Below are 288,358 nucleotides of genomic sequence, written 5' to 3'. Positions count from 1 at the left end.
GGGGGCAGTCAACCTGAGACAAGAATGTTCCATATAGCAGACATGTGATAAAGTACACCTAATTGATTTATTAAAATTAATATATACACATTATGGCTGAAAGCACCCCTGTATACACACTATTGTAATAATCTTTGTAGAAAATAAGCCTTGTGAGGTATTATCTGAAAACTAGTAAGTTTTTGGTCAATAATATCATGGTGAAATGTACATAGCAACATTATATGTAAAGTTATGAACTCTCCCTGTATGTAGTTGTTAGCATGTGTTCAAACCCACAAAGCCCTGTCTCAGCCAAAGTTTAGCAGGCCTATCCTAAATAAAGGAATGTGTATTTACCTCAATTTACATATAAATAGTAAACAGCGTCCTTGAAACAGCATGAGAGGGAAATGGCAGGAAACAAGGCAAATCTGCATTTCAGTATACCCAGGGGAGAAGAAAGAGCATGGAGCCACCAACACCACTACATTCTATGACAGCTTCTTTACTTTTTGAATAAACTTTACTTTGAGGAGTAATCCTCAGAAGAATCCACTTCAAAGGGTGACTGGACTATAAAAGCAAAGGGCAAAAACACTCCAAGGTATCTCACTACCTCTCCCTTTCACCTAAGAAGACAAAGGAACTAGCCTTTTGACTGTGAGGGGAGATCCTGACCTGAGAATTTGGTCAGCAATGTTGTTGAAAACCTGTGGTAAGGATTTTACCTTAACAAGTCTAGCTCGTTAAATTTTTGGTATTAGGAAGTGTTTTATCTTTACTTCTCTTGTAACTATTTCTGACTTTAATGCCTTCTGCTTGTACTCACTTAAAATCTCTTTGTAGTTAAACAAACTTATGTTTTAACCAAAACTAATCCAGTACTGTCTTTAAACTGCACTGTTTGGTAACTCCAGTTAAAGTAGCAAACTATTGAATATTGACCCCTTACAGAAGCAACGGACCTCAAATATTTGAACTGTCAAGGAGAGGGCTGGAAAGTGCAGAGCACACATTTTGGGGAAAATTTGGGACTGGGAGTGTGTTGGGGTCGCCCTGCAAGTAGTAACCAAGGCTGATGGAAACCAGAGTGTGACTGGTGTGTTGCTGACAGGCCACTGGGCCAGGGCTGTAGCTATACACGGACACTCAGGGTGTGCCCTGCATGCTGGTAGGCTGTTTGTGAGTGACCCAGGTTGGGAGCTACAACAGAAAAGCATTGCAAGGCACCCAGGGTTGTGGGACAGGTAGTGACCCAAACCCTCTCTGGTCTGAACTGCACACTGGAATGTGAGACACATAGTTTTAAATACCATCATACAGTAATAAAAGAGTTTGTGAGACCAGATCAAAGAAATAACTAAATATTTTATGTTAAAAAATCTTTAGTGATTTTGGCAGAACAAACAGTAAACTTGTCAGAATGAAAACCAACACTGAAGTGAATCATATCATATCATGTGATTATTTTTAATTCTTAGCATTGTGAATAATTTATATAGAATATGAGGGTTGGAAGGGACCTCAGGAGGTCATCTAGCCCAACCCCCTGCTCAAAGCAGGACCAATCCCCAGTTTTTGCCCCAGATCCCAAATGGCCCCCTCAAGGATTGAACTCACAACCCTGGGTTTAGCAGGCCAATACTCAAACCACTGAGCTATCCCTCCCCCCAATATCTATGATCAGTGAAAATTACAGTAGAAGTTTTGTCTTTGAAGGGATTTCATATAAGATAGTTCAGTGCCCTTTGTAAATATTTGGGAAGTAAGTTCTATGCACAAGTGATTACATGAAAAAACATAGACCAAAATATCAGTTGAGAAAGGCAATCTGCCCTGGAGGATCAAAGGAAACTTAAAAAAGAGTAAACTTGTGGTACAAGAGGAAAAAATTAAAACTGTAGAAATAAAAATTATAAATTACATAATTACAATAACAACAAAGTGCTATTACTTCAAAACACTGAGATGTGATTGCTTAAACTACTAGCCTCAATTAGTATTTTAAATTATTGCTTGCTATTAAAAACATAAATAGCACAATGACATGAATATGCACAATATTAACCAAGATAAATGACAGAGTGCTAAAACAATGCAAGATAAAAATAACATTTAATAAAATAAAAATAAATAACTGAAAGGAAGGAAGCTACAGTTACAGCAGATCAAGTAAACGGAAGTCCAGTTCAGGCAGTCGGATGAGAAGACAATTTTGTGCAATGCTATAAAGCTGCATCCAGACACGCTACAGCTGGGAAAACTGGAAAGGGATTCTTTGAAAGGTTAAACACATGGATGCAAGTCAAATAGTAAAAAACAGGTCTGAACATTTTGAACTGCAGGTGGGTGGGGGCTTTGTAAGTCACACACACATTACACAGAATCCAGTCTCCTAGAGCCCAGAGCCTCAGAAGTTAGTGAGGATCTGGAGCCCAGGAACTGGGCAGCACTGGGCCTTTAACACGGCAGCCGTGGGGAGAGGGGGCTGGCATGGACCAGCCAGCCAGGAACACCTGCAGCCAGGCTGCCACCCACCCCCTGCTTTGCCAGCCACTGCCCATGGCTCGCCCCCGCTCCTGTTCTCTCTCCCCACCCCCAGCTTCCCCGTCTGGCAGCGCCTCTCCTCCTGTCAGCTCCCACCGCTGCCACCCGGGGAGCGGAGTGACCCGGCTCCGACTCTGCCCTTCCCGCGCTTCCCTGTCACCCGGGGAGCAGAGTCTGGGGGCAAGTGAGAGCGGAGGGAGCGAGGGGCTGGGCACTGACTTCAGCAGACGTTACTGAGGATGCGCAGAGCGCCCGCGCAGGCTCAGTAAGAGCCAGGTGCTGCGCGTGGGGAGGCAGGATGGGGCCGGTGCGCGTGCTGGAGCTGTACAGCGGCATCGGTGGGATGCACCAGGCGCTGAGAGGTACCGGTCCCGCTCGCCGCCCGTGGTCCCCCCGCCGCTGGGATTCCCGCCCCCGCTCGGCCCGGCCCGGCCCGGCCCGTGCCGCCCCAGGCGCAGCGCTGGCGGGCCTGGGCTGGCGGTGCCCGCCCTGGGCTCGCGCAGGCACCTGTGCAGGTTGGGCTGTGCGCGGTGCGCAGGCAGAGGAGCGCAAGGGACCGGCTCTGGTCGCGGCGGGGGGGGGCCGATAGCAGCAGCCAGGAGCGCCTGAGCTGCTCGGCTGCAGAGCTGTGCTTGGCGAAAACCGCTCTGCAAACTCGGGGGGAGCAGGGTGGCAAAATTGCTCTGCAGACTGTCCTGCCCAAGCCTAGATCTGCTCGGTTGCCTGCTGCCTCAGTGGTTGTTAGGTTCTTTGCTGTTAATATATGGATAGATATTACTTGTCTGGTCAAACAACCCACCGGAGCAAACATTCGTACTCCAGGGCTGCAGACAAGTAGAATTCTGTAAGGGTGCCTTAAAACCGATCCCAAATTTAAAGAGTGTATTTAACATGCGTGAGTGAGACCTGTTGGGTTTTTACCTGTGTGCATATTTGCTTTCACTTCCTGGAAAACAACAACAACACTGGATTTTGGTTTAGGATGGCCTGTGTCTTGTGATGTATAGTTATAAAAGAAGTATTTTTAGTAGGACTGTGAAGCGATTAAAAAAATTAACTGTGATTAATCGTGTGATTAAACAATAATATAATACCTTTTATTTAAATATTTTTGGATGTTTTCTACATTTTCAAATATATTTATTTCAATTACAACACAGAATACAAAGTGTACAGTGCTCGCAACAATGTAAAATTTTAGAGCCTACAAGTCCACTCAGTCCTACTTCTTGTTCAGCCAATCGCTCAGACAAACAAGTTTGTTTACATTTACAGGAGATAATGCTGCACTCTTCTTGTTTACAATGTCACCAGAAAGTGAGAACAGGCATTTGTATGGCACTTTTGTAGTCGGCATTGCAAGGTATTTACGTCCAGAGGCGCTAAAGATTAATATGTCCCTTCATGCTTCAACCACCATTCCAGAGAACATGCGTCCATGCTGATGATGGGTTCTGCTTGATAACAATCCAAAGCAGTGCGGTCCAACGTGTGTTCATTTTCATTATGAGTCAGATGCCACCAGTAGAAGGTGATTTTCTATTTTGATGGTTCGATGTGTAAACTACAGAGTCTGGAGAATTTCTCTTTTAAGACTTCATAGAATATCAGGGTTGGAAGGGACCTCAGGAGGTCATTTAGTCCAACCCCCTGCACAAAGCTTCTGAAAGCATGCTCCGCAACTCATCCCTCTAAGATTTTAGAAGGCACTTCAGATTCTTAAATCTTGGGTCAAGTGCTGTAGCTATCTTTAGAAATCTCATTTTGGTACCTTCTTTGCATTTTGTCAAATCTGCAGTGAAAGTGTTCTTAAAATGAGCAACATGTCCTGGGTCATCATCCAAGACTGCTGTAACATGAAATGTATGGCGGAATGCGGGTAAAACAGCAGGGGACATACAGTTTTCCCCCATGGAGTTCAGTCACAATTCAGTTAACACATTATTTTTTAAACAAGCGTCATCAGCATGGAAGCATGTCCTCTGGAATGGTGCCCAAAGCATGAAGGGGCATACGAATGTTTAGCATATTTGGCACGTAAATACCTTGCAATGCCCGCTACAAAAGTTCCATGCAAATGCCTGTTCTCACGTTCTGGTGACTTTGTAAATAAGAAGAGTGCGGCATTATCTCCTGTAAATGTAAACAAACTTGTTTGTTTGAGCGATTGGCTGAACAAGCATTAGGACTCAGTGGACTTGTAGGCTCTAAAATTTTAGGTTGTTTTGTTTTTGGGTGCAGTTATGTAACAAAAAAAATATACATTTGTAAGTTGCACTTTCACAATAAAGAGAGGTTTCAGAGTAACAGCCGTGTTAGTCTGTATTCGCAAAAAGAAAAGGAGGACTTGCGGCACCTTAGAGACTAACCAATTTATTTGAGCATGAGCTTTCGTGAGCTACAGCTCACTTCATCGGATGCATCATAATCAAGGTGGGCCATTTCCAGCACAAATCCAGGTTCTCTCACTCCCTCACCCCCCTCCAAAAACCACACACACAAACTCACTCTCCTGCTGGTAATAGCTTATCCAAAGTGACCACTCTCCGTACAATGTGCATGATAATCAAGGTGGGCCATTTCCAGCACAAATCCAAACCTGGATTTGTGCAGGAAATGGCCCACCTTGATTATCATACACATTGTGAAGAGAGTGGTCACTTTGGATGGGCCATTTCCAGCAAGAGAGTGAGTTTGTGTGTGGGGGGGCGGAGGGTGAGAAAACCTGGATTTGTGCTGGAAATGGCCCAACTTGATGATCACTTTAGATAAGCTATTACCAGCAGGACAGTGGGGTGGGAGAAGGTATTGTTTCATGGTCTGTGTGTGTATATAATGTCTTCTGCAGTTTCCACGGTATGCATCCGATGAAGTGAGCTGTAGCTCACGAAAGCTCATGCTCAAATAAATTGGTTAGTCTCTAAGGTGCCACAAGTACTCCTTTTCTTTTTACAGTAAAGAGATTGCATTATGGTACTTGTAAGAGGTGAATTGAAAAATACTATTTATTTTGTTTATCATTTTTACAGTGCAAATATTTTCAAAAATAATATGCACTTTGATTTCAACACAATACAAAATATATGAAAGTATAGAAAAACATCCAAAATATTTAATAAATTTCAATTAGTATTCTATTGTTTAACAGTGCAGTTAAATCTGTGATTAATCACAATTTTTTTATCATTAATTTTTTTTTGAGTTAATTGTGTGAGTTAACTGCGAAAAATTGACAGCCCTAATTTTTAGCCTTTATTAGGGCTGAAGTATTTGTAAAGATTTTAGTGAATATTACAACGATTCCTGCCAAATCATAAATTAAATTGGATTATGTTGAAACCTGAATTTATGAAAAAGAATTTCAGGGAGAACACTAGTTGGCCTGAAGGAAAGTATTGTAATTAAATACATATCCTAGACACACCCCCTTTTCTCCCAAGCAGCATTTTAACTACTAAAGGTCTAATAAGGGGGACCAACTTAAATACTCTGGCCAGGTATTACCAAGGTTTCTTCAAGTGGTTTATAAAAACATTTAAAACCTGTATTAGGCACACCAACGCAGGTGCTCTGCAGACTATTAAGGTGATATCCTTAGGGCTGGTCTACCCTACTGCTTAAGTCGATGTAACTTACGTTGCTCAGGGTGTGAAAAAAGACACCCCTGTGAGCAATGCAATTTAATCCGCTTAAGTGCTGTTAACACTGCACTATGTCAGTGAGAGAGGCTCTCCCGCCGACATAGCTTCTGCCTCTCACGGAGGTGGAGTAATTATGCTCATGGGAGAGCACTCTCCCATTGGCATAGCGCATTTTCACCAGACGCATTAAGTGGCGCAGCTGCGCTGATGTAGCGTGGTAGTGTAGACTGCCCTTAGACTTGCTGTCACTTCACTCTCCTATGCCAGACTAAGAGATCTTCCTTTTGACTGAACCCGCCTTACCTTCATTTTCTTTGGTTGTTGTGAATAACTGTGCTTATCTTGGGCATAAAGGGATTCATTTTTTTTCTATGCCAGTAACATCTGTTTTCTTCATTTCTTTAAGTTATTTGGAAAGTCAGGCAGCTTCATCTCTTCTTTTGCCAGGTGGCTGCCTGTTAAAGTTCCCGGAACACTAGGAGGTGGAAAATGAAGGAACATAGTTTTAAAGAAGAGCTTTTTAGACATTGTTTGTGGTTTATAAATACAGTTAATATGAAAGCTTTCAGTAAGGATTTTAGAATGCACCTGGAGGAGCTTGCTAGCAGAATAAAATGTAAGAGAAAAACAAGGTATTTAAAATGTCTTGCCCAACACACGCAAAAAGTAGGTTATTGTGTTTTATTTTAATATTTTTGTGTGTAATTGTGTTACAGTAACTAAAAGGCAAGACAATAAAATATGTGAACATGCAAAAAAGTAGGACTAGTTAAAGATACAACTAAGCCTTAATAACTGTCTTTGGGACCAAACACCTCTCTCATTCCCTAAAGATGTCTTTGGAAGAGAATATGGGCCACAGGTATTTTTGTTGAGAGTTCTAGAGATTCTGGAATCTTAACTGAAAGCAAAAGAGATGGATACTTTGTTTCTTGTATTCCTGTCTAACATAGTCTTAATTCTAAAAGAAAATCTGAACCTTTTATCTTGCTTTCCATGAGATTTCATGAAAAACAGACTGAATTCACAGCATTATTCACTTGTCACATGTTAGTATCTATATGTATGGGAAAAATCATCCCCGGATGTTATCTGGTTCTGTTGTTAACATAATAATAGACACGCTGTGAACACCCAGTAACATCCTCCAATGATTAACAAATACTGATACCAATGTGTTAAAAGTTGGTGGGAATCTCAGGAGGTCCTACAGATGCCAATGTTCCAATTAAAATGTAATACCACAGCATAAAAGCAACAAATTAGCTATGAGAGATGAGCCTTTCTGAGATGTAGCCTCGGAGAAATATGAGAATATTGCAAATAGGTGTGCAAAAAGTACGATGATTGTATAACACCACACTGCATACTGCTTGTGCTTGAGAATGTTGGGAGTGTGACCAAATCATCACCCTTGATTCTAGGATAAGTTTATTTTGTGAGGGGAGGGAGGGAACTAAATCACTGCTGTTGGTCCCAGAAAGGTTCCATTTATTTCCAGAACTTTCAGCTGCAGCTTAGAATCACAGATGAAGTTTCTGAACAATTGCAGCAGTGTCAGTGTCGATAGTAATTTACATTTCCGTTCTTTTGGGGTTACTTTCAAATGAAGAAATTACAATAAATACAAATAGTATGGCTGAGATTCTTTTTAGAGGTACCAGCCAGAGCAGATGAAGTGACTCATGTCTTTAGGGGAAGGCTTGAATTCTTATTTGTTTGAATGACCCTGGATAGTGTTGAAGGTTAAGTACCAATTGAAATTTGCATATCAAATGGATACAATACCATTTGCATCACAGCTGACATTACTTTTTTCAGATCCGGCTATTTTTCTTTATTGGAAGTGTGTGATGAGAAGTACAAACTGCCCCTTGGTTCCTTATTTCCATGTCCCTTTAAAATTCTGCAAATTTTGCACTTGCAGACGAGTCTTGTTTTGAGTCCTGTTAAGACTAATAACTGCGAAGCATGAATAAAAGGGGTTCTATTCTATTACTTTATCCACATTTTTGATGTGTCTTTTAGCCATTTGGATTTAGTTTACTCATGATGTTTATCCTTATAAAGGCACAAAGTAAAGGCAAAGTGGGACTCAAATGTTTGTTTTCATGTGAAGATCAGATGAAGAAAGTAAACATTCCTTGCAATTACTTTTTCATGTATAATAGCAAGAATTCATTCAAACTTGTACATATGCAGTTATAAACAGAGTGGTACCATGGCATACATTTCTCTAATAGAATTCTTCTGCTGTCATGTGACAGGAGACAATAGAATTCTCAGCACCATCTGGTATTGAGGCATTATGGGAGTTTCCTCCAAATGTTTGGGAAGAAAAGAGATCCTGCATTCACCAGTGGTGTGTGGTATAGTCAGCAGGATTCATGAGAAATCAAGAGTAAGTTGCTCATTGGCTTCTTTTAATAATGGTTCCAGTAAATGTGTTTGTCCAAGAAAAATGAGAGGAAAAGAAGCTGTTTGTTATTTTAAAAAAGAAAAGATTGTATATAAAACCTTAGTGACAGTCTGCAGCAAGAGAAACTAGTTCTGCAAAAGGATTTCTACAGTGCTGCCAAGATGAGTATCAGTGTTGGTTCCCTACCACATTAGCATCTAACTTAGAGGTAGATTAACTTGTGTTTTTCTGTAAAATCATTAGTGTTTGTAATTGGTGAATATATATTTTCCATAATCAAGCTTAAGGATACCTTCCCTCCTGCTTCCTGGCATCTTTTTAGTTTCTAATCTGGCAAACAACTTACATGTGTATTTAAGATGAGTGAGTAATCATATTGAAATTAAAGTATATGTGTAAGAGTTTGCAAGATAATGGCAACCAACATACCAAATAAAGCCCTAAAAAAATCAACATTTGGCAACAGTACTTCAATATAGCAGTTTCTGAAATATCCACAGTTTTTATCCAATAGTAGGAGATACATGTGGCGTGGTGGTGACTTATTTATACAGACTAGGCTTGTTCCCCAATATTTTCACTTCAGTAGCACACAGAGAACATTAGTATATTGTTGTCAATGGAGACATGAGTGTTGGTTCAATCCTTTATTACTAAAGTTAGCTATCAGTCCTGAAACTCCTGGTGAAAAATCTGCAGCTCTTTGCTTATACTTTACATAGAGGTACTTCAGGATACACAGTGAAGTTTGTAGTATGTTGTTTTAGAGCTTTACAATTTTGTAAGGAGATTTCTAATGTTTAGTAACATAAGTATAATTCTGACAAGTGCTTTAACTAAGGTCACAAAGGGAGTCAGTGACAGATCTAGGATGAGAATGCAGTAGTCTGTGCTCTCAGACATGTCCGGTTAGTCTGTTGGAGCCAATGCAGTATCCCCCTCATTGAGGCCCTGTTCTGTGTGTGTGAATAGTTCTATTAAAGTTAACGGGATCGCACACATTGTTGAGGCTTTCAGGATTGGGCCCTTACCTCGGGGTGTCTGAAAGCAGAATGTAATCCTGTTTATTCCCATTACAAGGTAATGTGATTGATTGCTGCTCCAGGCCAGACTCTCCACTGTTAAGAAATAGGACACTTTGACAGTTAGATGTCCGACACCAAAAACTGCCATATATATTTGTTTAACCACAGAACATCTGCAATGGTAATTATTATGTTTTGCTTTTAGAAAAGTCATCTTTCCATCTAGTCCTCTTCCACAGCAATCCTCCTCCAAACAAACAAGCAAAAATCAAAACCAAACCAAAAAACCCAACAAAATAAAACAAACTTTTCATGGCTTATTAATTTAGGCAGCTTTCCCATGCACAATTAACTCCAAGTCTGTCCCATGCAAACGTCTAGTTATCTGGATCACCCATGTTTAAAATTTGTTTGTGCATGAAATATGAGAGAAGAACTTTAAAAGGTACCACTTCTAGGTTACAAGTTCAATTGTATATTTTTTTCCCCAGTGATTAATGTAAGTTTCAATATAAGTAATTATTTTTTATCACTAAGAGCAGTTACATTTAAATAAAAGAAAAATTGGCAGGCAGAAATATAGTCCAGTAAAACCCCAGATGAAACCATATTGTCAATCTGGGCAGTCTCTTTCTCATTAATTTCTAAAAGATAGCTTCTTTGGCAGAAGAATACTGTTGGTTAAAAATTATAAAAATCAACATTTGGTTGTTCTACTCTGCAGGCATAGATACTGAGTGTGTGGTGATGGAAAGGAAGAAATTGATTATCTTGCAGGAATCAAGCATCATGTTGACTGATGGTCCAGGCTAATATCTATACCTAAAAGTCGATAATAGACCAAAAATGAAATCTTTGTTTATTCTAAAAGGAAACTGAACTGGCATAAAATGTGTCCGTTCTCTCTTTTTACATCTGTTTTCATAATCTTCTACAGTAGATAGTTATTTTGGTTCTGAATTCCCTTTGTTTTCAGATCTGCCAGACCCTGCCCTTGGCAGTATGCTATATATTCCATGTGCTGTGCTGACATTGATGATTCTGGTGCAGGAGTGCAGCAATAAATATAAACAGATCTATGCTAATTTTAAGGTCTGTTAGAAACACATGACAGGGGAATCGGTTTGTCAAGTGTAAAAGGACATATTTGGTAGCAAACGAAATTTTATTTTCAAGCTTTTACAAAGATCTATAAACTGTGGATTGCCTCTTCCAAATCTAAAACGAACAGTAGGTAACCACTTTACTTCCTTCTGTTTGAATTTCTGCATCTTTAGGTCACTACCTCCCCCTCTCGCCATAGCAGTAAGTGGACACGAGTGCTCTAAAATTTGGATTTTAAGGCCAGATTTAGGATCAACTCTGACCTCCTGCATAAGTGGGAGCTGGTATCAAGCAGACTGCCCCAGGGATCAGTCCTGGGGCTGGTTTTGTTCAACATCTTCATTAATGATCTGGATGATGGGATGGATTGCTCCATCAGCAAGTTCACAGATGATACTAAGTCAGGGGGAGAGGTAGATATGCTGGAGGGTAGGGATAGGATCAAGAGTGACCTAGACAAATTGGAGGATTGGGCCAAAAGAAATCTGATGAGGTTCAGCAAGGACAAGTGCAGAGTCCTGCAATTAGGACGGAAGAATTCCATGTACTGCTACAGGCTGGGGGTCAACTGGCTAAGCGGCAGTTTTGCAGAAAAGGACCTGGGGGTTACAGTGGACAAGAAGCTGGATATGAGTCAACAGTGTGCCCTTGTTGCCAAGAAAGCTAACGGCATATTGGGCTGCATTAGTAGGAGCATTGCCAGCAGATCGAGGGAAGTGATTATTCCCCTCTATTCGGCACAGGTGAGGCCACATCTAGAGTACTGCATCCAGTTTTGGGCTCCCCACTACAGAAAGAATGTGGACAAATTGGAGAGAGTCCAGCAGCGGGCAACGAAAATGATTAGGGGGCTGGGGTACATGACTTATGAGGAGAGACTGAGGAAACTGGGCTTATTTAGTTTGCAGAAAAGAAGAGTGAGGGGGGATTTGATAGCAGTCTTCAGCTATCTGAAGGTGGGTTCCAAAGAAGATGGAGCTAGGCTGTTCTCAATGGTGGCAGATGACAGAACAAGGAGCAATGGCCTCAAGTTGCAGTGGGGGAGATTTTAGGTTGGATATTAAGAAAAACTATTTCACTAGAAGGGTGATGAAGCCCTGGAATGGGTTACCTAGGGAGGTGGTGGAATCTCCATCCTTAGAGGTTTTTAAGGCCCGGCTTGACAAAGCCCTGGCTGGGATGATTTAGTTGGGGTTGGGCCTGCTTTGAGCAGAGGGTTGGACTAGATGGCCTCCTGAGGTCTCTTCAAACCCTAGTCTTCTATGATGTTATGGTAGCACAGACTATATGACCTCACACAGTAATTTCTGCATAAGCCCATAACTGCAGTTTGAATTTATAGCTTTCCAAAAGATATGCTATCTAGTCTGAATTTGAAGACTTCAAGTGATGGAGAATCCACCATGTCCCTAAGAATGTTGTTCAGTGGTTAATTGCCCTCACTGTTAAAAATGTATGCCTTATTTCTAGTCTTCCTAACATTAAGTTGTTTTCTACACAGCTACAGTTTAATTACTTTGCCAGCCCTTGAAAACTGGCACCTATTCTTTTAAGAGACATCTCGAGGGCAATGCATGTTTCTTTATTTGTGCTGGGTTTTTTTCTTGGGAGTTCAGTTAACTGGCTGTAACCTAGTCAGAAATGCCTAAACGTTACATGTTTCTAGACAAGTAAATAGATTTTTTGCCCATTGCTGGATAATTAAGTAAAATGTATAATTAAAAATAAAGCGTAAGTTTGTTCTTTTGGTTTCAGAAAAAAGCCCTGAATGATGGAAAAAGACAATTATACAGAAATGTGGTGGCCATTGAGTTATTCACATCAAAATTTAGCATCCAGATTAAATATTTAAATTATTTTAATAAAATCTCACAAAGGATGATTTTAATGTTTTTTTTTTTTTTGGTGACATCTTGGGTATGCAGATTTTCCTTTGCTAGATACAGTGGTCCAGATTAATTTGTCCATTCCAGCTGCTTTGTTCAGTTCCGGTGGTGTAAAGCAACCAGAAAGCCACCTTCTGACGAAATCACTTGTGTAAGAGGAACTCCCAAGGAATGCAGAATTGGCATAGCGGCTTTGTGCAACGCTCTGCCCCGGTACCCCATTGTGGGATATCCTTGGTAGAGAGGGATAGTGGCTGGGGTTACCCTGTGTCCTTGCAATTCTGAGCTGCCAGAACAGTTCCTTGGAGCCATGAACAACTGGAAGTAAGTCAAAGCAGCCCAGAGACTCCTCTGATTTACACCAGAGATTGAATGGGGCCCCAGGAAATGTGACTGTAAAGGTGACCCTATCCTTCCTATTGTTCATGTGATGACCTCAATTTGGTTGCACCAGGAAGTTTCTTGCCCAGTATATATTGATTAATTACTGTTCTTGTAATGCAGAGTCTGCAATTCATATAAAGCAGCAGTGCTCTTAGTTTGCCAAGAGGTTTTGTGAACCGAAACGCTCGTATATTCTTTTACTTACTGTAACATAGAAGAAAAGCTATTAGTACTTTATGTTGTTTGTAAGGTGCTTAGAACTGTGCTGAAGTATCTCTGTAGAAGAACCTAAGACTGATAGATAAGACACACTTGCTGTTTCTCCAAACCCAGAGAAAAACCTGACCGTGGTAACAGTGTTTTTTGTAAAGACAAAATTCTATGCTTGACTATATAGATATAGTGGGAAGTAGGCTAATGTAACTAATTATGCTAACAAATTTGATTCTGCTGGGCAATGGCATCACGCTGCCTATGCTGTGCTCTCAGGAAAACTATTGTAGTCATACCAGGTGCATTGTTTTCCCCGCTTCTCTTGAAAAAGCTCATCTAAAAAAAGAAAATAGCCGTGCTTTCCATTACATTACTCACTTCTGAATGTTGGGATCTGAATGCTGAAGAAAAGTCTTATTAGTAAATTTTTTTGAGTTTAATGCTATTTCAGCTCAATAGGAGGAAAGTGAAATCCATCCTTTGCACGAAAATGAGATCCTATAAGATCCCAGCATTGTGGAGTTAGAGAAATAGGTATTGGATGAGGAGAATTAGAACAAAGTTTCTATACCTTTCCCTCCAGAATTAGCCTTTATGGTTTGGGTTAAAAGTGACCACCATGGGCCAGCCTTTAGGGCCTACAAAGCCCTTGATTGAAGTCCCTCACTTTTTTGTTTTTTTTTTAAATTTTTTACTAAGGGGATGGAAATAGTGGTGGTGAAAAGGGTGAACAACTGACCTAAGAGTGGCTGTCAGAGCCTCCAGCTTCTGCCACTTTTATTGTTTGTTTGATGGGATAATGATTGGAGATGGTTAATTTCCATTCCTGACAGGGCACCCACAGGGCAGGCACCTGTTAGTTAGGGGCAGTATGTCTTCAAAAGGAATCTCCATTGTTGTACTGGAAATCTGTATCCGTTACCTAGGCTTTACTTTTGTGCTGTAGGAAGTCCATCATATTGGATTTTAAATACGCTTCGAAATTTAGATAGTTGATTTGCTAAACTGGCTTTTTTTTTTCCCGCACTGGATGTCAGCGTTACCATACCGGATCCATAGTCCCAGGTGCAGTCATCACAGTTGCTCTGCTATGAACATACCTGTGTGTAACACATCTGTCACAGTGTGTGTTCACGGTGTCGAGAAGGAAAATAAGAGACGCAATAAAACGAGCCTTTAATAGATGTTCGCATAGTTCACCTTTTCATCTTTTTCCCATGAGGCTCAGATTGTCATTGGTTAAATTAAGTGAGCAAACCAGAAAATGTTAGTTGCCTGAATGAAAATTCCTATATATTGTTTCACACGGTGACCTTTCAAATATTTCTGAACAGCAGAGAAATGTGAGTAAGATGGAAGAGGCTTGAAAGCTCTACCAATCAGATATAGTAGATGAGGCTTTAATTTTCAGTGATCTAGTTGTCACTATTGGAATCCTGTACTTGGCTTTCCTGCTCCGAAATTGCTGGGCATGGAAAGTGTTTAACTCTGTTTTGTAAAGTATCCTGAACATTTACAGTACTCAACGGATAATTAGCAATCATTCATATGATGTACTCAGGTTGAGAGCATGTCGTTTTGAAAAGTGATGTTATTAAAATAAAGAAGTCTATCTTGTCTCTTTTTGGACTAAAACAAATTAAAATTGTTAATGCTGAAGTTGGAATAACATGGCAAGCGGCTTGTGGAGTTGCTGTTGGAATTGATGTAGTTTACAGTAGAAAGTGCATGCATGATTGCCTCCTGGGCTTCTATTGATGAACATAAAGATTTATTTATGTAAAATGGCTCAGTGTAGAGCAGGGGTGGCCAAACTTCTTGGCCTGAGGGGAACATCTGGGTAGGGAAATTGTATGCAGGGCCATGAATGTAGGGCTGGGGCAGGGGGTTGGGGTGCAGGAGGTTGGGGTGCAGGAGGGAGTGTGGGGTGTGGGAGGGGGTGCGGTGTGCAGGAAGGGGCTCAGGGCAAGGGGTTGGAGTGCAGGAAGGGTGAGAGGAGCCGGAGGGGGCTCAGGGTGGGGGATTGGGGTGCAGGATGGGTGTGGCAGGGGGCTCGGGGCAGGAGTGCAAGGGGCTGGGGTGCATGGGGGGTGTAGGGTGTGGCAGGGGGCTCAGGGCAGGGAGTTGGGGTGCAGGAGGGCTGTGGCGGGGGGTAGGGGTGTGGGGTATGGGGTGCGGCAAGAGGCTCAGGGCAGGGGGTTGGAGGTGCAGGAGGGGGTGCGGAGTGCGGGAAGGCTCAGGGCAGGGGGTTGGGATGCAGGAGGGGTGTGGCGGGGGCTCAGGGAAGAGGGTTGGGGTGCAGGCTCTGACCCAGCACTGCTTACCTCGAGTAGCTCCGGGGTGGCTGTGGTGCACAGTGGGGCTAAGGCAGACTCCCTGCCTGCCCTGGGCCCTGGGCCGCTACCAGAAGTGGCCAGCATGTCCAGCAGTGGCTCCTGGGGGGTGGGGTGGGGCAGGCAGCTCTGCTGCGCACTGCCCTCACCTGCGAGTACCACCCCTAAAGCTCCTATTGGCTGCGGTTCCCCATTCCTGGCCAGTGGGAGCTGCGGGTGGCGGTACCTGCAGGCAAGGGCAGCGCACGGAGCCCTCTGTCCCTCTCCCCCCGCCGGGGCCGCAGGGACGTGGTGCCGGCCGCTTCCAGGAGCGGTGCGGGGCCAGGGGAGGAGAGAAGCCTGCCTTAGCCCCGCTATGCCATAGGGCTGGCAATGCTGTGGGCCGGATTGAAAGCCCTGACAGGCCAGATGCGGCCCACAGGCTGTAGTTTGCCCTCCCCTGCTCTAGAGGATGTGATTACTATCAGGAAGCAATGTGCTGTGATCAGTGATAGACTGAACAGCATCTTTTGTGATCTGAGTTTTTGTAGAATTGGCTTATTCTGTTGCTCTATAAACTCATTGTGTACTTTGTGTCTGTTTTCTGCATTTTTCCTTTTGGATAATTATTATTAGATTTATACTGCAGTCTCCTGCTTTTTCATTAATATATTTAAAGAAGTCAGTCATTTCTCTTTTCATCTAAGAAGCTATGGTGTTACATTAAGAGCTGTCTAATGTCTTTGTCCTTCAAGCTACTCTATACCAGGGGATCCTTGCACTCATACAAAACATTTTCAGAGTCAGGGCCCAAGGTGCAATACAAGCAATAAAGTGATTCAGTGACCTTAAAAATCCCCCTTCTGGATGTTGCAGTGTAGCAACATAGATGACCCAAGTTCAAGGACAACTTTACTAACCCAGTTTCCCAAACTGACAAACAATATGCTTCAAGAGTGGCAAGTCTGGTTTCCAGGGTGTAAGATCTCTGATTAGTAGCTAGAGTATTTCTGTCAATTGTTGCATGGTGCGGCATGTTGATCTGCAAAGCCCTATGTCCCCTGTGTTCTTACTTAGAAAAAATGTAGCTAGAATAATGACCAAGAAGAGGGTGGATGGAGTTTGTGTGCGTGTGTGTGTTACAGTGAATACAAATAATTTTTTAGAGTGCAGTGGGTGGAGAAAGGCAGCTTTGGCTATAAAATGAAGTGATTGTGGTACATTTTGTGTAAAGTTTGAGTCGACACAGCAGTTCTGAGCACATTATTTCTCTTTACCTGTAAAACTATTTGTGCATTAGCTCTGGTATCATGAGAAAATGTAGTGTATTTTAAAGCACAGGTATGGTTTTGCAAATTCCTTTCTTAATTCCAGAAAGCTGTATATCTGCAGAAGTCGTTGCTGCTGTTGATGTGAACACTGTTGCTAACGAAGTGTACAAACACAACTTTCCCAGCACGCCATTGTGGGCAAAGACAATTGAGGTGAGTAATGGACACGTGTCTCTTTCTGCTCTAGCCATCTCAGTTGAGTATTAGTGGGGAATGTGAAATCAGAACACTTGAAACTGGGAGGCAGTAATGTAAAAGGATTGCTTTGTTGGATTATGTGTAGTAATGACTTTGGTAGATTCCTAGAGGTGTAACTACTGCTTTAGGGAGATACACACATGCATAGAGTACAGACTGATGCTTTCTAGGGCATAGTCTACACTACACTACACTAAGGTTGACACAACCTTGTCGCTAAAATTCAGCACGTGTGAACGCTCTCTATCGGTATTTTTTTGGCACTTCTGCCAACAAAATACTTCCAGCCCTGCAAGCGGCAAAGCCGCATTCACACTGCCACTTGCGTTGGCGAAACTTGCTTGTTTTTTTGCGGGGAGGCTTTTTTAAGTACCCGTGCAAGAAAAAAGTTTTGTTGACAACGTCTCAATGTAGACAAGCCCTTGATTAGCTGAGAAGGATTTTGTTTTTCCTGAAAACCTGCTGTATAAGGATGCTTGATTACTGTGCCAGTAAAGGCTACATAGCCAAGCATCAACCCCCAAAATAAAAAGAAGTGTAAAAGAATTTTGTCAAATTAGTAAGAGACATTCATTTATTCAACATTTAAAACCTGATTGGAAAAAGCAATTTAAAATACACTGTAGGGAACAATCCTGCATTGTTAGAGGGCTAGATCGATCAGGTGACCTAGTAAGTCTCTTCCCTCTCTAATTTCTTGAAAAAGAGTTTTGTAAATTAACTTCAGTGCTTATAAAAAGGCTTGATGCTTTTGTTGATTTATGCCACAAATTTTAATTACACATTTTTGTTCTAGTATGTTTAATATGACAGGGGAATTATAAATTAGCCACATGGATTTGTATAATATATGTCCATTTCAGAGTGGTTAGAAATTACTGAACACCTTTTAATCTCCCATCACAGTTTTCAGCCTGATAGTAGAAGTTTCTGAGCTTGTTTTAACACACCAGTTTAAGTAAAACCAGATTGGATGGCTAAAGGTTGCCTGCTTATTCAACACTTGGTACTTGCTGACTAGTGTCAGATCTGAGTTTCTTAAATGGGGGAAAAGAAAGAAGAGGAATTACATTTTATGTCCTTGATGGATTTTAAGAGTATATTCAAGTCAATAAAATCTTCCTTAAGCTTTGTGGGAAAACAGTAAAATCTCTCTTGCGTTGCTGTTTTTATATGGAATTTTAGTAACTTTTCTTTTATAAAGCTAACCCCTGAAATAAATAAAAAGCAGCAATTATTTTTCATGACCATAATCAGACCTACTTTCTTGTTTCTGTTTCTCTAGGTGGGATGTTACAGGTTGGCTGATTATTAAGTTACTTAAAAAAACAAAAAAAACCCACACATACTATGAGCTAAACCTTCTGGTGCAGTTTAATGAACTTGTAGCTCTGGTAGTAATTCTGCAACACAGATCTAATTCTTTCTCCTTTAAACAAAAGTCTTTTTGTATTGTATGACCAGTAAGCCATAAAACTAGCTTTGTGGGATTTTACACAGAAAGGACCAGAATAAACTTTTCACAGTGTACCTTAAAGAAAAAACATCTTCACCACTAGTAAGATCTAAGTTAAAACCCTTCCTGTTAGGGTTACCCAACAGTTAAGCTATAACACATGACTTGTTAAGCAACAGCACATGACATGGTATGAAATATTCTGTTTATAATGGTATTTCTGGATGAAATGTGAGTCTTTACGGTCTAACACTTCTGGAACCTTAGACATGCCAGTTAAACATACAACTTTCAGTCTACTAGTTTTAAAAAAATCTTTGTCCTAACTAAAAATAAACCTAAAAACCCCACGCATTTAATTGGACAGTATCATTCTGTGTAAGAATTTGTCCACATTATTTAGCAGAGTATGGTGCAGCAAGTCCTGGCCCCCAAAGCTAAAAGTAACAGCAGAAGGCAGGCAGGCCATGGAAAAACAGCACGTGGGAATGGTGCACTCTTTGCCTGCTGTGAAGCAATAGCCCTGTCGTCCTTGTTAGTATGGAGAGGAGATTTGGTAGGATGCCACGTTGAGTATACGATCCTGGTTATTTGCTCCTCAACCATGTGGATCTGCTGGCCAAAAGCAAATGCATAGGGAGACAGAGTTGGGAGTTTCCCAGGGAAAACTAGTTTAGCGTGGGGCCTTGGTAAATACTAGTTTAAACTGGGAACAATAAAATTACTTTGAGAATAGACTAATGAATATTACTGAAAAATATTTAGGAATTTGAAAATAGTTTTTCAGTAATATGGTCTGTTTAATTTTGAATAAATCAAATAAAATAACACAAAATATAGCCTCAGTATAGTGCTGTATGCTATTGCCTTGGCTATTTAAAACAAAATCTACTGAATCTGGGAATTCCCCTTCTTTGTTTAGTAATGCAAATCAGATGTTTGTTTAGCAAAGAAGAGAAATCCCCAGATTCAGAAGTTTCAGTATTTGAGATAAGCTGCTGAACTAACTGTCCAGGCCAGTACTTTGCCTCTTGCTCTGGCTGGCTGGAGAGCAACTGCTGTAACTGAACTCTGAGTACAGTGACTTAAGTAAAAATATTTCAACATGCGCAAAGGTGGAAGACCACTTGACCCGATTCATGGTTATGTTGAGAAAGTTCATTACGATGGCAAAGAGTCTTTTGATGCAGAAATTGTGAAGCAAAATGGAGTGGGAAGGCAGACCCTATGAGGAAACATTTTGCAAAATGCAGTGGAAAGGACAAAGAGACACTGGAATAACTGACTTTGGCTAAACGTGTATGAAGATTTGAATTGGAGATACTGGTAAAACTGCATTGTCATTGCCAAGTACATCTCAACAAAGCCCGATCCACGTTGGCATTCCAAAGGGACACATCAACAATTGCTGTTGCATGCAAAGTGTGGTTGGAGCTAATGATAAATGAAGATCTTGTATCACACAAAGCAGAAGCACAAAAAGATTCTGTGAGACAATTACTCCAGTACACATTTTGCCAACTGCCTTCATCCAGAATATGCAGGAAAGAAATTGTCAGCTGAACAAGAAGAAATTGCAGGGCTCTGGATGCTCAGCAAAAATCTCAACTTTCTGCCATATTTTCTTGCATTTAAAGTAGCAGAAGCCCTGTATCCAAAAATCAGCATTTTTCATCTGCTTTCTAGGAAAAAGTTTCCCCTGAAACATGGTAGAAAAATCTGAAGAATGCTGGTATTCCATCTGACTGAATGGAACTGGTGGTGTGTCATAAATATAAAGGGAAGGGTAAACCCCTTTGAAATCCCTCCTGGCCAGGGGAAAGCTCCTCTCACCTGTAAAGGGTTAAGAAGCTAAAGGTAACCTCACTGGCACCTGACCAAAATGACCAATGAGGAGACAAGATACTTTCAAAAGCTGGGAGGAGGGAGAGAAACAAAGGGTCTGTGTGTCTGTCTATATGCTGGTTTCTGCTGGGGATAGACCAGGAATGGAGTCTTAGAACTTTTAATAAGTAATCTAGCTAGGTATGTGTTAGATTATGATTTCTTTAAATGGCTGAGAAAAGAATTGTGCTGAATAGAATAACTATTTCTGTCTGTGTATCTTTTTTGTAACTTAAGGTTTTGCCTAGAGGGGTTCTCTATGTTTTTGAATCTAATTACCCTGTAAGATATCTACCATCCTGATTTTACAGGGGGGATTTCTTTATTTCTATTTACTTCTATTTTTATTAAAAGTCTTCTTGTAAGAAACTGAATGCTTTTTCATTGTTCTCAGATCCAAGGGTTTGGGTCTGTGGTCACCTATGCAAATTGGTGAGGCTTTTTATCCAACATTTCCCAGGAAGGGGGGGTGTGCAAGTGTTGGGAGGATTGTTCATTGTTCTTAAGATCCAAGGGTCTGGGTCTGTAGTCACCTAGGCAAATTGGTGAGGCTTTTTACCAAACCTTGTCCAGGAAGTGGGGTGCAAGGTTTTGGGAAGTATTTTGGGGGGAAGGACGCGTCCAAACAGCTCTTCCCCAGTAACCAGTATTAGTTTGGTGGTGGTAGCGGCCAATCCAAGGACGACGGGTGGAATATTTTGTACCTTGGGGAAGTTTTGACCTAAACTGGTAAAGATAAGCTTAGGAGGTTTTTCATGCAGGTCCCCACATCTGTACCCTAGAGTTCTCAACTTTCTGCCATATTTTCTTGCATTTAAAGTAGCAGAAGCCCTGTATCCAAAAATCAGCATTTTTCATCTGCTTTCTAGGAAAAGGTTTCCCCTGAAACATGGTAGAAAAATCTGAAGAATGCTGGTATTCCATCTGACTGAATGGAACTGGTGGTGCAATTGCAGTGTCCAGCAAGCACAGAATGAATCTTTTCAAACTTTGGATATGCACGTGCAGAACTGAGGAATAGGTTCAGTCTCTCCACTACCTCAGGGTTGCTCTTCTGCTATAAAATGTTGCATGGCCAAATGGACCTGGACCAGTTATCTGCCGCTCTGTGTGCTTCTGATTGTGTTGCTTAATGTTTCAAGTTTACAACTCTGCATTATTATTGTTTCAATGTAATCAAATAATTTCCATTTTTGTTTATATAATGTTGAAAACTGAAATAAGTCAACATGTATAAACTTCTTCAAGAAAATACTTAACCAAAATGTATACAATGGAGTCACATCATACGCGCATTTAACTTACGCAAATTCAACTATATGCATTTGGCAACAAAAAAGAAAAATAACAACTCTCAGTGGTGGAGTACTGTACAGGAGTTGATGGGAAAGCACTCGGGGGTTGATTTATCGCGTCTAGACTAGATGCGATAAATCAACCCCCGCTGGATCGATCGCTGCCCACCCATCCGGTGAGCATCTCGCCGTGCTGAGTGTGATTCTAGTGTTTAAAGATACGTATTTTTCATACAACATGCCCCCTAAATGCAAGCCAACTACTTCATCTGGTGCTCAACCGAAGAAACAGCAATCTGTTCCAACACTGGAGGAAAAACTGGCTGTGTTGGACTTATTGAGAGACGGTATGTCGGTCTCCAATGTGGTGCGTAAATATGGCCGCAACGAATCTAGCATCTGTGCCATCAAGATTCGAGAGAGAGAAATTCGTCCAGCCATGGCATCAAGTGCTCCAATAACGGCTAAGGTGATGAGCCAGGTGCATGATAAGACTTTAGTGAAGACTGAAAAGGCATTTAATTATGGCAGGAAGACATGAACCATAAACGTGTGCCCATCAATGGCAACACGTTGCGAGAAAAGGCTCTTAGCCTCTACGCGCTATTCAAACCTCCCACTGAAGAGGGACAGCCTTCTGATGAGAAGGAATTCAAAGCCAGCCAAGGTTGGCTTAACAGTTTTAGGAACCGCTTCAACCTCAAAAACATGCAGACTACTGGTGAAGCTGCATCAGACAATGAAGAGGCAGCAAAAGCCTACCCCGAACAATTTTAAGAAAATCATAGAAGAAAAGGGCTATCTTCCTGAACAAGTTCTTAATGCTGACGAGACTGGGCTCTTCTGGAAAAAAAAATGCCCAACCGCACTTACACTTCGAAAGCAGAAAGACAGGCCCTGGTTTCAAAGCAGCTAAAGACTGTATGTCTGTGTTGTTTTGTGGCAATGCGGATGGGCATTTAATAAAGCTGGGCTTACTCTGCAGGGCTGCAAATCCCCGTGCCCTAAAAGGCAAGAACAAAAATCTCCTGCCCGTGTTCTGGCGATCAAATAAAAAGGCTTGGGTGATGGCAGCATTATTTCTGGATTGGTTCCACAAGTGTTTCATTCCGAGGTCAAGCGGTACCTCTAAGAGAAAGGACTTGACTTTAAAGTGTTGCTGATCGTAGACAATGCTCCTGGCCATCCTGAGGCACTCTGGTTTGCGCATAACGATGTTGAAGTCGTCTTTCTCCCTTTTTTTATTCTTTCATTCTTCCATTTCTCTGTCTTTTTTACTATAAGCGATATTCGCCTTATGCGCTGACTTTAGAACCTAACCACCGCGTAAGATGCGACTCCACTGTACAGACATTCTGATGTTTAGTATTATAATTACCTATATTAGGATTACACCCACAGCAGTTTTACTTTTTATTTGTACAATCCTATATTAATCTCTGAATCTACTGCCTCATGTAACCACAGTTTGAATATGTAAATAAAACTAAGTGTAATGTGGTATGTATTAATGAAACCATTTTTAAAATAGAAAATGTCTAGCTAGTTTTTCCCAGGGGGTAAAAACCAGGATTTTATGTGGTAAAAAACAGCTCTGGTAAGTACCATGCTATCCCTGTCGGGAGAGTGCCAGGGCAACACCTGCTTTTGTAGCCCATGCATTGCAATAATGGCTGCAGAACAGCCTGGCTGCACTTCTTGTTTGGTGTTTGTACACCACCTAGCACTGGGGGCCCTGGTCCATGATTAGGGCTCCTAAGTGCTATGAGAAAAGGAGTACTTGTGGCACCTTAGAGACTAACCAATTTATTTGAGCATAAGCTTTCATGAGCTTCACTTCATCGGATGCATTCAGTGGACTGCATCCAATGAAGTGAGCTGTAGCTCACAAAAGCTTATGCTCAAATAAATTGGTTAGTCTCTAAGGTGCCACAAGTACTCCTTTTCTTTTTGCGAATACAGACTAATCTGGCCGCTACTCTGAAACCTGTCATTATGTAAGTATCTCTCCTAATGCTTTGTGGCCTAGGTGGAAAAAACAGGTTCCCCAAGTTTTCGTGAAGATTCTCTGCAAAGCCTCTGGGCATTTGATTCCGCATAAGGAATTTGCTATCTTTCCAGAAAGACATAATATTTGAGAGGTTGTTATGGACAAGTGACTATTATTTGAGAGATTGTTATGGACAGGTTTCAGAGTAACAGCCGTGTTAGTCTGTCTTTGCAAAAAGAAAAGGAGTACTTATGGCACCTTAGAGACTAACCAATTTATTTGAGCATGAGCTTTCGTGAGCTACAGCTCACTTCATCAGATGCATACCGTGGAAACTGCAGAAGACATTATATACACACAGAGACCATGAAACAATACCCCCTCCCACCCCGCTGTCCTGCTGGTAATAGCTTATCTAAAGTGATCATCAAGTTGGGCCATTTCCAGCACAAATCCAGGTTTTCTCACCCTCCACCCCCCCACACACAAACTCACTCTCCTGCTGGTAATAGCCCATCCAAAGTGACCACTCTCTTCACAAGGTGTATGATAATCTAGGTGGGCCATTTCCTGCACAAATCCAGGTTCTCTCACCCCCCCACCCCCCTCCAAAAACAGGTGACTACAGAGAGGAAAATGCTTTTTCAAAATCTAATTCTGTTCTCCTGTTGAGTTTTGGTGCTTTTTAAAATATTTTTTCTGACCAACAAATGGTTAAATACTTGAATAAAGGTGCTTTGTTTGTTTGGGGGAGAAAAATATAGCTAACATTTTTGATGTGACCACTGAAAGAAACGTGAGCTATCTCCTGCCGCTCTAAAAGCGTGATTGGCAAACCCAGGATCAAGAAAGTGCTCTGCCCTCACCAGTGCTGCTAGCGCACTGTTGAAGTAAATACAAATCTGCGCTTTACGGTGTTTGCCAAGTATTGGAGAAGGACGCAGTTATTAGGCCAAAGAACCAGGTTAGAAAGGTTTTACTAGGGGATTGCTAACAGTGGAAGTAACCAGAAAGTTTGGTATCTAGAAAGCAGTAATTGACAGTAAAAGAAAAAACTCTCAATCCCAAAAGCATGTTTATGTTTCTTCCTTATTCAGGGCATAACACTGGCGGAGTTAAACAGATTATCTTTTGATATGATTTTGATGAGTCCTCCATGTCAGCCATTTACAAGGTGTGTATAACAAATATTCCAGTTCTGGAGAAAAATGCAGTAACTGTGAATGTTTATTAAGTTAAAAAAAATTCTCAAGATCCATACACTTTGTGGTTCATATCTGTCTATATTTTCCCATGTATCTTTTGCTATGCCTATTTCTGTGTGGGTACTGGACAGATCTTTACTGGATAAGAAGTAGGTCTGCTAGGATGTACGTTTATTTGATTAATTCCAAGTAACAGTCAGGTTTCAATAGATGAACATAATTACTTTAACTCTGTAACAAATGACATGGTCAGGTTCTAATAATTTTACGCTTGTTGAGTAGTCCCTTACTACTACAGTAAAAATGGTGATGGGCTAGTCATACTTTCATACTTCAGTCAAAATTACTGAAGCTTGATGTACCACTTATTTTGCATCCTGTACGTGACCTGTGAAAGTTTGTGATTTTTTTTTTTTTGGCCTTTTAAGGTACCTCCCCTTGCTTGTTAATGGTTAGCATCTGATCTCTCTCAATCCAGAGTAACTCGAGACAGAATACTGGAATTACTCCAGGGTGACGCCAAGAGTACAATCTTCCCTTGTATATGCACTGACTTTGGACACATACTGTACTTTAAACTGTACTGGCTTATTCTGCAATAAATACTATGATTTGACGGAGAATAAGGGGATCAGAATCAGGGTCTAGATAGAGTTTATATAAAGTCACAAGGATTTTGAAACCTATTTGAAACCTGTGTGGATACTGGAGATAATGTGTGAAAGGACATACAAATCTTTAGAGCATCTGGCACGTAAAAATATCTTACAATGCGGGCTACAACAGTGCCATGCAAACGTCGGTTCTCACTTTCAGGTGACATTGTAAACAAGAAGTGGGCAGCATTATCTCCTGCAAATGTAAACAAACTTGTTTGTTTGAGCGATTGGCTGAACAAGAAGTAGGACCGAATGGACCTGTAGGCTCTAAAGTTTTACTTTGTTTTGTTTTTGAATGCAGGTTTTTTTTTAACGTAATTCTACATTTGTAAGATCAGCTTTCATGATAGAGATTGCACTACACTATTTGTATGAGGTGAATTGAAAAATACAATTTCTTTTGTTTTTTACAGAACAAATATTTGTAATAAAAATAACTATAAAGTGAGCACTTTGTATTCTGTGGTGTAATTGAAATCAATATATTTGAAAATGTAGAAAAACATCCCAAAATATTTAAATAACTGGTATTTTATTATTGTTTAACAGTGCAATTAATCGCAGTTAATTTTTTTAATCACGCGATTAATCACAGTTAATTTTTTTAATCGCTTGACAGCCTTAATAATTACTTTAACTCGAACAGATCACATGGCCAGGTTCTAATAATCTTACTCTTGTTGAGTAGTCCCTCACTCCATGAACCGTCCCATTGATGTTGCTGGAACTACTCGTGAAGTAAGATGCCACTCAACATGATTAAGGGTATCAGAATCTGGCCCTCTGATCATCCCAATGACTTTAATTTCCAAAAAGATGATCTTTAAGAATGTGTTTTTGATTCAAAACAATGTGTGGAGTGGGTGGTGTTGTTTGTTTCCTCCCAAATCTACTGTTTTGATTATGACAGGTTTCAGAGTAACAGCCGTGTTAGTCTGTATTCGCAAAAAGAAAAGGAGGACTTGTGGCACCTTAGGGACTAACCCAGCAGGAGAGTGAATTTGTGGGGGGGGGAGAGGGTGGAGGGTGAGAAAACCTGGATTTGTGCTGGAAATGGCCCAACTTGATGATCACTTTAGATAAGCTATTACCAGCAGGACAGTGGGGTGGGAGGAGGTATTGTTTCATATTCTCTGTGTGTATATAATGTCTTCTGCAGTTTCCACGGCATGCATCTGATGAAGTGAGCTGTAGCTCACGAAAGCTCATGCTCAAATAAATTGGTTAGTCTCTAAGGTGCCACAAGTCCTCCTTTTCTGTTTTGATTATGTACTGATAAGACAATGCTATGTAAGATTAATTGGGAAATGAAAAATACCAAAATGCTTGCACCAAAATGTTGTTATTGTTGTTTTCCTTTTTAAATAAGCCAATAAAAATACAAGCTCTGGGCCTGGAATCACTTAGCCAAGTAAAAAGAACAGGAGGACTTGTGGCACCTTAGAAGACTAACAAATTTATTAGAGCATAAGCTTTCGTGGGCTACAGCCCACTTCATCGGATGCATAGAATGGAACATATAATAAGAGATAGATTATATATATTTTTCACACACATACAGATAAGTTAGAAGTTACCATACAAACTGTGAGAGGCTAATTAGTTAAGATGAGCTATTAGCAGGAGAAAAAAACTTTTGTAGTGATAATCAAGAAGGCCCATTTAGACAGTTGACAAGAAGGTGTGAGGATACTTAACTTAAGGAAATAGATTCAATATGTGTAATGACCCAGCCACTCCCAGTCTCTATTCAAACCCAAGTTAATTGTGTCTAGTTTGCATATTAATTCAAGCTCAGCAGTTTCTCCTTGGAGTCTGTTTTTGAAGCTTTTCTGTCGCAAAATTGCCAAGTAATCCCATTTAAGTCTATGGATTTACTCATATAAATACAATTATGTACGTGGGACTGGATCCTGGAAGCTGCTGAGTACTCTGAGCCCAATCCAGCAGAGCACTTCAGCCTGTGATTAACATTAAGCATGTGAGTAGTCCCGTGAGTTCAGCAGAGCTTCTCATGTGCTTAAAGTTAAGCATGTTTAAGTGCTTTGATGGATTGGGCCAGAGAGTTTAGCACTTTACAGGGTCCAGACTAAGGTTAGATATTTACAGGATTGGGTCCTATGTGATTCTTAATCCCTGACCTCTTTGTGACTGAGTCTGGGAGTAAATGTTCATTCCTTAGAGCGCTGAAAAAGGTCCTGATCCGTCAAGTATATCCATGTGTGCAGACACTGGTGCCTGTGCAGAATCCCTTGTGTAAGCAGGACCTAAGTGAAGAGTTGTAAATGTTTTGTTTTAAAAGCAAATACCTAAGATGACAAGCTGATAATTGTGTTCTATACATGTTTTTTTTTCTTTGTCCTCCCTTAGAATTGGCCTGCAAGGTGATGTATCTGATCCAAGGACAAACAGTTTTCTTTACATCCTTGATATTCTCCCAAGGTATAAACTGATCTTCTAGCTCAGCCATTTAAACTTTTGAAGTTACTAGGCATGTATAATATTGTACCAAGGGAAGCCATCCATATTGATTTTAAAGGATGATAGTATAATTGCACTGTGCTCATCCACTTGTTTTCATAGAATCTTTTGTTGCTTGTAAATTATAGTTTCTTGCTAACACTAATAACAATTTACAGCTTATTGTTTTGATTTCCATGTTTGGTTTTCATGACTTTCACAAGTCCATTAAAAAACTCTGGACGCACCATAAACAGTAGAGGCAGAATATTCTTTTGAATTCAATGGCAAAATTGACTTTACTTAGGAGCAGGGTTGGGTCCTGTAGTCCTTGTTGGTGGGTGTTGTATAAATATCAAGACCAGTACATCTGAAATCTCCAGGTGAAAAAGATTTCTGGTTCCACCTTTTGAACTGATTATGATTTAAACCAGAGCTGGACAAACTACGGCCCGCGGGCCACATCCGGCCCGCAGGACCCTCCTGCCCGGCCCCTGAGGTCCTGGTGCCTCCCCCATTGTTCCCCCTCCCGCACAGCTGGATCGGGCACCAGTTGGCATCAATGTGAGCATTTGGGTTTTGCCCCTGTGAGGGATCAGCTAACCATCAGTCATTCCTCGGAGATCCTACTTATATTGGAGGCTGCCAGCTTCCTGCTTTTCAATCCTTTCCCGCAGAGGGGATCTGGCCACCTTCTGCTTTTCTTCACATTTTTGCTACACGAAGTGGGAATTGGGCCATCAGCAACCTTTCCTCTAAAATATCTTGTTGTCTTTGGAAGATCTTTTCTTCTTCTTTCTTCCTGAGATATTGATGGCAAGGGGAAGGAGGTGGTCCCAAGGATCCTGACTCCAGCCAAACGATCTCTGCAGGTTTTCTGCACATGTAACTGGGTGCATGACAGCAGTAGTGTCAGTTGTTTTATTTTTGTTTTCTCACATGGTGACATTGTGTCACTTTGCCTAGGGCTGAGATTCATGTGTCCTGTCATGCATATGGAATGCTGCATTGGCTTCTGATGGAATCTAGCACAAAGTGCTATGGTCAGTTTAAACTTTTATGGTCTCCATAATTTTATTTTCCGAGCACCTCACAATCTTTAGTGTATTTCTCCTCATAACACCCTTGTGAGGCAGTGCAGTGCTATTGTCCCCGTTTTACAGATGCGGAACTCAGTCACGGCGGCTATGTGACTTGCCCAAGGTCATACAGGAAGTCAGTGACAGCAGGAAATAGAACCTAGGTTGTCCAAGGCCTAGGCTAGAACCTTAGTCATTGGATCATCCTTCTTCTCTATAAGAAGGATGGTAGAAGATGTATTTTCATCGTTCTGGGTAACAAGCAACAAGCGTAGGCTCCCCGCCCTCACCTCTTCCCTTTCAGTGAAGGCATAAATCTAGCATGAAACTCACACCCACTGGATATCTGAGCACTTTGGTTCACTAGCTATTTGAATTATAGTGGGAGGATCAGCACCAAGATACTAAATGTTCATGGAGCCCACGAACGGAACGTTAATGTAATTCTCAAATAAATTGATGGTCTTCTGAGTCTCATCTTCACAAGTCTCGTGTGCTATGTATGCTAAAAATAGATTTATTACTGTTGTATTACAGTAGAAATTAAAGGCCCCACATGAGAGTGGGGTAAGTACTGTAGAGACATAGTAAGAGAGTTCCTGCCCCAAAGAGCTTATGATCAAAATAGCTAAGACAGACAAATGACAAGTAAAAGGAAGTTCGATTATTTTCCCCATTTTATGAATAAGGAACTGAAGAACTGGAAGATTAAGTGACTTGCCCAAAGTCACGAAGGAAATGAGTGGCTGAGCCAGGATGATTTAGTTGGGGATTGGTCCTGCTTTGAGCAGGGGGTTGGACTAGATGACCTCCTGAGGTCTCTTCCAACCCTGATATTCTATGATTCTATGATCCTGACCCACATCTTGCCCAGTCCTGTGCCTTAATTGCAATTAATTGCATCCTTCCTCTGTGTTGAATTTGTTGTAAAAATAGGTCTGTCAGTTAATTGTTTATTAGATTGCTACTAAGCTCATCCATAGATCACAACACATTTCAGAAAGGAATGTCAGTACCATTGTCTCTATTTTACAGCTGAGGAAACTGAAAGGGGGCAGCTCTTCTTTGGAGACAATTTTTTGCTTTCAAAGTGGAAATGGCGCATTCTGATTGCTGCGTGGTTAGACTGAGAAGATAGAAACTTTCTTTTTCTCAGCTAAAAGACATAAGACTGTGGTACATGTGACCCTTATCATGACAGGGCAAAGGAGTTGGGCTTGGCTGGGAGAATTTATCTCTGTGTCCCAAAAGATGCTGCTAATCTCTCTTGGGCAGAGTGTCAAAGGGAAGCTGGAATGGCTGCGGAGAGATCACAAAAAGGCTGGGGTAGCCATGGCTGCAGAGTCCTCCAGCTCCAGGGGAGCGTGTTTTGCTGAGATAGTGTGCATGTGGTTTTTGGAAATGACCTCTTTGCCAGAGACCAGACATGAAAAATTCTAGCCCAAATGGGAAAACGTTCAGTAAAGTTTGGAGTGTGTAAACTGTAGGAGTTCCTGTTTTGTATCCATAATTGTAATATCCTGCACAAATTTCATGCACAGTATTATAAAGTAATTGCAACTTCCTTTCCTGTTTTTTACCTTTTTTCCAATCTTTTATAGAGGAATACTGGTGAAGTGGGGCTGGCGGGGACACTGGGGGTGGTTAACGTATGAAGGCATGGAAAGGGAGAACTTGGAGATATTCTGGATCTGAGGAGGCCCAGGAGTCTTCAGCCGGTGGAGGTGGAGTCTGGACACAGAGGGCATGTCTCCACTGTAATAAAAGACCCATAGCAAGTTAGCCCGAGTTAGCTGGCTCAGGCTGAGGGGCTATAAAATTGCAGTGTAGATGTTCTGGCTCCTTTTACATTCATGAAGGATGGAGACGCTGGGAGATAGTTTCTCACCTGAAGCAACTTTAGACAAGGGTTTTAGCCTGTTTAAAGTTTAGACTCTAAGAAAGGGGTTATACTTTTTGTTTTATATGTAACCATTTCTGTTTCCATTATCCTGACTCTGTATCTCTTAAATCTTTATCTTTGATGAAAAACTTGAGAGTATTTTTACTATAACTGTATCTCAGTGCTGTGGTGTTACAAAAGACCTGATCCTGAGTTATACCAGTCAAGCTGGTGCATTCTGTTCCCTTGGGGTTCACAAACCTGATCATTTCTATGAGTGGCCAGTGATGGGCTGAATACTACAGGGGGATGCTTTCAGAAGGGCTTGTGGGCTGGGGTGTACCTTTTGTTAACCTGCAAGGCAAAGTAAGGCCTGGGAGGAGGTTGCTTAGGTAGCCATCAGACTGGTGGTTTCAGGGAGCTGACATCCAGTTAAGCATCAGCAAGTTGCTCTCTTGCTGAGGCAGGAGGGTAACAAGGTGACTTGAGTCCTGGGCACCTGAAGAAGGTGTCACACCTCCTTTATCATTATTGTATTTGCTATCGGAGTTTAGGAGTATATCATGATGCAGTTGTTTTGTGTGTTGGGGCTCCGTTTTTAACCTTCCCAGTCATGTTTGAAATATTTGAAACTGGCGGAAGCTCTGTGGAGCTCATATGTGTGACTCATGAATCAGCCAAAGAAGAATGCTCCAGAACAAAATGAGGAGCTCCCTCCTCCAGAGACTAAGCCTACTGCCTATGCAATGAGCTTGGTTCCAGACTCTGAGCTCCTGCCTAGCACTGATGCCACAGGTCTTCAGACTAGCCCCATATTTAAAGTAAATTTCCACAAAAGCTAATTAGACACAACAGAAAATGTCTGAACGCGAAACGCTCTGAAAACAGTGTCTGCTAAAACGAAACACTAATCCTGCTTTCACTAAAATTAACGCGAGTTCTGACACTCACTTGGGTGGGAGCAGGATCAGGCCCATTTTGTTACAAGTTTTCCACACACTGGATGAGAGGTTTTTTTTTTTTCTTCTCATCATGTACCATCCAGACCGCTAACTTATAGCCTTATGAATGAGAATGATGCTTTGATAAATGAATAAAGGTCAGTGTTTTCAATGGTAGGCACCTAAATCCTTACCTAGCACCTAAGCAAATGTGGCCTGATTTTCAGAAGCGCCGAGGCTCTGCAATTCTTATTAACTTCATTGTGAATTACATGTGCTCAGCATCTCTGAAAATTAGACCATTTTTAGCCTAAATTTGGCAACTTTCACCTAAATCTTTCTTATTACTAAACAAATCTGTGCTGTTGATGTAATATGGTTTACATCTTACTAAACTACATTGACTTTTCTTTTAGGCTCCAGAGGCTGCCAAAATATATACTTTTAGAAAATGTGAAAGGATTTGAAACGTCTTCTGCCAGGTCTGGTATGATCATTTTTAATTAGGAACAGTATTAGGTAAAGGGGAGGGGCAGGTAATTTTATTTTTTTGGAAGTTAGATTAAAAGAGGAGTGGAGTGAAATAGTGCATTTATCAGTTTCAGGTTAAAAATACTATTTTAATTTTACAATTAAATTTTTAGGGCATGGGGGACTTTATTGAAAAGTTATTGATTTCTCCAAACTGATAACATAATTTAAAATATGTTGCTAGCTGGTAGAAGCTGATGTGCATCTTCATTGCCTGTTTTGTCATCTTCCTTCATTCAGGAGAGATCTATATTTTCAAAGAACAATATTATCGAACAACACAGGGCGTGGGTGTAGCTCTCACAGCTTTTACTGTGGTTCCTTTCTAGTGGTCATAGTAGAGGGGCAAGGGTTAGCTGAAAACCTTGTATTCGTACCCTGCTTGACTGACTGCTGGCACTGAGAATTTGGTGTGACCTCATCAGCAAACTGCACAGGCAAATAGTAGGCTTCTAACCTGGAAAAGTTTTGGAAATCGTAATTCGACTTACATTTTGAAATTTAGGCTACAGCTACACTACAGCTTAAGTCAACATAAGTTATGTCACTCGGGGTGTGAATTAGGCACCCCCTGAGCAACATAATTTATGCCAATTTAAGTGCCGGTGTGGACAGCACTATGTCAGCAGGAGAGGTTCTCCTGCCGACATAGCTACCACCACTCGTGGGGGCTGCAGTAATTAAGCCAATGGGAGAGCTCTCTTCTGTCAGCATAGAGTGACTACACAGAGAGCTCTCCCATGGGCTTAATTACTACACAGAGAGCTGACAGCAGTGCAGCTGCACCGCTGTAAGCTTTCTAGTATAGCCATAGCCTTAGTAATTGGGAGGTAGAGACTGGGGCTTAACCCAAAAATGGAAAACTAAATTCTATCCACTGCTGTGCCAGGTGGGGAGAGGCTGTAGGGATCCTCTTTTGCCTAATCTCTCCTCCCCCCATGCAAACAATAGGTCAGGATCTTTCCATAGATAAAAGCAGTAGGAGAGAGAGGAAGCTGCCTTATATGCCAGCCTGCACATCACCACATGCCTTCATGAACACTGTTTGCCAATTAGGGGGCATTTCCAGCTCCCTGTTGGCTTCTAGGTGCCCTTCTGCTTGCAAGAGCTGTAAACTGGCCCGTGCATGTCCCTGGCCTACCTTGTGGGATCCTGTCCTATAAATGCAATGATCTGTATGTCAGAAAACACACCAGAGAACATTCCTCTTTTTCCATGTGGTCCCTGCCAGGCCAGGATTTAGCTCATAGTCCTTACTTTCAATGTGGATCCAGCCTGCTGTTAGGCTGCAGAGTATAGTATACCTTATATCAGACACTATCCTTAGTAAGCATCCTTCCATTTTAATAGTCTCCTCCAAATATATGGAGTAGACTTTTATTAGAAATCCCCTGTGCTAAGCAACCAATTGTTGAGAATCCCTTACTTCAAACAGTCTTTCCTTTATAGTACTTAAATAAACAAGCTCAGACGTAAACATAGGGAGATACTGAGGTGTCAACTCAAGAATCGTTAAATAGGAGTTTTAATATCCTACTTCTGATCCAGTGCTTGTAAATAATTTTGCAAACCACATCTAATGAGACTGTCTCCTACTGTTTGGACAACACGTTGTAAGTACTTTTGAGAGACCAGATACTTTCTTCGGAGGATGTTTGCTACAAAGTAGTTGTGGTGTTTCCATGAAAGTCTTTTATAATTGCTCCTTGCTTGGCTAGTGCAATGCTATACTTTGCGTTCTTTCCTGGAACGTAAATGTATTACCATATTGGATGTCTACAAAGCTGTGTTTGAGTATTCTAGTGTGTCTGCTGACTGTCCTAGTGACTACAGTATTGCATTTAATGGATCTTTATTTAAGAAAAGAAAAGATGTGAACAGAGAGTATATTGCATTCTGTGTCTAATTGCATATGAGCAGTAATTGGCTTTATTTATTTTTTTCATTATCAGAGACAAACTTGTAGAAACACTAAAGAAGTGTGGATTTAAATACCAAGAATTTCTCTTGTCTCCAACATACGTGAGTAGTAAGATTATTATAACTCATCCAACTGTACCAAAGAATAAATGGGATATTTGGAAAGAATTTCACATGCTGGAAGAAAGGGTGATGTCCAATTTTGTGGACATTTCTTTGGACTGGTGGTGCCATCTGACTTAGCTTTGGGTTAGGTTAGGATATTTACGTATTTGTTCTGCTTATCACTGCGTGAACATCCAATGGGTACTGTTTAAATCAGTAATTAAATTAGTTTTGCTTGTCCAAGACAGGATCAGGCCATTACTGTGTTACATGTAAATCTCTGTATCTTTGCGATCCAGGGTCATCCTTCATTGTGACATGTCTTATCTAATTTTCTTGTTCATGTGATTGAACATCTCCTCTTGCTTCTTCATTGTGACAGGTAATGGGCACTATGTTTGCCCTAAAAATTGTAGTTAAAGACATTTCAGTTTTTCTCTGACTTCCCACCTTACATACAAAGTTTAACTTTTCTATTGATTTGCAGACAACAGTCAGAAACCTGAGAAAAATCAAGTATTTCTCTTGCTTGAGAAAGATTAGGTAGGAAAGGTGTGATCAGAGGCACAATAAATCTGTGGGAAGTGAGGGCACGCACCATACTGCAAATGGATGGAAAGATCTGAGTTGTACAGTGTATGAAAATTGCCTGTACTGCAGATCCTTAACTACAAACTAATGATGTAGAGATTTCTTCATGGGCACATTTTAAGACACAATTTTAGGCCAGTTGAAAATCGCATTAGTCTAGGGTAATGTTGGTTAATGTTAACAGCTTTGAAATGGTAAACATTTTAAGTGCTAAATATTATATTAATACAAAAAGTGGTAACTTGCTCCTTTTGTGACCATGCAGATTGCTTTGATTCTCTGTACCATGTGGACTGATTGTTTTTGTGGGGTTTTGCTTACAGCTTGGCATTCCCAATTCCAGGCTGCGATATTTTCTGATTGCAAAGCTTCAGTCAGAGTTACTTTCCTTTCAAGCTCCTGGTCAGGTGAGATTCATTGCTATTCCTTGACTACTCTTTGTTTCAAGGAGACTGAGGGCTAGATCTTCATCTGTGCGAAGCTTATGCTCAGGTGCAGAGTGTGTGCACAAGTAAAATGGCTGTAAGCCACCTTTCCTTTTTTCCTGATTCTGGCCTCGCTGGGGACTGAAATGGCTCCCACTGGCTTAGATAGCTTAAAGTAGTTCCTAGGAACAATTTTGCTGACTCAGAAGAGACCAAGGTGCTGGGCACTCTGGAACCTTTTCTTGGAAGGGTGCAGGATGCAGCAATGTCCTCTAGGACCCTTAGAGATAGAAAATGGGGGACCACCCTGTGCCCCTTGAAGATCACCATAGAGGAGGGAGTGGCCCACAAAGCCTCAAGTTCCCAGAAAAGAATGAAGAAGATGCCCAGACGACGTAGAAAGGTAATGGTGAATTCCAAGCCTATTGAGACGGACATAGGCATGTGTGGGAGGGGGGGTGAAACTCACCAGAGGTTCACAAACATTTCAGCAAATCTGGTCTGAGTCTCAGGTTACTAGCCAAGCCTCTAACCAAGCAACTTTCACCTGGTCCTAGCTTTCTTTATTATAGTTTCGCACAATCCTTTCTTCCTCTGTTTTATGGAAGTGAAACGTCAAGATCCATATTCCTTAAACTGGCTGCGTACATCTACAAAGCATGTACAAGTTAGCGCTTCATAATGCCAGAATCCTTTCAAAATCTTGATAGACAGAGAATCAGTCTTATTTTATACTGGACAGCTCTGTATGACTTCCCAGACATTGCTACATGGACTTCTCTGAGCAGTTACCTATTACAGTACTAAGTACAGTATTTTAATCATTTGACTATTTTGTTCCATGCTAGATATTGGAAAATTTCCCAGATCAGGAGCCAAAAGCTTCAGTGAAGCACAGAGTTGCTGCAGGCTTGGAAAAAGAGAGCTCCTTCACGTCACCCGAAGAGGAGCACATTGAGCCAAACTCTGGTTCTGATGCTGGCAGCGGACAGCGTTCGCAGAAGGAAGCGTTCGTTTTTAAACTTGAAACAGCGAAAGAAATGGAAAGAAAGCGGAACCAGGACAGTGATCTCTCTATTCAAATGCTAAAAGACTTCCTTGAAGAGGATGGAGAAGAAATGAGTCAGTACTTCTTGCCACCAAAGGCCTTACTGCGCTATGCTTTCCTGTTAGACATTGTGACACCCAGCTGCAGGAGATCCACTTGCTTCACAAAAGGGTAAGTGTCCAGGAGAGTCCTCTGGGGGACCTTATCCAGACATGTTAAATGCAAACATTTCTTTGCAGTCATCTGAAAAACCAAAAGCAGTGTTCCATCAAAAAGCAAGACATTACTGTAACACATTTCTCGTTATTGCATGCTTCCTGATTCAACAGAATATGAGCATGAGAATCGCTCTGGCAGAACATCGTGTGCCCTACACACAAAAGCACTCACAAAGACCATGCCATTTGTTTGGTGACCTTCCGAGAAGCTTAATTACCCCTGGCGGAAACATTGTTCCAGTAGATTGGTGGAAAGCTAATGCACTAATTAATTTCTTTATATTACTTACACATAATGCTTTGTAACTTCAGTAACAGCTCCTTTCCTCATTAAAACTGTCGCTAATGTATATTTAATTGATGTTGTAAACGGTGGGGCGAAAACCTCAGCTGTAGCTCCACTGAAGGCAATGGAGTTATGTCCATTCACATCACGTAAGGATCTGGCCATACAGTCCTTATTTACAACGATTAGTTTCATTTTTAATGAAGAAATGCACAAATGACAGCTCATTCAGTTTAATATCTGTTGCTCACTGGTCTAGTAGCTTCCTAATTTGTACTCTGCATTTCTAAGGCACAATCAGTGCTGAGTGTTCTCAATTCCCATTGACATTAGAGCTAGTTGGGAATTATTTGATGAAAAGTTTTTTGTTTTGTTTTTTGGTCAGAAAACACTTGATTCATTGAAACCAAAACTTTTCACAGGAAACGGGTCAGTTTTTAAGTAATTTAGTGACTCAGATATTTTTAAGTTTTGAAATTGTCAACAATATTTTGACTTCTAAAGTAAACATGTCTGGTTCTCTAGTTCAATACAATGTTTCCATAAGCTAAGTTATAGAGCAAAAACATTTTACAAATAAAAAATGGTCAATCAATTTCAAAATATTTCATTTTATCCAAACAAAATGTTTCAGTTCACCCAAACCACTTTTTCCCCCCAGACTTTCATTTTGTGAACATTTTTTAAGATTGACTCTTTTTTGTTCAGGGCAGGAAACTTTTTTGAAACCTTGACAATTTTTACAGGATGGGAAGATCATTTTTCTTCCAGCCCTGACTGACATCAGCACCAATACAAGTTGAGGGGAATACTGGAGACACTCAGCATCTCACCAGACTGGGCCCATAACTAGCACACTTAGTTAAAAACCCTGGGCCAAACTGATTCCTGGTGTAACTCCAGACATTTCACTGCAGTAGCAAGGATGAATTTGGCTCATTATGTTTTGGTTTTAAAATATACTTTTATGTTACAGAACGGCCCAAAATAGGAAAAATGTCTGGCTCGCTGAAGTGCTTTAATGTAGTTGTGGGACAGCTGGTTTTGGGAATAACCACAGCACTCGATCACCCCTCGCTGTTGAACTGGATTGAGGATGGGGGAAGAACATGTTTATCTTGTTGACTGAGTGTACAAGTACAAAGCATTTCACAGCACTGTAGGCTGTGGTGCAGGCAATGAGAGGGAGGTATGGGACATTTTGAATGACAGAGCAAGTTAAACCCTCTTTCAGAGACTGCTCTGATGGATCCCTTTATAAATCCATGTAGCCTTGACAAGGATATGCTATTGCCAAAGGAATCAATCACCTGAAAACTCATGTAAAGCAAGTTACTGAGAGCTCTATATAATGTAGAGAAAACTGATTTTTTTTATTAGAGTCACAAGGGAATACACTATACCCAGACAGAGACTAGGTTGCCTGAGTCAGACTAAGACATTTTAAGTAGTTTACGTACATAAAGAGAAGAACAATAAAATAATAAAACTTCAGTAAAGTAAAAAGGTAGAACATGGTTTTCTAATCCAGCGTCTGTTTTCCATATAAGTACTGAAAAGTAACCAACTGCCCAAGTACTAATGTTCTTTTTTTCTTATGCCAAAATTTCCCAAATTTCCTTAAGTACTCAGTCTAGGTTAGGGTTGTTGAGTTATCTCTAGTCAGCAACAATAAAAAGAAATATGAACAGCTAATAAGAAAAGATGTAATTCTTCCCAAATTTATAAAAACTATTATTCAGTTGTAAAGAGCCGGCGACCTTTCAGAGTATTCGCTTAGAATTATATTACATTTTCTCTCTACAGAAACCAAAATATTGTAATTTTTGGGCAGTTCCACCATACATAGTATATATCATGCTACCATGTTTTCCACAGTTCCTTCAGCGTAAATCATTTAGAATCATTTAGCATCTTTTTTATAATAATATGGATGTATGAAAAAGATCACCTGCCAGAATAAGGCAGATTTGAAGTACCAGTTTAGGAACTACTTGCAATTATTTTAGTTGTTTTGCCGCCAAAGTTTTTTATTATTATTATTTATAAATGCAGGTACTTTGTGTATATATAATACATTAGAATTCCTCTCATATGGGTTACCTTGTGAAAACAAATATTTGTTAAAAATGTATGTTTAAAAAATTAATCAATTGAAGACCATGTATTTAGAAGATGGTTTTAATTGCTTACATCATAATCCATAACTGTGTTTGGGGCCCTGATCCAGCACAGCATTTACATACGAGCTTAATTTTAATCACATGAGTAGTCCTGTTGACTTCAGTTGGGCCACTGAAGTTCTTTCCTGAATCAGTGCAGGAGTGCTCAGCTTCATGCAGGATTGAGCTCTAACCAGACTATTGCACCTGTGGGGGGCAGGGAAGGACTTTTCTCACCGCTTTTTCCCTTTGTGAGGTATGTAAAGCCCAAAACAAAAGGCAGCCACCATAGTTTATCAGTGCATCTGGAAGGGGTGAGTTAAGCTCCCAAGAAGCTGTGCAGAGGACTCCATAAAAGCGGTCTAGACAATGGTGAGGAGCAGTGTGGCGAGTAGCATAAGGTGAGGGCATGGCTAGTGGTTGTGTGGAATAAGTGCATACAGAGGCGTGATGCAGATGGCTGGCTGTTCCTTAGATGTTCACTGTGCAAAGCCCATTTATTTTGCTTTCTAAATCCCTGTCTATTCAGGACTTCCTTGCACAATAGTTATCATGCAAGCAGTGTATGTCTCTGACAGTCTGGCAACCCTATAATTATATTTAAATGATAGTCTGTGAGAGACTGTTGAGTAAACATGTATTTACAGTATAAACCACAAACCCTCCAAAAGAGCCAAAATATAGCTTATAATGTCAACTTTTACTATTATATGCTGGATATTTTTTGACTGCTGTAAACAAGAAAGCAAGTAAAAATATGTTCAGCTAATGCCAAAATCTGACTGAATTTCTCTGCTCTTCATGAGAGAAAATTAAAATTTTAGGCTCTCGCTAATGGTCCTCTCCTCCTTTTGAGTACAAAGAACCAAATTTTCAAAAGTGGCCATTTTCATTTTGCATGCAAATCTAAATAGATGCTAAATTGGAGAAGTTCCCGAGTTGTGTACCCAAAAGCCCATTTGCACTTACAAATGCATAATTTGTGTATGAAACTTAGGTGGCCATTTCTGAAGATATTATGCCTGAAATCCTTGACTGATTGCTCTATAGATTGTTACCAGGGATAAATCTCCTGAGCACTGATGGGAGAATAATCCCCAAAGATTATTTTCAGAGGCTGGTTTTGTAGTCCCAGGGTTAGTTGTGTTAATAAGAAGGCCTTTGTGTAACCTTTCCAGAAGACTATTTGTTAGTGCCAGCAAATTAACCTCCATGCTTTTCTTCACTCATCAATATTGTAAAGCCTAATAGAACTTTTCATGTGTGATTTTTTTTGTTGTTTTTAAGGTATGGTCACTATGTAGAAGGAACGGGCTCAGTGCTGCAGACAGCAGAGGATGTGCAGGTACAGGATGTATTGTAAATCATATCAGAATGATTTATTATTTTTTTGTCTTACTACTTTGGCTTAACTATTCTGGATTTATTATAACCAAAAATGTCTTCAGGACTAAATCTTACAGCACAGACCAACTATCTCTCCGGATCTTCCAGTATTTCCAATTAATTTACTCTGAGTACCCAGATGGAGTATATTAAAGTCATGGTTCTGTGGGAAGATTGTGGGTATGCGACTATTTTTTATCATGCCTATTGCTATGTGTAATATTCACAATGAAACCTGAAAACCTTGATATGGGCTGGGTCTGTGGATAATTTACAGTACAACAGATTTTTGCCTGTAGGGCCATTTGTGGGCCAGTTTTTGCACACACATGTCCCTATTTTACAGCAAAAATGTCAAACAATTAAAACTCAATTTTTTTAAATTTCAAAAGTATTCTATTTTGCATTGAAACACACAACATTTTGAAATTGTCCACTTTTAATGTGAAATTCATTAAAAAGTGATATTTTAGCACAGGAAAAGTAAAACAATGAAATGGCAAGCTTTTTTTGATGAAACATCACAGAAATTTGTTTACTGTTTTACAGACCCCATCATACATATATGGAAAGACTTCACTTTTTAATCCTTGGCCAGAATTTAAATAGCATTTTTGGGTGTACAAGGAATGCAGTGTTGGAACATAGAGGAATATCAAAGCTGTCAGGTTTAACAAAGTATACATAGCATAATTTTAGTACAGGATGTTAGTTCCTGCTTATTGAGTCATCTTTCTTCTCCAGTGTTCGACAGCAGTTTATTATCCTATGGTTGCATATTTGAATATTTGTATAGCCTCAGACTTCAGAAAAAATGATTACTCGTTCTTGACAGCGTGATGGTTTTTCTTGTAAATTGTAATTGTTGAGACATTGTTGAGTGCAAAAGTATAGCACAAGCTATACTTTTAAACAGAATGCACAGCCGTACTGTTGTCTTCAGCAATGCAATCACCTTAAATATTTCATAAAGATACGTTATGCTGTAATTTTATGTAGTCGTTGTCCATCATCCATATCTGTTGTTTTGTACTTTCCCCACAGCTAGAATCAGTGTTTAAATCCATTGAGATGCTATCAGAAGAAGAGAAGCTTATGAAATTGTCAACACTAAAACTAAGATATTTTACTCCTAGAGAAATAGAAAATCTCTATGGATTCCCTCCAGAATTTGGTATGTGCCTCTGAATTTCCCCTGTTGCTCTCTAGTTTTCAGAACTACATCCAGAATTGCCAAGCTGGCATTTTGAAGAAGAATGCTTCACTTTTTGTGTGTGTTAGTTACTACAATATGACTTTATTTTAATGATGGATTATTATTATTTGGACCATTTCTCTAAACTTCTATCAGTTTTTCCCAGTTTATAAGATCAAACCTATGTGTTGTATAGCCAAATAGGCTTGTGAATGTAAAATGGGAAAAACAATGCGTTTTGGAATGAAAAATTGCTGTATCATGAAAAGGCAGTGATGAGAGGCACTCGTTTGACTTAGTTTTTGTTTCTTCTAATTTAGGGGTTTGGTTTTGTTGTTTCCAACAAGTGAGATGCAGAAAGCTGTCCATTATCGTAATTCGTGTTCTCCTTTGACTTTAAAAATAGGTTTACTGGTGCTTTTAGCATTCAGCTGTTGGCAAAAGTAATTACAATGTGGAACCATAAAAGACTAACTGTTTTATTGCGGTCAATATTATAGGTCCCATAAGGTTAACACAGCAACGTTATCAAAACTGCCCCCTTCTTTCTGGCACCTGTGACTTGCTTTCAGGAGGATGACCTCATGCTTTTCTCTTTCCTGTTCTTTCCTGTTGTTGATACAGAATGAGAGCGAGAGAGAGAGGTAGGAGAATGACCCAAAACAAGCCAATGCTTGGGGCATAATTCTCATCTACGATGTTACAGCTTTGCCAGTGCATCGTAAAGGGGCCATGGTGTAATGAAAATCAGGCCCTTAATGTTTTGTGGGAAAACAAACTGAAAGCAAGTAGAGTCTGCATTCTCTGCCAGCGGGTGTCACCAGCAGAGCAGCATCCTTAAAAAGCAAATGTGACCTAAATTATGTGAGACAAGGTCCAAAATCGTGCAGTGAGCCCCCCCAAAACTGTATTAGGCACTAACTCTCTCTTTGGTGATGTTGGCGAGACTTAGGCCAAGGAAGTACAAAGTCTGAGATAATTCATCCAGGCAGGTGAGGGAGCAGGGTCTGAGAAACCGTGTCCAGTGTGGTCTGTCCAGCCCAAGAGCCATTACTGTTCTAGCTGGCTTATAGGGGGGGTGTGTGTGTGGGTGTGTATATATATATGTGTGTGTCTATATATACTTTTTAAACCTGTGTAAATCCTGAGCCTAACACAGTGGATTGCTTGGGGAATGTGGATGGGGATCCCAGGGGAGGAATTCAGGCACAAATGAGCCTTTGGAGGAGAGTGGCTGCCCAAGTCTAGGTGCTAGGGAGCTGGGCAGAATGGCTGGAGCTGGCAGGAGATGCTTTTTACTACAGTAGTTTGCATTCAGGGACTTAATAGCTGGCAGAGAAAGCTGGAACAACGCCTCCCAGCCATCTCCTCCTGGGCATCCCTCCCTTGGTTCAGCCTCTCCCCAGCGAGGAAACTTGCTGAATCAGCACATTCTGGCTGCTATGACCGCATCCCCCTTCCAGCCAGAATTGCCATCTTTGGGGGCTCTACTGCTAGACTGCTAGCCCTCCTGCCCCCACATCTGTGCTATGCCAGTGAAGCTGAATTAGCATAGATTGCAGGGAAAGCTGTGCTTCATGGCCGTTAGTAAAATCTTAACAATGTGTGTGTTGCTCTCCGTCGACTTGATCCAAAATCCAGTGAGCTCAGTGGGAGTTATTCCAGAGGGGTGTGGCTCAGATACAGTGTGGGGGACACGCGTATTGCAGCTCTCAGTAACTGCATCAGGAAATGTTTGTGCAAGTTCCAATAGATTGGAAGATCAGGAACAGACCAGACTAACTTTGTATTGTACATTGTTTTTGTTTTAGGCTTTCCTGACAAGATAACAATGAAGCAACGCTACCGTCTCCTGGGAAACAGTCTCAATGTGCATGTAGTGGCTAAACTGATCTCACTTTTGACTGGATGATTCTGAACCCAAACTTGATGAGTGTTCTCTGATATAGGTCCTGCTAACTCAGAATATACTTTCCTTCTTTGAGAAACTTAGTAAAGGTTGTAGCAGTTTCACAAAAATCATCACTAACATTTAAATGTCCATGTAAAGTATCTATCTGGAATAGATTTATTCTGCTGAACAACTGGTATATCTTGAATACCTTTTGTTTATGGAGGATCTGAACTGTTGGAGCAAACAGTTACACTGTTAAAATGGAAGTTGCCAATACTTGTACTATTTAATTTTTATTTCTAGCTTGTAAAATACGAACTGCAGCATTTGCCAATGAAAACAGGTAAAACTATCACTTCAACTTAAAACAAGTTTGTCTAGAAGCTGTCGTTTAGAATAAAAAATATGTGACAGGCAGTTATTTTAATAAAGTTCAGGTAATGTGTTCTACGTGTTGAATCTCTTTAGCTGTAAATATTATTTTGTTCTATTCTTAAAAGAAAAAGCTATTGTGAATATCTTCTGACAATTTATTGTAATTTTGTTAGGTTTTTACAACAAATGTAACTTTTGTAAAACTGATAAGTTCAGTATTTATATATAATAGTTTTAAAAAAAACAAGATGCCAAATCTAACATAAGTATCCATCTAATCTTTCTAGGTACTTATGACCCCAGCTCACAATCATGGCTGAGCCTGGTGTGACTTGTTTAATGGTAACCTAAGAAAAATTACAACCCTGACACTGACCTCACTGATCATGTGCTACCTTTTCTCCCTGCTGTCTCTACCACACCTTGGCCTGAGCCCCCTGCAACATATCCTCAGTCCAGAAACAGCTCGGAAAACTCCGTGGTGGCGTGGCCCATGCAGTTGGGCCCCATAAGCGGTTGGGCAAGGTAGTTTAGCTGCATACAGTCCTCCGTCTTGACCCCCTCCCCTGCGGATGCATCCACCCCCGTGCCAACTGCATGGAAAAAGGGTAAAGAAGGGAAAGCGAGTGGGGGGCAGGGGACATGCCGTTGCAGGTGGGGAGTTTCTGTCGTTAGGTTGATTTCACTGTTTGCACTTGTTCATGCACTTTTTGTTTTGGAAAGGTTCTGTCGTGACTGGTGCTTTGGTGTGGTAATGGCAGCAGGCCTGCCTGGCAATGAGTGAATGTTGTATTGTTTTAATACAAGCTATAAATAAAGCTTTTTATGTCATCAGGAAAGTTTATTGCTATCACTGCATCTCATCTTACAATCAGTATTTAAAATAATAAAGGTAAACACATGATCAAGACCAATTAGGTATTAGTAAGCAAACTCTATTCCTCTGTACACTTAGGTACAGCAATCCACACTTCTTCACTTCCATACTGTTAATCTTCCCCCTCTCCCCTATTTCGTAAGTTACCATGCAGTGTACTTGGTGAATATGACAATCAAGCCCCCTTTGTGATCGGGCATTCATATTGCACTTGCCCTGAAAGGGTTAATGCAGTCTGAGAAGGAGTCTAATTAACCCAACAGATCACAGCTGAGGGGAATCAGGTGGTTAAGTAACCCACTGACTGAGGGAGGGAGCCCAGCTGAGGAGCAACAAGCAAAAACAGGAAATTAGCAGCAGAGGGGGCCGCTGGGAAACAGTACATTCAACAACTATTTTCCTCCTGCTGAGTGTGTAATTAAACCTTTTACCAGGGCCTCTGACATCAGGGAATGGTTTCATAAGCCAAGACAAAAGGGAGTGTGCAGGGTCCCCTGAATAATTGTGTTGACAGTAATTCCATTTGTGACATTGTTATTTGGTGGGAATAGTCTCCCAGCCTGTCCATTAATGTAGACTCCCAATCAGTGAAAATCCCTACCATCATGAACTCTCCCCGTGCAGCCCACGTCAACATTCATAAACTCACCTCTGGTCTATGAGGGCCTGCATAATAATGGAATAGTACCCTTTGCAGTTTAGGTACTTATGTGCTCTTTGAGGAGGACAAACTATAGGGACATCAGTCCCATCAGTGGCCGCGGCGCAGTTAGGAAACCCCATTCTCCAGTAGTTAACGCTTTTATGTCTGCCCCCTTGGGGTAAACATCTGCCTCAGAAATCTCTGCAACCACTTTATCCACAGTTGACTTTCCTACAGCAAACTGGTGGCACTGGACCTGTAGCAGTCTAGGGTAGCCAACTTCCAGACAGCTATAGCAACCCCCTTCTGGACCAGCAAAGGTGGCCTCATGCGTGTGTCTTTATGCTGGAGGGTCAGGGCAAGCTGCTCATAAAGCTCCAGAGATGTAGCTTTCTTCATGCTTAAGTTCTGGACCCACTGCTGGTCATCCCTGGTCTGCATGGCCATATGATCCCACCAGTCTGTGCTTGTGACCCTGCACCAGAAGCACCAGTCTACGTAGGGAGCATCCGCAGCTATACTGGAGTAATGATTTCATCAGCCAGCGTGAGTCAGCATGCCTGGGTGGTGGTGGTGGTGGTAATCCTCTTGTTCCGTCATAAGCTCTGTCAGGTGTGTGTGGTGGGCCAGAAAAGGCTGCTGAAATGTCCACCAACACCCCATGGAAGCTCTGCCCGTTTCCGGACAAAGGAGTGAAAGCGCAAGCAAGAGAAATCCTTGAAAAAGCCTGCCTTCACCATGTTGCTCGGCAGGCTGTTCAAACTTCCTGTCATGTGCAGTGTGACGTTATTGACAGGAACTGTGACCGTATAGATCATTGTGGCAACAAGGGTCCTACGGTTGCACCAGGTCTTGTACAGAGGAGGCCAAGTGGGGTGTCTATGGAAAGGTTGTAGTTTGCTGGTTATGATTATGCTGTCTGTATGTGTGTATCATTTTTGTATTTGAAGTTATGAATATTGGCTATGTACTTGTTTGATTCTAAATAGCCTCAGTAAAGCATTTGGTCAGCTTCTTGAGAAAGGACTATACTTGGTAAGTGCCCAATCAAGAAACACTTAATTGACAATGGACTTTGGGATACGCCAATCCACATCTGAGCTTTCCTGGGAACATTCAAACTAACATGTAAACAATGGCATCGGCCTGCAAAAAGCTGAATCATCCATCGACACGGGACTTGCTCAGGTGGCTACAGACTCCATCTTGTTGTTGTGATTTTGCACCGGAGAACAAAGGGGTTTCCGCCCACAAGAGAGAGAATATAAGAGGCCCTGGAAACCCCTCCATTTGGTCTTCAGGTGGCTCAAAAGATAGCCTCTCCACCCCAAAGAGATGCCTGAAAGAAACTGGAACAAAGGACAGTAACTATGGGGGTGTGAGTGATCGCTGGACCCAGACTAGGAACGTGTCTAGACAGTCAAAGAAGCTTATTGGAACATTTTTGAGGGTGAGATTTACCTGCATTTAGTCTCCTACTGTATTAGGCTTAGACTTGCGTATTTTTGTTTTATTTTGCTTGGCAATTTACTTTGTTCTGTCTGTTATTACTTGAAAGCACTTAAATCCTACTTTTTATACTTAATAAAATCACTTTTGCTTATTAATTGACCCAGAGTAGGCAAGTAATTCCTGGGGGAGCAAACAGCTGTGTGTATCTCTCTATCAGTGTTATAGAGGGTGGACAATTTATGAGTTTACCCTGTATAAGCCTTATACCGAGGAAAATGGATGTATTTGGAGTTTGGATCCCTTTGGGAACTGGGTATCTGGGTGCTGGAGACAGGAGCACTTCTCAAGCTGTTTTCAGTTAAGTCTGCAGCTTTTGGGGGACGTAATTCAGACCTGGGTCTGTGTTTGCAGCAGGCTAGTGTGTCTGGCACAATCAGGCAAGGAACTGAAGTCCGAAGCTGCCAGGGAAAACAGGCTCAGAGGTCGTCTCAGCACATCAGGTGGCAGTCCCAAGGGGGTTTCTGTGACCCAACCCATCACAGGGAGTAAAGTTTTTTCACGGTGCACCACAATCAAAGGGCTATAGCGGCCACATTTCAGGTGGGGGCTAGGGTGTCCGAGATATGTTTGGTTTGGCTCGGGTCTGCGTGCTGCTGTGATGTGGATGACAGAGCCACAGGTTTGAGTCTGGGTTAGAAAATTCTTAATGTAGGGTTAACCATCAGTGCCCCAGGTTCTCCAACATGGGTCAGCTGCCTCGAGTCTCACTAACCCTGGGCTTACGTTGCAGTGTAGACATACTGTCTGAGGGCAGGGGCAGGACATTCTTGTGAAAAGCCCTGGCTGCTGAACTCTCCTCTTAGGTGAGGATGAAACCTAGATCCATTTCTTTACTTGGTCTGTTGCACTAATTGAGTAGCATAGGAGTTGCCAAACTTACTGGACCTCCGAGCCACATACAACAATCTTCAGAAGTTCAAGAGCTGGGGAACACCTGCCAGGAGCCGGAGGTTGGAGGGCTTCAGCCCTGCTTCTGCTGAAGCCCCAAGATCCCCATCCCCACTGGGCAGAAGCCCCAAGACATTCCTCCATGCAGGGCAGAAGCCCCAAGACCCCACTTCCCACTGGGCAGAAGTCTCTATCACACCACCAAGGCAGAGATCCTGAGCTGCCTCCCAGTCTGGTAGGTGGAGAATGGGAGGGACATGGGGGGCTCCGCATGCCACACTTTAATGGTAACAGAGCCACAGTTTGGACACCCCTTGAGTAGCAGAAGGACCGTACGATGTTCTCCTGGATAATCTACTATAGGGCAAGGAGTTTAAGTCCTATTTTGAGCAGAATTTATTTTGACCCATAGTTTTATCATCAGCCCTACAAATTGTGTTGATAGGGTGCGTTAGAAATGTATTTGTCAACAGGATCAGTAACTGCCCTGTAATCGTACAGTGAAGACAAAGTTAATCAGCAATAGGTTTTTACTGCTAGTGGACTCAAAGTAAAGGGAATCTTTGTTCCTCTTTCGAGCGATCTATATGAGTACAAGCAAATATAGATGTATTTTTAATTTATTTTTTTAAATGGCGTAATTTAATAATACAAAGTGGAATGTGTTATGGTAAGCTGCCAAAGTGGTCATTCATGCTGCAAAGTTTGGGCACTGCGAGACTGATATTTAGGAATAAATGGTGCTATCTTATCTATGAAAGTTATAGGTGTGGATCAAATAGAGAATGTATAACTCAAAAGCAGCATGGCATTAAAGTCAAATTTGAGTAAGCAGTTCAGAAAGAGAATTTCTGTTATTTAAGATTTTTTAAAAATTGTTTTAATGTCTAAGATAAACTGTGCATACACAGCAGCTATTCATATGTTTGTACACATAATGAAACTCTATTTTAAGTTGTCTTAATGCACTCAAAATTGTTACATGCCCACACAATCTGTGCCTAGTAAAAGTCATCTTTAAAATGCAGTTTTACTCAGAAAAGTGATTATGTAAAAATGGTGGCTCTTTACCCAACAGATCTGTTCTTTTAGCAGATATTACTTTGACTACACAGATTTCAGTGTCAAAAACACATTTTTACTGTTTTACTCCTCTTAGACCTGTAGAATCAATGCAACTAGATTGAGTGGACTGGATTTCCTGTTCCATTTAGTGCATTATTACTGAGCTCCATTGAGCTGCACCTGTATAATCCCATTGATGGTAGTGCTATTTCCTTTTTTTTTCTTTTTCAGCATTCCCAGTAATACATGGTGTATAGGCCAGATTAGGCCCACAGCTTGCCCACTAATGTGCAGCCCTGTTATCTCCGCATGATGTCCTCTGATACCTGTAAAATTCCATTGCCTCCCAAGGGATGGTATAAGGGTAAGTGATTAGAACTTGGAAGACTGCTTTTATGGGTAATGCACAAGAAGAACAGACTCCAGTTCTCACTGTCTCAGCATTTTTGCTCTGCAGCGATAAAATGAGTAAAACACAGTCAATGGCGCTGAAACAGTCTTTATAGTGGGGGTGCTGAGAGCCACTGAACCAAACTGTAAATCCTGTCTATAATGGAAACCACTTCAAGCCAGGGGGTGCTTAGTTCCAGCACCTATGAACACAGTTCACATAACTTAAGTCAGAAGGTATGACTGAATATACACAGGGAGCAGATACACTGAGGAAGGTTGTGTAATCTTTACTGAGTCACTTTTCAGTGTAGAACTACACTTGAAAAACTTGCCAATTGCCTTAGATAATATCTTAGTTATCTAAACAAATTTATGTAATTTGTAGTAGTCAAGGATTTCTCTCTGCTTATTATAAAGAAAGGTAATACTGCAGATAAACTATTTATCTAGCACATATTTAAAAGTGACTAATGAATGTAACCATTGTGTTCTCTGAAGAGAATTTTGAATCCCGATGCGGATTTTTCCAAAACTTGGAGATATTTGGATCTGCTGTTGGTTCAGGATCATATCAAGTCCTGTAGTTTCAGTGACAGCAACAAATGACTGAAACAAATAAACACATGATAAATTGTTACAATATCTCAATTGTGAGCTATTCATCCCCTATTCATCCTCTGATTTCTCTGTAGCTCACAATATTGTTAGATGTGCAAACAGCTGTTAAATATTTGGGTAAATTGGCCACCTTTATATTATATTCACTTCCATTTCCATTTCAAATTTGTTTAAAGTCAAAACCCATTACAAGTCTAATATATCTTGCTTCACAGATACTTGAAACCACTTAAGTGCTTTGTGGGTTTTGTGCACAGTCTTGAAAGAATATGCTTAAATCAATAAAGATTTCATTTTCTGTGTTTTGTGAAGGTGCATCCTGCACTATTGGGCAGTCTCAGACAAACTGTCGATCAAGTAAAACCGCACAGGCAAGGAATCTAGGGGAAATAATAGTGGAGTACAAAGGGGTAGGAATGAAGCTTAAAATGAATTGCAGTTCCTGCACCAAATGCTGCCATCATTTCCACCCTTGCAAACACGGATTTAGCAGGGTTAAAATTTTCACTTAAACTTTGTTTCCCCAGTTAATATCTAGTTTGAATAGGTAACTGATATACCCAGAGTACATGAAGTAACTAAATAGCGAATTGTGAAACTTAAGCAGTCTAAAATACTTGCATTCTTTTGATAAATATATGTACCCCTGTTTATTTGATTGTCATGGGGGAGGGTCTGTCATGGTGTAATGGACTTATTTGCATGTCTCAGGAAAAGGAATACAGAGACTTCAGATAGCCAGCCATCTATCAACACTTACGAGACAATGACTGGACTGTTCTCTTTGATAGTCTACCTCCACCCCCTGGTGTTCCCACCAGATGAATTTGGCAAAGGGGGGAAGGAAGGGGCAGTATATGGACACCAAGAACCTGCCCTGTTTAAAAAAAGACTGTCCCTGAAGCTTAAGGGAGGCAGAGACACAGAGGTTGGAGAGGTGCTGATTGTCTCTCCACCCCACCCCAGAATGAGAATTGGAGTGTCTGCTAAGTCTTGGGTAAGATGGCTATGCATGTAGGTCTTCTGTTGTTTTAACCCTTTTCGCTGTTATGTTCCTGTTTAAATACTTTGTAGGAAGAAGCTGTTCTGATTCTTTGTATTACCTAGCAGTCATAGCACCAAAGGGAATCTGTGCAGGTGGCTGAAGGCAGCAAAGCCTGCTGAGTGACGGCAGTTGAGGTGCTGTAGTAGCCTGGAGACTGTAAGACAGGTGTCTTCCACCCTGAGAGAAGTGAAAGCACAAGGCCTCACTTGGAAGGATGCCCACAGAGACTGAGTGAGGGGTCAAAGGGACAGCTAACCTTGAACCATAACAATTATCTTGATGAAATATGTAAATAACAGAAATAATATGAATGAGCATACTATTCACTGCATCTTGTGCAGACACTCCTCTTTCTCCAGGAATACATCAATAGCTCCTTGTAATACACACAAAATGTGTAGAAGGAAGAATATAGTTCCTTACAGAATAATAATAATGCAGAAGAGTGAGATGTTTGTGTGTAGTTACAGGTTAGTTGCTCATAAAGGGCCTGATCCAACCCCATTTAAGACAAGGGAAATCTTTCCATGGACTTTCATGGTGCTATCACACCCATAGTGCAACAGGGCAACTATAGCAGTACTGAACCAATGCATCAATTTCACAAGGCTTGTAGTAAACACATCCCTAATGTTTTCTCACACTTAGGACCTTGTCCATTTTTAAACAGAAAAATGCACCTTAAATCACATTCTTGAGTCAGAGCCTGTTCACCAAAAGAAAGTGAAAATATTTTCTGTGTTTTATGTTTTGGCCTATGCATGGGATTGATGCAATTGCAAGATATTCTTAACCTAAGATACAGTATGGAGTTTGGAAATAAAACACATACATATGATTAGTGCATAAGAATCTCAAAAATCTGAGTGTGCTCATTATGTTTGAGTATTTCAAGTATTTGTACTGTATTTAAAAATATATTAAGTCCTATTTAATTTATAATAAACTTCAGTAAAGAAATATGAATATACCTATAGTAAAACATGTGGGGCATTTATGCTATGTACTCATATTGCTTACACACTTCAGCACACACTACTGTTTATTAGTTGTGATAGCACCTAGGAGTCTGAGACATGTTAGTCATTTTACAAACACATAATAAAAAGATGGCCCCTGTCCCAAAGATCTTACAGTCTACTGATCAGACTGAATCCTTTCAATAAACAAACTGGGAAATTAAGAAAGAGGTGGGAGGATGCGTCCATTTGGAACTCTAGGGGTGTTATCACAGAAGATTGAATATGAAAAATAGAAGTTTGTAAGACCAACTGAGGCCTATGAGAAAATAATTCCAATATGTTAGAAATAGGGATTAAGTACAGCAGGGCAGGTGGGGGAAGGCCTGTGTGACTGAAAAGAAGACAAATCATAAACCTGATTTGAAGAAAGGAATTAAAGAGGAAGTGGAAATAGGAATCAACAAAATGGGGGATACCAGTAAATCCAGAAAGAAATACCAGGAAGAGGAAAAAACAAAATGTAACTCTTTAAATTAAAGACAGAAAAGTTAATGAGTTTCATAAATGTATCCAAGGAAAGAGAAAAGCTAGAGATGATACAGTACTACAGCTAAATTAGGAGTGAGATTACATAGTCATGGACTCCAAGACTGCTAAATTACTACTCACCCTCCCTCAACTGGTGATAAAATGGAAAATGAGAAACAGGAAACTGAATAGAATGGATTACTTGGGTGAACATGAACAAGTGAGCTCTAAAATTAAATTAAAAAAGAGCCTGAAAAACCCAAGGTCAGGATCTCACTCTAAATAGTTAAGTCAGCAGGAATACATGGTGTACATCCAGGGAATTCCATCCTACAGGAATGAGTGGAGGTAATGTAAGTGTTTCAGTAAATGAAAATCCCTGAAGCCCATCTAAGATGTTTAATTGCATAAAAACAAATGCATTATTAATCTGTCAAAAGTAACAGCCTGGAATTCCTGACCAGTTACTTTAATTTCTCTGCTGTTATTAGAACCAGTGACAACAGAATCCATTTTTAAGCCGGAGCCCAACATCCTGAAAAACAAGAGAGGTTCATAAAGGGTAGTTAGAGGAGTGGAGCCAGCTAGCCACCCTGCAGGCCACAACACCCTCCAAAGAGACATCTAAAGGTAAGGAAGGAGATGGTCATGGATCTCTTCTGGGTGACAGAGGGGCAGGGGAACCAGTAGAAGGCAAAACTCACCTGTTCCACAAATAAAAAATTCTATATTTTGCATAGGGTGCATTACAGGTTTGTTGGTAGTTCTTGGGTTTCAGACTAACTTCTGAGTCATGTGTTCTCAATCTTGGGGTCATGACCACCCTCCCTTTCTTTATGGCTATATCAGGAGAGGGGTCTGTAAACTTTTTTCTTTTGTAACATGAGGCCACAGTATGAAAAAATTGAGAGCAAAAGGTCTAGGTATCTCAGGGGGTGTATAAACCATTGACAGGAGTAATTTGTATAATTCTACCATATTAATAGTAATACCTCTCCATATGACCTTGGTGTGGCCATTTTTGAATATTGGAATATAGTTTCAGCACCATGTTATAAAAAGGAGATTGCTTGAGAGAATCTAGGGCAGAGAAGATAAAAGGGTTAGAAGGCATGACCCTTGTTGAGAGGTTAAAGGAAATGAATCCGTACTACCTGGAGAAAAGTCAACAGAGCAGAGCTGTAACTGTTTGCAAATATTTGGGAAGCAACATCAAGGAGACTAAAGGATTTTTCCCCAGATGTTAAACTGCAAAATAACAAATAATGGCTTGAAAAAAGGAAAAATATAGGTGAAACACTAGCGGTGTGTATATATATATATATATATATATACACACCGCTAGTGTTTATATGGATTATATATCTTATATATATAGTGGATTATATATCTTTTCATTAAAAATTAACTGAACACAGTGTTGGGGAAAGGCCCCAGACTAACAGGTTTGTGAAGAGAAATCCTCCATTTACTCACTGAATAAGTACAGCAGTGCTACTCACTCCATTCTGACCTGGATGGGTTGTCTTTCAAGATGATCTGGTAATTCAATCTTAATGTAGATTGAATCCTTGGCACCTTTCTGAGTCCAAACAAGTGCCGGCTATGATGGCAGGTTTGTGCTCGGGGCACGTATCCATAAGTAGATGGAGCCCACCATTTCTTTTCATGTAAACCATGGTAGAATCATAAAATGGTGGTAACTTTCAGAATTTCAGCAGAATCCTAGAGACAAAATGCTCCATGTCCTATTGCCAAGTCCTGGAACAATCTTCTCAACTATGATGTCAATGAGGTAATGGAATGATCCGCCTAGGGAGGAAGTACAGATGCCAACTTGTCTCTATTTATAATGAACAGTCCCTATTCTTTAGCCAGAGATATACTGCTTTTCCACTTCAAAAAGTATCTCCCTGTCCAATGTAATTCAATAAAATTAAGAGGTGTGGGGCCTATTTTTCCTTTCCCAAATGTTCCTGTTTGTCATTTTCCAAATTTGGCAGGCAAGAGGCACATTCACTAGAGGTACTTGAGATGTCTAGATAAAATCTTGAAGGTCTAATGAAGAGGAAAATCCTGCTCTATGCAGAGGTTTGGACTAGATGACCAGGAGGCCCTTTCCATTATGTTGTCACTATGTAGTCAAATTCACTCTTCCTTCTGTCCGGCCGCCTTCTAAGTCCTGGGACATGTGCATTAGAGGGTGAAAAAGAAAAGGGGGCTCACTTCTCCCTCTTTAGACAAGCGACACCTTCTCTGCCACCCTTTGCATTTCACTATGTTAGTGGGAGAGGGTTGGTTTATAAATACTAAGGTCAGAAGGGAGCATTATGATCATCTAGTCTGACCTTCTGCACAACTCAGGCCACAGAATTTCACCCACCCACTCCTGCGAAAAACCTATCACCTATGTCTGAGCTATTGAAGTCCTCAAATCGTGGTTTAAAGACTTCAAGAAGCAGAGAATCCTCCAGCAAGTGACCATACCCCATGCTACAGAGGAAGGCGAAAAACCTCTTCCAATCTGCCCTGGAGGAAAATTCCTTCCCGACCCCAAATATCATGATCAGCTAAACCCTGAGCATATGGGCAAAATTCACCAGCCAGATACTACAGAAAATTCTTTCCTGGGTAACTCAGATCCCACCCCATCTAACATCCCATCACAGGCAATTAGGCCTATTTCCCATGAATATTTAATTACCAAAACCATGTTATCCCATCATACCATCTCCTCCATAAACTTACCGAGTTTATATGGTTCAATGACATGTATTCTTAAACCAGCAGAAATAGATAATGTGCATCCAGTATTCTAAAGGACTGAACAGAGGACATCTAGGATTTTGTGGAGCTATGTGGAAGGTCTGGATTATAAGTAGGGTGTCCGCATATGACAGACCTGGTGAAGGAAAGCCCTTGCAGCACACATGCATTGAACCAGCCTGCTATGAATTTCACTGGCTCAGATAACCAGTACCTCCCAGTCTACAGGGGCTAAAACACCAGGGACAAAAACACCTTTGTTAGCAGAAGTGAGACAGACACCAGGACAGGTACTGAAAATGGGGACCTCCCCTAGTTTCAGAGACACATAATAACTCTTCCTGCCCTGTTGTTTCCAAAGGGGCTGCTCAGGGATAACTGAATGAAGAATTTGGCCTGCAGAATCTTTATTACTGGTGAATACGCAGAGGCAGCCGAAACACATTTTGACTCTTCTATTCCAAGATGTGGTTTCAGATCCAAAAGGGAGGGGAAAAAATAAAAAATATTAATGGGGGCAGATCTTCAGCTGATGTTAGCTGTCATAACTCCCTTGAGGTGAATGACAAGTGACACCAGCTGGGGTGCCACCCCCGCCATTTATACCTGTACCCTAGGCCCATTTGTTCTGCAAGAGACAATGACCATGGTGCCGCCTCCATGCCATTTTTTACAGAGTCACTTCTGTGAGTAGAGCCTCCCTTTGAATCCTTTCATTGATTTTGATGCAGTGTCATCCGTGCTTAAAACTATTGAAGCAACCCAAATGTTTTTAGATTTGTTGTCGTTTGCACCCTATGGATTTTATACTATGGGTTCTTAAAAACTATTTTTAATGTTTGTAGGCACAGAAGCAAAATTAATAGTTACATATTCAACCACGAGGAAAGGTGAGGGGGAAAACCAGAGAAAATATTGTTGAAAAGTGTTAGGCACTGTATAAATTCATTCTGAGGGTCTGTTTATTTAATGTGTCCTCAGAAACGTTAGTTGGATGGGCAAAGTGAAGTGCTACACTTAATGCAGTAGCATTTACCTATCTGTCTCTAATGCAATAACATTAGAACACCACCTACGATCAGTTCCAAAATTTCAAGGAATGTTCCAGTCATCGATGAGCAGAACCCTTTTGCTTTTGGTGAAAACTGATAGGGAGAAGATGGAGAGCAGAGGGAGCCTCTTGTATCTGATTCTGCAAGCAAGAGAAAAGAAATAAGAATTGTGTGGGGAGGGGACTCGCACAGAGACCCTGGCATGCGGGGTGAGGGGGGCAGAATGGGAGTGCCTACAGAATCCCTGGCAGCTGGGAGAATGGGCAACTATGGTATGGGGGCCAAGGGGTATAGGAGGAATAGAGGACAATGAGAGGCACACAGGGCCCCTTGATGGAGGAAAATGGGGGGAAATAATATGGGGAAAGGGGCAAGGGAACCCAAAGCCCTTGGCATGTCAGAGAGAGATGAGGAGGAGCACACAGAGCTTCTGGCATGGGGGTGAGAATATGGGATCCTTATCTGGGGGAAGAGGGAGGAATGGGGGACTCACAGAGCCCCTGGCATGAAGGGGAGAGTTTCTGGGAAGCTCTGAAGCAGAGGGGCATAGGAAGGTGGCTAGGGAGCTGGTGGGGGTGGGGAGGAGAGAGATTGGAAGAAAGCAAGAAGCCTCTGCTGTGTGCAAAAAAACAAGTGCAACCATCTAGTTAGTATCTGTTGATTCAGTCACAAGTCAACTTAAAACAACCATATTTGGGTAAAATACATATTTTGTTGTTGGTGTTCAGTTTGATTCTGTGTATTGCTATCAGAGCACTCCTGTCATTTCTCCAATTAATTATTTTAGGAAGGGTTGGAAACTTCTCCTTTTATGAAAATAGTCATTTGGTGACCAATGTGACTGTGACATTCCATACCGGCAATCACCTGGGATTTTTATTGATGCCAAGATCCTGAAACTTGCAGTGAAACATGCAGTAGTGCTGTGATGTTTCTTTTGCCTAGTCAGCTACATATTTCAAGAGACTTCAGTTGTGTTTCATTGTTGCAAAGGTCAAAGAGATAATGATTAAATCAAGGGAGATTGTTTTTATCACTTGAGTTTTTCTATTTTTTTTTTTTAAAAAAAGAATAGGAAAATGTCAAAGTTTTTTTAAAAAAAGGGAAAAAGTCCATTTCATTTTTAGGTCATTTATATATTTTCAGTACTTAGGTGTATTAATTCAGTTATGGCTCACCCACTCTGGGGCAAATAAGCAGAGTGGGCACTACTGCGAGCATACTGAGGATCTTGCAAGAGCAAAGTGCACCTGTTAAGCTCTCAAAACTAACATTCGACACTGGCGGTTTCAGTCTAACTTGCCACACGTCCCAGGAAGGCTGGCAGCAAGCAATGCTTTGGTCAGCTTCTGTCCCTTGGCTTCTGGCTGCCTTATTAATACTTTCTGGATTAAGCTGTGAATCCAAATATTATGAAAAAAAGAGGCAGAAAAGAAGCATTTCTGATGAACAGTAAGTACCATTGTTGGTGTCACTTACAAATAGATCTGTTCACATGGTGTGGTTTTAAATACCAGGAATGGGAATGGCTCAAATAAATTTCTTTACAAAGTCTTTGGCAGATATGTAGCTAAATGCCATCTTCTCTTCTTTGATACAACAGGCCTCGCATGACCTCAGAAAGGGGGAATTTAGTATTTCATACAGGCGCTGCCAAAAATATTGAGTTTAGAACCGGATCACAGGGAAAAATAAAAATTAATGAAGATGACCTCGCAGAGCTTTTTAGTCAGGTGGTATACTTACTTATTCTTATTAAATGTTCACCTTTTTGCTTGCACAATTACAGTTTAATTTAAATGTACATGCTCGCAAAATTTACCACAGGAACTGTTTCAGGTATGGCAATGGTTTTATTACTGTTAGCATTGCTGACATCATTATGAGATGATCATGAATTATTACAGACCCATAAAGAAATTATGTAGCTATATAAAAAATTAAGAGGCAGTTGCGTACACTATGTAACTCTGTTATCTCACTGAACTTTATCATAAAATACTGAGAAGATCCAACTTTCTTCAGCAACTGAAAAGACAAAATGATTGTTTCACATAGGTTTCTAATACACTAGAACTAACCTTTTTTTAAAATTTAGATCAGGAAAAATAAAGATGAGATTCTAGAAGTGAAAAGAAGCACTGGTGTCCTTCAGAATTTTTCAAACCAGATCACTCTGATTAATTCCAAGGTAAGTCTCACCTCATGTCACATTTTCAGTTCCTGATTTTCAGTTCCTCATATCATCACATCTTCATGATTTCTCTGACTGTTACCAGTGATGGGCCCAAATCCTCCACGGAGAATTGCATGGGCTTAGGAAAAAAATTAGAATAATTTGTATGGGCCTGATCCAGCGCCCACGAACCAAGAACCAAGATAAAATCCTGAAACTATGGCTCTTCTTTTTGGCTCATCGGCATCTGTGCGTACCTAATCCTGAAGGTCCTACTCAGGCAGAGACCCCAGTGCACTCAAAGACTGTAGGAATGGGCCATATATATCTAATACAACAAGTGTTGCACAGAGTCAGCGTTCCATATGTTGAATCATGTGTCTAGTGAAACTAGAGATGGAAAAGGCCTCGTAGGTCATTTTTCCCATCTCCTGCGAATGCAGATGTTTTCCCTACAGTGCATTCTGGAATCCTTTATTCAGTTCAGTTGTAAATCACTCCAGTTATGGAGTTTCCACAATTTACCTTGGGGAAAATATTCCGGAGTCCATTTGAAATTATCCTGATATGTATGCTTCATTTGACTGGGTTCAGTTTCAGTCTGTTGCTTCTAATCATATCCCCTTGGCTGATCGCCAACAATTCCTTTTCCTCCTTTGTGTTCATACCCTTCAAATAGCTGTAGACAGTTGTATCCTCTTTGAGGCCCCTAATCCTGCAAAGATTTCTAAACAGCAAAATCCTATTGAACTACTCAAATGCTTAAAGTTAAACACACGCATAAGTCTCCAGGACTGGGGCCTTAGTTGTTTAATCAAATTTATACATATTTAGGTTGTGATTTTCAAAAGAACATAAGTGGTTTAGATAATGAAATTCTACTGAATGAATATTGGGCACCTTATGCCTCTCTGAAAATTCCCTTTTTGTTTTTCCATATGTGAAAATCCCTCCATGTTTCCTTGGTCTACCAGTGTGTACCTGACTGAAAGGTGCAACCAGTCAGTCCCAGGACACACACATATCAGCACCCCTTTAATCCCAAACACATTTGTCTTTGTATATCTGTTGCAGATTGTGAGTCTTGAGGGCAGATTTCAAAACGTAGAACAGGTGAGTAATTATGGAACAAACCTAGCAGGTTTTATTAAAAGCAGAAAATGAAGGATGACTGCAAGAATAAAAATAACTAGATGGATTCTGTCCTCCCATGCATCACGCAGGGCTGCTTTTCTCATTAAGAGCACACAGACATGAAGTCACGATTTATAGATGAGCTGAAATACCTTCTTTTCAAAATAAACTCTGTCAGATTCCCCATTCTTTAATTAAAATATCTTTGTAGAGTTAGAAAAATGGCAACTAGATTCTAGGGGGGAAAAATCTCCTCCTTTTATGATCTGCCAAGACTAAGCCATGATTTGGGAACTCAATCTGAGTGTTTGCTTCTATTAAAGAAATCAATTTTAGTTATTAATTGCAGTATGAGTAATGCAGTTGCCATATAAACCATGCATGTGGCATCAAGAATGAAAGTGAGGCCTTTAGCTCTAGAAATATGGGTCCTCTGCTAGTAGAACTAATGAAGACTCTCTATTAACTGTCACTTGTTGTCGAGCTTTTACCCTCTCAGTGGGCGGCAGCCAGCCTCTACAGGGAAACACAATCACAGACAGACAATTACATTATTAGTTGTTACATTTTCGTAGTGCCAATTGTGTGCTAAGCCTTTCGCAGACAAATCTGACAAAAAAGCAGACTCTTTTAAAGACCATGCTAGCAAGTAAACTGATTTCTCGTTCATTGTTTCAGACTGTCCTGAGGAAAGCGTGTAGTAGCAACCCCTGTCAGAATTCTGGAACCTGCCTAAGCCTGCTGGATGCCTTCTTTTGTCTCTGTCCCAGTAACTGGCAGGTGAGTCTTTCAGGCTATTTGAAGACATCCAATACAGATGATTGTCATTATTGTCATCAGTAGGGTCCAATTCTGCCTCCTTCACTCTCACTGAGTAGCACCCATAAAAATAATGTGACAATTCATAGAGTTAAGGTAATTCTCTATATGAAGAAGGATGGGAGGCTCTAGATCTTAATGACAGGTTTCAGAGTAACAGCCGTGTTAGTCTGTATTCGCAAAAAGAAAAGGAGTACTTGTGGCACCTTAAAGACTAACCAATTTATTTGAGCATAAGCTTTCGTGAGCTACAGCTCACTTCATCGGATGCATACTGTGGAAAGTGTAGAAGATCTTTTTATATACACACAAAGCATGAAAAAATACCTCCTCCCTCGGATGCATACTGTGGAAAGTGTAGAAGATCTTTTTATATACACACAAAGCATGAAAAAATACCTCCCGAGTGGGGTGGGAGGAGGTATTTTTTCATGCTTTGTGTGTATATAAAAAGATCTTCTACACTTTCCACAGTATGCATCCGATGAAGTGAGCTGTAGCTCACAAAAGCTTATGCTCAAATAAATTGGTTAGTCTCTAAGGTGCCACAAGTACTCCTTTTCTTTTTTCTAGATCTTAAGTAACTCTGTTGTAACTCCACAGACACTCTGTGGTCCTTCTATGAACCTAGCTATTGTATATTCCTGTGTCAATGTTAGTCTGTAGTAAAGCACATCTTTTGAAGATTAAGGGTGATATATCAGTTGCCCAAAGCAATGCAGCTCCTTTAATATCCGACTCATCAGTTGTTATGTTTATATAAGGCTCTCACACATTTGTCTCTCACACAACAGTGCCCATAAAAGAACCATGGGACAAATTATTTGCTAGTATAAATTGGTGTAAATGGAGCTGTGGAAATTTGCACTTGAGAGAAGGTGGGTCCACCCTAGACCTGAAAAACCATCGCGTTGATATTTTTATCAAAATGGATGCTTTTTTCGCAAGACGTTTCAGAAAACAGTATTTTCAATGAAAAAATATGTTGTTGAAAAATTTCCAACCGGCTCCATTAGTAACCTAAAAGACGATGGTGAACTCCAGTTTATGTTATCCATATGCTTTCTATACATTTCTAAAAGGTTTTATACCCTGGTGTGGCTGATAAGTAGGGTAATGGAAACAAGACAGAACAATAGCAGTTTGTTATAGTGTTTTATAAGGGAAGCTGTGGTAATAGCAGCCTATGCTTTGTATATCCTCTGAAACACTTCTGTTAAATTTTGGCTCCATGAACCACTTTGATTCTCTGTAATTTGGAAAATACCATGGATTTCTATGTCATCTCAGGGCCCGTTCTGTTCAGTTGATGTTAATGAATGCCAGATTTATGCCGGAACAGCACTCGGCTGCCAGAATGGAGCAACATGTGTTAACACACCAGGAAGTTACAGGTAACTTTTCATGCTCTTACACAGAAGTTCACTATTAGGATCCTCTAACATTTTTATGTCACTTATTGCCACTACAGTGCCACTCCTGGAAATAACAATCTTATAGTTAGGTACTGCAGCAGTTTTCACTCAGAGCATAAAACACTTCATAAATTATTTATCCAATCCTGATGCATGCAAAACTCACTGGAGCCACTGGGACCTTTGCCTGTTTTGAGGCAAGAGGATAAGGCCCATATAAAGATTGTGTAAGACTGTCTTTCGTTCTGGTCCCGGCTACCTTGTCCAGATGAGGAGGCATAACTTGGTGCTGCATGCTACAATAATGGGTGGAGGCTGGACTCCACTCACCAGACTTCCCTGTCGCAGGCCTGGTTTACACTACATAGTTGGGTCAAGGTAAGGCAGCTTACGTCAACTTAATTATGTCAGTGTACACATATGCACTGCAGCCTTACTCCTGCCGATGTACTAGGGCACTTACACCAACAAAGTAATTCCACCTCCACAAGAGGTATAGGGCTTATGTCGGTGTAGTTAGGGTGACACAGTTTCTGTATAGACACTGTGTTTTACTTACATCGGCTGTTGGCTGTCTTGCCAATGTCACGGTTCCATGCTTGAGCTGGCTCTCAGCTCCCCCCCCGCCCTGCCCCACTGCCCCTCTTCAATCGTGGAAGCGCTCCCAGTGAGTACACGTGCCACCAACAGGAGGGTAGTGTGGACATCAGCCACCACAGTAATTACTGAGGTGGCTGTAAGTTGACCTAACATAGATCAACTTAAGTCTGTAGTATAGACATGCTCCTTGTGTGCCAGCTGAACCAGCATGGGTACAACCAGATACAAAACAAGCACAGTCCAGACAACCCACACCAAATTCAATTATTTGGAAGTTTCTGAATTATTAAATAACATTTCCCCATTCCCTAGGTTTATCTTCCCCATTAGGGCCGTATCACAGATTGAAGCAAGTTTTTCAATTAAACTAAGTGGGGGAAAATTCAGTGACCCCTTCCCTGCCGTTACGCGCATGGAAATATCTTTGCACTAAAATGAAAATTAAACACTTATCCCAAAGCTAATAAAGTTGTAGAACTTCTCAAATATTTTAGATATCCATTTAAAGTAAGCAATTGATATTCTGCTTGTTTGGTGGCAATTGTTATATAGCTTAATGAAAAATACTATATAATATGAGGGGACTTTTTTTGCCTTACACTGTTGTTAGAATTACACAGTTGCAGAATCTTAACGGGAATGCCCGGGATGCATTTGATTTAGCTCTGTAGTGCTCATTGATGAGCTATTAACAGCCCTGGATAAATGTCACATGTTCAACAGGCAAGTTTGCTTGAAAAGATCATTGCAGGTTAATGAACACTGTCTTTAGTGAACTGACACTGATTAACTTAGGGTTGACAGGATGGAATAATTTAATGCTTGAGTATGTTTCATCAGTTAAGGATCTTCAGATATATAAACAACATGTTCCATCTTCCATACATCCACCCCCAACTAAATATGGGCAAATCAAATGACAGATAAAAAGATTCACAAGACTCTAAATCAGCTAATGAGGTGCATTTCAGAACTTCAAGTCCTGCCCCAAAGGACTGATCAAAATCAAGGCATTCAAAGATGCAGAGGACATTCCAAAGAGGAAGAGGTCACCACTCCATTCCAGCTATTCTAGTAAGAGATTAACGTTATTACCCATTTGAAGCTGCTCTGAGCAGGACTTCCTAAAGCTGGTGGCCATGCTCTGGCAGCTTCTGCTGAGTAATAAAACATTGTTGTGTTTTATTGCCTTTAAATACTGATCTTTCCCTTTCTTTAAGGTAATTCTCACAGAATTCCTACTTGTTTTGAATATGAAACAATACTCTGATAGGCATCAGGACTCCTTCACCATTTCACCAAAATCACCACTATGCAGCTTCGAGCATTAAGGCCCTGATTCTGGAAAGCATTCCTATTATCTCTAAGCTCATGCTTTCCTGAATCAGTGCTTTAAAAAGGTTTCAGAGTAGCAGCCGTGTTAGTCTGTATGCGCAAAAAGAAAAGGAGTACTTGTGGCACCTTAGAGACTAACCAATTTATTTGAGCATAAGCTTTCGTGAGCTACAGCTCACTTCATCGGATGCATCCGATGTAGCTCAAATAAATTGGTTAGTCTCTAAGGTGCCACAAGTACTCCTTTTCTTTTTGATTTAAAAAGGACACATAAGTCAAGAGTTTGAACAGGAAAAGTACTGTGGAAACATCCAGTGTAGTCAGCTCTTTGAGGGAGGGGCTGTGTGCCTCATTCACTGTTGCCCCACACCTTGTGTAGTCAGTGACATCTGCAAAATACCATCATTCTGATTTACAGACATGTCACTGGTGTGTGTGTGTGTATGTGGTCTTACTGTTAGTAGGGGAAAGGATTGGGAATCTTGCTGGGGAAGGGAGCATGGATGGATGGATGGATAGAAAGCCTCAAGGCATGGAGTGGAAGAACTTTGTTTGACAAGAATATTGAGACACAGGTCTTCTCATCAGGTGGTAAACAGGCACATTTCATTATGTCCAGTACTGACTTAACACATGTAAGGGGTCAGGGAAGCAATGAAGTACTGTCCTGGAAGTTGACTGCCAGGAAATGCCTACTTTAAAACAGTCACTGTAAGTGAAAGATGGGAAGCAGAGTTCTCTCTTTCAGATGGATAGTGGTGGACATCTTCATTTTGTAGTGCACCACCATGCTGTGCTTCTGAGCACAGGAGGAAGGTAGCAAGTATAAGCCACTTTGTGCATAGCCTGTTTTACAGACTGCCTGATGTGGCAGAGAGACCTGCAGGAATGCTGGAAATTTGTCTATTAAAATGAAATTAACGCTGCAGGGAATAGCACACCCTGAGAAAAGTACCATTGGGCCACATTATAACTAGTGCACATAGATATTCCTTCTAAAATCTTCTCGCAAGCAATGGCAAAGTATTATAAAGCTTTTGGCAGACCAAGTAAATATTTGTGGGGACCAAGATTTTTATGCTGAAGCTGAGAACAAACTGCTTTGCAGGGAGCTCTGGCATGCCATTCAGCCTGCTTGTTCCCTTCTAATGGAGAGCTTTGTATTGTGTCTGGAAGTCGTGTATTTACCAGCTTGTTTACCATTACAGAAAATAAGAAACAGAACTTTCAGACTGGTAGCCCCCTATAAGCATGGTGTTCTCGAAGGAACTGAGCAACTGCTGTCTGAATGCCGGTTAAAAAAAAAAAAGAGTGACGGACCCAAGTGTGCGACACAATCTGCTACAAAATGGGAAAGTCACTGAACTATAGTGCCCATGGCTTGGAACCACGGGCACCCCCCATATGCTGTCATTTCGATACAGTATTTCTCTTCACTTCCTGTCTTGTATTGTTTGTTCTATTGTTCCACCTCAGCAGGGGCTGCATTTCAGCAGCCTAGATTGTACCTTTAGGCATAGTGCACCACCTCCAGAATAGCCCTGAGACTCACTGTGACTCAGAGACTCTCCTCTAGGGCAAATTCCTCCTATCCCCTACCCCCTTGTCTCCTCTTGCTTCAGGAAGTAATAACTTGTTGCAATAGATATAGTACCCACATTCAGTTCATCATTCCAGCTTGAGAGGACTGGAAGGCAGGATTCCTGGGTTCTGTTACCACCTCTTCCACTAAAACTTGCTGTATGAACATGCATAAACTGCTTAATTTATCCATGCCTCAGTTTCCTCATCTCCACAGTGAGTGCAGGGCTGTGTAAGTTGTTGAAGTGAATCAGCTGGTCCAGCAACAACAAAAGAGCCAGCCAGCCAGCATTATTATTTCTCTTCAAGTCTTTATTCTTGCCAGCTAAAAAATACCCTTCATACCAAATTAAACAAACTGGCTTTTACTTAACTGGGAAAGCAAATAGACAGGCTACAACTTAAGCTTGTGTCTTTCCTCTGACTACCAGGAAGCTCCAGCAACACATCCTCTGTTTCAGCAAAGCACTTGAGCAGGTGTTTAAGATTAAGCACACACTCAAGTCACTCCCTAGTTGGCAAAGCGGTAAGTGTAGGTGTTTTGCTGAATCTGGGCCTGAATGACTCGTCCCTCAAGGCCAGATTCTTAAAAGTATTTAGGTGCCTAAAAATGGAGCTAGTTATCAAGTGTGATTTTCAAATGTGCCCGAGGTTTGGTGCCTAAATCTCATTGAAATCAGTGGGAGTTAAGCACCTAACTGTGAAAAATCACACTAGCTGTCTAAATACTTCTAAAAACCTGTCCCTCAGTCCCTAGTCTAACTATGAAAGCGGCAAAGAGTCCTGTGGCACCTTATAGACTAAAAGACTTATTGGAGCATAAGCTTTCGTGGGTGAATACCCACTTCTTCAAATCTGAAGAAGTGGGTATTCACCCACGAAAGCTTTTGCTCCAATACGTCTAGTCTGTAAGGTGCCACAGGACTCTTTGCCGCTTTCACAGATCCAGACTAACACGGCTACCCCTCTGATACTAGTTTAACTGTATTGCTCTATCCAGTACACCTGTGGGCTGTAAGGTAGATGTTAATGCTCCACCACCTGTCACAGTATAATTATTACCTGTCTTACAGGAGGGTTTTGAAGGCTTAGTTTAATGTATGTTTGTAAAGGACTTGGAGATCCTTGGCTGGAAGGCACCATTTAAAGTGCAAAGTACCATTACTGTAATAAAATAGTCACATATGACTTTTGTTGAAAAACAGAATAAGGCCATTGTCATTTCATCTTCTGTCACCATCACGTCTGCTGAGAGTTGTTTATCTCTGGGTAGAGAAAGTTTTCACCTGTTGAAAAGTAAATCCTTTGTGAAAGGCTAATGGGGACTTTAGGGCCAGAAAACTGCTATATGAATACAGTTAGTTGCAACGTGGTAAAGAACCACACTGAAGGGAGTCCCAACATCTACACTGGGGAGGAAGGATTTTCCAGTGATTAGTACCCTAACATAGGTGTTGGGAGATCTGTGGCAGAGCAGGGCTTGAACCCAAACTTCATGTGTGACCTTGGGCAGGTCACTTAGTGTCTCTGTGCTCCAGTTTCCCATATGTAAAATGGGGGTATCCTGCCCTATCTCACAGGGAGGTTGTAAGGCTAAATAAATTCAAGACTGTGAGGTGTTCAGATACTGTGGTAATAAGACAGACAACATTATGGCATTTCTCTGTGTTTTCATCACTAGCTGTATCTGTACTCCAGAAACCTATGGGCCCCATTGTACCTCGACATTTGATGATTGCCAAGGAGGCTCTCAGGCTCTCTGTGAGCACGGCATCTGCATAGATTCAGACAGGGAGCAGCCCAATGAGGTAAGAAATGAAGTATGAGTCTCTTTATGCAACACAGTTTCAGTCAGTGTTTAAGAACCCTGAAGAACCAATAAATACCAATTGTACCAATAAGTACCAACCAACTGTGCTCTCGAGGTGAAATAGTGGCCCTGGGCAACTAATCCCGTACACAATGACCAAACATTGGTTGCTGCATGGTGCTGAGCATCCCTGTGACCACAGAGGGAACTAAGGGTAATTAGCAACTCCCAAGAGGCACCTGTATCGGGTCCATCATTATCCTCCTTTAAACAGCTGGGAAAGAAGAAACATTTTTTGCATATTTAAAAACATTACTTGAATCTCCAGTTCTAGTACTGGATATTATTTCAATCCTAACATTATCTGAAACATAGTTAAGAATAACAAACATTGTCATCACTGCAAGACCGCCATGGAAGGGAAAGCAAGGACTTGGCAATACTATCCCTGGTAGTTTCTGGGGCTGGCAATGTCACATGCACCGTTTACCTGCTGAATGATTATTGCCTGTCTTTCATTAAAATAGTCCAGTTTAGTAACTGTAGGTCTGCATTGAAGATTTGGTTAAGGTTCACCATTCAGTTGCTTCTAGGCTATTTTCCCTTTATTTTGTAGATTATTGGTGGGATTTTCAAAAGTTTCAGGGTTGGCTTGACTCTTCTCCCATTAAAGTCAATGATAAAGCTCCCCTTGGCTTCAGCGAGATCACAGTTAATGTTGAGCGCTTGAGAATATACCACCCTAATGTTATTTAATGTTAACTTCAAAACTCTTCATACTCCAATTCTCTGGGACATTGCTGAGACCAAATAAGGATTGTTCTTAAAAATAAATAAATAAATAAATAAATAAAAATCACACTTTAACAAGAGGTTCTGGAACATAACTTCAATCCAAATAAGTCATGCTGACTCCACTGAACACTGCAATTCGTTACAGATGTTAAGATCTGAGTGTTAGTAAAGTTTACAGTAAATATAATCATTGCCCTTAAAGAAAGTATGGATTTGTGAATTAATTAGCTATTTTCACTGTGTACCTCACACAGATTACTGCACAGTTTGCCAAACTGATTTCAGGTTGTTATATTTATATTGGTCTCTTTACCCTAAATGCAAAGCAAGCTGAGTTGATTTGCTTTAAATTATGTTTAGGTACAGTTCATGATTGCTGTTCATTCTCTCTGGTGTAGTTTCAGTAAAATACAGGTTCCTTTTGCTTAGTGAAATAATGATGCAGCCTGTTATTGCCATGTGCTAAATGTTCAATTTCAAAAGATGGGAAAATCTACCCATGACTATGCAAAAGCAAATCACGTGCCAACGGTTTTTTGGGGGGTGGGGGGGTCGGGGAAGGGATAGCTCAGTGGTTTGAGCACTGGCCTGCTAAACCCAGGGTTGTGAGTTCAATCCTTGAGGGGGCCAGTTAGGGATCTGGGGCAAAAATTGGGGATTGGCCCTGCTTTGAGCAGGGGGTTGGACTAGATGACCTCCTGAGGTCCCTTCCAACCCTGATATTCTATGATTCTATAAACCTCTCTTGTAATTGGCTGTAGTTGAAAAGATTTTTTAAAATTGTTCCTTGTATAGGCTTCTTAGTAGTTTTCACAATTGCCCTAATTCATAACATGCTGTTTAATATGGCAGCCAAAGTACAGCTGTATCTGCGATGCTGGTTGGATGTCCCCGCCTGGTAGCCCCGACTGTAGTGCTGACATAGATGAGTGCAGCCTCTCTAGTCCGCCGTGTTCTCAGAATCCTCCCGTAGGCTGCTACAACACTCCAGGCTCTTACTACTGCGGGCCTTGTCCCACAGGTACTTTATTCTCATTCAGCAACAAGAGGCAATGGTGTGTGCTGACTGCCAATACTTCACAAGCACAGAATTGGGGTCAATACAGGAGTAACTGGATGAAATTCTTTGGACTTTTTTATACGGGAGATCCAATTAGCTAATCTAATGGTCCCTTCTGCCCTGAAAATCTATGAATTCTCTTTTTGCCGTGCACTTATTTGAGTTATTTAGGCATTTTATAGAGAACATGATTACAGGGACTCTAAATAATGACGATCAGGATTAGAACAAGCCTTTGTAGCAAAAATTTTATGGTAAGGTCTGACTGGCCTAATCCTTATGTAAAAGTGTGATCCATTACTGAAAATGCACAGGACATATTCAAATAAAAAGTCCCCACTCACATTTAGCAGACTACATTATTTTAAATTCTACAGTACATTTCAGTTTAGTTCTAATACCTCAAAGGAGGAAGATTTCCCATTCACCTGCCTTTCCTAAATGGCATGCAAAAGTAATATTTTCCTGTGCTTGGGACAGGCAGGAAAGTTCTACTAAAAGGAAGAAAAGTAAAAGGTAGTCGTAAGGATTTGCCAGTTTTTGCCTCTCTGCTGTCTCTCTTCATAGGCTGGCAAGGAAATGGCTACCGTTGCCAAGATATTAATGAATGTGAGATGAATAATGGAGGCTGTTCAATAGCACCAGTGGTTCAGTGCATCAACACTATGGGATCCTTCCACTGCAGTCTTTGTCCACCAGGTAAAACAATGAATTGACTTTATGTTGATATAATGACAAGCAGGATATACACTGAAAACATGAAGATACTACACCTTCTAGCACCGTTAGTTTTGTTTAAATAAATAGGTGTTATACTAACCAACGTGATTTTAATGTGGTTTAATATAGTGTCTTGAGACAAAGCACATTTAAACTGCCTTAGGAAGACTTAGTGATGAGCATGTGATAGTGTACATATCTAATTACATCTCCTTTAAATTGATTCCTGTCATTCTAGCAAGACATTTTAAATGACTTATCAGAGTGCTTCCTTTGGCAGACAATACGTGAATAACTAAGATCATTATTATGTTGTCCACATTAACTAAAAGTATATGCTATATGTCAAACCACCTGGATTGTCCTTGTTAAAAGACTTACTAATTACTCATTGCTTTAAAAGTGCTTCCAAAATCTGTACAGTGTTTCCAGCCACAAAATAAACAGAGCAGCTGGAGTGGTGATAAGTCAACATTTTGAGTTTTATTATTTTTAAAGCCCTTTATGAGAAGCACAGCATCATTAACAGAAATACTAACTAACAGAAAAAATGTTTTTAACTGCCTGGAATAAATGTAATGGAAACAAATTCCTGTTAGGAAGAGTTCACCAACACTGTTTACCACACATATGTTACTCTATACTGGGAAGGCATTTTGAGTACATGTTTGATCTAATGCACTGGATCATAAGTAATTCATAGGTTTTGATGAATGATACTCCAAGTATCTCTTTCTTCTTGTCTTAATGAGCCTCATAGCAGCACCAGCAGCGATTTCCCACTCTCCATTCAGTTGTTTGTGTTCTAAACTTCAGTGCATCATGGGCCTATTCCAAACTTCAGTCTCGCAATCATGAGACCAAAGTTATAGAAACCCATGCACCACTGTGGTTTATTGTGTGCAGAAATGAATGGAAGGCAGAATGCAATGTCTGCTACAGCCCAGGTCTTAAGGTTCTGATCTCACACATACTTGGTTTATGCGGATGTAACTCTGTTTTGTCCATTGGATTTACTTATGATTAACAACAGAATCAGTAAGATCAGAGTCAGGGCCCTGAAGTGTGGTAACCTGAGGTAGTCAACGAAGTTTGAAAACCTCTGGTCCAGTGTCAACTTCAGCTTTTTCTGTTTAAGTGCTGGAAAAGCATCGTACTTGGTCCCCATTTAAGTCTTTCACCTGGGTGGCAGTACGAGTAAGCACAGTTCCCATTTGATTCTCACAGATTTTCACCAACCCTGTTTGTTTGTATAATAACAATGATCTTATTCTGACCAGGTTATGAAGGGGATGGAAGAATATGCACCCAAATTGGTATCTGCTCAATACATAATGGAGGTTGCCATCCATTGGCCTCATGTGTACCCTCTCCAGGTAATATGCCATTTTAAGTACTGTTAGATAGTTCAATATCAGTCTTCAAAAAAGTGGGCAGTTTTGTGACGACACATTTAAAATGAAGTCCTCTGACCTTACAACTTTCACTTTTGCCTTCAGACCACAAGCTAACAGATATGTACACTTTAGTGAACTGACACTGTCTCTAGCAACGGGAGACCTAGGATGCACAAGGGTGCAAAAGGCAGTGACCTGGCATTTGCAGAGAATGTAGGTAAAGCCTTCTGGCAGTGCTACAGTATCGTCAGAATGGATCCAGATTCCACCACCAGACATTTGTAGGTTTCATTGTGCGGATGTTGCCAGTCCCCACAATTCCCCTCCTGGAACCCCTCTGCCTCATTCCAGCTATAGATTCCATTCTGCACCTCTCTGCAAAGGCACGTGGGCCTCCACAGCTCTCTTAAGACTTTCCAATAATCAGTAGTCTTAATGAGTACAGTGGACACAGAGCAGGGAAGAACATCCCAAAACAGATCACCTGTTAATAGACTAAAGGATTTTGCAAAGCCCTGTTTCAAATTGAAAGACTGTTTCACATACTGTTAATGACAAAGCTGATATTGTTACTGTAATCAGGATCAGGCTAATTACTATGTATGTTTTGTCTCATCTTCCACAGGTCCTACACCTACCTGTGTCTGCCCAGCTGAATACACTGGAAGTGGTTTTGGGCCAAATGGGTGTGCCCCAGTCAGTGATACCTGTCAGCATCAAAACCCGTGTAGAAATGGACAGTGCTTAGTAAGTACGTCTCCTCATAGTTAAAGAGACAATTTTGTTTAGATGTGACCATTAAGACACAGTATACCATTGAGGATAAAAATCGGCATGGGTTTACCCCTGTGCAACCCCATTGGTGGTGATTTCTACATGCATTTCTGAAGTGTTCTTCACCATACTTTACCTACTGTCCTAGAATATAGTAGGTTTGCACAGGAGGAGGGGGAAAGTGTAAGTCAGTGCAGGATTTGACCCTAGTTTGATCTACTCAGACATGACAATAATGATAAAATATAATCACAGGGTTCATTTTTACATGGTACTTTTTCTTAAATGCACAAAACCAACATGGCTGTGGCGCTATGAATCCTATATCAAATTTTGCTGCTTGTGAATGGATTCATAGGCTAGAAGGGACCACCACTGTGATCACCTGGTCTGACCTCCTGTATAACACAGGCCATAGAACTCCCCCAGAATAATTCCTAGAGCAGATCTTTTAGAAAAACATCCAATCTTGATTTAAAAATTGGCAGTGATGGAGACTTCACCATGACCCTTGGTAAAGTGTTCCCAGGGTTAATTACTCTCACCGTTAAAATTTTATGCTTTATATCCAGTCTGACTTTATCTAGATTCAACTTCCGGCCAGTGGGTTGTGTTATACCTTTGTTTGCTAGACCAAAGAGCCCATTATTAAATATTTGTTCTCCTCGTAGATACTTAAACAGTGTAATCACCCCTTAACCTTCGCTTTAAGCTAAAAGGCTCAGAATAAGAGATAGCAGGACTATTAAAAAATAGTTGAATGGAGAGTAAAACATAGTACACAGCAGATACCATCAATAAAAAACATTTGGGAGTGTTCCATTTAGGGCAACACCCAGAATTCACTGATGGGTCGGAAACTGACTAACAGACAGAAAACAAACACTACAAACAAATGGTCATAGAATCATAGAATATCAGGGTTGGAAGGGACCTCAGGAGGTCATCTAGTCCAACCCCCTGCTCAAAGCAGGACCGATCCCCGACTAAATCATCCCAGCCAGGCTTTGTCAAGCCTGACCTTAAAAACTTCTAAGGAAGGAGATTCCACCACCTCCCTAGGTAACGCATTCCAGTATTTTACCACCCTCCTAGTGAAAAAGTTTTTCCTAATATCCAACCTAAACCTCCCCCATTGCAACTTGAGACCATTACTCCTCGTTCTGTCATCTGCTACCACTGAGAACAGTCTAGATCCATCTTCTTTGGAACCCCCTTTCAGGTAGTTGAAAGCAGCTATCAAATCCCCCCCTCATCTTCTCTTCCGCAGACTAAACAATCCCAGTTCCCTCAGACTCTCCTCATAAGTCATGTGTTCCAGTCCCCTAATAATTTTTGTTGCCCTCCGCTGGATGTTTTCCAATTTTTCCACATCCTTCTTGTAGTGTGGGGTCCAAAACTGGACACAGTACTCCAGATGAGGCCTCACCAATGTCGAATAGAGGGGAACGATCACATCCCTTGATCTGCTGGCAATGCCCCTACTTATACATCCCCAAATGCTATTGGCCTTCTTGGCAACAACGGCACACTGTTGACTCATATCCAGTGGTGATGAGGGTGGGATATGAGGGTGGGTCAATTTTCAACATGGAAATAGTTAGCAGGGGAATTTCTCCATGAATCTGTATTAAGACCATTGTTTAATATGTTTATTAATGATCTAGTAAAGAGGTGAAGAATGAGGGGAAATGTTTGCAGCTAACAAAATGTAGGTTTCAGAGTGGTAGCCATATTAGTCTGTATCAGCAAAAACAACAAGGAGTCCTTGTGGCATCTTAGAGACTAACAGATTTATTTGCTAGTTCACCAAAGCTTATGCCCAAATACATTTGTTAGTCTCTGAGGTGCCACAAGGACTCCTTGTTGTTTTAACAAAATGTAGGTTAGTCAAGACTATAGGAGACTAGTTCAGGTCACTAAGCATTGGCAATCCAGGTTCAATCCCCTGCTCTGTCACAGACTTCCTTTGTGACCCACTTAGCCTCCCTGTGCCTCAGTTCCCAATCTGTAAAATGGTCTGATAGTACTTTCCTACCTCCCATGGGTGTTGTGGGGATCAATAGATTAAAAACTGTGACATGCTCAGATAATGTATTAACGGGACACATGTAAATACCTAAAATCGATAGATGAACTTCAGAGGAACCCAACAGAGCTATCACTGGGTGGCATAAAGGCAGATGAAATTTCATTGTTAATAAGCATGAGGTAATACATTCCAGAAGGAGTAATTGCAACTACTAATGCACATTATTGAGCCCTCAATTAAAAGTAAACACTCAGCAAAAAGACTTTAGCATCACTCTGAACACCTCAATAAAAGCCTCTGCTCAATATGCGCTGCTGGACCAAAAAAGTTACGCATGCAGAGAAAGGGATAGAAAATAATAGTGGAAATATTATAGAGCCATTCTATAAATTGATGGTGAGATTTCCCCCACCTGGAATATTGTATTCATTCAAGAAAGTCATAGAAGAAGCACAAGGGGCTCAAATAATGGGCAACAGAAACAATGGGAGATCTGGAAAGACCCTCATGGGAGGAGAAATAGGAAAGATTAGGATTGTTTAGAGAGGAGATGAAAAGAAGGGGCAAAAGAGAGAAACACAAAATAAAGAATGATACAGAGAAAGTAAGTGCTTCCATTACCCTTCTTCATAGTAAAAGAACAGGGGACATCCCCTGAAACTGACATTCAGCAAATGTAGAACAAGTCAAATGAAATAGTATCCTGCACAGTGCATCATTAATTTGCAGAACTCATTGCTGATAAATAGCATTAAAGTAAGAGCCTAGAAGGTGTCCAAAAATTGACATTTAAACAGGTAAAGAGTGAAGTTAACACATGGAGTGGCAGTCCAGCTCAAGGCCCTCTATGATACTTAAACCCCACAAAGGGACTGGATAGGCATCCCACTAATGGGTTGGCTGCATAATGGTGCCTGTGCACACAGTTATTAGTGCAGAAGACCACAATGGGAGCAGACCAGAGGTGCGGCAGCAGATCTGTGTTTATCCAGAACTACTGACCCTTGTATTCCATGCAACTGGTACAGAGTCAATGGGTGCTATTTTAGTGAAACACCACAGGCCTCAGCAGGGAGGTGAGTTTCCCCAGCACTCTGCATTCTACCCACATAGACCCCAAATACTTGGACTTTGTGTGTGAAGTGAATTTCGTGTTCTGAGAAAATGCAGTTACTTTAATATGATTAAGAGTTTGTAACTGTATCTACCCCCATGTTCCATGGCATAATAATTGACTGGAGTTAGGAAGAAATTTCCCATATGGTCAGGTAGGTTATTCCATAATTTTCCATTACAGGGTTCTTACACCTTTCTCTGAAGCAGTTGATACCACTACTATCAGATTTAGCGCACTGGCTTGGATGTGTCAGGATCCTGGCAAAGGCAGTCAGGAATAAGGGTCAGAGCAGGGTCAAACCTGAGACTGAGAGGAGTTTCATAGTCAAGTTCCAGGCTGGAGTCAATACCAAAGATCAGGGTCCAGGTCAGGAGGCTGCAGGTCAAGTTGAGGTTGAAGCCAGGAGTGCAAGACCAGTGATCAGGAATGGTCATGGTAGCTACAGGAGAGCCACACTGTTGCCTGGACACTTCCCGGAACACCCCTTAGGTTTATGTAGGATGGGGAGCCAATCAGGAGGTATGAGGCTGCTGCCTGTCAGACCTCTTGAGGCAGGACTTCCTGTGGTCTGAGTCTACAACAGGTCATGGATAATGGAGCACAAGCTGGTTATAGCTTCTGTTGGGTGGCAGCATGAAGATATCTGCCACCTGCAGCTTTTCAGGGCTGTGTTTGAGACCCCAGGAGCCCTACATTACACCTCCTAAGGGGCATTTCCACTGGCCTGGGTTTGTCTGGATCGGCCTCATGGAAGGCTGTCATGAGGTCATGGATTTGGGATTCTAGCTCCCAGGATCACTCTTCTGAACCAGCTCTCCCAGAAGAAACCATATTTGATTTTTGAAGTCCAGTATCTCATGGATCTTGTATTTGTCATGTCCCTGGATCTGCACCAGAGGGGGTGGTGGTTGAGCCTGGTGCGTGAAGGGGTTGTTGATGTTTTTAGCAAGGATATAGGGAACACTGGGTGTGCGTTGAGGGATCTGGGTAACTAAAGCCCCATCGTCACTGGGTTAATTACCTGGCTGATGAAATATGGCCCAAGGTATTGGAAATACAATTTACAACATGGCCAGTCGGAGTGGAGGTTTTGGGCTGAGAGCCACACTTTTTACCCAACAGTGAATTCTGGGTGTTCCCTGCACTGGTGGTTAACGTACTGCTTATAATCTTCCTTGGTCTTGTCCAGATGTGCCTTGAGTTCTTCTTGGACATCATGGATCTGGCATACTTAGGTGGCAGCTGTGGGATTGGTGGAGTTGCAAGGAGAAGGGGGATGGAAGTCACAGTTTGCATAGAATGGACTCTGCCTGGTGGAGACAAAATCAGCGTTGTTGTAAGCAAACTCTGCTTTGGGTAGAAGGATCAACTAGTTGTCCTGGTGGAAATTTGTGAAGCAGCACAAATATTGTTCTAACACTTGAGTCGTTCATTCAGACTGACGGTCAGTTTGTGGGTGATAGGCAGTGGATGTTTAAGCGCAGGTCCTGAGCAATCAAGGTTTCATGCCAGAACCACAACAGAAACTGGAGACCACAATCAGCTGGGACTCGCTCCTGGAATCCTTGGAGATGGATGACATGAGCCACCAGGAGCTGGGCTATTTCTTCTGCAGCCAGCGTATGTGCAATGGGGACAAAGTGGGCCATTTTTGTTAGTGGTTGACTACAGTGTAACTGTTAGACACAGGTAGCTCAACCAAGAATTCCAGGGTAATGGCTACCCGGGATCTGAATGGGGTCTTGGAAGGCATTAGGGTGCCACAGGCGTTTGAGTATAGTGTCTTGGTGCAGACACATGTCTCACAGGAATCGACATGTGAGTGGATTGTCATGCACATTCAGGGCCATCAGAAGGAGCAGCTGGCCGAATGGAAGTTCTGAATCAATGCATTCAGGAAATTCTGGGGCTTGAGACTCAGCATAGGGGGCTCTTGGCTGGTGAGATCTCCTCCTTTCAGGACAAGGCCTCAGCAGTCTTGTTCTGGGCCTCTGGGTGGTACATGATGGTGAAATTGAAGTGTGTGAAGAACAGGGTCCAGCGAAGCTGCCTCTGTTTCAGTGCTTTGGCTCGGCAGAGCTACTAAGTTTCTGTGATCCAAATATACCTGTACTGAGAACCGAGCACCCTCCAGATAGTGGTGCCACTCTTCAAAGGCCACTTTGGGATCTAGAATCTCCTTATCTCGAATTTCATAACTCTGTTCAGCTGGAGTGAGCTTCCGTGAATAGTAGATGCAAGGGTGGAGGTGTTGCTGGGGCCCATGTAGGCAGACTTCTTGGCAGAACTTGGAGCAGAAGCTACTCTGGTGCTCATGCCAAAGTATGTGGAAATCATGAGCTGCCAAACCAGCCATGAAATGCTGAAGATTATGGGGAAATGTGATGAGCAGATTGTTCCAAATGGAAGGATTTCCAGATGGTTGCAAATGGCAACTTCCAGAGGCACCATCTCCTGTGTCACTGGCCCTGACAAGAGGAGTGAGCCATCTAAAGTTTCCACTAGGTTTGGGACAGTCTTTGGTTGTGCCTGAATACCCAGGGCTTGGGCAGTACTGGCATCGAGGAAGTTCTCCACTGCCCCAGAATCCACCAGTGCCCACTGTGGGGGAATTTGGTAAGGCTCTCCTGGAACACAAACAGATCCAGACTTTAAGGTCCAGGGAGCACTCGCTGTGCCTGGGGCATGCCTCAGTGAGGAGGAGGGGGGCATTATCTGGGGGTTTGCCCAGGCCAACTCCTTCTCCTGGGCCTGCGTCGTTTCCCGAAATCGGTCATGCTAAAGCTAGGGATGGGTAATTGGTAAGAATATGGCTGGATCTTCCGTTGTAGAAACACAGCCCATGACAACAGCAGTGCTCTTTTTCCTCAGTGGTCACATGGCAATGGGTGTCATCCAGCTGCATGGGTTTTGGGTCTGGTTTGGAGAGGGGTACCACGAGGTACCAGTCAAGTGGTGACCAGGACCCCTTCCTTTCCTTATGTTGTTTGTGGAGCCTATTGCTGATGGCTATGATGAGATTGACCAATGTACCTAGATTGGTTGGGGCCTCCACACAAACTAGATCATCCTTAATTTCTTGCCATAGTCCCCAATAGAACTGGTAGAGCTGCACCACTTTGTTTCACTCAGTGTCGGAGACTAGTCGCCAAAAGTGGGCTGCGTACAAGAAGTCTGGTCCCTACCCCTGCTGGAGTTTGCACACGGCCATCTCCACTGAGTGGGCATGGTGTGGATCATCAAATATAGTAGAAAACACCTGGAGGAAGGCATCCCTGTCAGATAGCGTCGGGCTCACTCATTCACGTGGGGGCGAGGGCCAGTACAATGCATCTCCCAACAGGTGGCTAATAATGAGTAATACTTTTGCTAGGTTGGTGGGGCAGGACAGGGTTGGAGCAGAAACAGCAGGCAACATTGGTTAATAAACCACCTGAATTATGGGAGTCCCCATTAAAATGTTCTGAGTGGGGCACTGGGTCTGGGTATTTTCGTCCTGTAGCCAAGCTGTCTGTTCTCATAGCAGCTGGTTATCTGCACTGTTCTGTGCCAGTTGGGACCTCAGTATCGCATTTTCACCATGGAGCAGGGTGGGTTGCCTGTGTAGAGCTTGGTTCTGTGTTGCGAGCTGGGATAATTGGGCTTGAAGCTTGGGGAGCTCCTCCTGGGAGGGTCAAACACATTCAAGCATCTCCACTACCCTGTAGGGCGTGTTAGACAAGGAGGGGCCCAGTGCCTCCACAGTCCTCCAGGGTAGACCTTCACCATAGGCAAGAGTGGTGCAGGCAAACTGTCAGGATTCTGACCAGGGCAATTGGGACCAAACATCAGAGCAGGGTCAAACCTGAGACTGAGAGTAGCAGAGGAATTTGTGGTTGAGTTCCAGGCTGGGGTCAATACCAGGGATCAGAGTCCAAGTCAGGTTTCAGGGTCAGGGTCAGGAGGTGAAGTCCAAATCAAGCCAAGGTCAAAGTCAGGAGTTCAAGACCAGGGATCAGGAATGGTCATGGCAGCTACAGGAGAACCATACCATACCATGGACTCTTCCCAGAACATCTCTTGTGTTTATATAAGGTGGGGAGCCATTCAGGAGCCATGTGGCTGCTATCTGTCAGACCCCTTGACGCGGGACTTCCCATGGTCCATGTCCACAGTGGGTCATAGGTAGTGGAGTATGAACTAGTAACAGCCTCTGGGTTTGAGACCCCCTGGGTCTTACAAGATGGACCACTGGCCTGATCCTGTGGTCCTTTGGGTTTGCTCCATTCTTCATTAACTCTGTCTGGAGTAGTTAAATCCCACTCATGGCCCCTTTAGACTATTCAGGCTTCAGAGACCAGGCCTGAGACAAATGATTTATAAACAGCTGTTGTCCTGGCTTGTACTACAGCACTGAGAGGTAACTTGATTTACTTGTTTCTAGGGTAATAATTTCAGTGCCAAGCAAACAGTTTTCTGGATGGCTAAAGTAAGATAGATTTGACTTTTTCAGGTAATTTGAAAGGCCTCTGCAACGCAATAATAGACAAAACAAGGAGCTAATCCGATTAGGCCTTGGGCTTTTTTTAGTATCTAACAAGTATCTAATGTCAAGAGAGTTGACTACTGAGTGCTTCCTTTGTTTCTCTGCACCAGCACTGCCAACTAAAAACAATAATAAATATCAATGATTTTATTAACTATATTAATGACTTAAGTTGACTCCCATTTGCTGCATCTTTTCATTCAGTTTATTCTTGCAGGCTACACTCTCTGGATACTTCTGTGTGTGTGATCCGGGCTGGACAGGCATCAATTGTACGGAAAACATCAATGAGTGTTCTAGCAACCCTTGTCAGAATGGTGGAAGTTGTACTGATGGAATTAATGGCTACTCCTGTGAATGTACAAATACCTGGACTGGACCTCAATGTCAGACTCCCCAGCAAGGTAACATGAAAAGCATAGTGACTGAGAACTGAAGCACCACCCTATCAATCTGATATCTATAAAAGGCATTTGGATTAGAGATGAGGTTTATAAGGGAAAAGTCTTACCCTTGGGTTTAAAATATGAGAGGCAGTGGAAAATAGATCCTGATCCAAAGTCCATGTGAGTCTTTCCCACTCCTTCAGTGAACTCTTGTATTGAGCCCATAATGCTTAAAGCTTCTAACTCCACGTGCTTACCAACAATAGCATAACAGACAGGTTGAATTTTAGGCCTACTAGCCTTGACTAGTCCCTTTAAATCCTAAAATTAGATTTCTGTAGTTAAATAGAGATCTTCCAAATCCTGACCATGTGTGTACTAATTCAGATGGGAAGGAGGATTTGCGGTAGGGATAATAGAATCACAAGTGAACAGAATAAAGTTTGCTTTTGATTTATATAATGTATTTCATACTTGGTTTGCCTCAAAGGGCTTCACAAAAAACAGTTAGATTGTAGTAATGCAATGACTATATGCTTCAAGCAAATGTGGCAACTATTAGGCTTTCTATAGTAGTCACTATGCAGTCTGGGATATTAGAACTTACGTGACAAAGAGAATGTTGTCAATGAAACCAGGAGGATCACTATTTCTTTTCAAGGAGTGTCACAGAATCTTTAATTTTTACCCGGTACAGCAGACGGTGACAAGAAATAGACTTCAGTTTAAATGTTTTATCTGAAATATAGTACCTGTAAGTCACAGTGCACCTCATCACCCTCTGTGTGAATACTACATTGCAGAACCAACGTAGAATAGGAGCCTACACCGGGACTTAACTTTATGGCTTTCTGACACTGAACCAGCCTGAATCTACAATCAAGGAATTGAGAAAGATAGCCAAACTGTGTGGATCCCAGTGGCTTAGAAACCGGGGAGGGTGGGGGGGTGCTCAAAACTTTGAAAAAGTTCATTTTGAAACAGCAGCTGACCAAATGTGTCCTCAGCCAAAAACATAGCGTCATTGCTGTTCATGGAGATTGGAGAGGGAGAGCTAAATGAGGCCCTGAAGTTTTTGGTTAACAATAAAAACATGAAGGAAGTCCACACACTGAAAACATTATTTAAAGGAAATATAACCCACAGAGCCAGGGCATGTTACAGTTGTAGGGAAATTACATGGCCCTGTCTTTGACACTGTTTTTCAGTGGCATGTTTTACAAATACTTTATGAAAATTAATTTAACATCAAGGTGCCGTTCCACTGACACACACACACAGACACACACGCCAGCATCAGTCTGTCACAGTGTGGCTCTACAACTTCATATGTATTGTAGACAGTTGTGTGGGCTGGTAGCATCATCTAACATTACAGTTGGCTGACACTTCCCATTATAAGACCCTGTTTTTAGTTGCTTAGAACTTTGCCAGACTTTAACTGTTCAGGCTGAAATTTTCCATGCTGGGTATCTGCCTCAAGTATTAATTTTATTTAAATAAATAAACTAAACTGAATAAACCCTTAGTTGAAATTTTTGCCAGAATGCTTCTGCCATTTCTAAGAAAAAGGCTAGGGAAAAATGCATTGTCTTTCAATGTTAAAAAAAAATCCTGGTGACCTTTCCTTTGAAAAAGCTCTAGCACACCTATGCTTTGGAGGAGGTACTTGAAATTTGTCAGAGAGATGGCCTTTGTGTCAGAGCTGTGCCTTTCTGTGAAAATCTACCTACATGTGGCCAAGTTTATAAGCTTCTAAAAAATTGCAGTTTAGACATGCTTAGCAGAGACTTGGTAGAGCTTAACAGCTAAAATCTCTGAAGATTCCACCCTTGGTGAGCATGCTCAAGTCTCTCACGACTCCTAATACTGAGAAGACTGCATGTGCGCCATCCCCTCAGATCAAATGAGCATGCTCCTGTCCAACGCTTGAAACAATACTTTCTCTATAATGGCTGGTCCCAGCTGCTGCAGGCTATGGTAGGGCCAACCACTGGAATTGAGAGCAGAGAGTTGATGTGTCCCCTGCTCTCAATGACCCTCTTGCTGGCATTCAGGCAGAATGGAGGAGGAAGCTGTCTGATTCAAATGTAGAGAGGACATGAACTGGACCTGGAGCTTTTCAGGGGAGAAAAATGGAGAAGTATATTGGAACAAGAAACCTGGGCGGGGGGCAGAGCCTGGAAGTGGCTGGGGTAAGGTCTGAGAAAAAGGGAAGGACGTGAGGGGTAGCCAGTGGGTGGGAGGAAACTGATATTGGGTGAGGAGCTGGGGGAGAGACAGACTGGCAGGGCAAGAAGAGTGCGACTAAGAACTAGTGGGAGGTGAGGAGAGGAGAGAGATCTGATAAGAAGCTAGGGTGCAGGGAGAGAATTGGGATTGGCTGGGTAAAGAGACTGGGACGAAGCCAGTGGAGGCAAGGACACTTAACTTGGCTGGCAAAGAGGGATTGGCTTGGCTGGGGAGTAATGGGAGGCAGTGGAGATGGGAAACATGAGGGGAAAGGGTAGCTTGAGGCCAGAGAAAGAGAGAAGTTGCGAAGGGAACTGGGCCTGGCTGGGCAAGGAGATTGGGGACGAGGACTGTAAATAGCTGGGTAAATATCTGTGAAACCTGCTGGAAAATTATCTCATCCCCCCTCTAGTGCTGGTCCACACAAAGGATAACATACTGTTACTACCAGTTACTGTATTAGCTTAAATGGCAGAGGTCTGTATGGTGGAGCTAAAGATTCCAAAACCTTGTTGATGAACCATATGGGTATCTATATGATAACACGTAATGCAATTTCTGTATGATTAGTTTTTTTTTTAAATCTGAAATTACACATAAAAGACTATGTAAAAGAACATTATTAAGGTTCCAGAATCAAGCACTCAAAAGTTAGGAAATGCCAGGTCTATGAAATTTTAATTTGCTCCCCTTGTGCATGTGCATTATGATACAGTATTTAATTACATGATCACTCACTATTTTTTCCACAGGACTCCTACCTTATTTAGTGTATAGGATGGGCCTGTTCTGGGGATGATCAGGGCTGTGCAGTGAAAGAAGCTGCTGTCTGTAGGACCCTTGCCTCATTTGTTGCAGAAGTTGAAAGGTGTACAGGAAATGAGGCAGGGGACTGCAGGAAGGGGAAGGATGATCTCATGGTTAAGGCAGTTGACTACTGGCCTGGAGAACTGTATTCTATAGCTGCCAGTGCTGCAGAGTTCCTATCTCCTGCTAGGCAAGAGACTTAAACCACACTTTTCACATGAGCATAGGCAGCAAGTTATATGGGCCCGTGGTGTTTGTGCTCCACCAATATTCAGGAACGTGGGCCCGGCTCCGCCAAAGTTTGGGCTTATATTTTCAGAGCTGTCCCGTCCATAGGACGGACCGGGGCAACAGCCCTGTGCTTTGAGGGGCCCCGTGCTTCAGGGGGACATGGGGGCCAGGGCAGCCTGGGGAGTTAGCCGGGGGCCTGGCGCTGCAGCAGCAAGTGACCCAGCCTGCCCCGCCTCTTCCTGCCCCTGCTCTGCCCCCTCACTCTCCCGATTCCACCCCTTTCCTCAAGCCCCCACCTCCGCCCCACCTCTTTCTGGCTTCCTCCCCCTCCGCCAAGCGACACTGGGAGCCAGTGGGGTGGGGCAGAGCGGGGCAGGCTGGGGCCGAGTCACTCGCTGCTGCCAGTGCCAGGCCACCCGTTACTCCCCAGGCCACCCTGTACCCCATGTCCCACTGAAGCATGGGGCCCCCCAAAGCGTGGGGCCCGGGGCAGTTGCCCTGGTCTGTCCTATGGATGGGATGGCTCTGCTTGTATCTGTTCTGTGCACCACCAAAAATTATGCAAACTTGGTGCCCACGCACAGGAGGTCACTAATTGTGTGTTGCTTATTTTCTGTGTGCGCAACCTGAAACCCTGGGGTCTGATTTGCAGAAGTGCTGAGCACTCACAGCTGCGACCGAAGTCAATGGAAGCTGTGTTTTGAACATAGTCATTGCTACATTCTGCTAAGTGCTCCGAAAACTCAGGTTCTAGGTGTCTCAAATTGGGCGCCCAAAAGTGGTGGATACTTTTGATTTAATCTCTCTGTGCCTCAGTTTGCCATCTGTAACATAGTGATAATACCCCCTCATCTCACAGGCTGTTGTGAAAATTAATTAATGTTTGCAATGCATTTAGATACTATCGTGATGAACACCATGAGTAAATAAGTAATTCTGCCTTCATAACAATTTTTGAATAGTGTGAAGTAAATAAGGCATGGTGCCCAACAATGAGAAGAAAACAAAATATTGACTGACTACTAATTAACTGAGCACTGTTCATCCTGTGCACTGAATGAGTCAGGGCTCCTGTGGAAAAATAATATGTTATCATGTAATTAAGAAGTGTATCATAATGCACAAGCACAAGCAACCTTAATTCTGCTGTTTCCTAACTTTTGAGTGCCTCACTTTGCAACCTTAAGGTTTTTTAAATGTAGTTTTTATTTATTTTTTGGCTTTTGTTTCTTTTTTCTGTTTTATTTTCCTTTGTGCATGTAGTTATAACTTTGTATGGCATGGGGAGTGAAACTCTTTTAAATACCCATTGTGAGAACTGTTTATATTTGTAGATATGTCTGGCTATATCCTATTTTCTCCTATTTTTTTCTTCTCTTGATTCTTTTCATTACTAAGCACACTTGTATGAAAATTGGATTTTTGTTCCTGAATTATTCAAAGTAGAGGCAGTTAAAAATTGGAATATCTGTCCCACAGGAAATTCTGATCTTCAACATTTGTTTTAGTCCTGAATCTGGACAAAATGTCAAAATATCAGGTTTTTTGTGGAATGAAAAGTTTTGAAATATTTTGGTTAGAAAATGGTGAAATATTTTACTTGAACATTTCCAATCAAAACAAAACATTTAGACATTCCCCAAATAAAAATGTTTCATTTCAGTTTGTTGAACTGAATTGAAATATTTCATCTGGATTCAGTTGGACATTAAACTGCATCTGCATATGGTGCCATCGGGCTTCCTGGGAGTTGTAGTTCAGATGCAGCATGATCCCATTCTTCCTAGTGGGATGGGTTCTTTTGCCAGACTACATCTCCCATGATGCACCACACAGTTTGGTTAGAGAGGTGACCACTGTGCATCATGAGAGATGTAATCTGGTCAGGGAGTAAGGCCCATAGAGGAGAATGAGGACATAAAGCACCCGTATTACAACTCCTAAGAGACATTACATCAGCATAGGCATATGCAGTATAATGTTGAACAAACCTGAAACAAAATGTTTCAGTTCAAGTTGAACCAGTAGAAACAAAATATTTCATATTTCCTTACAGAAAATGAAAAACTTTATCAAGATCTGAATTTTCCTGTGGAAAAAATTTGTTTTTGCAGAAACAGCATTTTCTATCAAAAAGTCATATTGATGGAAATTTCCCAGCTATCGCTAATTCTTAGGCTTCTTTTGCTTATTACTCACCTGAGGTCACTCTGCTTTCAGTAAATCCCAGCCATTCCTCTTATACAAATGGTTCTCACCTTTTTTTTCTAAATGTTTACCAAATCAAAAGTTATGGTAAAGGATTTCACTCTATTTACTTCAATGCAGGAATAACTGTAATGAATCTATTTTGTTTTGTTTTTTCCTGCAGTTTGTGGAGGGTTTCTTTCAGGCTCCAATGGGTCATTCAGCTACCCTAACAATCCAGGCAGTGAGCAGTATGATCACCGGGTCAGCTGTGCTTGGGTTATCCGAACTAACAACAATAAGGTAAACTAGAGTGCACCTAAAAATAAATCACCCTGCTGGAATGAGTAACTGTCAGTTGATCAGCACAGTTATAATTATGACCAGGAAGTGTTACTGGAGTCAGGAAAAATGACTTCAGGGGATGAATTTCAGTCTGAGGGAAGGAGTGTAAATACAAACTGTCAAACAAAAAGAAAAGGAGTACTTGTGGCACCTTAGAGACTAACCAATTTATTTGAGCATGAGCTTTCGTGAGCTACAGCTCACTTCATTGGATGCATACCGTGGAAACTGCAGCAGACTTTATATACACACAGAGATCATGAAACAATACCTCCTCCCACCCCACTGTCCTGCTGGTAATAGCTTATCTAAAGTGATCATCAAGTTGGGCCATTTCCAGCACAAATCCAGGTTTTCTCACCCTCCACCCCCCCCCACACAAACTCACTCTCCTGCTGGTAATAGCCCATCCAAAGTGACAACTCTCTACACAATGTGCATAAAAATCAAGGTGGGCCATTTCCTGCACAAATCCAGGTTCTCTCACCCCCTCACCCCCCTCCAAAAACCACACACACAAACTCACTCTCCTGCTGGTAACAGCCCATCCAAAGTGACAACTCTCTACACAATGTGCATGATAATCAAGGTGGGCCATTTCCAGCACAAATCCAGGTTTTCTCACCCCCCCAGCCCCATACCCCATGTGTATGGGGGTGGGGGGGTGAGAAAACCTGGATTTGTGCTGGAAATGGCCCACCTTGATTATCATGCACATTGTAGGGAGAGTGGTCACTTTGGATGAGCTATTACCAGCAGGATAGTGAGTTTGTGTGTGTGGTTTTTGGAGGGGGGTGAGGGGGTGAGAGAACCTGGATTTGTGCAGGAAATGGCCCACCTGGATTTGTGCAGGAAATGGCCCACCTTGATTATCATGCACATTGTGTAGAGAGTTGTCACTTTGGATGGGCTATTACCAGCAGGAGAGTGAGTTTGTGTGTGTGGGGGGGTGGAGGGTGAGAAAACCTGGATTTGTGCTGGAAATGGCCCAACTTGATGATCACTTTAGATAAACTATTACCAGCAGGACAGTGGGGTGGGAGGAGGTATTGTTTCATGATCTCTGTGTGTATATAAAGTCTGCTGCAGTTTCCACGGTATGCATCCAATGAAGTGAGCTGTAGCTCACGAAAGCTCATGGTCAAATAAATTGGTTAGTCTCTAAGGTGCCACAAGTCCTCCTTTTCTTTTTGCGAATACAGACTAACACGGCTGTTACTCTGAAAACTGTCAAACAGGTAATAAATGCTAAAGGTATTCAAAGGTGAACTGAAATACTTTTTATGCATCGAGGGCCAAATTCAAGTTTCTTTCTTTCTCTTGCAGCCATCAATTACACAGCACTTCTAACCCCAAACATTCAAAAATCATAGCCTGGCCACCAAAAATCATAAGATCTTTTAAAAAGAATTAATTTTAGTTCTTTTTATCAGACTTCGATTTCTGAACCTGGATGGTGCACTTGAGTCACATTTTTATGCTTTTCTTCATGACCACGAGGTTTAGAAATTTACTTTAAAAACAACAGCTGAGATTCCCATATAATCACGTGCCTTCAGGAGCAGGGGCTTTAAGAACAAACAGCAAATATTGCAAGATTCACGATAGACTTGCAAGAGTTGGCAACACCAAACAACACATACTAACACCTTAAATAATACAGAAACCATATTTCTTACACTGCTTTAGGTTTGGGATGTGATCCATTTACAGCTGCATTAGAAATATTAATGAATATCCAATAGGGATCAGTCCTGCACTGTGATGGGTTAGATGGTAGGTTGGTAGTCTAGTCTAGATGGCCTCACAGGATTATCCATGTCTAATCTCTATGAGTCTGTGAAATGTAGAATCCTGAATTCACATCTTCAGTGGTTGAGCATAAGAAAAGCTGATCTACAAATTGTGGCACTTTCTCGGGGTGCCCAGGTTGTGAGTGACCTTGTTATCTCACTGCCTTCAACCATAGGAAGATTTGCTTGTGCTTAACTGGATGTCAGCTCCCTGACACCACCAATCTGGTAGGCACACAGAGAATATCCTTGGGGCTCTGCCAGCCCTTACTTTGCCTTGCAGATTAACAATAGGTGCAGACCAGTCCCTGAGCCCCCTTGAAGTGTTCCCCTGGAGTGTCTAGCTCTTAACCACTGGACACTCTCAGAAATTACCAGGTAAACTGTCCCCAACGGAACAGTGCACACACCAGCTTGTTTGGTTCATCTGAGGATTACCTTCAATATAACATCACAGCACTGGGATACAGATATAGTGAAAACCATCATAAGTTTATCATCAAAAGCTAAGATCTAAGATACAGTGAATAAGAATAATGGTGGAAATAGAAGTGGGTCCATATAAAACAAAAAGTATAACATGCTTCCTGGAATCTAAAGTTAACTCTAACAGGCTAAAAGCATCTGATGAAGTGGGTTATAGCCCACAAAAGTTTATGCCCAAATTCATTATTAGTCTCTAAGATGCCACAAGGACTCCTCATTGTTTAGGCTAAAAGTAGTTTGTCTCGCCTAAACCATCAATGTGGCTGGGCTTTCCCTTTCATGAATGTGAAAAGTGCTGTCCTTTTTGCTTCCGAAGTGAAGGATGAAGGGGTGTCTTTTTACATACTCGTTATATTCCCCAAAGACATTGTTTTGTCCCCAGTGTCAGGGTGACCCCAGGGTTTATTTCCTATTGCCATCACACCCTCATGTTCACATCCTATGCAAACGGGCTTCCACTGTGTGGGCTTACAATGCTTATTTTACATGTGAACCAAAGCAGACAGGTGAATCCTTTATCTGGTCAAAACCTGCTTGTCAACCCTGCTTTGATTCAGACTTTAAAATGCATTTTCCAGTGTATATACACATCTGTACATACATCTCACAATAATTATGTTAATGATTACGACATAAGCTTTTTCTAGATACCTCACTTGACCCTCTTTGGATAAATACTATGAAAGCAATATGCAAAGTATAGTGAGTTTGTTAGGCCTGTTAGGAGTTACTGTTACAGAACAGTGAACTCTTCGCCCATTGGCACCAATGGGCCTCCATGTCACACAAATATATTTTATGCCTACACATATATTCTGATACTAATTTGGGATCAAATTTTCTAATTTTATTTTAAAAAATTGTAAAGCATTTCCGTTCCTGATTAAGAATAAGATTTCTTGACCGAGGATTAACTTTTCTTGTTTTTTAATTTTTATACTTCAAGAATACTAATTAACCAATCTCTGTTGATTACTGAAAGTTTATGAAGAAGGCTAAATGCCAGATCCTCAGCTTTAAATCCATATAGCGCCATTGACGTCAGTAAAGCTACGCTGAAGTACACCAGCTGATGATCTGGATCTAACTAAATTGTCATATGCCATTATTTGGCTACAGTAGGTTCATAAAAGGAAGAATTTATATCCACAAAAGAGCCTTTAGTTTTGTAGCTGAAAGGAAGATACTAAAACAATATAAAGAATGGGAATATGCTTGTTAATTAATTACATACCATAAAGAAAATAACACGGTGAAACTCTAATCAAATATTGCTAGGTTATCCTGTATTTCAAACTCTTAACATTATACCATCAAATTTAGCTGTGAGGATCCAAAAATTAGTATCCTGAGTAACTATTAGTTTATAGGAATAGTAATATTAGGAATTAAGTCCTCCTAGACAACTTTTCTGTCTGTCTGGATCTTTCTGTATCTCCTTTCCTTTCTTTTGACCTTTATTATTACTTAATACCTTCCTTTGTCTTGGGTTTTTTGTTTGTTTTGTTTTCTTCAGGAAATTTCATAATTGCTCTGAAGCTTGTCACTGATGTGCACAATTGTGTGGACAGGTATATCTGCTCCATACAGGGTTACTGTGTAAACAATGTCTACATCACTCTTACAATTGAAACTTTAGACCACAGATGGACAAGTAAAATGATCTAATTTATGCTATTTCCTGTTAGATTCTGCGTATTACTTTCCCATTCTTCCAACTGGAAGCACACAGCAGCTGTAATTCTGACTTCCTTCAAATTCATGATGGGTCCTCAGCATCAGCATACATGCTGGGAAAATACTGTGGCTCATCTCACCCTGCTGAGCTTTTCAGTACCCATAATTCCTTGTATTTCTGGTTCCGTTCTGGCCACACAATTAATGCAGGAGGATTTACAGTTAAATGGGAGTCTCGAGAACCAGGTAAGTTTTAAGAGATGTCAGGTAATGTACCAAAAAAGGGGGAAAAGGTCATTATGTCCTACTTGGTTAGTAAAGGTCAAGAGCTGAAGGACAAAGTTTGACTAAGAGTAAGATAGAAAAGATGGCCGATGAACTATCTGTAGATTCTCTGAATCAAATTCTAACTAACAACTACTGGCTGGACAATGTTTGCTAGGATTTTGCTTTAGTTTTTAAGGTTGTTTTGCTCTTTCTATGAGGGATTCTCAAAAGTTTATTAGGATCCTAGGTTATGTGTTCCTGGGGACTTTGAGATTTTTTATTATCATTTATCCCCTGGGCAAGTAAGTTTTTTGTCTCTGTCACTGTCAGTTTGCAGAAGGCTAAGATAATGAGAATAAAAAACATAACAGTTTTCTATCAAAATTTCAAACAATTTGACTTTCTCTCTGCAGTTATCTCTTATGTCTGAATTCCTGAAAACAGCATTTGCATGATCTTTTGGTGGACTGGGCAATTCCTTTCTCAAAGTAGATCATTAACTTGGGCCTCTTTCAGGACAGCTAGGGAAGGGCAAATTCATGTTACCTAATTTCAACCCCCCCACACACTCTGGGTTTGAAAGCTTGACTAGAACTTTAAAATTATTGTGTCCAAGTACTGCCTAGGCGGGATCACAGGGAAAAAAAGGGGATAGAGGAGAGGGAGGGAATACATCCAGTGAGTAAAATGCATCAGAGAAAAGGCATCAATAAGAGAATGAAAAAAGAGCCAAAGGTAGATCAAAAATGTTTATTGAATAAACTAGATATAGCATGTGTACAACATACAAATCACCCACTAGTGCTACCCAGTCTTTGCTGTGGGAAGGATTATTCCTCTACCCTGAGTACATAACACTTGAATTGGAAAAACTTTAAAAAAAAATGGTAACAACTTTGCAGTAGCATAAAAAGTGGGGGATTAGGTTTTAAAAAAAAGCTCACACAGTCAGCCTAGTTCTGTGAACCCCAGAAGAGGCCTGTGTGTTTGCTTGTTCCATCTCTCACGATATTTTCACTAAGTTACTGAGTTACACAATTTTTTTAAAAATTGGAGCTGTGCATCTGCAGGCTGGTCTACACTGATGACATACATCAGCATAGCTATGTCACCTAGGGGTGTGAAAAATCCACACACACACCCAGACATGTTGCTATGCCAACCTAAATCCTGGTGTAGATAGTGCTAGGTTGATGAAGAATGATTCCACTGACCTAGCTACTGCTTCTCGGGGAGGTGAATTACCTACACCAAAGGGAGAACCCCTGCCACTGGCATAAGGAATGTCTACAGTGAAGTGCTACAGCAGAGCTACAGCTGCACCACTGTAATGTTTTCAGTGTAGACACACACCTTTAGAAAATATTTGGGGTTCTATTTTTATTGTTCATGGATTTCCTTAAATGTAAATCTTGAGAAGGAAAACAAATGGGTTGATCTGATATATCTGATAGCCTAAAACAGTCCATAAACTCCATCATTAAGGGTGGATTTAGATTTGGCAGTTACGTACATTCTAACTAAGTTGGATGAAAGAGTGAAGTAATTCTGTGGGTTTCTTTCCCCCTGTTTAGAATGTGGTAGTGAACTAACAAATACTTATGGCTCAATAAACTCGCCGGGATACCCTGGTAACTATCCTCCTGACAGAGATTGTTACTGGACCATCTCAACCAATCCAGGCCTTCTCATCACATTTGCCTTTGGCACACTGAGTCTAGAGCATCATGATAATTGCAGCTATGACTATCTGGAGGTAAAATTTCATCATTATGGCAATGTTATTGCAAAGCAAAATATTACAACCTTTTCGTTTCAGACAGAAAAGTAATGCTGGCAAGATAACTCACAAGCTGAAATAGTCACTCACTACTCATCAACCACACAGACACATACACAACAAGAGTGAAATCCTGCCCCATTGAAATCAGTAGAGGAAGGCAGTAAAAGTTTTGTTACTGACTTCAGTGGAAGCAGGATTTTGCCATGAATCGCTGGTGGGAAACTTATTTAGCCTCAAAAAACCCAGTCTCTAGAATTCTGGTCAAACATACACCCGCAGGGAATTAATTGTATCAACAAAAAGTGTGAGAGAAATAAATATTGTACCACAGTACATGGCTTGACATGTGAGAGTTAGGCCACGTCTCAGATGCAAAGTTTTCTACTGTATCACAGTTACAGAAATGTGAAAAGGGAAGTGTTTCAAGGAGCATTTACCACTTGCGTTGGGCAAATCATTGATTTTTCAGTTCAGTGGCCAAACTGAAAAATCAAAACATGGGGTTTTTTGTGTTTACCCAGAATGACAATTTTGGGGTTTTTTTCCTTGCTGAAACTAAAAACAAAACAAATCATTCAGAGTGGAATGAAATTTTTTGTTTATTTTTCAGGATTTTTTATCCTTTTGTGTTTTTTATACTTAAATCTAGCTAAAATTCTAAACAGAATGTTGTTTTCAAGGAAAAGTTGAAGCATTAGTGTTGAAAATGTCAAAAAAATTCAATTTTTTTCAGAATTTTTTCCAAACTTTTTTTCAGCTGAAACTGTTCGCTGAATTCAGCCTGAATTGGCAAACAGTTTATGTTGATTGGAAACTGCATTTTTCAACAAATAAACTATTTGCCAATTTTTTTTCACCCATCTCTGTTTACCATTAGAAAAAAATGCTGAGTCATTTCTGAAATATTGGGACACATCTTAAAAGGCCAGCAAATATGGCTTTTTGAAACCTTCAAGTAGTATAAGCATCTAAATCACTACACCAAGAAGGATTCCTTCCCGTTGTGTCTGGAAAGCTTCCTTTCTGTGAAATTAGCCATAGTGTATGCAAACTGTTGTATATTACTGGAATCAATTATAATCGCAAATGGCATCAGTCATTCAATGAAGGAATAAAGAAACAGATTTAACTGCCCCCGTTAGTGTTTTATTGAGGCTATCTAGAAAATGTGTGATGGTATAAAAGCTCTATCTTACATTAGTGAAAGAGGGTATTTTTCCAGATTAAGTATCCAATAGTAGTAGTTCTTCTGAATGATAACATAGATCTTAAAATCCTTAATTCTGATTGATCAAACCAGTCACATGATCGTGGTTACTTTCCAACACTGCACTGTTTGGAACCTACTTCTGTGAGTGTGTCTGTTCCATAACGATAATAATCAAACACATTTTTCTTATTCTGATTGTCTTCTTTAGCTATATTTAAATGTATTCACAACAATAACCAAAGGGCTGGGCTATCATCTTACAGTACAGGCTGAGTGAGAGGCATCATGTACCTGCATGTCCCCAGGAGCAGGACAGGAAGTAATGCAACTAAGATCTGTATTATCTGCTGCTGGATCCTCTCTGCTATTGAGTGACTGAAGAGAGATCTAGCACAACCTCTCCTGGAGCTGGGTATCTGGGAAAGGTGGAGGAGGAATGGGCAACCTGTAAGCAGCTGTGAATTCCTGTCTCCTCATAAAAGGAGGTTCACTTCCTTTTGTAAACTTAAGATCTGTAGAGTTGGAAGAGAGCGTGGCCTCCAAAATTTTTTGTGACTCCCCAAACCACTGCCACCAGAGAGGATGATTCCAGGAAAACTTTGCAAGGTGGATCTCATAAAGTTTCCCTCCCCTTCCATCCATTCAGTGAATGATCCCTATGTCATTCAGGTCAACACTGGAGTGATTTATTAGGGGCTGGGTCCCATAGTCCTTCAACATCCAGTGGAAATGCAGGATTGGTGATTTAAATGGGAGTTTTGAATGTGTGAAAACAGCAAGGCCATGCTGTGATTTACCAGCTTTCCCTCCATCCAGTAACCTTCAATCACTAATGAAACCTCCTATGAGTTCCCATGCTAAGATAACTTTAGGTATATTGAAATTGCCCACAGTTGGCTTATATCTGACAACCCTATGCTGAGGATTAATACTTTTGTTTAGATTCGAGATGGCCTCCTTCCACAAGACTCCATCCTCGGTAAATATTGTAGCACCAATTCTCCTCCCCCACTTCAAACCTCTGGCCCATATGCATGGATTCACTTTCATTCTGATGGCTCAGTCACCGACAGAGGCTTCCACATTGTCTACACTACATCGCCTTGTAAGTACAACTGTGCATTTAACTTATGAATATGGCATTTCCAAAATTACTGTGTCTAGAAATAGTCTGGAAATAGAAACAGGCAGGGTCATGGCGGATTCTATCCCAATTATCTGCTGTTTGACTTGCAGCCAGCATTTAGATATATGATCCATCTGAGGTCTCAAATGATCAATTTATTTTTATTTAACACAGCGGATCCCAATTGTGGAGGAAACTACACAGACAGTGGGGGAGTTATCATGTCCCCTTACTGGCCTAACCCATATATTAACAACAGGCAGTGTATCTACGTTATCCGACAACCACCAAATGAAAAAATCTACCTCAACTTCACTCACATGGAGCTGGAAAGCCACAGCGGCTGTTCTTGGAATTATATTGAGGTGACTTTTATTATTTTGTGGTTTTGAAATGTTGATTATCTGTGTGCATAAAACTGTAAAGCAAAATTTCTTCCTAAGATACAAGAGAGTAGATATCTCTTTTTATTAGGGTTCAAAAGCCACAATGGCTAAGAAGCAGGCGATATGCAATCAGCATGAGCCAAAGGTGAGTGAATATGAGAACCCAGCTAGGATTAGGTTGACTCTGTCACTCCACATAATCAGGATGGGGTTTGAGCCTTGGGTTAATGTGTACCAAATACAAGATAAGCATAAATAATACCAAGGCCAAGAAGGCACTGTTTGGAATTCAGTGGGCTCATCTCTTGCTTGATATACTTTCGAGCAAACTGAGAACAGGTTCCAGTGAGCTCAGTATAGTGGATCTATTTCTACAGTGTTAGCCATAAAAGTTTGCTTATTAACATTGTTCCCTGTCTTTCTGCTTTAATTGGGAGGCTTTGGTTGGAATGAAGTGTAATTAATTTCTAAAATTAGAGGGAAGTCTGTATAATGAAAACAGACAGCTTTTGTTTGTCTGGCCTGCTACTTCTCTTGTCTAATTGCTGGCAGAACAGCAGCTAAACTCACAGAAGACAGAGAAACCAAACAATTTTTGTTGGGCACAATCAGATTGTGATTTATCAAGGCATTTACCTTGTTGTTTGCTGATCAATCTCAGGCAGTTTAGCTTTATCATACTTTTTCTGTCCTTTTCACCCCATCTCCTTCCATGCCCCCACTCAGATCCATTCAATCCAGAACAGAGGAACAGGGATGGAGTTTTATGACCCTGGAATAACCAGTCTGTTCAAAGCTGTATGGTTTTCTCAAGTTCTGGTCCCCCATCCCCCCAAAAATAGTTTTGTGGGCTCTAAAATATTCTCTCATAGGTATTTGTAGTAAAGTTTAAACTAGGGAGCTGGCTTTAGACTTTTAAATTCTTACTTTAAAATCAGTTTTTTGACAACTGTTTTCTCATTTTGAAAAAACCCAGAGGCTCATGTGCTCTGATGATAACAGGAAATCTGTGCAATTGCTATAGACATAGACACAGACACAGCTCATCGTTTCTGCTAGGGGGGATGTTTAGTCTCTGATTAAGGAAGCAGGAGCCTGAATCCCTGGAACTCCAGTATTCTAGAGAGAAACGAGACACAATATGTTTCTCAGTTAAGGAAGAATGTGTTGTAGCACAGCAAAGTCAGAGATAACTTGTTAGCAATGCCAGCTCCGTGTGAGATCAAATCAATTGGTTGCGGTGCCCTATGATCTTTGTTGCTGCTTGACTGAATTCTCATCTGTCTTTATAAACAAATCAATGCTTTCAGTGCTGTTGGGAAAAAACAGTAATGGAGAAGTATCAATTTACCTGAATTATGGTTCTGAAAATGTTCTCAACTCTCCTTCTAAACATTCTGGCCCAAATTCTGATCTCAGTGTCACCAGTGTAAATTCAGAGTAACTCCACTGGCTTAAACTGAACTCTCAGGAAGGTCACCATGACTGCCAAGGAGCAGAAAGCCATTCAGGCAGCTGGAGATCACCAAAGCTCAGCAGCACTGGAGCCATCTGCTTTTACCTCGCCATATATAGATCCAGCATAGGGTTCTATGCCATCCCCCATTCTCCTCCCAGCCCATGGTGTATGTACGTGAAGGGGGGAAATTGAGGGTGGTTGGAGTACTGCTGTGCCCTGGTATCATGACCTGTTCAACACTGCTGTCTCTAAGTCGCTACTACAGCCCTTTTACCACTCTAATCTGCCTCCCAGGACACTTGCTTATAAATACTGGATGATCTTGGCAGCTTTTCTTAACTATTAGAAGGCTCTGCAGATCTCTTCAAACCCACAAACTGACTATGCCTACAACTTCTGGGTTTGAAAATCCACTACACTTTTATTGAGCCAGATTAAACATAACATAAACCAAACAATTGCTTTCAGTAACCTGTCTACTTCTTACTCCACTAGGGACAGCCTCATCTTATAACAGCCCAACAGCACTTCCCTTCCTGATCACAGTCTAGCTCCCCGACTCCCTTTGTGATCCTGCTCCCTCTTTCTTCAGTAGACAATGGACAACCCTTCAAATTTCCCCAAAATTCCAAATGAGCAGTCTGGATTGAGCTTCCATCCACAAACCCAATCTCTACGCACCAAGCGGCATATATTATTTTTGGTCTTGATCCCACACATACCTCCTCATACAATTTCACTTAACATTTTTCTATAACATCTTTTCATATCAAACAATTTCAAGTAACATAATCCCTTCTCCACACCTCACCCCCAGTGGTTGCAATGGCTTCTTGGCTGTTGCAACTAGGTGCAACTTAGAACAGCCCCAGTCGCTCCATGCACAGCACTGGTGCTGCTGAGAAAATGGTCTTTTGTTTTCACAAGAATCTTTCTCTTCAAATCTGATGCCAATTCATGAGGCAATCGATAGAGTAAATTTCTCCCTTTATTAGTGAGTTGATTAATGTGTTTCAAGCCTAGTGGCAATGTAGGGTTTAAAAGCAGACACTGATTCCCTGGTGCACCCTGGCGTACCATCACTTTAATTCTAACACCTTGAACTTTTCAGATAAAATAATGAGATGTAATCAGTGTAACCATTATTACTGACACTGGAACTTAGAGCTGCACCCCTCATTAGTTATGCGTCTGCCTGGGTGGTCTTATGGCAATCCTTGTGGAGAACTCCCACTGAAGTCAATAGAAACTCTATGTACAGAGCAGGGAATGTATTTGTAATTTTAAATAGGGGAGACATTGCACTTAGAAGAAAATAAAAAAATCCTCTATTTTAGGTAGGAATTTCATGCCATGTAAATATTTAATCACTTAAACAGTGAGGACATTGCTTTTACCTCTCCAAAGATGGCTCTTTGGGCAGCATACAACATTAGCCTCATGTTGAGGCTTAGGTTCACAGACAAGCGTCCCATCTACTGGATCAACACTATTTTTGTTTGCTTTGGAAGTCTCCAAAGCAAATACTGACTGGCACTCCTTATTTTGGAAGACCTTACATGATCATATGGCTGTGAGAGTGTCCCTTTTGTTTACATTATTGTAACACTTAGCAGCTCTTTTTTATTACTGGAGCGTAATGACAAAACAAATGACATGCTATTCAGGGGTTTACAATTGATGATGGTTTTATGGATGCATAAAAGTATTGAGTTACAGTTTTATTACTGACTTAGTTTGTTTGATTTTATTTTTGCTGATTAGGTTCGAGATGGCGACTCTGAAATGTCTTCTATCATCAACAAATTCTGTGATAGCACATTTCCTTCTCCAATCACTTCCACTAGCAACAGCCTGTGGATCAAATTTAAGTCAGATGCTTCTGTGCAAAGGGCTAGCTTCAGAGCAATTTATGAAGTTGGTAAGAGAAACTGGTGGCTGGAAAACTGAACTGACCTCTAGATTGGGGACCTTCTAGCATTTGTATATGATTTAATTCTCATCTTAAGTCCCCACATTGTACTGAGGGTTTGCTGCACATTATTTACATATGATATCACATCGCACTATTCTGAAATCTCTACCCCCTGATCTTCACTTGTTCTGCATCTTTGACACAAAAACACTATGCCATATATCAGTGAAGATGGATCTACCCATAATATTCCCAACACAAAACTTTAAAAGCAAGGAAATGAAAAGTTGAGACATCTATCAGTACATGTATTTATTTAGATTTCTAGAAATGCTTAAAAGGATGGCTATTCATATACCCTGGGCACCCTTAAAGTAACTTAAAGTACATGCTGTATAGTCTGTTTTTCTCTGCAAAGGTAGACCCTCATCACTGGCACAAGCACCAAATACAGCAGATAATGAATAACCTTATTTTTGCCCTGTAAATGTGTCCACTTTCAACACTCCTTTTCCCAGACTCACCTCCAACAGATGAGACATCCACCTCTCCCCTCCTGTTGTGTGCCATCCCCTTCCCTCATTCCTTCTGCACAAGTCTGTAAAACCAAATACAGTCAAATTTGGGGAAGGAGACAAATGTGTATTTTCACTTGGAGTTTTCATGGACATGATATCACCGCTGTTCCACATTCAGTTATGCAGGTTTAGGTTTAGTCACATAATAGTGACTTTTTAAACAAACAGCCCCCTCCTAAACCTATCTGAATTATCCATAGCAGATAGAGACATGTGTTTTCAATGGTTATTTTCTTCCTCCCCCCTAAATGACATTTAATCTACATCCCAATGTACATTCCTTGTAAACATTCATTCCAGCTGCTAACTCTTAATTTTTCATTGCAGCCTGTGGGGGCATATTGTCTGGAGATGGTGCTATTCATTCCCCATACTATCCCAGGGCTTTCCCTCACCAGAAAACCTGTGAGTGGATCATCTTCCAGCCAGAAGGCAATGCAGTGATTCTTAATTTTATCGATTTTGGCATTCGAAATATCACTACCTGTGACTCAGATTATGTGGAGGTAAAGAATATTAGTACATACTTATTGTGAATTACAAACAAATATCATATGCATGCCTCTGTCATGTACCTATGTCTGTCAAAAAGGAAAAGTGTGGGTGAAGAGGTACATAAACACCTATTTCCTTGCACAAATGAAATCTTTTCCTGACTCACTAGGTGAGCCAACCTTCTTCTTTTGAATGCTCCTTTGATAAGATGACCTTTCTCCATCTATATTTTCTAGAATAGGAGCTATCAATGATGCATAACTATATCTGGATAGATAAGGCCTGATTCTCCACTCCTTGTATCCCATGTGCTACCTACTGGCGAAGAGCTCCAGGCAGCTGGAATGCAAGCGTTGCGCCATCGGGTTCCTTTAGGCCAGAAGAATTCTCAGCTGCCCCTCCACAGCAGCTTTAAGGCCACTGTGCCGGTGCCACACATTTATATATTAATGTTGGATAGGATCTGACCTGCTGAATAGTTTAATGAGGTGGATGAGCCACTGTCTTCTCCATGGTAGCTTTTAACCTTTTAGCTCTTCCTACTTGTTTCCAAGACTATTTTGTACTGTTTGTGTGCATTGAGTTAATTCATCTACATTTTATAGCTACTTGGCAGTAATCGAAACAAGTTTTCATGGGCTGTTTTGAATACATTGTCTTTCAGGTCAGAGATGGCAGCAGCTCAGAGTCTCCTCTTTTGGCGAAATACTGTGGCACAGATATACCTTCAGCAGTGCAGTCCACATGGAATTATCTCCATGTCAAATTCAGAGCTTCCTCTGCTACAAATCTTGGATTCATGGCTGAATACCGGCCATTAGATAGAGGTAAGAGTTGAGATCTTTCACCCTCTGGCTATTGGTCCTCTATGTCCTTGTGTGCCACCAGTTCAAATGGATGAGCAAAGGAAAACCACATATTGAAATCAGTGGGATGTCAAGTTGTATGACAACGAAGCAGGAGACCTAATTTGTGAAAGAAACAATGTAGAATCCTTTCAAAAATTCCGAAAGAGATGATGAAAGAAAAAAATCATGTTTTTAATTTTCAGAAACCATTAACTAATTTTATAGGTGTCTTCTTCTGGAAACATTATTTTAGTTAACACATTGTTGTTTTAAAACTTTCTAGCATGTGGGGAGACTCTCATTGGGCCAGAAGGGACCATTACAAGTCCTGGTCATCCAATCATCTACCCACATGGTGTTAAATGTGCATGGACTATCTCAGTACAGCCTGGGCACCTTATCCGCCTGACATTCACATCATTTAACTTGGAGTTTGATTACAATTGCACCAGAGACTATCTTGAAGTATATGACAATGGTACTATGACAAGGCTTGGAAGGTGAATATGCCTATCTAATCTATTTAATCTACCTACCTACACAGCTGCTGTCACTGTCTTCTTTTTGCTCCTCAGTGGATCTGTTCCTTTGGTATCAAGGTGTTCAACATAGGCTCATTTTACTGAAAGCAGCTAAAGATTTGTATTATTCAGCAACTATTATTCCATTTAACATAGTAAAGGCAAGGTTTAGGAGGGGTAATATTTTTCCTGTCTGTCTTTTATTGGGCCAAGGGATGTGAACTGAATTTGATACTATTGAATGAGAAATTAACTTTTCTGTAAGGCAGTGGTTCCCAAACTGGGGGTACCGCTTGTTCAGGGAAAGACCCTGGCAGGGACGGCCAGTTTGTTTACCTGCCGCGTCCGCAGGTTCAGCCGATTGCGGCTCCCACTGGCCGTGGTTCGCTGTGCCCGGCCCCTGGGGGTTGCGGGAAGTGGCGGCCAGTACGTCCCTCGGCCCGCACCACTTCCCGCAGCCCCCATTGGCCGGGCACAGCAAACCGCGGCCAGTGGGAGCCGCAATCGGCTGAACCTGCGGACGCGGCAGGTAAACAAACTGGCCTGGCCCGCCAGGGGCTTTCCCTAAACAAGCGGCGTCACAAGTTTGGGAAACACTGCTTAAGGGATGGCAATCTTATGGGCAGATTTTCACATTTGCCATTGCCAAGCAATAGAATTTCATGTATGCTTTTTTAAGGTCATGGCAACAGGTTTAAATCCACTCTTAATATTGTTTCTTCCTTTGGGATGCAGGGAAGGAAATAATTTTTAATACCAAGTAGCAGAAGCAGAATCGGTGAAAATTGGGTACCTGAAGAAACAAAAAGGCTATAACACGGGCTAAATCTTAGACTTTATAGTTTTATATTATTTATTGATCCATTTACAATGCCTCCTCATGTGTGTTTATATCAGTGAATAAATGATTGCACTTCAGATTTTTATTTTCTTACAAAAGGTAACATATTTTTATACTCCCATAGCTCAAGAACAACGAAACTGGTTTGGTTCAAAATTTCAAATACAAATAGAAATTTGGGCTGAGGCCAAAAGATGAAAAATGTTATCCTTCCAGTAGCTGGAAAATCAGGAGCAAGTGAATATGGGGTTATAATGGAGTTTATTTCACCATATTAGTTAGTCTTTTTGGAAGACTAATCTGATGGGGACCAATCTATCTCCCTCTAAAGTCAACAGAAAATGACCCAGCTACAGGCTTCTGGGGAACATTGAATACTTTTCTATTAATCTAGATACTATACAATATTGATATATATACTCAATACATGTTATCTCTTTTGACTTTTTATAGGTATTGTGGAAGATCAAGTCCACCATCACTCACCAGCAGTGGCAACATAATGATGTTGTACTTTGTGACAAATCACAACATTGCCTCTGAGGGGTTCTCAGCTAATTATATCTCAATGAATGCTTCCACAGGTAATACAGCAGTGTGTGCATTATGCAGATTAATCCTGTCAAGCCTTAATTGTAAACACACACTAGAAAAACAAGACACATTTTGTTTTTTTAATTACTGTCCCTGCTGTCTCCTCCACCCATCTTTATTTACAGCTTGGTTCACTGGCCTTTTTTCTAGCTGGGGAGGATGAGCCAGGCAGAAAGCAATGTCTCCAGGCAACACCAATGGTTTCTGTAATCACTGACATGGCAGGATTGCATAGGGTAGTTAGGAATATTATTTCTGAAGTGACATAGGAGTGGAAGTCTCATTGACATTCAACTGACTGTGCGGGGTTTTTTTTTTTTTTGGTCCCAAGCAAACACACCAGGAACAGGAGTGCTTGTCAAAGGTATAAGGGCACCAAGTGCCAGAGTGACATCCTGGAGAATGAAGTCTCCTCTCACTGCCCTGCCAGAGAAGTCTGTTCCAGAGTAGCCACCTTCTGGGGAGCAAAGTCAATCTCCAAGCCCTTCATTCCCTGACTGCTCTGAACCTTTGAGCATTATGAAAAGCCCTGGTTAGTGTGCAGAGTTTCTGTGATGTGTACGTCTGCCTGACCCTTTGGACAGTGCTAAAACCACCATGCCCATTACAGAGGTCACATAGAAGTATTCAGAAGGTAACAACTTTGTTATCGTTGACCTGAGCTGTATTTGAACCAGACCAGCAACCTCAAGGTGAAATGCTATATGCGAACACTACACTCGTTACTAATCCTCTCACTGCTAATCCCTGCCCCATGGAAATGCAGTTCGGTCTTAGAAATTAAATATCCCTGCTGACTGAGTGTGCACTGGTGATACACCACCTAGCCTGTCTATTACTAAGCGTAGGATCCTGAAATCGGTCACTCAATATTCTTTAAAAGATCTTCCTCATTTAGGTGGGGATCTTGCTTACTAACCGACCTTCTAACTGCTAGCACTGAAACAAGATTCTGGCAAAAAGCTCTACCTTTGGCTGGGCTGGTTTGGAGCAGCTGGCACAAGAGTAGCAGGAAAATGACTTGCCTGATGTAGTGAGATTCAGTTGCTTAGAGACCTCCAAACAGGCCGGGGCAATTACAGCCAGTGGAGAAGCAGATCCCAGACAATGTGTGAGATACAGACTGTGCTGTGTGACCACGTGTGGTCCCCATATGCAAGGAAGGAAATGGTCTGACTGTGTCTACAGCTGCCCCCCCTGTGTGCAAAGTTTTAGTTTGAGTGAAATATTTTAATCAAAAAGCATTAAAAAAGGAAAAGTGCGATAACTCTTCTTGCCAAGTTTTCGTTCTGTGTTTGTTTTCAGTAAGTAGTTTGGTACAAGCAGAGGCCTCATTAAAGCCCCAGTTCTAACACCTTTGCTCACTTTCAGTGGAGCGGATTCATGTGCACAGTCCCATTATAATGATTTTATTATTTCTGTTAGAGTTGTGTTTGGAGGCCCCAGTCAGGGTTGGGGCTTCATTGTGCTAAGTTCTATGCAACACAGAGTAGGGCCCTGTCGAGCTCACAGGCAACAGAAAAGACCCAAGAGTGCATGTAGCGAACAGTGGGAAGAGGCAGGGGTGGAGGAATGAGGGAAATAGTAATTAGAACTTGTATGCACATGGGTCATCTGTGTGCACAGCTAGATGGTTTTCAGTTGGGGTTTGTTGTATGTGTGCTGTATTTTTAATGAGATAAATATCAAAAGTCCGCAGCAGTCATCTCTGTAGCTATATGTACTGTTGTACTTGACATAGCTGCCCAGTCTCCTTTTGTTTTAGATTTTGAGCAAAATATCCACTCTCCCAGCTACAGCTCAGGCAGTTTGACTGTTACTTCATCTCTTGGGAATGTGTGTGGGGGTCTGGTCGAGATTTTGCTTCCTGCCATTGCTTTTGCTTCACCACTAGTTAGTGTCTACTTCCAAATGATCCGTTTTCTCAGCTGCCTTCATTCATATGTTAGTTATCTGGCATGAAGAGAGGAAAAATCATTAGCAATTAAGATTTAATGGGAAACATCCCAGCTAGGAACCTACTATCAGCCTGAAACTAATGTAGGAACAGATTTATACAGTTTTTCTCTCTCGAAGAAAAACCTTAGAGTATGAAAACTTTCTGGGTTTTTACTGACACAGAAATCATGAAACCTTTCCTCTTATTTTGAAACAATAAGTTATTATTGTAAACTGTCCCTCCATTTTGTTAGGCGGCTGCTACAGCTGCTGCACTATCAGCATGAGCATGTTAAAAGAAAACGGTCTATTGGCATATGTTTGCAGGCTCCAACCATGCTTTTGTGTAAGTGTCTCTATTGGTGGTTAATATCGCACTTTCTCCCCCAACCCTGTATGACAGGCTGTTGCATTTAACCAATGGCCTTTTGCAATAACATAATATTTTCTGAACAGAACAGCTACTTGTCATGACTCTCTGTACTCTCATAGTTTTTCTCATCCCTTTCCGACTGCTTCTTCAGCAGCTGCTCCTGCTATTTGTCAGTGCTCAGACAGTTTCTGTTCTTAGCTCTATTCATGTCTTCCTATGTTCTCTCCCTGGACAACCTTACTGGTGAACTTGTGGCTTCCGTAATATCTCCTAATTACCTCGGCCCTTCGGTCCAGTTTCACATCTTCAACTATCTACCTGCCATCTTCACCTCCATGTCCCCCCATCATCGTAAATTCCACAAGATGGAAATTGTATTTCTTCTCTTTCATCCCAAACTCTGCCATATGTGTCACTATTAACATGATCTGAACTGTCTGAACGGACTTTCCATGTCTGATTTAGATTATAAATCCTTGGGGAGAGGGACCATCTCCTTTTACATTTATACACTGCCAAACAAACTGACGACGCTTAATGAGATCAACATTTTCAGAAGTGTTCATACTCATTTGGTATGTCTTGGTTTGGCGTTCCCAACTCGAGATCCCTAGGCCCCAATTTTCAGACTGAGGGTCTGCCATCTCTGATTGTGGGTCCACAGCACCTCTGAAAATGAAACTCTAGGTGTCTCAAAGTGGGCACCCCAAAATCGAGAGAGACAATTATTTGTCTTCTTATGAAAATTTGACTACATATAAATCAGAATAATCTAATGCAGGGGTTTTCAAACTGTGGGTCGGGACCCCAAAGTGGGTCATGGCCCTATTTTAATGGGGTCATCAGGACTGGCTTGAACTTGCTGGCACCCAGGGCTGAAGCCCAAGCCCCACCACCCAAGACCAAAGCCTGAGGATTTCAGCCCTGCATGTTGGGACTCAGGTTACAGGCCCACTGCCTGGGGCTGAAGCACTTGGGCTTCAGCTTTCCCCCACCTACTCCCCTGCCTGGGTCAGTGGGGCTCGGGTGGGCTCAGGCTTCAGTCTCCCCTCCTGGGGTTGTGTAGTAATTTTCATTATAAGAAGGGGGTCGCAGTACAATGAAGTTTGAGAACTCCTGATCTAATGTAAGCTTAAACTGAAGTTGACAGAGGAGAATAGGAATGAACTCTTATGGTTTCAACTACCAGATGATAAATGATAGCCTCCTACAAGTTTCAAAGAAATTTTTACAAGCAAAAAGGAAGATTTAAAATGTCCTTTTGCAGAAGGCAGGAATTCTTCCTTCCCCAGAGGGCATCCAGGTTTCAGTGAGTGCTGCAGCATGCTGCAAATTCCTATAACGGGCATAGTGGGTCTGCACCAATACTGATGGTGCTGTAGTAGCAAGGGTTTGGCTGGACCAACAAAAGCAAGCTGATTCAGAGGTAGATGGGCAGTTTATAGGGAAATTGCAGCATTCTAGGAAGCCCTTTTCTATTTAATATCTACAATGGCTAGAGATGGGTGACCATAGTTGGATGAAATAAGAACTAACTAGAACCTTCACCGAAAATTGAAACCATACCTGAACCACTTTGGAGGTCTGAACATGTATGGCTGCTATTTCTCCCCCGTCTCTCCCACAGTTTATATTACACTTCTGTGTACATGTCTTGGTTTAAGCTGGGGCTTCATGCAGAAATATCACAAAAGAGCTAATGCTCTCTGTTTAATCTGACCTAAACTTGGAAGTATAATTTCCAGAACAATTTGTTTTTTTTCAGTTCAACTACTACAGTTTGGATAAGTATGGAAAAGCATCAGATAACTATCAAAATTTTTGGCTGTTTATCTGAACCAAACCAATTCTCTAAACCTCCTAACATTGGTTGTCTGCTAATAATAACCCCTTAGAAAGCTGAAACTAAAATCTGTTTCCCTGTAAAGATACTTTTTTGTTCTTTGCACACACAAAATATTACTGTAAATTTGCTCATGAATGCTGATCTGCTGACGTTCATTTTTAATCTTAGAACAAAGAGCTCTGAAGCTGCCTTGGTGTAAAAGAAATACACACACACACTGAATTAGGGGGACTTAGCTAACTGATGCAATTGCCCACTCCTATCAAATTATATCAAATGTTAAGTCTTCTGTCTTTAAGATTTATATTCATTTCATACCTATCCAATTATGTGTGGGCAGTATGTACTTATATTTGAGAAAAGAAGAGGATATATACCAGTGCTGTGGATTTTTTGAAGTCTAACACACTTTTTTTCCTGCTAAGAAAATATGGTTCTAATCATGTTTCTTGTGCAACAAGTATCTTCCATATATTTTCAGCTACAGTTTGTGAGCCAACTGCATTGTAACCAATATCAGAACAGGTCAAAGTAGTTCTGGTTTATATTAGATGTTCCAATGGGAAGAATAGAAAAGTAGTGGCCTTAAATTGTTCTACAGAGACTGAGCTATTGAAAAGATGAACAATGTTATCGTATAAAAGGGAACAAATATGAGTGAAAGGGCATTTTCATGTAAAATAAAACTTCCTTTTTGCATCTTTATAGTGTAGGAAAGAGTGTTTTTGTTGGCATGTATTATTTGTAATATATTTATTATTAGTTCTGATAACACAGCCCAAGAATAACAGCAGACAGAACCTTGATACCATCAGTATAGTTCTTGTCAAAAAAGCAAACAGAACACTGGAATATGTAGCCTGGGGCATGGAACACTATCTGGAAAGTTCCTGAAATCTCTGAGCTAGTGGGGATAAGCATACCAAATAGTAGAAACATGAGTGCTATTTGGCCAGTCAAATACCACCTGAGTAATAGTCAGCTGTTTAACATGGTAAATAGGTCCAATGGCCTGTGATGGGGTGTTGGATGGGGTGGAATCTGAGTTACTACAGAAAATTCTTTCCTGGGTATCTGGCTGGTGAATCTTGCCCATATGCTCAGGGTTTAGCTGATCGCCATATTTGAGGCTGGGAAAGAATTTTCCTCCAGGACAGATTGGAAGAGGCCCTGGAGGTTTTTCACCTTCCTCTGTAGCATGGGGCACGGGTCACTTGCTGGAGGATTCTCTGCTCCTTGAAATCTTTAAACCACGATTTGAGGACTTCAGTAGCTCAGACATAGGTGAGAGGTTTTTCGCAGGAGTGGGTGGGTAAGATTCTGTGGCCTGCGTTGTGCAGGAGGTCAGACTAGATGATCATAATGGTCCCTTCTGACCTTAATATCTATGAATCTATGTACCTTATTCAGTGGAACTGTCCTGCCCTAGCAACGGAAGCTGGGCTTTCCCTCTATCATATTACATGAGTCATCTATTTGACTTTCAGGGACATGGTCTCATAGGAAACAAGCTGATATTGGATAGAAGTTTAGAGACCAGGGCCCAAATGAAAAGGACCTCTGAATGTGGTGAAGGCTATATAAATATCAGCATAGTTAGACCGACAGATAGACCTGAATATTCAACTCTTTTTCCATCTCTGCTGGCTAAACCACATTTAGACAACATGCAGTGAGCCTGGTCTTGCTCTCGAATGAAATCAATGGCCAAACTCTCAAAGGGTTCAATCCTGAATGGGGACAGGGGGCTTGGCACCTTGCAGGATCCAGCCGTAGTCTTCAGTGGGAGCACGATTGCGTTCCATATATGTATTTAATTATCCTTTGTTTATTCACAAATACCTGTTCTGTTTTTAGTCAAAGAAGGTTACATTTTATTCTTTCCTTTGTGGAGCTTTAGCTAGTCATTCTTAGCAAGAGCTTTTATCATGTTTTTGTGCCATTTGCTTTTTGGATGGAAATTTTGTTCACAAATTCCATATTTGACATACATATTCCACATCCCTCCCATCTGGGGTATGATGGGAGTGACTATGACTATGGTTTGAGATTTCTCAGCTTCTGTAGGACTAAGAGAAGACAGCACTGACTGATCAGAGAGGCCAGAGTTAAAGGAGGAGGTAGCTGGACATTATAACTTTGGTAGCTGGACAGTCTAACTTTGGTTTAACTGCGGTGCTGGTAAACATTTTTATGAAAATCATCCGCTTATTGACAACCCCGCCTGATGCGGGGCATCACTTTCTGTCAGATTAATTTGTATCTGCCAGCCTTATTATCTGCCATCAAATGTGGGCTATTCAAACTGAAATGAATCTGTATCAAAAGCAAATATGGCTTCAGACTCCTATCAGCTCCCTCATCTCTAGCATTAACATTTCCTTTCTTAGTTTCATTTTATTGCTTCCTTTCCTACTATTATCTGAGATTGGGAATAATTCCTTTCCTTAAATTTTCCCTGTTACCTGGAAGGTATTTATAGAGTATGATCATGAACAATCCCAGCACCAATTCTTTTCTTTTCTGTACTTTCTGGGCCAAATATTGCTTTCAGCTAGACTTCTGAAACCCCACGGGCTTCAGAAAGGCTGCACAAGTATAACCAAAGAGAAAATGTAGACTTGTAGGTCTAACTTTCTTGTTGATAGAATAGTGTAAATTCAACTCTAAGATGACACTTCAATGGACATTATCAGTAATTCCCATCGGGGGATGAGAGGGATGGACCTTCTCCCCTGCTGAGTGGGAAAAGATGGGAATTGAAAGTTGTATTTGGCAGATATACACAGAGAAGTCAAGGAGGGATGGCGATTCAGTTCAAATTGCTGTGACTAGTGTTTCTGAATAATGGGGTTGAAACACTTTACAAAGGACCTTTGTTCTCCTTCTCATCCCTCAGCTGTGGTTGGTAAAAATTTAAGTCAGTTAATGCCTGCCAGCAGAAGGCTCTCGAGCGTAGATGTGCTTTATCTACTGCCTGTGGAGAGGAATACACTTCATGTGGCGAGGTGGCTTCTTTTTCTTTTTTGTAAATATGCCGAACGTGATATAAAGAGCTAAGTGTTCGAGAATCTGTGTTCTTTTTTGGCAGTGTAAGATCAAACTAAAAGAAAAATCACCATTTTACCGATGATTTAATACTCTGAATTTTGCTTTGGATTAATAGGCATCATGGCAACCAATGAATATCCCTTTATTGGAACAGATGCTAACATCATTTTCTGTGCTGTGCATGGCTGCATGAGAAAGAAACATGAAACCTGACTTTTTTATTAGTATTAGTATTGGCAATGTTATGCCAGGTTGCAGTAGTTTACAGCCTTTTCTAGGGGAGCAAACGTTAATGTTGTACTGAAATCAGAACCCGATTCAGTGGGTTTTGAAAACCTCACACACTGGCAAAGAAAGATGTGTGATCATTCTGGACAAGTACCCTTTTCTTCTTTCTTTAGTGAACTTGAGTAGTATATTTAAAATGAATTGGGAATACATATTTTTCCAGTCTTTTATTAATCTCATCATGGCATCAGGCATTCTGAAACTTGGCAAAGGGTCCAGAGTTCCTCTTTCTGGCTGCTTACCTAATAATTTGCATTAGTATTTGCAAACCGAAGCTAGCACATTTCAAAGAAAATTGACTTTTTGATGCTGTGTTAGTGAGGGAAACGCAAAAGATGAGTACCCGTTCGTCAGCTGAAACCAGAGTAAGGGGAGCAATAGTAGTTGGGCTGGATGATGCATATGTAAGTAAGTAAGGCCATTTGGCACATTTACTCTTCTTATAATCTTTACAGCACTGTATCCGAAATGTGTTCTTGGCTCTGTGTAGTTGTAGCTGGAGGACTGACATGGGAGAGTCAGTTACTATAAGACCTGTCACGTTTCTCTTTCGATCTTTGAGTTCTGGTGCAAAATGTGGAACAAAAAATAACTTGCGGTTTGGATCGCCACCCAGGTTTGAAAATAGATTCCTTTCAGGGAAGCAAACATTAGTGATGCAGGGAAACTGGAACATCATTTCTCTTGAGGGACTGCAGTGGTTGCTCTTAAAAGTGGTGGTTAATGTTCACACTGAAATTACATCATAACATAACCATTTTAATACTCTCTATATTAGAACCTGGCATTCATTGTCTCAGCCCTTGAATGAAGGCACAACCGTAATACTGCCAGTCCCAAGCATTCAGAAATCATGAGCCAGGCCCCCAAATAATCATGACATTGACCTAAACATTTTGAGGGCTTGGGGTTTTTTTCCCTTTTAGGTCTTGAGCCTTTAGGGTGCACTTGATACACATTTTTGCGCTTCTATCTACAACCATGAGGGCTAGAAACGTACTTTATAAAATCACAAAATCATCTGACTTTAAGATTGGAGGCTTGAAGAAAAATGCCAAATATCATGAGATTCATGATACAATAATGAAAGTTGGCAACACTTGTGAAGGTATTGCACATTGGACTGATGAAGTACCAGAGATTTCATTGAAGGTGACCAAACTTGACCTTAAAATTACATGCATGCATTTGAGCATGTTTATGGATATGGCAGCTTTTCTAAATTACACATAAGTGAAATGAAAGAAATGACGTGTACGGTAATGCCATCAAGGCAGCATTGTCTGTCTCACCTACTGAGTAGAACAAAGTGTTCATAGTACTTCTCTTCACGTAGTCATTTGTACTGAGTGTGAGCCATGTAAAAAGATGTGCATGTCATATTTCTGATCACATATCTTAGCTTTTCATTTGATGAGAGGTTGGCGGAGTAAATCATAGCAAAAGGAAGAGTAAAGAGGGCTCACACAGTATTGGATTGAAGCAAGAGTTCAGTATTGTACTGTCAGTTTAGAAAGCATATTAGTTAGATCACATTTGTCATATTTAATCTTTCTAGATAATTAAAACACAGAGGGAATTTTTCACTTTTTATCCCTCAGATTGGTCATAGAATCATAGAATATCAGGGTTGGAAGGGACCTCAGGAGGTCATCTAGTCCAACCCCCTGCTCAAAGCAGGACCAATCCCCAATTAAATCATCCCAGCCAGGGCTTTGTCAAGCCTGACCTTAAAAACTTCTAAGGAAGGAGATTCTACCACCTCCCTAGGTAATGCATTCCAGTGTTTCACCACCCTCCTAGTGAAGAAGTTTTTCCTAATATCCAACCTAAACCTCCCCCACTGTAACTTGAGACCGTTACTCCTTGTCCTGTCCTCTTCTACCACTGAGAATAGTCTAGAACCATCCTCTCTGGAACCACCTCTCAGGTAGTTGAAAGCAGCTATCAAATCCCCTCTCATTCTTCTCTTCTGCAGACTAAACAATCCCAGTTCCCTCAGCCTCTCCTCATAAGTCATGTGTTCCAGACCCCTAATCATTTTTGTTGCCCTTCGCTGGACTCTCTTCAATTTATCCACATCCTTCTTGTAGTGCGGGGCCCAAAACTGGACACAGTACTCCAGATGAGGCCTCACCAATGTCGAATAGAGGGGAATGATCACATCCCTCGATCTGCTCGCTATGCTCCTAGGTCATATGATTTGTGCTCTTTTATGACATAAGTAATATTTCAGTAATATTCAGTAATAAGTAATATTTCAGAAAATTAAATAGGCAAATTTCAAAAGGTTTTATGAAATTAAATGTTATAATTATTAAATTCATCAGAGCAGAATGGTGATCCTGCTATTCGAGATATGAAGGGCCTGTGGCTTGCATCAGTTCTTATACTACTATGTAAAGTATTGGGCATTAAAGTGTAGCAGTAGTTTGTTACAAACTTAGGTTCCAGAGATCTGTTAAGGCCTGGTGAAACGGTTAAAGTTAGTCATTGCATTCTACTATCTGCTTCGACTGTACGTTGTAATTAGTGTAACTATGATCACTACATATGAAACATTCTATGAATTCTATCATGCATGCCATTATTCTTATATTCTGTCCTACAGCAAGAGTTTGAACTTTTGTGGAGCCTTTGCTCTCTCTTTTTGCAGAGGTTCTCTCAAATCCCCTCATTTCTCCATTCCATTTTCCACCTCACACCAAGGCTCAGTGTCATGGTTGCCCTCTTGTTGGTCCAGGAGGGATGGATGCAACTCATTCTAGAACTGTACCTTGGAGAGAACTGCTGGGTCCTGGCAATCAGGGATTTTATGCTTTCCTGCAGGTAGAATGTGACCAGTCAGGTGCCCCTTCATGACTTAGGTAAACAGAAAAAGGACATTAGAAAGGAAAATCAACATTGCTCCTAGTTTAGTCCAAAGGAGGCTGCCTGAGAGCAATGGGAGATGTTCTCTTCACACAGGGAGTGAATGCACGGAAGGTTTCTAAGCCTCTGTTGCTCAGACGTTCAGGGCTCAATGGCAACACATTGTGCTGACTGCAGATCATCAAGCTAGCCATTACAGTGTCCTTTTTTCCTGTCTACCAGTGTAAGATTAAAGCCTGTTTAGCAACTACAAATACTTAACCCTCCACCACACCACACATACCACCACCACCTCTGCCTTTTGTATGCACAGTGATTAAAGAAAGTTTTACTTAAACAATCAACGTGTCAAATCAAGTACAATAAATCCCTTACACATCCTGGATTCTGTTTTTGGTTTGATGGATTACTGAAAATTGGGAGCTCCATCAATAAGATTTTTCCAAGATAAGTTACAATACAGAGTAGATCAGGATGTTTGGTCTCCTGTCTGTCAGAAATAGATATTTATTTTTAATTAAATATGTGCTTTAAACTGTTTCATAACCAACAGACATCTTTGGAATGGGACGTTGTGGTTGATGTATCTTCAAGTCACTGTGTGTTCTGTTTCTTTCTTTTAAAAGTATGTTCCCATCAATACACTGATGCCACTGGTGTGCTGACATCTCCAAACTACCCCAGAAACTACCCTGTCAAGACAGAATGCATATACAGGATCCGAGTGGAAACCAACAAACAGATTGTGCTGCATTTCACCAACTTCACCTTGGAAGGGAATAAGCTTTGTTCAATGGATTATGTGGAAATCAGGCAAGCCCATTGAGTTCTATTATCCTCATTACTGATTGTAACCAAGGGTAGGAAGTAGAATCCGTTTAGGCTGAACAAGAAACTGTAGCCTGAAATGTACCTGGGGCTGGCACGCTGGGAAAGGGTTTGTTAGTGAACTAGAAATAAAACCTTGTTGCTCCCTCCTTCCTGTTCCATTCTTATATTTCCCACCTCTGATGGTCCTGGAGAAATTCCAGCTCCATCAGGGTAAGTGAATGGATTCTTGTGGGGCTTATAAATTCCTCAGCAGAAGGACCATCTCTTCTTGTACTGGTTGGGGAGAGGCACTATAAGTGAAAGAAAGCATAGAGTCAGATAAAGTAAAAAATCTTAAATGAATCAGACTGAATCATAGAATCTCTATGGATAGAAATTCCATGCTTGAACAATAAGATACAGCAGTAAGAATCTACTGCTGACCACCTGACCAGGACGGTGACAGCGACTGTGAAATGCTCAGGGAGGTTAGAGTGGCTTCATAGGCAGAACATGCAATAATAATGGAGGGATTTCAACTATCCTCATATTGTGTATATGTCACCTCAGGATAGGATGCAGAGATAAAATTTCTTCACACCACAAATGACTGCTTCATGGAGCAGCTAGTCCTGGAACGCACAAGGGAAGAGGCAATTCTTGATTTTGTCCTAAGTGGAGCATAGGATCTGGTCCAGGAGCTGGATATAGCTGAACTGCTTGGTAATAGCGACCATGCTGTAATTAAATTTAACATCTGTGTGGGGGGGAAAATGCTAAACAAACCCACCACAGTAGCATTTAACTTCAAAAAGAGGGACTACACAAAAATGAGGAAGCTAGTTAAACAGAAATCAAAAGGGACAATCACAAAGGTTAAATACCTGCAGACTGCACGGAGACTATTTTTAAAACGCTGTAATAGAGTCACAAATAAAATATATATACCGCCAAATAAAAAAAACAGTCAGAGGACCAAAAAAATGCCAGCAATGCTAAACAGCAGAATAAAAGAGGTGGCGAGAGGCAAAAAGGCATCTTTTAAACATTGGAAGTCAAATCCTAATGAGGAAAATAGAAAGGAGTGTAAAATTATAATAAGGCAGTCCAAGAAAAAATTAGAAGCACAACAAGTGAAGGACACAAAAACTAACAGCAATTTTGTAAGTAGATCAGAAGCAGCAAGCCTGCCAAACAATGTGTGGGGCAACTGGATGACTGAGGTGCTAAAGGGGCACACAAGGAAAACGAGGCTATTGCAGAGAAGCTAAATGATGTCTTTGCATCAGTCTTCACTACAGAGGATGTGGGGGAGATCCCTATACCCAAGCCATTCCTTTTAGGTGACAAACTGTCCCAGACTGAGGTGTTGATAGAGGATGTTTTGGAACAAATTGATCAATTAAAGAGTAATAAATCACCAGGAACTCAGATAGGAAATTGCAGAACTATTAACTGTGGTATGTAACCTACATTTGAATCAGACTCTGTAGCAGGTGACTGGAAAGTAGCTAATGTAACACCTACACCTAAAACCCTGATATAACGCAGTCCTCGGGAGCCAAAAAATCTTACCACGTTATCGGTGAAACCTATAGGTGCATTATATCGGGGTAGAGCGATTAGAGTCTACAAAGAAATAATGTGCTTTGAAATTTTACTAGGAAAGATATTTTTATTCCTTTAAGATAAAAATGTTTGTAAACTTGCGAACTAAATCATTTTTGTTAGTAGGGACAGAGGGTCTCGGGCGGGAGGGAGGCAGGAGCCGTGTGAAGTGGTGGTGGCAGCGGCGGCAAAACCGCCCAGCCCGGCGGAGAGCGCAGCACCCCCTGGCCGGGGCGCGGGAGGCGTGGAGCCGGGGCCAGGGCTGCAGCACGGATCCGCTTCCTCCGGCTGCAGGCACCCGGGCTGGAGCATGAACTTCCGCCCCTCGGGTCACCGCAGCCTGGCTGAGCCCCGCTACATCCCCACCGCGCTACCCCTGCACGTCTGAATCGACCCCTGTTCCCCTTCCCCCCATTGGCCCCATTATCCAACCCCTTGGCCCTGGCCCGGCACCCGTGTGGGAGCCAGACAAGCTGATGCGCAGATCCGCCGGAGCGCGCAGCCCCGCCCCCCAGAGCGCTGCTTTACCGCCCAGCCCGGTAAAGAGGAGAGAACAGACCTTCTAACATAACAAGACTAAACCAAATGGTTTAATAAAAACAACTAGAAACAGGATTTCTCTCTTTAAAATATGGCTCTACTTTGGTGGCAGCATATTAAAATGGCACCTTGGATTGTTTTTTAAATCCTACTGTAGGACCTGCATTTTTTTGTGTGTGAAATTGCATGATACTAACATTACAGAAAAGTCAATGACAGTATCATCACTATAATACTTTCAGTGAGGGGTGTGCGTGTGTGCAGAAATATGACTACCCTCAAAACCAACATGTTCAGGAGGCATAACAAAGCTTTGCTTGTGCACCCTGATTGCAACACCAGCTAAGGGCAGGATCAGAAGTGTCAGCTGTGGAATCATCTGTGGAGGCCAGAGAAAATCATCTAAAACTGAGATTCAACCCATCTGTTCTGAAATATAGGTAGGCTAATATAGGCCTACCTATATTTGTCTGTTGCTTTATAGAGGACAGACATGATGACACTGATGCTCTGCCCTCATTGCTCCCCCATGCAGCTTCAAAGATCCCAGAGATGCTTCTTTGGCTCTGTCAGGATGTTGTGATGTTTTGAACCTGTACTGGAATGAAATTGTTGAGATTTATGCTCAGCTTTTGAAGGTATTTAGGCATTGCTGCTCTCAGTGTTGCACCGCTTAATTTAACTTAAGATTTTGGGCCCTAATCTCATTTCCAATAGGGATTTAGGAACCTAAATCTCATCAGCTGTCAGTGGAATTTTGGCTTTTGAAATGAGAGAGAGGTTACTAAATCATTTGGGCCTTGCAATGCTGAGTGCAGCAATGCCTAAATACCTTCAAAAGCTGGGCCAAAATGCTTGCAAGTGGTTTGTGAGTAGTTGATTAAAACGTCTTGCACATAGCAGAACCCCTTCAATAGTTAATAATATATTCCTGCTAACGACAAAGCTGAAGGAATCCCAGGAGACATTTCATTTACTTTTCTCACTCTTACCTGTTTGGCCCAAGATTTTTCTTCTGTTTCATTCTAGAGATGGAGGCTATGAAACTTCACCAGTGCTTGGAAAGTACTGTGGTTCGGCTCTGCCTCCTGTAATCATCTCCCATAGTAACAGGCTGTGGATAAAATTTGTAAGTGATGTATATGGCACAAGAACTGGATTTTCAGCTTACTGGGATGGTACCACAACAGGTAAAAAGACAGGTTTCAGAGTAGCAGCCGTGTTAGTCTGTATCCATAAAAAGAAAAGGAGTACTTGTGGCAGCTTAGCGATTAACACATTTATTAGAGCATAAGCTTTCGTGCGCTACAGCTCACTTCATCAGATGCATGAAAATGAGAATGAGAATGCCAAGGGTGGAACTATTTGACCAATCTCCTTGTTAGATCTTTTATTTTTTATTCTGTGCTGTTTTCTATCTCCCCTGCACCTAACTGCATCCTGAATCCCCTTTAAACACTTTCCCCCAAACTTAACTGATTGGTGGCAACACAAGTTCAAGCAGTTTAGAAAAGGGATCTACATTTCCTGTTCTTGGGTAAATAAGGGTTTCTCTCCAAGTGATTTACGATAGCACCATATTCTAGTTTATATTTTAACTTCCACTCTATCCTTTGTTTCTGTGCTTGTTAGGAAATGAATGGTGCTAACAGAAGTGGGGCTGAGAGATACAGCGTGGGAGGGCAGTGGAGCAGGATTTAGTATTAGAACAGCAGAGTATGAGATAGGACTTCTGGGTTCTGTTGCTGTCTCTGTCCCTGACTTCCTATGAGACATTTGGTGAATCATTTATCCTTTCATTTCTTCAGGTTACTATTTGTATAGTAATAGCTATCTCAAAGGAATGCTGTTAGGATTAATTAGCTAATATGCATAAAATGCTTTAAGATCCCCAGGGGAAAGGTGCTATCAAAGTGCAGTTATTATTGTATATTTGCTATCTTCTGTTACATAATTGTGGCAAGAAAGAAAGGAAAGTATGAGGATAAACCTAAAGTCCCTTAAAAAGAGCTATAAACTCATTGCCATGGCATCAGTAACCATGGAAAGACTCATGCTAATGGATGTAATACATTCATTAGCAGATGATTTGTACTTTTCCTGAAGTGTAATTCCAGCAGGACACGTCTCTTGCCTGAGGTTAGAATTTTCCCAAGGGGCTCTACAGTGTGTATAATCCTGTGAGGTAGCTCCCTGCTGTGAAGCATTTCATTGGATAAAGGAGAGTTACAGTAGAAGAGTAGTTTTCAGAGTAGCAGCCGTGTTAGTCTGTATTCACAAAAAGAAAAGGAGTACTTGTGGCACCTTAGAGACTGACCAATTTATTTGAGCATAAGCTTTCGTGAGCTACAGCTCACTACATCGGATGAGTAGAAAACTAAGCATAAAATCTCTTTATGAGAGAGAGACTGGGGAGGTTTAATGCAGTTAATTATGGTTCTCTTTGTTCTTTTCAGGCTGTGGTGGGACCCTCACAACTTCATCTGGCATGTTCATGTCTCCCAACTATCCCATGCCTTATTACCACAATTCAGAATGCTATTGGTTGTTGAAGTCAAGCCGAGGCAGTCTTTTTGAAATCCAGTTTCAACAGTTCCACTTGGAGTTTCATCCAAAATGCAGCTCTGATTACCTTGCTGTATGTACAGTCTCTCTCTCTTCCTCAGATTAGGGTGATCAGAAAGCAAGTGTGAAAAATCGGAATGGGGTGGGGGGTAATAGGAGCCTATATAAGAAGAAGACCCAAAAATAGGGACTGTCCCCATAAAATTGGGACATCTGGTCACCCTACCTCAGATACTAGGGGTATAAGTGCTAGAACTAGGGGTGTGGGGCATGCTGCAGCATCCCCTGACTTGAAGTGGTTTCCATTATATATAAAGTTTACAGTTGGTTCAGTGACTCTCAGCACCCCCACTAGGGGAGGGAGCACAGTGTGAGTGCCCATGTACAGAGAGAGAGAGAGAGAGATTCACACCAAGTGAACAGTTCTAAAGTAGGAAAATTCCATCCTGAATGCCACCTTTAAAGTTATGGAGAGGATTATTTTAGGACAGAGGAGGGTACAGGATGTGTGTGTGAGAGAGAGAGAGATTTAAGAGCAAATTGAAGGTCACTTCAAAAAGTTTGTCCCTTTATACTGTTTTTCCATATATGGCTTTCCCCATAACATGTGATAGCTTTGTTCTCCTTTACTTTACAATGAGAGATCAGTTAAATGTGTTAACAGTTTAATAGTTTTCACTACTATCATCATCCCTCAAGATTTTTATGTCTCTCTTTATTCAAAGGTATATGATGGCAACAGTAGCAGTGCTAAGATGCTGGGTAAATTTTGTGGGAATCAGATACCAGAGTCAATCCGTTCCACCAGGGATGCTTTATATGTGAAACTAAAGACAGATGGTCATTTTGAAGGTAGAGGTTTCCTTGCTGAGTACAAGCAGAGTAAGTATGAACAAGAAGAGTGAGAGTGGCAAGTTGCTAGAATGCCAGCATTGGTTCTACAAACTTCTTATTGTATCCTCTGGTTTCATCTGTGAGCAGAATTCTCTTCCAGGAAGAATTGTGCATGTATTATATTATTTGGCTAGATTCTCTAGTCTGCTAAGGCCACAGCACATAGTGCACTTAAAATGGACAGAGAGAGCTAGCTGCAAATCCCAACGTAAGAGAAATGTCTCCTGATGGAAAGCAGGTGGAGTTGGCTCTGCTGCCACCTATGTCTGCTGCCCCTTCTACTCTTTCATTAAGGACCGAATGTGTGTGAGGGTGTGTGTCAGGGCCATTCCAGGGTTGGTGCATGGATTGGAGGAGCACAGTGGAACAGTACGCAGCTGCTCCTGATCTTCCGTTGGTGTAAGTTCAGACATTTTGCCAATGGTGGAAGATAAAGTAGCCCCTTCGCTGCTGTAATTTCTGCTGGGGCTAGGTGGATGAAGATCAAGGAGCCACAACCAGATCCTTTTGGCCCCCTTCAAATGTAATGGAGAATCTGGCCCATAGATTCTAGTAAAGCCAATCTGGAACATTTCTGAGAGCTTAATTTTTCAAAGCATTTGTTGCAAAAGACACATTTTTGAATTTCTTTGCAAAACAATTCTTCTCCTGGAAATCCCTGAAAGTGTTGAAGTTCTACAGAGAGCAGAATACGAACATTTGGAGGTGTCATGTCCATGAATCAGTGTGCTCAGCTTGTTACAATATATGCACAACAGAAACAAATCAGTACTTTTTATACTTATTTTTACTGGTATTAAAAAATGAACTGATGTATTTTTAAACAAAGCTGTCACTAAATCTAGGGGGTTTTTTTAGGAGTCTGAAAGAGAATATGAAAGGTATGTAGGTTTTTGGATTTGAAATATTTATCTTTTTGTGTCATACTCTATATAACACTTTCATGGCTGGTACTTATCTTTTAAATTGTAAGTCATGCAGAATTCTGGCTTTTCTCCATAATCTTGAATATTGTCCCAATATTTAATTTTCTTCTTGCACAATATGTTTTGTGCCATATGGACTAGGTAAACCTTTGATACGTCACTAAGTATAAACTGCATTACAGTTAATCTCTGAATATCCTGAAGATGACATGTCATCTTGAGAAGACTTGTAGGTTTATAGAGAGGGTTGTAGCTGGGCATTCCTCTGGGTTTGAATTACAGTAAATGATTATTCCCCACTGTTTCTAATCAGAACGTTTGAAAAGCCAAGAAAAGGAGTACTTGTGGCACCTTAGAGACTAACCAATTTATTAGAGCATAAGCTTTCGTGAGCTACAGCTCACTTCCTCAGATGTAAGCCAAGGGTATTCAAGTTCGGTTTATACTCGTGTGGTGCTTTTTTTTTTTTTTTTTTTACCTTTGACTGGCTCACTCATCCCTTAAAGGAATCCCACAGTCCCCATATTCTTTACATGCCACAAAGTAAGACTCTTGATTAGAAAAAGCCTTGTAGCTATGTCCTTTTAAAGAGGACGGTCACGGGATTCTCTAGTCACTGCTGGGGAGTCTGCTTGTGACTGCATCTGTGGGAAAATGCTGCCTGGTCTGATGCCCCCTTCAGTCTCTCATTTGCTCTGTTGTTGTACCAATAAAATAAAAACCAGGAGGATCTTATTAAAGGGAAAAAGGCAAAATACCACATTTATTGTGAATACAGAAAGAATCATAGTAAGCAGTTAGTTATAGCTATAACATTCCATTCAATCTCATATTTATTCACACATTCATTCATACAAACACACACATACACACCCACACACACAGGTTCTGCAAGGTTGTTATCATAGTTACCAGCCTTAGAGTTGCTCATGCCAAGCCACTGGCCAGGTGGCCTGGACATGAGGAGGGAGCAAGGCCTTGTCAGATGCTCATCTGATGCTCCTGGAAGTTGGTTTGCAGAATCAGACCCCAAAGTTCTCACTTTTTAGAGTCTATTTTTATAGGAATTTCTTCCTATGCCAGTCTATGGGAATTGCTTCATCATGCTGTTGCTGAATCAATCAGCAGATAGCACATTCCTGATGGCTCCAAGATGTTATCTTGTTCTTTGGTTCTCCCATCCTTGAGGCTGTTGGGTGGATTCCAGTCTGCCCTCCAGGGGGGTCGTCTGGTTATTTCCACTTGACGCCTTCTTCAGCCGATGGACACTGGATTCTTAGGCTGGCACCTCCCTGATCATTCAGTTACTATCCACACCAAGCATCCATCCACATCCATCCTCTATCTCTATTTTAATCACAATTGTTAATACAACAAAAGGGCGGGGAGTCTCTGGGTGCTGTTTCTGTTGTTAGAGTATTGCTTTGAGTCTCTCTCTTGTGAATTGCTTTGAGAACAGACTCTGTCTTAGAATGTACTAACACAATTAGCAGCTTGCAAGTTTCACACATAGAGGGAGAGAAACAGTACCAAAAACCAAGAGACCTCTTAATTAGTAATACCCTGGAATTGAAACTCTGGGGAATCAAACTCATTTGTGATTTTAATACAGAACTTCTTTAATATGATCCAACATAATCCCCCTTTTGACACTAAGATTTATAATCGTCAGTGTCACTTTCTATGTAGCCTATTCAAGAGAAGGTACTGTGAGGCAATTTGAGTTTGTGATTCCAATTCATGCCACATACATGATCCTAGTGATGTATCTTTACTACAAGGTTCTGGGGCAACAGGCAAGGTGAGGCACACCCACTTTTGAGGAGTCCATTCGGTACAACCTCTAGTGTCCAATAGTGTCCTCCCTCCCCAGCCCACTGGCTCAAGGTCCAGGGTAGCCAAAAGGATCCCATGTGTAATATGGGGAGTGGGTTAACCTTCAATACCTTTGCCTCCAGGGACTGTTGGTGTGCAATTTTGACAACAATTTCTCCCATTAACAAGTCTGGTTTACAATACTGGAAACATATTGCATCCATTCATATTGATAAGTGTCAAACAATGATCTCTTTCTTTTTTAACGAATGCATCAAACCCTTAATATTTCCCAATATGACCCAGAACATTTTGTGTTCCAAAGTAGCTAGTGCAAGTATCTGCATTTCAGTGCATCCCATAGCTATGGCTGTGTAGTTTCCTATTTCTAATATATTTTTTTTCTTATGGATAAGCCATGTGGTAGTATTAAGCCATTACTAAAGATTCCATTGGCCTTTTAGGTTACCCAGACCAATTTGGACCAAGTCTACATTGGCATGTACTTGTTTTTGTATCAGGCTGTCCTGTAGCTGGGACAGAAAGCTTAATTTATTTTTAAGTTCCTGCAGGTCTTCAGTATTTTTTTTTAAACACACAACAGTGCTAGCAACAACACAAAACACAAGACAAAACATAGAACACAGAACACAATTTCTATTGTGACAGTAGATTCATGGTATTGGGTTGCTTTTCAGCTGGCAGCTTTTCCTGATTTTCTGAAAGACAAAAAGAACATGTTTCTACCCCTTTTGGGGTGGCAGATTATTGCTTAAAATATTTCTTTTACAAATACCCTTGCTGATTGCAGGCAAAACAGAGAAATTGCCCCCATATTTTCCTGTTTTTGTTCTATAGGCAGGCCAGGTTTCAAAGGCTTTTATCTTTTAAGGGTTATGGGGAAATTATCCCACTGTTTAGTCATTAAATCCCTGAGTTTTCCTTCTTATACAGCAGACCAAGTTTATAATGTTTTTCCTGCTGTGTTAAGCTTTAAGTTTTATTTACAGGTAATAACTGAGAAGCATCATTACCATACGACCTTAAAGGATTTTTCCAAAAATCATACACACTATACGTTGTTACAGGGATACTTATTATCATTAAATTTATTAAAATTATCTTGTTATCCCATGCCTTTTATTTAGACAATTTGTTTGCTGACCAGGTATGTCCTTTATCTGCAGCTCCTTTGTGCTGCTAGTTCTTTCCTTCCTTTATCATTTAGGTAATTTGCATTTTCACAGAAACTTCCTGCTTTTGGATTTAAAGCCATCAGCAGCTCAGAGACTCTATCTTAAAAGGGACACAATCAACTTTCACCAGAGTTTTGATTACTTTTAACTTCTGCTTCCAAAACACACAGCAATCTGAAAAAGAAAACCCAACCTATTGTGGCTCCCTTTGGAGCCCTAATAGCATTTTAATTAAGTAGCATGGTATGTTTGCATTTCTTTTGCCCCTTCTACAATATACCCTGCACATGTTCTGGGGCAAATGCACATTCCTTCCATAGTTTAACTTCTATAACATTATCCAGATCCATTTTTACATAAGGTGTCACTATTTCTTTTTTTGCTTACAGAGTTTTCATGTACCTTTATCAAAGTGACAGTCTGATTACTCAGAGCCATTTTAAGACTCAGTGTTTCTAACATTGCTCCTTTTTGTTTTGTGCACCTCACCCCTGCTGTTGCTTCAGAGAGGCACTGTCTTTTTTAATTTTTTTTTTACTACAACTCTCATCTGCTATTTTGTTACAAAAACAAACAAACAAAAAACAAACAAAAAGAATCCAAAAAAAATTTTTTTTTATATTCTCCTGATTTTGACTGCCCTGCTGCAGCCACAACTTAAAAACATTTTAAATTTTGTAAAGCATTGAGTTACCTTTTAAGGGTTAAATGCCAAATCCCAGAGCCAAACAACACTAATTACCTGTGTCTAGCAAAAAGGTCTGTCAGTTTTGCAACTTTGAATTAAAGAGTCAAATGGATTTTTAGTGGCATTATTTAAAACAAAAACAAAACAAACTGGTCCTTAGAACTTTACATATTTACACACACACAGATAGATACATACACATTTTCTTTTCCTTAACATCCCTTCCACACTGCTCTGTTTTTTACATCTTACATTCCCTTTATACATTTGAGGCAGTTAAGTTCCAATAGAACCCTCTTATGTTCTTTTAGCAAATTTGACTAAATTGTCCAGTCAAATGATTTTAATCAGATAGTTTATTTTTGCCTGGCTAATTTACAGACATTCCTTTGGAAAAGGGCCCATTTTTCTTTCAGAATGGCTGCAAAGAAACCAAGAATGCTCTAACACTTTTCCTTTTTAACATTTTCGGTTAAAAGTTGTTTGGGTGAAATACAAAGTTTAACTGCTTAATTCCCTCCAGCCTCTGCAGAGTTAACTTTTTTTTTTTTTTACTCTCTTTTCTCTTTGTAATTATGCCTGGGGGTGCCGTACATAGGACCTTCTCCCCCTTTACCTGCCTCCCTCCAGCCTCTGCAGAGTTAACTTTTTCACTCTTTTTGTATTCCTGGAGTGCCTCTTTCACTATTTTCAGCTGGCTTTGGATATTTGTAGCCAGCACCTTCCAATTGTCTGCTCCCTTTTCCATTTGTGCCTTTTCCTCTTTACATGAAGACAAGCGGAGGGAAGAATCCTTACATGCCTCCCACAACAACCAAATTGCTGCTGCATCTCTTTTGGCAGCACTAGAAGGTTTGTATATGAGGATATACTGAGCCAATCTATCCTCTAGGTCCGAAATAGTGCAGACATCAGCTAGGGCTTGTTTAGTCCAAAGACTGTGCTCAAATTTTTGAAGGATTTGTTTAAAAGGTGTAATTCTTTAACAAAAGGTGAGGTTGGAGTTCCTTCTGACTCCATTCCTCCCTCTAGTACTGGCTTACCCTGTTTTCTTTTAAACATCTTAACATGGATATTTCAATCTCTTTGTCACTGCTGGTATTACTTAGCAAGTGACACAGCCTAGATTCTGAAATCATAGCTTAATCTATGCGTTTTTCCCCTGCTACCTTCCCAGAGGCCAGCAGGTCCAGTTAACCTATTTCTCCCTGCTACCTTCTCGGAGGCCAGCAGGTCTGGTTAACCTGTTTCTCCCTGCTACCTTCTCGGAGGCCAGCAGGTCCAGTTAACCTGTTCTCCCCTGCTACCTTCCCGGAGGCCAGCAGGTCCCCTGCTACCTTCCCGGAGGTCAGCAGATCTAGTTTAATCTGTTTTCCCTGCTACCTTCTCGGAGGCCAGCAGGTGCCCTGCTACCTTCTCGGAGGCCAGCAGGTCCAGTTAACCTATTTCTCCCTGCTACCTTCTCGGAGGCCACCAGGTCTGGTTAACCTGTTTCTCCCTGCTACCTTCTCGGAGGCCAGCAGGTCCAGTTAACCTGTTCTCCCCTGCTACCTTCCCGGAGGCCAGCAGGTCCCCTGCTACCTTCCCGGAGGCCAGCAGGTCTAGTTTAATCTGTTTTCCCTGCTACCTTCTCGGAGGCCAGCAGGTGCCCTGCTACCTTCTCGGAGGCCAGCAGGTCCCCTGCTACCTTCTCGGAGGCCAGCAGGTCTGGTTTAATCTGTTTTCCCTACTACCTTCTCGGAGGCCAGCAGGTCCCCTGCTACCTTCTCGGAGGCCAGCAGGTCTGGTTTAATCTGTTTTTCCCTACTACCTTCTCGGAGGCCAGCAGGTCCCCTGCTACCTTCTCAGAGGCCAGCAGGTCTGGTTTAACCTAATAGAAATGCCTAGCTCACTAGAGCTGGCGGTGTGCACACCAATATTTACAATAACTGAGGTTTTTTTACCAATATTCCCCCTTTCGCAATTCTCCACCAAAATGTTGTACCAATAAAATAAAAACCAGGAGGATCTTATTAAAGGGAAAAAGGCAAAATACCACATTTATTGTGAATACAGAAAGAATCATAGTAAGCAGTTAGTTATAGCTATAACATTCCATTCAATCTCATATTTATTCACACATTCATTCATACAAACACACACACACATACACACCCACACACACAGGTTCTGCAAGGTTGTTATCATAGTTACCAGCCTTAGAGTTGCTCATGCCAAGCCACTGGCCAGGTGGCCTGGACATGAGGAGGGAGCAGGGCCTTGTCAGATGCTCATCTGATGCTCCTGGAAGTTGGTTTGCAGAATCAGACCCGAAAGTTCTTACTTTTTAGAGTCTATTTTTATAGGAATTTCTTCCTTGCCAGTCTATGGGAATTGCTTCATCATGCTGTTGCTGAATCAATCAGCAGATAGCACATTCCTGACGGCTCCAAGATGTTATCTTGTTCTTTGGTTCTCCCATCCTTGAGGCTGTTGGGTGGATTCCAGTCTGCCCTCCGGGGGGTGGGGTCGTCTGGTTATTTCCACTTGACGCCTTCTTCAGCCGATGGACACTGGATTCTTAGGCTGGCACCTCCCTGATCATTCAGTTATTATCCACACCAAGCATCCATCCACATACATCCTCTCTCTCTATTTTAATCACAATGGTTAATACAACAAAAGGGCGGGGAGTCTCTGGGTGCTGTTTCTGTTGTTAGAGTATTGCTTTGAGTCTCTCTCTCTGTGAATTGCTTTGAGAACAGACTCTGTCTTAGAATGTACCAACACAATTAGCAGCTTGCAAGTTTCACACATAGAGGGAGAGAAACAGTACCAAAAACCAAGAGACCTCTTCATTAGTAATACCCTGGAATTGAAACTCTGGGGAATCAAACTCATTTGTGATTTTAATACAGAACTTCTTTAATATGATCCAACACTGTGGCCCTTCTCATACTCAAGCAGTAACAGTGCTTCCTCTTCATGACTCAGTGTTCTCCCTCTTTGTGGCTTGGCCCTATAGCCAAGTGACTGTAATTTTCTCCTTCCAGGATATCAAAGCCTCACTGGACCGATTGACTGGGTATTGTCCCTGGCAATCTTCCAATTCAAGGCTATGCCACTTTCCCAGGGACTAGAAGGGGAATCTGGGCCCACCCTCTACTCCGGGTTCCAACTCAGGGACCCTTGAATCAGTGGCCAAGGCCTGTACCATCTCAAATCTTGCTGCCATTTTCCTGAACCTTTTTCTACTCCACTTCTATCAGGCTTTTACTCCACCACCCTTCTGGGTAAACCCTTCCTTCAGAGCCTGGAGCCCAGGGCTTCTACTCTCTCCCTGGGTTTCCTTCTTTCCCTCTCTAACCCCAGAGAGTGACTACAGGCTTCCATACTGCAGCCTCCTTCTGCCCTCACTTCATGGCCTTATACCAGCCCTGCCTGCTCCTGTCCAGCTGGGCTCCACCCTCAATCAGTGCTTGCCTATCAAGCCAATTTTCTTTCAGGTGCACCCTACCAGATTACTTAACCCCTTCTGAGCCACATTAACCCTTTCTGTGGGGTGATCACAAGGACCAACAGCATGTTTACAAATGTAGAGTATCTGAGATATCAGCTAAAGGCATGTGTGTTTTGCCATTTACATTACTATTTCATTACTAACGATGCACAATAAATTCAATAAACAAAACTTTTGGTGGCTTGTTCAAACTCTGAAAATGTACAGCAGGTATCAGTTTGAAATAATGTAGTAAATTACCAAATACATTCATGTCTTCTAGTTTGAATGATAGTGTACAGTGAAACATGACACATTCTAAAGGAAAATGTGCTTATTGATGTAAGACAAACATGCAGAGGCACTTACGTGCCAGATGTATTTCTGATACAAAAATAGGACCAGAAGGCAGCTGCATAGTCTAACTCATATTCTTCTAAATCCATTTTGGAGTTTTCATGTAGTCTTTCCCAATGGTGCTTGAGTGTGAATCTGCAGACATGTCCCAATTCACCTGACCCTGAACCTCAGTTGCACTCTGGGTACTTTAGAATACGTAAGTACCTGCACTTACTGTTCTGTAAATCATTCTGAAAAAATTCCAAGACTTGGAAAGGAGGTATGTGCATTATTTCTGATGACGGATAATGGAAGAGTTCAAGTGACTTTCAGATACCCATAGTTGGTCAATTCAGTCATCAGTCCAGGTGTACCCTTGGATTCCTTGCTAATGCTGAGTTCTCACATAGCATCTGTTAGTAATGCTTTCTACCCTCTCTGCGTGGCTTGGAAACTCCATCCCATCCTGGAGGATGAAGACCTGGCCTTAGTTATTCATGCCTCTGTCAATTCTAAGCAAGAGTACAGCAGTGCAATATGTCTGAGCATGAAGCCTTCAGCACTTAAGAGACTTCAACTACTTAAGAATGCTGCAGCACACCTCCTGAGGAACAAAGGCTACTGCGAATCTATCAGACCTGTCCTCTGCTCTCTACACTGGCTTCCCATAGAATTTTAATCAAGTTCTAGGTCTCACTACTTATTTTCAAAGCACTCCATGGCCTGGGCCAAGGTATCTGAAAAATCATCTAAAGCTCCAGGACAAAGATGGTGGCTGACAGCTATGCTTCTCTGGCAAAATGGAACTCTCAACAATCCGAGTAAAAGCGTGGCTGTGCGGAAGACAGAACTTCCTCTGGGGGCAGTCTGAGACTGTGGACTGAACTTCCCCAGGAGCTGAGAACTGTCACAAATCTCACCACTTTTTGCTTTAAGGGCAAGATTCATTTCTTTGGCCTGGCCTTTTCTTCCATAAATGCATGGCAACAAGTATATTTGTATTAAAAAAACCCACACATCCCAACCAAACACAACGCCACACTGCGTGTGCATCTCCCTCTGGGGAGAGGATGAGAGAACAAACTACATGTGACAGATGAGTATCATGTTCTTAAAGCGCTACTGGAAGGCCCTCCGATACTACTGTGATGAACACAGTATAAAAACCTCTATGGAATAGAATTGCTTTGCTAACGTGTTCTTCAAACTCTCTGTATATTTCCTGTTCCAGAAAGAAGAACTTCCTACTTTTCTATTTCCCCCCTGTAGCAGGGCGTGATCCACCCCTGGCTTCTTGCATCACAGACACCTGCGCAGACTGCACTAGATAGATATCCACACCGTGCTGTTTATTTCAGATCTCTCCAATGCCTTTACAGTTTTAAATGGCAATACTATGTACAATGTCCCTTGTATCTTCAGCCCTTTTCCTAGGGCCCAAAAAGAGCGGATGTCTCCTTGAACTGAGAGCTCTGTGAGACTGGACTCAGCTAGCCCTGTTCCCCTTGCACATCCTTCCTGTGCCTTTTTATCAGTCTTCAGCTGATGGGTCAATTAATCCTTTAGCTCGCCCAGCCTGCTACCCTGAGTAGCTAATCACATTTCATTCCTTGGTCAGCCCTCTTGGGGAACTACTTAGTGTCAGAGTGATCAGACCAGAGACTCCCCTGTTAACTCCCTGCCCTCTGCCACCCCCCTCATCTTATTCTGCTCCCATGTACACATTTATATGGGGTAACCAAATACAATATGCTCTGCAGCACAGCATTTACTCATATTGATAGTCTTTGAGTCCAGTGGAATCCAGATTCAGGAAAATAAGAATCACTGATCCAACAGCATGGCTATTCTATACCCTTTCTCTACTTTCTTTTCTCTTTCAAACATTTTTCATCCCACCCTACCCCGGGGAGGGGAAAATTCTCTTTATCCCAGTCAAAATCCACAAATCCTCTACTAGATCTCGGCTTGATGACTAACCAGGGAAAGTATTATTAAGAACTTCATGCTGGCTTCCAGCATGTTAAACCAGTTAGGAAGTCCAACTCAAGCCAACTATGTTTCATTTGTCTTTCTAGCCATGTGGGATCTTTTTTTTTCCCCCCTAGTTCCCTGAAATGGTATGTGAGTTTGCAGTATTGTGTCTAAAAACATCCACAGCCACTGTAAATTGGTTCAAAGTGACTTATTTAGCTAAATGGTACATTGCATTTTTATTTTGAGTTTTTTAAAATAATATAAATAGATGTTTTAGAGAATAATTTTGCATTTGAAAAAAATAAAAATAGGCCAAAAGAGTATGTAGGATAATGGGGGAGATCAGCTCATGATTCTAGTCTTACTTGGGAGGAAGGATATGCTTGTAAAGAACGACTTGTAGTTGGGATATCTGGATTTTGTTCCTTGTGCCTGCGTTTCCTTGGGAAAATCACTTACCTCTCTCTCTCTCTCAATTTCCTTCTCTGTAAAACAGGAGTACTAATACCTACCTCGTGCCAGTATTATTAGGCTTTATTCAGTAGTATTTGTAGATAATTTGAGATCCTGGGATGGAAAGCAGCATACAAAGTGTAATTTATTACTGTATTTTTTTCCCCAGTTTGCCAAGGAATAGTGATTGCCAACCGTAGCCATGGCATCTTGGAAAGTTTAAATTATCCAGACAATTACCCTCTAAATGAATACTGCAGCTGGACCATCCAAACTACAACTGGCAATACACTTAACTACAGCTTTACATCCTTTGATGTAGAAGAAGGACCAAACTGTGATCTGGACTATTTGAAGGTATGAATCCAAATCCAGACCTCATGTAAATCAGTTCCTTTCATGGAGAATAGTCACTGAAAATACAGTATGCCCTCATTTTTTTCAAATTAGAAATATTTTGTTAGAAGAATAAGTAAAGAAACTGCCATTGTTATTGGTTACATGGTATATCTTACCTGTATGTCTATCAGTTTTAGTCTTTTAGTACTTTGAACTCTAGTGAACAGCCAACATCAGAAGCTGGAATCTGAACCGGTAAGTGAACCTGGTGGTTCATCAGTTTCCAAAGGGAACATGTCCTTATGGATTTGAATGCTATTGGACTGACATGGCTTTTTTCTGCCTGGTCAAGATACTGTATGAGCTAGAGTTGTACTCACTGCAAAAAATAGTTGTACATCTTAACATTATTTTAACATGGGCAATATAACATATGGTACCAATTCAACAAAGCATTTATGCACATGTTTGTGTATCCCCTTTCAGCAAAGGCTGTAAGCACATGCTTAAGTATCGTTGACTTGACATTAAACACATGCTAAAGTGTTTTGCTGCGTAGGGGTTGTCTTAAACTCAAATTCAGCATGTGTTAAGGCTTTTTGCCTCTCTAAAAGTGCAATTCAGCCCTGTACAGGGGGCTAACACAAAGCACTTATTCACCACTTAAGCTTTGCATAGGGAAGAATTTCACCCTAAGGGACTATATCCCAAAGTTTTTAATAGTATTATAGCTATTTGGAGCCAGGAAGCTGACAATGGAGTGGTGGGTATCTAAAGGTTCATAGTATTCTTTTGGGCATAGCTAGTGATTTGGGGGCTGGTCTTCCTGAAAGTCAGGTGACAACTCTGCTAGGCATGTTCGTCCATTCCATCTTAATCTCCTACATCCTTATCCATTTGGTGTGCCAGTTTTCATAGTTGAAAAACTGGTAATAAACTGGTGAAAACAGTGATTCCAACATCTTCCTGCAGGAGACAGGAGTGGAAAGAAGGTAAGCAAGGAAGTGTTGCTGACCAGAAAAGATACTGAGAACTATCAGGAGTCAGTTAAGACCTGAAAAGTTTTGTGGCCAAGTCAAAGAGGAAACATGAGAGCCAAGCTGAGAAATCACACTGCCAAGTCCCAAGATGTCAAAGCCATTGATCAGTGAAGGGCAGGGGCCATGCTCACAGTAGAAAGCCCTCAAGGAGAAATGTGGCTGCTAGAAGACCGTATTCCAGGAGCCAGGGCTCGATAGTGTCAGACTTGAGAGGGCTTGATGGGCATTTTAAGAAATAGAAATAGAACACGTTGGTGGGAGGAAGAGGGGGTGGTGTGGAAGTGGGGAACTGTGTCCTTTGTTTTAATAATTTCTAGTTTGTTTCTGATGAAAGAAAAATGGAATGAATTTACTAAAAAGGGTAAAATACAGGAGAAAATAGTCATAGAACTGTGTTAAAGAGTCTTTAATTTTCAAAAGAGGTGGCCAAGTTGCCGAGGCAAAAACCAGAAACATAAAAATTCAAAGTTCAGTTAGACACGTTAGACGAAAGGATCATTCTGAGAGAAATCAAAAGAATTATTTTTTGTCATAATACAAATATGTCTGTCTTTAAATGTCATTTAAAATTACGATTCCTGGATACGGAAAAGATGTCTTCATTCTGCTGGCATACAAATATGTGCTAATATGTAAAATGAGAACAAGGATGAATGAGTTAGGAAATCAAGTAATGTTTGTGTCACCCTTTGAATTGTGAAAAGGGGAATATTTTGACATTATTACAGAGTCTATGAGATACAGAGGAAAGGGGAGAATGCTTTGGAATGTGCGTGTCACTGATTTTCTAAGCAGATTGTGTATATATGGTATTGCTGTGCTGAAATCCATGCTGAATCTGACTTCTGTTTGTCAGGGGAGAAAAAATTTAATCAGAATAAAGCCTCATAATTATTAGGGTGGAACAGATGTTGCAGTTTTGCAAAATGCTAACATTATTATTACATTTAAAAAGGAAAGCTCCAGAGGGACCAACCAGAAATAACACTGGTTAAAAAGCAGGTGTATATTCCAGATGATTGAAGAAGTAGAGATATTTCATTATTATTATTTATTATTTGAAATAGGCTTTGTGTTAACATATATAGGTGTACTCTGGCAGAAACCTTGCTCAGCTGTATAGAGGATGCACTCCAGAACCCATGTAACTGCAGAAGGAAATAAAAGAATAGAGTCACTAAAGAGTCAGTGTAAGGAAAGAGTGACTTACAATATGTGTTTTAGATTAGGAATTTATTCATAATATGTATAAATGGGCCAAAACCAGACCTTTGAATTCTGGGGAGGAAGAGTATATGTGTGTGAGGGAGATATTGGGGAAGTGGGGGGGCGTGTATAGATACAGATCTCTGAATCCTACCACACCTTTGTACTTTTGGACCCAGGTCAGATCCCAAACTATAAAAGAGCCTGTTTTTCAATTCCACATTTGAATGTGGCTAAAATATTCAAATCATGATTCAAAGACTTGGGATGGGAACTGTATTTTGTTTGGTAACTAGATATAATAAGGACTTTCAGCTTCACTAGTTGCTCCTTGGCCTGCTAAGAAAGAAAGAAAGAAAACTCTTGCACTCGCTTTCTAGTGGCTGTAGGTTCCTTAAAGTACTGTCATCAACTAGATGAAAAAAAACAAAACGCTAAGTGTATAGCTGGGAATGCACTAACACAGTGTGCAGGTGATCAGGGATCAACCAGTGCAAATTAAATGAATGACTGAGCCAAACTGAAATGAAATCACATGGAGATAATGAGAAATCATTAGTGCGTTGCTTTTCCCTTTTCTTTCTCTCCTTTGATCACTGGATGCTAATGTTTTTTGAGTCAGGTTGTGCCTTGAAGGCACTGGCCAGCGTTGGGGTCAAGCCAAACCACCTCATCCCCAACAGAGCTCTGTGAAGGAGCATCAGAGTTTGGATTACATGGGGCCTGATTCTCCACAACTTTGCACCTTGCATAGGCATTCACATCTGTACTAAGTGGGGGTAAAATGCCAGGCATTTCTGATTTGGTGGCATTTTAGACCTACTCAGAGCTTAATTTGTAATGAAAGAGGTGCTGGGGCTCTCACAATTTTTTTACTTGCATAACTGATGCCTAGAGGTGCTGGGGCTATGAAATGTCAAGCCTAGAGGTCCTGGGGCTCAGCCCTGCCACAAATTAAGCACTGGACGTACTCTGCACAGTGTAAGTGCGTACACAGGGCCAAAGCAGGAGAGAATCGGACTGATGGACTTTATCCAGGCATTTTCTAACATTAATGTTGGGTGAGCACTTCCTGAAGAAATGAGCAGCATGTTCTGTTTCATGGTCTGGCAGTGGAAGCTGGCTCTCTCCTAGTAACTCTCCGAGGTTGCCTGACATTTTGCAGAGGGTTTACAGCTTAGTTGTTGAGAATATCAGAGCAGCTACACGTACCAAAGTAGTGACAGTGTGGATACAGCACATACAGGGGTGCTGGAACAACCTGTGCAAAGGGGGTGCTGAGAGCCATTGAACCAAACTATACACCCTGTATATGTTGGAAACCACTTCAAGCCGGGGGTGCGGGCAGCATCCCCAGCACCCCTAGTTCCAGCACCTATAAGCACATATCTTGTCGCAGACCTGCTTTTTTTTTTTTCTGATGTGACACTAATACTAGTTGAATTAGATTGTAATTACATTTCCTGCTGTGACTTGGATTTGAAACCTAGCATTAATCTTTTCAGGGGGAAAAATAGCCAGAAGACTTTACCAGTGAGGTTAGGGACATTAACCTAGGAAAGAAATAGTTTACTCTTCTATCTTTACTTATTGACTTACACTTTATTTAGTGTGACAGATCATAGGCTCAAAAGTGGCAAAACTCTTTTATAAATAAAGAGAATTTAATGTTACTGCATTAGAGATTTGAGTCTAGCAGTAGGAATATGAAATTCACTTCCTTCTTATCCAAGAAAAATATGATTTGAAAACCTTTAGTCTTCCTGTCCTTCAGTGGCAAACTACCTCTGTTTTCTTGTACTCACAGCACTTACCCCTCACTTTAAAGTCCAACATGTTTAGCATACGCTTGTAATGATCCTGGGGGAAAAGCCTGCCCACCTCTTCCCAAAGGCACAAAAATGCTTGATGAGCACCAGAACCAGTGTAGTTATGATGTGCAAGGGACAGGATTCAGGCCTTTCATATATGAGGGCAAGTTTCTGGGCACTGTAGAGCACTAGCTGATGTCTACAATAGCACGGTGGGAAGGGATAGTAGATCTATGTCTCTGCATATCCATTGGCTAACCTGCATGTGTAGTGATGATGCGTATGTTCCATGGAGCATGGGCAGCAGGTATCATAGGCTGGGAGAGGCTGTGCCTCCCCAAACAGCCAGGTGTGGCTCTGCTCTCACACTACCCTTAGACCGCCCGCCTCCTGCTTCCTGCTCTGTGGCTTCCCCTGTGCTGTGGCCACAGCTCGGGCTGGGGCCAAGCTGGACACCCTCCTGGTGCTCCAGGGGGGCTGCAGGGGGTGGGGCTCTGGGCTCCGGCGGGGGGTGGCCTGGAGGCTAGCCTCCCCTAGCCGACAGTTGGCATGCCCTCCCCCAGGCCATGGAGGCTATTGAAGACATGAGTCTGCAGTAGCAAGCACAGAGTAGTCCTCCTGCTACTCCAGAACCAGGCGGGGGGGGTGGGAATGTGTGCGCAGAATTCCTTCCCACATCAACAAACCCTGTAGAGATACCTTGCTCACAACCAGTTATTGGACCTGAATATGTAGGCTCCAGCAAATGGGTACATTCATTCACAGGAAAGCTGTTCTTGAGTACTCTTTCATTTCCTTTTTTGGTAACAGGATATGTTTTTACCACAGCAACATTCCAGGAATACACCATAATATCCTCTCTCTCCATGTGGGAATAATGCATTAGATAATGGTTGCCTGAACTAAACTGGTAATCCTCTTTTTCTAATGAAGGTACACACAGAAGAAAAGAGGTAACACTTTTTTTCCCCTGGCCCTAGTTTTACTTGCTTCCCTAATTTGAACCAGTAAATAAGCTAACACCATACTGGAGTTGGGGGGAGTTGCCCAAGACATATGAGTTATCATGTGATATATATGTCTTTTTAAAAGTCCAGCAGGAATTCTCCAAACCCAGAAGGTGGCTCAGTTTGTGGTCACACACAGATTGCAAAGTATCACCAGCAGCACATCACCCCGTGGAAGCAGATGATAGATGGAATATATTCATCCGGGTTCTTTAGTCAGGCAGTAAATTACAGCCTTCTGGCTGGACTGCAGCGGCATCTGGAAACCCATTAGCACACAAGCTGGCAGTAATCAAACCTATCTACACATAATATACCTACAGGGATTTACAATTCATCAGTAGAAGTTCCTCCGTATGGCATTCTAAGGAAAAAGGCAAATTCTCCTCTCAGCTCTCCATGGCAGTTCTTACCGGTGGTATCATGCTTTCACTGCATGAACAGGTTTTCAGTGGCAGAGCTGAACAATTAGAGAGAGCAGAATATCCGTTAAGATCTGCTTTGACGATCCAAGAGGAGATTTGTGCTCAAAAAGTTTTTCCAAATAGCCTTAATCTTCAGCTCCTCAGATGGTTGGGTATATTTAGAACCACTGTTGGAAAGCAGAATGGAAACCACACTAGTGAGGAGAAAACTCAGTACTGTGATAAATTTGTTAATGGTTAAGGGGCTACATGATCTCTAATTGAAATAAACCTCAGATGGTGAGTGACACAGAGTGATTCAGGATGCGACCAAATGGCGGTTTACTTGAAGACATGCAAAGCCCAGCATGAATGAGTAATACTTTATTTTTAGTTGCACATTTTCTTCAGCTGCTACGCCCTGCCAGCTCAGAGTAATGTGACTTTTCCTCTGCCTCCAGGAAAGCAACTAAATACAATGGGGCAACTGTGAAGTGTCAGCATGTCTAATGCATGATAATGTGGCAGTGAGAGGAAATTCAGCACTGATCCATCTTTGTTTGTAATTCTTCTCTCCTCTAATGTCTTGCCTCTGTCTTCCAAATTCACCTGGGAAATGGCAATGTAGAGCCTGGCCTGCTTTGATACACAAGTGAGACCTTCCAAGCAATGATGGAGCTTGTCTCGTTCTTTTTGTGGTTTAACCACCATTGAATGGAGGGACTCAGTGGCATTAGAAAGCCCGGATGATGTTTTTAAAGTTTCAAGTGGGTCAGCTAAAATTCCGTTGTCAGAGGAAGGAATCTAAAATGGCAAAGTCCCTCCTCACAGCCCACTTCTGTAAGTTCTGTCATTCCTTTGAGTAGGATTCATAGGATCCAACCTCCCTCTCAGATGGCTTTAGGATTCTGTTCCCATTGCTGGAGGATTTTGTCTTACTGGACACCTCAGTAAGTTAAATTGTTCCTGAGGCAAAATTTTCCGTCTACCTTCGTCAAAACTGATTTGGTGCTCCGTCTTTAGGGATATCCTAAAGTGATCCATCCTGCCAGAAATATTTTGATACCACAGGGCTCTTTTCAGTTCAGAGTCTAACTTCACTCAGAGAGTATTAGGAATTAACTCATCTTGTAGTCAAGTTAATCTGTAGTCTGTCATTGTCTGTACTAGGACAACTGGCTCCAAACTTTACACAGTTAATTTGGGCTTTTTCAGTCAGGGCTTTTCCCTCTTTCATTCATTTGGTTGCATCATCCACAAGAGGATTCCCACGTCTTCATAGTGGGTTTCACAAGGTCTGCCCTGGATTCTTCCAGAGTATGATTTTCTTGCCAGAGGATAATTTCAGGGATATAATTCTCACAGGTCCACAAGGGATCTTCCTTGTCCATCAACGCTTTACTACTTCAAAGTGAGATAGAACTCCTTTGTCTTTCTGATTCCCAAAGTACTACAAAAGGCAAGAAGTTCTGCCTTAGGCTCATAAATTTTGTTCTCTTCACAAGAGCACTGTAACGGGGGGGCTTGGAGGGCTGGGTGGCCAAGTGGTTGGAGCGTTTGATTTTCGCCCTCCTTGCTTGGTCAAGCTGCCTCAGTGTTTAAGGCTGGGGGAGAGAGGTAGAGGGACCTGGGCCCTTCCACTCCACCAAGTCCCAACCTAGGACCCTGTCAAGGCTGATTCCCCACTCTGGCACTTGGAGTGCAGAAGGTGAGGGCCCTCAAGGATTCTAAAAATTAATACTGGCCACTCCAGGCTTGTATTAAACTCTCAAGGTTACAGTTTCTCTCTTACCTTGGATGGGTAGAAGCTGTTACCACCCAAATGCAAAAACCCCTTTGAAACCAGAAAGGCGCACATGGGAATTCCTTCCTGTGGGGTATCCTCAAGCCCTTTCACACACCCCCTCCAGGGAAGAGCTGAGAAAGAAAACACAGGAAATCAGCTGTTGCCACCAGCTAATTTAACAACATATGCACAAACATCTTAGGGCACCAAAAATCCAGTCCTGTTCTTAAAAAAGGTAAATTTTGTTAAAAACAAAAAAGAAAGAAAATACATCTGGAACTTAGGCTTTTGCTAGATTTAAAAAACCCACTTATAAAATTTAAACATCAAGAATAACCTTCTTGAGGTCCAGCTTAAAGGTTACAAGCAAAACAAAAATCATTTGGGTTTAGCACAGAGGAGTCCACAAGCCAATAAGAAATAAACAGAAATAAACCTGATTGTGTCTTTCTAGACATTTCCTAATTTATGTACATATCTGGCGGGTTCAGATAAGCAATCTCTAGGTATGATCTGATAGTTTTTCATATCTGGCTTAAGCTTCTCACAGCATAACTGCTCCCTGTTCCCTTTGTCTTTGTGTTCTCCGGGAAAGAGGAGAAGTTTTTTCTCAATTTAAAAAAGTTCTAGCCCTCCCATTGGCTCTTTTGGTCAGGTGTCCACTCCTTTCCTTTTACCTGTGGACTTATTAACCCTTTACAGGTAAAGCACAAAGAGAACCACCACCAAGAGGGATTCCATAGCCAACTGGCTGGCTGGTTGTCCACAAAAGGGAGCTATCCCCCCTCTCATTTATCACAGACCCTGAGTAGGGGAGCCCCAATAGAGAGCCTACATCCACTGTCCTGAGCTACTTCCTACTGCTCTCCCATCAGTTTGGGGCATGGCCTCTATAGTCCAAGTTGTAGTGGCAGCTTGTCTCTAGTAGAGTCCCCTTGTGGATCCTGGGTAGCGTTCAGTTGCAGCCTGAGGTTCCTCCAGGCAGGGCAGCCGTACGTTTGGTGGGGTCAGAACCCCACAATGTCTCCATGCTTTGGTCACCCAGTTCTGTCTCAGGCTGGGTGCTCCTAGGTCTTATTCTCAGTCTCTAGCCAGAGGGATGTTCTTATTCTCAGTCTCTAGCCAGAGGGACGGTGCTTGTTCCCTGGTGATTGCCTTGGCTGGCAGGCTAATGATCCTTCCCCTCAGGTAGGGAAGCAGTTAGCTCCTGCCCCTTCACCAGTCAGTCCCGAACTGAGCCAAGTTCTTTCCTTTTTTCTCCCCTCCAGGCCTGGCATTGGCTGCAGCTATAATGGAGCAGGGCTGGCTGGGCCCAAAGGCTCTTTTTAACCCCTTCCATGCTGGTGGGCGGTTTTTCTGCTTCATCACAAGCACTCTGTTTCTTTTCCTCTTCAAGCAAACTTTTCAAGAAGAAAGACAAGGGAGGTTTCTTCACCTAAACCCCATCTTCTCAGGAATTTGCTGTGTGACTGTAAGAGCCCTAACAGCCTAAGGTGCTCTTCATTTTACTAGAGAGGGGAAGCAGGTCACTCTGAAATCCCTAGTGCCTTGTACCAGGAAAACAGATGATCTAACAATGCAAACATTTCCCTATCTAGCTTGGAACTGCAGGCTTGGCATACTCTTGTGTAGGTATGCTCTCTTCATACACAGTGTTTTTGTTAAACAGCGTCTCCATTGGTTCATTCATAGATACAGCTTACATTTCTTTATACTTTTTTAATGTACTGTAAAGAATACAGCCTTGCAAAGGGAACCAGTTAATTTCTCGCATCAAGTGTAAAGCTGGAGGAATACCGAAGAAATGAGGTTTCACCGAACTCTTGGGTAGCCAGTTTTTCCCCCTTATTTGCTTTGAAATGGTGATAATGCTGGCAGGATAAGAAATAAAAATTCCTTCTCCTCCTCTTTCTTCTTTTCCTCTTCTTCCTCCTTTTCCTTCTTTTTTTTTTTTAATTCTTACTACAGTAAAACGTGGAATTTAATGCAACTTGACACTTTTAATAAGGTTAAGTATTGCAGGCTCAGATAACGAGACAAAACATAGACTCCCTTTATCAGATACCACTTCTATTATTAAAAACTAGACATTTGCACATTCCGTAGGTTGTGTAAATCCCAAAGAGATTATCTTTGCACATGTCTTGTGTTGCATGAGTTCACATTGTTCTGTACTACAGAAGAACATGGCTAACTAATGAAACAGATGCAATGAAGGTGCAGAGATGCAGAGGAAGGCTGCCCACAGTTGTGGCATGCAAAGCACGCAGAAAGATTGGTGAGCCATATACCCAAATCCTGTCCCCATTTTGGACCATATTCTCTGGTCTGCTCTGCTCTCTTTTTGGTGCTCAAGTGGCACAAAGTGAATGGAGACTGCCAGTCACTCCCCAGCTGATAATACCTCTCTGCATGGAAGAATCCATGAACATGCACAGATACTATGGGGTTTTATAAATCCCATAAGAAAAGAGCTTTGAGGAGAAGTTTGAAGGAGGAGAGTGTGGAGGTGCAGGTAAGAGAATCCAGGAACAGGAGCATTTAGCATGGAAGAAAGGATGAAGATGGAGATGAAGTGGGGAGGGGGACTAACTTAACATCCTGGATGGAGGGAAGAGGAAGCAGAGGGGAAGAGGAGAAGATGGCTGCAAAGTGGTAAGTGGGAGATGCTAAGTAATGTAGGTACGTTTGATATTTGGGCTTAAGCTACTAAATTTTAAATCACATTTCAAATCCTCAAACTCTAGTTGTGTTCAGAGCTGGGGGTTTTGTTCAGTTGCAAAATTCAGCTTCTGAAATCCCTTCTCCTCATCTTGAAAATCTGGTGGTGTTTAGAGCAAAGGTTTTGGGGTGGTTTCATCTCTGGTGTCAAACCATTAAATAAATCACATTAAAATACTTTCCAAGAAATTGTAAGATAAATAACAGAAACCCTAGATTTAAAACAAAAATATTTCTAGCTGCAGCAGTTGGTAAGTGCAGGCAAAATCTGCAGTCTACAACTATGTAGAATTAATAGCTCTCAGAGATTTTTCTCTACAGGTAATTGTAATCCCTTCCCACCATGCGCACACACCTTTAGTCTTAATTTTGTGCTTAATTACGTGGCAGAGATCAGAGTGGTCCACACGGTAAATCACTGAAACCCTTCAACTGCCCCAGCACTAGATGGTGAATGTCTGTGTAGCAGTGAGCTATTGTGGTGACCCACATCTAAACCATTAGTTAAGTTTCCTTTTTTTTTTGTCTGACAGATGTGAGGGTTTCTGAACCTGCACCTTATGAGCTATTTCTTCTGTAAGAAAATTTGTCTCTTGGAAATGTATTTTCCCTGTTAATTCCTGATCGTATCAGTAAAAAGTTTTTAAAGGGCGATTTTACATTTCTTGTGTCCTCTTAGGAGTTCTTTACTATTCAGTTGTTTATTTTGTCTTCTTTGGCTTACCTTTTGTTTTCTGCTAATGGGCTTGGTTGTGGGGCTATCCGTTTTTTCTTTTCAGAGAACTATCCAAGTTGGAAGGGTGGCCACATGGCCTTTAATCATTGCTCCTGATACTTATTTTTGTCAAACAAAAATATCACCATGGAAAATATCACTTCTGGGAGCATCACGGCTCTGCATGCTACATCTATTGCTTTAGGGTTGCTCTGGAGCCCTCAGAAGATGGGTGGAACACAACAGGTCTTTACTGTTCTGCCATGAAGCATCTCATTTTGTCAGTTCAGCTCCAGGCTGTTGTGGAAGATCTCTGAGAAGGCTCTAAAGATTCTCTGAGGGTTCAACTAAATTCATAACAACAATCAAAATTGTATTTATGGAGTGTTTGTTTTTCCCCTTCATTGGATCGAGTAATCCACCTTCTAATGGATCCTAAAGGGTTTCCATGACAAGATCCCAGAACGCCCATAAAAGGTGTTACCTATCAGACTGCTTCTTCTGTTTAACAAATCTTTGACTGCAGATGTGACAGCAAGAGACTCCCAAATTCTAATGTCAGTCCTGACTCCCTTTGAGACCTTAGCCATGTCACTTAACTTCTCTCCTTGTGTTTCACCCTACCTGAAAGAGGGGTACTACTACTTCCCCTATTTCACAGGTGCATTATGGGAATTCATTAATTCTTGTGAGGTGCTGCGAAGATGAAAAGTGTAAAAAGTGAAAAGTTAATATTGGTGGCCATAGCATTAGAGGTTCACACAGGAAGCAGGCTGAACCAGCACTCCAGTCAGAGTCCGCACTGGGTGCTAATAACCTTCCAGGTAGAATTCAAGTGGTTGCTTTTGACTGGTAAAGCCTTACATGTTTTTTTGATCTTGGTCCCTGAGAGATTGCTTCTGCTCTGCACAGTTACAGGCAGTTGAGGTAACTTCAGAGGGAGCCCTCCTGATACAGAAGATGCATGTTACATGAAACCATAGCCTGGGGTACTGGCAAAAAAGAAAAACAAGGAAAATAAAGAGAAACAAAATAAATTTCCTGCCCTTTTAAGGCATGGGCCTCTCCAGATGGAACATTTCTCTGCCGTGGCCAATCTATGGAGAGTCGGGACTGAGATCTTTCTCAGCCTGATCAAACAAGAGAACAAGTGTCAAACCAAGGAAGGTTTGCTTCAGCCATGGTTCCCTAAAGCTGGGGAAGAAGGAAAAGAGGGAAAAAACACAGTCATTAATGTAAAGCTTCTGGGGAATCATCTTGCTCTTCTGCATAAACAAGGCAGTCAGTTTACCAGCTTCTCCTTGCTTATTATTTATATCAGTAGTAGCAAGTTGTAGCATCTAGCGGTCCCGAGCAAGTTCAAGGCCCCATTGTACTAGATATTGTACAGACGCATAGGCCAAGACAGTTCCTTCCCGAAAGAGCTTACAATCTAAATAGACAAGAAACAGGCATAAAGACTTGCCCAAGGTCACCTAGCAGGTCAGTGGCAGAGCTCGAATAAAACTCCTGTGTCCTCATTCAGTGCCTTATTCACTGGACCACGCTGTCACATCTTCCTGGAATGGATTTGGTCAAGGAGTACCCTGAGCCAGTGTCTTCCCCAGGCTATGAGGAGAGAAAGAGCACTTTGACCTTCTCTCAGGAGTCTGTCTCCGGCATATCACACCTTCCCCTTTATATCCATGCCACATTGAGTCTCTTTCCAGCAGGCAGGTTTAGCAACTTCTTCAGGACAGCACAGGCCCTCTGCCTGGTTCCTTTCTTAGAGAGTTAATAGTGGGGCATATACATCCACTTCTAGGGATGCTAAAAAGGCATTTTCCATGAGTATCCTTGGTTTTGGAACTTGCTCCCCGATCAATTCTCTAGAGCCTAGATCTGTTAACTGTCTGGGCACTCTGCAAACCTCACCATCTTTTTCCCCTGGGGCACTCGGGTGGGAGACATGGTGATGAGCTGGAACATGGAGGATCTTTTAGTAAATTATTGTTATTAGGGGACTGGCTTTTTGGTTATTAGAACTCAGTGTCATTAGATGGTCCCATTTTTTGCATTTGTATTATCTGCTTTAATTGTTCTGAAGCACCCAGAATTTGGGATGAGCACTAAAAAATTCTGAGCAAATAAAACAGAAAACAAATATCTTCTCAGAAAGGGAGTATGCATGTTCTTGGATGAATACTTGGGAAGGAGTCCAGTCATCAGTTCCTCGTGCCATTATGATGGAGGAGTCTCTAACAAGTTACGCCAAACTTCAGTTGTCCTGTCCAGACAATGGAAATACCCTGCCTGATATGGCTTAGGCAAGAATTGTCTCTCCTCTTTCAACAGTTCAAAGAGTAGTTCACATGATAAAACAGAGGCTCCGTAAACAAAAAGCAGAGTTAAACACAAAGAGACAAATCGTGGCCTGGGGTATTTGCACACAACTTTAGTGGCAATTGCTTGTGTATATCAAAGGGCAAAATTTGCTCTTAGATGTTCAAAATGCTTCTTGAAAAATACACAGCTGTTCCCTTCATTATAAGGGTAAGAGAGCCTAAAAAAAAAGTCTGTAATTCTAGCTGTAGTATGCCTGCCTCACTCTCAATGAGTTACAGCTGGCTGGTCATTTGAATTTCCTGTGAATAATATTCTGCTCTGAAAACAAGATCAAGAGACAGCACTGATGAAGTGGTTTCCATAGTAACTGTTATTTGTGTACTGAAAAACTGACTGTTTGTTTTCAGGGGAATTACATAGGTATGTGCTGTTAGCTGTCTGTTTGGGTAAAACTAACACCCGCTTCATGAAATCAAACTGAGAAAAGATCCATGAGACTTGTTTTTCATTTCAATTTGAGTGTTGCTACTGAATGATTCAGTCAATAACTTTTATAAGCTTTTATTTTTAAACATTGTGCCTAGTGTTTAATCATTTAATATGCATTTTTAGTGCATTTTTGCTGTCCATTTAAAGGTACAGAATACTTAAGTTTCTGCACTGATCCACATTTCCCTATTCACATTTTTCTGTTCAGAGTTTTCAGACCCAGGAATCTGGGTGGGATGATGTGTATTCTAAGAGGTTGTTCTAGGAAGTAATGTTTTTCTAAAAAAAACAGCCAGTCTAACTCATATGTGAAATCTAATCGTATCGGACTTCATTTGACTTTGCTGAATGAGAGACAAGGAATGTGTTGAAGGTGATTTGGTGCACAGTGCATCTCATCTTCATTTCATCTACCTTTACACTGTCAATTACACAGTTGTTGCAGAAAATATCGACAGATGTTAAACTTGTCAACATCCAAGGAGGATGACGTTAACCAAACTTCTGTGCCCTGGCACCAAACACAAATAAACAAAGTTTTTTGCAAGAACTAGGAGAGGTTTTTCTGTTTGGAAGTAAGAAGTTCTCAGCCTTGTCTGTCTTCACCTTGGAAGTTTTGGAGAAAAGGACAATCAGGACTGTTGGGCCTCCTGTTGTAATTCACTTGTAATGTTTTGGGGATTCATAGGTTCATGGACTTTAAGGCCAGGAGTGATCACTGTGATCATCTAGTGTGATGTCTTGCGTAATACAGGCCATAGAATTACACACAGCAGTTCTTGCAACAGGCCCATAGCTTCTGATTGAACTACAGCATATCTTTTAGAGAAGACAGCTGCTCTTGATTCATCCCTTAAGGGTTTGAGAGTGTATCTGAGTGGACTTCTTGCCCTCAAGCCTGTAAATGTGTTAAATCACTACAGGGTATTCTGAAAACCCTAGTCTTTTCACAGCATGAGCAGAGGACTTAACTGAAATATTTTATCATATGTGACTCTGCAAAAGCTTACAACCAGCATGGTTTATTAGCGCCTTTCATTTTACCATGTGAGTGTACAATGTAGCACAGCTCCACCCAATGGACTTTCGGATGTTCAGAGAAGAACTTCTGAAATTAGAACAAAGATCAATTTTGGCTGGCTCCCTAGAGATCGTCTCTTTGGGTCTTTGCAGCCTGCGGAGAGAGAATATTACAGTAGTCAGCTCAAAACAGAGAGAGGTTTATGTTGAAATTCTAAAAAGGAACATGCCAGAGACTCAGTGATGAGGATGTCCAAATAAGGTTTCTATGCCAACTATTTACTGGACTGTCTTGAAAAGATATGTCCTATGAATCAGAAAATCAGATGATTACTAAACCAGGGCAAAGTGATAAAGTACAAGGTTGTTGCTCCAAACTTTGAGAGTGATACTAACAACTGTAGGCCTGAGAAACAAACAAACTGACAATAATTGGCAATCTATGTTGTCACATTTCATCCGACTCTAGCTGTGCTCCTCTTAGGACATTGTGATACCGTAGAGTAGCATGTACACTGTGTCTCACTGTTCTTTCTTTAGAAGTCTTTTATAATTCCTCGGAATCAGGAAGTGCTTTTACTACACTGGGATTCTTCTTGTTTCATTTCAGCTCTATGATGGACCCAATGCCCAATCCAACCTGATAAACACTTTCTGTGGAAGTACTGTTCCCATTGCAGGGAATACCTCAGGCACCAGCCTTCATGTGGTGTTTTACTCTGATGGAATAGCCTCTAAACAGGGGTTCCAGATGCTGTGGCATGTAAATGGTAAGCTACCCAAAATTTCTCTGTCACTTTATAATGGATAATTCCTTCTTCTCTACAGTATAATATGCTCCAAGGTTACTTCAGCTAATTGCACATTACTAGAAATAAACCAGATATAGGTATGAAAACAGCACTTTTCCCTCCAACTTTATAATGGATTTAATACTTAACGTTTTCATGCACACGCAGAAGCACACACATATGAAAGGATCTGCCTTACTGGCAAACTAATTAATTATAGGGGGATGGATTGAGTGTACACGGTAAGTGAACTGGCCTTTCTGAGCTAGAGATAATTCCTTTGGAACAAAGGTGAGCTGCATTTGCAGGGCAGTGTGGAAAAGTATGTGTGGCTTCCCCTGTGCTGAAAATCTTCTGTGAAAGGAGGTCTTAATGTTTCATTAGAGATGAGCCCAGCGCTACAACTTTTAGGTCTGGATCTGGCCTGGATTTCAAACCCCCAAGTTTGGGGTGTTCAATTCCAGCAGCTCTCTAGTTTCCTTTGCTGACATTTAGTTCCTTCTATGAGTAGTAAATTCACTTCAGTCCTCCCCCAACCCCTTTCTTGCTATGAAATGGCATTGGCTGGGCTGTGCTCAGGGTGCTTTTGCCCTGTACCCACAGGCAGCAGAGACTGCCACACGCTTCGTTAACTCGCCAAGCACGCATACCCATTAATAAACCAATCTGTTAATCACTATGTTCACGCAAGCTATGTTTGCATTTTCTTAGGAAGTGAGGCTACAACTGCAACTTTATCGCTGTGCCCATTTAACAGCAATATTCACTATAACAAGATTGAATCTTATGCCTTTGTACATCCCATCAAAGAGGATCCGACCTTGGAAAGAATTAAATAGCCACAGTTGCCCTGTCTGCCTAATCAGTTCACACTATTCAGCTTTGACAGCATTGTAAAGCAGCTGAAATCTGCTGCGGAGGCCCCAGCACGGCCACAGACTGCTGTCATTTGTTGGCTCCCAGAGGGCTCTCTTTGACTAGACAGTCGAGTTAAGAACTCAAAGGAGGTCAAGGAATGTTTTTGGGAAAAGGGTGACATATGCAAAAGGAGTGAGACCTTCGGCTGGACACAGCAGGGGAATTGCTACAGCACAAGGGTATGTTCTTATGATTGGGAGGTGATGTCATCCTGGAGCTACACAAAGGAAGAAAAAGTGGAGCCTTTTGTGTGCAGAGAGAGATGACATCAGCCCCCATACAGTAGCCATGGTTTTTGTTTAACTTTCTTTGCTAAAACTCTGAAAAACCTGCCTGGTGCATAGTTCCTTCTTTCTCCCTCCCCGCATCCCTGAACTCTCCAAACGCAGAACTAGCTCTCCCCCGCCCCCTCCACATTCCTCCTCTATTGTACATTAATTTCTGTGTCAGCAAGCAACTCCTCTGCACTAGACCTGGGCCTGAAACCCCACAAACTTTGCGGAGGTTTGGATCTGAACTTCCTGGCATGAGTGCAGCTGGGTAAGAGAGAGCTGAACCAGAACACTGAATCTGAATGTCCTCGAACCCTGGGGAAATTCACATCTGGAGCTTGAGTTCACAATGTGGAGTTGATGCCAGCTTGCTGATACTGGAGCAAATGCCTCTTGCACTGATTTTCAACCCCCTTTCTCCTGTCTTTTGTAACCCCTGGCCCCTATTCTTACTTGCCACAGTTATCATATAGACACAATAAAGGTTCCCCATTTAGCCATCGCTCCATCATATATTGTAATATAAATGTATTAGCAGTGGTTAGTAACATGTGCACGTACCACTGCCCTCTGCTGTATAGACTCAAACCTGCTTTAGGGTCTGAGATTATGGGCTAGCTTCTCTCCCTGTTCCAGCCCCTTTGGGTGTGGCAAAGGGACCAGGGAGCTCTCAGCCAACATGTAGCCAATATAGATGGCTCCTGTGTCAACTGCTCCCTTACCCTCCACCCCAGTGTAAGGGTATTTCAGGGATGGGAAGGAGCATAGCCTAATCTATTCCAGGGGTGGGACTGGAACAGACATGGATTTTGAGTCAGGTATCAGTAACCTAAGCCCCCACTATGCTGAGTAGATCTCAGTGTAGGAGAGAGACTGGGCTTATGTGTCTCTTTTTGTGGTAGAGACCTGTGTTTTGGAGTGCAAAGTCCTGTGTTCTGTTCCCCAAACATCTTAACTGGTGGCTATGGTGTATGCATGCTATATATCTCTGAGACTCATGTACCATGTTGCTGAGAGGGATGTACTTAGATCTGCAGCCATGTGTTTGTACAACTTCACACTGACACTCCTCTCAACCCTCCCTTCCCAGCATCTTTGTCTGAAGCTGTGCAATGACTGCAAATAGCCAGACACTTTCCCTGTTACTGACTGACTCAATGAGCACACCTCTACAACTGAGGGGCACAAAAAATTTATACTCATTTTTTGCGTCTTTCCTCTTCAGAGCAGAATATAAATTGCCAAATGGAAACTGAGCAGTCTTAACGCCTCCTCCATACCAGAAATGTGTACCGATTTAATTACATTGTTTTACATTGCTCAAATCAGTGCAGCTTCCTTGCGTGGGGATTATTATTATTATTTCTAAAAGTGCCTTATAACAATTTAGCTTAAGCAGTAAGCTTTAGTACAAAGGATTCAACTGCAGCAGAATTGATATACCAATCTTCAACTAAAGTAAGTGTCCACCCAAGGGATTTAATTGATGTAATGTAAATTTAGTTACATTGGTACAGTTTACTCCTGTAAACAAGCATTTAGAATCTTAGAGGGGCTTATTCCCAGAGAGAATGTTTGATGCTGCAAACTGTTGATTCCAATTCTGCTGTTTTCCAGGAAGCTCGACACATGCAAAGTTCATTTTTGCTCCTGTAGTGCACTCTTGAAGAAAGAGACAACACTCAGTAACTCCGTGGGTGTTGTGGGGAGGGTATGCTGATTGAATTACTTCTCTGCAAAGAAAAAAGAGTTGGGAGGCCAAAGGTCTGTCAGTGCTAAATTACACCAAGGGCAACTGTCTTTGTGAGAAGACACATGTTCCCTGTGCACTCCAGCTACGTTATTAAGCAATATTCGTAAGACAGTCAGCTGCTTTGCAATGTGCATTACTGCATTTTCTTAAAAGAATTAGTAATTAGACTGCAGGGTTTTGAATGAACCTGACAAGTGAAATTGATTTGGCCCCTACAGCATAGCCAGACTTCATCTGTTCTGCCTTTCAATTCTGCCTGACATGTGTATTCCTTTCTCCTTTAAATATAGGCACCACATACTGTTGAGAACAGAGTACTAGAGTTAGAAAGGATTGTGCCTCTCTAGTCTCTTCCCTCTGCTGGATTTCACAGGGAAGCCCTGATGGCTGGCTGGGGCATAGAGGGGCATGTTTGAGTCATGGCTCTTAGAATAATGTCATTTTCTTTAACTGTTTCTATATTTTTACCCAGCAGAAGACAACTGATAAAAAACCTAAATAATTGCTACATATTTTAAGTGTTTATGTTAGAAGAAAGACTGTTAGCCTTGCGGTGAAGCATAGCAAAAACAGCCACTGCACAAGGTTGCAGTAGCTAATCCCTGTAACTCTTTGCAGACTGACAGGTTGCTTGAGAGAGTGCTGCCTAGTGGCTCAAGCATGGTGCTGAGAACCAGGAATTTCTGAGTTCTAGTCCTAACTCTCACATTGACTTGCTGTGTAGCCTCAGACAAGTCACTGAGGGCTGAAATTTTAAAAGTGCCCATTAAATTTTGGTGCCTCCTTTATATGGGGCCAAAGTTGAGAAACTTTGGGCCTGATTTTCAGAGGTGCTGTATGGTCAATTGGATCTATAAGTGCTGCTCAGCAATTTTTAAAATCAGGCCCTACATGTCTTGATTTGTCCCCCAAAAAGGGGGCCCACAAAATTAGAGGCCACTTATGAAAAAGTAGGTTTGATTCCTTTGTAAAGAGTATATAATACTTACATACTCACTGCATGCAGGCTACTGAAGATTAATGAATTAATGTCCATACAGCACTTTGAAAACACAGCATAAAGTGATATATGCGAGCGAAGGCCAACATTTTCTAACATAAGTACTTAACATTAGATAACTAAAATCTCATTTGGTACCTAAATAAAAGTGGCCCCTACTCACATAGTTGTCCAGTTTTCTTTAGTGGAACTTCTGTGATTAAAATACGCTTGTGTGAGTAAAAGTTTCAGGATCAAATCCAAATTATCCTTAGTGTAATACTGGTTTTGGATCTGTATCTCACAGCAAATTTCATGTACAATGTTCCTTATAATTAGAACCAGTTGAAACTAACTGTAAGATTTCATTATGAATACAACAAACTCTTATACTATTCATGTCCTTAACTCGGATTTTACATGCACACTGCTAATACACTTTAAGTGTGGTGGGGAAAGTTTTTAAGTGTCTGGTTAAAATTTACCAGTGAATACATCTGAAAAATCTTGCAAATAGATTTTTGTAGATTACTACTTCCAAATTCAAGTGTGATTATGAAAGTACAAATTCTTCTCCTGTTAATGAATATCATCTTCTAACCAGTCATATGCAGTAATATGCAAAGACCTTTATAAATCATCAGTTGTACAATCTTCAGTGATTACTAAGATTTCAGCCAAAAGAAAGAAAGGCCACCAAATATATGGTTTTTGAACTTTCTATTTGTTGTCTGGTTTCCTAGCAACTAGATCCAGGGTAAGTAGCTGTTGTATGTATTTTCCAAGGGAACCCTGAGACCTTTATGCTACTAAAAGAAATCCCACTTTTTTTCCATGGTTTTAAAATATATAGGAGAAATTTCCAAAAATGACTCTGGGACGCTTTGCCCAAACTGAGTACATAGTGTACACAATTCAGCCTCTGGACATTTTTCCATTGTGCAGCTGCCTGTTTGTGCAGCTGCCCAAGTACTGCATGCCCAAATAGTTCTGTGCTGTAGAAAAGGTTTCAAGCATTTTTGCTAGGTACTGAATCCTCTCAAATTCACTTGAACTTCAGGAGGAGTTCAGGATGCTCCAGTGTTTAATTGGTAATAAAAGAGGTGCTGGGGCTCAAACAATTTTTTTTTTTACTTTCATAACTGACACTACAAGGCCAGAGGTGCCAGGCCTTAGCCCTGGCAAGCCCTGGCACAAATTAAGCCCTGGGGTGCTCAACACATTACAGGGTCTGTCTCTGAATTTTTGTTTGCCCTCTAAAGACTGGATCCTCCTTCTAATGCAGTAAATGGCAAAATTCCCATTTAGTTCAATTAAAGCAGAATCGACCCTATGTTTGTAGATAGATGTAAGCACTGTTGAATGTTTTGTGCTGATTGAATGGGAAAGTTTTGCGCCAGCCAGAGACTGGAAAATATTTGATTAGCAGAGATAGATGCAGCGCCACTTAAAGCTTATTCTCTTCCATTGTCTCAATAAAACAGGAAATACGTCTTCTATTTAGGAGAGAAATTACATTCTGGGTTAAATAAAAATAAGTTTCTAATTCTGCATGGAGGAAGGGGGAAGAGGCTAGGATATTCCATTATTTGTAGCCAGCTTTCTTAATTTCTGACTGAAGTTATTACTAGATTCCAAAAGATGGGTCATGGAATTCTTCCAAAATTATTCATAATTCCAGTTCATTCCAATTTTCCAATGATTCTGGTCTGTAGATCATTTGAATTCCAAATGTAATGCATGTTATGTCTCCTGTAACAAGCCTAATTAGCTGACACTGCCTGAATTTCAAATCCTATAATTGACTGAAGGCTTCTTGGGACAGGGACTCTGTCTTCATATGTATTATTATAGCACTTAGTACAGTGGGGGCCTAGTACAGCGGGATTTACAATACAAATAAATACAAATAATATTTGTAGTTTACAATCAGGGAACAGAACAATGCTATGTGATTTATGTAGCTAATCAACACAGTGTAAATTGTGAACTGATCAAACATACAATTCAAAATTCTTTTTCAGTAAATAGTCAAGATAAAAATTATTTTAATGGTTAGTACAGATAAATGCTCTTATGTTCCAGTAAGTGAAATAGGAATGTGTTGTGAACATGGCTGAATCAAAATTTGCTTTTGAACTTGATCAAATGTGCCTGTAACTTTTTTTCTCCTCTCAGCTGTAGAGCCTAGAGCTGGGCAAATACTGCAAATGAACATTCCTAAATATGTGTTCACATTTTATTATGAATTTGCTGCAACTATGTCAAGCCCCTTTTGTGGTTACTTTCCACAAATATTCTAAAAAATAAGTTTACTGGCAGGAATGTTTGCCAAAACAGCTGACTTCAAGCAACATATTTACAGGAAGAGAATTTGTAATTTATAATATCAATTATTCACCCCAGAAACTATTTCTAAACTCCTCCATTTGGGGAATAGAACCACAATATGCAGCCTTTGTGTCAATTTCCCAGTTGAAATATCACACAGCAAATAGGTGCAAAGAGCTTCTTGTAAAAAAGCGACAGAGAGTTCAAATGTTATTTGCTGAGATTATTCAGCAAATACCTTCAAAAAATGAATATAAATTAAAAAAAAAAATCATGGTCTGTTTGCAGGCAACTAACAAAGAGTGGAAAAATCAATCAAATAAATTATGTATTATAAATTATTCAGCCAGGTCTAATATTGACCAGCTTTTTGCCATAGCATGTCAAAAAAAAAAATTCTTCAAATGCTGCTTTGGGAGCAATGTGCAGTGGAAGAAAATTAATGGCACATAAGAGTTTGATGTTCAATGTGTGGTTTGGATAATTCATCCAAGGATTAGTGATTGAAGTCACAGAAAATATCACCCATTCTTTAAAGAATGTTTGTGAGTAATCTGTATGTGAATCTGAATGCTAGATGTAGGAGTTGCAGAAAGGGAAAGGTCTACTGCTCAGTGTAAGTTTTCCATTCGTCTGACCCATTTTGGGTTTAAATAAAGACATGTCTTTGTGACTGTCAGGAAACCGAGCTTAGTCATAGTTGCCTGTTTAATTTGAAATGTTCCCAGTTTCTCTAGGCTCAGATAGGTAGCAATTTGCATCTGTACTCTGTTGCAGGGTCCCCTAGGATTCTGGCCATGCAAGTAGGTTTGTTGAGAAATCGTTATCAGTTTCCAAAGTCAATTCAACTGGTTTTTCCATAATGAATTTTTTTTCTAAAGTGCCCATGTACTGTCTCCACACAAGAGAGAAAGAGAGTAAGACACACACACACACACACACAGAGTCAGCTTTATGCTGAGTGATTTGACACACTGTTTATTTTCTTCAAATGGGCTAGTTTCTTTTTTAAGTAGCTTTGGCCAGATTGTGCCTTTCTTTTCCAGAGGTGCAAAAGGGAAAGGAGGAGAGGACACAAGGAGCCTTTCTCCCATCTTGTGCCTCTGGTTAGAGGTTTTTGATTTCTGATTATTGTAAATTGCCAGGGATCCACTCCTGCTGTGGTCATGTGTCAATCAAATGTAACACTCTTATACTGCATAACTCTTTTGAAAGCCGCTGTTTCGACATGGGAGAGAGGAGAGATTTCATACACTTTTAAAGATTACTTTTAACCTTAAATCAAGACATCTGTCAGCTAACAGAGTATCTTTGCTGCAAAGGTTTATGTGATAGTAGCTGCATGATTGGCTCATAAAACCTACTACTACGTTATCCTTGACAGCATATAGAGCAAAGTATACTTAATCCCAAGGAAGACAGAGAACAGACTCAAAGCCAACATTAATTCATAGATCTCAGGTCTGGAAAGGCCTTCCTGTGTCATTTCTATCTTATATTTCCCACCACCCTACAACTGTAGGGATTTCTCTGCCTTGCTTATCAAATGTGGTTTTCTCTTAAATACATAGTAGTGGAGCCTCAACAACATCCCTGCATAAAGTATTATACTGTGGTTTCATCAGATGGTCACCAACTTCCCAATACCTACCTTCATTGTTCTCTTTTCCAGTTTAAAGCTGCTACTTCTTGTCTTGTTCCCATTCAGAACTGCTGCTATTTCCTCTGATACAAATCATCAAATTGAGCTGACTGTGGAGGAGCTGACCACATATTTTCATTTACAAGCTGCCTGCCTTCTATTAGCAAACACACTTATACTTTGATTGTATAGATTGCAAGTTACACTGCCCTGGCTTAGTAGCTGCCTTCATTTGGTAGCCAATCCTTTCAGCCAAGATGCTGAGGAAAGCAGTTGCATTTAATAATTCTCTTTCTCAAACCATTGATTTAAAAACGCATGAGGAAGGAATTAAATTTAACAGAAGGTATGGCATCTAGACAAAGATACAGGGTTCAGGGTATGTATTGTGCGTAGCTTTAATATGTATTAGAATATCTAGCTTTTCTATGGCAGTTAAGTAAGAGGGAATGAGATTGGGAATTTGTTGTTATTATTTTATAAAGATATTTCCTTGAACTAAGGATTCAGCTTAAGATAAGGTAGCATTTTGGGCACATTACAGCACTTTGGCTCTGGAATTTTGCTATTCTGTGTTGGATTGGTGGCTCTGTTTAATTTTTTTTCCAAATATGACAAAAACATATTTGTAGAATGCAGTTTATAAAAGCTTTTGCAATTATTTTTATGAGAAGGGCAAGGTTAATAAACATCCATTATCTCTGTAAGCATGTTCAGTGGATCAGTGTGTTTCCTGTTGATGAGGGAATGACTGCCGTTTCCCTGATGAATAGGAAATGAGAGGAAAATCAAGTTTTAGAAACTTTCCTACAGTTTGCAAACACTTCACTGTGAAATTGAATGACACAGGGACATTGAGTGTAGCTAGCGATGCATTCCATGATTGCAAACTCTGGGCCACCATTCAGGCAGACCCTGCATGCATGACATGAAGCAGACTTAATACTGGGCTAATCTGAGCAAACGATATTGGTCAGAGTGTCTATAGCAAAGAGAACATAAGGTATTGAAAAACAAAGAGGGTCTGCAAAAGCTACAGCTGAAGAAGAGCAGGCTGAACTCTTGCCTCATGATTGCAGTCAGTCCTCTTTGCTCTCCTGTGGTGTGGAACAATCACCAAGATATTTTGTAATCCTTCTAGAAGGGACAGATGACCTTGGTGAACTGAGAGAATACAAGAAGAGCGACAGCGCTCATGCCTCTCAAGCTTTCCCTGAGGCAATTGTCACTTGCTAACCTGGAAGGTAGATGCTGCATCAGTGTGTCCCCCTCAGGTGTCAAAGCCAAAAAAGACAGAATTGGGTTTGGACCTTATTTTTAATGATGACTCAAATGATCCCACAAAAGCTGTGTTGGTAGAAGATTAATGGAGGCTGAATTAAAAATTTATGGACTCCTAAATTAACACTTGCAGAACCAATATGCTGTTGCACACAGGTGACAGCAGCAGAGAAATAAAGGCTTGGGGATCAAGCAAGCTCTTAGTCTCCTCATCCGCTGCCAGTTATGGGTAGAGGAGAGGCTACATCCTCCTAGTTGAATCTGTCACTGGCTTCTCCAGCTTTTCCCCATCTGTAGACACAGTTTCATAGTTTTTACAGTGAATCGCTGTGGTGCTCTTCTTCCTTGGAGTGTGGCTCAAAACCAAAGTTTAAGTACTAAATTTTGCAAAGATGAGGAAATGGCAGTAGTAGAACAGCGCACAGCTTTCAGACCTTGACTTCCAAAATGCCCCAGCAGAGATAAACACAGAAGAAGAAGAATAGAATAAAAGGAAATAATTTGTTCTTTGGGGGCTTAAAGGGGAGCTAGTCATGGCTGCAATAGTAGTGAGCAATATCTGTAAATGATCTCTATCCTCATAATGACTCCATGTAAATGTGGAGTGGGGTGGGTGGCAAACCAAATGACATTGCAGGGAGGGCTTAATTCTGGAAATTCTCAAATTTTGGGCCACTGATGATTTTTGCCTGCACTATTAATATCTGCCTTTCTGGGTGTGAACTAGATATTTTAATACAGGGATTTCATGTCCCAAGACACAAGGCTAGATTCTCGTGTCCTGCCAAATTGCAGCAATGGAGGTAGAGAGGCCCGGGGCTTTAAGCTACTTTTGTGGGCCCCAGATCCTTGGTTTGACCAGTAACTGGTCTGGCCCCTGACATATATAAGAGCAGTCCTGGGGCTCCTCTAACTTGCACCCTCTGTGCAAAGGCCTTTCTGGTAGTCAGTGATTGCTGGGATATGGGGTATAGGCAGGACATCAAGGGAAATTTGGAGCCTTGGTATAATGTGATTGCTGGGGCCCCACCCCCTTCTATTTCACTTTATTTATACATTAGACACCTCGAGGTCCTGGTGCAATTGTCCCACTTTCCCCCCCTGTCTTGTCAGGTCTGGATATAGGGATGCCCTGGCTATGCCTCTCTCCTTTCTCCCAAGTGTGTTCCCCTGAGCAGGAGGCTGGGAATGGGAGCGGTTTAGCAGCTGTTACAACAGCTGTAAGCCACTTAAGATTTACCCAGACAGAGGGAAATCTAAGGGGCAGATCTACTGGCTTTTCAGTTGCTTTGTGCCATCAGATCAGGGGGTCTGCGTCTGGTCCACTGTGTTTTTGGGTCTTTTTATCCCCATAATAACTGATCAATTTAAGAACCATGGGAGAGGGGCAATTTCTTATATGCAGGGGAAATGCATTGTATGTTTCTACTGTTGAGTGTTTTACAATTGCACACTTGCAATTGAATAAAGAAAGATTAATATTGAAACCACCAAATGCCAAGAAGTTAATTCATCTGTTGTGGCTTGGCAGCTTGCAGTCATGCTTAGTAAGCTGATGGGAATTGCATTGTCTTGTATTTTATGGTTTTGAAAGTCATGGGAAATAATATGATTACAACAATAGGAAGCCCCATAACAAAAATGTGAGCGAATCAGTCGAAGTCACTGGGAGCAGTGGGAGCACTACACCTCTGAAAATCAGACTATAGGTTTCTAAAATTAGCCAAACAAAATTCAAGGTCATGGTGAACATTTTGACCCTTTCTTTTTGCCTCAATTTCTGCACCTGTAAAAATGGAAAAACTGAGGCACAGCGAGAAGAAAGTCAAAATTAAAGCTAGTGGTGCTCACGCACTTTTGTAAACCGTTTTGAGCTCCTCAGATGAAAATTTAATTGCTAAGCATTATTATTGTTGTTATAACAGCTACTATGGAGTATGAGCAATTCCACTTTGTATGGCAGGTAATGATAGCAAAAGCAGAGATTGAAATGGAAAAGAAAATAGTGCTACTGTGGCTAAAATGGTAATGCTATTACGACATATTTCATCGAATTATAGAAGTGTAGGCCTGGAAGGGACCTCAGTAAGTCATCTAGTCCAGTCCCCTGCATTTAAGGCAGGACTAAGTAAAACTAGACCATCCCTGACAGATGTTTGTCTAACCTGTTCTTAAAAAGTCCAATGATGGAGATTTCACAACCTCCCTAGGCGATTTATTCCAGTGCTTAATGATCCTGACAGGAAGTTTTTCCTAATATTCAACCTAAACCACCCTGCCTGCAATTTAAGCCCATTGCTTCTTGTCCTAGCCTCAGAGGTTAAGGAGAACAATTGTTCACGCTCCTCCTTGTAACAATTTTTTTACGGACTTGAAAACTGTTATGTCCCCCGTCAGTCTTCTCTTCTCCAGACAAACAGCCCCTTTTTTTTTTAAATCTTCCCTTATAGGTCATATTTTCTAGACCTTTAATCATTTTTGTTGTTCTTCTCTGGACTTTCTCCAATTTGTCCACATCTTTCCTGAAATGTGGCACCCAGAACTGAACACAGTACTCCAGTTGAGGTTTAATCAGTGCGGAGTAGAGGGGAAGAATTACTTCTCGAGTCTTGCTTTCAACACTCTTGCTAATACATCCCAGAATGATGTTTGCTTTTTTTGCAACAGTGTTACACTGTTGACTCATATTTAGCTTGTGATCCACTAAGACCCCCAGATCCCCTTCCGCAGTACTCCTTCCTAGGCAGTCATTTCCCATTTTGTATGTGTGCAATTGATTATTCTTAGCTAACTGGAATACTTTGCATTTGTTCTTATTGAAGTTCATGCTGTTTACTTCAGACCATTTCTCCAGTTTGCCCAGATTATTTTGAATTTTAATTCGGTCTTCCAAAGCACTTGGAAGCCCTCCCAGCTTGTTATGGTCCACAAACTTTATATGTATGCCATTATCTAAATCATTGATGAAGATATTGAACAGAACTGGATTCAGGACCAGTTCTTGCAGGACCTTACTCAATATGCCTTTCTAGATTGACTGTGAACCACTGAAAACTATTCTCTGCGAATGGTTTCCCACCCAGTTATGCACCCACCTTATAGCAGCTCCATCTAGACTATATTTCCCTAGTTTGTTTATGAGAAGGTCTTGTGAGACAGTATCAAAAGCCTTACTGAAGTCAATATATACCACACCTACGGCTTCCCCCCATCTACAAGGCTTGTTACCTTGTCAAAGAAAGCTATTAGGTTGCTTTGACATGATGTGTTTTTGACAAATCCGTGTTGATGGATATCTTATTGTCTTCTAGGTGTTTGCAAATTGATTGCTTAATTATTTGCTTTATCATCTTTCTAGGATAATGTTTAGATATAGTGTTTAAGAAATCCTAGCTTTAGGATTTTCTATTATCAAACATGTATCCTTTCTTAATACATGCAGGGAGTGGAGGGAGGCTGTATCTTTAATAATGTGGGAATGGGTGAAATTATAAAGAGCTAGACTGAAATACTGAGGGTGTGATTGTCAGCCTGGCCTGACTTGGGAATCTGTTTTTACACCTACAAATTTGTGAGCACAAATCATTGCAGGCACTGTACAGCTATTTAAATGTCTGCCTCTGCTTGTACCCACAGATAAGGTATTTTAGAGATCTGAATCACCTAATTTGTTCCTACATATAGTTGCAGGGGCAAAATTACACCTGCGAAAGCAGAAGCCACTGTTTAAAAATCTGGCCCTTATTTTCAAAAAGCCCCCTACTTCTTTCCCCATCCCCAGCATGAATGCAGCGAGGAAGGCTTCCATAGCAGAAGTACTTTAGGAAGGGGGAGTTGGCACCTTCCCCACTTCCTGCCACTCCCCTCCTCTTTTCCCCACTGATGACTTCTGTACCTCTGCCCCTCTATCTCATGCTCCACTGCCTCCCTGCAGCATTGCCCGACATGTGAGCCGCTCACGCTTGAGGATGGGTGGAAATGACTCACTTAAAACTGGGACCCAAATCACATCAGCTAGGAACCTGGGGAGAAATCAGCTTTGTGAAAAGGAAAAGTACTGCAGTGCGATCAGTTTATGAGCATTAAAGAGAATGTTATTTTAAACTAGAGAAGTTCTGTTGCTGGGATACATTACGTGGTTGACACTAGCTGTGAGGACATTTCCCATTCATTTAATGATAAATTGAGGGGCCTCAACCTCAGGACCAGTTGAGGAGTACTGTGCGAAGCTGCTTTTACACTTTCCTAACCAAAGGGCTGCTCTAAGTTGCACTAGCTGGAACAGCCTCCATAGGGCCATTTTGTGGACCCAGGATCATTGGCGTATACCATGATTTGCCCATGTCTTTCCCTATCCTGTCTTGAAATGCCCCCTACACCAGAGTGTCCCAGAGTGAGTGGCATAGAACTAGCTTTACACTACGTGGCAATTCCCCAACCCACCTGGAATCCCCGGCTTTCTACTTAGGGTCACCCTCTGGCTGATGTACTTCCTGAACAGCACCAAGCAGCTAGACAGGGGTTGTCGACCTGGTCCCAGATTTTGAAGTATCCCAACATTCTGTCAATTGTTTCAGCACATCTCTAAAGAAAAACAAAAATTATGATAAAATTGGGCCTGACCACAAGAATACTAAGGCTCCCACTGATTCTGTTGGGAATCTTTTCCCCTAGTTTCCCCAGTGCAGCTAAGGTAATTGTGAGAATGCCCTCATTTCTACTGACTAGCAACCATGTAGCTGCTACTTTGATTCTCTTCAACTTCTCTGTAAGTGTGTATCTGGTTAAATATCTCTAAACCTACCTATTTTTCAAATGTGTGTGTAAGTAAGAAGGGGGATTACTGTGTGGGGGTAGCATGTTAGTCGGACACCAACATGTTGGTCTCATACAACACACACATTTTCTCAAATAAGAGAGACAAAGCCAAGACAAAACGGCAGTGACTACACAACCAAACGGTGTCCTTGCAAATGGATTTTTAGTTTAGTCATTATAGGTCAGTGATTTCTCCCCAAACTTTTGCCATTATGAGATCACAGCCCAAATGATTGTACAGTATTTGCATGTTAAAAATGTGCTGATATCTATTTTTATGTCCAATCATAGTTGTCAGATGGTTTTGTTTCTATAGTACTCAATTGACTGGCATGCTTTGCTACTTCAACAGGTTGTGGTGGAGAACTCTCTGGTGCATCAGGATCTTTCAATAGCCCTGGCTACCCAAATAGGTACCCAAGCAATAAGGAATGTGTCTGGTACATTGATACAGCACCTGGGAGCAGCATTCAACTCACTGTTCAGGAACTCGACATGGAATATCACTCAGCCTGCAACTATGATGTTTTGGAGGTAAGAGCTTTGGTTGCAGCACTCTATAGCATGCTGGTTATGCATGTTTCTGTCTGGAGCACAGAAACAAGACCTGCACTACCATATCCTCCAATATGCTGTCTTTGATTATGCCAATGTCAGAGTTTTCAGAGGAGGGCAAAAAACCCCTAGAGAAGGTGTTTATTTCTTTGGCTGTCAATCTAGAGGCCCCAGTCAAGAACAGGGTCCTACTGTGCAAGGCACTGTACATGCACATAGTAAAAGGCAGCACTGCCCTGAGAGCCTCTTAGTCTTTAAATAAAGCATGTAACTGGGCAGTACTATACCATAAGTATACAGTTTCCTCATGCCAAAGGATAATCCACATAATGGAGTAATAGGAAGGAAGCAGCTAATTAAGGTGAAGGCCCCTTGTAGAGCCCTACAGTAAGAAGATGACTCTCATAGATCATCCAATCAGTAGTGAAGGGGAACCCCTGTTCTGGAACAAATGTGTGTGTTAATCTCTAGTAAGAAACATCTCTTGGCTACATATAGCCAAATACCCTGGTCGTTTAACATTCATACACACTGAGATGTAACACAATTGAATTCAGGATTCTTGATTCTAAAACAATGCATCCGTGCTTGGAGAGAAAACTAAGGTCCCAATCCTGCAAAGATTTGTGCACATGCTTAACTTTATGCACTGTGGGTACTAGTCCTATTGACTTCAGTGTCTTTGCAGGACTGGGGCTTAAGGGAGTAGCTCCATTAACTCAGTTTCAGTAGCAGAGGCAAGTGCTCTTCTGTCTCGTAGCTGATATGTCATATTCCAGCACTGATTCCTGGTGCACTCACCCAGGTGCACACACCAGTTCCTCACAATGCCTAGAAAAGCCATACTCATGGTTATTAGATGAACATAGCATAGCTCTGGGTTTGTCAAGTTACTGGTGGTCGGGGGGAAAGGATTTATGCCCTCGTGATTGTTGTGCATCCAAAGATTAGCTTTAGCATCGCACAGCTTCATCACTTCCCTTGTGTACAGTGGGTGGAGCTTTGTATATTACACTAAGGGTATGTTTCCTCTACAAACCGCAGTAGACCTATATCAGGTTGACTTACAGTTACCACAGTAATTACTGTGGCAGGGCATGTCCCTGCTACCCTCCTTGGGTTGGTGGTGCATGTCCTCACCAGGAGTGCTTCCACCCACCTGAGAGGTTTCAGAGTAGCAGCCGTGTTAGTCTGTATTCACAAAAAGAAAAGGAGGACTTGTGGCACCTTAGAGACTAACCAATTTATTTGAGCATAAGCTTTCGTGAGCTACAGCTCACTTCATCGGATGCATACTGTGGAAAGTTTAGAAGGTATTTTTTTCATGCTTTGTGTGTATATAATAAGATCTTCTAAACTTTCCACAGTATGCATCCGATGAAGTGAGCTGTAGCTCACGAAAGCTTATGCTCAAATAAATTGGTTAGTCTCTAAGGTGCCACAAGTCCTCCTTTTCTTTCCACCTAAGAGGGACAGTGAGGGAAGCTGATAGCTCGGTCTCTTAGGACTGCTGGCAGGTCCTGAGAAGGAGCCTGGCTGCCTCATGGGCTCACGGTGGGCTACCTTCCCCCCCACCCCAGGGGGAAGCTTCTTGCCCCCAGGGAGTGGGGTCCAGCTGCTCCAGCTTCTTGCTCCCCTGCTCCCCGCAGGGAGCAGGCAGATGGACACCATGGCTTCTCACCCTGGCTTCCAGCTGAGAGTAGGAGGAAGCACCCCTGGGCTTCTCACACCAGATCCTGGCTGGGAGTAGGGTCCAGCCACGCAGCTCTCCAGGAGAGTGAGGGCTTCCACCGTGAAATTGACAAGACAGTATATGTAAGGAATGCAGCATCTACATCAGGGGTTGGCAACCTTCGGCATGCAGCCCATCAGGTAATCTGATGGCAGGCCGTGAGACATTTTGTTCACGTTGAAAGTCCACAGGCATGCCCCCCCGCAGCTCCCCGCAGTTCGCTGTTCCCAGCCAATGGGAGCTTTGGGAAGCAGTGGCCAGCACATCCCTGCAGCCCGCGCCGCTTCCCACAGCTTCCATTGGCTGGGAACAGCGAACTGCGGCCACTGGGAGCTGCGGGAGGCCATGCCTGAGAACAATCAATGTAAACAAAACGTCTTGTGGCCTGCCAGCGGATTACCCTGATGGGCTGTGTGCCGAAGGTTGCTGACACCTGGTCTACACAGACACTGTGGCACCCTTACTAGACCAACATAAGGCTTATGACCATGGGCAATGGGTATCAAAGGCCGTGGGAGGCTGAGACTCCCCAAACAGCCTTGCAGAGCCCTGCCCACGCACCACCCTCAGACCCCCTCCTGCTTTCAGCACTCTGCAGCTCTTCACCCGTGGCTGGGGCCCCAGGTGGGGAGCTGGAGCTAATGGGGGAAGGCCTGCGGCCAGGATCTCTGGGTTGCAGGAACCAGTGCTCGTGCCGCCCACTCACCCAGCCCTCCGGGGCTGTGGGGCTGCAGCGCCCATCTGGCGCTCTTGGCTCTTGTGGTGGAAGGGCAGAAGGGGTAGGGGCTAGCCTCCCAGAGCCTGTGGTTCACCCGCCGCCCATGCTTATGCCTCTTGTAGAGGTGGAGTTATTATGTTGATGTAGTAGGGCACTTCCATCGGGGAGGAAGGCTGTAGTGTAGACACTGACATAATTAGGTTGACGTAAACTGTGTCGTGTAGACCAGCCCTAAATTTATTATTTTCTAGCTCTTCAGATTAGAAAACACATGTTCAAACCAAATTATTACCCTGGTTCAGTGGAAATAGAAGATAATGGTGAACTGTGATCAGGGCCTGTTGTAAGTTGGCCGTTTTCTCTGCTGCGGTCTGGTACAATGGTCCTACTGTATCTGAGCACCACACTCCAAAGTTCTGCAAAACCCTACCAGAATCTTGAAATCCCAGCCGTTGTCACTTGTGATGCATTCAGATCAGCACTCCGCATGGAGAAAGCACAGTTCAGCATGGTTCCTTTTTGTTTTTTTTTAAAAACAAAGGCAAAAATGTTGAAACTTAGGAGCCTAAAGTCAGGTGCCTGAATTCGTATTTAGCTACCTAGCTGGAAAGTGGGGGAAAAAGTAGAATAAAATGTTGAGCTAGTGCAAATATAAATAGCAGCCTCGCTGTGGTACTACTGGTATTGGAAGTGAAGCAGTGCCAAGTACAAACCCATCTGAAACCAGTGGGTATGTACTCAGCATGGCTCTGCTGCTACCTATGCTTACATTGCTATTTCTTCTCCTTGGGCTGCCACCTTGACGTGGTGGAGAAGTTTGCGTATACTTAAGACCCTAAGAACAATGCCATCGGGAGCCCTGTACTCCTGGTAGGGTCACCCATGGGGGTAAGGTCGAAGGTGAGGTACCAGGCAAAGTGTAGCCCAATACAACACAACCCAGTATGAGACCTCAGTGGCAGAGCAGGCAGATGAAGCAGGATCACCACTCAGTGGCTCCCCCGCATTAAACTACTCATCCACAGGCTGCTCTCACAGGAGGAACTTTTTTCCCACCTCCACCCATAAAAGTTCTGCAGTGATGAGTGAGTGGCGATAGGGATAAGTGAAGTGATCACCAAGAATCCCTAGTCACAGATCCACACGCAGGCAGTGACTGCAAGATGGTCGTCATGTGCCCCTGAACTGGAATGGGGGGCATTTTTGGCAGCTGTGGTCACGACTGAGCACACCTTTTCAAGAACCCCTCTGCTCACCCCATACAGAGAAGGGGCTAGAAAAAGTGCCCCAAATATAAACTATTCCACCATACCTGACTGGTTAACTGCATTCACTCCCAATGTGGTCAAAAACCAAAAACGTTTCTTGCAACTCGGACTGTCCGTACCCTACTAGATGACTCAAAAAGTGAAAGACCCAAATGCAGAACAGCAATAATTGCCCAAGAATTCTCGAGGTACAACATCAACATCGCTGATTTCAGTGAAACAACATATGAAGATGAAGACCACTTGAGGGAAGAGGGTGGCGGTTACACTTTCTTCTGGAAAGTTAAACCAGCAAGCAGTAGGCAAATACACGGTGTTGACTTTGCAATCAAGAACCTTCTATTCAATCGCCTGACTGAACTCTTTGTTGGCATCAATGAGCGCCTTATGACCTTCCACATCCAACTGGTCAATAAGTCATTTGCCACCATTATCAGTGCATATGCACCAACACTTGACGCTGATGAAGAACAGAAAGAATCCTTCTACACTGACCTTGATAAAATTCTGTAATCCATTCCAAAAACAGATAAGATAATCTTCTCAGGGGACTTTAATGCAAGAGTTGGCCAAGATTCTAACATATGGAGTAGCACCACTAGGAAGGAAGGAGGGGGCAATGGCATCCTTCCACTCAGCCCCCATTGCCCCAAGCTCCTTTCTGCAGACTTGCAACCCCGGCCCATCCTGCTCCTTACCTCTTGACAATGGCAGCTGGAGAGCAGTGGATGCTGGTCAGGTGCCCAGTTCTGAAGGCAATGTCATCACCACCAGCAGCACAGAAGTAAGGGTGGCATGGCATGGCAGCGCTGCCTTCAGAGCTGGGTGGCCAGAGACTGGCAGCTGCTGACTTGCAGTCCAGAGATGCTGGGCCTATGAACTGCCAAGCTGAAAGGTGCTGGAGCTCAGCCCTGGCAAGCTCCAGAAAAAATTAAGCACTGATGGTGCCTCCCAACCACAGCACCCATGTTGCCTACCCATAAGGCCAGCTCTGCCCCCTTTCAAAACAATTGCACCTTCTAGACTATGTCATTGTAAGAAAACAGGATCTAAGAGATGTTCAAATCACCCATGTCATTAGAGGAGCCGATGATTGGTGGGCTGACCACCACCTGGTGAGGTCAGTCATGTTTATCAGGATTTCACCAAAACATAGAAAGCAACCCAAATCATACAGATGGCAATAAAACATCCAAAGACTTCAATCCTCTCAGTGCACGAAGAAAAATTCCAAACACTCCTCAGTGAAAAACTGACCATATGAACACCTGCAAATGACAACACAAGTGTCTAAGACCGGGAAGCCCTAAAACAGACCATCCATGAGGTGTGCGAGGAATCCATCATACCTGCCACCATCAGGACTGGTTTGATGACAACAACATTGAGATCACAAACTGTTTTGGGCCAGAAGAGAAAATCTTTCTGTGACTGGCAAAACCACCCATCATCCAGTCAGAAGCAGAGCTCTTTCCATGAGCTCAAAGTTGAAGTTTAAAGGTGGATCCGAGAAATCAAAAACAAATAGTGGGAGGACAAAGCAAAAGAAATCCAAGCATTCACTGATAGACATGATATGTGGAGCTTGAGACAAAGACCCTGTACAGACCAAGCTCATATGGCCTCACACCACTGAGATCCAAAGATGGTAGAACCCTTAAAGATGATGAATTCATCAAAGAGCGCTGGAAGAAGCACGAGCAAAAGCTTCTAAATCGAGAATTGACTGTGACTGACGACACCATCAACTCCATCCCTCAGCACCCAGTCTGGGAAACTTGCCAACCCACCAACACCTGAGGAGGTCTGCAAAGCAATTAAACAAATGAAGAACAATAAAGCACCAGGTCCTGGTGGCATGCCCGCTGAAGTACTGAAAATGGGGGGGGAGAAACACTGATTAACCAGCGTCACTTGCTGCTCCTCAAAATCTGGCGAACCGAAGAAATCCCCGCCGACTTACGTAATGCATAATACATCTTTGCCATTTTCAGAAAGGGAGACAGGGCTGACTGTGGCAACTATTGCGGTATTTCTCTCCTCTCCATCACTGGGAAGATTCTTTCTAGAATCTTACTGGATCGCCTGCTCCCTCTTGCAGAGAAATAACTTACAGAGTCCCAGTGTGGATTCAGACCATCATGAGGCACCACCGACATGATTTCTGCAGCCAGGCAGATCCAGAAAAAGTGTCAAGAACAACACCAGAAGCTGTATATGGCCTTTATGAATCTGGCCAAAGCCTTCAACTCTGTCAACCGTGAGGCTCTGTGGAAAATCATGTCAAAGTTTGGCTGCCCAAGCAAATTTATCACCATTGTAAGATTCCTCTCTGACTAAATGACTGCCTCCACCCTGTGCACCCTCTACCTCTGAGCCCTTTGTTATCCAAATTGGTGTAAAACAAGGTTGTGTACTGGCACCCACCCTTTTCTCCATTTTCCTAGCAGCGATGAAAACCCTAATCCAAGACTGTCTACGACAGGGCATTGGCATCCAATATCAGACTGACGGCAACCTCTTCAACCTTTCTTGTTTCCGTGCCAGAACTAAAGTAATATCAGCAACAATAACTGAACTCCAGTATGCAGATGATTGTGCTATAGTTGCACACTCAAAGGAGGATCTACAAACAGCCCTTAATTGCTTCTCTGAAGCTTACAAAAGCCTAGGGCTAACTCTGAACATCGGCAAAACAAAAAGTCTCCACCAGCCAGCTCCCGGTCAATCACCAGGCCTACCAAGGAAGATCTACATTGACAGAGAAGAACTGGAAAATGTATAACACTTTGCCTATCTTGGCAGCCATCTCTCACAGAGAGCAGACATAGATGTCGAGATTCAGCACAGAATCCGCTGTGCCAGCCTTGCCTTTCACAGACTGTTTCACCTGATGTTCAACAATCACAACATCAGAACACTAGACTTTCAGTTAATCAAACAGTGGTAATCACAGCTCTCCTCTATGGCTGTGAGACTTGTGTGACCTACAGAAAACATCTGAACAACCTGGAACACCAGCACCAGCACTTTCTTCAGAAGATCCTCAACATAAAGTGGGAGGATCATTGCACTAATGTCAGTGTCCTCATAGCGGCCAACATCTTCAGTGCTGAGGCCCTGATTATCCAGCACCAGCTGAGGTGGAGCAGGCACTGTGTGCACATTCGTGATGTAAACTTACCAAAACAATTGCTATACACCCAACTCACCAAAGGAGAAAGGAAACAGGGAGGCCAAAAGAAACATTTTAAAGACATCCTAAAGATAAACATGAAGAGATGTGGCATCAACACCACTCACTGGGAGACTGTAGCCCAGGACAGGGATAACTGGCAAAGAATTGTCAGAGAAGGGAACGTCCATTTTTTGGAAAAATGCCCGAAAAGAAAAGACAGACAACTGTCATGTAGTGATCACAGCACAACTCTGACTTCCGACACCACTTGCAATGTCTGCCAACAATCCTAGTCACCAAAAGACCCATAAAAAAAAACACCTGTGAAAGAGATCATCCTCGACCTTGCGGGATCACCGACGAATTTGCTATTTATAGTTGCGCTAACTCAATGAGACCTAGCACAAGTATGTGTACACGAGCAGGGGAATCACACCCATAGTTCATAGTGTAGACAGCCTAAATGTAGTTCACCCAAGTTTCAAAATATTAGCCAAAGCATATGTCACAAATATAAACGGAAGGGTAACCACCTTTCTGTATACAGTGCTATAAAATCCCTCCTGGCCAGAGGCAAAACCCTTTTACCTGTAAAGGGTTAAGAAGCTACGGTAACCTCGCTGGCACCTGACCCAAAATGACCAATGAGGGGACAAGATACTTTCAAATCTGGAGGGGGGAAGTGGAACAAAGGGTTCTGTCTGTGTGATGCTTTTGCCGGGAACAGATCAGAAATGCAAGCCTTCCAACTCCTGTTAAATTAGTAAGTAATCTAGCTAGAAAATGCATTAGATTTTCTTTTGTTTAATGGCTTGTAAAATAAGCTGTGCTGGAGGGAATGTATATTCCTGTTTTTGTGTCTTTTTGTAACTTAAGGTTTTGCCTAGAGGGATTCTCTATGTTTTGAATCTGATTACCCTGTAAGGTATTTACCATCCTGATTTTACAGAGGTGATTCTTTTACCTTTTTTGTCGTTAAAATTCTTCTTCTAAGAACGTGATTGATTTTTCATTGTTCTTAAGATCCAAGGGTTTGGCTCTGTGTCCACCTGTACCAGTTGGTGAGGATTATTATCAAGCCTTCCCCAGGAAAGGGGGAGTAGGGCTTGGGGGATATTTTGGGGAAAGACGTCTCCAAGTGATCTCTTTCCCTGTTCTTTGTTTAAAACGCTTGGTGGTGGCGGCATACTGTTCAAGGCCAAGGCAAAGTTTGTACCTTGGGGAAGTTTTTAACCTAAGCTGGTAAGAATAAGCTTAGGGGGTCTTTCATGCAGGTCCCCACATCTGTACCCGAGAGTTCAGCGTGGGGAAGGAACCTTGACAGCATACAAAGCTCCAAGCCTCATCCACAGAGTAAAGCTCCCCTCTGCCATGTGAAAGCCACTTCTTCGGAGTGCAAGAAACTGTAGATGACATTGCGTTTGCTGTTAGAAATCCCCTTTGAAATCAGGCATTTCCAACACATGCATTCTAGAAAAAAATAAACTGCACTTTCCAGTGCTTCAGAAATGGTCCCACATCATGTCAATACTGGCCACTGTGATCGTTCTTCAGACTTCTCATGATGTGAGGGCTTCTGTCAAAGAAACAGAGTTCAGTTGCCTTTTAAAATGCTGCACGGACCATGTCTTGAAAGGAAGTCATTTCCTGACGTGCTACAGTAAAACAAAAATGACACTTGGCCAGGGCATTTTCTTGGCTTTTGATGGGGGTGTTTTTACATTTTAAAATAATTGAAGAAATCCCTGTTGGGCAATAATGAAAGTGTTTAAAATTAACCTTGAAAACACATACACAGAAAAATTATGTTTCCATTGTTAGTTATTTAATGTCCTATTTATCATCCATTAGCATTTTGTAAACTTCAGAGGGGAATTTTGTGCTGCCATAACAAGATAGGACTGTGAATTGGAAATGAAAGGATTTTGCCAATGTATCCTTTCCTTTTACTTAAAAATAAAGAGACAGGTTGATTACATCTTAATGTCACAAATAACTTTGTCTCTCCATCAAAGCCTATTCCTCTCTTACCAAGCAGTCAGTCTAAACAGGGACCAGTTTTATTCTCAGAAATCTGTGTCATGATGATAGCTGGCCACATAAAAACAGCCTCTCTGTTGCTCGTAACTCAGGAATGCTGACTTGATTGTAACAATAAATGGAGCTAACAGGGCAGAAGCAAAAGATAAAAACAGACTAAAACCACCAGCTTTATTGAGATGCCCAGCACCCCAATTAAAAAAAACACGTTATCTCTAAATCAAGTGCTCTATTCAGATTACTTTATTTTGTATTTATGTTTTTGCAGCTCAGACATACTGTAGTTCTGCATGAACCACACCCTGGAATTCTTTCCATCCTTTCTCCCCTTTTTTGTTTTAGACATTCATGTGGTAACTATTGGTTTTCTCCTCTGTAGCCAAAAGTAACATTTTATTGCTTTTTGTCATGGAAACACTCTGGCTTGTTTTTGCTGCAGCCCTTTTGAAAGTATCTGATCAGTTGAACTGGCACAAAGGAGAAAAGAAAATCCACTCCTGACTGTAATAAAGCAACAATTGCTTGGCTCTGACTAGTCCTTTTGATTTTGAAACTGTACAGAAGACAAATGTGAAACAGGCCAATAACATAAAAGGAACCAACAAATTCAGTTTCCACTAACGTTTTCTTCCCTCTGCCCTTTTGGTTTGATGGTCTCAGCAATAAGTAAAAAGAAAAGGAGGACTTGTGGCACCTTAGAGACTAAGTAATTTATTTGAGCACAAGCTTTCGTGAGCTACAGCTCACTTCATCAAATAAACGTGTTAGTCTCTAAGGTGCCACAAGTACTCCTTTTCTTTTTGCGAATACAGACTAACACGGCTGCTACTCTGAAACTCAGCAATAAGTATAACTCTTCAAGATGGGCCAAATTCATTTCACCCTGGGTGTAACACCACAGAAATCAGGGGATTTTATGTCAGGGTTGAATTTGGTCCACAGCATGAAGGTGTCCTCAGGAAAGTGGGAATACTTTGCGGGCAAGTCTACATTACAGCCCTACATCTGTGCAGCTGCGCCACTGTAGCATGTCTGGTGAAGACGCACTATGCCAACGGCAGAGCGCTCTCCCGTCCGCATAATTACTCCACCTTGGTGAGTAGTGGAAGCTGTGTTGGTGGGGGGAGAGCGTCTCCCACTGACATAGCGCCAGTGTGTACGGTGCGAAACTTGCATCGCTTTGTGGGGGGAGAGCTTTTTCACACCTCTGAGCAACGCAAGTTAGATCATCTTTGGCTGTAGTGTAGACCTCCCTGAGGATATCTTAGAGACATATGCATTATTTTCATTAGATTTCAGTGATTTAGGGGTTGGAGTTTTTTTGGCCAAATATTGTTACCAGACAGGCTTAGACGATTTAGAACAGGGGTTCTCAACCATTTATCTTTCTAAGGCCCTCCCCCCGCATGCTGTAGGACATCACAGCCCACCCGTGCCACAACAACTGATTTTCTGCATATAAAAGCCAGGGTCAGCATTAGGGGGTAGCAAACAGGGCAGTTGTTGGGGCCCCATGCTACAGGGAGCCCCATGAAGCTAAGCTGCTCAGGCTTTGGCTTCAGCCCCAGGTGGTGGAGCTCAGGGCCTCGGGCTTCAGACCCATGCAGTGCGGCTTCGGCTTTCTGTCATGGGCCCCAGTAAGTCTGACGCTGGCCCTGCTTGACGGACCCCCTGAAACCTGCTTGACCCCTGGTTGAGAACCACTGATTTAGAATATGTTTGTGGCTACACACTGTGCTAGAGCTCTGAGTCCGGGGCGGGACCACAAGCAAGAGAAAAACGGATCACATTGTGAACAGACTTTGTTCTGACAGTTGCAGGAGTTGTTAGCCCCCTCAGACATCCGCATAGTGAGGTTTCACTGCTGAAAAGGAGCTTCAAGCACAGACACATGCTTCTTCCCAGGACTGTTGCTGCTTCATTATGAAGCCCACATTTGAACAGCAATTTCATTCATTCTGATTTCTCAAGAATGTCTTTAGATAATTGGTGACAGAGGAGCCATTATAGATTCAAATCATGCTGCTTCTCTCTGGAAGCAAAAAATGTGCTCCCATCCAAAATTAAAACAAACATTCAGGCAATTAGGCTTGTGAAATCAGCCACTAAAAACAAAGACTGAAACCTCTTGATGTTCTGTAGAGTCTGTAGTAGTTAAAAACTTATTTGTTACTCCCTAGAGGGACTGAAGGTGCAGAGTAGGAGGTGCTGCTTTGTCCTTTCTACTGAATGTTTTCACTGGCAAAAGGCCAAGTTGTTGTCTCCCCACGCCTGCCCCCCTGCCCCATGTCCCTAAGAGCAGGGCTGGGTGGGGCATCCCATTGTGGTAGGGCACAATGAAGCAAAATATGTAGAGCAGCCTTGCATTTAGCCCTGGCGTTTAGGGGGTGGAGGCATTGGTTCAGGATTCTAAAAGACTTGAGTTGAACTTTGGCCTCGAGCTTAGACAGCACATGAACCATTTCCGAGGCTCAAAATGTCAGAGGGAGTCTGTTAACAGATTGTATTTGCTGCTGTCTGCAACTATTTTCAGAAGAGACCAGAAGTGGCAATGGCACATGGAAAGTTGGTTCTTGTGGTATTCCCATCCCAAAACCTGAAGGTGAATTCACAGGGCTTTTCTGAACCTTTTGAAGTTCACCAGATTATTAAAACACTGGGACAGATTCAGCCTGGGTTTCTACTTGTGTCTCTTACCAGAATTCTAAGCACAGGGCCCTGGTGGTAGAAAGCCTGCTGGAGTTTGTTGCTACAATTTATCATCTTCTAATGTAACGTTAGGGGCCAGAACAACTACAGATTGGATTGGCACTGGTTGAGAATGGGCACAGACATTTGTTGAACAACTGGGGAAATTGTTGTAAACTGCAGGGGTGTGAATAGTGCTTATTTAGTGGATGGAGCAGGACCTTGTCTGGTGATTGGGGTTTGGGTTGCCATCTGTCCAGTTTTCACCCGGACAGTCTGGGTTTCAGCTTGTGGGTCCAGGTACCATTTGACAAGGCCTGATGTCCGGTTTGTTTGTTTTTTTCTCATCTGTGGAAACCACTCGCCGCCAATTTGAATTTAACTCACTGAGAGATGTTTACCAGCGAATGATCACCACCCTTGTGAGGACGGGTAGAGAGCCCAGCCAGTCACAGCCTGCAGCCCTCCCTTCTCCGTCCACTCCCAACCACCCAACTGGAGAAAGTTCTGAAAGTTTCTCAGACTGAAGTTTGGGGGGGCATAGGAACTGGGCAGGTGTGGAACAAATGTGTGTGTGTGTGTGTGTGTGTGCTCCCCTCTTCTTCTCTCTTGGGTGGGTGTGCTGCAAAAAGGGGAGCGTCTGTTTCACTTCCTTACGCACTCCCACTGTGTTTGCAGATGAGTGGGACCTTCTTCTTAGGTACTAGTGCAAATGAGGGGAGTCCCTCTCCCAGTCTGGGCATCCATGTAAATGTAGGGAGGAATCCTCCCTTTCATCCCAGCTGTATGTGCAAAAGTGGGAGCGCCCTTCCCCTGCTCCCCAGAATGGGTGTGCTGATGAAGCAAACCTCCCACTGCGTGTGTGTGTGCACGCATGTGCGTGTGTAAAAATAGAGAAGTTCAAATGCGTGTCTGTAAATGAAGATCCCACATGTGTATGCAAACTGTGCTTATTACCCCTAGGATGTGTAGGCAGATGTACCTCAGAGATGGCAACCTTATGGCAGTAGGAGGGAGAGGATCGAGCTAAGGGGCAGAGCCTTGGGGGGTCAGGGAAGAGGTAGAGCAGGAGTGGAGCCTCAAAAGGAAGAGGCAAAGCAGGGGTGGGGCCCCAGAGATCAGGTTACCAGCCATTAGAAAAGTGGCAACCCTAGTTGGGGTGGCAGTTTGGAGTAGTGGTAAATGTAGATTCAGGAGTTTACCAGGCCGTGGGTAAAGCTGAAGTTAGGGTTGAGAAGCCAAGCCAAAGGTCAGAACCAGAGTCAGGATCAGGAGTAGGCAGGGAGTCAAAGATTAGATTAGGAGTCAAGGCTGGACTGGAACAAGACTAGAGCAAGGACTTGAGCCAGGCCACAGAGGGACAGGAACAAGGACTGGAAGCAGGAGTGAGGCAATTGCAACTGCAGTCATGATACCCATTGAGCAGCTGCTGCGATGCTTCTGCAAAACTCAGGTAGCAGGCCGCAGGCTCCTCTGCCCAGTCAGGAAGCACCCATTTGGAGAAGGGTCATAGTGCCCAGCTGGGCCTGCTGGATTGCCTAGCAACCATGCTGAGAGCCTGTTGTGCTCCTGACAACAGTAATCCGGTATATCCTCTCAGCAGCCTCCACCCTTGGGCCCCTACTTAGGCATCTACGTCCAACTGACTTTCAGTGGGGCTTACGTGGGGGACTTTCAGTGGGGCTTAGAAAATTTTACCCAGCATCTGCCCTTCCTGCAGCTGCAAGAAGCCATGCTAATGAAGGGAGGGCAAGTCTGGCCCACCAATTACAAATAGGCCCAAACCAAACCCCAGATCCAAACTTTGGAGAATTTGAAGAAGAATTACATAGTTCCACTCTATTCTGACTACACAATTCAAGAATCATTTGTTAAAGTGTGGAACGGTGGTGGTGGTAATGGTGGTGGGCTTGATGGCCTTTCAGTATGATACTATCTGAGAATCATGACAGATAGATTTTGGTGAGATTAACTCTGTTAAATAAGAAGCAATAACACCCAAATGCCTGTGTTTTGCATTCTGTGGAGATGAGAATTTTTAACAGTACCAGGAATACCTTTGTCTCTAAAGAGTTTCAGAAAGACTTCATCTTACTTCCTTGATCAAGGCCCAGTAGCTTTGATTCAGCCAATTAAGTCAATGGAATTACAGAGTGAGGTACCATCAACCTGAGCAAAGATGGCAGAATCTGGCCTAAAACTAAGAAGTCAGTCCAAACACCCCGAATGAGGACAACTAATCAGCATACGTTTCAGGGAAGAGATACAGGCTGTATCCACAAGAACAAGAAAAGCACATGTTTGTGTCCTCACAAAAACAATGTTCTAATTGCATATAGATATAGTTTGGAGGGGATGGTGTGGGGGGGAAAGAGGGCTTAAGTTCCAGAAGAAGACTCTTACTTAATGCATGGACCATGTGAAAGTTCATCTAAAATCTTGAACTCACTCACAGATGGTGGCTCAAGGTTTTAGTGCCCCTGACAGACATCAGATGAACTTTCAGAGGATGGTACATTGACCGTGCAGGAGAAGAGAACCCAGTTGTGAGGTCAATGTGTGAATAACCCTGTTGGTTTTGGCTATCACTCCTTAATATCCTTTGAACAACTTCTGTTCATATTATAAACACACTGAATATGGGTAGTTCTAAAATGTTATCTTTTTCATGGCTGATCGGTTTGAGCATACTGCAACAGTGAGTGTGTTTTTTAACATTTGAAGTCATGGTCAATAATTTTAGGGCCTTGGGTTTTTGAGTTAATTTTGAATGTTCATAATATAATATTTCCCAAATACTGCACGTAGTAAGGAAAGCCATCTGCACCATTGATTGTGATTTACTCGGTTATGGTGAACTGTCTCTTTAAAAGGCTTTTACCTCCAATTTTTCTTCTATTTCCAGATCTATGGTGGACCTGATTTTCTGTCTCCTAGGTTGGCCCAACTGTGTGTTTCAAGACCAGCACAGAACCCCCTCAGAGTCTCCAGCACTGGCAACGCCATGGCAATCCGATTCAAGACAGATAGAAATAGGAATGGGAGGGGGTTCAATGCCACTTGGCAAGAAACACCAGGAGGTGAGTTTGTGGGGACCATTGCTGATGAAAACTGACAAAGTCCAGTAAGAAGCGGGGATGAGTGAACTTGTTTTGCATTCATTTTTAACCATTTCATATATTGCAGGTTTGAAAGTTTGACTTGAACCAAAACGTTACTGGATTTGCATTTCATTTAGGAGAAACTATGAAAAGTGGATAGGGGAAGAAAGACAAATTCTAATGGGAAAATAAATGCAGTAAATAAGCTGTATGTAGTATAAGCACTTGCTGCAGCGTGGTCTTGTGTGGGATTCTTCTATCCATAACTAATCTGAAAGGCTCCCGTATAGCTAGACAAAAATGGTTTTTTTTGTTTTTTTTTTAAATTCAGTGGCTCTTTTGGTTTTAAATTACAAAGTGAAGAAAGATCTGAGAACTCAAACTAGTTTTGAGAACCTTGTGAACTCCAAAAATATTTGGAGTGATTAGTAAAACCTTAACTCTGTAGGGTTCACCCATCCCTCATGCAATTATTTGTTCAAAGCCTCACCGGTAATCAGTGAAACAAGAGGCTTTCAAATGACAGCAGGCAAATGCCACAGGGGACACTGAAATACACGACAGTGCTTTTCCAAACAGTACAGAAAATCTTTTTTAAAGGCCCTACGTTCAGAATGTTGAAAAGCATGTTGGAGGATTATTTACAAGCATATATTTAGATGCTGGTTGCCAGCACCAATTTTCCAAAAAATTGTTGGACCCTCTGATTTACCAGAAAGTATTTGGGAACACTGAATTGCAGCTGAATTGCAGGAAATGAAAAAAAAAAAAACAGTTTCAAAATGACTTTGTTGTTAAACTTAAATCCTATATTTTGCAAAAGTCACTGGCAGCTCTGCTTGTCCCTCTCCATTTGTTTTTCCTCTGTGTATTGCCCTTTAGGCTGCAACATACAAATGAAGGAAACTGGAAAGGGACTAGAGCCCTAAAAAAAGAATCCAAACCATAAAAAAAAAATCTCTCCGTTTTGTGTATTTCCTTTCACAAAGTACATGATTTCTGTATATGGCTTTGCTGCAACTGACACTTACTTTCAGAAAGGAGGTTCTTGAAGATACTGGCAATCCAATAAGTCATGGGGTTATTGTGCACCTAAGTAGTCGACTATTCAGTAATAAACTGATGACGGTTGGCCTGCTATGCCAACCTCTGCATCCCATTGTATGGGCTCCAGAGCCCCCTTCCCCTCACACTGTCATGACAAGCTTAGCTACATTCTGTACCCTTTGAAATGAAAAATGCCTGGCTAATGTGCTCGGCCTCGGTAATAAAAGTGAAGACCAAAGTTTTCAAACTTGGATGCCTAAAATTAGGTACCTAAATCCAGAGATGCTTCCCCAATAGTGTGAAGTCCATGTGGGTGCACAGGGCTTCTGAAAGCCAGCTCGCTTGCAGTATTTAGATGCTGAAATGGGTATTTAAGTACCCAACTTTAGACACCCAAGTTTTAGGTTTCAGTTCATATATCTCCCATGTGTCCATCATAGAATGGGCCCCGTAGTTGTTGTTCAGATATATCTGCATTATTCTGTGAAATATAAAATTTCCCTTCCCTAGCCTCCTTCATAGATTCACATTGTTAGACTTGGCATACCTCTGGTTCTGTGTGGTGTCCCGCTCTGGGTGAATTATTGGAAGAGGAAGAAATCAAAATGCATTCATGGAGCACCCACATAACTGCAAGGGGACTACTGCCTCAAGGATGTGCATGGCACCCTCCAGTTCTTTTCTGCGGGCTGGGACCCAGGAGCTGAGCTGACTTGATTCTATTAGATTATTTTCCTTCTCAGATTTAAAGAACCATTTTTACAAATGTATTAGTTCTTCGGTCATGTGTAAATATAATTTATGCAAACAAACTTCAGCAGATGGATCACCTGTCAAATAGTCACTGCAAGTACTCTGTATTCACAATTCAAGCTCTGTGACTGCCCACAAAGTTATTTAGGATTGTTTCTGTTACTAGATTGGATAACGAGACTGGAATGAACTACAGTACTGCTGCCTCCACCCAAAACAAATTTCCTTAAATTAATCTTGGCTTGGGAGATAAGGGTCTGAAATTTGCTTTCCATGAACGCTGACACGAAGAAAACTGCATCTAAGTCTGCTCATGAGGGCACAAACACCATCAAAATGAAAGCTTATTTAGACGTCAAAATGTTTGGGCGAAATTTGGGTCTATGCAGAGAGTCAATGCAAGGCCTGTGTCCCACTTTCATCCTGTCTAAGGCCATGTCTGCAGTACAGCTGTTGCAGCTGTGCCGCCATAGTGTAGACCAGTGATTCTTAAACTTTCTTTCGTGGACCACTCGAAAATTGCTGAGGGTCTCGACAGACCACTTAATGATCTTTCCTAATGTTGTTTGTACCATTAGCTAACTAGTGAAAGCACTTTAGATAAAAGCGCTATATGAAAAAATTAACTTTTTTGTTCTACAAATAAAAGCATCAGAGGGGTAGCCGTGTTAGTCTGGATCTGTAAAAGTGGCAAAGAGTCCCATGGCACCTTATAGACTAACAGATGTAGTGGAGCACACGCTTTCGTGGGTGAATACCCACTTCGTCAGATGCACGTAGCACAGAACTCATATTTTAATATCAGTAGTCTTACCTTTCTAAATAGATGGATGTGCCCTCTCTCCCCCACCACAGCAGCCTCCAAGCTGGGGCTGGGAAGGAGGGCCATCTCTCCCAAGCAGCCGCAGCCCTGGAGCTGGGGAAAGTCACCTCTTTCTCTGGCCGCTGCACATCCAAAATTCCCCCCAACCCCTCTTCTCACCTCCCCCTCCCACCTACCCCCTATTCTCCCCAAGGCCACCACTTCGCCTTACATGTCCCAAATGTCGGGACTGTCCCTATAAAATCCTATCTATGGAGGAGAGATGAGAATCAAGGTTGTTCTTATGTTTTCAGAAATGCTTTTCTCACCCCCTACTTAAATTACTCCTAATCTTTGATCCAAATCCAACCACTGGATTTCCCTCATAGGTACAGGTGTTGTATAGTTGTCCATTATGAAAGTTTTACACTTTCTACTTTGACCAGACCAGTGCCAGATGGCTGAGACAGGATACTGGGCCAGATGAAGTATTGGTCAGATGCAATTTAGTGATTTCTGAATCCTTAACAGAAAAATAAGAAACTCAAGGAATTTAACTGTTAAGGTGAAAAGTCAGCTAAATTCCTGCTAAGGATAAATGAGGTTTTTTTGATAAATGTTGATTACTCCCTTTCCAGGTTGTGGAGGAGTTTTCCAAGCTTCCAGTGGTGAAATCCATTCTCCAAACTACCCTCAACCTTACAATGACAACACTGATTGTGCTTGGGTTATCCAAGTTGACCACGGCCACCGTGTTTTACTGAACTTCACAGATTTTGACATTGGACTTCGCCAATCATGTGACTACAACAATGTCGCTGTAAGTAACCATGGATGTTTCAAACGTTTCCTTAACAAGTCTTGGGGAAACATTTGCAAAAGAGGAAATTTACTATACAATCTAGGCTGCAGTTGGTTTCAGGATATTTGCCATGCAATTATGTTCTGCATTTATTCATTTAAGAGCTAACCCTCAAATTTAAAACTATATTAAATCTGTGACCCAGCTCTCTTTGCTCCACCAGTAATGGCATTCTCCCATAAGCTACCAATTACACATGGAACATGCTTCCCTGGCATCCCAGAGCACCTTTAGAGAGACATGGTGCACCTGTATTATGGTGCTGCATCCTCCCCCAGCATCCTTAGGGGCTGTGTGTGCCCGACAAGTGCATGGAGTGAGCATTCCCTGCACAGACAGGAATGTGACTATGATTTGCCCTTTCATGGGGTAGGCTATGACATAAGCTCATTGCATACTCGGAGACACGTTGGTCACCCATATAATGGCATGACCAGATAGAATTTGTTACAGAGTTGTAGAGAGATATCTCCATGGGCAAAAATAATTCTGGCTTGATTATTATTTTTATGTGCCATGTCATGGGATTCACTTACCACTAGTGGACACCTCCTCCTGGCAACTCTAGGGATTAGCTCTGGCCAGCCATTGTACCCTCCTCCAGCAGCATCTCTCCTGTTGTCCTCTCACACCCTCTGCAACTCAGGATATTCCCTCTTCGTGACTTGGCCCTCCAGCCAGGTCACTATACACATTTCCCTCTTCCAGGGTATCAAAGTCCCATTGTACAAAATGGCAGTCTTCCCTTCACTGCTCTGACCGTACCACTCCTCCAGCGGCTGGGAGGGGAATCCAAGCCTGCTCTCTACTCCAGGTTCCAGTCCAGGGACCCTATCTCTAGCAACAGTGGCCTGCTCACTCCCAGACCATGTTGCTCTTCCCCTGGACTACTTCCAAGTTGGCAGTTCTACCTCTTGGCTCCCCACATCTCTCTGAGTTTTCCAGCCTAAGCTCTCTCTTCACAGGAAGTGACTGCAGACTACTCCTCTACAGCCCCCTTCTGTTGCCAGCTCCCTGGCTTTATATTTGCCTTGCCTGTTCCTTCTCAGCTGGGAGCTGTCAACAATTAGGTCTCAGTCCTCCCTGGCTTTCCTCCCAGTGCAACCTATAGGTTAATTGGGCCTAATTTACCTTCTCATGGTACACCCCATCACAGTCCACCACATTAAAGTGATTCTTGGCTGGCTGTTTAACTGCTTAATTAGAGAGCCTGCCCTCTTAAAGCTTCACATTGCTACTGGTTTTTGAGCTCTTTTAATCTCCCAGAAATTCAGGCTGCAGCTCAATCAGTGTGTGAAAATGAAGAGCACTGCAAGTCTGGCACTATAAGCCTCATGAGAATAGAGACATGGAATCCTGACCTGTGATGTCAGATTCCACTTCACTCAGTAGAAAGGAATGTGTGATCTGTGTGACTCTGTACAGTACAGATAAAACATAGTGGACCACCTAAACCAAAATTCAGTGTCTCTCTCCGAGATAAACCTTCATTCACAGTGAATTCAAGCAGGCAGGAACAGAGGGTCTTTTGAAAACAGGGCATCACTATTAACAGAATTATTTGCTAAGACTTTTTGTGCCAAACCAGTTAAAAGAAAAGTCTGATTTTTGTTGAACTGAATCATAGATTTCTTTTTAACAAAGCATCTTTGTCCAATGGATGTTCACTTTTCACAGCTCTATGGCATAGGCTAAGACAAGGCAATATGAAACATGGTTATAGTTTTCAGTTAAGACATTCAATGTAACTGTGATATTCTTGGTGGGGAAAATGTATTAGAGAAATATCTGGCGTTTTTGTGACATTGCAAAGGTGTGGAAGGTAAGATAACACGGCAGCCCATGGGACATCTGAAATGGTGATGTTGCCAGAAAAATACAAAACCAAAACGTGTGGATTAAACAAAATAATTCAAAATTTAGGACCAAATTGTGCAAATTATATAAGCCCACATTTAGATTTACACATATGAGTAATTCCACTGATGTCAGCAGCAACTTGTGCGTAAATGTCTGCTGGATCAGGGCCTTAAGGCTCAGAGTTGCCCTTAGATATGCAAGCATGACTCCCATCGCCTCTCTGGGTCTAAGGGAAAAACTGGGTCTTTAATTATTTATGTGGACATAATCAAGAGTCCAGTTCAGCAGCTCTTATTTATGTGAGTGGTTGCACTGACTTCAGTAGGACGCCTCACATGAATAAGAGTAGTTGGAGCTTGCCCTGCAGAGGAAACTATTTTATTTTATTGCCATAAAAGCATCCACCATTTTGTTTTTGTATTTTTGCTGTCCATACAAATATGCCTTCTGTACAGTAATGTGAAAAATCCACCTTTCTTTGTTCAGGAAGAGATATTTAAATCCTGAAGTATTAGTGAACTGTAGCTTCCAGTTGTGAGTTAAACCAAAAGTTATTTTAGAATGGGGGGCGGGGGGATGTTATTTTGAAACCAAAAGAAAAATCAGAGTTTTGACTGAGACAAGTTTGGGGATGGCTTTTCAGTGCTAATTTGGTGTCCGGCAAGACAAGGAATGAAGGGATCAGATTTCTTTTCTTGTCTGCCATGCCAGTAAGCTGGGAGTCATTTGCCTTTAACAACTGGAAGTGATTAGCACGCATTTCCTCCCATGGAGTTACATGCATTGTATGGTAATGGAAGCCAAAGGGGAGGGAGTAGAAGCTGTTTGTGAGATCTCTAAGTGGATATGTGACCGTGAATTTCATTTAGTAATTACATTTCAAAGCAACATAGATGGAAAATATAGGCAGCTAAGGAAACTGGTGGGTTGGGTTTTTTGTTTTTTTCATGTCCTTTCCATAGGAAAGAATGCTCTAATGAGTAATATACCGATTTCCACCCTTTTTTAGAACTTATCTTTATGGGTTTAATTTGCTTTATGTATTCCTGTGGGGACTCTCCTCCACCCTTTACCGTACTAACATCTTTCCTTCATCCCCACCCATCTAGACCCACCGGAAGTCCCTGCCACATGATCTGAGACAGCATGTGTAACTGAAACACCATTTGTAACACATCACAGGGAATCTTTTCATGCAAGGTTTTCAATTGCACAATTGCTTTGTGAGGGAGGAGGGATGCCTTGTTGTTAAGGACTCACTGTGACTCAGGAGAGCCGCATGCCATTTTCTGGTCCCCCACAAACTTCACGTGTGTACTTTGCCCAGTTGCTTGCCTTGCTTGTGCTTCAATTCCCCATCTGCAAAATGAGGATAATAATATTTCCTTTCTCCACCCTTTCCTCCTTCTTGTTTAACTTAGACAGTAAGATCCTGGGGCAGGAGACTGTATTTTACTATGTATATGTACAGCTCCTAGCACAATGGGGCCCCTACCTTGGTTAAGGGCTTTTAGGTGCTACTGTAATGCAAATAATGAATAATCAATTCAGATCTCTTCACATTGCACCCATGCTTATATCTGGGGACTCTGTTTTGCAATTAACTCAGTTATTTGTTTTTTTGAAAGGAAAACAGAAATAAAACAACAAAGGATGCGATAATTCCTGCATATTACAACCTCTTGTTTAACAGGCATGAAATGTGAAGCTACAGTGTGATCGTAAGCCAAAAACTGTTGCAAGTATCTGAAGAGAATAGTAAGGCATAGCTCAGAAAACTATGCTTGAAGTGAGAGGAACTTTAAAGGATGGGGAGAAATAGTCTCTTCTCTGCAGAGGCTTGTATTAAATAAGTTAGATTTTCCCCCTGTGCCAGTATAAAAATCAGTAAACAGTAATAAGGAAATGTCATCTTCAGAGACATGCAATGGTGATGTATTTTCAAACAATTCCAGGTGGTGGAAAAGTGGACTTTCAGAGGGAAAGTAGCCAGAAGTGAGATTTTAAAAATGTGGCTACAAAGACTGAAGGCGCTCTCTCTCTCTCTCATGTGTTTTTACAAGTGTCATGGCCACTCTAATTGCAACAAGAAGGCAATGAATCATTTAGTCATGCTTATTATGTATAGAGGAAAAGAGAAGCACAGCACTACTCTGTGCAACGTGAAAGGAGATTTGGATTTGATTAAAATAATGATGAATAATCTTCCTTTACTACTGCAGCTAGCAAGATGCATTAGGGATCTCCATTCTCGTATATTTAACGGTTAACTTTCAAAAGTGATGGTGGAACTCAAGCATTGCATGACATAGTGTCTTAAAACTGTGGTTTACGTTCCATTCCATCCTCAGTATCAAACTGTGCCTTACAAAACAGTTAGAGGTAATAAATAATAGTGTTGTCAGAAAATACGGATTTGCTGCTGCTGCTGAATCTTTAGTTCCTGTAACTTCTGTGACAAGATGGCCAATGTTAGTCTGGTGGGTCCTGCGCTTTTCTTTGGTGGGGAGCTAAGATGCCACCCCTTGCCCCTGCTCTTGGGTGCCAAGGGCCCCGCTACCCGCCCAGAAAGGTGGTAGAAGAGGGAAGCTGGGGTGGGGTCCCAGCCCCTCTCAACCCCTGCGGGTTTCTTGCCCTCATCCCCCTTAGGTGGGGTTACCCTCGGCCCTTAGATGCTGGGGCAGGGTCTCCCTTACTTTAGTACTCAGGTCTTCCAAATCTCTCAACACAGCCCCAGTCCTCTCTCCTTCCCCCTCCTTCTCTGTCTGCCTGAAGCAGGGGGCTTTATTAGGTTCCTAACAGGGCCTTGATTGACTGCAGGTGCTCCAATTAACCTGTAGCCACCTTCCCTAGTCTACAGGGAACCACACCTCAATTAGCCTTGAGTTTATATATTTTCCCTCTAGCACTCTCCCACTGCTCCCTGGCCCTTCTGTATCACACTTCATAGAAATAGATATCTCAGTATTATTTATGTTGGGTTAATACTTGGATCAGAATTTTAACAAGGTGTGAGGAACAGAATTCATTGCTAGGTTTCTGAAGAAGGAGACATTACTATCTTCAAGAAAGCCCTCTGCAAGCAGCAAATATAATTGATTTAGGAAACACATATACGACTCTCTACTCCTCTCATGACATTATCAGCAGAGTCCTCTTTATTCTAATGAGCCACTGGTACAAAATATTAGTCTCTTACTTTACTTATCTATAAAAATCTCCCCTCGTGGGACAGCTTAATTGCAGCAGCCTAGTAATAGTCTACATTTTAGGGGCCAGATACTTAGCTATTATAAATCAGCATAACCCCAGTGAAGCCAAAAACTGTGCTGATTTAAGCTAACTGAAGTTTTGGCCCTCTCTCTCCAGTCTGGGAATGTAATAGCTGGCCTCAACTCTAGTCATCGATAAAATCTAATTGCTACTGTCTAGAGATGGGAGGTGACTTAATTGCTCCAGGTCACTTGGTTAGTCATTGTTTCTATTAACATTCTACAGTTTTTAACTCCGTATAGCTTGATTTAAGTAGAGAAATGTACAGAACACAGGTGCGGAGAAAGAATCATTCAACATTCCATATTGTATATTAAGGGTTGGACTCTGTCTGGAAGCCAGAAAATAAGAAAAGGTTTAATGGAAGGTTATCATGGCCCTCTTTACCAGCTACTTATCTGTCTAGACATGATAGTACATTTAATACTCTCTCCCAGGGCCCCGCAGAGCCGGCCAATGTGATGAGCCAGGAGGCAAATGTTTTATTCATGAAAACAGTTTCAGCTAAGTAGTGTGTGTGGATGGATTAAACAGGGAGCTTGTCCTCTGTTGCTCATCTCGGCATGTTGCCCTTTTGAAAATACTGGTTTTCGTTATTTTTTTTTAGGAAGGTACCTTCTGTCACTGGAGGCTGGAAAATTAAATTGTGTGCTATAGTATCAGGAGAAAGGTTTTATTTTTCAATTGTAGCACAGTGTTGCTATGCATTTCTAAAGAACCACATAGATTGCATAGCATATATATGAAAGGGGGAAATCTCTTTTAACCATGTGTTGTCATTTGATTCTTTCTACATACTTACTTATCTGGCCTTTATCATCATAACAACTGAACATCTCACAATCATTCATGGATTTTATCCTAACAACACCCTGTGAGCTAGAGAAGTATTTTCTCCATTTTACAGATGGGGAGCTGAGGCGCAGGCTATATTAAATGACTTGACCAAGGTCAGATAGAAAGTTTGTGATTGAGTGAGGAATTGAACCCAACTCCCCTGGGTCCCAGGCCAGTATCCTACCCATTAGATCATCCTTCCTCCTCAAGTCATGAGACTATGCTGATAAATTCAAATATCAGCACCAGCCCCACTATACACACAGGGTTCTAAATGATTTAGCCAATGCCAGCAGCCACAGTGGGACTGCCTCTCCTAATCATGCTTGCTTGATCTCTAAGAGCTGTTGTGGGTGGGACACACAGTGACAGTAACCAATTTTTTCCTGTGTGGTTTCTCTTTTTTATTTTTTTGTTTTAAATACTGATTCAGTGTCAACTAGAAACCAATTAGTCTAGAGTTAAAGTTAAGCCTCTGTTCTCTCTTGCCTCCTGATTTAGCAGACCACAAACTGGAAGAAAAAAAAAATCTCTCTCCAACTTGCATTAAAAAAAGAAGAAAAGCAACTTGTGGTGAAATTAAAAGTGATGTCTTGCAAAACCATCTTTCTTCCTGCTTGCTTGCTTCCTTTTTATTGAATGATGATTTATGCTGTGTTGCATGCATGAGCACCAAGGGCAGAGTTACACTTTTGCAAATTGTTTTGAAATAGTCCACCTAGTCGATTCAGCTAAATCTGTTGTATATTAAATATGTGTTATTGCAACTCCCGCACAATTGGTGCTGAGGTCTTGAACATTCCCTGTCCCTCTCTTCTCTCCCCTTCTCTAAGTACATTTCCAAACTGGAGTGTCTAAGCTAGGCACCAAAATCCACAATAAAGCATGAAAATATGGATTTAGTTGCCTAACTTTAGGGACCTAAGTTTGAAAATTCTGGCTGAGGTTTCTTATCCTTATGTACATGCTCATAGCTCTCACTGATGCTAGTGGAAGATATGTACATTTAAGACCAAATCCTGAGGTCCTTATTGAGGCAAAACTTAGGTTTTGATTGAATAAAAATTACTCAGGATTTCAGCCATAAGGAGGAAAGAATAACGGAGGGGGGAGGGTATTAAACATATATACAGTAAAATATGGGTCATTTGCCACTGTTTTGTGGACCCAGGGTTCTGCCGAAGTCTGGAATGGTTGCATTACTTAGAAGTGAGTTCACCAGTGGGTTTGCAACACTCCTGGGTTGCTTCCATAACAATATGAGTTTTGTACAGAGATTGAAATATATGGAACACATGATAGATAGTGTGATATGATATGGAAGTTTTATCAACGCTCCTTGGGGAAGGCCACCAGACTTGTAAGTGTGATATATTTTGCAGATAATTCATATGGTACAGAAAAATAACTATTTTATAAAAATGTTAGACAACATTTTAGAGACTATTGGGACTATTTCTTGTATTCTGCTGCCTGGAAAGCCAGGTGCCTTAGCTCTGATGAGTACAGTTTTGCTTTGGGGATAATAGGTTTGGAGAGTTATGCCATAAGGCTGGTGAATTTCTTCAGTTGCATAACAAATCTTGAATGCTAGAACTCAGTGATTTTTAGGACAGGTATTGCAAATTCCCACTTTTTGCAGCTTAATGTTTTTCCTGACTGAGCCTATTAAGAGGTAAATGTACTAGAGGATTCTCTTCATGAGCACAGAGCTTACTGTACTGTAGCTGATAGACAGAAGGATTTTAAAACTAAGATCAATTTTCCTGTTCTGGACCAAAACTATATGTGTATAAATGAACATTTGCCAAAAAGGCTAATGCAGTGTACACTGGGTGGGAAATGGACACATGTATTGATCTGAAGTTCTAATTATTCCTTCCACACGCTGCTGCTTTATACAGGTGTTTGATGGCCCAGACAGTGAAGCCCCACTTCTTGAAAAACTGTGTGGTGCCCAGCATCCCAGGCCCATCACATCCACCCAGAATGTTATGTTCATCCAGTTACGTTCCAACAGCAGCAACCAGCACAGGGGTTTCAGCGCTCACTTTACAGAAGGCAAGTTCCTCAGTGACATAAACACCCTTTCTGCTGATCACAAATTACTCTCTTACTAGATGTAATCTCTTAGGACAACTTTTATCCAGTGTCGATGTCTCTACATATGCCATGTGGCTTTAAGAGGGCATTGACTAGATACTTTTCATTTGAGAATGGTTCAAACCAAAATATTTTGACTTAGGGTGAGATCCGCACACCTGCTCTGCCACCTTTACACCAGGTACAAGGGCCAGAGCAGCAAAAAGGGACCCTAAAAGTCCTGGTTGTGGGATGGGGGATTCCCCTTGCATAGGCATTGGAGAGACATCTGCAAGTTTGGTTTCCAAAGACCCCATTGCAAGCTCTGGTGTAGAGGGTGTGTCAAGGGTAGGGCTGCAGCTCATAGGGCAGTGCAAGGAGCCTGTCATAATTTAGACAGGCCCCCAGGGCTGTATGAATTATACAGAGGGGGGCCTCTCCAGCCTCCAGAACAACACAGGCAAAGGTGATTTAGAGTCCCCTGAGCTGCAAGTTCTCTGCTATACCTCTTAGAGTAGCACAGAATCTCATCCTGTATTTGTTCAGCATATTGATAACATTTCTCTATTTTATCATTAAGGAAAAACTTTATAAACTTTTGCAATCTATACTTCTTTCTTAGCAATTAGAGATGGAAAAGACCTATTAAGTCATTCAGTGCATCCTTCTCCCAGAGGAAACTGTTCCGTGCAGTGCAGAGAAAAAATAATACTGTTAAAAATAAGATGCTTCATCTAAAATTATTTAGAAAAGATTTATTATACAGTTCATTCTAATGATAACGTACAGCTTGTAACTGATGTTACTTTTTTTTGCAGAATATAACAATTTATTAGCACATTAAATTGTTCATCACTTGATAACCACACCAGGTCTTCAATATCATCCAAATTTTGTCCCATATTCCCAGGTCTCTGTGCTGTTAAGCAATATTACTGAGAAAGTATTGGGCAAATAACATTGCATTTCCCACTCTTTTGTGAACATGTGATAAAATGCCATATTGTGATGCATACACTTTTTGTTTTTACAAGGACAGAACTTTTTTGGTAGTAGGATGCGGACTAGACATACAAACACAAATATGTCCACTGACTGATAATTCAGTAATCTTCCAAGGAATATTTGAGATTAGGACTTGTAACACTTCAGGTGGAAAACCTGGCTGCACTGCAGTCAATGGGAATTTTGCTATTGCCTTCAATGGGAGGTTTTCCACCCTTAGAACAAATAGTGCTCCTGTACTAGACAGAGTGCTGAAAGCGAGCCAAACGCAGCAGTATTTCTCAGTGCTCCTAGGAACTCCCCTGAAAATGTACATTCTGGCATGGTGCTGCTCATAGACATCACCATAGGGAGTGAGGGATGGAACTTATCAGGCCCAATCCTGGCTCTGTTCCAAACCCACAGATCGGTGATTCTTCAGGCTCTCAGTAGCAAGGTCTGGAAAGGCATTTTAGGGCAGGGCGCAGCATAAAGAACTCAGTCCATATGTTTATGCACATGCACAAGATTCAATCCTACAGCACAGGCCCAGTTGATCCAGCCACACAAGAGGATCCAGACGAGAGGAGCCTGCCAGTGCAAGAAGATCCGGCACGGAGCTATTAGAGTAGTTCCTATACCATGCTTCCTTCCAGCTGCCAACCTAGGCATATGAACAGGGAAATGGGGGTCTGACTGGGGCTTCCCCTAAACCCTGACAATCCATGGCTCCCAGAATGGCCCTTAGGGGCTGTTAGATAAGAGCAGCCCCCTAGTTGCTCTGACTAGCATTAGAGTGGCCCCATGATTGGCGGAGCACAAGGGTGGCTGCTGCTGAGGATCTGGTCCATTGACCTTTTTTGGCAAGTTATTTATTAAATGCTTCAGAGATTTTAATTTTCAGTCCCTGGAAGAGTTGACAAGAGCATGCTAGGTTCTGATGCATCCATTTTATCACTCCCCAGCTCACTAGAGTTGTCAAAGATGTGCATTATATATGTGCTGTGTGTGTGTTTTATTCTAAAGCATGCGGAAGTCTCATAGAGACAGATTCAGTTGGTACAGCAATTTCCTCTCCTCTGTATCCTGCCAAGTACCCAGACAATCAGAACTGCAGCTGGATTATTCGGGCCCAGGAGCCATGTAAGTAAAAACATTTCGGTGGGAAACTTGCTGGATGACTAATGTCCTCATCTCTGCTGTGGTAACAATGCAAAATTCCTCCCTTTCTTCTCTAGGAAATCCTGCCTCCTGGTAGGTTGGAGAGAATGAGGATCTCTTAATCTGCCAGAAACTACATTTTGCTGTAAAAAAGATTTAGGGCTTAATGAAAAAACAGAAGAAAAAACTATTTGCAACTTCGTTATCTTGGCAGATTGATGAGACCCAAGGGCTGAATTGCAGGCTGTGCAGCTGAATATGATGTGCAGCCAGAGCCGTTAGCGAGACAATCTATGGACTCGTGTGAGAAGCGCTGGTATCTGGTCACTGTCTCTTCTGGCATGGAGAGGGAGGAAGCTATTTTAATAAGTTTAAACGCAAGCAAAAATGGGAGAACAAAAATCAGAAATAGGAGAACATAAATCATATATGCATAGGTGTGTTCTCAGATTTTCCTAATTGTAGACATAGGTCTACAATGGTTGTGATTAACAAGACAAAATTTGCCAACAATTACCCAATATTATCTGTTAGAATGGGCCATTTCCTAATATAGAGACTAGGGAAATATTATGGTATCCCAGATAACACTGTGCAGTAATTGTAAATATTTATTTTTCATGGTGGCTAATATACCTCTGGTGCTCACCTGATATAATCACAAACCATGGAACATTTCCGCCCACATGGAGAATTTTAGAAAACGTTCTGAATCATCTGGACAGAGGGGTTATAAAATGAAAATCTGTCTGCCAAAGCACACAATAGCAAATTAGACAGAGAAAAATAAAAGGAGATAGATATAAAAACATAGACTCTGATGGAAATCCAAGAAAAAAGAAGTCATTCAAAACTGTTTCTGATCTACAACGTGCAAAATCTTCAAAGGCATCTTTCTCTAGGATGTTGTTTGTCCAGTCGAGGAGACTGTAGGCCCGATTCTTCTTCCACATACATTGGTGCACATCAGGAGTAACTCTTCTGAGCCAATAAATTGCACTGGTATATAACTAGTATAAATGAGAATCGAGGATTCCTCCATGTATCATGGAGATACCTCCATATATTACAGGTATATCTTCATTATGCAGTTCACATAGTGTTACAGTCATGTCAACAGTACATGGACATAAAAAATGGATTTAGCCATTGGCAGGAAACGGCAGGGTCCTCTTGTTCTATTTGTACTGACAGGGTCAACAAGTCACCCTACTTTCACCACCCACTGTGATTTACTTTTAATTTTATACCCTGAGGACCAGCATTGATAGCTGTGATTGATTGATTCTACTGGTACACACAAGGGGAGAACAGAACAGCAGAGACTATACCACTGAGTGCCAGTCAGTCGTACCCTGCGGAATGCAACCCTTCTGTCTGTAATTTCACTTCCCTGTAGCTCACTATTCCTAGCCTGGTTAGAAAAAAAAAATGTGTTTGCCAAATTCGGTATGTGTGGGTGGAACGATTGTAATTAATGGAGTTACCCCACTCCAAATGCAGTTCATAGTGCTCCCACATATATCTTCCCATTATTAAAATCACAGGCTTCTCTCTTTCTCTCTCTGACCTGTTCAAGACACAAGAACACTCCTAGATTAGGAACAATTATTATTAGGTACTAGCTGTGAGGCAAGTTGCTATTCTCATCTTCCCCAGCAATTATGGAAGGAAGTGGCCACAATGAACAAACAAAAAGCAGTATGACAGTCAAAAAATCCTGAGGGCCAAATCCTCCTTTTCATCATGTAGCCTAAAGCATCACAGTATGGAAAATCCAATTTCACATGAGCATAGCGGAAGGTGCTAATGAATGGCTCTTTGACCAGACAGATTGATACATATGGAATGTTTTGAAAAGTGATGCAAGATCCAGCTAATTGTGAGCCTGGAGCTGGGCAAAGTCTGTTTGAATTTCATAGCGTTCTATACTATAGATTACAAGGGACAGGACTTCATGGGCTTATCAAAGCAGAAATGAGATATTTTAAAATATCTGCAGAATTGTCTATTGGGTATCATTCAACATATAATTACAAAGTTGTTAGGTTGTTAAAAAATTCTGTTTGTAAGTATAGGTTTCAGAGTAACAGCCATGTTAGTCTGTATTCGCAAAAAGAAAAGGAGGACTTGTGGCACCTCAGGATGAAGTGAGCTGTAGCTCACGAAAGCTTATGCTCAAATAAATTGGTTAGTCTCTAAGGTGCCACAAGTACTCCTTTTCTTTTTGTTTGTAAGTATTAAATCTTTAGTAATTAAATCTGAAGCAGATTGCACTAGAGAGTACTGTCCAATATAGTGTCATGAAATCCTGAAAGATTTAACAGTATTTTTACAATAAGCATAAGTACCTACATTATACTCACTCTATGTAACAATAAACAGACTATCTCTGATTTTATACTTCATGATCAATAAACAGACACCAGTTTAGTTCACTGATTGACATAGGGAGAGAAAACTGACACTTAAGCTTTTGCTATCCATTATCTCCAATGAAAATAAAACATAAAAATCCACTCTATACGCCTAGGTAATTATTTATATCTGAAATGCAAAACCTTCCCTTAAGTTTTTATTCTTTGTTGTTAACAGTCAACCACATTACGCTATCATTCACTGACTTTGAAATTGAAGGCAAGAGACCTAACTGTACCATGGACTTTGTCGAGATTTTGGAAGGGGATAACTATGACGCTCCTCTTCAAGGTACTGTAGCCTTTTTTCTTGTCTCTCTAGATTGTTTTAAAACAATTGTTTATGTTCAAATTCAAAGCTGCAATGAGCTGAGTGAGATTCAAGATTAAATAATATTTATATAGTTAGATAATTTCATTATTAATGATTAATGTTTATTATCATAGAATCATAGAAGATTGGGATTGGAAAATGGGGCCCCATTGTGCTAGGTGCTGTCTAAACACAGAGTAGACAACCTCTGCACTGAAGAGCTTGGAGTTTTTCTCGACCAAAGCACTGAGGGTGCCATATAGGAATTTATACAATACAAACAATAGAATGATACAAATGATCTTCTCCATGGTGAGATCTTCCCTGTAAGAGGGTCCCATGTGGCAGGGATGGTCTCTGACAGTGTCGCTCTATTGAAACTGCTGGATGCCTAAAGGGTATGCCTACACTACGAAATCAGGTCGAATTTATAGAAGTCGTTTTTTTAGAAATCGGTTTTATATATTTGAGTGTGTGTGTCCCCACAGAAAATGCTCTAAGTGCATTAAGTGCATTAACTCGGCAGAGTGCTTCCACAGTACCGAGGCTAGCGTCGACTTCCGAAGCGTTGCACTGTGGGTGGCTATCCCACAGTTCCCGCAGTCTCCGCTGCCCATTGGAATTCTGGGTTGAGATCCCAATGCCTGATGGGGCTAAAACTTTGTCGCGGGTGGTTCTGGGTACATATCGTCAGGCCCCCGTTCCCTCCCTCCCTCTGTGAAAGCAAGGGCAGACAATCGTTTTGCGCCTTTTTTCATGAGTTACCTGTGCAGACGCCATACCACAGCAAGCATGGAGCCCGCTCAGGTAACCGTCACAGTATGTCTACTGGGTGCTGGCAGACACGGTACTACATTGCTACACAGTAGCAGCAACCGATTGCCTTCTGGCAGCAGATGGTGCAATATGACTGGTAGCCATCATCGTCATGTCTGAGGTGCTCTTGGCCGCATCGGCCGGGAGCGCCTGGACAGACATGGGCGCAGGGATTAAGTTTGGAGTGACTTGACCAGGTCATTCTCTTTAGTCCTGCAGTCAGTCCCATTGAACCGTCTTATGATGAGCAGGCAGGTAATATGGATTGCTAGCAGTCATACTGTACCATCTTCTGCCGGGCAGGCAAGAGATGGGGATGGATAGCAGTCATATTGCACCATCTTCTGCCGGGCAGGCAAGAGATGAGGATGGCTTGCAGTCCTTCTGCACCGTCTGCTGCCAGCCAAAGATGTAAAAGATAGATGGAGTGGATCAAAACAAGAAATAGACCAGATTTGTTTTGTACTCATTTGCTTCCTCCCCCTCCCCCGTCTAGGGGACTCATTCCTCTAGGTCACACTGCAGTCACTCACAGAGAAGGTGCAGTGAGGTAAATCTAGCCATGTATCAATCAGAGGCCAGACTAACCTCCTTGTTCCAATAAGAACAATAACTTAGGTGCACCATTTCTTATTGGAACCCTCCGTGAAGTCCTGCCTGAAATACTCCTTGATGTAAAGCCACCCCCTGTGTTGATTTTAGCTCCCTGAAGCCAACACTGTAAGCCATGTCGTTAGTCGCCCCTCCCTCCATCAGAGCAACGGCAGACAATCGTTCCGTGCCTTTTTTCTGTGCGGACGCCATACCAAGGCAAGCATGGAGGCCACTCAGCTCACTTTGGCAATTAGGAGCACATTAAACACCACACGCATTATCCAGCAGTATATGCAGCACCAGAACCTGGCAGACCAATACCGGGCGAGGAGGCGACGTCAGCGCGGTCACGTGAGTGATCAGGACATGGACACAGATTTCTCTGAAAGCATGGGTCCTGCCAATGCATGCATCATGGTGCTAATGGGGCAGGTTCATGCTGTGGAACGCCGATTCTGGGCTCGGGAAACAAGCACAGACTGGTGGGACCGCATAGTGTTGCAGGTCTGGGACGATTCCCAGTGGCTGCGAAACTTTCGCATGCGTAAGGGCACTTTCATGGAACTTTGTGACTTGCTTTCCCCTGCCCTGAGGCGCATGAATACCAAGATGAGAGCAGCCCTCACAGTTGAGAAGTGAGTGGCAATAGCCCTGTGGAAGCTTGCAACGCCAGACAGCTACCGGTCAGTTGGGAATCAATTTGGAGTGGGCAAATCTACTGTGGGGGCTGCTGTGATGCAAGTAGCCCACGCAATCAAAGATCTGCTGATATCAAGGGTAGTGACCTGGGAAATGTGCAGGTCATAGTGGATGGCTTTGCTGCGATGGGATTCCCTAACTGTGGTGGGGCCATAGATGGAACCCATATCCCTATCTTGGCACCGGAGCACCAAGCCGCCGAGTACATAAACCGCAAGGGGTACTTTTCAATAGTGCTGCAAGCTCTGGTGGATCACAAGGGACGTTTCACCAACATCAACGTGGGATGGCCTGGAAAGGTACATGACGCTCGCATCTTCAGGAACTCTAGTCTGTTTCAAAAGCTGCAGGAAGGGACTTTATTCCCAGACCAGAAAATAACTGTTGGGGACGTTGAAATGCCTATATGTATCCTTGGGGACTCAGCCTACCCCTTAATGCCATGGCTCATGAAGCCGTACACAGGCAGCCTGGACAGTAGTCAGGAGCTGTTCAGCTACAGGCTGAGCAAGTGCAGAATGGTGGTAGAATGTGCATTTGGACGTTTAAAGGTGCACTGGCGCAGTTTACTGACTCGCTTAGACCTCAGCGAAACCAATATTCCCACTGTTATTACTGCTTGCTGTGTGCTCCACAATATTTGTGAGAGTAAGGGGGAGATGTTTATGGCGGGGTGGGAGGTTGAGGCAAATCGCCTGGCTGCTGGTTATGCGCAGCCAGACACCAGGGCGGTTAGAAGAGCACAGGAGGGTGCTGTACGCATCAGAGAAGCTTTGAAAACCAGTTTCATGACTGGCCAGGCTACAGTGTGAAAGTTCTCTTTGTTTCTCCTTGATGAAACCCCCCACCCCTTGGTTCACTCTACTTCCCTGCAAGCTAACCACCCTCCCCGCCTCCCTTTAATCATTGCTTGCAGAGGCAATAAAGTCATTGTTGCTTCACATTCATGCATTCTTTATTCATTCATCACACAAATAGGGGGATGACTACCAAGGTAGCCCAGGAGGAGTGGTGGAGGAGGGAAGGAAAATGCCACACAGCACTTTAAAAGTTTACAACTTTAAAATGTATTGACTGTCAGTCGTCTTTTTTTGGGCAGTCCTCTGTGGCGGAGTGGCTGGTTGGCCGGTGGCCCCCCCACCGCGTTCTTGGGCGTCTGGGTGTGGAGGCTATGGAACTTGGGGAGGAGGGCAGTTGGTTACAGAGGGGCAGCAGTGGCAGTCTGTGCTCCAGCTGCCTTTGCTGCAGCTCAACCATACACTGGAGCATACTGGTTTGATCCTCCAGCAGCCTCAGCATTGAATCCTGCCTCCTCTCATCACGCTGCCACCACATTTGAGCTTCAGCCCTGTCTTCAGCCCGCCACTTACTCTCTTCAGCCTGCCACCTCTCCTCCCGGTCATTTTGTGCTTTCCTGCACTCTGACATTATTTGCCTCCACGCATTCGTCTGTGCTCTGTCAGTGTGGGAGGACAGCATGAGCTCGGAGAACATTTCATCACGAGTGTGTTTTTTTTCTTTCTAATCTTCACTAGCCTCTGGGAAGGAGAAGATCCTGTGATCATTGAAACACATGCAGCTGGTGGAGAAAAAAAAGGGACAGCGGTATTTAAAAAGACACATTTTATAAAACAGTGGCTACACTCTTTCAGGGTAAACCTTGCTGTTAACATTACATACATAGCACATGTGCTTTCGTTACAAGGTCGCATTTTGCCTCCCCCTACCGCGTGGCTACCCCCTCAACCCTCCCCCCTCCCCGTGGCTAACAGCGGGGAACATTTCTGTTCAGCCACAGGTAAACAGCTCAGCAGGAACGGGCTCCTCTGTGTGTCCCCTGAAGAAAAACACCCTATTTCAACCAGGTGACGATGAATGATATCTCACTCTCCTGAAGATAACACAGAGAGATAAAGAATGGATGTTGTTTGAACACCAGCAAACATACACTGCAATGCTTTGTTGTACAATGATTCCCGAGTGCGTGTTACTGGCCTGGAGTGGTAAAGTGTCCTACCATGAAGGACGCAATAAGGCTGCCCTCCCCAGAAACCTTTTGCAAAGGCTGTGGGAGTACATACAGGAGAGCCGCAAATGCCAGGGCAAAGTAATCCTTTCACATACTTGCTTTTAAACCATGTATAGTATTTTAAAAGGTACACTCACCGGAGGTCCCTTCTCCGCCTGCCGGGTCCAGGAAGCAGCCTTGGGTGGGTTCAGGGGGTACTGGCTCCAGGTCCAGGGTGAGAAACAGTTCCTGGCTGTCGGGAAAACCGGTTTCTCCGCTTGCTTGCTGTGAGCTATCTACAACCTCCTCCTCCTCATCATCATCTTCTTCTTTGTCCCCAAAACCTGCTTCCGTGTTGCCTCCATCTCCATTGAAGGAGTCAAACAACACGGCTGGGGTAGTGGTGGCTGAACCCCCTAAAATGGCATGCAGCTCATCATAGAAGCGGCATGTTTGGGGCTCTGACCCGGAGCGGCCATTTGCCTCTCTGGTAGGCTTGCCTCAGCTCCTTAAGTTTCATGCGGCACTGCTTCGGGTCCCTGTTATGGCCTCTGTCCTTCATGCCCTGGGAGATTTTGACAAAGGTTTTGGCATTTCAAAAACTGGAACGGAGTTCTGATTGCAAGGATTCCTCTCCCCATATAGCGATCAGATCCCGTACCTCCCGTTCAGTCCATGCTGGAGCTCTTTTGCGATTCTGGGACTCCATCATGGTCACCTCTGCTGATGAGCTCTGCATGGTCACCTGCAGCTTGCCACGCTGGCCAAACAGGAAATGAGATTCAAAAGTTTTTTTTCCTGTCTACCTGGCCAGTGCATCTGAGTTGAGTGTGCTGTCCAGAGCGATCACAATGGAGCACTCTGGGATAGTTCCCGGAGGCCAATACCGTCGAATTGTGTCTACAGTACCCCAAATTCGAGCCGGCAAGGCCGATTTAAGCGCTAATCCACTTGTCAGGGGTGGAGTAAGGAAATCGATTTTGAGAGCCCTTTAAGTCGAAATAAAGCGCTTCATCATGTGGACGGGTGCAGGTCTACATGGATTTAACGCTGCTAAATTCGACCTAAAGTCCTAGTGTAGACCAGAGCTCAGTGTGAATGGAATGTCCTCCAGGATTGCCAGTGAGTCTGTCTTTGGAAGAGGGTCCTGGGGCCTATTTCACTGAGAGGGAGAGGGGACAAACATTTCCCCCTCCCCCAGTGGAACAATGTGGGGGGATATCCTTGATGTAAAACCAAGAAGATTCCCCTCCCCTCCAGAAAGATTTTATTGTGCAAGGCCACAGTCTAGCCCTTTGCTCTCAGTTACATTGGTGTAAATCTGGAGTAACTCCATTGGCAACCATGAAGTTGCCTTAGATTTACATTAGAGTAACTGAGAACAGATTTGTCCCTTTGGGCTTGATTCTCCTCCCACATACACTGGTATTATCTTGATGCAACTTCCTTGACTGCAGTGGGATTACTCCTGATTTACAGAGACATTACTCAGAGCAGAATTTGATCCTTTGTCTCTTATCCCCTAACCTTCCCCTAGCTCCTTCCCTCAAACCAGACCACCATGGACACTGCCAACCTCTGGCTGTCTGAGGCCTTTTTCCTTTGAGCACAGTTCATGTGCCCATCCCACACTGAAGCCCTGTAACATCACATTCACCATATATATTCACTCAGAGTAAGTGAGTCTTTAGGTTGCTGGTATCTCCAAATATTTTCCTATTTTACGCCATTACTAGGTTGACATAATGTTACATAATCAGGGAGCTTTCAGCCTACACCAAGGATTGTGAACCACAAATAAAAGACTGTTTTAATAGTAGATGATATAAGTGTTAGCATCTGAGTGTTAGTTTTGCACTAGATAACTAGGCCAGTGTTTATACTCCCTGCATAACATTTCACTTCCCTTGTGTTGCTGTTGATTTTCAGGCCGTTACTGTGGCACTGTTGTGCCACAACCTGTCACTTCTTTCAGCAATGCCTTTGTTGTAAATTTTGTATCCAATAATGCCGGAACTGCCAGAGGCTTCCATGCTACCTGTGCTGCATCATTGTCATGTAAGTTGATTTTGCACGCCCCCATACTGAAGCTGGTAGAAAAGCAGTTGGTAACCTAAACAATAGATTTTTTGAGGAAGCCCTTGCAGATTCCCCTTTCTGTTCTCAGTTCCCTAACAACACCACACTCAAAATCCCATATTGCCTTGACCCTCTTTTTTGGCCAAAGAGGGTGGTACATAGCTATCTATAGAACCTGACCAGTGTGAACCACAAAGCGCCTTTTCCACCTACAGATGGAGAAAGCTGCTGCCTGAATGTGCTTCCAGCTCCTGCCATCCCAAGGAGAGAGGGATCAAACCTTGGACCAAACTCAAATTTCCCCGTACTTTCACTCCCTCTGCTAGCTGGGCCCTTTCTTTTTATCTGTAAGTCATCTGTAGCCAGCTCGGTGCCTTGCTGGATTTGGCATGTTTAAGGATTTGATTCCTGAAGCTGGGATTTCTTTTTGGGGATCTTAAACCACTGATGCCAAGACATTAACAAACAGCGAGAAAGGGATATCCATTGTTGTTTCAAGTTTTTTTCCCTCCGAGTTAGCCCACTTCTGCCCAAGGTGTTTTTTCCATATAGTCTTCAGTCTCTGTTCTGTCTCTCTCATTTCAGCCTGTGGTGGTACCTTCCACATGGACAGAGGAGCCTTCAACAGCCCTAACTATCCTGAATCTTATCCTTTGAATGCTGAATGCATCTGGACCATTGTCAGCTCCCCTGGCAACCGGCTTCAGCTGTCTTTCATGTAAATACATTCCAAGGGTTATTGTTCAGCCTTTTAATGGAGCTGCAGGAAGGAAGCACTGTGTTTAGTAGGAAATGTAATTACCAGCATGTAAAATGGTAGCAGTGTGTCCAAAATAACTTAGAAAGAGAACGCAGCAGTGGCCATAGGGAGCTTACAGTCAGTTTTTTCCCTTATTAGTCATCATTTATATTAGCAGCATATACAGTATTATATAACTTGATGGTGTGTTGTCAGAGAGCATCATGGGTTGCTAAAGAGATCAGCTCTCAGCAGGTCATGAACAAGAGGAAATTCAGCATCACTGCATCTTTTGTCTTTATAGACCCTTTTGCAAACGAAAACCTTTTCAATTCCTTTTTGGTTATTGGCAGGTATCTCACACTACTGTATATCCTAATAGTATAAAGTGACCATATTCTTAATAGGTTGCAATAATTGGTTTCATGTTGAATTAAAGGCCTCAGATTTACTTCTGCCGCTATGTCAAATCACAAAGATGGAAATAAAGCAAGAACAAAGTGAGTCTTGCTAGGAGTATACCTTCCTTCCTGTCAAAGTACTTTCCTTAGAAGATATCAGACCAGAAATGTATGTATGATACAGAGAACAATCCAGATTACTTTAACAAGATGCAGTTATGCCACTCTTTGCCCATGATATTGATTTCTAAGCCTGTCTGTTTCATGGCATTAAACATTGTTTGGTGCCAAGAAACAGAACACTGACCCTTGACAGAGCAGGTCAGTTAGAAAAGAAAAGCAACACTAGAATTTGTATTTGCAGGTAATTAGTGTACAAGTGACACATACCCAGAAATACACTTATTGTATGTACTTATTGTATATGATGTAGTTACCATGGAAACATCGCTTTGCTAGTACACAAAAATGGACATACTGTTATAAATTCTTCCTCTGAGAAATGGAGTGAAAGCACTGTAATCTGAGAAACATTTTTCAAGTTAATTGCTAAAAATAATAACAAATAACAACTTTGTTAACCAAAACAAGTGTATAGTGTGAAGCAGATACACTTAGTGCAATACACGTACAATTATAACATGTGATCCTCAGTGGATGTAAACATTGTTCATTAGTTTCATGTAACCAAAAGGCCAAATCAAGAAATGCTAGATTTTTGGGCAGTCTATAGCAATGAGATATTTATTTTAGTGAGTTGAATACTGGGATTTTATAAAGTTTCTTTGCCATGAGGTATTCATCTTCTTTATATTGGTCTTACAAAATTGCCTGTCTTGCAAGTTGAGGGTTTGCTCTAAATGAATCCAAAGTGTATCCATATGCATAGTTGGAACTGTTTCATAGTGGGTTTGTACACTGGAAACATATGGATATATTCAGGCCTGAAGGAAGGGGAGGATGTGTGACCCGAATTTGAAAGCAGAGCTATTTGTGCATTAGTTGGAGAAGGCACTTTCTGGGATCCTTACTGTTATATTCATGACTGGCTTTTGAAAAGGATATTGGGTTGATTCAGCATAACTCAATAAGAAATGCAGTGATATTTTAGCTTCCATCTAGCGTTCAGATCGGTTGGTGCAGTAATTAGGGATCCAGGAACAGAGTAATTTAAAAAAACAGACTGAACCTGCTCATCCTTTTTGTACTAATGTAAAATCTCTTTCAAAGGATTTGGCTCAGTTTTAATCTGAGTCACTAACAATCACATAAATTTGATTGAACCTCCTTGTCTTTTTTTTTTCTGCTATGCAGCACAACCCTTGGCTTTATTTGAGGTTGAGATTCACACAAACCTGCGGACATAAATTGAAACTCAAAGCAAAATTATATGAGCCCAGTAGGCTTAGTCAGGAATCCACCCTGATCCACCCACATCTCTTGCCATAGGCCCCACAGCAGGCCCAGGCACTGATTAGGAGAGCTAGCTGTGCTTTCTTGAGAGTTATGTTCACCTATTCTCATTCCAGTTTTGCCTGGTATGGGGACAAACGCATTCCACAGCTCTAGTTCTAAAAAGCAACTCCTCACAACTTCCACCAAGATCCTCTGGCCCATGCAACCTCTACTTGACTTCCCCTGTTCTCCTGGCCATTTCCAACAGGCTGCTGTCACATTCTGAGGAGCAATCCAGACCAGTGAGGGGTTGTATCACTGGCTGCCGCATAACCTTGGGTACCTCACAGTGCTTTACTGTTGTAGATCCCAACCTGGGCTGTTCACAACTAGTTTACCAGCATGCAGGGCACACCCTGAGTGTCTGTGTGCTAGACAGCCTGGTTCAGCAGCTCTGATCCCAGCAGCCTGTCTACAGTTCCACAGCTCCGCTTTGCCTTCCATGAGCCTTGGTTACTACTTTCAGGGTGATCCCAGTCCCAGATTTTCCAAAAAATGTGTTTTCTGCACTGCCCAGCCCTCTCCTGGACTGCTCAGATATTGAGGTTTGTTGCCCCGTAACAGGTAAATATTCAACAGTTTATTACTTTAACGGGAGTTACCAGTTTAAATACGGCACTGGATTGGTTTAGATTAAAAATAAAACAAGTTTATTAACAGAAGCAGAGAGAGGATTTGAAGTGAATTCAGGTATAAGAGATAAAGTTAGAAATGGGTACCAGCAAATAAAAGTAAAAACATGCATCTAACAGTCTAAAACTTAATCTAGCAAGTTTTGGTTCAAGGCTTTGAGTAAGATGGCCTTTGTCACCCACCGTCTTCCAGCAAGATGGTGACCTACCCTTTCCTTAGTCAGGATCTCTCCCATAGGCCCAGTGGTGCTGGTGCCTTTGACTTCTTAGGTGACAAAGAGAGAACTTGGGGGTTTGTGCCCCTTCGTTTTGTAGTCCAGTGAAACTTTGAAGTGAGGAAGGCAACATGGAGTCTGGTAATGAAGGAAGCTCCATGCTCTTCCTTCCCCCACTTGTGTTTGCAAAAATGTAAATTGTTCTGTTTCCTGCCATCTGCTGCCCCTGCTGTTTTGCTGGCCATGTTTACTACTTATATGTAAACTGAGGTAAACACATTCCCATTTTTACGGTAGGCCTATTTAACAACTTTTGCCTAGGCAGGACTGTCTGGTTTTGAACATGTGCTACTAACATCATACAGGGGAGATTTATAACTTTACATACAATGTTGCTACATCCATTTCACCATGATATTGACCAGCGAGTTATTAGTTTTCAAATTATATCTCACAAGGCACATTTTGTATAAATATTATTACAGTAGTGGTAGGTTGTGAATACAGGGGTGCTTTTGGTCACAGCCTCTCACTACCTTGCAGTCTGCAATGGATCTTCTGCTTACGAGTCCTCCCCTACATACAGAGCTCAGCAAGTACTTGGTGACTCAATTCTAAATCTTACATCCTCCAGACCAGTGGGTTTCAACCTTTTTTCCTTTGCGGACCCCTCAACAATTTCAAATTGAGGTGCAGACCCCTTTGGAAATCTTAGACGTGGTCTGTGGACCCCTAGGGGTCCACGACCACAGGTTGGAAACCACTTTTCTATGGTAATGACAATCTTCTGTGGACCCCTTAGACACTGTCTGCCAACCCCCAGGGATCTGCGGACCACAGGTTGCAAACCACTGCTCCAGATAATCCCTATCATTGACATACACTGCACACTGATGATGGGAAAGCCTCAGAGTTCAACTGACCTCATGCTCAGCAGACAAAAGACAGAAAGTGATAAAAGTATTCAAAGTTAAATGGATTGTGGAAAACGGAGGGAGTAGGGAGTGGGTTTGGCATATTTAAAGCCGTAAAGGTAGAGAAAGTAAGGAGAAGAGGAGATAAGATTTCATAATGTTAGATAAACTTCAAGTAAGTATTTGGCCTTTTGAAATTGCTTCATCCTCAGAGAGTGCACTGGAAATCTGCAGGTAGATGAAGCTGGGCACAAATTGATACACAGTGATGTAAGTGTAGTTTTGAGTCTCATATGTTTCACTATTCTATACATCCAATATGACTTTAAATATAACCTCAACACTATACAAAAAAAAATGTACTATATGTAACATGTCAAATACCTTGCACTTCTTTTGAGAACCAAAAATATCTTGAAGAGATGAAACCTTAGCTATGCAAACTAAAGATATATGGGGGTGAGGAAGGAATTTTTCCACTGTGTGCAATGTTACAAAATTGACTAGATGTATTATCATTTATGGAAGGGTTTTGTTGTTTGGTTGGTTTTGGGGGGTGGGGGGTTACTTCTTTTTTAGTGTTAATATTGTCCATTGCTGAAGGGAAGGACATCAGATTATAATTGGATGAATGGTCTGATCTAATATGGCAAATTCTGCAGTGTGTTTCTATAATACATGTACAATAATCTTAATGTTTCTGCTTTCTGCAACTCAAACAGAACGTTCCAGCTAGAAAATAGTGAAGACTGTACCAAGGATTATCTGGAGATTCGCAAAGGGAATGACATGGGCGAGATGGTGGGACGATACTGTGGGGACTCCTTACCTTTGAATTACACATCCATCATTGAGCACATCTTGTGGATCAAATTTGTCTCCGATGGCTCAGACAGTGATGTTGGCTTTAGGGCCACTTTTGCTCACTGTAAGTAAATATTATTTTGCTGAAAAATAAATTACCATTTTTCAGAGCACTTCCAATAATAAGGCGGAAATAGTATATTTAAAAATAAAGGATGATATCCTGGCAAAATTCTAACTCACTTTAATGGGGCCAGGATTTCACCCAAAATATTTTAAAATGAATATTCACAAAATGTTATTGAATACCTGGCCTATCTGTAACATGACTGCACAGAGCTCTTGTATGCCTGACAACATTTTACATAAGTATATTTTGGATATCAGAATTAGAAATAAAATTATAGAGAGGCAGTGTTGCCTAGTAGATAGATAGAGCACAGGACTGGGACTCAGGATACCTGGGCTCTATTCCTGGCTCTGCCCTGGCCTGCTGGCTGACTCTGGCCAAGTCATTTTCCTTCCTTTGGCCTCAGTTTCCCCATCTGTAAAATGGGAATAATGATCTCCTTTGTAAAGTGCTTTGAGATCTGCTGATGAAAAGAGCTAATTTATTTTTATTATTTATTTATACTATTTTTTTTAAAATGTAGCAGTCAGAATAGAGCTTATTATTATCTATTCTAGTTTGACTGTATTATCCTTCTGTGGGCAGAAATCTCCTCAGATTATACAAACTGTAAATATGTCCTCTTTTTCATTCACCATTTTCTAAATACAGTTCTCTCTCGATAAAATTGTTCTCAGATTGTCAAAACAATAGTATTGTTCTGTCACGAGCTGGGCACGGACTACATGCAGAAATAATTTAGGGCAACCCAAGGCGTTAGTAGCTCCTGGAGCAAGAACTATCTAACCCAAATATCACTGTCACTATTAAAGCTTGAGAAATGAATGGGTATGTAGTGTTTGTGTTCACAGTGCTGAGCTTTTCTAATTAGTCATAGAATAGAATATCAGGGTTGGACCTTAGGAGATCATCTAGTTCAAACCCCTGCTCAAAGCAGGACCAATCTCCAATTTTTGACCCAGATCCCTAGATGGCCCCCTCAAGGATTGAACTCACAATCCTGGGTTTAGCAGGCCAATGCTCAAACCACTGAGCTATCCCTCCTGCCATAATAGGAAAATAGCCCTTTATTCTCAACTTTCCATTAGGTGTCGACTATATCATAAAGGGCACAATTGTACAGAGGGGGTCGTTCTCCTGTCTTACCCAGGGAATCTCTGGTTTGGGGGCTAAACAACATAAGCAGCGCCGCAGAATTATGGCAGAGAAAAAAGAGGTGCTCTCGCTTCATAGATACCAAGGCCAGAAGGGACCATTCTGAGCATCTGGTCTAACCTGCTACATAAGGCAAGCCATTGAATTCTACCCAGCTCTTCCTGCACTGAGCCCAATAACCCCTTGTTGAGCTAGGGCATGTCTTTTAGAAAGACATCCAATCTTCATTTAAAGACTCTTAAATGTTGACGTATTTACCACATCCCTTGGTGAACTTTTGCATTTCCAACACACTTTCCTTGGTATGCAGAAGGTCTGTCCCGTGCACAGTGCGTGTTTCCATACTCTCGGTCCCTCACTTCCTACCTTTATTACATTTTACAGTACACTGCCACTTTACCTAGGCACAGTGCAATTTTTTCTGATTTTGCAGCATTAGTGCTCTTATAATTTGTAATGGTCTGTGGAGGTGCAAAGTGGGATTTCCAAGGGGTTCTAGCCCAGTCAAATCAAAACCATTCTGACCAGAACAGCACTTTTCCTCAGTAAAGACTCTTTCCTGCTTACTCCCTCCCAGGAGAAGGTGAGCAGGGAGGGGTAGGGGGTGCACAGAGCCTTGGTTGCATTTCCCCTGGAGGCTGGCCAGCACAGCTAATGTGTGGGTGTTGGGCAGGGATTCTCAAACTGGGGGTCGGGACCCCTCAGGGGGTAGTGAGGTTATTATGGGGGGGTCCACCCCAAACCCTGCTTTGCCTCCAGCATTTATAATGGTGTTAAATATATTTTAAAATATTTTTAATTTATAAGGGGGGGTCGCACTTAAAGACTTGCTGTGTGAAAGGAGTCACCAGTACAAAAGTTTGAGAATCACTGGTGTAGGGGGGTGTAGTAATTTTCTATAGGCTACGATCCCTCCAGAGCCAGGAAGTCATTGTGTCAGAGCTGTGTATCCTGGGGTTGCTTGTGACTCAGGGCTGTGCCTTAAGGCTCAATCTAGCCCTAAATAAATGCAATCATTACAGCCTAATAAAGTTTTTTTCAAACCTTGACCCAGTTGCCGAGTTTACTTTTTAAAAATACCGTAAGTTGTTATGAAAAACATTATCATTAGTAGGCTCCCTGTTGTTTTTCAGTATACGGGAATGATATTGTGGGAGATAGTGGGCAAATTGCTTCTCCACTGTGGCCTAGAAACTACCCTCACAACTCCAATTACCAATGGAAGATAAGTGTCAATGCTTCTCATGTTATCCACGGTCGGATCCTGGAGATGGACATTGAAGATTATTACAATTGCTACGACAAGTTAAAGGTGAGGTCACTTTGGTAGATTCTTTTTATAAATTGTGATAGCCTGCTTTATTCATTATTTCTAAGTGAGGAGTAGGAAGTGTTTTCAAAAGTCCAGTTTAGGCCTCATTCCTTTTGAATAATTACTGGCTCTAGATAGTGTTACACGCATGTTTGCTCACTAGTAGGAAATATCAGATATTGCCCAGCTGGGCATTTAAAACATTTTATAGGCTGACAAAAATAAGTTAATAAAGGCACAACCTAAAATTTTCAAATTTAGGAGCTTCAGAAATGCTGAGTATTTACAGTTCCAACTGAAGAGAGTAGGAGTTGTATTTATCTACTCAACACCTCTGAAAATCTAAAGACCTTTATGTAAATGCCTAAATGTGGATTTAAATACCTAACTTTCGGAACTTAAGGTCCTGATCCTGGAAACAGGTACACGTATTTATTTTTACACATGTGTGTAAGGGTTTGTAGTAGCCTGGCCTCAGTTTGAAAAAAATGCTGGCCACAGTCAATGGGAAGGGTCATATGATAGGGCTAGATGATGCCTTTTGGCACAGCCTTGAACAAGCTCCTGCTTCTTCTTTGCTCTGGAGGATTAATAATTTATTGCTGGCCTACACCAGTAGCAAGTTACGACATCACCCGCTAACTGCTCAGCTGAGTTGGCCAGTTGGTACTCCACCTTTCTCCTCTGCATGGTTTTGTGGTCCAAGTCACAGTCTGGACTTTAGCCTTTTTTTAGGCTATCAGGGACAAATGCGACCCTGGTGTGATTCCAATGAGGTATACATTTAGCTTTCATATTTAAAACTAGTATGAAACACAGTGCAAACTAAAGCCTAGTAACAACAGTAACATACTAGCATGCATCCTGTTTATCATTTCTCCGCTTTGAGTCTCTTTCTCAACTTACATTAGTATGACTCTTTTTTAGAATTTGTTTTTCTACCTACGATTGTTGATCCTATGATTGGCCTTTGATTTAATCCCCTTTTATAACCAGACATTTACAAGTAGTTTACTAACACATACATTTACTTCTCTTCCTTCCATCTTGTCTCATATTTTAACAACCTGGATTTTTTTTCCTTTCTGTCCATTGAGCCTAACAAGTTCCTCATGCTCAAATCACGGAGATAGATGTTCAGCAGGTATAAATCAGCATAACTCCATTGGCTTCGAGCTATGATGATTTACACCAGCTGAGGAGCTGATCCGTACTTTAATATTTTGAATCTTCTTTCCAGTTTTCTCTGTCTTGAGTTTACTTTGGAGTTACTTTGGAGTTACTCTGGTTCTGACTGCTAGTAACACAGAAGCATCTTGAACACATTGACATTTTTGGCTTACAAAGTGCTACTTAAAATGTTTATGTGGCTCTAAAGAAATTTTCTGAAGAATGCATTTTATTATTTCTTCCTCAGCAAAGAACAACAATACACCGGTGGCATTTTTCAGATGAAAAGCCAGCTAATGTGTTGGAAGAACAGTCTGTAGGGGGCAATGAGTTCAGTTTGCTGGCTTCAGTACTGATCCTTCTGGTGGGGAAGCACCATATGTAGCGGATGAAACAGACGGGCTGTTACCAGTATTTTTTATTATCTAGAATGGAATTAGGGGGCTGAAGCTTCAGTTCTATCTCATTTATTTGGAGATGGGAATATCCTCCTCAGGAGTCCAGTTTACAATGGTGCAGCACCAAGAACTTTGCAGTGACATTGCCTACACTTCACTGGTTTCATTTTCACTACTGTCAGCCTTTACTGGCCCCAAACACTCAAAATTAAAACCATAATAACAGTAACAGTGGTTTGCCATTACTTTGCTGGAGATGGTAGGGACAGAAAAATACCATTGCTGCTCTGCTCTCTCTTTCTCCTTATAGATCTATGATGGGCCCAACACTCATTTCCGTCTTATCACCACATACTGTGGTATTGTCCCTTCATCATTCATCTCCTCCGGCAGTTCTATCACAGTCCAGTTCCAGTCTGATTCTTCTGTGAATGGAAAGGGTTTCCTTTTGGACTGGTATGCAATGGAAGCTTCTCCAGCCACTATGTACACCATTGCTAGAGGTTTGTCTCTGAAAATGACGCTGTTAGTTAGCTTGTTAAGAGTGATAACATTGGTGAGGCACTAAATCCTGTTCCCATTAGAGGGTGCCTGGTGTAATGTGGGGGAGACCTGTGTTGCCATTGTTACTGATCATTATTATTTTTGTTGATTTGTATTGTTGTACCTCTCTCAAATGCAGTGTTTTACTTTGTTTTAAAAGTGGAGCTCCATCTTTGTTGGAGGGGTTAAGGATTCTCAAGCCCTTTCTGGCATTTGAGGAGGGACAGATATTTTGCATGCCTACATGGAAAAGTATCCTCCGTCAAATAACATTCTTGGAGAATTTGTCACTTGCATAAGGAAGATGACTAACAAGCTCATGTGATGCTGTTTAGAAGTACTGAGATTCAACCCTGCACAGACCTGCAGGACATACAGGACATGCTTGATCCAAAATATCCTATAAGCAAAGGAAAAGAAGTTCAATATGAATGTATATCTCTTGTGTGAGATATATACCCATTGTAAGAAATGGGAACATGAATCTATTTATTGTAGCTGAGCAAGTGAAATGGAACAAAGTTAAGATTGACTTGGGTGCTGGATACGGTTCCTATTTTCAAACTAACACCTGAGAGTGCTTGCAAAAGTACTTTAACATAGTATTGACATATAGCACCATTGTAGTTTTCATACTTTGTTCAGCGAGGGACTGTCAAATTAGATGATAAAGAAGAAACACTTTTAATTTTATAAAAGAAGATTTTTAATGTTTGTTTCTTTCTGCACGGCAGGTGTATGTGGTGGTGTTGCCGTGACAAGAGAAACCCCGTCATTCCTCTTCTCACCAGAGTGGCCCAGGAACTACAGAAATTTTGCTGACTGTACCTGGATTATCAGAGCTCCAGAATCCACTGTGGAGTTCAACATCCTGGCCCTAGATATAGAATCTCATAGTTCATGCAACTATGACAAACTTGTCATCAGAGATGGTGAGAAATCTTGGTACCGTCTGACAGTGTGAAACACACAGAGAGCCCCAGTTTAAAAAAAGTCCTTGTCTACTATTTGTGTACTTAAAATAAATAAATACATCCAAAAGATCAAATTTTGCTTCAGTTTATCAGTCACAGGAACCTGTTCCAAAATGAATATTCTTCTGTGCTGAAGCTATGTGCAGGCTAATATCAAGCCAAGCAACACAAGATGGTGATGGTCCAGAAAAATGTGTGAACATTTTTGACTATTTGATTGAATATTTGACTGAAATACTGTTAGAAAATTAAGACTTCTGGTATTTTTAATACTGATATTTTCTCTTTTACCTTAGGAGACAATAGCCTTGCCCCAGTGCTGGCCACCATATGCGGTCGAGACCCACCTGGGCCAATAAGATCTACTGGAGAGGCCTTGTTCATTCAGTTCACTACAGATGCAAGTGTCACTGGTGCTGGGTTTAATGCTTCTTATCACAAAAGTAAGTTGTGGGGTTTTTTTTCAAATTTATCTTGAATCTGCCTTGCGGCTGAAAGCTGAATAAGGAAGGGAAGTAGTTATAGCCTACATTTTTAGCATAGCTGCTTGCCACAACTGTCGGCAATCTATCCAAGTAATTGCATGAAGCATCTGTTCACATATTCCAAAAACACATGTTCTTAAGGTAAACTTTGTCCTTTGTCCAGAGTTCTACTGTTACGAAGCACTCCTCAGATCTGAAAATCACCGTTGTCCTGAAATACAAATATTGTAGCCTGGTACAAGTGTATGAAGAAATATTACAACAGTTAAGAGTTGTGGTTAAGAATTGCAAAATATACTCAGAAAATGTGAAGGCTGGTGCTAGCTAAAAAACAAACTTCAATTGTTGAGAGATGGGGAAGTGGAGAATGAAAGGGAAGAGAACCACCAACTTGGAGATGCAAATAAATTAATCCAAGCACACGCACAAAATAGATATAGGGCCGGGTCCTTGGACCCTTGTGAGGCCCCACAAGGACAAAGATGCCTCATGGCAGCAGTTGAGGATTCTCCTTTCATATGGGAATCCTCTGCTGCAGCCAGATGCTTGTAAGCAGTTCTGACTGCCCCACTCCCCAAACACACAGACTGGTGTAGAGTGCGGGTGGGCATATCAGGGTCTTGAGTGGGCAGCCTTGAGGTTGCTCCAACTTACAATCTGTGCTGGGGGCCAGTTTAGCGTACAGCAGGCCCCAGGATTGGTGGTGAGAGGAACGCATGAGGAAAGGTGCCATAAAGACACTTATGCCTCCCCTCCCAACATGCATCGAGCACAGTGCATTACTCATTTTTCTGTCATACTAAAAAGCCAGGTTTGTTTGTTGTGTGTCACCATACAACCTGGACAGTCTACTAGCAGACTTTTGCACGTGGCCTGAAAGTGGGCAGATTATTCAGGATGTTCACTAATGCACATCCCACGCAGCTGTTCAGCATTTGGCTTAACAATCACATGGATTTTGAAGACTTTTTTTCATAATTTGAATAATTTAAGGTGACTTTTTCTTCCTTATCTCATTTCCCTTCATTCAGGTTGTGGTGGCTATTTGCATGCAGACATGGGAGTGATCACATCCCCCAACTATCCTCAGGCCTATGCTCCCAATCTCAATTGTTCCTGGCATGTATTGGTTACCAGTGGGTTTGTTGTTGTCATCCATTTTGAACAACCCTTCGAAGTTCAGAGCGAGGATGCTTCTTGCAGCCATGGGGACTATGTGGAGGTGAGCTGATCAGCTGTAGGTGTTGTCACTTTGTTTCCAGAAACAGGATATACTGGCCCATGCCTAGGGCTCCTATATGTTATGGTATTATTAATAACAGGAAAGTGGGAAAAAAAGTCATTTAAAATTCTCTTGCTATCTTTCAAAGCTTTATTTAGAGATGCTGCTTTACTGGTACAGTAAATTAAAGGGAGAAATGCTTTTTTCAAGATTGTTGTTTGGGTTTGTTCTTATATCTGCTAGAGCATTCCTTAAGGTTGATAGCTGTATGCTTGAACAACCTTAACAATTTCCTTCTAGCTTAAAAATGGACTGGATGACTCTGCCCCACCTTTGGGGACCGTTGGAAGGAATGGGCGGTTTTGTGGTAGCAGCTCTTTTTCCACGATGTACACTACAGACAATCAGCTGTTTGTCCACTTCATTTCTGACAGCAGTCGTGTGGGCCAAGGGTTCAAACTGAAGTATGAGGCTAAGAGTCTGGGTGAGTGTCAAAATCCCGCACAAGTTCTGAAAATCAGTAGAAAAAAAACTTAGAATTTGTTCTTTCAGAAGCATGTTTCTTATAATAAGTGGCTTAACCTGAAGAGACAAGGTGGGCGAGGCAATATCTTTTATTGGACCAACTTCTGTTGGTGAGAGAGACCAGCTTTCGAGTCACACACAGCTCTTCTTCAGGTCTGGGGAAGGTGCTCTCAGTGTCACAGCAAAATGCCAAGTGAAACAGATTGTTTAGCATAAGTAGTTACCACATAGTGTAAGAGCATTTAAGGCAGAGTGGCCCGCTAACACCTCTGCAGTGATAGGACAAGAAGAGGGGGTTAGTGAATTCCAATTGCTGTAATAAGCCATAAATCCAGTGTCTCTGTTCAGTCCATGATTTTTAATGTCTAGCCAAGCAATGAATTTAAGCTCCTTATGTTATACAATCTGTTCCACCTTGCATTTTGCTGTGACATTGGGAGCACCTTTCCCAGAACTGGAGAAGATCTCTGTGTGGCTCAAAAGCTAGTCTTCTCACCAACAGAAGTTGGTTCAATAAAAAATATTACTTCACCCACCTCGTCTCTCTAATATCTTGGGACCAACACAGCTACAACTGCACTTAGCGTGGAGAGACTGTCATCTAGTAAAAAACAAATACTGGCAAAAATGCTTTCTGTGTAAATGATTTGAAATGCCCACTGCATAAGTGTTCCACATATTTGTAAGGGACCAGGGTGTAGGTTGTCTGGCCTAGCAATCACAGCTGGGCTGGAGTCCATATGTCAAGGATGGTAGTCAGTGAGCAGGGGTTGGAGGAATCGCTAGAACCGGATTCAATAAGCAAGAGTCAGGGTCAAAGTCAGGCTGGGGTTGGAGACCAGAGATCAGAGGTAGAACTAGGTTAGAGTCAGGAAGCAAGAGTCAGGGTCAGAGTCAGGCTGGGATCAGAGTCCTGAGATCAGGAGACAAGGTGAGGTCTGGAGTCACAACAGACCCAAAGTCTTTGTTGTTGCCCAGACAACTTCCTGGGGCACTTTCCAGGGTTAAATAGGGTGATGGCCAATCAGAGGGCCATAGTTAGTATTATCACCTACCCAGTATTTGATCGACCTGGCCAGTTATTTTATGTATTTTCCAGTTGCCAGAAAAATAATTTAATCTGCCAGGTTTTTTTTACCTGGGTCTAAAGATTTGCATTGTTATCACAATGCACTGGGATATCTAATGTTAAAAGTTTCTGTGTCCAGCTAAAGATGCCGCAGTTTAAGTATGAAAATGATGATATCAATTTTATCCATATGTGCTATCTGTCTGGACCAGTGGTTCCCAAACTTGTTCCGCCGCTTGTGCAGGGAAAGCCCCTGGCGGGCCAGGCCGGTTCGTTTACCTGCCGCGTCCGCAGGTTCGGCTGATCACGGCTCCCACTGGCCATGGTTCGCTGCTCCAGGCCAATGGGAGCTGCTGGAAGTGGCGCCTGGCCCATGCCGCTTCCAGCAGCTCCCATTGGCCTGGAGCAGTGAACCGCGGCCAGTGGGAGCCGCGATCGGCCGAACCTGCGGACGCGGCGGGTAAACAAACCAGCCCAGCCCGCCAGGGGCTTTCCCTGCACAAGCGGCGGAACAAGTTTGGGAATCACTGGTCTAGATAAGTGGCTGCTGAAGTGGGGGAGGGGAGAGTTGCAGAGTTGCCTTGTGGTTGGGGTTGCAGTGAGCTTGCCTTGTGAGATGGTGGGTGCTGGGTTTTTTTCCATTTCAAAGGTGGTAACTCTAGCTGCAGAGTACTGTCACTCTGGCTCCTTTGGGTCGTACTGCCTGTGGTGCCTATTCTCCACAGTGCTCCTTGGCTATAGGTCTGCATGCCCTCCTGGTTGCACTGTGGGAACATCAGCTGTCCCAGGCTCAGCAGACCTGGGTTCTAATCCTGACATTTTGTTAATGAAACACTTTTCATTCGTAGTATCTTTAGTTTCCCTGGTGGTTGGGTTGAAGCTATCTCTCGCCTGCATCTGGGAAATGGCGGAAGTTGGACACAGGTTAGCGGGAGACTTCAACAGTTAACACAGGGGAGGAAGGCCAGTTAGAATCTTCCTTCTGCCTCCTACATACTGCAAACAGTGAGTTACAGCAGGAATGAGTGTGACCCAATGCATTGGCAGAAATGATAACATTCCATAAAAGTTTCCTCCTCAGCTGAGAAAATAACATCCCCTGTAGGAACTGGCATTTTTGAAAGAATGAAGAGGTGGCAGGCCACATCCTCAGCTAGTATAAATCAGGGGCCTGGCATCTTCAGCTGTTCCCAAAGTATTTCAGGCAAACACATGTCTCTTAGGACATTTGGAGCCCTCATTTAAATGATGTTGATTAAACACAGCTAAAGTAACCTACTAGCGTGCTCACTCACTCTCAAGTTTGTAACTCCTCTTTTTCTTTCTACTCCTTCCATTGGAAATGCTACACATAGTAGGAGCTATGCATGTACATATATATTTCTAGCGCTTCACTTTAGAGACCTGGATTGAAGCACTGTATTCATTAGCATTACTAAAATGTATTTTAATCATAAAGTCGTTAGCTGCGAAATAAAAGTATCTTAGTATGGCAAAGAACCTGAACAAATTCTTGAGTTTGCTTTGAATGTCATTTCTCACTGGATTTCATATTGTCTTGAGTTTTACATTTCAATTGTTTTGGAAAGTGAAAGTGAGGATGCTTCACAAAAAGCATTGAATGATCCAGTCCTTAACTTCAGTTTTCCAGATGTTAGGAATTCTTCAGAAATAAAGCATATAAGGTTTTCTCTTCATGCTTATCTGAGTCTAGGATCACTGAGGGAGTAGAGTGTCAGTCAGTGGTGTCATCAGGGGACTGTTGTATTATTTTTCATGGAATAAATGGACTTGGTTAACAAGCAGGCCAGAAAATCTAAGTTTAACTGTGCTAGAATATTTTTCAACAGCAAAAATGACAGTATGTTTGTTTGCATGGTGAATATAATCCATTGAAAAGAACCTGTGACTAAGTATATGGATGACTTACTTGTTTTGTATGCAGTGTTGCTGTATGCATGTTGGTCCCAGGATATTAGAGAGACAAGGTGGGTGCGGTGATACCTTTTATCGAACCAACTTCTGTTGGTGAAAGAAACACAAATTTTTGAGCTACCCAGAGCTCTTCTTCTTCAGCGCAGACCTGAAGAAGAGCTCTGTGTAGCTCGAAAGCTTGTCTCTCTCACCAGCAGAAGTTGGTCCTTGTTTGTTTTGAACATCTCACACAATTTCTTTAACCTATTGTTCTTAAACTTCTCTTTACCAGCCTGTGGAGGGAATATCTATATCAGTGATTCCAGTCCCAGTGGATATGCATCTTCCCCCAACTATCCTGACAATTATCCACAGCATGCTGACTGTGTCTGGACCATAACAGCTCTTAATGGAGGGGCAGTGGAGCTGCAGTTTGAAGACCAGTTTTACATTGAACCTTCACCCAAGTATATAGCTACATTTATTTTGCATACATTTTCTGAGGCACTCCATTTTCATTTATCCTTTCTCTATTACCATATCAGTATGTTCCCTAATTCCCCAATAGAATTTACTCCAAAATTTACAATTAGGATGTTTTGAAGACTTTTGAGAGAGGTGCCTGGACCCTCTACATTGCCAGTGTACATCCCTGGCCTCTTTAAGATTTGACAGAAATCAAAAATAAGATATACAGCAAAAAAGTAACAGGGATGGAGAAAGTTCAAATGGCAGGAGGATCTCTTCTGTAAATTCTATTCCCCGTGCTTTCTTCCTACTCAGATTGGTGGCCAATGGGCACAGACTGGTTGGGCACGGTCATAAAATGCCCACATTCCCTGCTTCCACAGCACACTTGGGGGTTTGCACCACTATATCCACTCACTTGGTCTGTGCTCTGTGTGCGCCATGCAGGTAGAAGACATTAGGGCCAGATCCTCATTTGCTAATCAGTTGAAGTCCACGGACTTCGGTGGAGTTACACCAGTTGACACTGTAACAGTTCCAGGCAACTTAACCTGTATTTTCCCTCCAACAAGGTTCATTCTCAGGCTTCCGACTCCCCAGCCATCACCTCTCTTGGGCGGAGACATGTATCTCCCTCCCTCCTCAGTGGGGTATTTCCAGGCTGCAAAATTCCATGCCTACACCATGAATTCCCCAACCAGGCAGACTGTCTTAGCAGGCTTGCTTTGCCTTCCTTCCTCAGAGGCTATAAATAGCATAATTGTCCACAGTTATCACACAGCTCTTTCTAAGCAAGCAGATTTATTCTTAAGGTAAAAGCATCACAGAAAAAAACATTAAAAACAATAAAAGAACTTACACTGATGCTAATTAGCTCACCAGAGATCAACCCTGACTCCAACAAGGGGTCTGGTAGGCAAACAGTCCTTCAAACCCCACCAAGGGGTTTCCCTGTGGTTACAGGTTCATAGGCACTTGGGCTCAGAACCAGCACACCATGAATATGTGAACTTTTCCTTTATACAGTTTGGGTTTTGATTCTTAGAGACTGTGAATAGGCAATCAGTCAGATAGTGGGTTTCTCCTCAAGGAATAGCTTCAAAAGGTTGGGTCCAGAGGTGGGGAATTTGCATTCCCTTCCCTTAGATATTTCCTAGGAAACCCACTTAACTTTAAAAGCTCATCTTGTTTCAAATAGTACTTTGAAGCTCATTGCACTTCCCAGCCTGGGTTTGTATCAGTCAGGTCTCCTCCCTAGAGATGTGACATACAAGCCCACAAAAAATGCATTTTAAATACAATGAATTCCTAAAATACTTAAACTTAATTCAATCAGGCTTAACTTAATTCAGTAGGATTTGTCCAGGATATTGCAGGAATCTGCCCTATCTGTCACATAACACCAGCCCATAATAGTGCCAGGTTCAGAAAAGTTGGTGCAGGTAGGTAGACTCCACAAATGCCTCTGCCCCTCTATTCCCCCCTTCCAGGATAGCTGTGTAAGGCTGCTAGGTGATTATATAGCCCCCCATAAGTGAAGCTGTCTTGTATTTTGAAGAAGTTGTTGGCTACCCACATAATGGGGTGCACATTTATTTGGATTGATGAACCCCTATAGATAGCTTTGATCAGTCCCACTGCCATTATTTATTTCAGTAGTCACTGAAGATGTTTAATAGGGAATGTGTTTTTAAATAATCATTTAAAGGTTAAATATTTCAAAATTCTGCACATTAAACAGTGACATTATTTAAAGCCTTTTTATTACTGTTAATAGCCATGTCACAGGATTCACATCAGCGACTATCAGAGCTTGGTGTGATATTGTGACCTAGTTAGTATTTCTGGGAATATAATTGATTCAAGCCCTGTCATTGTCTGTGGAATTGTCTGGCTCTATCACTGTGGCTGTTTCCTAGTCACACTGCATCTGGACATATCTAAAATGTCATTGTTCGATGGTTTCAGGTACTTGCTAAAATGTCGCAAATGGATTGTTGCTGCAAATTAAATAGAAAAGTTCCTCCTGTTTTAGTTGTGCCTTCAGTTACCTTGAATTACGTGATGGAGCTGACTCCAGTGCACCAGGGCTTGCCAAGCTGTGTGGAAGTTCTCTGCCAGGCATTCAAAGGTCTTCAGGAGCTGTCATGTATATGAGATTTAGATCTGACAACCGTGCCACACATATTGGATTCAATGCCAAGTACTCAAGAGGTAATGCTAGCAGTTATTCAGTTTATTGCATTTTCCCTGATCTGAGGCTATAAAAGGAGCAGAAAAGATTTAGGACCCAGGTCCTGTAGTTTTAAATTCAATAAGGATTGGGTCCTAAATTATTCAAAATAGATTGATTGACAGAAGCTTTTGTCTCTTTCCATTATTCTATACCATCGATTCATGTAATCCGAATCGTCACATCAGTTAAATGCTAATCTATTATTTCCCTAGCGATAGGTAGGAATCATAGCAAATATGAAAGTCCTTGTAGAATTGCTGCAGTGGAAATGGGGATTGGGCAGTTTGATAAGCCTAATAGTCAAACTATCTAAGGGACAACACCAAAAGGGCAAGGAGTAAGGGCTGTAGCACCCGTGATATAAACAGTGATGTCTGATAAATTACATACCAGGTGCACCTTGGTCAGAAAACGGCTGCAAATGAGGTTAGATGTGTAAAGTCAGGTAATCTGATTTGGTATTCAGTGTTCAAATAGAGTGTAATTTGTGTGACAAGGGTGTTGAAGCGGTATGTGTTGCAAGAAGAGCAGCTAACAGCAGGTAATCGTGAGGTAAAGTAGGGGTGCACTGATGCCAGTGTCATAACTGATTACATTAACTGTGCCGGGAGGCAAACAAAGAAGTAGCAAAAGCAACAGAGTGCTGCTAATCTCAGAATGGGGTTGAGTGGTGTGATGGGAATGGGATGGGGAGTCAATATTTGCCAGCCAGAAAATGAAAAAATACATTAAGAAACCATTTTTTATTTTCTAGCTGCTAAGGCAGGGTTAGTAACAAGCAACAGAGAGTTAATAGTAAAATAAAGCCCTTGGGTCAGATTCAACAGCAATGTAAAATGATGTCAGTTTTCAATGATGCCACTAACCTTCAGAGAAAAGTGTTTGCTTAGTATATTGGTCTCATCTGGGAGCATTCAAAACTAGGACTGGGGGCTGTTTCTTCTCCATATTTCTTGGTAGCAAAGAACTGGAATTTATTGTTGTAAGCAAGATTTTATTGATTACATTTTGATCTCAAATATAAAAAACAAATTTTACATTTTATATATATATATAGGGGAGTGGAGATTGGGCCCAATGAATGAAAATATTGACAGCACATACTAAGAGAGAATTTGTAGCTGGTCAAAAAGAATCCCCATGGAATCCCAGTGGAATATATTGGTTTTTCCAGTGCATCCTGTATGTCTGCTAATTAGATAACAGACTTTTTGAGGCAGTTACTATATTTCTCTTTATGTCCTCTGCAGTGGTGATAATACTGATGGAATAAGTCATTTGTTAAGAGCCATCAGTATTATCACCACTGCAGAGGACATAAAGAGAAATATAGCAACTGCCTCAAAAAGTCAGTTATCTAATTGGCAGACTATAGCAAGCCGCAGACTCACCGGTGTGGCACCTCCTGCTGGTTGTCTGGAAATTAGCTCTTTTCCAGCCTCACGGCACCCTCTGCTGGCCAGTGCCTTGCCTGCCTCAGGCCCCCATGTCCTTCCCAGACCCCAGTGCCCTTTGCCTTGGGGTGCTGCCCCACTGCAGTGCCCCCATGCTCTGGGTCTCCCCTCCCAGGGGAACACCCAACCCTCTAAGCCCACCTTGCCTCAGTGGCTACTGCCAGTCATCATCCAGCCCCTTTTCCCTGGGGCAGACTGCAGTCTATAATGGCCACTCATCACTGGCAAGGGGGTAGGACCTGCTGCCTTTGCCTATCCCCGGGCTGCCCCTCTGCAGCCCCAGTACCTTTTGTAGGGCTTCAACAAGACCTGCAGCCTTGGGGTTTACCAGGCTGGAGCTCCCCAGCTCCCTTTGCCCTTCCCCAGCACTGCTCCTCTTCAGGTACCTTGCTCCCAGGCAGCTAGCCCTTCCCACTCCAGGGCTAGAGTGAGACTCCTCTCACTCCTGGCCCTCCAGCCCTCTTATCAGGGCCAGCTGGGCCCTGACTGAGCTGGCCACACCTGTGGTCAGCTACTCCCTCAGTTGCTCTTACTCCTTTTCCCAGCTGCAGTCCTCTCCAGAGCTACTTTTAACCCCTGTTCTGCTGGAGTGGGGCAGCCGCCCCACTGCACAGACGTAGAGGATGCACTGGAAAAACCAATATATTCCACTGGTAATAATTTATTATATGTTCTTAACATTATTATTATGATCTCACATTTTGTGGTTATAACAGAAGAAGTGAAATTTCAAGAGACACGAGTGAAAAGAGGGTGGTGGCTTTGTGAAATGGAAAGTCAGGCCATGCATAGCAGCAGCACAGAGAAAAGCATGGAAATGAGAATCAAAAACAGTAGGAAACAAACATGAAGCATGTAATTCTGCTTTTATGCTGCAACACAGAAGACAAAACCAACAAATAGACTATGAATATTACTACCTAGTTAAATCTAGAGAGGAATCTGACCCATGGCTGCAAGTCCAAACCATCACCCAAACCTTAAAAATCTAGATCCAAATTTAGCAAATGACATTTATCTTTATAATGATCCAGCACAAAATCTAGACTTTGAGATGTTTGAAATCTGGATCCAAAAGACCTGATTCTCATTTACACTGCCAGAGTGGAATGAGATTTCAATGTAAATGAGAACCAAGTCCCAAATCTGTAACTTGAGATTATGTTTGGCTGAGATTAGATCAGTGAGAGGTAAGACAAAGAGAAAACGAACAATATCCACAGTAGGTGTATTTGTGGAAGGAAAACAAACCAGGACTGGTGGAACTATGAGGAGAGATTAGGAGACTTGATTCTGGAGGACAATCCCCACTATGGTTGTTCCGAACTACGTGGCAATGTGCCATTAAAGTCTTGTGGGAGAGCAGCTCAATTCCATAAGGTGCTGTTCTGGGGTAAGAGGATCGCAGAAATGTTGTTCTCTTTGCAGCTACATGTGGTGGAACGGTGACTGGACAAAATGGTGTCATTGAAAGTGTAGGATTTCCTGAGCTGCACTATCAAGACAATTTGTTGTGCGAATGGTTTCTCCGGGGACCTACCGGCCATTATCTCACCATTAGCCTAGAAGGACTAGATGTTCAGGACTCCCCTGGGTGTGCAAATGACTTTGTGGAGATCCGCGAGTACAATGCTTCAGGTCAGTAGACTGTTTCAGTGATTCTCCTCCCTGCCCTCATCCCAGCAGCAAGCCTCAAAGGAGACTACTAAAAACACTTGCTGTTGAAAGAATTACATGCAGTACAGGTGCCTTCCTTATTGCCGGCAGAGTTACATTAGTTACTGAAGTAAAGCAAAGGGAACAAAAACCCTTCCAATTGTTTACCAAGATTGCTGTATTTTTCTAAACCTACCTAATAGTCTAAACTAGGTGGTGCTACTTGAATAGAAATTTGAATAAAAATCATCCTGATAATAATACTCATCTGTCTGTCTTTGACTTGCCTAGGGAATTTATTGGGCAGATACTGTGGTACTACTATCCCTGACGCAGTGGATACTTCTGACAGTTTTGCTTATGTCAAGTTCATCACTGATGGATCTATCAACGCCCCAGGATTCAGACTGCGCTTTGATGCTAGTACTGAAGGTTAGATTTGTAAAGTGGCAGTTTACCATAAGCAAGGGAGCATACACAGCTAACCACATTTTCCATCTCCATCAGAGTGGAATTGGTTTGTTTTTGTTTTCAAATCATTTGTTCTTACAGCAGTGTATATTTGTCCTTTAAATCTGACTTCTGTATGGTTGTAGCTCTCTGATCCTTGGCTGCCTTGCCCAGGTGAAAGTTAGAGCAACAGACAACCTGTGCTATCTTCCACCAGCACAGGCGGGAAAGCAAATTTCCCACCCAAGTCCTTTGTAAGGCTCTTTCCTCAGGGCTCAATTTATTGTTTATAAAAAAGGGCGTAAACACCACAAAATAAAACAACTCAATTGAAAAATGCTGCTCACAATCCCCAGAGGCTTTTCTCTGCCTCAAGCAGCCAGGGGACAGGAGAACACACCCTTCCCTTGTGTGACCTGTCTGGACCCAGCTTCCTGTTCTGCATGCACCCTGCCTGGCCACGTGATCCCTTTCCAGACTGCAGCTTTAGCCGGTCACAGTGAGCTATTCAGATCTCTTGACGCTGTAGCCCCATGGTGGTTCAGGAAGGCAGTCATCTGGCATGAGCATTTAAGGGAAGCAAATGTTAATTCTTGATTCAGATTCGTTACTATGGTCAATTATCATTCATATTTTAACAAATATTTAATGGCTCATTTGAGCGGATCTACCAGAAATATTAAACTTCTCTAACCATTGTGGCCAACACATGGAAGGATATAGCCTAGCAAATCAAAATTTCTCACAGTCAAGAGCTTTTTTTCTTATATCAGTTCCATGGTTTTGCTTTAATCCTTTACCTCCAGAAAGTATTTTCTACCCACTGATTTTCTATGAGAGCTTTCCTAACATTTGTTCTGTTCCAGAGTGTGGTGGAGATCTTAATGCACCTGTTGGGACATTTACTTCCCCCAACTATCCCACCATGTACCCACACAATCGAGTGTGTGAATGGAGGATCACAGTCCCAGAAGGACGACGGATCACACTAACTGTTAATGATATGAAAACCGAAGCCTACCAGTGGTGCAGCTTAGATTATGTGGCTGTAAGTGTGAATGAATACAGGGAAAGCACATTTACATGCTTTAATTTACTCTCATGGTATTACCAGAGCGGTACTGTTGAAATTGCGTGTATATTTGTACATCTGTTTCTAAAAGAAATTATAACCCACCCCAAAAGAATGGGAGTGGCAACAGAGGAAGAAAGAAATTAACTCTTTAAGGTACAGATTCAGGAAGGTACTTAAGGTCATGTGCAACTTTAAGCCTGTGACACTGAAGCCAATGGAACTACTCACGTATGCAGTTACTTATGTACTTAAGTGTTTGCAGGATCAGAGCCTTATTTACTAAATTAAACAGAATGTGATGAGACTGAGTAAATTCAGAAAGCACATTAAAGTATTTAAGTCTGAAACAGAATCCAGTTATCATTTATTATTTTTACAGCACCCATAAATACACTTGTACATTACAATACAGAGAGACATGGTCCCTAAAGAAAAGTTTCCTACAGCTGGCGAAGCATCTACTGTCCTGTGTGCTGAGGAGGGACAGAGCCAAGACGCTGTCCACATGCTCCCTGCCCACCTGTGTGATGAGGCGAGTAGCAGCTGGCCTTCATCCATCATGTGGCTATCCTCCATGTCCTTACTTCCCTGCTTTAGACAAGTCACACACGCTGTCCCTTTATCAGCTAATGAAGTAATGAACTCTGAAAGGAACAGCCTTTCTGCATCCCTGTGCATCAATAACTCTTCATCTCATTCCAAATCTCAACTGAAAACATCTTTTCTCCCTCTTCTGTACCTCTGAAATTACAGCAGAAGGAGAGGGAGATTAACTCCGCAGTTGTATTATTTTACTCCCAGTGTCTTGGGATGCACTCTACATGAAAGAAGTCATACCAAAAAACCAGCTGTATCATCAAAAATTAAATGTTAGAGCTGATCAAAAGTTTTCCATAAAATTTCTTCAAGTAGCTTCTTGACAAAATTTATATTTTTCTCAAAAAAGTCCCTTTCCTTGAAAATTTCCAAAGTTTTGTTAAAAAAAAAATCTTGGTGTTTTTTTTGTTTTGTTTTGTTTTTTGGCAAGGCATCAAAAATGTTCATAGAAATGTTTAGGAGAAAACAAAAAATTCTCTCACCCTCATATTCACATTTTAATTCAGGACCTGACCCCACTAAAGTCAGTGCGATTTTGTTTCATAGACTTCCCTAGGTTTTGGAACAGCCTTTTATGGAAGGATTTCAGTGAGTCTTGTGCTAAACATGTGAAGCACATTTAAACTCTGAAGATGATGTTTGATTTGAGCTTCTAAGAACGCGTTTTTAACCAACAGGTTTACAATGGCCTCAGACAGAATTCTCCTAGACTAGCCAAACTGTGTGGTGATGTAAATCCAGGCACTCAAGTGAAATCCTCAGGAAACACAATGAAAGTAATTTTGGTCACTGATATCTCTGTTTCAGCGAGAGGCTTCAGTGTTTCCTATTCTTCTAGTGAAGATGCAGGTAATGCAGATTTTTAAATTAACCTCATATGAAGTCCTCTGGCAAGCCATTTTGTAGCTAGTGCATGGCTAAAAAAGTATTGCACAAATATGACATCTGTAACAAATACATGTTCTTTTTCTGTGTCCGATATCTTGAAAATGGCTGGGCTGAAAAAAAATTTGGTCAAATTTGGCAATCACCCATTTTACATAAGTAGAAGGAACCTTGTATTTTGATTTTTGGGGTTCTGGGTATGTGCACACACATGTAAATCAAGCTTAAAATGGAAAGGAAGGCTTTCACTGCGGGTCACGCAGTGTTTTGCAGTGAGAACTGCATATACATCTCTTGCTTCTGAGGATGGGCTAGGCTGTGATTTTTGCACTTAACCTGGGATAAGGGGAGTGCAGCTGCTCCTCCCCTGGAGGCTTTGTATCACAGAGTCAGAATGCCTCCTGTGCTCCCCTGTTGCTCAGGAGGCATGGTAATTTAGTGCACCTCTTGCAAGCCAGCTTCATTGGCTAATGTATGGAGGTGGGGATGGAGTTAATGTTCCACCCACTGTTTCACACAAGAGATGGGGCCGCTGGCGGAGCATTGTCTGTTAGGGCACAGGCTTTTGGAATATGCTTCCCCCCTACATCCATAACAGGATGAATGAACTGATCTTCAGAGCATCTTCTCTTCCTTGCCCATAAGGAGTTGGGTGATAGGTAAGACTGGGTAGTGGTGGAATGGAGCTGTCGTAGGGATGTTGTCAGGAGGTTAATTAATTTTTGTTATGTTTATTTTCTTGCTGGGATATTTGATTTGCTCTTGGGGTAACTTCTGGGTCTGTTTCTTTACATGTGTGTTTTTAAATGGTTGTCAAGAGCACCCAGGAGGTTGGGCGGGCACTCTCTTGTTGCAGAGTAGTAGCATCTACATAAAGGAGGAACTGAAGCTGGACCTAATTCTGTTCTCAGTAACACCGCTGTTGATATCAATGTGCAGGAGTAAATGAAAGCAAGATCTGTGTTGGTGCACCAAAATTATTATTATTTTCAAGTAAGCAGTGTCTTGGTTCTGCAGTTTGTGGTGGGACCCGCATGGAAGCTGAAGGAGGGAATTTCACTTCTCCGGGTTATGACAGTATCAGAAATTACACAAACAACTTGAACTGTGAATGGACCATCAAGAATCCATACCACTACATTTCATCCACTTACATATCCTTTGAGGATTTCCACTTGGAACAACACCAAGACTGTCAGTTTGACTACCTAGAATTACGAGTAGGTAAGTAAGGTCAATTGGAACAGAAGAGTGAATTAAGCATATTAATACATCAGTTGATTTAGTGGCAACTGTGTCATGTTAAGTGCTCTGTATGGCAATTCTCCAAAATTTAAAAGGTGTTTGATATGGCACTCTATGATAAAATATAGGCACTCTATGATAAAATATAGTCTGAACAATGTAAAGGCAGAAATGTTTACTGGATTAATGCTCTACATCTATGTATATTTGAACATATTTTAGAACCAGAACATATGCCTTCCTTTGGAAACATGGGACCTGATTCACCACTGCCCTACTTCGGTTATGCTCATGTAACTCTACCAAAATCAGTGGAGTTAAACCGGTGTAAAACTGGAGGAATACAGCTTGATATGCATTTCTTTAATATATTAACACATTGTGTATTGGGAAGTTCCTTTCTTCATGCATTCTCTGGTATCTTGCATTGTAAGGCACTGGGAAAACACCATGCTTCTTCCTTTTAATATGAAAAATAGCTCAACTAATGCTGACTGTAGTATGAAAGCACCAGATGTCTTCTGCCTTCACAGGCCATATCAGTGACCCCCAGAGAGAAGGACTGTGATTTACAAGAAACTTGATTTTGAGAGGGGGTAGATATCTGTTATCTGTTACATCTTAATTGTTTTAAATAACAGCACCTGGATGTGTAGGTGTAAACTTGTCTTCTCTTCTTAATCCTAAAAAAGAACTTCTGGTCCAAGACATAGACTATAAAGTAGAAAGTAAAGAAAGAGAAATATTAAAGTAAATCTCTATTCTCCCACCTCTTCTCATAAGAACATAAGAATGGCCATACTGGGTCAGACCAAAGGTCCATCCAGCCCAGTATCCTGTCTACTGACAGTGGCCAATGCCAGGTGCCCCAGAATGAGTGAACCTAACAGGTAATGATCTAGTGATCTCTCTCCTGCCATCTGTCTCCACCCTCTGACAAACAGAGACTAGGGACACCATTCTCACTCTTCATGCCCTCAGGCTGTGATACCAAAGTGCTTAAGTAGAGAGAGTCTATTGCTCCTGGAAAGAAAAAGAAGCAAACATAGCCTTGTGTTATTCAATATTGCTCACTTTGGCCAGACTAATGGATTTCAGTTTACACAAGACAGGCCTCATGACAAAGACAGGCTGTTGTAATTTAGCTGCATATGCTGACAGTTAGCATTTAGTGACCAGTGAGAGTCTAATGGTGCAGAAAGTCACTACATTCTAGTGGATTTTCCTTGAACAGAGTCACAAGAACAGGCATGAATTTGGGAAAGGATCCTGTTTGGTAGCAGAGAGGTGGGAGACATTGACTCAAGAGGAGAAAGTGGGATTATTTTTCTGGAATTGTCCATAGTACATATGTTTTTATGTTTGTTTGTTTTTAAAGGTAGAAAATTAAGCATATGTTACTTAATACTCGCAGGAAAATGTGTTTACTACAAATAAGTAAAACAAATATTTCATTTCAAGCTTCCTGGGTGAAGTTTAATATTGTTTTAAATGATCAGCTACATGAGAATATTTCACTAGTCTCATTTCACATCCAATTTTTTGAATAGGCATTCTTTGCTTTTCTGTGGCTGATCCGGGACTTTATTATTCGATCTACACCTTTTTTCAGTTTGAGTCAAGTTCAAATAAATGGCTGGTGTCAAGAAAGCTATGTAGATTAATATATATATTTGAATGTATAATACTGGAAAAGACAGGTTGCACAGGTTTTCTGAGTACTTACATTAAATGTCAGTTTATTATACATCACTTTTCATCCACAGATCTCAAGGCACTTTACAAAGTTGGCTAAGTGTTATTATCCCTGTATTACATAGAGAGATTGAGTGACTTGATCCAAGTCATACCAAGTACCAATGGTAGGGCCTGGAATAGAACCCAGATGTTTCAACTCCTATTCCTGTGCCATCAGTGCTGGACCAGGCTGCCTCTCCTTTTGTAGTCCATGAGTTGTTTATGAATAAAGCCATAAATCCATAGGCCAATATTGTTAGAGAAGCAGATTTAGGAAGATAGTACTTGGACATTCTGACAAACACTCACTCTTCTCCCTCTCTCTCGTTAAGAGCATTTATCTGTATAACACTAAAAATAAAATACAACTCAAAGCAGCAAAGATGGAATAAAAGTTTGTAGAAACATATGCAGATGATTAAATGTTACAACAAATATGTTTACCAATGTCATTCTTTGTTCTATGGAGAAGTCTTCAGCTAACAGAGCAAATGTTGCATAATTTTACACAGTGTTTTGAAGAGGAGTGCTGCAGATAAATTTGGTGGTACCTTGAGTTGATCTAGGAGTGACTATTTATAAATGAGGGACACTCATACGTTTCTGAAACTAGACAGATCTTATCATCTAAACTGAAAATTCCCATTGAATTTAACAGGCATTCCATGAATAGAAGAATCAAGGGACATAACTGTAAATAGGTTAGCTAGTCCATCCTTTGCCATCCTTCTAGCCGTATGACTTTGCAGTGCTATGGACAAGTCTGTGAGTGAGCACTCTCAGGTTCCATTGGTCAGACTAGACATAAGCATCAAAAGGGTAGAGGAAAAAACTAAAATGACTAACAGAGCAAGCCATAGAATCTGCTCTTTCAGTTCAATTCACTTCAAAAGGATAAATACTACAGCATCTATAATTGTTCCCTGGCTTGAGTAGTCCAAATGCCACTCTAAAGTGCTGCAAAAAGTTATACATATAGAATAATTAATCTTCTTTCAATGTGTACTATATCCTTTTGTGTGTGTTAAAATACAAAAAAAAAAAAAAACCCTTTATGCTGTTTCTCCCCCCTTCTCTCCTATTTGTTTCACACAAATTAATTTAATGTACTACAGATATTTTAGGATTGATTGAGTTAGCTGTAAAATTGGCAAATTGGCATGTGTTTTTACTCAGGGGATGCTGATGGAGAGCTGATATCCAGACTCTGCGGCCAGGCACCACCTTCAGTGCCACTAGTCATAGCAGCTCCTCAGATCTGGGTGCACTTTAGAAGTGATGAGCATGTGGAAGATAGAGGATTCTATGCCAGTTACAGATTTGAAGGTAAGTTCTATGACAAACTATTTTCCCTGACTGTGGCAAGTCCAGTAAATGCTGCTAGTCATGCTGATCACATTGGAATGAGGCCTGCCCTCAAACAGGCCCACAGCAGAGTGCTCGTTGAGTTTCTATTCAAGCTGAACACACATTATCGGCTGAGCTTTCACACACACTGTCCTCTGCCTTATCTCTGTTCCTTGAACTGCATTTGAGTGTTTTGAAGTGCTAGTGAGGGGCAGGACAATGCTCAGAACACATGGAGACTCTTGCAAATAGAGATTTAACTGATAACGCCACAAAGTTGGAGATTCATCAAACAACATGACATGGTGGGGGTTCCTCCCCACTCTGAACTCTGGGGTATAGATGTGGGGACCCGCATGAAAGACCCCCAAGCTTATTTCTACCAGCTTAGGTTAAAAACTTACCCAAGGCACAAATCCTTTCCTTGTCCTTGAACGGTATTGCTGCCACCACCAAGTTTGACAAAGATTCAGGAAAAGGACCACTTGGAGTTCCTATTTCCCCAAAATATCCCCCCAAGCCCCTTCACCCCCTTTCCTGGGGAGGTTTGAGAATAATATACCAACCAATAGGTTAACCAAGTGAGCACAGACCAGACCCTTGGGGTTTTAGGTCACTAAAAACCAATCAGGTTCTTAAAAGAAGAACTTTATTATAAAGAAAAAAGTAAAAGAAGCACCTCTGTAAAATCAGGATGGAAGGTAATTTTACAGGGTAATAAGATTTAAAACACAGAGGATTCCCCTCTAGGCTCAACTTCAAAGTTACAAAAAAAACAGGAATAAACCTCCCTCTAGCATAGGGAAAATTCACAAGCTAAAACAAAAGGTAATCTAGTGCATTTCCTTGCTATTACTTACAATTTTTGTAATCTTAGATGCTTATTTCAGGTAGGGTTTTAGGAGATGGGTTTTTTCCCTGCCCTGGTCCCTCTCTGTGTGAGAGAGAACAACAAAGAGAGCACAAACAAAAACCTCCCCCCTCCCCCAGATTTGAAAGGATCTTCTTCCCTTATTGGTTCTTTTGGTCAGATGCCAACCAGGTTATTTGAGCTTCTTAACCCCTTAGATGTAAAGGAGGGATTTTATACTACCCTTGACTCTGGATATTTATCTGGACCCACACTACATTAACTGGTTTTAAGTATCAATTTCCAAAGCTTTTATAGGGCTTTATTAAGTATTGAAATAAATGTGAAGTTTCAAGTTCACTGAAGCTTCTTATGTACTACACTCCCAAAATGTTTCTAAAGCTTGAATTTTCTAAACCAGGTTGATTATCATCACCCATCTGAATTCAATTTAAATAGTTTTTCAGCTTGAAATATTACCAATATTGCAGTTGTTTGTTCAGAGCATGCCGTTTCTCAAATATCCTAAAACTGTATTTTTTATTGCAGCTTGTGGTGGTATACAGACTGCTGAAAGTGGGGTTATCTCAAGTCCTAACTACCCACATCCTTACAACAATTTAAATCATTGTTCTTGGTTGTTGGAAGCCCCGCAAGGTCAAACTATTACTGTGAGTAACACCAAACGCATGCTATAGAAAAGAGTGAATGCACTTAATGTACTTCATGAGTCTGTAGGAAAAGAGATTTTTAAATGGTTTAAAAGTCTGAAAAATGGGAAATATTAAAGAATGAAAATGTCACCATCAACAATATCTAAGGAATATATGCAATAGAGAGAAAACAACCTGCTTCTGTAGATCATAGTCTATTTTTTAAAAAGTTGAGGAAGTTAATCTAATGGTTCTTGTCCTCAGATAGACATCATACATCACTCACTCTTTCTCCCATAATATAAATTATCTGCTGTGTACACATAAGCAACTAGAGTAGGTGCTTTAACCAGATGTATAGTGATAAGCCTCTGCCTTCAGAAGGACAAGTCTGAGGCTGAAAGTCTGTGCTCCACCTCCAGGAGGCACAGAACAGAAGGTGCAACCCTGTAGAAGAGTGGGACTTTAAGTCACTTTTGTGTCCCTAAGATTGTGGCCAGCTCTGGCCACAACAGCCAGGTTCTGCCCTAATTTCCAGCAGCTTCCCTCCCAAGAACTACCAATGGGCTGCTTTGGAACAGCCAAGAATCCCTGTAGCACTCTACATTATGACCCTCACCCTCATGCCCAGGCACAAAGGCTTGTGAGAGGACCAGCTTAGGGTCCCTTAGACTGCAACCCTATGCTGTGCTTGCACTGTAGAATTCTCCTGACCCCTGGGATAAGAGGTCCAGCCAGTGACATGTAGGGTTCAGTCAGGGGGCAGAGTCCCTCCCTGAGCCTTAAAGTGCTGCTCTGAAAACAGCATTGTGAACCAACATTCTGCACTTTATTGTCATTCAGTGACTCCCAGATCCAGCTTTCATAGTTTATGTGTAAAAAGACATGTCTTCTAACTGCATGCTCAGCAGACTCACCCTGTACTCTATCTATCTAAGCTGCACTCTATCTGTCACTGTACAGGTATTTACAGTCTTTTAGGAGATATGAGGGCATCTGAGGTCAACAAATCTGTATTTAATCAATGCATTTATTTAAATTAGTACTATTCCTAATCAGCTGAAAATCAGGCTTTATTATAAGTGGAGCTGGTAGTGACACTTGTCATGAAGGTTTCCCAGCACTATCCAGTATAAACCACCATTTTCAATTCTTATATTTTCCAAATACTAACTGTTTGGACTGAAATTTTCCATGCTTGCTCTTTGCCTCAAGCTGAATTTTTGGGGAAATTAACTAGAGGGATAATTACATAGCTTTTTGCTAAACTCTTCCATACAGATCCCCGGCAATAATACCACATTGGAAGAGGGCCAGGTACTCATCAGTGCAGATCAATAATGAAGAACAGCTCTAATAAATCTGCGAGCCTGTGTGATCAGCTGTTTGAAATCTCTGAGCTGAAAATCCCACTTATGTGCATATCACCCCAGACACCCCACAGTGGGATCAGCAGCTCACAGCCCACATTCTTCCTGTCTGACACATCCAGTTTCATAGGTGTTTGTTCTCATTTGATAGTCTTGCAGCAGCTTCTCTCAGGTTTAAAAGAAAAGAGTCATTTTCACTAATTGTTTATTATTGTGACCAAAAAGAAAAAGGTGGAGAGCATGGACTTTTTTCCTATTTTTTTAAATAACTGGTTAATATTTTATCCCAGCTGAATCTAAACTAAGATTTCATCGTCTCAGGCCCTGATTCAGGAAAGCAATTCAGCATGTGCTTAAGTTCATCCCTTTTCAGGAAAACACTTAAGCATGTTTTAAGCACATTCTTAAGTCCCATTGACTTCAATTCTAGATCTGTCCTTTTTCTCCTATCTCTTAATTACGATCATTATGATTAAGATATAGAAACTCCAGCTTAATACCAACAACAAAATACTACAGTCAAGTTGTCAAACAGTTTAGCATGTTATCACTCTGTCAAATCATTGTGCTGGAACTGTTAGAGAACCTGGATAGATCTGTTCTGGTGCATCTTGCAACTACAGCTGGTTTCAGGTTCTGAGTGTTTATTTTCTGTTCATTCCCTCTGAAGCATCTGGCACTAGCCACTGTCAGAAGACAGGATACTGGGCTAGATGGACTATTGGTCTGTCCCAGTATGGCCATTCTTATGTCATTCTTGTTTGTCTATAGCTTACTTTTACAGCCTTTGATGTTGAAATGCACTCAAACTGTCGCTGGGACTCCGTCACTATTCTGAATGGTGGCTCTCCTGGTTCTCCTATAATCGGACAGTATTGTGGAACTACATCTCCTGGGACCATTCAGTCAGGTTCCAACAAGCTAGTGGTGATCTTTAACTCAGACCATTCAGTGCAAGGAGGTGGATTTTATGCAACATGGACCGCAGAATCTTTAGGTAAGAGGAAAATAATCACTGTCTCATTTGTATACACATAATAATACTTAGCACTTGCATAGCACTCTTCATCCATAGATACAAAGCATTTACTTCTCAACCTCTTTAAATAAAATTGTGCTGAAGAACACAGAAAATAGTATATAAAATGTTGCCACCTACCTGAGATGAGTCTGCACTGAAATGGCTAAGTGTTAAAACATTAACTCTGACCTTACAAACTGATATCAAATTTGGATTCATATCCTACTTTTTGATTGCTGACATCCTGTATGAAAGGGGATCGTGTTCATTTTACTCACTGTAGTAGTGTCTGATGTCAGAGATTGCAAGATGGTTCCTTTCTGTGACAATATTCATTTCACAATCTTTTGGTTTAAATATTAAACAATAAAGTTACAGTCATGGAACCAGAATAAAATCAGGATCAAACGAGAGATATGAGGTAAAGTTTTCAAAAGCTCCTAACTGACATACGAGCCTAAACCCCACTGACTTTCAATGAAAATAAGGGCTTGTCTCCACGAACATTAAAGTCGCGGCAAGTTTGGGTATGAATTTACCCTGCACTAGGCTGCCACTAGCGCTGTCTGTGAAGACACTGTTGATGCACACTAACAGTTTGTTAGTGCACTTCAGTCTACTCAAGGAGACAAAAGTAGAATGTTATAAAGTTTTAGATTGCTCTGTCTCTTCTCTTTACAACAGAGTTTCTGAAATTATTTTGAACCTATAGCTTTAATAAATTATCGGAAGCAAAAAATATGTTTCAAATTATGTGAACACATATAAGAATGTGAGCTTCCCTAGAACCACGACTATTCTTCTTTATAAACATGCTGGGCAAAATTCTGTGCTGATTTAACTCCTCCTGCAATCCCACTAAAGTCAGAGGGATGGGGTGAGGTGGAAGGGATGGGAAATCAGAATTTTGCCGCAAGTGAACAGATGCAGTTGAGTAGGATTCACATGTACAGCTGTGCTGTTTAAGTTTTGTAAAGGAAAAGGCTTTGAGGGATCTGGTAATGGGATGAGGTTTCACCTCTAGGACTGGTTTGAATGGCTGTGAAAGGATGATGGACTGGAGGAGGCTTGCAGAGGTCTTGTTACGGTACCAATTAGATCTTCTCACTTCTGTGTTCCATGTGTGAACAGTGGTCAGTTTTACTTCCTGGCTACTTACAGCTGGAACAGAGGTGAGTTAGATGAATAGGAAAGCAAAGGACATGAGGGGAGGAGAAAGGAACAATGCAGTGAAAGAAGAGCTCTCTCCTGAGTATATCCACCCCCACCAGCAGGTAGTACTTCTTCTTTGGTAGCAGGAATAGCAGTGGGGGTAAATAATGATGGGTCTTTCCTTTCTTGCTTCTGCAGCCATAGGCACAAGAAGCACCTATGGGAGCAGCCACTCACAATCTTCAGGCCCAGCTGAATGCTGTGAGACCATCAACACCTGAAACATTTTGACCAGCTCTCTTATCTATTTCTATTTTTCTAGGATGTGGTGGAATCATTCATTCAGATAATGGTACAATCAAATCTCCCCATTGGCCTCAAAATTTCCCTATGAACATCAGATGCACGTGGACAATCATTACTCACAAGAGCAAACACTTGGAGATGAGCTTTGATAACAACTTCCAGATCCCCGATAGTAACGGAGTGTGCCAGAGCAGTTATGTGAAGGTAAGAGAGCACTGGTAGGAGATCTGTGGTTTGACAGTTTTCAGTGTTTAGTATTAATTACTAAGAACTACATTCATACAATGGTATGATTGACATTTTAAATGCACAAAACCCTGGCAATTCAAAGTTATGGTTCCCACAACAACATACTAGTAGAGACTCACAACTGATACTTTATTTATAAATATAACTCTGTGTAAGATGTCAAGGTTGTCTTAATTCTCACTTATATTTCTTTCAATGGCAGCTTAGAGCAACTTGTTTTGAAGGCATTAGAGCAGAGTGGGACATACTTTGAATTCTTTGTTGTTTAATTTTTTCTCAGGCATTTGGCAGATGTTCCATGTTTTTGTACTCATTCTCTCCAGAGCCACAATACTCCCACTTGTAATAAAGGGCAAGCATAATTTGACATCATGTAGGATGACTTGAGCAGCTCTACAGCCAATGGCTGAGAAGACCTAAAAGACATTATTTTTTTAAAGCCAAAAGTGCAATTTGGTGTTCTGCCCCACTGAACCACAGCAGTAAATATGCCACACATAAAGTTTTGTTTCATAAACAGCAAGTATTATTGCTGCCCAGTGGAGGGGTCTGTTGATTAAAAATGGCCAACCTGACCTGGATGACTATTCTGAGTATTGTTGTATGAAAAGCTTTCATGGCATGGGCAAAACTATTTGAATGGCCAAATTAGCCCCTGAGACCAAGTGAACAAAGATTTCGGGTGCCCAGCCCATCAAGGGACCTGGTTATCAAAAAGTGCTGAGGACCCATCCTCTGACAATCAATGTATCCCAAATTGGGCACCCAAAAACCAAGGCACTCCAAATTATAATCACTTTTCAAAACCTTGGCCTGGATGTGCGCTGTTTATACTAATCATAAAAAGAAAAGGAGTACTTGTGGCACCTTAGAGACTAACCAATTTATTTGAGCATAAGCTTTCGTATTTGAGCATAGCTCACGAAAGCTTATGCTCAAATAAATTGGTTAGTCCCTAAGGTGCCACAAGTACTCCTTTTCTTTTTGCAAATACAGACTAACACGGCTGTTACACTGAAACCTATACTAACCATGTAGGCATGGACAATTCATGCCTCCCCATACCAGGGGAGTTGGGGGAGGGGACACAATCTAAAGAGGAGGACACATGACTGCTCCACATCTCCTCTGCCCAGCGACCCCCGCACCGTGCATCCAGCCCGGGGCCGCCATGCTCTCCCTGTCCCATGTTACCTGCTGGGGGAAGGGGAACTCTGTCCTTCTCCCACTGTACCTCCCCCCAGCATGTTTGGCCACTCTCCCTGGCAGCTGGGCCCGGGCAGGGAACCAAAGGGATCTGCTTCTCACACAGCTGAAGCTGCCTGCTCTGGGTAGCTGCTCTGTGCAGCACAACAACTGCCAGCGAGAGCCAGGCTGGGAAGGTGGTGGGCTTCCCCCCTGCCTGGGCCCAACTGTCGGGGACAGGGGCCAAGCAACCCAGAAACATGCCATGGGGAAGAAGGGACTCCAGCTTGCTCGGCCCTTGTCCCTGGTGGCCTGGGTGGGTGACGTCCTGCCATCGCCTTCCCAGCCAGGCTCTCTCTCAGGCAACCACCGCACTGCACAGAGCAGCAACCCTAAGTGGCCGGTGTGAGAAGTGGCTGGTCCTGCCCCTTCCGCTCCCTGCCCGGGAAAAGGGCCAAGCGTGCAAGGGGCAGGCACAGTGGGAGAAGGGCAGAGCCTCTCTCACTCCCCTTGGCAGGCCAGTCTGGGGGGACACTTGACCCCACCTGCTCCCCTACATGTTGCCTATGCATTCAAGGGCTCAATGTTGCAAACACCTAGGCACGTGAATACCATTATTCACATGCCTAAGTGTTTGTGTGGGATGTCTGTTTACATAGCCATCAGAGTTGTGTGTGGCTGATCTCTTCTTGTTCTGTCTTGACTTCTAACATATGAAAGTCTTAATCAAATATTCTTTATTTTCCTTATTTTTTTACTAGACGAGTGGTAAGGAAAAATCCTGTAATCACATGGATTGGAAAAAAATCAGGCATGTTATTGAATCAGAAACCTTAAGGGATTTCAACACATTACATTTGAAATAAGAAGTTAATATTTTCTCGTGTAAGCAAACAACATTTGGTTACTATCCTTGGGAAGGTACTGAAGTAAATAGAGTGAAATTCAGTAACCACAAATGCAAAGTACTCCACTTAGCAAGGAACAATCAATTGCACATATACAAAATGGGAAATGACTGCCTAGGAAGGAAACTGTGGAAAGGATATAGGGGTTATAGCGGATCACAAGCTTAATATAAGTGAATAGTGTAACACTGTTGCAAAAAAAGCAAGCATCATTCGGGGATGTATCAGAGGTGAAAGTAAGCCGGTACGCCCCGGTATGATGTACCAGCAAGAGCCAGTGCGCCATACCGGGGTCGATCGGCTTCCCCAGGCGCAATTTAAATGGCCTGAGGCTCCCAGCAGTGGCTGGAACCCCGGCCCTTTAAATTGCTGCCAGAGCCCTGCTGCTGGAGCCTTGGGGTAGCGGTGGTGGGGCTGGGGCAGCAATTTAAAGGGCCCGGGGCGGTAGCGGCGGCCGAGTCCTGGGCCTTTTAAATCGTCCCCAGAGCCCCGCCGCCACTTCCCCAGGGCTCTGGCAGGCTCCAGGGACAATTTAAAGGGCCCGGAGCGGTAGCGGCGGCCGGAGCCCCGTCCCCGGAGCTCTGCTGCCGGAGCCCTGGGGAAGCGGCGGTGGGGCTCCAGGGACGATTTAAAGGGCCCAGGGCTCCAGACGCTGCTACTGCCCAGGGCCCTTTAAACCGCTGCCAGAGCCTCCGGCTGCCGCTGTTACCCCAGGGAGGGGTAAGGAGGCACTTGCTGGTACAGGGTGGGCTGAGGCTGGCTCTGACCTCCTCCCAACCCCGCCCCTTCCGTGGGCCAGAGCTGGCCCCAGCCCAGCCCCGTACCAGTAAGTCCCTAGACTTACTTTCACCCCTGGGATGTATTAGCAGGAATGTACAGCAAGACATGAGAAGTAATTCTTCCACTCAACTCTGCTCTGATTAGGCCTCAACTAGAGTACTGTGTCCAGTTCTGGGTGCCACATTTCAGGAAAGATGTAAACAAGTTGGAGAAAGTCCAGAGAATAGCAACAAAAAATGACTAATGGTCTAGAAAACATGACCTTTGAGGAAAGATTGAAAAAAATGGATTTGTTTAGTCTGGAGAAGAGAAGACTAAGGGGGAACATGATAACAATTTTCAAGTACACAAAAGGTTGTTATGTGGAGGAGTGTGAAAAATTGTTCTCCTTAACCTCTGAGGATAGTACAAGGAGCAATGGGCTTAAATTGCAGTAAGGGAGGTTTAGGTTGGACATTAGGAAAAAATTCCTTACAGTCAGGGTAGTTAAGCACTGGAACAAATTGCCTAGGGAGCTTGTGGAATTTCTAACAAATTTTTTTGGGCATAAGCTTTCGTGGCTAAAACCCACTTCATCGGACGCATGCAGTGGAAAATATAGTAGGAAGATATATACACACAGAGAGCATGAAGAAATGGGTGTTGCCATACCAACTGTAATGAGACCAATCAATTAAGGTGGGCTACTATCAGCAGGAGAAAAAACACTTTTGTAGTGATAATCAGGATGGCCCATTTTAGTTGACAGGAAGGTGTGAGTAATGTAGGGGGGAAAAATAGCATGGGGAAATGGTTTATTTTGCTGATACAGACTAACATGGCTACGACCCTGAAACCTGTGGAATCTCTGTCACTGGAGGTTTTTAAGAGCAGGTTAGACAAACACCTGTCAGGAATGGTCTAGTTTTTACTTAGTGCTGCCTTGAGTCCAGGGGACTGGATTAAATGACCTACTGAAGTCCCTTCCAGTTCTACACTTCTACGGTTCAGCAAAGAACTAAAGCACTTGCTTAACTTCAAGCTTTAAGCATGTGTCTGGTTTTACAAATATGCTTAAATCACATTCACTTATATGGGATTTAAGCATGTGCTTAAAGTTAGGTAATTGCTTAAGTGCTTACCTGATTAGGGTTGGATTTACCTGCTTAAAATTAAGCATGCATGTGATTTTCCTGAATTGAGGCCCTAACTAGCCTTATAATTACTACTCATATGCTTGTTTGCAGTGTTCTTATAGCCATGTTGGGCTCAGGATATTGGAGAGACAAGGTGGATTAGGTAATATCTTTTATTGAACCAACTTCTGTTGGTGAGAGATAAGCTTTCGAGTTTACACAGAGCTCTTCTTCAGGTGTGGGAAAGGTACTCCCACAGGTTAACACAAGGTGGAACAGATTGTTAAGTGTAAGGAGGTAACACACTTGGCAAAGAGATCAATCAGAGTGAATTGGGCAGTTAACACCTCTGCAGTCTTAGGACAAAGGAAGGTTAGTGGGTTATAGATTGTTATAGTGAGCCATAAATCTGGGGTCTTTATTGAGTTCATGATTTTTAGTGTCTAGCAAAGTTATGAATTTAAGCTCCCAGTGTCATCCTTTGAAAGTATTGTGCAGTTTCCTCTGAGGACAAAGACTAAGAAGTCAGATATAGAGTGATTGTTTTGTGAACAGTGTTATACCACAGGTGATATGGTGTCTTTGTCTTATCATTTTTCTGTGTGAGTTCATTTGAGTGTAGTGATTGTCACACTTCACCCACATAATTGTTGTTGAGGCATTTAGTGTACAGGCTGATACACACCACATGTTATGATAGGCATGTGTAGGACCCATGTATCTTGAAAGCTGTGTTGATGAAGGGTATTGATCATCGTAGCAGTGGAGATATGTCTGCAGATTCTGTATCTCTTGTTCTGGCAGGGCCTGGTGCCACTTTGAGTTGGTGTGTCTTGGTCTGTGGGAAGCTTGATTCTGATGATGAACTTGGTGAGGTTGGGGGTTCTGTGAAGGCTAGAAGAGGGGGTATGAGAAGCATTTCTTTCAGGATGTGGTCCCCATCAAGTATGACTTATAATTGTTTACTGGTATGCTTAGTATTTCATAGAAGATACTATACTAATCCTTAATATTTCTTTTTCTTATATCATGGATGCCATGTATTACATTACTTTAACTTCCTGTATAACTTGAACATGTCATTAAACAAATGAATACAATGTAATAGGAGAACAAATTTATTTTTGGTTTGGAGGATCAGAATATTAATTATCTGAAGCTGCTGAATTGGAGCCTATATATTACTCGAGCATCTTCACCTAAATACTTGTCTACACTTATTGGCAGAGAGAGTACATTCAGTCATTTGTTGTAAACACGGGTGTTAAGAGTGTATACATTTATACTTCAATTGGCAAAGATAAAATAAAAGTAAGAATTATTGCGTGTGAAATGTTTTGTATCCAGGGTCTCCGCTAAATTGGCTCACATCCTAAATTCCCTCTAAGCTGCATGGCCACAAAGCAGGCTATCAAGGGCTGTGCAGGTGGGAAGAGGAGCCCCTCCCCGGACCTAGCCCAGCCACACCAGAGCTGCCGTGGATACGGATAGGTACCTCTCACCTGGCCCTGAGCTGCAATGGGGGGGGAAGTCCTCTCTCCCCTTGGACGCCTGCACCCCAAGCCCCTCATCCCCGGCCCCACCCCCAAGCCCGCACCCCCAGCCAGAGCGTTCAGCCCCCTGCACCTCAACCCTCTCCCTCAGTCCTGAGCCCCCTACTGAACCCCCTACTGAACCCCAAACCCCTCATCCCCATCCCCACCCCAGAGCCTTCACTCCCAGCCAGAGCCCTCACCCCCACACCCCAACCCTCTGCCCCAGCCCTGAGCCCCCTCCCACACTCCAAACCCCTCAGCCCCACCCCAGCCACACATCACCTCCATATTGGCGCACGCAACAAAATTTATTCCACACATGGATGCAAAAAATTAGAGGGAACACTGCATCACATCCTACTGCTTTTTAGGTAATGTGGAAGATACTTGTATATTTGTAACTTCCTTGAGGGACAGGTAAAATGTAATTCACAGTAATAGATTCACACTAACTGCATGGAGTTTGAAAATACTAACTCATCCCCATCCTGGATGTGTTAGGTACTGAGAGGAAATAATGATGAAGAAGAAGCAGCAGCTTTGCTGGCCACAGGATGTGGAAGTACAGCTCCTGGGTCTGTTGTTGCTCCCAGCAATGTGATAACTACAGTGTTCCAATCTCAGGATACCCCTGGGTGTGGCTTCTCTGCATCTTTCATAAGCAGTAAGTGACATTTAAAGCCAGGACGCCACTATAAGTGAGTCCACTTTGGATTAGCTGTAAACATTGTTACCTACACTATTTCAAGGCCTTAGCTTAGCAAAGATCTGAAACATGGGGGAGGGATAGTTCAGTGGTTTGAGCATTGGCCTGCTAAACCCAGACTTGTGAGCTCAATCCTTGAGGGGGCCATTTGGGATCTGGGGCAAAAATTGGGGATTGGTCCTGCTTTGAGCAGGGAGTTGGACTAATGACCTCCTGAGGTCCCTTCCAACCCTGATATTCTATGATTCTAACATGCGCCTAAGCAAGTCACGAGTCAGTGGAGTCATATGCTTGAAGTTAGGCAGATGCTTAAGAAAATTGCTGAATGAGGGGGTCAACGTAGCTTTAAACAAGCTATTTGGAAGATAGCATTCTAGAATCCTTGGGGAAGGAACCCCTTTGTATTTCTTTTCTTCACAAGATTTTTTAACTCCTTTGTTTAAATATAGAACAGCTTGTGTTGCTACCCTTAGTAATTTATTCCATGCTCTGCATATGAACTACTCTCAGGAGGGAACTTCTTTCAGTTCCTTCCTTGGTTTTACTGTTGCTTTTCCTACTGGCTTAAATGGCATTATTGATCCATCCTCTCCTTTTCCTTTAGAATAGCAGAGTCTTCAGTAGGGTAAAACCAACTGGAAGTGCAGGAGGGATTGTCTTGATAAAAACAGATTAATTTTTCTGGTGTGCTGCCAAAGCAACCCCTCTATGAACAAGTTTCCCTCCACTTGAGTCAGATTAAATTCAGCAGGAAAATGTGTGTTAAAGCCATTATAACAACACTTAGCCAAAATGTAAAAGAATCCACAATCGTAATAGATTTTTGTGCTTATAACATCAGAACTGATCTGCATCAGGTACATTTTATGGTGTCAGTTATTGCCATACAGTTGACTTAGGGCCAGATCCTGCTCCCATTAGAGTCAGTGGCAAAACTCTGAGTGAAGGCAACGGCCCACCTTTTCCCATCTTGTAAACGAGTGTTCATAATTTGGTACCAGCATACGAATGTTCATTTGCATCGACCATAGGCTGCAAACAGCCCTTTAATTTTAAGTCTTAATTTTCACATGCCTGCAGCCAGAAGAGATGCATCAGGTTAGGAAGGCTTTTGGAGTTGGAAGAAGTTGGTACCCACTCCATTAGTACAGGACTGGGACCCAGGGGACCTGGGTTCTATTGCTGGCTCTGCCTGTAGCCTGCTGGATGACTTTGGGCAACCACTTTGTTGCTACGTGCCTCAGTTTCCCCATCTATAAAATAGAGCTAATGATACTGACCTTGGTAAAGCTTTGGAATCGACTGATGAAAACCATTATATAAGAGTTAGGGTGCTCCCAGACACTCAGAATGGTACATCATGCTCCACTCTCCATGCCTCATCAGCTTTGCTGCTCAGTGCAGGTTGAGGGGGACATGGGTGGGCAATGATCCTGTCTCACTCCTGTCCCGCTTCAGGTATCTTGTAATCCCAGGGGCACTAGGCAGGAATAGGTCCTGTGCTTCCCATTGGGACTGCAGTATTATTACTCCTGTACAGGGGCTACTGTAGCACCTGGCCATCTCACCAGCACCCAAAAGGGGTGGGAGGAGAGAAAAATCCTTACACCTGCTCCTTGCCCAACTCATACTAGGGCAAGGCACAGTCTTAGAAAATAGAAACTAAACATTATGTTGCTACATAGATTTTAACTATGGTTATTCTTATTTGCAGGATGTGGGGTAAATTTTACTGGCCCTGCAGGTCGCATTGTCTCCCCTAACTACCCCAGCCAGTATGACAACAACTTGAATTGCAATTATATCATAGATGGGGGACCTCAGTCATTTGTCATCCTACAGTTTGAGACTTTCCATTTGCAATGTAAGTGCTTGCTTTTTAAAATATCTCCAGTGTGTTATACAGACTGTCATGCTATTCGGAGAAGGGTATAATGAGTCTCCCATATTGAAAAATAATTATTTAAATTCAGGACCCCATTTTGCAAACTATTTACTGGCAAACTTGATTGGTTTGGAGGTTTGGTGCATTCAGAAAAAAATGTCCAAAATAGTGGAAGTTTATCTGAAGCTGGAAATCTGGCAAGAATTAGTGGTTAGAATATGAAAATGGCAATCAGGAATTTTGGGTTTTGTTCCTAGTTTTGCCACTGGCTGTGTGACCTTGGCCAAATCATGACACTTAATTTTTCTGGGTCTCAATTTCCCACATCTGTAAAATGGATATAATTACACTTACTTATTGTGCAAGAATATAGTCACAGCTAATTAATGTTTGTAAAATGTTTTGTGATCTTCAGGTGAAAGGCGCTATGGAAGTTGAAAGTGGTGCTATTATTTATTTATTAGCAATATTGTCTCTTCAGAATTTAGCCAGGTGAGAAATACCTGGCCATATTGAATTCAATGGCAAAACTCCCATTGCCTCCCAGGATTTCAGCCCAGAAGTCTTGTCACAGTACAGTAGAACCCTGATTGTGCAAATGGCATACTCAGAGCTCAGACTTTGAGATGACCTGGATTTGGATCATGGGGAGTCATTTGAACAAGGAGATATGCAAGCAAGCTGTTATATAGGGTGGTTTCTAATGTACTTCTGCTTTTGGCTGAAACTGTGAAGTTAAGAGGTGAACAAATTTTGCTTGTAAAAAATGTTTTGGAGTTATTTTGGACCTCAGCAAAAATTGTTAAACTCTTAAAACTCTTTTTAAAATTTGACCGTGGGGCAAAGATTTGGTTCCGCTGTGGTCTTTGTCTAAAATAGTTTGTTCATCTCCAGTTCAAATACAACCTAATACTTTGTGAATTAGGGGAAGAGCTCATCAAAATAGAAGCAAACAAACATTTAAAGGATTACCTGTAGTAAAAACAAATCTTGGTCCTTCTGAAAAAAATTGAAACATTAAACCAAATGCTGCCCATTTCCACATCTTTGATTATTTTAGTTTTTTTTCCCCAGTGAAATATTCAGCTTCAGTATTGGCTTAAATGATACTTTGTCTTTAAGGGTATTGAAACATTTAGATCAAATTAAAATGTATATTCCATTTTTTGAGGTTTTTTTGTGTATAAAGGCATTCAGAAAATATACTTGCAATCGATATCTCTTTACCTCAATTTTTTAATCAATAAGTAATATAGACCTTGTGATAAACTATATGTTTAAATATTTATTTGGGTCACTTTACTGCAGGTCTGATTTGCTTTGTTGTTATCTTTATCAATGTACACAAATACATAATCCTTAGTCATCTGAAGGCAAGAAATTAGGATATGAGCAAGAGAACATCTGGTGGTAAAAGAGGAAGTTTGTCAACCACCAGAAGCTGCTTATAAAGTTGTTTTCACAAGGATCTTAACAATAAAATGTAAGTTTGGTCACCTTCTAATAGCAGAGTGAAATTGCCTGTGTTTAAATTTAAAATGAAAGAGAAGAATCCTAGCCCCTGATTTTGTAATCACTTCAGCACATGCTTACATTTATGCACAAGTATTCCCACTGAACAATGGGACTGCTCACATGAAAAGTTAATCATGTGCCTAAGAGTTTGCAGGATCAGGCCCTTGGTTCTCTTTTACAGATGCAGGTTAAATTCAGTTCTGGCGTAAGCGTTCCCAATTATATTGGAGTCAACAGAGTATTGCACCTGCTTTGACCATAGCTGAATTTGGCCCATTAGACCCATTTTACACACATAGTTCAGATGTTCCTGTTTGGGTACTTAAAGTTTAGGAATATTTTAATCATCATAACTGACTAGCTATTTCACCATTGGAAACAAAACTTGGTTTTAACATAGTGAAATATTTTATTGGAGAACTGAATCTAAGGAGACAGTTTTCAAACAAGTGTCTGTGAAGCACACGTCTCATTTACTTTGCCCTGTTCTGAGAACCATAAAGTCAGAGCCAAGAGGGTAGAGTGGAACAACATACATGTCCTGTCAGCAAATAAGATCTTTTCATTTGATAAAATCATAGATTTCTATGGCAGAAGTAGTGTGTTTTCTGATATTGCATAGGAGGTGAAGAGACAATACTGACTACAAGGGATCCCTGGGTAGAAGAATTTCCAAATGACCAATTCAGGCCATAGCAATGAAGCAATCATCATTGTTCGGACTTGGAATCTGAATAAGGTTCCTGTAAAGAATGTACGCCACGTTCCTTCATCCTGTCCTCGTAAGCAGTAAAGCAATCAAAGAGAAGGGGAAGGACACCCAAATGGGATTGCATTGGATGGAAGTATTTTTGTATGTTTCATGATCAAAACATGATAGCACTAACCAGTATTTCTTCGTGGTAGCTAGGAGTCTGAGCTATTCTACACTATCTCTGCGATAGATCATATCTGGTTACAGAGCCTCGTTTTTACTGTAGTCTGTTTAGTGAAATTGCATTGTCTACAGTTAGCTTCCTTTATTCTTGTTTCCCTTTTCTATTTTATTTAATGTCAAGCACAAAGTTTTTTGTGCATTTGTCTGCTTGGTGCCAGTGGCACACAGATACTTATATTCTATAGAAGATGCATATTCTCTCTACTCTTTTCCTGCATCTGGGCTTGTAGGTCTGCGCTACTTTAAATTATTGAAAATAGATAAGAATCCTTCTCCATAAACAATGGAATTATCTAAAGGTAGTTACTCAGATCCAACCTTTTGTTTGCAATCCTTATACAAATAGAACCTCCTTTTAAGTATATTCTTAATGGTAGCATTTAATAGCATAGTATTAGTGCTAAAATACCTTAATTCTCTCCAGGTATTAGGCAGTCTTCCAGGGAATTCTGAGTACCATGAATACTTTGTTGAAATCCTATAAAATAAGTGGGAGAAAGTTCCTCCAACATTTATTCTAATTTTGTTAGACTGTGTGCAGCTCTTTCTAGACAAAGCAACCACAGTGTTGTCATGTCATCCTCAACAATTATTTATTGGTTTGTTTCTTTCTTTTTTGTTTAATCTTAAATGCTGAGGTTATAATTTTGCAATATGTAAAAAGGTTGCTAATCCATTTTGGAATCTTCCACATCTGCTTTCTCAATTATTACAAGGCACTTCAGAAAATACATACATTTTGTAATATCTTATTTTGAAAGAAGAGATCTTTAAAAGACTTTTGTAATTATTCACTTTTGAAATAGCCCCTCTGCTATTTGGTTTGAGTTGGCTAGTTTATAAGTAATGAAGGAGTAGAATTCTCTATTATAATAATAATAGCAACAACAATGCCTAGGAGCCCCAATTATGGATCAGAACCCCATTGTGCTAGGTGCTGTACAAATACAGAACTCAAAGATGGTCCCTGCCTCAGAGAACTTACTGTCTAAGTATAAGACAAGAGACAGATATAGATAGACCAATGGGGAGTGCCAAGAAACAATACTGGTCAGCACGATAGGCTGGGGTCTCAGCACGCCGGCAGCCTAACCAAGTTTTTTGTAGGCTTCACAGCAGAGGAAAGTTTTAAAAAGGATAATGATTTAGTTTTACACAATTATGAGAAGCTCCTTCCAAGCATGAAGAGCATCATGGGAGAGAGCCTACAGGTGCTTGTTTGAACATTTAATAATCTGACAATGGAGGCTGGCGTCATGGGTCAGTCAGAGGCAGGAGTCAATGAATGAGGATAGGCAGGATGGGAATAGGCAGTGAAAATGAAGACAAGTAGCTTATGTTTGATGTAATGGAGAAGAGGGAATTGGTGGACAGATGCAAAGAGGGGGGGTGACATCCTCAGAGCAATGGGTTCAGCTGCCGGGCCAGCCTTAAAACTCACTGGGGCCCAGGGCTGAAGCCGAAGCCTGAGGGCTTCAGCCCAGGGAGGTGGGGCTCGGGATCTGGCCCCACCCCTCCACCTGGGGTGGCAGGGCTCAGGCTTTGGCCCTGGCCCCACCCCAGCCTGGGTCATGTAGTAATTTTTGTTGTCAGAAGGGGTCTCAGTGCAATGAAGTTTGAGAACTGCTGGTAGAAAAATTATGTTTATGGCAGCATTCTGAATGGATAGGAGGGGGCAAGACTGTACTTTTCCAGGCCAGAGAAAAGGATGTTGCAGTAAATGAGACACGAGATGATGAGAGCCTGGATAAGTTTTAGCTGTGTGGATGGATAGGAAAAGCTGTATCTTAAAGACCTTATGCAGAAAGAATCAGCTGGATTTATATGTAGTGTGGCTATGAGCATCTTGGGAGAGGTTTGAGTCAAGGCTGATGTCTGGGTCACAGGCCTGAGTGACAGGCAGGATGTTGGTATTGTGTTGTCCACCATGATCAAGAAAGAAGGGGGTGGAAAAAGAGGTTGATGGGAGGAGAGATTAAGAATTCCTTTCTAGCCATGTTGAGCTTGAGCTCATGGCTAGACATCCACAAGGAGATGTCAGAGACAGAGGCTAAGATTTTCCTTTGGACAGGAGACAGGTCTGGAACAGAGAGGCTGATTTGTGAATCGTATGCATAAAGAGTTGAATTTATGCTTGTGGATGAGATTAGGCAGAGGTAAGGTATATAGAGAGAAGAGAAGCAGACCTAAGACAGAGCCCTGTGCCCCCTCCCTTCCCCCACGGACATCGGGAGGGTGATGAGGAGGATCATCTGAAGGATACACTGGAGAAGTAGGAGGAGAATCAGAAGGAGGAACAGTCACAGAAACCAAGGGTGGACAACATTTCAAGAAGAGGAGCATGGTCAGCAGTGTCAAAGGTGTCCAGCAGATCAAGGAGGATTAGGATGGAGTACTGGATTTGATCTTGGGCTAGGAAGAGGTCTCAAAGACTTTGGCAAAAGTTTCAGTGAAAGGTGAAGGATACTGGATGGAAACCAGAGAGGGCAGGGCAAGGCTAGAACTGGAGGATGTGAACTCCAGGCAGCACGTCTGTTATAGGGTTGCTCCCTCCATGGTGCCCCTCATAGCTGGAGGAGGCTGTACAGGAACCCTGCCTCAGTTTCCCTCTTCTCAAACCTCTTTAGTCCAAAGACCTCCAGGATTGGTGTGAAGGTTCAGGTAGGCTTCCTTGCTCTGGTATAACTCTGGCTGCGTCTGCCTGTGAACCAGAGGCCTTCCTCCTGGAGCTGGGTCACAAATGGTTCCCTCTAAGGGGGTCAGGAGTCCACAGCCCTCCTCTCAGATCTGGAGTAAAGCATAGGGAGTTTCTCCTTCCTGAGATCAAGAGTTGACTGGTCCACCTTCTAGGGCTAGGTTGCAATTCCTGCCAGCTGCAAGCCTGCTTCTCTCCAGCCAGCCCCTGTTTCCCACTCAGTCCTTTTATCCTGAAGAGATCAGCAGGCAGACTTCCTCCTCCTGCTAACATCTCCCTGTTATGAGAGACAGAAGGCAGCATTTATACTGTCCTCCTTCCCAGGGCTCATCATGGTTGTCTGGGAGAGAGAGGAGTCCTGCCTCACCTTGCACTACAGGGATTCTGGTCTCAGCCCCTTAAAAAGTTAGGGTTGCCAACTTTCTAATCGCACAAAACTGAACACCCTTGCCCTGCTCCCTGCCCCGCCCCTTCTCTGAGGATCTGCCCCCACTCACTCCATCCCCCCTTCCTCCATCGCTCGCTTTCCCCCACCCTTACTCACTTTCACCGGGCTGGGGCAGGGGCTTGGGGTGTGGGAAGGGGTGAGGGCTCAGGCTGGAGGTGCAGGCTCTGGGGTGGGGCCAGGGATGAGAGGTTCAGAGTGTGGGAGGGGACTCAGGGCTGGGACAGGGAGTTGGGGTATAGGAGGGGGTGTGGGCTCCAGGAGGGAGTTTGGGTGTGGGAGGGGGTTCCAACCTGGGGCAGGGGGTTGGAGTGTGGCAGGGAGGTCGGGGTGCAGGCTCCAGCTGGGCGGCGTTTACCTCAGGCGGCTCCCAGAAGCGGCCGGCATGTCCAGCTCCTAGGTGGAGGGGCTAGAGGGCTCTGCATGCTGCCTGTGACTGTAGGTGCTCCCATTGGCCGTGGTTCCCTGTGCTTAGGAGTCGGCCAGGCCGACCACTTCCGGGAGCCACACAGAGCCAGGGCAGGCAGGGAGCCTGCCTTAGCTCCACTGTGTTGTCTAGGCGTTTTGTGCCGGGGGGTCTCTAGACCCTTCTTCAGGGAATCTCCCCTTTTCCCTATCTTGGACTTTCTCCCTCTGCCCACCTTCCCTCCTGGGAAGGAGCCCTAGTCTGTACCCACTACCACGGGATAAGGCAGGCCCTTTACTACCCTGACCTGTTGCCATTTAAACCTGCCCCAAACCTCAAGGGACACCTGGGTAATAGGGTATTGCCTCCTATCCCTGTGGGCACATTGTATGTCCATCTTCGCACCAGAATCCACCAGTGCAGCCTCACCTGCTTCCTTTGTACCAGAGAGCAGGCTGAGGCTGAGTCCACCAGGCCTCACTGGGGTTTCCTTCCCATCCTCACTGGAATGGTGGACAGTTTCCACTCCTTTACTTGCCTTCCAGCATTTGCCCAGCCACAAAACTCCACCCACCCACAATCCATGTGTGGGGGCAGTCCCCCTTCTTGTGTCCTAGTTCTCCACTTTGCCAGCAGACCACTGGTTGGGACCGTGGGGGAACCCCTCGGGTGTCCTCCGATTTGTTTTCCTGGCCCTTCCCAGGAGGGGTTTCTCTGGGCCTTCTCCCGGTCTCCACATCCCTGCTCGGCCATCCCTCCTTCCTGGGGAAGTCCGCTGCCACGTACTCCTCTGTGAGTTTTACAGCTGCCTCAACTGTATTCGGGTGCCTCCTTACCCACACCTTTATGTTCTCGGGGAGGCCTGTACGAATTGTTCTAGGACAAGCGCATCCATGATCTCCCCCACTGTCTGGGCATCCGGCCTCAGCCAGCGGGTGGCCCAGTCCATTAACTTTTGGACAAACGCCTGGGGCCACAACACCCCGTCCACCTCATTGCCCAGAACTTCTGGCAGTACTTCTCCACTGACAGCCCCACCCGATCCAGGATGGCTGCCTTCACTACTTCATAATTCCTGGCCTGCTCTTCACTTAGGGCCATGTAGGCCACTGGGCTTCGCCGGCTAGATAGGGAGCCAGTCGCAGAGCCCAGGTTGCCCTGTCCCATCCAGCCCCAGCAGCTACCCACTCAATGTGCCTAGGAAGGTGTTGGGGTCATCTGTCAGGCCCATTTTATATAGTCCTAGGCCTCGCACCCGAACGCCATCCCCTCCCATGGGACTCACCACTTTCTGCAGGAACTGCTATTGGATGCTGGCCTGTTCCCGAATGAAGTCTTGCAGGCTCTTCTGCTGTTCTGCCTGCCAGGGGAGCAAGGCCTGTCTCTCCAGCTGGTAGGCTTGCTGAAATCTTTGCATTATCTTCTGCACCTCCTCCTGCTGCTTGATCAGCCATTGCAGGGTCTCCTCTATCTCCAAGGTGCCAAACACTTGCTTCTGGCACAGGAGATCCTGGACAATCTCCCACATGTAGCAGAGCCCCTTTGGCTTCTGCCTCTGCTAGGGTCACAAAGTCACGCTGAGACCCTGGGTTTAGTAACCACTGGTGTACTTTATTCTTAGGCTTGTTCCCACCACCATTTTACCATGTACAGTAACTCCTTACTTAAAATCATCCCGGTTAATGTTGTTTTGTTGTTATGTTGCTGATCAATTAGGGAACATGCTCGTTTAAAGCTGCACAATGCTTCCTTATAACATTGTTTGGCAGCCACCTGCTGTGTCCACTGCTTGCAGAAAGAGCAGCCCATTGGAGCAAGCTGGTGGGGGCTTGGAACCAGGGTGGACTGGCAGCCCCCCATCAGCTCCTTGCTCTGGGATTTCCCTACACCCCCGCCCCGAATTTCCCCAATCCCAAACCCCACCCCAGTTTTGTGAACTAGTTACATGCTGTGTTTCCAATTTAGTGATTGTTTGGAAATTTGAATCAAAATTGAAACATTAATACACACTTTAAAAGCATATACAGTGTATGATAAAATATGTGTATCTGAAAAAGTATCATAGATTTAAAAAGTATAAACATAGACTAGCTTCCTTATACAGCTGTTGTTTTTTATGACATCAGTGCATTCATTTCAGTGATGTTGGCCAGCCTAATAATTTCAAATTATGATTTGTAAGCAAAGTCTAAATGAGCTCTCCTTGACAGCTAGTGATGAACTGGGGGGAAAAGGCTTCAGGACCAGATTGTATTTACATTCATACCTAATCTACCTAGGTATCCATCAAACAGCTGTGTTGCCCAAGTGATAGATTTTGGCTGGGGTTGGGTTACAAATCACTTGAATGGGGGGGAAGGGGAATGAAATGTTGTTGTTCTTATTGTATGAGTAAAGGGCAGTAGAATTGTACTTAGCCTGTGCTGATTGAGGGTATCAAGAGAGAGGGTGGGGATCGGTGTTTTGCTTGATGGGCTGCCTGAGTCACAAGTACTATTAGACCTGCCCCTCTCCTCTGTTTAAAGACAGAGCTGATTAGGTTCCATAGATAGTCTTTTGTCTTGTTAAGTGATCGCTACAGCTGAAATCACTGATAATCAGGTCTAAGTGCTTAGACCTGCTGTGGAACAGTGTTTCTGTGGAAGAGATGGCCCAGTCTGCACTAGCAGCGAGGTTTCCCCAGTGAGAGCTCACCTGAAATCACTGAGAACCGGTGGAACCTCAAGAGACCAACTTGCAGAGGTCACAGTGGCAGGTGACAGTGCAGGGCCATTGGCAACAGAGCGATGGAGTGAACGGTGGCACAATGAACAACAGTGGCCAGAGCGAACAGTGAGCAGCTGGAGGAACGAGCAAGGTGCCTTCTTGCCCCCCACCTGGGAGGTGAACTCATGTGAAAGCACCTCTGAACTCTGAATCTCCACAGACCAAGAACAACACCGGTGAGTGTTAATGAGGCTGTTAAGAATGCTGGAGACACAACAGAGTTCGTGCAAACAAACATGGCCGTGGCATCATACTTTCTATTTAAGCAAGAGATACCACACACTACAAACTGGAGGCCAATGTTAAGTGCATTGTCACTTGTTCATCCTGAAGTTGAACGCTGGTTCCGAACAAGACCAGCAGATGCTCACTATCTTTCTGCAAGAAACTCAACTGACTGTCTAGAAGCATGTCGTGCAACAGTAAAAGACTCAACAGTTGAAAAAGTGAAGAACTCTCTCACCACATTCAAAAAATTTGCGTACTTGGCTGATGAATGCACCGATGCAAATGGTCATCAAGTCATTGTGTACATTATCTTGATGGCAGTGGTAGGCCAGTAGATGCATTTCTAGATGTTCAATTTTAGAAGACACATCAGCTGCGTCTGTGACAACCTACATCTTAGAAGAGTTAAATGCTTGTCAATGGGACCCCAGACAGATGGCTGCTTGTGCATTTGATGGAGCTGCAAACTTCTCTGGAAGACATGGTGGAGTATAAGCTTTGCTCAGAGAAAAGTGTAACCCTAGTCTCTCTTATACACACTGCAAATGCCATCTACTCCAACTAGCGCTAGTATGAGCTGTAGACTCTTCAAAAGACATTTAAAAAGCTATACATTTAATGTCTTCATTATATTCTTTTTTCAGCAAAAGTCCAAAAAGACTGAGAATTTTGGAAAATATAGAAGATACGCTGGGACTGAAGTTCAAATTAGTCCAACCTGGGAAAACCCTCTGGCTTTCTCATGAGGATCCTTGGCTGTTGTTTTAAAATTACTCCAGCCGTTATCAAGCTCAAATAAATTGGTTAGTCTCTAAGGTGCCACAAGTACTCCTTTTCTTTTAACAATTTGTTAACCCTTCAGGGCTCAGTCAAGTGCTAGTTCATCATTTAGCAGTAAGGCATTCCCTGGGAAATATCCCACCCTCTGACTTCACAAAGCTTCACAATCATCATTGCCGTGTACAATATTAAATTGTTTAAAACGTATTCTGTGTGTGTATGTAATATATATAAAGTCTTTCATCTGGCAAACCCCCCCATTTACATTAATTCTTATGGGGAAATTGGATTTTCCTTAACATCATTTCTCTTAAAGTACCATTTTTCAGGAACATAACTACAACATTAAGCGAGGAGTTACCTTCACCATCTGCAGCGGGGAGGGGGAAGCTACCACCCTGCTTTCATTCCCTGCCTTTTCCCTTTCCTCCTGCTCTCTCCTGGCTTCCTTCCCTTGAGGCTTTTATGCAGCCCCAGGCTAATTAGAGAGCAGTTGTCTCCGCCTCCCCAATTAGGGCCAGGTTATCTCCAGCCCACTCTAATTTGTTCCCCCTAACAAGGATTGCGTGTGACAGAGGGCTGAGTCTGCAATCCTTTGCCCAGCACCCTGTCACAAGGAGTTAATCCCATGGATTGTGTACACCCTGGAAACTTGGGATGTCTGAATTTGCTGCAACTGATTTGTACCTCCTTGGGAAGTTGCTTATCCTCTCAGTGCCTCAGTTTCCTCATATGTTAAAAATTATATTTATTTCACAGGGAGTTAATGAGTAAGCCACCTTGTGAAGTGCTTTGAGATCCTTGGGTGGAAAGTATACATTTATTATTATTATTATTTATTATTATTATTTTATTTTATTATATTACTCTGTGAGTATGTAATACTCAATAAGTTCCATTGAATGTATGCTGCTAACACTTCTGCATTTCACATCCTTTGCAGCCCAGGCACTCTCCACTGGAACTTGTGCTTATGATGGAGTGAAAATTTTCAGAGGTATCAGGGTAACTCCATACCCGGTCATCACAATGTGTGGTACTGAAATCCCGAGGCCTGTCAGTTCCTTTGGGTCTATGCTCCTCAACTTCTACACTGACTCTCATATAGTAGGCCTTGGATTCCTGGCAACATACAGAATAATCTGTGAGTAGCCGCAGCAATTCACTTTGGTGGGTAAAAGTAGTGAGATTTGAGTGAGTGAATGTTAGCTGCCTCTTCTGCATGTGCAATGCAGAGGGGACAAGTGCAACACTGGAGAGGAGCCATTGTGCCCTGCTGTGGGTTTCCCTCAGATAGGCAGAGTTCACACTTCCCATATTCTCTGCAAAGAGGGTTTTTAGGAGTGGGGCCTGGGAATGAGCAGCATGTTTTATCATGTACTGCCTGTGACCTGACTGTCCCAGCTCTCAGGCACTCTACTCTCCCCCTTTATAGGAATTATCTACCTAAAGGGCTCTGAATGGGGCCATCTCTGAATCTGAGACCACATGAATGTTGTATAGCCATCTGCTCCACAAAAACAATAGGGTCTGAGTGAACTTTTATTTTAAAATGACATTCCAAAGATGTGCCACTAGTTAATTTACCTGAAGAAAAATTGTTATTACATGCAGGAGGATGGCAAAAAATAACGCTCTGAGCCTGATTCTGAAATTATACCAAGACCCCTTTACACCACACTAGCAGTGTAATGGGGTCCTAACATGGGCTCAGTTATGTTTACACCTACTTGCTAAAGACAGCCTAAAGGGGCCTTAGTGTCAGTGAGAATCAAGCTCTAAACACGTTTTTCCTTTGAATGTACATACTCCACGAATACATATCATGATTCACATCAGATGTCCATTTCTTTTAAAGAGGAAGTGGGTATTAGGAAAGTGAAATGAATACATGAAGTCATTCCTACTGCACCAATATAGTAAATCCAAACTGATTCTGTTTTCAAGATCAATTGAACTATCGTCTGGTTTTTGAAAAACTGTTTCATTTGCACCAGCAAAGCACATGTAAGAGCGTGCTGTTAATAGCTGTGAAATTTCCCTCATTACCTTCCTCCTCTGAACAACAGCCACAACAAAATGTATAAAGTCCAGTACTTCTGTTTAAAATGAATCGCCCCAGTAGCCACAGGCTAGACAGAATGGCACCGAAGGATGACAATGGGCATTTACTCATGAAAAGACGTTCATAACTCACTCAAGTTGGCTGCGGCTGTGTAACTTGTGACTTATGACATTTGAGAAGTATAACTATGGCCTTATTAGCTTGTTGCTCTGTACAACGCAGATTCTAGCAATTAACATTCCTCTTCCTTCTAGTTGTATTGTTTGCTGAAAGAGAAATGAAAAAGCTTTCCTCTGCTTGCCTAGCATGAATGCTGCTTTTTAATCCACTTAGCTTTTGTCTCTTATTTGTCAAAGTTCCAGGGTACAGTGTTCAGCAGCCCCCCTACCTGAGCTGCGAATGTGGAATGAGGGGCTGTGCAGTCAACAGCCTTCACGGGCTTTGCTTTATGAAGGTGGTGGCTGCCTGGGGCAATGGCTGGTCTTTAGAACTTGAGAAGCTGTGTGTGGGTTTGGGCTATTTGTCGGCAGGGCACAGGGAAGCCAGGGCCATGTAAGATTATAAAATAAGGAACATGAGTAGGCAGTGCAGGTTTCAGCTGGTTTTGCATAGGATTTGTTCCCTCAAGCAGTGAAATTGGGAACGAACATCAGGCCACATCCTGACCTTAGCAACATCTATGGTGTGAAATTCACAGGAGCACCTTCATCCCACAGTTGCAGATGCTTAAATTGACCCTGTTCTGAAGCAGCTTGGTTGCATGTACAGGACCACCCAGTCATAGCCCCTCCCCAACAGCACAGTCTGTTACTCTACCCACTGCCAGATAGGGAGCCCATGTCAGAGGTAGTACTGAGTCAATGCAATGCCTTCCAGATGCCTCAGCAGAGGGGGAGGGCAGATTCCTCCCAGCTGACTGATAGCTGGGGAGACACTGAATGAAATGTGTAGCTTAGGGATTTCCCTGCCACCCCCAACCAGCTGAAGAATCCCAAGGGGAGAGGAGGTAAAGGAAATAGCCCCACAGTGACTGGTATGGTTCCTCCCCTCCCCACCCTTCTAGAGCTGGGTGGGATTCACTAGGTCAGCACAATCCCTCAGCTCCAGCAGGAAGGAGAGAGTGAAGGTATGAATAGGGGGCAGGGCTATCTGAGAGGAGATGGAGTGAAATCCTGACCCCATTTAAGTTAATGGTAAGACTCCCACACAGTTCAAAGGAACCAAGAATACACCCATTTCCCAAGTTCTCTAACCACCAAGTAGCAACACACAAGCTACTGTAGAGCAGGTGCATACCCACTCCTCAAGGTGCACCTGGTTCACAACCAGTTTATATAGCTTCGTGGTGCTTATCCCTTCCCTCCTTCATGTCTTATAAGACAGGGTCAGGATTTTGCTTGTCTGTTATTGCACAAGCATGGTATCAGTGGGGGGAAATGTAGCAGAAAAATACAACTGGGTTACTAGGATACTGCCAAAATCATAAGAGTTCATTTTACATTTCAGGGTGGTATAAACTTCCACAATCAACTCTTCTTAGCATGGTGACAAGAGATGCTCCTTTTAGTTATCAAGAATCTTGTCTTGCCTGTATCTGGATAGTAAAATTATCCCCCTTGCTTCATGATACTCTCACATTTGGCATCTGGTTTATATTCAGATATTAATTGACCTCTGCTTCCTCTTTTTGCTTTCATTGCAGCTTGTGGTGGCCTTTTCAATGGTTCCTCTGGCACAGTCAGCAGCCCTGCCCATTCATTTACTGATTATCACAACAATATGAACTGCTCATACCACATCACAGTTGGAAACAACAAAGTCGTGGCACTCAAGTATGTAATCCAAGTTCAGCATCTCATTAAGAGGGACAGAAAGGTCTCTGGTTCTGATTTTTTTTTTTTAAAGTATTTTGGTAAAGAGAGTCATTATATATTCTCTTTTCCAATGGAGAACTTGAAGTGGACTAGGAAATGTCCATGTAAAGCATTGAAGCAGACCTTATTATCCCCATAAAAACCAAACTTGTTGAAAACTGTTTGTCTTACAAACTGTCAGTTAGTTATTATTAGCACGATATCACTGTAACTTTTGCTTCCCACTGTGTCTTGCAAAGGGACTGAATCATCATATAAAATGCTATTCACTCACTGAGCTAAACTTCACCAATTGGCTGCTTTGGGGTAGGTATGAGCTTGTGAATAATGTAAATTAAAATCCTCTTTTGGAAACTAGTGACCTTTTTTCTTAAAGCCCAGATAATATTCCCTTCCCAGAAATGGCATAATTTAAAAAAGATGTAACAGCCACAAAATATTGCAGTTTAAAATTCTGAAACAAAATAATTCTTGTGTTTTATCAATATTAAAGCTTAGTTTATAGCATTGGGAGAGGAAGGAATTATGAAAAGGTTGCGTATGAATAGAATACATTTGCCCAGCTAAGTAGCATGCTGGCTTGGGGGCTGATTCTGCATTTCATGTACATCCAAAGTGCCCACAGAAGCCGATGGTTTGGCTCTTTGCATAAATGAGTGAGGATACTGATTCTCAAAGAATATGCAAGATCTGCATAGTTCCTGGAAACTATGCTTATGCTCAAACTAAGCTTATGCTCAAATAAATTGGTTAGTCTCTAAGGTGCCACAAGTACTCCTTTTCTTCCTGGAAATGAAGACACCCATGTTGATGCATGCTGGTTATCAAGTTTCACTTCAAGCTTGTCTTGTGAGCATAACTGGCCTGGACATAAATGGGGTCACTAATATCTAAAGGTTTCAGAGTAGCAGCCATGTTAGTCTGTATCTGCAGAAAGAACAGGAGTACTTGTGGCACCTTCGCGACTAACACATTTATTAGGCCACAAGCTTTCGTGGGCTAGAGCCCACTTCAAAGGATGCATAGAATGGAACATACAGTAAGAAGATATATATATATATATACACATACAGATAAGTTGGAAGTTGCCATACAAACTGTGAGAGGCTAATTAGTTAAGATAAAACTCTTTCCTGAAGGGCACCTGCCCACACTTATTGCTGGGAGAAAAACTGATTTTTCAGTTTGATAGCAGTTATGGAAAAAAAATCAGTTTGGGTTTGAATCATGTCTGAAATTTTTTGGAATCTTTGGTGAATCGAAAAAGTCCACTGGGGGTCAAAAGAAATGCTTTGTTCAGCCCAAAATGTTTTGTTTCCAGACATTTTTACAGGGCTAGATTCACAAACCAGGAGGAGGTGTGTCCCCCACACCATACTCTATACCCCCTAAACTATTCACTAACAGTTTTGGATTGACTGAATCTATTTTGCCCAGCTCTACCCACCCTATGCTTGGCTCCGGCCATTACTATTTCCACAAACACCAAAAACCACCCAGCATCTGAATAAAAACAAAACTGCGATAATGTAACCTCCTACATTGTATCTTACAGATTCAATGACTTTCGCCTTGAAGCTTCCTCCTCTTGTTACAAAGATTATGTGGCTGTATATGATGGCTCAGACATCTATGCTCCACTCCTTGGCAAATTCTGCGGCTCAGAACCTCCTCCAACTATTAAGAGCTCCAGCAATGACTTGCTCCTGGTGTTTAAGACTGATTTCTTTGAAGTAGCTGGAGGCTGGAAAGCATCTTTCAGAGAGACAATAGGTAAGAATACTATCCCAGCAAATACTCCCTGTTATCTGAAGGCAAGCCATGTCCTCTGATGAGCAGCTGTTGTAGCCTCTGGCGACAAGGTGGGGCTCTCAGTAGTACAAGTGTTGCTGTAGACATGTTGGTCCCAGGATATGAGAGGGACAGTGCTGGTGAGGTGGCCTGAAGAAGAGTGTTGTGGAGCTCGAAAGCTTGTCTCTCACCAACAGAAGTTAATCCCATAAAAGATATTTCCTCACCCACCTTGTCTCTCTAGCAGCCCAAGTAGACAAGGGTGGACGTAGCTCGCCTTTCACTGTAGTGTGTAGCTACACATGCCGCCACAAGCATAGACATAGCCTTAATTTAACTCTTATCTACGTCGTAAAATGCATAGTTGTCCCTTGAGTGGCAGAAGGCATAGCAGCACTCACATCTCCCGCTTTTGGAGGACCTTATGGATGGACACTGGCACAGCAGCTGGGCTGTAATTCTGCAGCAGGAGGTTAGTGATAGCCTGAAGATAGACACCCTCCCTGCCTCCCCCCGCCCTGCTCTTTGCAGCACTGCCTCCTCCCTCCACCCCCCCCCACTTCATACCTTTTTAAAATAAAATACATCAGTGAAGCTTGAGGTGCCCCAACAAATCATTTCACTGACCTCCCCCAATCCTTCAGCCAGCCCAGCCTTGCTCTGTCATCATAATGGAACTAATTGGTTATGTGAGCAAAGTACTGTTTTTATGGGCACCCTAGACAGTGCTCAGGGTAGTTCTTGATTCTTGCTTTGACCAGATGCTTAAATTTTAAAGTCCGTCTCCCTGCCTAGTCTGAAAGGTGATCTTTCTGTAACATCTGAATTGTTGGTAGTGATAAGTTATAAATGATTATCATCTTTAAACTGCTTTAATATAATATCCAATACTTTGTTGCCTAATTAATTCATTCTCTGGACAAAAAAAGACATAATGGCCATGTTTATAAAGCATACACTCAGACACTCCAGAATGAAAGGCCTTGTGGTAGGATAAACATAGCCTTTAGCTGAACCATTGACCCCCCCCCCCAAATAGCTGTTTTTCATTTGTTACAGTCTAAGTATTTAGGGATAAGGAGTATAAGTGGCACCATATCCTTGCCAAACATAGTATTCCCAGGTTTGGCCATTACTGTTATTAACTCCTCTTAGCTTTAGTCTAGTAATTGCTACAGAAAACTTTAAAATTTGCCTGGTGGACTGTTCTCTCATGTAGTCCATCAAATGCGCTTCTGCTAATGTTGTTTCACATAGTGCTCTCTGTGAAAATCTATTAAATACTAGGCATGATTGGTCTCTACTCTTGTGGCTCTGTGCTTCAAAGATGAGATCAGCAGAGACTCCCAAAGCTGTCAGCCTTTGAGGACTGTCTCGGTCCTCAGACTAGCAGGTGGTCAGAAGTTTCTTCAGGCATTGACTGTAGATCAGTGGTTTTAACCCTTTTTTCATTTGCAGACCCCCCAAAATTTTCAAATGGAGGTATAGACCCCTTTAGAAATCTTAGACATAGTCTGCAGACCCCAGGAGTCTGTGGACCATAGGTTGAAAACCACTGTTCTATGCAATGACAAAGTTTTGTGGACCCTTCAGCATAGTCTGCGGACCCCCAGCAGTCTGCAGACCATAATTTGGAAACTGTTGCTCTAGATTTACCTGTATGAGATTCTGCTCAAAAAACACAGTGAAAGATGGACAAACTTTCAGGGATTCTGCGGAAACCTTGATTGTTTCCCCAGGGGAGGATGAGCCTTATATCAATTTAAAAAAGAATCCTTGAGGTATTTCTGGAGGGAGACCTACCCACCTCCCAGGGAGAGGATGGTTGTGGTGTTGCAGGACTAATTCAGAAACTAAAGGAATGGAGCTATATAGGAGTGAAATAGATCTTCATGTAATGTATGTGGGGAGGGGTGTGTGTGTACATGCGGATGTGTGTGCACGCATGCATCTGTGCATATATTGTGGCAAGGCACCTCTTTCACATTGTTAGCCTCAGAGTTTCTCCCTCAGGCAGCGAGGGCCTGGAGTAAATCAGTCCTACTCTGTAGGGTTTTTATTCTTCACTCTGGTTTATTTTTCAGAATGTTTAAAAGTTGGGCCTCAGGGTAGGGCCAAGTAGTTCTCAAAAGCAAAACAACTATATAAAAATGCACAACACAAAAAGGAATACCTTTCCCTACCCCTTCTTCAGGGTGTTGCCTTATTAGGCTGGTTTCTGTGGCCAGTCCTTTACTAAACAGCTGTCAACTTGGCGGTTTTTCCCTATAAGGAGGAGAAAGAGCCTCCCACCCAGGAGAAGCCTTTTCTCTCTGCTGTAACTGGCTTCTCATACCTCCTTCTCTCTCACAAGAAGAGGGGTTTTTAAATGTCATTGGCAGCCCTTAATTGGACTCAGGTGTCTCGAATTAATCTGAGGTAACCTTTTCAGTTTATAGGAAAAAAGGCCTTCAACATTCTGGGGCTTTTATATCTGCCTTCCACAACTCTTGTATATCTGTCAGGTGTGACTTTGTCATAATGTGTATGTGGAGAGTGGCTCTTGATTTTATATCTCTGTCTTGTTTTCCCCCTACCCGTGGGAAGCAAGCTACAAGGAATGAGCCATAGGGTATTTACACAGGATTCTGAAGATCTCGTGTTGGTGGAAAGGGGCCAAGAAATAGAAAATCTTATATATAAAGATTTTAAAGAGTCACAATCCCATAAACCATTACAGCTTGGCTGGGCTGATGCATAGCTCCAGGAAACTTTGTAACACATCTTTGTAATCTGAGCATAAAGAATAATGCTTAAAAATTGAGACAGTAAAGCCACAAACACCAGAGAGCTTTTTATTTTAAATTAGTCTTTAAAGTAACCCCCTCATGTCTGGAAAAAAAAAACATATGGATTTGTAGGAATACAAAAACAGTATCTCTACAACAGCAAATGCAATCAGAGGGCAATTTATGACTGCAAATTACTGCGTGATATCTGTAGGTCAGCTGCAAACATAAATCTCTATTACTCTACAATGAGTACATTATTCTGTGGTTATATTAGAGAAGCACAACTGGATAATGTAATTATTATGCTCTGTTTAATGTTGTTAGTGACCCTGATTATGTCATGGAAAGAGGTGAGTAGAAACCATAAACTCAGTTGCAGAAAACTAAACTTAGCTTATTTCCTTTCTTCATAAACTTTTCAAATTTCATTGCTGATTGGGCTTCTCTTAGGGATGGTGCCAAAAAACTAGGGTTATTTGTAGTTCATCCTTTGTGAATTTTATAGAAAGGTGGTCAACTTGCTCACTGAGGCGGGGAGAGCAATGAAGGGAGGATCAGTAAGTGTTGTAACTCACAAAAACATTGCAGGATGTAGGAAAACTAGGCATCATAGGATCTAAATCCTGAAAATTGAGAAAAATGGCACTGTTTTAATTAAAGCAATTAATTCACATCATTGATGCTGCATCCTCTGCAAGGGTTGAATTCTTTCCATCAGGCACAATCTATTGTGAAAAACAAATCAACAAAAATCATTCATTAGTATTAATTTGGCAGGCCAACCATGCTCAATCTATTATTTAAAATGTATTTCTTTAGAAATATGCAACTGTATGTCTGATGCTACACTGTCAAATCACCACAGCACAAACTACAATCTTTGTCAAAAATATTTTTGTGATCTGACACATTTGGATAAGGAGAATACAAAGCACTCATTACAACCCTGTGTGCTCATCCACTATTATGATTGCCTTGGTGGTTGTTACTCATCATAACTAGAGATGGTCCCAAACCAAACCCCTTAGATCCAAACATAGCTGGTACTGGTGATGGGGGGAGGGGGAGGGAGTCTTCAGAATTTTAACTTTGATGCAGATCTGAATTTCACAGATGGGTCCGATCACTATGATGGACCAAATCAAAACCCCAGAATCAAAAGCCCCTTAACTCTGGGGATGGTTCATAATTTGGATTCAGATCTTGATGTTGTGGTTCACGCTCATCTGTACTGTGATGGGCTGGATATGCTGTCGTGTTAAAAGCACGAATTGAGCAGAGTGGAAGAGCCCAGCCTCTAGGGATTGTCAGCGTACCAGAACTGTAGGAAGGAATGGACAGCTGGGCTCCTTGTGTTGCCTTAGTTAAGTTCTTCTACCTTTCTGTCTTAGTTTCTGGCCCTTAAAACGAAGATAATGATATTTCCCTATGTCACAGAATGAGTGCTTGTCTCTTCAGTGGCTGGGGGAGATAAGCCAATCAGAGGCTAAGGGTTTTGGTCAGATAAGATGCTTCTGGGAGGAAGAGTTTGGGTTTCTCCCACATTGACAAGTAAGGACTGTGTGCACTGGAGTGTGATTGGACCAATGATCCCTTATGTATCCACCCTCTGCAAAAGGGGAAGACTTGACCTGTTCAGGTGAACCTTGCTGTAAAGGGGACTTTTCACATTTACTCTGTAGCATACTGGGACAATCTTGTGTTTAATTTCCTTTTCTAAGTGATAACTGTAGCTTTTGCATAGCAAGGAATGAACCCCTGAAAACCGTTCCTTGCTCTGTAGAGAAAGGAAGTTGTTTATTTAAGACACCATTGCAGCAGTTCTTGATCTTTTCCATACCGGGGCTCCCCTTTCCATTGCAGGATGCTGCTCTCCCCTGGCGCCTCCTTTCCATCTAGCAGGAACACAACCCTCCCTCCCCTGCGCCTCCCATTTAGCAATATTGGAAGAGTGGGGTGAATATGATTCCCCTGGCACCTATTTGTGATTCCTCTTGGGGAGTTGACTGTATTTTCGTTTTAAAATAATTGACCCCTATCCAATGGGGTGTAAAAGCAACCCTATTTAACAGCTTATAATGGTCTCTGCCCAGCAGCTTATCTTTCTTGTTTTCTGTCCTCCTCTACACACTCTGACTGTCTTAGTTATGACAGGTTTCAGAGTAACAGCCGTGTTAGTCTGTATTCGCAAAAAGAAAAGGAGTACTTGTGGCACCTTAGAGACTAACCAACTCATTTGAGCATAAGCTTTCGGGAGCTAGCTCACAAAAGCTTATGCTTCAAATAAATTGGTTAGTCTCTAAGGTGTCACAAGTACTCCTTTTCTTTTTAGTTATGACAGTAAATGCAATGTTCTAAACGATCAAAAGGAGAATTTTAGCAGCTTCTGAAGGTGTGCCATTCTCTTTGGAGCTGGGATTTGCAACAGCATTAACATTCTAAAGGCACGGTGCTGCCCAAGGCTGTGTGAATATGCTGGGAAATGCATGTGACAAGGTAGGGAGCTTCTCCCTCCCTTCCCCATCCAAAACAGCACTAAGTTGCAGGGGAAGAAGGCAGCAAAAATTCCTGTTCATTCTCTATATCCCCAAGAGGCTATAGTCTTACTTGGCTTGGGGACATGGCTAGGCCTCTGTCTTCCCATTGTTTATGGAATCTTCAATAGCAGCTGGTAGAAGTACAGACGGCCTCCTTGTAAAGGACCAGCATGATGTACAACAGAATGCATTTTCCTCCTCGCCAACTTTAGCACCCAGCCCAAGTTCCCAGAGACAACTTTACTCTTTGCCAGCAATCTGTCAGGAGTCCACTATATTCACTGCTGCTTCCACGCTGCCCAATTTTTTTTCCTTGAAGGCCACACAGCTTTTTTTATCCTAATAAATATTTTTAGGAATGGATAATCATTGAAAAACAAAGTGATGGGGAGTAAGACTTTAGAAGGAACACAGTTAGAATAAGAAATCTTTTCCTTTGATCTAAATGCAATCCCTTACTCTATGCATCCAAGTAATTTAGTAAACAACCTAATAATCTATATAATTTTCCTTCCTGACGAAATAATCTGTGGCCCCACTTTCGTAACGTAACTCAGTATTATCCCTCAGTGTCCCTTTTCATTTGTTTCCCTTATGTTTACTCTGTTAACTATGTATTAAATCACTTTTTCTTATTTGAAATAAAATATACCAGCAAGGTAGTTGCTAAAAAGCATATGGTTATGGATGTATTTCCCTTAATTGAATGCAAATTTATTTTAACAATATAGTGAAAATCGGCCCACTAGAATTTGTCAGCCTTTTTACTCCCTTATTTTTTATAACCAACACAAAACCTTGGTACATAGAGTTTTAAGCCCAAATTCTGCTCTTTGAGTAGGGTTGCCAACACTCCAGGATTGCCCCGGAGACGCCAGGAATGAAAAATTAATTGTTCATTGAAGATTATGTCATGTGATGAAACCTCCAGGAATACATCCAACCTAAATTGGCACCCCTACCTTTGAGATGTGTATCTTAGGTTCCCACTAGCTTCAATGTGTAAGTACCATGGCTCTGATTTTCAGAGGTGCTGAGCACCTGCAGCTCCTGTTGACATCACTTGGAGTTTTGGTTGCTCAGCACCTCTGAAGATTGGGCCCCATATATGCACCTGAAGGCAAAATATAGCTACTGGATTGTGCCATTAGGGGTCATTTATACTCTGTATAAATAATTTCTTACCTCTGACACTAATAACATAATTTATTGCACTAATTTATATAAAATTATTTTAGTAACATCTTGCCACTGGCATTGCTAATCTGCAGTGACAGTTAAATCCTGTGAGTCACAGATTAGCAAAGATGAGACTCAGATTTATAGTGAAAAATTTTTAAGGGGAAATATTTTGTCTCTTGAACAAATAAATCTCATAAGCATGTGTCTTTGACTGTAGCAAGTTAATACTCTTGCTGAATTTGGCCTACCTTCTCATAGCTCCCACAGCTCCAATAAAACTGCAGTGCGTGGCACAGATTTCACAATCCATTTGGTTCAGTTAGACTTTTATCACAGGAGATCAAGGTGGACACACAGTGTGATTCTGTCAGGAGAGACTCAGAAAAAGAGTAGAGATCTGAGTGGAGAAGCTGAACCATAACTCACAGAGCAGTTGTGCTTCACAGAGGTTCTTACAAAAGATTTTCTGGAGGCGGGGGCAGAATTGATCCACAAGCATTTGCACCAAATATCATTTTGTGTGTTGGATTTGAACAAATCCCAACTCGAAGTTCTGATGAAACCACTGAGTTTCACCAGGTTCTGTGTTGAGACCATGCCAAACACTTCAGTACAATGTTATACTTTTGCCTAGGCAGGCTCAAATGGGTCACAGAACTTCCAAGGCATATGTAACAAACCTGAAATCATGCACATTTTGTGTGTTTGGGGTTTAATTGTGTGAACACTTTACATAGCTGTACTTAGAAGCATTTAAAAACAGAGTGGTGGCTTTGGGTCTGATGCTGTTCCTATCAAATTCAATGGCAAATCTCCCATTGATTTCAAAGATAGCAAGATCCAATCTTCTATCTTGTGTAAGGATGAGCTTGGTCTCTAATATATTGTCCACATTAAGTCCCCTCTCAGTACCAAATATATTTTCCAAAAGGAAAAAGGTAGTTTTACACACATACATTCACAAGAATACAAGAAATTTGTTAGTTTAAGGTGCCACAGGTACTCCTGGTTTTTTTGCGGATACAGACTCACACGGCTGCTATTCTGAAGTAATGTGGAGTAATCCCAATACCCACCTATTTGCTAAATTTCTCACCATGGCTGACATTGTTACTAAATTAAAAAAACAAACAAACAGCTTCATAGACCTGGATTCATTCTGAAGTCCACTACTGCTACCACTAGTGTACCTGTTCATCACTGAGGCCACAATCCTACCACTGATTTCTTGTGCATGTACCTGGGGTCAAGATACAGTCCCATCTACTTCACTGACACTCCGCACATGGGCCTGTCTGTACAGATCCAATTGCAGGATCAGAGCCATTACATATTACAGTGATAAGTGCAATAGAAAAACCAAAAACAGATCTGGACTCCCCTGGTTTTTACAGTCCTGTTAATTCCCTTTTAATACTAACTGATCTTGAAAATGAGGCATTGTTTTTGTGTTTATTTGTTCAATGTTACTGCTGGTCTAGATATTATCCCAATTACAGTTTTGAAATACACCTTCAGATGGATACAGAAATACACCATGCCATGTTCAATATGGTTCATTGCAATGTCAGTCATACTTTACATTAGGGATACACTTACAAATCATTTATAAAGAGTTATCATTAATATATGTTTTACTAATTAGTCAGTCAGTTGTTCTAGATTGTTGCAATGTCCAGCAGGTAAATATCTTGCTTATAAAAGGGATATGTGTGCCCATAGGGGTACGCAAAGGTCTTCTAGGGGATACATCTTCTCATCTAGATATTTGTCAAGTTTTACAACAGACTACTTAAAAAGCACTAGTGAAGTCAGTACAAACTAAAATTTCATTCAAACAATGACTTGTTTACACTGCTCTATGTACTATACATTGACATGTAAGTACAATAGTTATATTCCAATTGATTTATTTTATAATTCTATGGTAAAAATGAGAAAGTAAGCAATTTTTCAGTAATGGTGTGCTGTGACACTTTTGCTTAAAAAATCAGACATAAAAATACAAGTAGTTTTTCAGTGAGGTGAAGCTAGGGGTACACAAGACAAGTCAGCCTCCTGAAAGGAGTACAGTAGCCTGGAAAGGTTGAGAACCACTGATTTATAACACCACCTGATCTGTTTATAACCCAAACAAATCATGTCATGTTTATAATAACTATTCACAGTGTATTAACTCTTTCTGCTCTGTTTATAAATATACCTTTGTTACTGCAATATGTGTGAAGAAATAACTATTCAGAAGCATGCATTTGTGAGACAGCTGAATAAGTTTGGCAGTGCACTCCATTGCCCAGTTAGAATACATCCTTTAAATGTGTTTGAAGCACACATAGTTGTCCTTTAGCTCAATAGTACATGCACCTCTCAGAAATGCCAGCTATTTAAGATCTATACCATTTCTTCTCCCAAAGCAAAACAAACCCAAAAATGTTCAGCATGCACAAATGGCTCCACGCTGGGTAGATGAGAAAAGGAGAAGCGGACAGTTAAAGAACAGATTACTGGCTCCTCAGAAAGAATGGGCAGCTGAAAAATCTCTCATGGACATATGTGATTGGTCATCAATAGCAACTTTGTAATGATGAGGTAGAGTGGGAGGAGAAGAGGGAGGCCCAAAACAAAGAACTCAGACACCTGGGGCAGATCCTCAGCAGATATAAAACTTGTCACTGCTCCATTGAACTGAAGAAAAACCTACCTTAGATGAATAGCTTTTCAACAAATACTGCTCTGCATTTTGCTTGATGCAGGCTACTTGACATCTTGGCTGGTTTCCATTTTAGATATCCATGAAGTTGTTATAATATTCTGTAAATTTCTCCACTTATCTCAAATCAGTTTGAGCAGACTAAGCATTATAAACACTATTGATGAAAAAGCTGTTTTATTAACTGCAAAATACATCGTTCTTAATTTATCCCCTCACAAGTGCCATATCAGCTATTCTAGCCAGGATGAATTTACTGTAATAAGAGTGTAGGGTCTGTTTTCCCCTTTGTGTCAGTGCATTTCATACTGTATACCCATGGCTAGCTGCTTTTCCATTATTCATATTTTGCTATCATGGGACTTCTTTTGATACCAGCACCATGCTCAATGAAGTGCACCATCATAAGGCCCGAATTTCCTTTCTCCCAGTGTAGCACAAACAAATGGAAGCTAATAACTATAGGAAAAGATGGCTCCATTACCGAGGAGTAGCGTGCTAGCAAATCTGACAACTGTGAGTGCTGTGTGAGTTAGTCTATCTTCTATGTTCACTCATGACTCAATCCCATTGGCTTCCATGGGACCACGTACTTACTTAAAATTGAGTAAAAAGAAAAGGAGTACTTGTGGCACCTTAGAGACTAACCAATTTATTTGAGCATAAGCTTTCGTGAGCTACAGCTCACTTCTTCGGATGCATACTGTGGAAAGTGTAGAAGATCTTCTTATACACACAAAGCATGAAAAAATACCTCCCCCCACCCCACACTCCTGCTGGTAATAGCTCATCTAAAGTGACCACTCTCCTTACAATGTGTATGATAATGAAGGTGGGCCATTTCCAGCACAAATCAAGGGTTTAACAAGAATGTCTGGGGGGGGTTGGAAAAAACAAGGGGAAACAGGGTACCTTGCATAATGACTAAGCCACTCCCAGTCTCTATTTAAGCCTAAATTAATAGTATCCAATTTGCAAATGAATTCCAATTCAGCAGTTTCTCGCTGGAGTCTGGATTTGAAGATTTTTTGTTTTAAGATAGCGACCTTCATGTCTGTAATTGCGTGACCAGAGAGACTGAAGTGTTCTCCGACTGGTTTATGAATGTTATAATTCTTGACATCTGATTTGTGTCCATTTATTCTTTTACGTAGAGACTGTCCAGTTTGACCAATGTACATGGCAGAGGGGCATTGCTGGCACATGATGCCATATATAACATTGGTGGATGTGCAGGTGAACGAGCCTCTGATAGTGTGGCTGATGTTATTAGGCCCTGTGATGGTGTCCCCTGAATAGATATGTGGGCACAGTTGGCAACGGGCTTTGTTGCAAGGGTAGGTTCCTGGGTTAGTGGTTCTGTTGTGTGGTATGTGGTTGCTGGTGAGTATTTGCTTCAGGTTGGGGGGCTGTCTGTAAGCAAGGACTGGCCTGTCTCCCAAGATCTGTGAGGGATCGTCCTTCAGGATAGGTTGTAGATTCTTGATGATGCGTTGAGAGGTTTTAGTTGGGGGCTGAAGGTGATGGCTAGTGGCATTCTGTTACTTTCTTTGTTGGGCCTGTCCTGGTGTAGGTGACTTCTGGGTATTCTGGCTCTGTCAATCTGTTTCTTCACTTCAGCAGGTGGATACTGTAGTTGTAAGAATGCTTCATAGAAATCTTGAAGGTGTTTGTCTCTGTCTGAGGGATTGGAGCAAATGCGGTTATAGCTTAGAGCTTGGCTGTAGACAATGGATCGTGTGATGTGGTCCTAATGAAAGCTGGAGGCATGTAGATAAGTATAGTGGTCAGTAGGTTTCCGGTATAGGGTGGTGTTTATGTGACCATTGTTTATTAGCACTGTAGTGTCCAGGAAGTGGATCTCTTGTGTGGACTGGACCAGGCTGAGGTTGATGGAGGGATGGAAATTGTTGAAATCATGGTGGAATTCCTCAAGGGCTTCTTTTCCATGGGTCCAGATGATGATGATGTCATCAATATAGCGCAAGTAGAGTAGGGGCATTAGAACAACGCTTCCTCAGCTCTCGTCCCCTAAGTCAGCCATAAAAATGTTGGCATACTGTGGGGCCATGCGGGTACCCATAGCAGTGCCGCTGATCTGAAAGTATACATTGTCCCCAAATGTAAAATAGTTATGGGTAAGGACAAAGTCACAAAGTTCAGCCACCAGGTTAGCCGTGACATTATCGGGGATAGTGTTCTTGACGGCTTGTAGTCCATCTTTGTGTGGAATGTTGGTGTAGAGGGCTTCTACATCCATAGTGGCCAGGATGGTGTTATCAGGAAGATCACCGATGGATTGTAGTTTCCTCAGGAAGTCAGTGGTGTCTTGAAGGTAGCTGGGAGTGCTGGTAGCGTAGGGCCTGAGGAGGGAGACTACATAGCCAGACAATCCTGCTGTCAGGGTGCCAATGCCTGAGATGATGGGGCGCCCAGGATTTCCAGGTTTATGGATCTTGGGTAGTAGATAGAATATCCCAGTTCAGGGTTCCAGGGGTGTGTCTGTGCGGATTTGATCTTGTGCTTTTTCAGGCAGTTTCTTGAGCAAATGCTGTAGTTGCTTTTGGTAATTCTCAGTGGGATCAGAGGGTAATGGCTTGTAGAAAGTGGTGTTGGAGAGCTGCCGAGCAGCCTCTTGTTCATATTCCGACCTATTCATGATGACAACAGCACCTCCTTTGTCAACCTTTTTGATTATGATGTCAGTTGTCTCTGAGGCTGTGGATGGCATTGTGTTCCGCATGGCTGAGGTTATGGGGCAAGTGATGCTGCTTTTCCACAATTTCAGCCTGTGCACGTCAGCAGAAGCACTCTATGTAGAAGTCCAGTCTGCTGTTTCGACCTTCAGGAGGAGTCCTCCTAGAATCCTTCTTTTTGTAGTGTTGGTAGGGAGGTCTCTGTGGATTAGTATGTTGTTCAGAGGTATGTTGGAAATATTCCTTGAGTCGGAGACGTCGAAAATAGGATTCCAGGTCACCACAGAACTGTATCATGTTCGTGGGGGTGGAGGGGCAGAAGGAGAGGCCCCGAGATAGGACAGCTGCTTCTGCTGGGCTAAGAGTATAGTTGGATAGGTTAACAATATTGCTGGGTGGGTTGAGGGAACCATTGCTGTGGCCCCTTGTGGCATGCAGTAGTTTAGAAAGTTTAGTGTCCTTTTTCTTTTGTAGAGAAGCAAAGTGTGTGTTGTAAATGGCTTGTCTAGTTCTAGTAAAGTCCAGCCATGAGGAAGTTTGTGTAGAAGGTTGGTTTTTTATGAGAGTATCCATTTTTGAGAGCTCATTCTTTATCTTTCCCTGTTTGCTGTAGAGGATGTTGATCAGGTGGTTCCGCAGTTTCTTTGAGAGCGTGTGGCACAAGCTGTCAGCATAGTCTGTGTGGTATGTAGATTGTAATGGATTTTTTAACTTCATCATCTGGAAGAATGGAAATGAAGCCCTTGACGAATTCCAACATGATTTCAACAATTTCCATCCCACCATCAACCTCAGCCTGGTCCAGTCCACACAAGAGATCCACTTCTTAGACACAACAGTGCTAATAAACAATGGTCACATAAACACCACCCTATACCGGAAACCTACTGATCGCTATTCCTACCTACATGCCTCCAGCTTTCACCCTGACCACACCACACGATCCATTGTCTACAGCCAAGCTCTGCGATACAACCGCATTTGCTCCAACCCCTCAGACAGAGACAAACACCTACAAGATCTCTATTAAGCATTCCTACAACTACAATACCCACCTGCGGAAGTGAAGAAACAGATTGATAGAGCCAGAAGAGTTCCCAGAAGTCACCTACTACAGGACAGGCCTAACAAAGAAAATAACAGAACGCCACTAGCCGTCAACTTCAGCCCCCAACTAAAACCTCTCCAACGCATTATTAAGGATCTACAACCTATCCTGAAGGATGACCCAACATCTCACAAATCTTGGGAGACAGGCCAGTCCTTGCCTACAGACAGCCCCCCAACCTGAAGCAAATACTCACCAGCAACCACATACCACACAACAGAACCACTAACCCAGGAACCTACCCTTGCAACAAAGCCCGTTGCCAACTGTGCCCACATATCTATTCAGGGGACACCATCACAGGGCCTAATAACATCAGCCACACTATCAGAGGCTCGTTCACCTGCACATCCACCAATGTTATATATGCCATCATGTGCCAGCAATGCCCCTCTGCCATGTACATTGGTCAAACTGGACAGTCTCTACATAAAAGAATAAATGGGCACAAATCAGATGTCAAGAATTATAACAGTCATAAACCAGTCGGAGAACACTTCAATCTCTCTGGTCACGCGGTTACAGACATGAAAGTCATAGAATCATAGAATCATAGAATATCAGGGTTGGAAGGGACCCCAGAAGGTCATCTAGTCCAACCCCCTGCTCAAAGCAGGACCAATTCCCAGTTAAATCATCCCAGCCAGGGCTTTGTCAAGCCTGACCTTAAAAACCTCTAAGGAAGGAGATTCTACCACCTCCCTAGGTAACGCATTCCAGTGTTTCACCACCCTCTTAGTGAAAAAGTTTTTCCTAATATCCAATCTAAACCTCCCCCACTGCAACTTGAGACCATTACTCCTCGTTCTGTCATCTGCTACCATTGAGAACAGTCTAGAGCCATCCTCTTTGGAACCCCCTTTCAGGTAGTTGAAAGCAGCTATCAAATCCCCCCTCATTCTTCTCTTCTGCAGGCTGAACAATCCCAGCTCCCTCAGCCTCTCCTCATAACTCATGTGTTCCAGACCCCTAATCATTTTTGTTGCCCTTCGCTGGACTCTCTCCAATTTATCCACATCCTTCTTGAAGTGTGGGGCCCAAAACTGGACACAGTACTCCAGATGAGGCCTCACCAATGTCGAATAGAGGGGAACGATCACGTCCCTCCATCTGCTCGCTATGCCCCTACTTATACATCCCAAAATGCCATTGGCCTTCTTGGCAACAAGGGCACACTGCTGACTCATATCCAGCTTCTTGTCCACTGTCACCCCTAGGTCCTTTTCTGCAGAACTGCTGCCTAGCCATTCGGTCCCTAGTCTGTAGCTGTGCATTGGGTTCTTCCGTCCTAAGTGCAGGACCCTGCACTTATCCTTATTGAACCTCATCAGATTCCTTTTGGCCCAATCCTCCAATTTGTCTAGGTCCTTCTGTATCCTATCCCTCCCCTCCAGCGTATCTACCACTCCTCCCAGTTTAGTATCATCCGCAAATTTGCTGAGAGTGCAATCCACACCATCCTCCAGATCATTTATGAAGATATTGAATAAAACCGGCCCCAGGACCGACCCCTGGGGCACTCCACTGGATACCGGCTGCCAACTAGACATGGAGCCATTGATCACTACCCGTTGAGCCCGACATTTTAGCCAGCTTTCTACCCACCTTATAGTGCATTCATCCAGCCCATACTTCCTTAACTTGCTGACAAGAATACTATGGGAGACCATGTCAAAAGCTTTGCTAAAGTCAAGAAACAATACATCCACTGCTTTCCCTTCATCCACAGAACCAGTAATCTCATCATAAAAGGCGATTAGATTAGTCAGGCATGACCTTCCCTTGGTGAATCCATGCTGGCTGTTCCTGATCACTTTCCTCTCATGCAAGTGCTTCAGGATTGATTCTTTGAGGACCTGCTCCATGATTTTTCCAGGGACTGAGGTGAGGCTGACTGGCCTGTAGTTCCCAGGATCATCCTTCTTCCCTTTTTTAAAGATTGGCACTACATTAGCCTTTTTCCAGTCATCCGGGACTTCCCCGGTTCGCCACGAGTTTTCAAAGATAATGGCCAGTGGCTCTGCAATCACAGCCGCCAATTCCTTCAGCACTCTCGGATGCAACTCGTCCGGCCCCATGGACTTGTGCACGTCCAGCTTTTCTAAATAGTCCCTAACCGCCTCTATCTCCACAGAGGGCTGGCCATCTCTTCCGCATTTTGTGATGCCCAGCGCAGCAGTCTGGGAGCTGACCTTGTTAGTGAAAACAGAGGCAAAAAAAGCATTGAGTACATTGTCTCTATTTTACAACAAAAAAACTTCAAATCCAGACTCCAGCAAGAAACTGCTGAATTGGAATTCATTTGCAAATTGGATACAATTAACTTAGGCTTGAATAGAGACTGGGAGTGGCTTAGTCATTATGCAAGGTAGCCTATTTCCCCTTGTTTTTTCCAACCCCCCCAGACGTTCTTGTTAAACCCTGGATTTGTGCTGGAAATGGCCCACCTTCATTATCATACACATTGTAAGGAGAGTGGTCACTTTAGATAAGCTATTACCAGCAGGAGAGTGGGATGGGGGGAGGTATTTTTTCATGCTTTGTGTGTATAAGAAGATCTTCTACACTTTCCACAGTATGCATCCGATGAAGTGAGCTGTAGCTCACGAAAGCTTATGCTCAAATAAATTGATTAGTCTCTAAGGTGCCACAAGTACTCCTTTTCTTTTTGCGAATACAGACTAACACGGCTGTTACTCTGAAACCTTAAAATTGAGTATGTCTTTAAGTGCTTTAGTAGATGAGGGCCAAAGTACTTAGCTTCTTGCAGGATCAAGCCCTAATAAACTTTATTTCAAAAAGTATATTTATTCTGAAAAAGTACAAACAGTGAGAAGAATGTAGCAAAGAAGCACCCCATCCCACAAGCACTGTCACCTTTGATGATTTAGTCTTCCTAAGTATCTTTTTTGGCTCATAATTAATTGGTCCCATTTCCCCTCTCTTTGTTCTAAAGTTCTGCATTAGAAATACAGTTATTTTAGGACTCGTCCAAATGTGTGATTCTTTAGTACACAAAGCTGGATTAGATCCAACTAATCCTTGTCTTTTTCATTCTGTTCCTATTATAAGTGTTCCCTATTCATTACTAGTGATAAAGAAGTCTACAGCGCCTCAGTGGAATAGGATTTTTTTTTTTTAAATCAGCTTCTGTTTGTGTGGAGTTTTCCCAGCTTCAGTTGGAACAGCAGGATGACTTTTATACTTAGTCACACTGGTTTAATTATTACAGTCTTGCAGAACTCTTGCCCCTAGCACATGGATACTGATGCAATACTGGTGACTGGAGGCTGATTTTACTCCAGAACTATCCCTTTGCAACACTAGCTCAGGCAGTGTCTAGAGTTATATGCTTGGAAATGTATCAGTGTGTCAAGGTTAAGACATCCGCTGTCCGGAAGAAAGTCATATTTTACACATGCAAATGAGATTCTGGATCTAACTACATTTGGTTGCTTTGCCACAAAAAGTAAATTATTTTGCATATCTTACTGTTGTAAAAGCATTCATTGTGGGAGATGATCGACTGTTATTGCCTATCTTGCAAACTTTTCAGGCATTCTTTATGAGACTAGCAAAAGCGTTAGCGATGCCTACTATATTCCAGTGTGTGAGTTAGATAATCGAACAAGAAACCCCAAAGAGATCAGAGAAAGATGCATGATTTTAACAAGCTGGTCAATTTTAACTAGTGCCTTGTGAACCAGTCAAGCACCAGGAAACTAGAATATAGAAAAGATGCAAGCAAATGTCTCTGCAAATATTCTGTACTTTTTACTTGGGTTGGGAATGGATTAGAGGTTAATAGAGGAGTGTCCAATCTACTGGATAATCATCTATGTCTAAAAGCCACTTGACTCAGCACAATTTTTTTTTTTATAAATTATAGGGACAAATTTTCAAATCTGGGTAACTAAAGTTAAGGACATAGATATCTAATTAAAAGTGGCCTGATTTTCAAAGGTGCTGTGCAGGTGCAAGACCTCCTGAAATTCAGCACTTCTGAAAATCAGGCCGTGTGTAATCCTGTGCATGGACCTCATAAGTCACTTTAAGCACCCAGATCTGAAAATCTGGAAAAGAGTGTACTACCTCCACATAGATGGGGGAAGGGTATCATTAACTAGATTTTCAAAGTCAAAGTGCCCTCTACTGTCCAAAGAATTCTTTCTAGACGATGGATAAAAAGTCCATTTGAAAGAACTACTGCTTTTTCCACGCTTTATGTAAGAAACTGAGCAGCTGGTAAGAATTACATTGAAGTGTAATAGCCCACCTTAATTGATTAGTCTTGTTAGAGTTGGTATGGCAACACCCATTTTTTTCATGTTCTCTGTATTGTGACAAAGCTCTGTCCTTGCCTCCATGGGTTCCGCATTTCCTGGCGGATTTCGCTAGCCTCAGAGGCTCACTGTGACCCTCCACGTAACCCTTCTCTCTCTAGGGACAAGGGTCACAGTCTACTGAGCCATTTTCATCATAAGCCAGCAAGGGAGGTGAGGAGAAGTTATCCTTCCTGACACAGTCTCTGTTGTCTCAGTGATTAATCAGGGGGCAAAGGTGAGGGGAGGGGAGCCCGGGCCCACTCTCTACTCCGGGCTCCAGCCCAGGGACCCTAATAGTATTAGCTATGGTAGCTGACCTTTTACAAACAGGACATGTACAATTCCCTGGGCTACTTCCCCCACAGCAGCCCTCACTTCCTCAAGATCCACTTCACCCTTACCTCAGGGCCTCCTTCCTTGTGCCTGATATGGTGTATACTACTCAGCCTCTCCAACAGCGCAACTTCCTCCCACAGCTCCTGACATGCACCCCCACCTGACTAACTGGGAGGCTTTTAACTAGTTTCAGCCAGCCCCTGATTGGCTTTAGGTGTCCCAATCAACCTACCATTCTCCCTGCCTTCTGGAAAGTTCTTAATTGGCCCCAGGTATCTTAATTGACCTGAAGCAGCTGCCATTTCACTTATCCTGGTATCAGGGATTTGTTTAGCCTGGAGCTAATATATCTATCTCCCTCTACTTTTCTATAGCCATCTGCCCTTGCCCTGTCACAGTGTGTATATATATACATATATACATATATATATATATATATATATATATATCTTCCTATTGTATTTTCCACTGCATGTGTCTGATGAAGTGGGTTTTAGCCCACAAAAGCTTATGCCCAAATAAATTTGTTAGTCTTTAAGGTGCCACAAGTACTCCTTGTTCTTTATGCTTCTTTTGTTTTTCTGTCCTCTACCTCCCTGCTTCCTTTTCAAAAAGCTTTTTAAAGTACAACGTTTTCAAAAGTGTTTAGTAATGGATGCTCAGTGAGAGGCACCTTAATGGGGCCTGATCATCAGGAAGTGCTGAGCACCCACCCTCTGAAAATCAAGTTCCTTTATGGTGTGTCTAACTAAGAACTCAAAACCTGAGGCACCAAGAATAACTTGTCTCTTTTGAAAACCATGGTCTCCATTCCTGTTCTTATTTCTCTAGAAGCTTCTTTGGAGACTGGGAAGGTCAGACTGTCTTTTCAAGAAGTCAGATAACATCCTCTCACACTAAGCAGATGGTTTCAAATATGTCTTTATTTACTATATTCATATTGGGTGACATGTACAGAAGTACCTAAATGACTTAGGAACTCTTGACAACTTGACCCATGACATCGTTATTCTATACCTTCCCTAAATTCTGTTTATTCATATGAATTTTTATAGATACTCCTTTAAAGCATATCAGAGAAATATGCATGGGATAAACCAGATGTACTGTATGTGTCAATCGCTTGCCCTTCTTAAATCAGTCTGCCATACCTGATCATGATTCACATTTATATAGCGCTCTTTGTGTTCAAAGCAGGCACTTTAATCATTCAAATAGTCCACACAATAGCTTTGTTTGAAAGGCAATTAAATATTACTGTGTATGACGGAAAAATATGGGATGTGAAATTAAAATAAGGTTTCAACTGTAAGTAGCTATCAGGCCTTACTTAATTATTTCTGCTTGTTTAACAGGACCTCAGCATGGCTGTGGCGGTTATTTGACAAATTCAAGTTACAGCTTTGGCTCTCCAGACTCTGACATGGATGGCACATATGACAAAAACTTGGAATGTGTGTGGATCATAGCTGCATCTGTAAACAAGCTGATCAACTTCACCTTCACCTCATTTGTTCTTGAAGCACCATCTTCTCAAAGATGCAGATATGATTATGTCAATGTAAGAGAAACCGTATTCTAATCTAATCATGATATATATAAACTACTTTGTTCAATATGTTGGATCAGAGATTTAAAATTTAATCAGTAGAAGGAGATCTTCTTCACAGAGAAATTAAATTGCTTGTTTTTGAAAATGAAAGTTCTGCAGTATGATAAATTATTGAAGGACTCAAGGTGAAATCCTAGGCACTGGGAAGTCAAGGGGAGTTTTGCTATTGACTTCAGTGGGGATAGGTTTCACTTTCAGGATTTAACTGAATTGTAAATATAAATGTGTAGCCTACTTACTATATAAAATGCCACAAACAAAATAGAACTTACACTGTAGACAAAGTCAAATACTTTGAAAGAACACTTAAAGAATTACTTTATCCTACCAAACTGTTTCAAAGCACTTCTTATTTTAAAACTTATGAAAAGGTAAATCCAAATAATGGATCCTCACGTCTTGACTCTATTCTGTTGTATATGAGTACATAGTAGGCAAGACACGTAGCAGGACATTCTGAAATGCTGGCTCCCAGCATCAAGATAGGTATACTGTAGATCTAGTCAAGAATTTTCCACCAAAATATTTTTGATGGAAAATTGCTTTTCAATTAAATGGACACTTTTGTGAAAACATTTCACTGAAAATGTTTGAGTTTTCATCAAAAAATGAACTCCTCCACCCCAACCAAAAAGTTTAAATTTTTGTCTGCTTTCTTGAATTAGGGATCTAAAATAATAAGATCACACTTTCTAAGATAATTAGCTTATTTGAAGATGTGAACTATGATAATCAGCAATTTTTATGAAAGCCCAAGAGCATCTTCCTTTCATTAATGGGAGGAAAGGGTCTTAAAACTGTAAAGTCAAATAAGAGTTCAGAGAACTAGACTTTTGTTAATCAATTTACGAATATATTTATATTAAAATAGCACAAGTGCCAAAAATATTAGTGAGGTATCCAGTGTTTTCTCCCCTTTTAGCTGTATGATGGAGATAATGAAAATGCCAATTTAGCTGGCACATTTTGTGGATCCACCATGCCAGCTCCATTTCTTTCTACCAATAACTTCTTGATGGTGAAGTTTGTCACAGATAGTTCTGTGCAAAGGGCAGGTTTCAATGCTACCTACGCCATTGTGGATCGTAAGTATTTTATTTGTTTGTTTATTTATTTACCCCAAAGAGAAATGTGTAGGTAGTGGGTAGGTGCACTTTGCATAACTATGCGAAGTGTCTTGTGATCAAATTAAAAGCAGCATCACTGGACTCCAGCTGCAGTCCAGTCTCTCTTGATTGCAGGATGGTTGTCAGCCTCAAGAGCAAAATGAGAACAATTCACCATAGAGGGTTAATATGTATCATGAGAATATGGAAAACAAACATTTCTCTGCATGTAGAACATATGCAGGCACAGAGATTGATAGATGTAGCTTGACACCGTGATCAGAGTGTTTTTTATTTATACTTTGCCTCTAAAGAATCATCAAAAGATCAATGTGAAATCATAACGAATTCCAATAAACAATTAAGCAGTTTTGCTGAGGTGGACAGCTTTTTCACACGCCTTGTGGTATGGAGATACAATTAATTAAGTTGTTATTGCTTCCAACAGGATTGTGTGGCGGAACATATAATGCAACTTCTACCCCACAAACCACAATGTCACCTAATTTTCCTAATGCCTATCCACCATTTACTTTCTGCACATGGATCATTGACGCCCCGCCACAGCAGCAAGTCAAACTGGTGGTAGAGGCATTCCACCTCCACTCCAAACAGGACTGCTCTCAGAATTATCTAGAGTTCCAGGACCCAACAATGGTAAGACATGCACAATTTATGTCACTGGTCAAAAAAGTTAGTAACAAACATCTAGTTCTCACCTTGTTTGGACCAGAGAAAATAGAAGTATCACTGTTTGGGGGTTCTGCGAGTCATTGTGTTAATGATACTGGATTAAATTCATTCCTATACAGGGGGCCCATACAAGTCATTATGCACTATCACGTAAGTCTCATAAGTGGCTTTATGCAAATCCTGTGCACATGGGACATTTCACTCACTGTGTGCTATGTAACTTCTCATAATTACATCAAGCCAAATTTCCACCAAACTTAACATTCATTAAATATTGCCCAATAGTAGGCTTTCATAAACAGACTTTATATCCTATTATTCAAGAATCACGATAAAAACAAATGTACTTGCAAAAAGTGGTGTTTATGGCAAAGGCACAGAAAGAAACAGTTTGTTTCCATTGTATTAAATATGACTAAACCGTCTTTTGTTGTTTCAATTTGGGCATGAAAATCACTGTTAACTTTTGGTTGCCCTCTAGTGGTGGCTGAATGTCATTTTTAACATATTTAGATATTACATTACTTTTATGGAAATGTTAGAGTGTGATCTGTATAAAAAGTACACATAAAAATTATGTCAGGGATATAGCAGTAAGCCTTTAACCCTGATCCCAATCTCCATTGGTTTACCTATTACCATCAGTAATCAAAATGCAGTTAAAATTCAAATTTTTACACTGTGAAAATATTGTAGCAAAATGGTACATTAAATTTAATTGTAAAAAAGGATTTTTTTCTTGAATGTTTACACATGTAACAAAAAATGCAATTTTGATACCTAAGAACATATAGAATATGGACTATTGCAACTAGCTACTGATGACAAAGATAATGCCTTTATAAAAACAAGGAGTCTGGTGGCACCTTAAAGATTAACAGATTTATTTGCGCCTAAGCTTTCGTGGGTAAAAAACCCACTTCTTCCAGGGCAGCATTTTATAAATGGAGTGAAAATTACAGATACAGGCATAAATATATATTGGCACATGAAGAGAAGGGAGTAACCTTACAAGTGGAGAAACAATGCTGAAGACCAATTTAGTCAGAGTGGATGTGGTTAAAAGTAGCCATTCTTCAAAAAAAATAAATTCAAAAACAGACTTCAAAGAGAAACTGCAGAACTACAATTCATTTACAAACTTAACACCATCAATTTGGGCTTGAATAGGGACTGGGAGTGGCTGGCTCACTACAAAAGCAATTTTCCCTCTGTTGGTATTGACACCTCCTCCTCAATTATTGGGAGTGGACCACATCCACTCTGACTAAATTGGCCTTCAACACTGATTCTCCACTTGTAAGGTTACTCCCTTCCCTTCATGTGCCAATATATATTTATGCCTGTATCTGTAATTTTCACTCCATGCATCTGAAGAAGTGGGTTTTTTACCCACAACAGGTTAGGCACAAATAAATCTTAGTCTTTAAGGTGCCACCAGACTCCTTGTTGTTTTTGTGGATACAGACTTAACAGTGCTACCCTTCTGATACATAATGCCTTTATAAAATGCTGCCCTGGCAAGACAGAAGCAAAACACTCTGTAATATAAACTTGGTTTACATTACAGTTCACTTTTTAGTTTAGTTGACTTTTCCCCCTTTTTAAAATGTAAAACACACACACAAAAAGTGTGTGGTGAAAGTATAAGCTGTTCATCCAGGGAGTTCATAATGCTGAGTTTACTTTGCATAAGAGTGGATCTGAAAGACAAGATTTTTAATCAAATTTTAATATGGCAACATATCAGATTGCAATAAGATCACCCAAAGGTAAGTAGATAAAGGGAATTACCATTTAACTGCAATTTGTAAGTTACTTATATTTATTTAATTCCAGGGTAACCATGGACAGGTCAATAGATTCTGTGGCACTGAAACTTTTGCAGTCCCCGAGTTTTATTCTTATGGTCGGACTGCCATTGTGACTTTCAAATCAGAGGAATACATGATTAATAACAGAGTCAGGTTTACCTATCAGACTGCAGGTAAGCCTTGAAGAAGTTTTTGAGGCATATGCCTACAGATTCTTTGTTCACTATGGAGAGTAAACAAGCAATGACACAGAAATTTGTAAGGCTTACAAATGTTTTGTTTTTCCTCCGCCCCCGCGCCCCAAACAGGTTGCAGCAGAGAATATAATCAGTCATTTGGTTATCTGAAGAGCCCTGGCTGGCCTGGTCTCCATCCCAATAATTTGGATTGTACCATCATTCTACAGGCTCCTCCGAATCACACTATTTCTCTCTTTTTCCATGCTTTCAATTTGGAGGACAGCAGCCGATGTTCTTTGGATTTCTTAGAGGTATTGAGAAATTATTTGTTATGCCCTTGATCCACAGCCCATGGAAATCAGAAGGAGTCTTTCCTTTTACTTTAATAGGCTTGGCTCAAGCCCTATCTAAATGGACATTAGAGACTTCACTATTGCTATCAATTTTACACTGAAGGTGATGAGATACTACAGTGATGGATGGCAGTATAAAATTCTAAAACAGACGGCTAGATAATTTCATCATCAACTAGCTGCTCCTCATCCAGGTGTCGCTGTCTGCTAGGCACTGAGAAAGCTTCAAGATGGTGTAATTTACATTTGATGTTAACATCTGTGGAAAAACAGATCTACAGACTCACAGGCTGATCAGCCAGCACATAAGTGCTAAAATCTCTTTAAAAATATACGAAAATAGTAGATATTTGATCTGTAGTGAAAGATGTAGGGTAGCTGAAAAGGTGCTTTCTGCATTGAGGGGAAAGATTCCTACCAACCACATAAAGCCATTTTCTCATTCTTTTTGAGAGTGGTGAAGGTTTTACACATATATCCTTAAGTTTCTAATGCAAATTGTTCAGATGCCGGAAATCAGAAGTTTCTTCTGTGGAAGGATTTTGTCTTCATTTCTCCTCTGTTACACTCCTTACTTCACCCTCCTCTAGAGATGGGTTTGAACTCTGTAGCATGACCCCATCTCTGCTTTCAGTCTAGCAGGATGAAGAGGCAGTATTCACATATCTGGGATATTAAGATTTCTCAACAGCAGCAAAACGTATAGGGGTATATTTTAAATATAAAGCTTAGGCATTAAGCAACCAACTCTAATTAAAAGGAAAATGTACTATACCATAAAGTTGAGCTTAAAAATTTTGGCCGTATTTGTTCTGTGCAATAATTTAGAAAGCCTATAGAGACTGGTTAACTGCCTTCTCTCCTTTCTGAGCAGCAGCTTGCAGCAAGATAGAAAAATACATGTTGTGAATATTCACAATGAAACTTCAGTTGTGCCATACATAAGAATCAAATCCTTTGCTCCCTGCTTGTGGTTTGTTTCCTTGTACACCATGAAAATGAATGTAATGTTAACAATGGGTTTGTATTCCTTTAAAGGTCAGAAATGGTAGTGATGCGGGTTCCCCACTACTTGGCAGGTATTGCGGAAACACTGTGCCCAATCCAATCTTCCCTGAAAATCATGTTGTATACCTGCGTTTCAAGAGTGACATTTTAGTTGCTCGCGATGGATTTGAGATCACTTGGACTTCATCACCAACTGGTAAGGCAGTGATAACTTGGTAATCACATCTAGCAATTGTGCAGAATAATAGGTCTGAAGGTTGAAAGTCACAGCATTTTTAATTCAGTGAACAAGAGGTTAAACTAAACATTATCCAGACTAGCCTTAGATTACTTCAAATATGGGAAAATTGAATACCATCTTTTTCATTTTAGGTTATTCTGTGTCAAATCAGCCAAATAAATAGGTCATTTCATGCCACCAGTTTTAAGTGAAACTCCTCATTGACCACATTATGGCCCATAGACAACTTGTACCTCCCGATACTGGGAGGCAGGCACAATCTAAGGGGGAGGACACATGACCACCCAGTGACCTCCCTGCCCTGTGTCCAACCTGGGGCCGCTGCCCCCTCCCCGCTCCACCAGAGTTACTTACAGGGATGGGGGCACGGGCTCTGTCTTTGCACGTTTGGCCACTCTCTCTGGCAGCAGGAGGGAGCCACTTCTCACGCAGCTGAAGCTGGCCGCTCCCAGTCACTGCCTCAGTGCAGCATGGTGGCTACCTGAGAGAGAGCCTGTCTGGGGAGGCAGTGTCCCACCCCACCCCCTTTGCTCCCTGCCCAGGACCAGCTGCCAGGGACAGGGGCCGAGTGAGTCAGAGGCCCCCTCCCCTCAGCATGTTTCCAGCTCGCTTGGCTCCTGTCCCCGGCAGACAGGCCTGGGCAGGGAGCAGACAGGGCAGGGCGGGCCATTGCGCTGCACAGAGCAGCGACCCAGAGCGCCAGAGATGAGAAGTAACTGGTCTGCCCCTTCCATTCCCGACCTTTTATCATTTTCCTGTGTGAGTTCATTCCTGTATGTAGCGATCGTCTGGTTTTACCCACATAGTTACTACTGGGGCATTTAGTGCACTGGATGAAGAACACCACTTGTTGTGATAGGCATGGGTAGGACCCATGGATCTTGAAAGGTGTGGGAGAGTGCTGATCATTGTAGCAGTGGAGATATGGCTGCAGGTTTTGCATCTATTGTTCTGGCAGGGTCTGGTGCTGCTTTGAGTCGGTGCGTCCTGGTTTGTGGGGAGCTTGCTTCCGATGATGAGCTTGGAGAGGTTGCTGTGATGTTTGAAGGCCAGAGGAGGGGGTTCAGGAAAGATTTCTTTCAGGATAGAGCCCCCATCAAGTATGGGTTGTAGCTGTTTGATGATACCCTGTATGGCAGTGGTGGGCAACCTGTGACCAATGGGCCGCCCGTGGCCCATGAGGGTAATCTGCTGGCAGGCTGTGAGACAGTTTGTTTACATTGACTGTCCATGGGCATTTCCGCCTGCAGCTCCCAGTGGCCGTGGTTCCCCGTTCCCGGCCAATGGGATCTGCGGGAAGTGGCACAGGCTGGCTGCAGGGTGCCCACCACTGCTATATGGGTTACAATGGGGATGAAACCAGACAATCACTCTGCTCTCAAACTCTCACAGGAAAATGATAAAAGATATAAAAATACCGCATCATCTGTGGGTGAACACTTTTCACAAAGCGATCACTCTATATCTGACTTATCAGTCCTCATCCTCAAAGGAAACCTGCACAACTCTTTCAAAAGAGAAGCCTGGGAGCTTAAATGTAGAACTCTGACAGACACTGAAAATCATTGACTGAATAGAGACACTCGATTTATGGCTTATTATAACAATCTATAACCCACTACCAACCCTACTAGAACCGCTTCCCCACACTTTCTTCCCTATGATTGGAGAGGTGTTAACAGGCCATTTCACCTTGAATGGTCCCTTGAAATATCTGTTAACTACTTATGCTAAACAATCTGTTCCACTTTGTTTAGCTGTGACAAACGGAGGGGGGGAAGGATAGCTCAGTGGTTTGAGCATTGGCCTGCTAAACCCAGACTTGTGAGTTCAGTCCTTGAGGGGGCCATTTTGGGATTTGGGGCAAAAATTGGGGATTGGTCCTGCTTTGAGCAGGGGGTTGGACTAGATGACCTCCTGAGGTCCCTTCCAATCCTGATCTCCTATGATTCTATGACAGTCTGAGTACATTTCCCAAACCTGAAGAAGAGCTCTGCTTAAGCTTGTCTCCATGACCAATAGAAGTTGCTCCAATAAAAGATAAAAAGAAAAGGAGTACTTGTGGCACCTTAGAGACTAACCAATTTATTTGAGCATAAGCTTTTGTGAGCTACAGCTCACTTCATCGGATGCATATTGTGGAAAGTTTAGAAGATCTTATTATATACACACAAAGCATGAAAAAATACCTCCTCTCACCCCACTCTCCTGCTGGTAATAGCTTATCCAAAGTGACCACTCTCCTTACATTGTGTATGATAATCAAGGTGGGCCATTTCCAGCACAAATCCAGGGTTTAACAAGAACGTCTGGGGGGGTTGGAAAAAACAAGGGGAAATAGGCTACCTTGCATAATGACTAAGCCACTCCCAGTCTCTATTCAAGCCTAAGTTAATTGTATCCAATTTGCAAATGAATTCCAATTCAGCAGTTTCTTGCTGGAGTCTGGATTTGAAGTTTTTTTGTTGTAAAATAGAGACTTTCATGTCTGTAACCGCGTGACCAGAGAGATTGAAGTGTTCTCCGACTGGTTTATGACTGTTATAATTCTTGACATCTGATTTGTGCCCATTTATTCTTTTACGTAGAGACTGTCCAGTTTGACCAATGTACATGGCAGAGGGGCATTGCTGGCACATGATGGCATATATCACATTGGTGGATGTGCAGGTGAACGAGCCTCTGATAGTGTGGCTGATGTTATTAGGCCCTGTGATGGTGTCCCCTGAATAGATATGTGGGCACAGTTGGCAACGGGCTTTGTTGCAAGGATAGGTTCCTGGGTTAGTGGCTCTGTTGTGTGGTATGTGGTTGCTGGTGAGTATTTGCTTCAGGCTGGGGGCCTGTCTGTAGGCAAGGACTGGCCTGTCTCCCAAGATTTGTGAGAGTGTTGGGTCATCCTTCAGGATAGGTTGTAGATCCTTAATAATGCGTTGGAGGAGTTTTAGTTGGGGGCTGAAGGTGATGGCTAGTGGCGTTCTGTCCCCAAATGTAAAATATTTGTGTTGGAAATGGCCCACCTTGATTATCATACACATTGTAAGGAGAGTGGAGTGAGAGGAGGTATTTTTTCATGCTTTGTGTGTATATAATAAGATCTTCTAAACTTTCCACAGTATACATCCGATGAAGTGAGCTGTAGCTCATGAAAGCTTATGCTCAAATAAATTGGTTAGTCTCTAAGGTGCCACAAGTACTCCTTTTCTTTTTGCGAATACAGACTAACACGGCTGTTACTCTGAAACCAATAAAAGATACTACCTCACACATCTTGTCTCTTGCCATTCTTCCAGACCATTCTATCTCCCACCATCCCTGAGTGCTAACCCCATGGAAAAGAACCTATAAAAATATTGGTATAAAGCAACTGCGTTGTACAGTATTTTGTAGAAATAAACATTTAGAACTAATGAATACCCTCTGTTTCCAGGATGTGGAGGAACCTTATATGGAAACACTGGTTCATTTGCCAGCCCTGACTATCCCGCAACTTACCAGAACAATACTGATTGTGAATGGATCATTATTGCCCCCCAGGGACGTATTGTTACAGTTAACTTTGTTTTCATCAGCATTGATGACCCAGGTGACTGTACTAGGAACTACCTGATACTTTACAATGGGTCAGATGCTAGCTATCCACGGACTGGACCATACTGTGGGATGGTATGTATTCTTTATTTTCTTGTAGTAGTTCTTTAAAAGTCATTATTACTCATTTGATTTTAAAATTACTTACCTAACTCTGACAGCAATTATATATGGACAATAAAAAAAGCTGAATAAACTGGGCTTCTGTCGCATTCTAGTAGGAAGTCCTCTAGTCTTTTCAAATGGAGATATTATAGTGACATCTACTGGGCTGCATCAAGACTTTTTTTTCTCAGAACTCATCTGCTTTGTTTGTGTTCCAAATGATGCTGGTAACGGCCTCTGGGCAAAATCCACCTGCTGTGCTCCACTGCCAAGTACAGCAGTGAATGAACTGAAAATTGGGACCACAGGTTTTAAACCACATGTGGCTTTTTTAATGGGTAAACGGGCAGCCTGCATATCAGACTGGCTCTGCTTATACCTAATTATATTGTCATAGGGAAATGTTTAAAAATGTGAATTGTTTTTTTAATATTCTTTTCCTCTTTAGGATACAAACATTGCTTCATTTACTGCGACATCACATCAAGTCTTCATAAAATTCCATGCTGAATATGCAACGTTACCATCAGGCTTCCAGTTAACTTGGACTAGCTAGAACCATTATTCCAAGGAAGTACAATCCCTTAGTACTTAGCTACGTTGCAGAGACATTAGGTCATAAAGTGACTGTTTGAGATATGACTGTGATCGCTATAATAAAAGTAAATTACTGTAAATACAGTTGTGCGTTTAGAATTATTTCAAACAAATTTTAGCTCCTTTTATACTTAAAATGATGTCTGCTTCTTTATACATAACTGTGAAAACGTGCTGGATATCAGTATTTGAAATATAGTGTGATTTTTAAAAATTATGCTACAAGATTTGAAATAAACGTTCTCAAAGCAAGTAACTGTCTAAAAATATGTACAAAAATGTGTTTTATAACTTACTGTCATAAAAAATTTGTTCCACAGAAAAGATGAACACAAAATATACAAAAAGAACAGGAGTACTTGTGGCACCTTAGAGACTAACAAATTTAACAAACTGTGAGAGGCTAATTAGTTACGATAAAACTCTCTTTCCTGAAGGGCACCTGCCCACACTTATTGCTGGGAGAAAAACTCTCACAGTTTGTATGGTAAATTCCAACTTATCTGTATGTGTATATATTTATATATATATATATATCTTCTTACTATATATTCCACTCTATGCATCCGATGAAGTGGGCTGTAGCCCACGAAAGCTTATGCTCTAATAAAATTGTTAGTCTCTAAGGTGCCACAAGTACTCCTGTTCTTTTAGCAGACACAGACTAACACAGCTGCTACTCTGAAACCTGACAAAATACACAGCATCTGAGGTGCTAGGAAAATAATCTCAAATGAAAAAAAAAATACCTTCAAATCTGATTAGGGGATTTAGACACATAACTGTCATTAATTAATCAGCTTTGAAAATCTCAACCATCATTTTAAGTACGTTTGGATAAAGCTTCTCTTTTTCAGAAACAGTCCCCATCTTGTAAATATTTACATGAGTAAATACTGACCTTGGTAACATTCAGTAAATATTTACATGAGTAAATAATTACACTGCTTATGTTGGTAGTTCTGTTGTACTCACAGGACTGAGTATTTTCAAAAACAATCCATTCTCTTTAAGACCTTGATCCAACAAAGCACTTAAGCATATGCTTAATTTTACGCACTTGAGTAGTCCCATTGAAGTCCATGGGATTACTCACATGATTAAAATTTACCATGTGTCTAAGTGGCTGCAGGATTGAGGACTTAGACTTTACATACCGTTATAATTCTCATAATTTTCATTGAGATATTAACCTCTTGAAGCTTCTCAAATCTATTTTAAAATTAAAATAGAATCTTTATAAGCAAACTACAGAAACTAAATGATGTATGTAGCAGCTACTTGTTCAATAAATGTAACTTCAGAACAGGGCATACAGAGGAATAGTCCTTCAATTTTGACTACAGTTGTTTTCGTCTCTGTGACCAGAAGGGCAGGCAAACAACTTCTTACTTCTCCAAGTTCCAAGTTCTCTCTGAGTCAATTTGCCTGCTTCAGTCACAAGTGAAAAATGGTCTCAGCATAGTATCTAGTGGCTGCTGGTTCACATCATATAACTCCCACACACTCTGTCACAATCCAATATTCATTAAGAAGAATCTCTGGAATGGACTAGCAAGTGAGCCAATGTGCTGATCTGTAAGGGGAAATTTAAGTCTTCTACCCTTGTTGTGCATGGGTCTTCGCAACATTAGAAAATTCTCACTTCATAACTACACAGTCAGACACACAATAAAGAAGAGAAAAGCTGTTAAGCTGACCAGTTCATTAAAATACATTTTTGAAAGTTTTCCATGTGATGAGGGGGATGGGCTGTCTGACCTGGTATAAAAATGGGAATCTCAGGCCAGAATATGGCCCTAAATTGTCTAGCCTCGGCCTTTGGCCCTCACCCCTAGTTACCACAACCGCAAACACATGCCTAAACATGAAAGTCCTTATACACAATTAGGACAAAATCATGTTTAACACTGTCGTAATTAAGTTTCTGACATTATGCATTTTTCCGATCTAGGGAAGGACTTTGATAGTGCCATGCATTTATTCACTTGAAATAAACTATACAAATCAGTGAGCCTTGGTGAAAGAAAGAAAAGAATGATATGGGATGAAAAGAAACTTATAAGATAAACTAGGCATGGCTGACTTCTACCAGTCAGATTTAACAAGGAGTAATGGTCTCAAGTTGCAGTGGGGGAGATTTAGGTTGGATATTAGGAAAAACTTTTTCACTAGGAGGGTGGTGAAACACTGGAATGCGTTACCTAGGGAGGTGGTGGAATCTCCTTCCTTAGAAGTTTTTAAGGTCAGGCTTGACAAAGCCCTGGCTGGGATGATTTAATTGGGGATTGGTCCTGCTTTGAGCAGGGGGTTGGACTAGATGACCTCCTAAGGTCCCTTCCAACCCTGATATTCTGATTCTATGAAAGTTTGTTCCACTTTAAAAATAGCACAATAGTTTTGTAATTTTGCCTAATTTTATTTATAATTAAATCAAATACACAATTTCCTTTGAAAAAAAAAAAGTTCCAGAAAAGCACATGTGGACTGTTGAATTTAGTTTTTAGTACAAGGTTCATTTGATCTAAAGCAACTGTTTCTGACAAAAATAACCAGGATCTAAAATCAGAATAAATCATAGAATATCAGAGTTGGAAGGGACCCCAGAAGGTCATCTAGTCCAACCCCCTGCTCGAAGCAGGACCAATTCCCAGTTAAATCATCCCAGCCAGGGCTTTGTCAAGCCTGACCTTAAAAACCTCTAAGGAAGGAGATTCTACCACCTCCCTAGGTAACGCATTCCAGTGTTTCACCACCCTCTTAGTGAAAAAGTTTTTCCTAATATCCAATCTAAACCTAAATGATCAGTCCTGGTAGAAAAACAACAGGAGCACTCTCCTCTAACATTAGAAACCACAACAAAAATACCACTGCAGATTAACGAAGAGGACTTTAAAGAAAAAAGCTGTTACTGAGCAATGTTTCTGTCTCTGAAGGTACAGAGCAATGTAAAGTGCTTACTGAAAATTACTGTGGAGCACAACACAAAGAAAAGCAAACCTGATAATTGAAAAAAGATTTTTTTCCAATAAATTACGCAGTGGTTATTGATATAGTATTATATAATTTGAAAACGTAAAAAAATGTGCTTAATAAGATTTATTATCTGCTTTCACATTGCTGCCAGGAATAGCTTGTTGTCACATCTGTATACACTGTTCTCTATTTTACAAAGACCATGATAGCTGGCACGGAATACATTATTCTATATTATGGTGTCTGCACTATGGCAAACCTCCCCAGAAATCACTGATGATTGCAGCTGGCAAAGCACAAATAATGTGCACATATTTCTGTCACTGATACACAGGATTGGTGCTATGGCCCTAGCTTTAAAAGAGTCTCTAGGAGGAAGCCCTTCCGGGTGCCTGACTTTCTCCAGGGTACGTCATGTGGCGTCTCTGCCTCCTTAGACTAGACCTCTGTGCCTGCACCACTTCTGCTTCACACTGTGAGCGCCGTTCAACGAGTCCAACTGAGACAGACCCCTACTGAACATTTGTACACTCTTCAGGGACTAGTGCACTTCACCAGGACTCGCAGTGACATTCACACAGCGTTGTAAAACAGCAGGGTTTATTAGTCATCTGGAACACATCTTAGGAAGTCCTTGGGCTAGCCATGGTTCTCAACCAGGGGTACATGTATCCCTGGGGGCACGCAGAGATTTTCCAGCGGGTATGTCAACTCATCTAGATATTTGCCTAGTTTTACAAGAAGTTACATAAAAAGCACGAGGGAAGTCAGTACAAACTATAATTACATACAATGACTTGTTTATACTGCTCTATATATTATACACTGAAATGTAAGTACAATAGTTACATTCCAATTGGTTTATTTTATAATTATATGGTAAAAATGAGAAAGTAAGCAATTTTTCAGTAATAATACACTGTGACACTTTTGTATTTTTATGTCTGATTTTGTAAGCAAGTAGTTTTTAAGTGAGGTGAAACTTGGG

At 42.0% G+C, this 288,358-nt stretch overlaps 2 protein-coding genes across 8 annotated transcripts; both read left to right on the top strand.

Moving 5' to 3' along the window:
* Positions 1 to 2,778: 2,778 nt before the first annotated feature.
* TRDMT1 (tRNA aspartic acid methyltransferase 1) lies at positions 2,779 to 44,868 on the top strand. 3 transcript variants are annotated; one of them, XM_073334131.1, is made up of 12 exons: positions 2,822 to 2,891; positions 8,438 to 8,571; positions 16,888 to 16,997; positions 24,765 to 24,841; positions 27,902 to 27,973; positions 32,310 to 32,375; positions 34,377 to 34,446; positions 35,364 to 35,447; positions 36,314 to 36,684; positions 40,467 to 40,524; positions 41,610 to 41,739; positions 43,572 to 44,868. In XM_073334131.1, exons 4-12 carry the CDS (start codon positions 24,804 to 24,806, stop codon positions 43,670 to 43,672), a joined length of 990 nt encoding a protein of 329 aa, XP_073190232.1. In that variant the 5' UTR covers positions 2,822 to 2,891; positions 8,438 to 8,571; positions 16,888 to 16,997; positions 24,765 to 24,803; the 3' UTR covers positions 43,673 to 44,868. The 3 variants fall into 3 exon arrangements, with proteins under 3 accessions (XP_073190230.1, XP_073190231.1, XP_073190232.1); XM_073334129.1 differs by lacking the exon at positions 8,438 to 8,571 and having other exon boundaries at positions 2,779 to 2,891; XM_073334130.1 differs by lacking the exons at positions 8,438 to 8,571; positions 35,364 to 35,447 and having other exon boundaries at positions 2,779 to 2,891.
* Positions 44,869 to 57,688: 12,820 nt separating this feature from the next.
* CUBN (cubilin) lies at positions 57,689 to 284,474 on the top strand. Of its 5 annotated transcripts, XM_073334126.2 has the most exons (67): positions 57,689 to 57,830; positions 57,982 to 58,111; positions 58,477 to 58,569; positions 59,629 to 59,667; positions 60,367 to 60,468; positions 61,798 to 61,901; positions 67,120 to 67,246; positions 68,896 to 69,064; positions 69,671 to 69,802; positions 71,104 to 71,199; positions 71,846 to 71,967; positions 79,886 to 80,072; positions 85,696 to 85,814; positions 89,824 to 90,058; positions 91,654 to 91,835; positions 94,015 to 94,177; positions 94,373 to 94,563; positions 97,808 to 97,964; positions 98,864 to 99,042; positions 99,696 to 99,858; positions 100,163 to 100,379; positions 101,695 to 101,825; positions 112,829 to 113,015; positions 116,190 to 116,350; positions 117,617 to 117,798; positions 118,451 to 118,607; positions 129,661 to 129,848; positions 144,965 to 145,124; positions 159,492 to 159,673; positions 174,224 to 174,398; positions 177,660 to 177,841; positions 185,758 to 185,914; positions 187,946 to 188,062; positions 190,676 to 190,789; positions 196,857 to 196,985; positions 197,592 to 197,724; positions 202,085 to 202,290; positions 204,585 to 204,763; positions 206,642 to 206,834; positions 207,609 to 207,806; positions 208,145 to 208,291; positions 209,365 to 209,555; positions 209,856 to 210,039; positions 213,356 to 213,530; positions 215,567 to 215,745; positions 218,650 to 218,859; positions 219,169 to 219,309; positions 220,194 to 220,375; positions 221,677 to 221,848; positions 222,902 to 223,108; positions 226,043 to 226,192; positions 227,613 to 227,734; positions 229,858 to 230,083; positions 231,582 to 231,769; positions 237,839 to 238,001; positions 239,758 to 239,907; positions 250,644 to 250,844; positions 253,468 to 253,597; positions 255,195 to 255,412; positions 274,451 to 274,656; positions 275,630 to 275,792; positions 276,262 to 276,470; positions 278,346 to 278,493; positions 278,629 to 278,810; positions 279,891 to 280,056; positions 283,532 to 283,767; positions 284,246 to 284,474. In XM_073334126.2, exons 1-67 carry the CDS (start codon positions 57,712 to 57,714, stop codon positions 284,351 to 284,353), a joined length of 10,911 nt encoding a protein of 3,636 aa, XP_073190227.2. In that variant the 5' UTR covers positions 57,689 to 57,711; the 3' UTR covers positions 284,354 to 284,474. The 5 variants fall into 5 exon arrangements, 3 of the variants coding, with proteins under 3 accessions (XP_073190227.2, XP_073190228.2, XP_078707925.1); XM_073334127.2 differs by lacking the exon at positions 59,629 to 59,667; XR_012157573.2 differs by lacking the exons at positions 253,468 to 253,597; positions 255,195 to 255,412; positions 274,451 to 274,656; ... (5 more) ...; positions 283,532 to 283,767; positions 284,246 to 284,474 and adding an exon at positions 249,565 to 249,723 and having other exon boundaries at positions 250,644 to 250,728.
* Positions 284,475 to 288,358: the final 3,884 nt, after the last annotated feature.

The sequence above is a fragment of the Lepidochelys kempii genome, chromosome 2 (genome assembly GCF_965140285.1).
Source record: "Lepidochelys kempii isolate rLepKem1 chromosome 2, rLepKem1.hap1, whole genome shotgun sequence".
Lineage (NCBI taxonomy): Eukaryota > Metazoa > Chordata > Testudines > Cheloniidae > Lepidochelys > Lepidochelys kempii.
Note: the sequence above shows the minus strand (reverse complement) of the source record. Positions and strands in the feature narration are given on the sequence as shown.

Bases quoted from the DNA above. Each gene is read 5' to 3' on its own strand.
- TRDMT1 (XM_073334129.1), top strand. From the start codon at position 2,828: ATGGGGCCGGTGCGCGTGCTGGAGCTGTACAGCGGCATCGGTGGGATG. The intron at 2,892-16,887 runs GTACCGGTCCCG...TCTTAATTCCAG, and splicing joins GATGCACCAGGCGCTGAGAG to AAAGCTGTATATCTGCAGAA. The intron at 34,447-35,363 runs GTGAGTAGTAAG...TTTTGCTTACAG, and splicing joins TTCTCTTGTCTCCAACATAC to CTTGGCATTCCCAATTCCAG.
- CUBN (XM_073334126.2), top strand. From the start codon at position 57,712: ATGCTTTGGTCAGCTTCTGTCCCTTGGCTTCTGGCTGCCTTATTAATA. The intron at 94,178-94,372 runs GTAAGTACAACT...TATTTAACACAG, and splicing joins TGTCTACACTACATCGCCTT to CGGATCCCAATTGTGGAGGA. The intron at 196,986-197,591 runs GTAAGTTGATTT...CTCTCATTTCAG, and splicing joins CTGTGCTGCATCATTGTCAT to CCTGTGGTGGTACCTTCCAC.